Source organism: Gopherus evgoodei, chromosome 20, assembly GCF_007399415.2.
Source record: "Gopherus evgoodei ecotype Sinaloan lineage chromosome 20, rGopEvg1_v1.p, whole genome shotgun sequence".
In the NCBI taxonomy this organism is placed as follows: Eukaryota; Metazoa; Chordata; order Testudines; family Testudinidae; genus Gopherus; species Gopherus evgoodei.
The window spans coordinates 12,197,169-12,471,526 of record NC_044341.1 but is presented as its reverse complement, the minus strand read 5'-3'; the positions used below and the strand labels follow the sequence as shown (position 1 = coordinate 12,471,526).

General features: G+C 44.9%; 3 protein-coding genes and 1 long non-coding RNA gene across 36 annotated transcripts in view; 1 reads left to right on the top strand and 3 right to left on the bottom strand.

Moving 5' to 3' along the window:
* The window catches only part of TMEM200B (transmembrane protein 200B), a 17,436-nt gene extending 10,129 nt beyond the window's left edge, over nt 1–7,307 (top strand). The window contains exon 2 of the mRNA XM_030539015.1: nt 5,537–7,307. Coding sequence (XP_030394875.1) covers nt 5,560–6,924 — 1,365 coding nt within the window. The 5' untranslated portion in view covers nt 5,537–5,559 and the 3' untranslated portion in view covers nt 6,925–7,307. The remainder of the gene's footprint in view (nt 1–5,536) is intronic.
* A 25,509-nt stretch (nt 7,308–32,816) lies between these two features.
* Nucleotides 32,817–193,409, bottom strand: EPB41 (erythrocyte membrane protein band 4.1). Of its 33 annotated transcripts, none has more exons than XM_030538994.1 (26): nt 193,332–193,409; nt 117,343–117,814; nt 114,048–114,278; nt 110,896–111,000; nt 106,826–106,868; nt 104,315–104,390; nt 103,195–103,413; nt 99,321–99,408; nt 98,592–98,744; nt 97,387–97,484; nt 95,191–95,363; nt 94,136–94,252; nt 92,490–92,615; nt 90,843–90,968; nt 88,806–89,017; nt 86,072–86,128; nt 85,914–85,955; nt 85,019–85,081; nt 81,733–81,912; nt 79,984–80,034; nt 58,753–59,214; nt 55,667–55,795; nt 45,305–45,406; nt 44,006–44,086; nt 40,769–40,876; nt 32,817–37,264 (listed from the first exon to the last, which is right to left on the bottom strand). In XM_030538994.1, the coding sequence occupies exons 2-25, from the start codon at nt 117,805–117,807 to the stop codon at nt 40,778–40,780; spliced, it is 3,498 nt and encodes a 1,165-aa protein (XP_030394854.1). In that variant the 5' UTR covers nt 117,808–117,814; nt 193,332–193,409; the 3' UTR covers nt 32,817–37,264; nt 40,769–40,777. The 33 variants fall into 33 exon arrangements, with proteins under 33 accessions (XP_030394854.1, XP_030394864.1, XP_030394841.1 ...); XM_030539004.1 differs by lacking the exon at nt 193,332–193,409 and adding an exon at nt 177,233–177,312 and having other exon boundaries at nt 117,343–117,797; XM_030538981.1 differs by lacking the exon at nt 193,332–193,409 and having other exon boundaries at nt 85,914–85,952.
* A 4,185-nt stretch (nt 193,410–197,594) lies between these two features.
* Nucleotides 197,595–203,642, bottom strand: LOC115637595. The gene is made up of 2 exons (XR_003997303.1): nt 203,506–203,642; nt 197,595–200,229 (listed from the first exon to the last, which is right to left on the bottom strand). It is a non-coding gene; the product is annotated as an uncharacterized LOC115637595 (long non-coding RNA).
* Nucleotides 203,643–214,002: 10,360 nt separating this feature from the next.
* Nucleotides 214,003–231,202, bottom strand: LOC115637594 (CCN family member 2-like). The gene is made up of 5 exons (XM_030539016.1): nt 231,143–231,202; nt 225,512–225,725; nt 218,582–218,821; nt 215,557–215,768; nt 214,003–214,314 (listed from the first exon to the last, which is right to left on the bottom strand). The coding sequence occupies exons 1-5, from the start codon at nt 231,200–231,202 to the stop codon at nt 214,003–214,005; spliced, it is 1,038 nt and encodes a 345-aa protein (XP_030394876.1).
* Nucleotides 231,203–274,358: the final 43,156 nt, after the last annotated feature.

The window sequence follows — 274,358 nt, the reverse complement described above, 5'->3', positions numbered from 1 at the left end:
GCAGACGTTCAGATCTGCTTGTCACGGCGTCCCCGGGCGATGCTCTGGAACTGCTCCCCACCAAGCCAGGCAGGACTTTGGGGAGCCTCCTCTCTCTTGGAGCAGACTTGTTCAGGGCAAGAAGCTCACACAGCTTCACCTCCTGGGTCTCTCCTTGGAGCATTCAGCATCCTCTGCCCCTCCGTGCGCTTCCCGCAGCGAGTCCACCCCAGCGGGGAAGCCACCGGGTTCTGCACCCCCACTTTGCAGTCAGACGTGACTCTCAGCCAGCCAGTAACACAGAGGTTTATTCGATGACAGGAACAGGGTCTAAAACAGAGCTTGTAGGTACAGAGAACCGGACCCCTCGGCTGGGTCCATTCTGGGGGGCAGTGAGCCAGACCCCCAAGTCTGCACTTCACTCCTCGACCCCAGCCAGCTCCAGACTAACAACCCCTCCCAGCCCCTCCTCTCTGCTCAGCTCCTTTCCCGGGCCAGGAGGTCACCTGATCCCTTTGTCTCCAACACCTTCAGCTGGCACCTTTGCAGGGGAGGGGCCCAGGCCATCAGTTGCTAGGAAACAGAGTGTCAGGCATTTAGGTGCACTGGCCCTTTGCTCTGCCAGATACTTAAGAACTGCCATGGGGACACTGAGGCACCAATACAGTATTCAGAGAAAACATTAAGAACATTCCCAGTTCGTCACACTGCTGAAATGGAGCCACCTCTGGGGTTGGCGGGCGGCAGCCGATAAGCTGCACAGCAAACTGCACTTCAGGAGGGATGGGGCATCTTTCATCAGTGACACTGGGGCAAACTCCCCTCTTTTACAGGGAGTGCAGTAGGGTCTCAAATGCCCACACAGAACAGAGAGGGCTTCAGTCTCTCTATCCATGTAGTGAGGTTTTGTGCGCCTGCTAAAATATCAAATTAATCAATTAACACGAGTGACAGTGTCTGGGAGTTTTAGAATCTGATGGCAATGCTGGATTTTTTTAAAAAGAAGCTTATGTAACCCTTGGGGATTCTATTAATAAAAGTAATGTTGCTGAACTCTGGGAACAGCCTCTCTAGCCAGGAGTATTAAATGCTCCAACTTTTAAAAATATGCCGCTTTGTGCTAATACCATCTATGCGCAGGAGAGGGCATTCAGGGAGGGCATTGTGGGCCGGGGAGAATGTCACATGAAGAAATTTGGGGGCAGGGTGGGTTGTTTCTTGCTGGTCTGTTGAAATGCCACGTGCAGTGATCATTTGCAGGACAAACAGCCTTTTGGGGATCAGAGGATAAAATGACGGAGACTGTTCTGGGAGGCCAACCAAACCGGAGCACCCCTTTAAACGCAACACACCCTCTTCTGATCAGCACTCACCCACCCCACCACGGAGAGCTTTGGAGCACTGCATTGCAGAACTCACCTCCCTGCTTGGCCCCTGGTTGGAGGGTTGTGCCAAAAAGTCAAAGACCGAGCGGATCATGGGGAATCAACTCCCCACCCACCTGGACAGCCAGCACCTCCTGCTCGGAGTGGAGGCTCAGTTGTGTTGCAGGGACGGAAGCTCACAGGGCCTGTGTGGTCCTAGGCTGGAGATGACCAGAGGCCTGCTGGCTTCTCTTGCCAGCACTAGATGAGCCCCGGAAGGCCACTAGCTTACATACCCTTTACTTACCCTAGCTGCTGGCACCGTCCATTCTGTGTGCAGCACGACAGATGCCGCGGGCCTGATCCAACGCCCATGAATTCAGCAGGCTTCGAATCAGGTCTTGTGTGAGGAAACCAGAGGGTAAGTAGCAGATCGAGGAGCAGAGGGCATAGCAGCAGAGCTGGACACATCAATCCACAATTGTCATCTTTATTTTTAACAGCTTTGGCTTTGCGAGCGGGCACTTTTGATGCAGGTCATTGCCAGTAATGAAGGGTGGGAATAACAGCCAGTCTGTGTGGGACACAGGTAAACTTAAGTCCAACTGACGGATGACCCTTGGAAAGGGTCAATTGGGTGTGATGCTTGTTAGTCCCCAAGCAATTATAGGCAGTTGCCTTGAAAAGCAGCTGGGTCTCTGCTTTGCTGGGCAGGGCAACATGCAGGGCTTAGGGGAAGCGAAATGAGATAGGAAAGGAATCAGGTTTAAAGAGACACAGCCAGAAATAGAACCAGCCCATTGTGTGTTTTAATGGTAAGACTGTGTGTGAAATTTACAAGAATCCTCCTCCCTGCAACTGCCAGCAATGGATTGCGCTCTGGGGAGTGGATTTCACTCAACCCTACAGCAGCCAAAGTCTGCAGCAGCATCAAAAGAGGCTTTGCAAAATCCACAGAGTTTGGAGTTGTCAGCAGGACTTTTCCAAGTTTTAATGTAGCTTTTTAAAGGTAGGTCAAATCTAAGATTGTAATTGAGGTTAGTTGCTCTCCACAGAGGGCTGGAGACAACGCAATATAAACAGCACGCTGAGGAGAAGCAAACGTAATCCTAGGATATTAGGGAAGATTTAAAATGCCGGGTAACTTCATTTGGTAGCAGATGGTTTTAAGGGAGAAAATCTCACTCAGTTTGGGGCTGACTGCATCACTTTAGGTAACTGTTAAGGCAACCTTTATAATGCCTTTCCCCATGTGATGAAGGCTTTAGCAGTATGTTTCAAAGGCAGATTTAAAATCTCGCTCATCAGTTGGCTGTGGGTTTTGTCGAGTTTTTTCCCTTTAAATCTCCCTCGTTCAAATTGTCACAGCTTGACAGCCCTGTGCCAGGAACACACTGTCATCAAGAAGCTTGTATATTTAATTTCTTCCCTCTGATACTAATAATGCCTTAAGATGATTAAAATTGGAAGAACTTTAGCATCTCATTTGCGTTCCATTGGTTATGCTGTTTGCTGGCTTTTTGCACTTTGCTCAAATTAGGCAGTGAAGTTAGGCAGGTTGTTTTCCTTCCTTCTTTCCTTGTGTGTGCGTTTAGTTTCTAATCAATTTTACTTTCTGGCTGTGGTGCGCGAATCCCCATCCTGTTGTGACTGGGTTCCCAGTTCCGCCGGGGAAAGCTGCGAGCTGGTCTGCACTCTGTCGACAGTTGGGATTTAGAGATGTGGTCACTTTAATCCGTTTTGAGGAACACAATTCAGACTGCTGTAATTTTGCTGTCTCAGCACCATGGCGCGTCCACATCTACACACTGCGTGCTTGTTTCGGTGCATTGTGGGAGAAGCTGGGCAGTTCTCCAATCCTGCTTCGGCAGGGGATAGAGTGCCTGGAAGTCATGCACACAGGGAGAAAGGAGGGCTGGCCAAGTCAGTCATACAGGCACTGTTGAGGGGTCCTGTCCATGCCACATTAATACATTCCAGGAAAGGAGCCGCGTGCCAGCCTAGTCCTCTGACAGGAGCAAAATGCTGTTAGCTGCCAAGTTGGTGTATGGACACAAAGTTCCTTAGTGCCAACCAATGTTGGCAGCTGGTAAGCTGGATTGTGGCCGCAGGGTTATTTTTAAACCCGGCTTCAATCCACAACATGGGGGGCAATTATTCTCTGCATGTTTGATCTGAAACCCCATGTTTTTGCAAAATCTGATCATCCGTGGCTCAGTCAGTGCCTGTTTGCTAACCCAGCAGCCTGCTCCCAGCCACTGTCCTAACATCCCGACAAGCCGGGGTAAGGATCTGCCTGGGAGGTAAGAGCTGGTTCAGTCAGCTCTAGAACTGACCTAAAAAACAGGCTGTGCTCCTGCATATTTTACAAAGACTTACTGAGTAATGCGCACGCTGTACCTCCGTGGGAGAAAAGCCACTCAAACGTGGCTAAGCGCTCTGTGCGTGCCAAGTACAGCCAGCCCATGTCTCTGCTCTGTGCTGAGGGGAATGTCTCGGTGTTGCTCTGGAAGGGTGTTTTTCTTGCACATGTGGTACCTTTGGGGTATATTGGCAGTTGTCCTTCTGGCCCCTACTGCACATACCAATAGAAATATACTGTCCACATGACAGGTTTCAGAGTCACAGCCGTGTTAATCTGTATCCGCAAAAAGAACAGGACTACTTGTCACGCCTTAGAGACTAACACTGTCCATATGTTTGTTTAGCTTCTTACTTTCTGAGTAGCTTAGCAGACGACTGCTATGCTTAATATGCAAGTGATCCAGGTTCAAATCCTGCCTGCCTTAGAAGAGGTGAATATTCTCCCCTAGAAAAATGAATGAGGAGTACTTGTGGCACCTTGGGGACTAATAAATTTATTTATTTGGGCATAAATTTGTTAGTCTCTAAGGTGCCACAAGTACTCCTCGTTCTTTTTGCTGATACAGACTAACACGGCCACCACTCTGAAACCATTCTCTCCTAGGTCACACTAGATCAGTGGTTCTTAACCTTTACTGCAACCTGCATCCCTTTGGTTCTCAAGATATATTCTCGCACCCCTTATCAAAAATGCTTGAAGTCAGTCAGTTCTTTAAAAATAGCTATTTTTTTTGTTTGTATATTACAGTAATCGTTAAAAAAATATAATGTTAATAAACACATAGGTTTGAAGAAACAAAGTAGTTGTACTTACATGCCTGTGCTTCATTTGTGTTTTTGATGATTTACGTTCTAAAACATCTGGCAGAGAGGGCATCTCACACCCCCAGGAGGTGCGTGCACCCCAGGTTAAGAACCACTGCACTAGATGATCTAATAATCCCTCCTGGCCTTACATTCTATGACTCTTATGTTTCGCTGAACGCAAGGGGTTTTGTGTCAACCAATCCCTGAAGTTTTAGGAGCCCAAACACAACAGCGGGAGCTAATGCAGGGCCGCTGAGGAAATGCACCTGACTACAAGCGAAAAGCGAACCGGCTGGTCGAGCTCCACTTCCCAAGCTGAGCAAAGAACCAGAAGTAAATGGCAGAAAGATCCGTGCGACAGACTCTCTCGTTCTTTCAGTTCTACTGCCACTGACCCTGTAATACAAAAAGGGCTTTTTCTCTCACCCACTGGTGGGGTCTGGGAAGCCCTCCCGTGGCATTAATGGCAAGAGTTGTTTGAAGTGTGGCCACAAACCAGACCCCCCCGGATTTGCACTGATCTGCTCCCTGTGCCTCTTTCAAGAGACTTAGCTTAGTTTGACAAAGCTCTTGCTGTCAGCCTTGTGACCAGGGCCGGCTCCAGGCACCAGCGAAGGAAGCAGGTGCTTGGGGCAGCCCATGGAAAGGGCCAGCACGTCCAGGTCTTCAGCGGCAATTCGGCAGTGGGTCCCTCAGTGCCTCTGGGAGCAAAGGACTCTGCGCCAAATTGCCACCGAAGAATGAAGCGGCGCGGCAATCAACCTTACTAATTCATCAGGCAGCTGTGCATTGCTTTGTGTGGGCATGGGCTAAGTGCTTGTGTTTGAAAGACACCACCCAGTCTAGCTTCTGAGTGGGAAGGAGAGAAATGCCTCTAGGAGGATGTAGGCAGGAGGCAGAGAAAGGAAGGGGAAGGCCTGTTGCATGAGCCACCATGTCCCAGCTCCTGGGTTGTGAGCCCTTCCTCTCCACTGTCTGCTAGTGATGCCTTCTGTTCATCTCTTTTCTCCCCCACTTTCTAGAGAAACCTGACAAGGAGGACGCCATGACAGCCGGCAGCGCTGAAGCCAGCAGAGCCATGAGAAATCAGGATCCTCTGGAGAAGAAGCCCCTGGGACCTGCCCCTCCTCCTCGGAGGCACAGACGCAGGTTGAGGCGCAAGCTGCCGACCGAGGGGGCCGTGAAGGGACAGCTCCGGATGCGCTCGCCTTCCGGGGCCTTTGTGATGGTGGGTGTCTCTGTCGTCTTGGTCGGCATGACGATTGCCGTGGTGGGCTACTGGCCTCACCGGGGCCCACACGCAGCCGGGCCTGGCGCCAGGCCAAGTAACTCCAGCAGCATGGGGGACATGAAGAAGGAAGTGAAGGGCTCTGCCCGGGGCCGCTACTTCCCTCACAGTGAGAAGCTGAAGCTGATTGGCCCCGTCATCATGGGCTTTGGCCTCTTCATTGTCATCTGCGCCAACACCATGCTGTACGAGAACAGGGACATGGAGACCCGCCTGTTGATGCAGAAAGGCCTCTACTCCATGACCCCGGGCCTCCCCCAGGACTTCAGCCAGGAGGACAAGTACTGCCAGAGGAGGACTAGCTTGTCCCTCCTCAAGGCCAATGCCGACTGTGTCGAGGGCTGTTACGAGGTGGATCTCTCCTCCAGCGGCTTCCAATCCTGTTCCAGTCCCAGGAACAAATGGGCCGACTGCTGCGGGCACAACAGGCTCCAGACGACGGCCCAGCTGCTCCATCACAAGGGGGTTTCCCCCTCCATGTCCCTCCTCAGTGTCCACTCAGACTCCGGCAACTCCATGGAGGGGAACCTCAATCTGTCCTTCACCCGCGGGGCAGAGTCGGTAATTTCCTTGGCTGCCACTGCCCGGTCACTTCCCATCATCAAGGTGAACAACTGCCTCATTGAGAAGCCATCTGCATCTCCGGGGGCGGGTGACGACCGGGAAATCAGCCTGGCCGGGGCTCCGGATGAGGCACCACGGCTCTCATGGACTCTCCCACCCAGCGGCGGCAGCATCTTCCCCAGAGGAGATGACCTCCAGCGTGGCCATGTCGTTATTAGCATAGACAATGGGCCTCCGTGCATCGCTGCGGCGAGCAAGACGTACCAGGACCCAGAAGGCACCGAGAACGAATTCACCTCAGATGTGCAGCTCCACAATCCGGGTCACTCCAAGTCACTGGACCTGGGCAGGCCGGGCGTGCGGCTGGTGGCGCCCATCAAAGACCGGAAGAACAGGAGCTGGCCTAGACTTGACCACATCAGCTTGGTGGGCTATGCCAAACTGGAAAGCACGGGCGAGTCCTCTGACAGGCTATTGGAGCAGACAGATCAGCAGGGCAGGGACGAGCCCAGCCCCAGCGCCCAGGCGGTGGGAACAGAGATGGGTTCAAGGGTCTGACTTGGCAGGGGATGGGTGACACGGCCAGGACACCCTCCGATCTTTTCATTGCCTTGCCTGGGGGGCTCCTGAGTGTGCTCTTCTTTTAAGCAGATGTTCCAGTGTTGGGGAGAGGTCAGTGCTGCTGACTGAGCCCAGAACAGGCCTGCTGCTTCTTAGGGGAGACTCTTCAAGGGATAGTCATCTCCTCCCCAGAGGCACCTGGTGCTGAGGTGTCACTCAATTTCTCAGTGGGTGGCCTCAGCCTTACCTTACGACTCCCTGTCCCCAAGCCATGTGTGAAATCTGGGCTTAGACAAGTACCCCTGAAAGGGGAGGCAGGGTGGGGATCCCTGCTACTAAGCCGCAGAGGCCCCTTTCGTCATCGTTAGCCGGGGGCCCCCCCGCCGCCCCACTCCACTAAGCAATTCACTTAGGCTACCAGGGTTATTAAATGTCCTCTCACCACCACCGAGCTGCTGAGTCAGTCATTTTGCCTGATGTTTCGGCATCTGTCTTTGCAAAGCTTGCTGTCATGGGTTGCCCCCCTTCAGGATGCCACTTGATAGGCTGATGGGGGAGGAAGGGACAGCTCAGCGGTTTGAGCACTGGCCTGCTAAACCCAGGGTTGTGAGCTCAATCCTTGAGGGGCCATGTGGGGATTTAGTTGGGGACTGGCCCTGCTTTGAGCACGGGGTTGGACTAGGTCCCTTCCAACCCTGAGATTCTATGATACCACTGGCCTACCTGTTCTGCCAGCCTGGGCCCCCTTTAACCTGTCTTGCTGAGACAGGCTCTTAAGCCTCCTCCAGCACAGACACAGGCAGGGCCACACCCAGCTGCAGAACAACACAGACACGGAGATCAGCTCTGGGAAGACTCAGCTAACGGGACTTGCCCCAGCACTCAGGTGCCCACCTCCCATGGAGTGCAGACCTAAAGGTTTATTATCTTGCGCTGTATAGAAGAATCTGCGCAGTGCAAGCTCATCAAAATTCACCCTCTTCCTCAACGTGAAGAGAAATATGTACCCCCTTGTGCCCCCCCAGTTAGAAATTGCACAAACTGGGTTTAATAATAAACAAAATATATTTATTAACTATAAAAGGTAGATTTTAAGTGCTTATCAGGGTTAGCAAACAGAACAAAGCAAATAAAGCAAAACACACGCTAAGCTTGTTTCACTAAAGAAATTGGTTATAAATAGTAATTTCTCACCCTAAATCTTGAATTTAGGCAGGATGGAGAGTTTCTGTAGCGCCGAGTTCCAGTTATTTCTTCTTACAGACTGGGCCCCTGTCTCAGTCTGGACTCACCCCTGCCTTTCCCTTCAGGTTAGTTCCTTTGTCCCTTCAGATGCTTTCAGCAATCCCTCTTCTTTCCTCTCCATTTGCCTTCCTCCCCACCCTTCAATAAGATTGACAGAAGGTGGGAATCTTTCATTTCCCAAACTTGACCCCCTGTCTCCTTTTAGTGGAAAGTTACAAGAAGTCTCAGATAATGTCCCAGACAAGACCACCTGATCTAGTATTGTCATAGCTACGGCCTCCCAGGAGGGAGATTAGTATCTTTACAGTCTTGTTCCTCCTACTAGCCCATCAAATCTGCTGGCCTGTCCTCTGGTGGGTGTTTTCCCAATACACACCCGGTTGTAATTGTTACATAGTCCATATTCCCAACTTAGATACAGGAATGATATATGTGTACAAATTGGATAATCACATTCAGTAAATTGTAACCTTTCCAATGATACCTTATATGAGCCATCTTAGATAAAACATCTCAGTTATGTTATATCCATATTATAAGGATATTTTCATAAAGAATCTGGAGTGTAATGTCACACTCTCCAGCGGCCTTCAGTTCCTGTCTCCTCCAGGAAGTCCCCTCTGCCACTGTCAGAGTGACCGGAGGCATCAGTGACAGGGGCCTGGGCAGGATTGCTGGAGTGTCTGGTTTCACTGTGGAGGGCACCTGGCTGAACATGAAGAAGCAATGGGAGCATGTCCGCAATGTCTAGATGGGACTCCGTTGGGTGAGGGCAGGTGCACACTGCAGTCGGGAGCATGAGTGCAGGTCAGAGGGGCACACCCCGTGCTTGCTTTAATCCAGCCAGCCTACTGAAAGTAGCAGTGAAAATGCAGCCGCACAGACCTCACCGTGGGCCAGGAACATGAGTCGTACCGAGGGGGGCTAGATGGGTTTCATGCAGCCCTCCCTGCTGTGTCTACACTGCTATTTTTAGCTGCACTAGCTTGATTAAAGCTGGTGTGTGTATGCCCTTCCAATCTCCACTAAAGAAAGATCTCTGCTCTGCAATCAGACCTCTGATTGCTGTGTAGCTAGCGCGTTACAGGAGTGGCACTCACTTACACCAGCTCTGAATTTGGCCCTAGAGCTGCGTGACACAGCAGGGGGAGGGGAGGAAATGGACTTCTTCCTGGGAAATGTTCGCCACTTAAGTTTGATCAGTTCCCATCCCCTTCCCGAAAAGGTCAACGTTTGCCTCAAACGTTGGTACAAGTGCTTCTCTTCACCCGCTTCCTCTGCAAAGCTGCTCCTGTGGGGGCAGGGGGACACTGTTGGTGCATTGTCACAAAAATTTTTTGCATTTGGATCAAGTGTCCATGAGACTTTTGCACAGCCCTGGCACGTGCTGGGGACGAGGAGGGTAACTTTGAACAGGATGTGCAGCATATTTTAAAAGTGTTATGCTGTAAGCAGGGATGTGACAGCAGGTAACCACGCGGGCACCAGGTTAGCCATGACAGCTTAGTCATCTGCAGCTATAAGACTGTGCATCAGGTTGATTTGTAACTACAGATAAAAGAGAACCTGGGTCTGATCCCTAATTTGGTTGGCTGGTTTGTGCAACATCAAGACTGAAGTTTTGCAAACTCCAAACCCGGCTTCCTCTGCCCCTGGCAGGCAGTGCACCGGAGGAGCTGTCTCCAGCCTTGTGGAACAGTAGGTATGAGCTGTCTAGGCACACAGCTAATCATGCATTCATGCTGCTGTCTGACTAGGTAGAAGTTAAAGGCTCAAGGCTTGTTTCTCTTGTAGCCACATACAGCCAGGCATGCAGCCCTTGCAAATATGCTAGTGCTACTGATGTCCGTGGGAGCTTGGGTAGATAATAGCGACCTGTGTTGGGATTATACGTGGCCGCCCATCACCAGAGGTAGTTGATAGTGCTTAAAATGGATAGCAATAGCAACGTCCGTAGAGGACTTTTGGGAGTCTCTGGCTGTTTGGCGGGGTGGTAGTGGTTTGTGTATACGTTTGAGTATATGTGGACGAGGGGAGGGGCATCAGGGCTGGGATTCTAATGGTGGAAAGTCGTTTTCAGACAGGAAGGTTTTGGACAGACACTGGATTTGCCTGATCTCCTCTGAACATTCGCTACATAGCTGGACTCCCTCGGCCAAGGCCCTGGCATGGTGGAATCAGAGCAGAAGACCATGCTTTCAAAGGGCTGCCTCTCGTGTACAGAGTGGCACAAGATAAAGGCACTTGGGAACTTTGGCCAAGTAAAAAAATCTCCCCCTCGACCTCCTTTTCCATCTGGGTGAGTTCAGGGCTGATGAAAACAAACATCATCCTCGGCGCACTGGATCTCGATGATTCATGTGGGCGTATGACATGGTTATTGAATAGGCTCTTCATTGCACAACCAGGTAACTTACTAGCCCAGGAATAAATGGTACTTCCAGGCTGCTCTGCTCACAGGGTGCCCATTGGCTTTATTCTTTGTACTTCTGTTCCCCATTTAAAACAGGCCAGTAGCATTTCTGGTGCTGGAAGCATAAATGCATTAAAGACTGTAAGGTTCTCAGATCTGATAGTCATGGGGGCTCAGAGGTTCTCAGACTTTTGTACCGGTGACCCCTTTCACACAGCGACCCCCCCTTATACATTAAAAAAAACTTTTTTATATATTTAACACCATTATAAATTCTGGAGGCAAAGCAGGGTTTGGGGTGGAGGCTGACATCTTGTGACCCCCCCCCCCATGTAATAACCTCATGACCCCCTGAGGGGTCCCGACTCCCAGTTTGAGAACCCCTGCTGTAGACAGATTTATACCTGTGAGAGAAGAATCAGCCCGCCACCGCCCCCCCAGTTCTGAAATCGGGACTTTGGCAAAATTCCCTCACCTAGTTAAGCCCAGCCTGCTGGTGGTGCTGCAGACCTATCTGCGTCAAAGGGGCCTTTGCAGCCGCTAGCAGGGAAAATCGCAGCTCGGCATTAACCTGCCGAGGAAGGAGAACATCTGCTGCCCATTTCCTTGTGTGTGAGGAATTTCATAGAAATGTTTCTAATTTTACTCCCGATGGCCCTTTCCAAATTCTTCACCGTGGCCTTAGTTACCCTTTGGAAGGTGGGGTGAGATGCAGACTGAGTGCTGGCTTTGGTGTTGTTAAAGGGGCTGTGGCAAATACCACTCATCTCTCTCTGTCTTTTAGCTCCGTCCTGACTCATATTTAATAACATGCTTTGAGACTGGGCCTGCTAATGGGAAAAGCCGTGTTTAATTTTTACCTGCGTGTTGCTTGTTCGATGCTCTGCACTTTGCACCGCTGGAGCAGTGAGATTTCTCCCGGCCAGGTTCTCAGGCACTAGCCCTGTGCTATGATGCGCCCAGCATTGCAGGGACACAGTGTAGTCTAGCAGGATTTATTATAGCCCAGGGAGTAAGGCACTAGACACAGACAGCTTAGCTAAATCCAATCCCAGTTTTCCCTGTGACGCTGTGGCCTCAAGTCACATAAACATGCTATGCCTCAGTTTCCCCATCTGCATAATGAGACTCCGCCTCCTTTGTAGCGCACTTACAGATCCTTGGATAAAATCTGCTTTGTAAATATTATCAGTGGATTGATCACACGCGTCATCAGTTCTGCCTTCAGCTCGGTTTGTGACCACGTCACTTAACTGTGCTCTGCCTCAGTTTCCGTTTCTGTTTTAAAACAAAAAAGGGAAAATCATCGGTAGCACCAGGGTGTTGTGAAGATCAACTAGTTAACATGGCTGAAGTGCTTCAACAATGGGAAGTGCTAAATATTATCTGGCAGAGGGAAGTTTGGGTAAACAAATATTTTAAAAGCAAGAACCCACTGTTTTTCTCCTGGGACCTATGCACCTGTCCTCACTGGGGTTTTACTCTCATTAAAACCAGTGGGAATTTTGCCTGAGTAACAGCTTCAGGATGTGCCCATTTGCTTTCCTGAAACTTCTCCCTTCTCAAAAACAAATCTGAACTGAGCATCACCCCGAGCCAAGCAGCCTCTCAGCAGGCTGAGAGAGGGGAAAGGAGCGTCTTCCAGAGGGAGCAGCTTGTCCCCATTCTGTTTGCCACGGCGAGGCAGCATCCACCACGGGAGGGGTGGTTGGCGCCTCCCATACAGCCTTGAATAGTGCCAGCAGTGGGATCTCCTGGATTTTGTCAAGGCGGCTCTGTGCTGCAATGTAACAGCTGAGCTGAGCGGGCTGGGATGTGACTTACTTGGTTAAAGGCCAGACAGGAGCCATAGTGACCATCTCGGAGCCCCTGGGTAGCACGGGCCAGAGATCCTCACCCAAGGAGTCACTTGTGGTTGAGCTGGAATTCACGTCTTCTCAGACATCCAGTCCCAAGGGGAAGGTTCCCGAGCGATAACGAATCCATCATGTCCCTTGGGAAACTGTTCCAGTGGCCAACGAGTTTGTTGCTGAGGCTCTGACACTGCAGTTGGTGACTGGGCCTGGGACTTTCCCCTTAACACGCTGGGGACAAATAGCCAGAGTCTCCCATTCAGTGCGGGCCTGGGCTGGCTTTAATCTAGCCGGTTCCGGCTGCAGAAGGGCACTGCCATGGCAAGGTGAGCGTCAGTGCAGGCAGTACAAACCCACCTGGAACACCAGGTACATTCCTTGCAGGTTTCAGAGTAGCAGCCGTGTTAGTCTGTATCCACCAAAAGGCAGGGCTGCTGCGGCTTCCGGTAGCCAAGCTAGCTAGATTAAAGCCAGCTCAGGTGCGTCAGCTCGAGCGGCAACCACACCCCACCACTGCGGTGAAGATGGCCCCAAAGTCCCAGGTCTGCTCTTGACTACGTTCACCGTCAGCAGTTTGCTGAGTGCCCTTTTGCGGCCCGAGCTCCCTGGCCATTTCTCCGGAAAAGGAGACAAATTGAAATGAAAAAAAAAAGCGGTTTGCATTGAGTGACCTTTCACTCCCGCTCTGCTCTGTGCAGAGATTGCTGGCGTTGCGAGGGTCATGCTGCCAGCTTGCCAGTGCCCACGGGCTGCACCAAAGGCAGCATCAACCTCCAACTCCAAACTAACCCTGCCCAGTCGTAGCATGTGAGCTCTGACTTGCCCTTTGTGAGATGACTAGAAATCACCTGCAGGGCAAACCTGCCCTTGATCCTTGTTAGCCTCCGCAGCAGCGGCTGCAGCCCCAGTGACTCCACTGGGCTGTGCCTGGTCTGGCTTAACGTGACCTAGGCACATGCACCTCTTTTCGGAGCCCCCCCAGGCTGTGCTCTGCCACCACTGAGACCAGAGCTCAGCCCAGCCTGGGTCACATTTCCAGAAAGCGGGAAAATTTGTCAGTGCAGCTTCCAGTTTTTATTTGTGCTGATGACGTTCTGGTCAGGGATCAGGATCCCATTGTGCTAGGGGCTGTACATTCATATACTGTATTGGCAGCCCCTGCCCCCAAGAGCTTACACTTGAAGTACCAGGGAGAGAGTTAGATGGGGCATGGGTATGTAGCCGTGGTAACCTCCATCAACAGCCGTCCCGTGGACCAACACCACATCCCAGCTGGTCGCAGGCTGCACTCAGACCCGGCACCAACCCCTGCCCACCCCAAGGAGGGCGTGTCCAGGGGAAGTGACTTATTTCAAAGGAGGCAGAGAGAGACAAGAACAAAAATCAGCCAAACACAACCTGTGATAGGGCCACAGCCGAGCCCTAAACGCCCACCCTGGAGGAGGTGGGAAGGTTCAAGGGAATCCTCTGGGCTTACAGAAATTGGGCTCCCAGCTCCTCTGCCAGATCTGAAGAACAGAGGGAACTATCCAAATATCCCGGGAGGAAGAAACACACACTCTCTGCAGTCAGTTGGAGCCTAGCACGGTACTCAGAGCCGTCTGCCACTGACAGAGCCAGACACTTCCTCGGCTCTGAGAGGCCTCGGCTCTGACGTGCCATTTTCTGTGGAAGTCGGCTGCTGCTGTCAGGATCGCGGAGGGGGCGTTTTAATAGCAGCCCTTCAGCTGCCTTGTAAAATCAGGCTCCAATGCAAAGCAGAAAGGTTACAATAGCAGCATCGGCAGCCCAAACATTGCAGGAATCGGAGCTGTTCGCCCGGCGTGGATCGGGGGCTTGGCGCGGCTGTGGATTTTGCATGGGGCTGCTTTATTTTCGGGGTTTGCTCCCGGCAATATTAGGGTTTATCATTTGTTACAGTAGCACTGTGAAGCCCCAGATAAGGTTAGGGCCCCACGGTGCTAGCGAAAGCCAGCCCCTGGCCTAAAGAGTGTCCCATCGAATGAGACATGGAGAGAACAAACGGGTTTTATCCCCATTTCACATATGTGAAATGGCCTCACAGAAAGAGATCTAGTCACCTGGCCAAGGTCCCACAGGCAGTCTGGGAAGGGACTGAGATTCGGAGCCATGGGACCATTCTTCCTCTCTGGTGGGACCCGTGTACTCTGGGGACGATGGTTCTTTGTAAAGCGCCCTGACCTCCACCCAGGACACGTGCTTGGTGTGATTGTTCCCAATCCCCAGGGATGTGGAGGCACCATGCATTGAGGCAGGGTGGGGCTCATGTGACACTTTCTGGGGGCACCCAGGACTGTGGGTTACCTTGTTACCCCCCCACCCCAGCGGGAGAGAGATTTGTTGGTGCTAAAGGGGGTGATCATGGGGGGGCTTTGGTCTGTCTCTGGGGCCAAAACAATGAGTTTGGGGGAACTATAAGGTGAAGCAAAACGACATTTTAGTATCTCCCCTGAGGGAACAAACAGGACAGTGCTTGTTTCCAGCACCCAACTTTGACCTTTGTCTCCCATGGCTTCATATCCCCCAAACTGTTTTCCTGTTGACTTAATAGGCAAATGGGGCCTCCTTTGTGTCAGTGCCACAATGCTGAAATGACATTAGACCCAGCAGTGTGTTGGGTGCAGTGAGTTTGTCAGGCCTGATGGGATTTGCTGCTGCAGAGCAGGGAATCACTGCGGGGTTCCTGTGTTCCTCAGTTGTGAGTGCTGCGAATGGTGTCCCTGGCTTCAAAGGGTGTCCCAGCTCAACCCTCCGTAACTAGACAGCAGAGAGCTGCAATGCTTTGGGGGGCGGGGGGCAGGAGCCCTCCACACATTCTCCCACACACTGGGTTCTCCAAGGGCTGGAGTTGCTTTATTTATGTCAGGTGGGACTTTCCAAAGCGCCTCGGAGAGTTAGGAGCACAAGCTTCACCCTTAGTCAGTGGAGTTCTGTGCACCCTAATTCAACTCCCAGTAACAATGCCAGCCACCCTGCAGCACGAAACCCTCAGAGACACTCCGCTCCTGGCAGCTCTGCCCTTGAGAGAGGGCAGAGCTGGACCCAGGTTTCCTTTCACTTCCTGCTGAGGTTTACCCTCTGCCTGGTTCCAGCTAATCAGCTGCACAGGTGGAGCTAAATCACTAGTTCATGCATTTCACCTGCAGCAGCAACTACCCCTGCTCCTCCAGCCGTGAGGTGACCTGCAGGGTGATTCCTGCTCTTCTCCTGAGCTGCGTGTTGGAAGTGGTTTGAGGAGCTCTGGTTTCTGCAGCTAGAAGTCTTACAGACAGGTAAGTCTTGCTAGCACAGTCTTCAAGCCTATGCCAAGCCTAGGGCTGTATTAACAACGATGCACTTTTTTTCAGAGTAGCAGCCATGTTAGTCTGTATCAGCAAAAAGAACAGGAGTCCTTGTGGCACCTTAGAGACTAACACATTTATTTCAGCATAAGCTTTCGTGGGCTACAGCCCACTTCATCGGTTGCATAGAATGGAACATATACGAGATTTTTGTAAGTCTTTTGCCACAGTCCCACAAGACATTCTCCTAAGCAAACTAGGGAACTGTGGTTGAGATGGAAATATTATAAGGTGGTTTCCAAACTGGTTGAAAGAACCTGCTCAAAGAGTGTCTCAATGGTTTGCGAACAGACTGTGGGGCAGACCTCCTGGAGTCCCGCAGGGGTCTGTCCTAGGGCTGGCACTAGTCAATGTTTTCATGGAGGACGGAGATAATGAAGGTGGGAGGGGGTCACACAAGCACTTTGGAGGACAGGATTGGAATTCAAAATGTCCTTGACAAACTGGAGAGTGGGTCTGAAATCAGCAAGCTGAAATTCAAGAAAGACAAGTGCAAAGCCAAAGGGGGAAAAACATCAAATGCACAACTATCAAAGGTGGAATGCAGCTGAAAAGGATCGGGTGGGGGGGGGTGGTCTAGTGGGTCACAAATTGAATATGAGTCAACAATGTGATGCAGTGCAAAAAAGGGGAAAAAAAAAAAGCTATTGCCATTCTGGAGTGTATTCACAGGAGTGTGGTATGTGAGACACAGGAAGTCACTGAACCAGGGAGATTCTGGAGCAGTGGCCCTCACGGGCTCGAGGGGGCAGAACTGCCCTGGCTGTGGCCCATGGAGGGATTGCTGCAGGGCTGCCAAAGACACTGCTGTAGGAATGTATTGGGGGGCGGGGGACTCACGCTAGCGCCTGTCAGTGTCCTGCTAACTACCTGGGGGCTCTCCCTTGGCAGCCGCACTGTGGGAACGATCCCTTTCCAGGGCTCTGATGGGAACCATCCCTATCGCAGGACTCGGGTCCCAAGGGGGCAGTTCCTTGACAGCCATGAACTCCCACTCCTCCCATCAGCAGGAACTAACAGCTGTTCCCAATCAATGAGGCAGGCAAACTGAGATGGATGACTTAGCTATGGGGGAAACCCTGGTGTGGCTAATGGAGAATTTTAACCCCTACGTTGCTGGAAAGTCTCTCTCAAAGATCTGGAGAGAGATACTTGTGTCATTGCACTGAATACAAGTGTTTCCTGACTATATTTGGCATGTCCAGCATGGAAGAGGTTAATGTGCCCTTCCTTTCCCTCACGCGGATGCCGGTTTGGGGCCAAATCAGCGGCTTGAGTGCTAGGATCCTGAGTTCTAGCCCCATCTCTGCTGCGTGGCCTTGAAAAATCATCTTCCCCGCTGGTAAAATGGGGGTGGTGATGGTGATCCTTGTGTCAGAGGCAGCGGAGGTTTAATTCCTGCCAAGGGAGCAGGGCTGTGTGCCTAGTACTGGGAATGGGCTCAACGGCTGTTGGGAGGAGAACCTGGCTGATCTTGGCCAGCCAGCTCGGTGCAGAGCAGAGGGGAGGGTTCTGTCCAGTTCCGCTCCTGCCCAAGTGTAGCTGCCTGTCAGGCCTGGGGCAGAGCTGCTGGGAACACTGTGGACACAACAGGCTCCCAAGGGGAGGCTGAGGTGCCAGAGCGAAGGCTGCAGGCTTGGGCTCTGTGGCAAAGTCATAATCCATTCATAACCTCCCACTCCACGCTCCCAGCACCGCAGCGAGTACCCCACCCCATCCCATCACAGCTCGAGCTCGCTGGTCGGAGAGTCCCGTACTGCGAGTCTTGCTGCACGTGGTCTGGTCTGAACCAGCTTGGAGGTGCCGGCTGCTCTCGGTCGATGATTTGGGGGAGCTGTGTAGCTTGCCCTGGGTCGCTGTGCGTGTGGTTTTGGGGCTCCTTGGAAGTGCCACTCTGTGCTCTGACAGGCTCTGTGTAGCCCCGTTGCTTTGGATCCTGTTTCTGGAACAGATGCTGTGGTTTGGAGCAGCTGCCTCAGCATGAATCTTGCATGCGCTGGGCTCTTTCATCTATAGCGGCTGTGCTGAGAATTGGGATGAAGGTAGCTGGCTGATTTAGCTTCCCACTACACGGAAAGTTTTCCTGGTTGAGGTCCCTTTCAGAGAGGGTTTCCAAAGGTCTAGTTTCCAGTGCAGCATTACAGGAAAGCATTTCTCTTGCTCCGATTCCTCTTGATTGTGCAGCCGGCTGCTGCAGGGCCATGCTGGTTGCATCCCAGAGCAGGAAGAGCTCCGGATACCCAGGCTTCTCACAGTAAATATCCTCTCTATGACTGTATCAGGGGAACGGGGAAAGTTGGTGGCAGTTCTTCGGCCTGTCCAGGTGCCTCTTCGACAGGCAAAGATGATCAGATCCCCGGTGCAAAGAGTTTTCCCGGAGAGAAGTGTGTTCCCAGTCTACACAGCGTGGGCTTGAGATTGCCCATCACGCTGCTGCATGCAGGGGATGACGTGTGACGTGGGATGTTTGCGGGTTGATGAGCCGTGCATCACTGGATGCAAGATGACTAGTGATGAAAGGGGTAAATGTGGAGCACTGAGGGATCCAGTATGAAGCTGTAGATTCTTGCCTGCGGTTGATTAGTTTCCAAGACTTTCCTCTCTTACAAACTAATTTATTCTCCCTGCCTAATGAACACTTATCCTCGCTCCAGACGTACCTGGAGACACGACTGGGCAGGCCAGGAGGAAGGTCCAGCGGCAGAGGGGAGGTCAGGGTGGGTATAGCAAGGGGTATTCGCATGGGGCATGGCGGCAGATGATGGCTGTGTGGTAGCACCTGTGGGTGTGTCTGGGCCTGCCCCTCAGTTGCGAAAGGGCTCACCTGAGCCCATAGCAATGCATGGGGGGGCTTCTCCATGTGCATAGGGGGTGAGGGGAGGGACTGCTGTAGGAGGGAACATACTGGAGACTTGCTGCGGGTGCTCAGGTGGGAGAGTCCAGGGTTGGAGCCACACAGGAAGAGCTGGGAGTTCACCTGTGTTTGGTGCAGCAGTCATTGCAAAGAGGCAGCACGACCAACCCCGGGCACTCGCCATCCGGCCCCCAAGAAACCATGAAATTGGCATAAGAGTCCATGAGGTTTTTAAAAATAATCACTGCTGGGCTTGTTTTCTTTGCCCCCTTGTCTCTGCCTTTTTAGGGGTCATGGTTTTCCAGCCGTTCTTCATGGCTGCAAGGGCTGGAGACTTTCATTTAAAGCTGATGTCATCACCTGCCTCCAGGAGCTGGGGCTTTGTGCATGACACCAGCTGGTGGGAGGCCTGGGGTAAAGTCATGAGCATTGGCAGCACTGCAGAGGGTGGGGACCGTGGAGTGTCTGAGGTTAGCAGAGGGTTGTGGAGTGGAGTTTGTGTCGCTTATGGGGCAACTATGTGTTAAGAACCAGAACCTACCATCCCCTTTCTCCACCCCCTGGCTGGGTTCAGGATTTGGTGATGGGAAGAATCCTCCTTGAGTCTCTTGCTGGTGTGGGGGGAACAATGGCTCTTCTTCATCTAATTGCCAGCCTCTGCTGGGAGCACATGTTCCATGCTGTCCTCCTCGGCTCCTCCTAGCCCCTTGCTCTCTCATCAAGCAAAGCATCCTTCTCGTCCTGGGCTCTGTGGTGAACACTCTGTGGGCATTCAGGCTACATTGGAAGAATTCCCCAGCAGCTGAGCACAGCTCGGGGCCCTTCCTCGGCACTTCACCTTGGGCTGGAAACTGGGCTTCGTTGCACCCCGCCACCTCCTTTCTCAATAGGCAGGAGCATAACCATAGCATCCCAGCTGGGGCAGGGGTGTGCGGGGAGGGATCCTTGTTCATGTGCCAGGGGACCAGAGTTCCTAGCTCTGCCACTGACATGACTGTGTTATCACGCCCTTGAGCTTTTCATGCCTCAGTTTGCACACCTGTAAAATGGGGCTAATGCACCCCCACCTCTCCAGTCATTGTCTGCAAAGGGCGGTGTATGGGAAACACCAAGTATTGCCACTGATTTGTGGTTAACTGGTTGTGAATTAAGGGTTCCACTCTCAAAGCTGACTCTAAAAGCCCATTAGAATTCCTCCACTTCATGAGAAATGGTGATGTAGGCGCCATCCATTCCTGTTAGGCTGCTGCTCTCTCTCCATCCCTGTTCTCCCCCCCCCCCACCCCGCTGCACTTAATAATCATCTCAATTATACCCAGACACTAAGGAGACAGGGAGAGAGTCTTGAAATAACTCTGAACAAACAGGATCATCTTTAAAAATAACATGCTCTGCTTCTGGCTCCAGCATGATAAAAACAATGGGATTTTGTCGTAGCTCTTGAATCTGCTCTGGTGCATTGTGATCTGGGCTATACCATCGGATGAGGCAAGGTCCACCTTAACCTCCGGAGAAGCGGATTTATTCTCACTGAGCTGGGAAGACCAATCCCTTCCCTGCCTGTTCTCCACCTGCTCTTTGTTTATGGAGGGATCCCTGGTCTATCTGAAGGCAACAAAGGTCAAGTCTGCACAAGGGCGCGCAGGGTGCGTCTGGACAGGGTGCACGGAATGGCCTGAGTGTGAAAAGGTTTAAAGGTGCAGTAGGTAGAAATAACTGTAATTGTTTCATATTAAATATCTTCCTGTTGGGCATCTCCTCCTCTCCAGCCTGGGCTGCAGCCAAGCGATTGCAGAGGAGCTTTTTAGCCTTTGAACGGCTTGCAAGAAAACCTGTTTCCAGCATGTCTCACTCACTGACTCTCTCGCTCCAAAACAGATGCTGTTAACTGACCCGCTGCCTGGGTCATTCGGGGGTACATCTCCGCTGCAGCGGGGCGACGCGGTTCCTGGCTTAGGTGGACACCACCACTACCCCCACTCGCTCTGCCCAAACGTGGCAGAGTGGCCGTGGCGATGCAGGCAGTAGCTTGGGCTAGCGGCCGGAGCGTGGTCCCGCTCAACCCCTTGCGTCTATACCTAGCCTCATGCCGCCACCAGGGCCGCTGCTATTTTAGATGCTAGCTTGAGCAGCGCTCAAAACCAGGATCTGCCCCTCCCAGCTGTACCCTGACGGGGAGTCTCATTACAGTGCTGCTCCCAAGAGCTTCCGTTGCTTCCAGCCAAGGGAGTCGAGGGCAGATCTGAAGTTTATTTAAGCACCTAACTCCCGTTGCTTTCACTTCCTGGGCTGGAAGCAGCAGACTCTGACCTTCGCCACTAGAGGGGGACATAAACCAAACCGTCACGGCGTGTGGCCGGGCTGTCATGCCATTAAATCTTTCTAGCAGCACCAGGTGAGACCAGGAGCAGGATTTGGCATCCAATAGCTTGTAGAGGAGCTAGTCACTGTTTAGCGTGTGCCAGGCATCCCCTTCTGTGCCTGAGCCCCAGAGCAGAGTCTGTGCTCACTCCCGACTCCAGGACTGCCTTGTAGCTCCTAGATCCGGAGGTCGCGAGTTCAGTCCCTAGTTACGACATTTCTCCAGATTCTAGAGCAGCAGCAGGTTCCCTCTGAGAATGGGCCTTCTGGTCCCAGACCTGCCTGCGTAATATTTATCCCTCCCATATGCTGGGCTTTTTCACAGAATTCCCTGGGGGCCTTGAGGCCAGCTCTGACCCCGATTAAACAAATGGAGCTGCCAGAAAAACAACCAGGCTGTGTGAGTCACTGACGAGAGAGAGAACTAAAAATACTCGGCTCCGGAATGTTGTGGTGTTGAACTGGAACTTTCTCCTTTCTGTCTGGCCAGGGCTCGCGGCTGCTGCGCTGGAAACTCCTTTCAATTCTGGTTTTGTTTTGAAATTGCTTTACTGCCTCTAATTACCAGTTTGGGGAAGAGAGCTGGGCCCAGGCTGCGCGCCAGGGTGGGCTGGATCAGACCAAGCTGGGGTCAGCTAGCAGTGAAATCACTCCACAGTCACCGGGCAAGAGGGGCTCTCATGGTCTTCCCCTAAGATTCACAGGGGAGATGTCAGGTGTAAGAGTTGGCGTTGGCCCCCCTGTTGGACTAGGGGCCACCTTGGCTGGAAGTGGTGTAATTAGTCTGGAGTCAAACCACTTTTTGTGCTCTGGACTAGTGTGTTCACAGAGGCAGCTAGAAAAGAGGAGCTTGTCTTGTCCGTCCCTGCTGGGGATCAGCCCTCTGAAGCCCCCAGCCTCTGGCAGGACAAGCCCTGCCATGGAGGCCTCGCTCTGTCTGCAGGCAGCGGTAAGCCCACCCCAACCCCCGCGTCCTCCACGAGTCTCTTATCCACTAACGGCTCACAGAAGTGCCCAGCCTGCTGTTCCCACAGGACTGCACGTGGCGGCTTATCAGCTACCCCTCAGGACGCAGTTCTGCGACGCACTCGACACTGGTGTTCACTAACCGTCCCCGTGCTCACGGAACTGAGATTCGGGGGACAGCGAGTGAGATTATCAGAAATGAAGGGTTACAGAGCCATGTGGAAAATCTGCTTTTCACCCGCCCTGCAGTTAGATGCCTTAAGAACAGAATTATCAGGGTATAAATGGAATTCCTTACGTAATGTCTGTACACATAGGCACCAACTTTCTAATGTGCCAGGGGTGCTGTGCCCTAGGCCCCACCCCCATCTTGCCTTTCCCCCAAGGCTCCACCCCTGCCCCACCTCTTCCTGTGCCATTCTGCCCCCTCCCCTGAGGGCATGCCACCCTCACTTGTCCCCAGCGCCTCCTGCATGCTGCAGAACAGCTGATCGTGGTGGGCAGGAAGGGTGGGGGGCACTGATTGGGGGGCACCAGGGGGTGCTTAGCACCCATTTTATTCCATGGGTGCTCCAGCCCTGAAGCACCCACAGAGTCGGCACCTGTGTCCGTCCGTACATCTCCCAGTGGTATTGATGCCTAGAGCGATGCAGATTTTAATTTGACATCTCCCATGACACTTTGAGCTAGAATGTAACAGTGAGAGCCAGCAGCCTCCTGTAATCCGCAGGCCCCCTTTACGCCCTCTGCCTCTTGGCCTCAGAGCTCCCCATGGCAGAGTCACTGCAGTGGGTTACAGGAAAAGGGCAGAGGTGATGAAGGATGGTAGAGGGGGCTGGGCAGCACGAGGGGCAGCCACTGGGCATCTCATCAGCCAGGAGCTGCACTTTTTGATTTGACCTCAGGCAGCATGTTCTGTGCGTTCTCCAGGCCCTTGCCAGCACCGATTTCCCCAGAGGGCTTTAAGGGAAGAGAGCAGAAGCAGGACACAGAATGGGGCGGGGCAGTGTGAGATCCCTCCTGTAGGGATGCACCAGGGTCAGGATGTTTGAAATCCAAAGTCAGCGCTGGCTCTGATCCTTGGGGACCCCATCCGCTGTAAGGGGCTAAGTCCAGGTGTGTTTGGAAGGCAGGGCCCATCACCTGAGCCCGTGTGTGTGTGTGTAACTTGGTGGTTCTACCCCCTGCTTACGAACAGGAGGTTGATGGCAGGAGAGGCCCTGGAATGGGAGGCTGGCAGCAGGGTTAGGAGCAGCTCTACGGGATTGCAGGCAGCAGCTGGGTGGGAAGGCAGGAATGGCCCTTAAACTGGGAGAGTCCCAGATCTCCTGTTTACCCTGCCTGTGCAATAAGCCAGACAGCTGGCTAATTTCACTGGTGTGTCTGGGCAATGGCGATGGCAGAGTCTGCTGGGGCTCAGGATGAAATGCCAGCGTCTGTACCCACTGGCTGGGAGAGGCCTAGAAACAGGATCTAAGCACCCCTTCCTGGCAGAGCAGCCTGCAGCCTGGCTGACATGTTATACCTGACTCCAGTCGGTGCTACAGCTTCTTTCCCTGCTTCCAAAGGAGAACGAACACACACACACACCCCGCAAACTAAAGCCAAACCACAGAACTCGGGGGGGGGGGGGGAGGAAGAGAAGCTACAGTTTACGTAGGCCCTACCCAAACAAGGATTTGCGCTCCTTCTGCTGGTGCACTAATGATAACCACCACTATTACCTGCGCTACTCTGACATGAACGATGATGTGAGCTCACAGGTCGGCAAGGAGAGAGGTGCAGATTCTAGGATCCCTCTAGAAATACTGGGGGTGTGTGTGAGGACTGGGAGCAGGACAGAACAAAAGGCTCTTGGGGAGGAACAATCACCAAGTGCGTAACATCTAGGCACACACCCTCCCCCCCCACCCCGGGTGCCTTTGACAAAAGCCAAAGCAACAGCGTATAAAGAAACAAAATGCCAAGAACCCAGACTAGCCCTCTGCTCCCGGACTCCCCCTCCACAATAACCTCCTATAAATAACATGCGGTGCAGAAGCTCAGCCGAGGGTGTTGCAGACATGGGAGAGTCAAACAAAGAAATCTCCTCTCCTCCTCCTGCGCACTGCACTAGCCCCAGTACCCTTTTAAGGTAAAACTTTCCCCAGTTCCATTTCTGTAGCATGACCTCTGTCTCCTCCCAGCACCATCCTTCGAAGGCTTCTCATTCAAATGCACTTTTCTCCCAAACTTTGCCATCACAGACCAGCACCCCACATTTGAGCCTCTATAGGGGTAAGGGGGGGATTGAGCACCTTGCCTGGACCAACTCAGGAAAGAATCCCCATGGCATAAAGCGCACAGTCCTGTACAAACATCCCTTGCCTTGCATTGGCGAGGAGATGAGGTGGTCAGAGGACACAGAGCAAAGAAGGGGTTGGAGGAGGTGGATCAGGATATTCTCTTCTCCATGCCCCAGAATACAGGCTCAAAGTGACATTGGATGGTATTTTTCTTGCCTAAGGCCCGCGTAGCCTGTGGGACTCATTGCTACAGGAGCGCTACCGAGGCAAAGCGTTGAACAGGATTGGACATACAGCTAGAGAACAAAAGGATTCGGGGTAATCAGGGTGAAGCCTCAGCCTTTCCAGACCTCCTGGCTGGTCTCTAGCTGCTCTCGTGCTTCAGGGCTGAAGCTGATAACCTGCCCTGGCACCGGCAGGGTGTCTTTCGACCTTCCCCTGAAGCAGCTGCTGCTGCAGGGTAACCACACTGGGCAGACAATGGGGCTGACTCCGTCTGGCAAGGCTGGTCTTGTGCCCACCAGTTCAGGCCAGTGGAGCTGGAGCAAAGGGGTAGGAATATTGCGTGTGCTGGCAATGCCCCCCGCAGGGGTCTCTAAGCAGCAAGGGGTCCTGGCTGTGCAGCTAGGAACTGAATTGGTGCTTCTCCCCCCAAGGCTAGATCTAGCCACCTGGAGGGGTGGGAGCTTGTGTCCTGCTTAGCAGTTAAGCACGTCCCATGGCCATGGGGCTGTATGCGGCTAAACGAGTGAATCCCTGCTTTGAATGGGTACACTGCTGGCTAGGCACGCCCCCTTGGACTGGAAACCCAGCAGCCCCCTCCCCCCAGCAGGGAAGGGGTTAAAGCAGCATGACTCCTGCCCCCCCTTTACAAGCTACAAGGGAGGGGCCGGATGAGAGTGTCAGGGCTGGTGTGGCCGGCCTGGCAAAGGAGAGAGCCCAGCAGCCGTCCGGCTGGGTGCAAGCCCCTGTGCCCTTGCTCCCTCTGTGCTCATCCTTGGAACCGGGGCACCTGGGGAGGGGCCGGAGGGCACCGGTGTGTCGAGGGCATTTTAGTGTCTCTTGGCAACCGAGCTCGGCTCTGCCCTCTTGCTGGCCACCCCGGCTAGTCGGGGAGGGGGTGGCTGCAGCTGCTCCTCTGCCCAAGAGAACGCACTGGCCCTTGCTAAGCCCCGACATTCCCACCCCTCCGCTGCAGGTGGACACTAACGAGGTCTCTAAGCCCAAGCAGAAATTATCCTTGACACGTTTCATTCAGAGCCGGCACTAGGCAGACTGAGCAATTGCAGCTCAAGGTGCCCCCCCCCATTTAATAATGGGGGGGGGATTCCTGCTTAGGGCCCCCAAGGGTCTAGCACCGGCACTGGCTTCACTGGTCCTGCCAAACCCATGAGCCGAGCTCCTCAGCGCTGGCTGTTTACATGTACCCAGGCAGAACCACTCGCGTAACATCTCCGCTGGGGGAGGCCCGGGTGTGGCCCTCGGGTCCCATCCAGCCTGGGGCGAGCTGCCACCTTTTCTTCTGGTCTGGGCGTACGGCCCCCTGCGACCCGCAGGCCCTGGCTGCGTATGACGCTAGGTCTCTGGCCTAGCGCTCAGCTGGGCTGGTTCTGGGGTCAGCGTTCCAGGACAAGGCCCAGCGGCCACGGGCCGCAAGCCGGGTTTATGGCCCCTGGCTGTGGATCCCCCTTTAGCTCTGAGGCCGGGGAGGGATTTTCCTACCAAAGATTTGCTCTCCAGCACTGCTCCCTACAGACCCAAATGGGAGTTCGTTCCAGGTCTGGCTCTGGGGGGAGGCTCGAGCTCTTGATTACCCTGAAAGCCCCAATGAGCCCTCTCTGTCTGTGTCCTCCAGTCCAGCCAGGTGTGAGAGCCCTGCTCCCTGCAGGAAGGTGTGGTAGATACAGGGGTGGGAGCCTGCAGACTGCTTACCTGTGCCTAACCTGACGGCTTTAGCCTCCGCTCCACTCCCTACGGCTCCTGGAATAAGGCAGGCTGCCTCCCCGCTCCCGCCAACCCTGACCCCTATTGAGCCTTTCGGCTGCAGAATCCGGGTGAGGTGGTTCTGTGCAGGGAGGGAGACAGGGCTTTTAGAAGGGTTATTTTTAAAGTAACTTCAGCACTGGCCCAAGGTGACTGGCAGCCCCCGAGAGCGGAATAGCGCAGGTAGCAGAGCTTGCCTTGCTCCCACCACCCTGCCAACGCTTCGCTTCGTCCCCGCCACAGGCCTGTGCTCTGCTCACGCTCGCGCCAATCTCTCCCCCGGCCAGTGGATCACCGTAGCTGCCTCGTTGTACAGTGTTGTCTGCTAGGCCGGGAGCAGAACTGCATTCTAGGTGTGCTCACAGCAAGCCACTCTCAGCACCCTGGTTGTATTTGTGAGGTCCCATCTGCTCCATCTAGGAATAGCATTGGTCTCGCGAGCAGCCTCTGACTGCAAAGTCTTGTTTAGCTTGCTATGTTCGATCACTTCTAGCTCTGCCCTGGCCTCCATTTTCCATGGAGTTCAGAACTGCTGTCTAGTCCCCCTCCTGGGCGTTGGAAGTTTGTAACTGCCGGCACTTGGACAGACGCTTAATGCACAGATCTCAAGGTGGACGATCATCATCCCCCGGGGGGGGTGGGGGAGACGCTCAGGCCTGGAGGCCGAGTGTGTGCCTGGGGATGAGGGTCAGCCCTAGAATTAAAACCCAGGGATCCTAATGCCCATGTGGGGACTCAACCCACTAGGCAACTCAGATGTTTGAGGCTCCCGCCCCCAACCCCACCCCGGCCTAGTGTTCCAGCGGAGAAGAGGAAACCTAGCATGGCCCACAGTATGAACAGTGATTTCGGGGAAGCCAAGTGCCTGAGGAGACAGGAAGATCTGGGGAGTGGACATGGCAGACTGTGCCTGCCCAAGCAGCCCAGCGTGGCCCTGCCCACGCGTGACCCCAAAGCCCTGCTTGGCCCTAGCCCAGGCAGGCTACTGCCTGCTCCGCGTCAGGGAAGCAGCGGGCTGGGGTGGGGTGGGCTGGAGGCATGGGGGGCTGCCTGCCCTGTGCTCAGGGGCCAGGCGTGGGGGGGCCATGTTCTGCCCTCCCAGTGCTTTGGGGCTGGGAGGAGGAGGGGGGCTGGCTGGGGACTAGACTCCCCCAGCCAGTGGTTCACCTGCTGCCCATGGGGTGACAGTGGGGTTAGTAACCTGCAGTGGCTTTTCCTCCCCCTCTATCCCATGCAGAACAGGGTAACAAACTTTGGTCCCAGTTCATGAATTGGATGCTGGTCACTCACTGACCCTGTGCTTATTTCAGCCCCATCTTCTGCTCCATCCTGATGGGCAGTAGGGCCTCACGTCACGCCTAGCCCCAAGCAATCTGGCCTCAGCCCTGTGTTCCATCATCTGGCTTCTATCATCTTGCTGGGGGCTTGAGCGGCTGCTGCCAATTTGACTTTTAAAAAAACCAATAAACCCATAATTAAATTGGCCTTTCTTAATCTATGAAATCCCTTCAGATGGCAGCAAAACCCAGGCAGACCCCTCCCGGCTACTCAGTCTTGCCCTTCCTCTTGCTGGCTCTTCTCAACTCCCTGCTAACGATTCTACAAACCTTGATGGCCTCCTGCTTTGGGGAAATGACCTCGGGGAGCCGAGTGAGCCCCGCGCACAGGAGCCCAAGGAGTGCCTAACTCCAGCCAGCTGCCAGCTTTTATAGGCATCCAGACCCCCTGAGGAAGGCAGCACGAGACTGTAAGGGCATGGGCCTGTTGCTGTGACCTCCTGCACAGGATCCAGCTCGCGCAGGAGAAACGTTATGTGCTATATGATAAGGCAGCTGAGCTTGGCTAGCTAAACCTTTTCCCCCACTGCAAGCACGTTGGTGCTCCTCAGTTGCGAGACAGTTCTGGAGTATCTAGAAAAAGCAGCATGTTCACCCTGAGTGACATTCTCGCCTGCCCACTGTCCGTCCCAGCCTAAGAAGGGTGAGAGGCTGCATCTAGGCTGATGTGCTGCCTCTCGGAGAGAATAGAGTGAGAGCAAGCTGGGAACTGGTAGGTAGGATGGAGCTGAATTGAGTTCTGCTAAATGGCAGCTTATTTTCTTCACAGATGACATTAAATAACAGAGAGGAAGGAGATGGAGGGGTGGTGATGTCTTGCTGGACTCTTTGCCTGCTCACCTGGTTTAAACATACAGACTTTGTTTAAACAAACTCAAAGAAAGGGCCATCATGTTCTTGACTCAGTAAATACAGCGACTGTTGGGCAGTCTCCAGTTAAAAGAGATTTCTCTCAGTATTAACTAACTTATCTACATTGAGATACCTCTTAAAGGGACCTGATTTTCAGTCTCTTTTGAAAATGGAGACACCTCCTTTTAAAACAGGCAGCCATTCTTGTTGGTCCTTGAGTGGTTGCTCACAAAGCCCTGGTAGCTGTCTGCACTGGACAGATTTCTTCCCTTAAGAACCTGCTAAACTGGGAGGAAGTGTGGGGTTTTGTAACAGATGGAAAAAAAGCTTAAGGAAGTAACCAGGGGCCTAACGCTTATGGCTTTGCATTTCACCACATACCTGGCTGTCATCTCATGCTGGTGAAGGACTGTAAAGCCACAGACTAGATGCGCAAATAATTCATCACTAAACATGTTTCCTTCATTCTCTGAGTCTGTTGTAAATCTAACTTTCTTGCCCACCGCCTCTGGATTTCTTTGCTATCAAGGTCTCTCCAGTTCAAGAGACTGGATATGATAGTCTACATCCTCTTTAAAGAGCCCTGTCCTGGGGAGTGGATGCACATTGTGATTCTAATGAGGTTAGACAGAGCAAGGGCGTACCCCAGGGTTGGAGCGGAAAGGGAGCTGGATGGCCTTATATGCACAGCCTAAGAGGCTTACTTTCTGTGGTATTTTATTTGAAAATGTATTAGACAGCTCGTGTGTGTGTGTGTGTGTGCACGTGCACGCTGTATTAAGTAAATCAAGTTCTTTGGAAGGATTATGAAGAATCCAGTCATGGCAGTGGTCTTTACCCAACTATTTCTGGCAGATTTTCAATGTTACTTACTGAGTGTGGGGAGCTGATGGTTGGAATGGTTTGAAAGCACACTGGCCTCAGGCCACTGTTAGTTTTGCAGTAGGGCCAACATGATGATGTCAGTAACAGAGACATGGATGTGTTTTGACGCTGTGTGTGCATCTGCTTCCAGCATTCTACAAGCATGAATCCCTCAGGGTTGGGATTCACAAAGGTCTTCATTTCAAGGGCAGTTAAATACCTAAATAGCTTTGGGACTTCCCTCCCCAGGTAAAATATCTCCCCTGCGCAGCTGGGTAAACTGAGGCATGACAGCCAAGCCATTACACTTCTCCACCTCTACCCCTCGAAGACTGTAGGCAACAGATCACGTTCAATCCTGCGTATGGGCTGTAAAGTTTTAGGTCTCAGCAGTCCCTTACCTAACACTGGTTGGGAGAGCTTGGTTCTGTTCTACAACTCTGCTACTTAGGCACAGGATGAGCTCGGGAAAGCCCCTTTAATTTCTTTCACACCAGACTCGGGGGAGCCCAGTCTCAGGGAACTGAAGGGCAGTACTAGGGGCTGGTGTACAAACACTCTAGTTCAGAGCAGGAAAGGGTAGCTTGTGTGCTGCTGGGTGTTTCTGCTAAGCCCTGCCACTCTGCCATGAGAGAGCACGGAATTCATTACAGATGAGCAGCAAGGACTCAGGCTGGGTGCATGGATGAAACAAGTGTGCCAGACTTCCTGCATCATTAATTCAGTCCTTTCAGCATTCTTGTCTATAACCTGGAGCAGCTGTGCTGGAGAACACAAGACAGGTGCCAAGGGCAGGGTAACATCTGCCTGAGCTGTGGCAGGCCTGGCACAAGGGAAACTGAAAAAGCAGCAAAATTGTGGAGGAAAAGCTGTGGTGGTACAATAAATCTGGCTCATAACATCTATCATTCTCCAGCAGAGCTGCCCACAACTTTGAGAAGAGGGGGTCGGGATTGGGGGTCGGGAAGGAATTTTCCTCCAGGGCGGATTGGCAGGGGCCCTGGAGGTTTTTCGCCTTCCCCTGCAGCGTGGGGCACGGGTCGCTTGCTGGTGGTTTCTCTGCAGCTTGAGGTCTTCAGACCAATTTTGAGGATTTCAATAACTCTGTCCTGGGTTAGGGGTTGTTATAAAATTGGATGGGTGGGGTTCTGTGGCCTGCCTTGTGCAGGAGGTCAGACTAGATGATCAGATTGGTCCCTTCTGACCTATGAGTCTATGAGACTGAAGCAGTACCAGCTTCTACTGGTTCATAGTCCACTCTAGTCACCTGTTAACCTACCAGATCAATGGTCTGTGTTCCATCTCTTGTACCTTACTAACATCCAGTAACCACAGGCTGGAGAAGAAGGTACAAGACACCGCAGTGGGGAACTGGAAGCAGAAGGGATTGAACCTTACTTCATCCTAGAAATGCAATGTCAAAATTCATCTCTCCCTCCTAGCTGAAGCACAAGGGCCAGTATTAGAATTAAAACTTACTGGCTTCTATATTAAATCTCCCTTTACCCTTCTTATTGCTGAATGCAGTCGCTCTCAAACGTGCGTGTGTGTGTGTGTGTACGGTTCTCCCTCTGGCACAGGTAAGAGAACTTCTAGTGGGCACATGGAGCAGAGCATGGAGTCATCAGGATTGCTAGGTTCTGTTCTTGGCTCACCTCGGGTTTGGATAAAGCTCGGTCCAGTGCGCCAGGGTGGTTCGTGGCTGCCTTTCCCCATCCTTACCCCCTATTCCCAAGAATACTGCAGCAGGGACTAGTGATTATGAGTAAGCTTCTATATGGCTGTTGCCTACTCTTCATTCCCTTTCCCCACAGGAGGGTCACCCCTATCTGACAGGGTCTTCATCCAGAAGCTCTCTGCTGGGACCAAGCAATCCTTTGGGGGTCCTGTAACAGGCAGGATTGATATGCAATCCCAGCCTAATCAGGAGGGGTGACTACAGGGTGACTAGACGTCCCGATTTTTAAGCATTTGTCCCAATCAATGTTTGGTCAGGACAAATCTGTCCCAATATTTCACACTCCTGGGACTCCATTCCTCCTGCTGCTGCTGTCAGGACTCATTTTTCCCTTTCTTCCCCCTCCCCCCACCATGTGTCCTGATATTTTCTTCATCCCATCTGGTCACCCTAGGTGGCTAATACCAAAAGGGCAAAGGCCCAGTATAGATGCAAGCATGGGCAAAAAAACCCCACTATTATCCTGGCTCTAGGGAGAATGAAGTCTACCGGAGGTCCTCTGAAACAGGGGTGGCTAGGAATAAACCATGTAGATTGATGTCTTCCGTGGATTGGTGCTCTGGGGCTATTTGAGTAAAATTTCCCACAGCATATAAGTCACTCTTGAAGACTGGATGTAAACTTCTAAGTCACTTAGGTGCTGTGGAAATTTTTCCCCCTTGTGTCCAGCAGGACAGTCCTTCAAACTCACTGCAGGAGGCTTTAGTTCACCTGTTCAACAAAGCACAAGCAAATCAAGTAAGTTGAGGTTGATGAAGAGCAGCTGCTGCTGCAGCTTGAGTCCAGTGCAGAGGTGAGGAGCACTCTAGTGGTCATTTTCCTGAAATGCAGGAAAGCCTGAAAGGGTTCATCAGTAAAGTCTCCGCATCCTTCAGAGAGATGCAATGGCACATCTATCCAACTCCGCTTCCAGTTTTCTTCCTCCCTGCTCTACCTGAATAAACATACTTGTACTGTCAGAGAGCTGGTGAAACTCACTGTACATTCAGCAGGTCAGGGCCTAGTGTCACTACCTGGCCTAGGAATCCCTTTATTTTCCCCTCTTCAATTATGGGGAATGACAGACCAGAGAGGTAAGACTAACAGGCAGGAGACACTTATCTTGGAAGTGTTGCCCCAAGCACAACAGGACCTTCACTGCAATATAGTAAGTGTTCCTGAGAGGCAACAGGATTGTCTCTACATTTGAAGTGCTGCAGCTGTAGTTAATCTGCCTTCCTGAGAGGCAGTAGCTAGGTCAGTAGAAGAATTCTTCTGCCAATTTAATGCTGTCTACACCAGAGGTTAAGTCAGCTTCATTACCCCAGTCAGGGTGTGGATTTTTCAACCTAACTTTAGTGTAATGCAGGCCTTGGATTCCGAAATCACTTTTTGAAAATGGGACTAAGAGTCACTTAGGCACTTTTGAAAACTTTCTCCTAGACTTATTCTGGAGTACCACTGAGGTCACAAAGAATGCAGGGACTCTGAGGAAGGCTTCAGAGCTGGCGTTCTCAGTAATGGGATTTTACTTTGAGATTCTTCATAACTGCAGCTTGTAGGGTGAAATCAGCAAATATATCTTTACTACCTCAAAAAGGCCTTGTCTATACTCAAAGTTGATCCAGAACAGGAACCGAAGGCAGATTAAGTCCATGGCTAGATGCTCCTATTCCAGAATAGGCATATCTGTCCATGGAGTTAAATAGCCATTCCAAATTCAGAATAACTCCCCATGCAGACAAACCTTAAGTGAGCTTGACAAGGGAAGAGGTTTTTTATTAAAAAAAAAAAATGCAGTAGTTTGAAAATTTATTGAAAAATGCAATACAAGAAACAATATTGAACACTTAGGTCTGTCTAAATACTACAGCAACCTTCCCTTTGAATTACTACAAAAGTCCAAAATAACAGCTCCTGTCATTTACTATTCAATCTATAACGATTTGCCAATTTTAAGTCTGTTGTGATATTTCCTATTTGTTGTAAAGAAAAGATGTAAACAGCTATTCTAGACAATTCACAATTGTCTTAAATGTACAAAGCTCCTTCATATTTGTAGCTAAATTCTGATTAAACTTGTAAAAAAAACCCATGGCTGGGACACTAACATCTCTTAAGGTAATTGTACATTGTATGAAATCAGCAAACTACAGTTTACTAAAATCAGAACTCAGTCAGTCCATCCTTTAATACAGCTGTATTGTTTGGAGATTGCAGTCTGCCTTTCCAGGTTAATCAATCAGAGGTCTTGCTTCTCCTGCCTTCCTTTCTATATATTCATTCATATATAAACAGCTTCTGTAAAGTGTATACTATACAATCAAGCCAGTCTCTGGCTTACCACCTGGACTGGGATTAGCTAAGAACATTCATATCTTATAAATACAGACCTTGTTCATATGTTACATTGACATGAAATTCACAGTTCAGGGTGGACCAAATTTTAAAACTCAATCTGATCAACTCATTGTAAGAGGAAGAGGTGAAGTGGGATGGGACACAGGCAGAAGTTAATTTAGTTAGGTTTTAGTAAGATTCACTCTACCTACTGCTACTATTTCTTCCCTGTCCTTCTATGAAAAGCTCAACTGCTTCAGTAGGAACAGTTCCAGTAGCAACCTCTACTCCTCTCCAAGATCTGGACGAGGAGAACCTTCTGTTTGTAAAAACTTGTCCATCAGAAGGGTGCTGGGATTGCATGGGCGTGGCAGCTAAGAATCCCTACTGGGATTAGGCAACAAGCTCCTGAAAGGTCAACAGTATCCAAGGGAAAAAGTTTTGCCTGTCTTCAGAAGCCAGTTTGGTTTGCACTGGGTTTTGTCCCACGAAGAGAGCACTGACGTATAATATCAGAGGATAAACAGAAGAAACAAGCATGCTTAATGCTATCAAGGGAATCTGAGCAGCACAGCTAGCTAAAAGTTACACTATTCTATGTCTTGTCTCTTTTTAAGAAGGGGTTTTCTTGCAAAGGCAGAAGCCTGTAACATGTAGGAAGTGCTTGTGCACCATTGTTTGGGAAGGGAAAAACTTCTCACCAACAAGAAATTCCTCTGGATCTTAGACAAGTCAAGATCTCCATTTCTTAGGAGTGTTGTTTTTTTTTAAAATAAGATCAAACTTTGTGCTGCCAAGGCTTTATTGAACAAGGTTGGGTGTGAACTAAATTACAGGGGTGTCAAGGTTCTTAGTACTTCCTTCACTAAAGAGGCATATCTAAACCTCCCCAACCTCCAAATGTTGTTAAGTGCTAGGGGCAAATTAAAAAGTTCCATGAAACCAGTTGTGAAGAACTGGGAAACTATGAATAGTCTGCATACTGCTTGCAATAGCATGTTAGAGCAACCAAACAGGAAAGGCAAAACAATGACCTAGATAAGGAACATCCCAGCAAATGCTCAACCACAACTGCCAGATTATTAGTTGTACCCAGCAGGTGCCAGCAAAGCTACAGCGATGTTTTTATCCCTCTCCTCAGCCTTAGTAAGATAGTGGCCAGTTGTAGGATTTGTCCCAGGGAGGAAGAGAAAGGTTTGGCAGCAGACTGAAAAGGGCTGTGGAGATGCAAACTAATCCTCAGATTCAGGAGCAGGGGCTGGAATAAAGTTGGCCTGCCAAAGCTCTGGTTAGAGAGGCTGATTCATGCAGATAGGCCTCTGACTAACCCTCTGCACTATGCGCCTTCTGGGTGGATGAATGAGTGAAATGCTTTGTTTTGACAAAACTGTCACTGAAAGCTTATTGTGGGAGGAAACTGCCTCATAGGTGTCCAATCTGGTTGGGCCTGTCAGATTTTTGTGGTTGGTAAACAGAGGGCCTGGAGCTCCAGTCTAAAGACCACATGGTTCCACCCAGAGCAGGAAACCAGGTCTAAATTGCAGTTCACTAGCTAACTGCACATTTAAATGTCTGCCTACAGGAGATAAAGTAGCATTCCCACAAAATAGCTGCCTTCATAGGAAGCAAGATGCTGATAAGTACACCACTATTCAAGCAGCTCCATAATCCTTTTAGAGACAGTGTCTCCAGCCAATACTAACAACTTATTCTAAGGCAGGGCGGCTCCAGGCACCAGCTCAGCAAGCAGGTGCTTGGAGCAGCCAAGGGGAAGGGGCAGTATATCGGGCTCTTCGGCAGCAGGTCCCTCAGTCCCTCTTGGAGAGAAGGACCTGCTACCGAAGAAGAAAGTGGTGCGGTGGAGTAGCCACCGATCACAGCTTTTCTTTTCGGCCGCTTGGGGTGGCAAAAACCCTGGAGCCAGCCCTACTTTAAGGTGGGCTGAAATTGTAATTGTAAAGACAGTGCCATTTAAAGACAATTTTCAACCAAACAATAAGTCACTGAGTCTAGCTCAGTCTTCTACCTCCTTTTTTTTTTTAAAAAAAAACATGGTCAAACTTTAAGTAAAGCACTTACTGCCAGTTTCTTCTCATCCTGGAATGTAGCTTAGCAGCAAAGGGTTCTCCCTCACCGCTAGAGGTGTGCCACACCAGATACAACTTCAAAGCCCTATCTTTAAAAAAAAAATATTGCTTGCAACTCTATTCATTACAAAACTTTAAAATATTGCTGGAAAGAAAAACCAGGGCATGATTAAGAGGTTTCCATTAACTCCAAACAGGTGGTGGTGATCTGCTGCTGCTGACATGAAAGGAGGTATATCCGACCCCCACAGAAGCATTACGCTCTCATTTTGAAAGTCATGATTAACACCACAGTGGTTACCTTACAAATTTATGGATCATCTCCAGGTAGAAAATTCCATTCACACACATTCTCCCTAAAAATACTTAAAAAAATTATTACAGTTTAAAAAAACCCAACTTCTATTAAGTATGCCATAAGCTGCTACAGTGGATATGACAGGAGTATCTAGAAAAAATACTTTCAGTGCTTTTTTGGTAAAGTACATGGGATGTTTTAAAAACAGCACCTGGGTAGCTGTCATTATAGACCTGAATGCACTATCATCCAGAAGCTGAAAACTGCAGCCAGCTCTGGTGTTTCATTGCAGCATGGCAGTGAAGAAGCCAATGTACTACAGAACCTTAATTTATGTGGAGAGGAGGATGCCAGTGATCTGAGCATGTGCACTTTCCAAACGGTTTGACTTTGTTCCCACTGGTTGCTATAATCTACAGCTGTGAGAATGTCTTGGACTGCCAGCCCAAATTGAGCTTACATTTCCAGGAAGGTGAGAGTGTTTAAGAGATGATTTTAAATTAAGTTAAGATTACACACACACACACACACTCCCGCCCTGATTTGTGGGTAGCTTTAAATAGTACTGGAAAAAACATGATTTACAAACTTATTGAAAAATTAAACAAATAAAAGTCTGACACTGAGAAATCAACTATTGCAAATGCTGCATAGCCTACCATATAGCATTCAGAGCCCAAACTCCTTAACCATACACTTCTATAGACTTATTTAAATGGCATCTAGAAAGCAAAAATAGGTAGGTAGCATTCAGTAGAAATGCAGTCTCTGAGGAGCAGGAAGGGGTAGTGCCCTGTCACAGTTCTCTTAAAGCTCTAGAATTCACAGTATGAGAGTTTGTGAAGCAACTTCCAGTATTCCTTAATCTAGCCAACTACTGAAATGTGTGAATATTACACCACAACCCCCCCCCCACTATGTTCAAACAACATCAAGGAACAAAACTCATAAAAGCAAGGAAATGCAGAGTAAAGGTATAGAAACTCTGTTTTGTGCACCTGGGTAGCGTGACTTGGAGTTTTCTGGAAATATCTAGGGCCAATTGCAAGAAGCAAGTAGAAATGCCGCACGCTGACAAATAAGTAAGGCCCCATCAATCACTAGGGTTTTCAAACAGCTGTTATTCTAAGGTGCAATTTCTAAGATACGCATGAGCATGGCTTAACCCCAGTATATCTGAAGGAATAAGACTTAAGAACGAACCCTTTTGTGAGGACCTATGGAGGCTATGTATGAGGGAATGCAAAACTGAAAACCTATTTAAAAAAACATTCAGTACAGTGAGAAGTATGGCATACTGTGTTTTACAATATAAAATTATTCAAAAGGATCCACTATATTCTGGAAAATCCCAAGTAAATGTCAAAGCGTAACTCCTAGTAAGTGATATGAATGTTCAGCTATTGACAGCAAATCTTGAAAATCTGTGGTCTTTGTGCTCCAGGTAGTTTCTCTGCAGTTTTTCCTCTACCGCTCTCTCCTCCCTTTCTGGAGTTCTCTCAGTCTGGGAGAAACATCTCCTAGAAAGACAAGGTTAGGGTAAGTTGCCAGTTTCCTGTGGAAACACTCCCAGTGGCACCCAGTGAGGGGCACTTTACCACCACCAACTTCACAAGGTGCTTTCCCCCTTGCTTCCACTACTCAGATCCTTAAAGCACTGACTATAATTTTCCAGTGTGTCTAAAGTCAAAACCCTAAATAAGTGCCCTGTTTATTCAGAAGCCCCAAACACCCACAAATCCCAGTGAAGAAGCCAATGAGAAATGTGCATGCTCAGCACTTTTGAAAAAGCAGAGTAATTTTATTCAGGAGCCTAAATATGAGACAGATACTTGACTTTCGGCATGAAGGTTTTAAAGATAGGCAGTCAGTGGGATTTTCCTCCTACCAAATTTGGCTTTTTTAAATTGTCCTGTAGTGGTCTCTCCACTGCTCCTATATTCATCCTCTCCCTCCACCTAACTCTCATCCACACACTTTTTGTTTGGAATGGATCAAACACACATGTGGACTGTTTAATTATACATACAAAGAACATGAAAAGGTGGAAGTATGCATACCAACAGGAAGAGTCTAATCAATTGAGATGAGCTATCATCAGCAGGAGAAAAAAACTTTTGAAGTGATAATTAAGATGATCCATAGAAGGTGTGAGGAGAACTTAACATAGGAAAATAGATTCCATTAGTGTAATGACCCAACCATTCCCAGTCTCTGTTTAAGCCTGAGTTAATTGTATCTAATTTGCATATTAATTTGAGTTCAGCAGTCTCTCTTTGGAGTCTGTTTTTGAAGTTTTTTTGTTGCAAAACTGCCACCTTCAAGTCTGTCACTGACTGGTTAGAGAGGTTAAAGTGTTCTCCCACTGGTTTTTGAATGCTGATTCCTGATGTCAGATTTGTGTCCATTTATTCTTTTGCATAGAGACTGTCCGGTCTGGCCAATGTACATGGCAGAGGGGCATTGCTGGCACATGATGGCATATATCATGTTGGTAGATGTGCAGTGGCACTGCTATGGGTACCCACATGGCCCCACAGTATGCCAAAATCTTTATGACTGACTTAGAACAATGCTTCCTTAGCTCTCATTCCCTAACGCCTCTACTCTACTTGCACTACATTGATGACATGAATCTATTTCCCTATGTTAAGTTCTCCTCACACCTTCTATGGATCATCTTAATTATCACTTCAAAAGTTTTTTCTCCTGCTGATGATAGCTCATCTCAATTGATTAGACTCTTCCTGTTGGTATGCATACTTCCACCTTTTCATGTTCTCTGTGTGTATAAATATCTCCTGTCTGTGTGTTCCGTTCTATGCATCTGAAGAAGTGAGCTGTAGCTCACGAAAGCTCATGCTGAAATAAATCTGTTAGTCTCTAAGGTGCCACAAGTACTCCTGTTCTTTTTGCGGATACAGGACTAACACGGCTGCTACTCTGAAACCTGTTTAATTATACTTTATCCAGCATGCTATCTGGCCAAAACATGTTGGGGCACCAATACAACTGATGCTGAGCACAGCCCTAGGAATAAAATGCTGCAGCCTTTATGGATTCTTAAAGCAGCTTTAAACAGCTACTATTGTTTCCAAATGACTAAACTGAAAAGCTAGGTGCTGAGGTCATAGCAGATCACAGCAACCTTAACTCAAGTTTTGGGGTCTTTTCTAGATTAGGAAAATAAGCAGACTTACTACTGAAGCAGATGAGAACTATTTGTCAATCTTTGGCCTCAGGGATAGTGCTGGGATAGAGGCCATCCCATAACCCCTTATTCACTGTTGCAGATAACAGAGCCTGGGGTGAAGGGAGAAGAAACACCTTCACTTCCAGACCTGAGGAGTGGGGCCCCCCATTGGTTCTACTATTAAAATGCTTCTGCACAACTTCCTTGTCAAGTGATGTTGAACTCTGACCCTTTTCACAGCCACTGCAGCTAGCAGAGACACGACTGCTCCTTGGGCATACCACCATTTTAATATTGCTGAGAGGGAAGGAGACCCAGAAAGCACCCCTTGACATTGTCAGACTGCTGCTTTTCCTAGTGCAGACAGACTCAAAGTTCCTAATTTTAGTCAAGGGGCAATCACCACTCTGTGGTCACTTGTTCTTCTGCACTGCATGATGTTATTAAGGCAGAAAGACGGAGGGGAGATATTACCTGTAATGACTATGCTGCAATAGGGCTCTAGAATTATCAGTGTCATCAAGCTTTTGTTTATATAGACAAAAAGGGAATTTCACCCAAGTTTGGCTGTTATCAAAACAGAAACATGACAGTACCTGGTTTTAATTAGGTTATGCTAATAAAATAAAATTGGCACAGTTGTGTGTTATTTCTCACAGCAAAGCCACACCAGGCTTGGACCGTCCTTGCACAGGAGACCTCTAGGGAAAAAGCCAGGAGCTGCAGGATGTGATATTGGCAATTTAGTGAGTGATGAGGTAGGGGTTCATATTTAACACCTTTGTCTTTTCCTTCTGAGCAAGTATGAAACCAATGTCCAAGTAACGTGGTATTGGAGATGCCGGATACAAAGTAAAACAGAGATTCTGATCATCTATGGTCACAGATGAAACGTCTTGCAAGCACCTAAGCAATTGCCTTCACTGCAAAGTTAACTCAGGTTATACCTAAACTCTGCATCACTTATAGCAGCATAAGTTCGCTGGCAAGACCAGAGCTATAGGCTAAAGCTTGAGTAAGCACAACTACTAAACTGTTAATATAGCCACACTGTTGGAATTTGACCAGTCCTGTGTCCACACTACAAGTTGGTTAACTGCATCCAGCCTGTCCAAATTAACCTGTTTCATTTGAAACAAAAGTTGATTCTCATTTCCTGTTCTAAGATGGTTGTAGTATACATGCCAGCCTTCCTATTAAAAAAATAGTATCTTCATTCTGTCCCACAGACATTTAATCCAATGTATTTCTACTGAGTTAGTCTCTCTAACTTAGTAACCTTCACCTGCTTGAATTTGGCATCTATCAAAATGATTTCTGCATACAATAGTTCCTAACATTCACACTGGTGTGTTTTCCCTTTTTGTCACCAAAGATTTGCAACCCTGCTGCCACAGCATCAGCCTGAAATCTAATCAGCTGAAGTTAAAAGTAGTCTTACATACTACAAGCATTTTCCTGTTCTGTGTTTTAAAGAGCTAACACGAAGATCCAGAGATCAAGGATGCCAGTGCACAAAATAAACTAAACACTTTTTTCTCTATACTAGTCTTAAAAGAGGTGATTCTTTGGAGGTTCCATTGTAGTTTAGGTCTGTAAGACACCTTGATACCTGAAGTGCTATGCAAATCAACATCTCTCTGCATCTTCTGCTTCTAGAGTTACAGGAAGTGCCTTGCTAGATCACATTCAAAATACTGAGATTCCAAGAGAAACCTAAAAGGCTCTGACAGATTTTTCATGGACTCGTGATGACTGGCCCTCTCTGGCTGTAGGTGTCTCCTCCTCCAGTCAGCCGGTGTGGTCAGAACACATATTTCAACCTGCTCACCTGGCTGTGCTATTCTTCAGCAAGCTCGGTCTCCTGGTGGACGACGACCTTGGTCACAGACATGTCCGGGTGCTGCTCTTTTGCTTCTTTGATGGCCTGCACTAGAACCTGAAAAAGAAACATCTCTTCAGAGAAGCACAGTGGGCTGCAAACAGCTGAACAAAGTGAATTTCACTGCAGTCTCTCCCATGTCACCATATCAGACACTGGGTGAAATCCTGGCCTCATTGATGGCCATAGCAAAACTCCCATTCATTTCAGTGGAGGCAGGATTTCACCTAGTGGCTGCAGCCTTGAGCATCAGGGGGAGGGCAGTAGGCCTGCCTGCCACTCCTACCCAGACCAGAGGGGAGCCAATCTGGGACAGAAGGTCCAGTTGACAGTCTCCTGAGGGTGTAAAAAGCCTTAGCTCCAGGAAATTCCGCTGCTAGCTGACTTCATTGTTGCTACCTTCCCACCTTACAAGGTAGATGATAAAATTATTTTACGGATGAAGCCACAAACAGAGAATGCTTTTGCCATTTGCCTTTGGTTGAGTTGTTGGTCTAGATTCGCACTAACTCACTGCTCTTGCTCTGCACTAACGAATGTGAATCACCATGCAACCACCCTTGTTTCTTCCTCCAGCCATCAACCACTACTTTGTTTGCATGTTGTGTTCCTTTCCACTTTACTATGTCTTCCCTGTCTATGTAGTTTTGGAAGCTCTTCAGGGAAGATACCATGTCTTCATGCCATTGCACAACACAGCACAGAGGTGCCCCACTCCTATTGATCTCTTGACACTATTACAAAACCAATACAGCAGTATTGCCCACTTACTGCAGCTGCCATCATCTTCACAGAACACTAGAAAATTAACATAAAAACTGAAATTATTGGACAGTCATGCCTTTGTCATTGAGTGTTTATCCCACCTAACTAATCTCATTCAGCCTGACCTAGTATTTGTTCCTGTACAATTTATGGTTCTTATTTTACATGCTACAAAACCATAGTCTCCTTGTGGTGGAATCATTTAGTCCTAAATCAGCAGATAATCAACCATTACATTTCGATCTTCAGAGATCTGAATGAGATTAGTTAGGCGGGATAAACACTCATGACAAAGGCGTGACCATCTTAGAATGCTGGGGGCAGTTGTACAAATGGAAAGAACTCAGCAGGACGGTCTCAAACATTCATGAACATGTTAATTTTGAAAAGGTAGGGATGAATTTGCTTAGGTGTGTTTACTTCTCCATTCAACATGCTGTGTGAGAACTACACATAATGGGCTTGAATGATTGGCAAGAAAGAATCATTTGGGAATTAAATCACAGAACCACCTGAAGTGAAATATTTGGAAAGAGTCTAAGATCTCAGCTGATGCATGCTGACATGGTTTGGGGCGGTACTAAACAATCATTGCCCTATAGCATGTGTTTCTAAAAGCACTGACTAATATATAACTGTGCTGTGATTAGTGATAATGTCTAGAGTACACAGCACACTTTTCAATGCTCTATAAATAATTACTCCATTAGACACCAATAAAAGGCCTAAAGCATGTTCATGTGAAACCATAATATTGTTATTATGGGAAAAGGGAACAGTTCATTGGATCAGGTTTAGGCAGCAGCTCAGTGGCTTTGAAAACTGTATGTCTCTAATTTCTAGGAAAAGCTCATCTCTCCAGTTAGGAAGAGTTACCAGATCCCCAGTCAGGTTTCTGTTACTACTTGGGTGCACTAACTAACTTTTTCTGATATTTTGTTTTTATCACTGAGCTCCAACTGCTGGAGCATGTTGTCTATGTGGAAACAAGAATTCTTCAAGAAGCAGAAAACAAGAATACCCAGCATAAAAGGGGAAGAGATCTATGAGCACTGTTAACATGTTAAAGAACGCATCTGATCCTACCCTGACACTGTCTTTCTCTGGTGACTTCTCCCTTCGCAAACTAAATGAAGATTAGCTACACCAGGATGACAGTGTGTGCGTGCATCATCTTTTAAAATATATCTGAGTTTCATACTAGCTCTCACTAAACTTTCCTGAGCCAATTTAATTTAATAGTAAAAATGGCAACACTACAGTTTATACTTCGCTAACACCGTTCAACAAAGGTTCTCAAAGCACTTTACAAACATTTAACCCTCAAGAAGTTGATATTGTATTAAGCATTTTACAGACTGGTAAACCAAGGCAGAGTAGGGCCTGTGACATGCCAAAGAGTCGCACACAATTAGTGTCAGAGCTCAGAACACAACATACATCGCCAGATTCGAAGGTCAATATTCTAACCACTGGAAAACATAGAATCATAGACTATCAGGGTTGGAAGGGACCTCAGTAGGTCATCTAGTCCAACCCCCTGCCCAAAGCAGGACCAATCCTCAACTAAATCATGATGATCAGTGGCAAAGGCTGTTTGCTTCTAAACTTCAGTTGCTTTTACCTTTGATACGGCTTGTATACACAAATTTTTCTCTCTAATTTTTTAAGCTATTCAATTCAAATTTTTACAAATATCATTCAGGACATAAAAGCAAAACTAATCCTTGCAAACGTGCACACAGAGTCCCCTAAACTCTACAATGCTCCTTTAAAATACAAGAAGGGATGAATTACTGGTCTCTAAGGAAATGCTGGGCAGAAAGCGACTAAAAGAATGACTGAGCTGTCTCATACTTATTCTTCATCAGAGACTTTCATGTCACGTTTCCTCCGATTTAAAAAAACAAAACTTGTTTTGAATTGAAAATAGCCAGCAGCACACTCTAAGCTGAGCCCTTCTGCTTCGGACATTGCCATATATAAAAACTTCTGGAACCAGAATTTTGTGCTAATATCTGGCAGAACAGAATTCAGCTCACTGTGCCCCAGCTACAGTATGTCTCCGCAGAACTAAATGCCTGTTTGCCAGTCAGTTACAACTTGAAGACATACAATAGTAACAGGTAGCACCATAGGGGCATCTGCAGTCACTTTTCTGACATTAACAGTTGAAAATGAGACAGATCTATGTCTGTAGCTGAAACACCAGAAATGACAAGCGTTACCTCTTCCACAGAGGCAAGCAATTTTTATTCTAGCCCAGGCCAATTTCCCGAGGCTGCAACCTAAATGACTGGATTTACCACAAGTGAGGCCGCTTGACTGTCTAGCACAGAAATAATTTGCAGGTCAGAACAACTGATTAGCTCTTTCCAAAACTAAAATGGCTCTTGGCTGGGTAACACAAAAATCGCTCACCTGATCGTGGTCAATGTCTGCATCTCCTGTGATGACTATTCTTTTTTCAATTCTTGTCTCTGAAATTCCACCTCTTACAGTCTAGTATGAAAGAACATCGGTTACTAGTAGCCTACAGTGCAACAATGGTAAAGAATTACAAAGTGGATTGAAGCTGGCTTTCAAAAGATGGAACTCAAACTAAAGTCACTTGCCAATTACCAAAACATTACTGTGAAACAAGCATAACTGGATCATACAGAGAGTGAGAGGACACAAATTAAAAAAAAAAATCTCACTTCAGTATATGACAATTTTCCCTTCTTCCAAACCAAACAAGCACATTGTCAATAAAGAGTTTTTTACATCAATAAAAATATTAATCATCCCAGTCTTGCAGGCTGAAAATGTTAATCATGTCAAAGGGACACTGTCAATGTAATGTGTTCCATTATTACACTCAAAAGTCATTTTAAAAATCTAATGTATTGCAGCATCTAGAGTATGTACACACTGTTGTGTGCTTCACTCAGCATGGACAATGCACTCAGGCTGCTTAGTTTCACTTTGGCACCCAGGAACTAGCACAATAATATTGTTTAATTTTGTTCAGAAGAAGGTTCAAATTAAAAAATTCCCTGCAACTTTGCACTGAAATAAATAAATAAATAACAAAACAAGAAGCCCACAGCAATGCTGGCAGTTAGTGTGCCCATGACAGCATTAGTCAAGTATTTTAGGTTTTGCAAAACCTTCGATAAAAATGTGACATGGGTCTACAACTAGGGGACATTCCCATAAATTAGAAGTAAACTGAAGTCTTCAAACTCATCCCTACTTTCTCAAATTGATGATTTCTTACATGTAAGTTTGATTTGCCAACATTCTCCAACTTTAATCATTTGTAGCTCAAATGCTGTATTAATTAAAAAGTTCTAAACAGGACTCAATCTTATTTACTGTACAGAGGAGCAAATAAGAACTCAAAGGCTAGCGACATTTAAAATGAAAATAAATATCTGGCTAACACACTGATAGGAGGTTCTCAGAACTGCCGCAGGATCCCAAGCTACTGTTGGATCACTCAAACTGTGGTGGGACAGTTCTTCAGGAAGCAAGATAATGTCCATTTCCAAGTGATTCTGGATTGCGCTGGTGTCAGGCAGAATTAAGGGCAGAGAAAGGGGGAAACAGGATTGGAGGGGAAAATATTTGTACAACTAAATATTTGGCAGTAAAGGGCCAACTTTGCTTTGTATGGTTTGATCATCAATAAAACATTTAGATTTCATACCAGTCCTGTTAGCATAACCTTTTTACCTTTGTAATCTGTGTGGTGGTTGTACTACTGGTGGTCTCTGATGTGATGGTCTGAGCAGTGAGCAGGACTCCAGGGTCTGAGTCCCCATTGCCATCATCTGTCTATGAGACACACACAAAACAGCAATCAATGATCTTCACACAGTCACCACTGCAACAGGACCTCAGTGCTGTAATTTAAGATGATGTACAATCACTGCAAAAGTAGACTTTGCATTATTTATGAGACAAAGTGAAGAGATTCACAGCTGGATGAATAATTAGTGTTTTAGCAGTGTAACAAAGGTTTCAAGACTAATGGTGTCTGAAGGTACAGCACTTGAAGAACCAAGGAGCCATGCTGCCCTCCAACAGAGCCACAATGAAATCAAGCAGAGAAGCCTTGACATCCATTAGGATGTCTGCACTGCTATCTCACCCAAGCACAGGGTGATGATTCTCCATTCCACACAGTGACTTTGCTCTCCCGCTCTCAATTCTGCGGTGATTAATGGACCTTCTCTATCCTCTCTTCTCCTCTCCCTTTCCAGTTGAACTGGGGAGCTGTGCTCGTAAATTTGCTCGTAAATTTGCTTAGCACACACTGAACTGACTCGCATGTTTCAGGCAGCATGGGTAGTACTATGTATTTACTTTCTAGTTGCTCTGCATTGTCACAAATTACTCCTACAGATTCCATAGAAGCTATATGACAAGGTCCCCACACCAATCACTCTCCCTGCTCCACCAACACCCAGCCTTGTCCACACTGTCTTTTTTGCATATAACACCTTCCCCAAACAGGTCTATAAAGGCCACTACACTGCTCAAGTCTCAGTTCTGTTGAACCTCCTATAAAAGAAGCTGTTCAATTAAGATGGCTGAGGGGGCAGATGGGGTTAGTTGGCATTTTATCCATTTATCATTCTAAACAGGTTTGAAGGCTATTTTGGAATCCATCTCCCCCAAGCCCTTTGTACATCAGCCTCTCCAGGGCTGTGCCCAGTGCAGTGTAAGAGCCCCAGATGCTACTATAACCTAAATAAACCATAAGTAACAACAACTGTGTACCACCTCTAATTACGTGGCTCCCATCCTGTACAACTCTCAGGCTTTCCAAAGCCAACTTATTGCCCAAGAGTTTATTGTTCATGTCTCCAAATGACTGAATTAAAGATATACACTAGCAGCCTCTTTTGTCCAATTATTGTTACAGAACAGTCTATGAGATTGTAATGACAATTTAAGACAAGATTATATCTTCAGAGTGACCACTAGGTGGAACCAGTTTCTGTGCTGTATAAAACTTCAACTCTCCAGAGATCATCATTACTTTTTGGCCAAATCTCACCTAATCTCAAATAATTACCAAAACCAACAGGAGTACTTGTGGCACCTTAGGCCTAGGCTACACTGGGTGGTGGTGGTGTTTGAACTAAGATACGCAACTTCAGCTATGCTATTCGCATAGCTGAAGTCGAAGTATCTTAGTTTGACTTACCTTGCCGTCCTCACAGCGGCGAGTCGCCTGCTGCGGCTCCCCATTGACTCTGCTCACTCCGCCTGCCGAGGTGGAGTACAGGCATTGATTCACAGATCAATTTATCACGTCCAGACGAGACACGATAAATCGAGCTCCAATACATCGAATACTACCTGCCGAGCCGGTGGGTAGTATAGACATACCCTTAGAGACTAACAAATTTATTAGAGCATAAGCATAAATGTGTTAGTCTCTGAAGTGCCACAAGTACTCCTGTTGTCTTTGCAGATACAGACTAACACGGCTGCTACTCTGAAACCTGCCAAATAATTAGGTTACAAAATTCTCACTTCTCCCTTGAGACCTTAGAGCTAGCGATGTAAAGATTGTGACTAGACTTAGCTGGATCAGTTAATCTCAGCTACTAATGCTCTGAGCAATACAGGTTCAAATTTAACACTATGCCCAGTACTGGTGCTGCAGTCTGGTTCTGGAGGGCATGTGAAACTGTTAGAGTGCTCTACTTCAGATGGGATGTTAAACAATCAGTTGCTGATGATCTCTGGAGACAGAGTTTCCACAAGGATGACAGTACGCCAGGTATGCATTAAACAAACGGTCCACTGCACAGATACCTCCTTGCAATAGGCAGTCACACTAACTCCATATTACCGACGGGAAGCAGACACAATGGCTAAGACAAATATTTTCAAATTTGGGTGCCATATTTAGGCACCAAAATAAGTTACCTGCTTTTCAGAGGTACTAAATGCTGCCTGTAAAGTGAAAAGCATTAAAGCCAGTCAGTGGCAGAACAGAACCCAATTCCTGGTTATTCCTCTACCATTTAGCCTCCAAGTCGCAGACTTCCTAAAAGTAAAAAATGGTTACTTACCTATTCTGTAACTGTTCTGGAAACGAGGGTGCTGACAGGTATTCCACTCAGGTGCACAAGCACGCAGCACACCAAAGTCAGAAAACCTTGCCTAGCAGTACCTGTAGGGGCAGCCCTTAGTCCCTCCCCAGGCTATTTCAGGGCAGTGGCCCCCCCCCCCCCAGTCTCAGTTCCTCTGACCCAAACATCAAAAATAGAGACCCTGATAGAGAGGTGACAGAGAGTAGGTCATAGGACATGTCTACACTTAGATTTTGAAGAATAGTTAGAGCACAGGAGGTCACCAGTTGTTCAAGTGGTTGCAGGCAGACAGACACTTACTCCTCTCGCGTGACTCTCGAACAGTACTCGGAGGTTGGCACCTACTTAAACAAAGACTGCAGGACCGCCTTCCCAAAGTCTGCATCTGACCTAGACGCAGTGCTTGGTAAAAGAGAAGATCCCATAGCAGCCCTGCCAACGCCTACTATCAAAACATCACTGAAGAATGCTATTAATGTTTCTTGGGGCCTCATCAAATGGCCCATAATCTTTATGGAGACATGGTCTGAGCTACATCACATGCTGTTGTAAAGCAGGAAATTATCCACCTGGAAATCAGATGTGCAGAGAATGACCCATCACCCAATCAGCACAGGAAGCAAAAAGCCTGAGAAGTCCTCTCTAAAATGCCAAGCACTTTCTCCCATCCAACGTGCGAGGTCACAGAAGAACACCAGCAATACATTATTTGGTTAAGGTGAAACTACTTTTAACAAAAAGTTGGCCACTTTGTTTGAAAAACTGCATACATGGGAGCTCTGCCATTAAGACCTATAGCTCACTTACTCTCCTTGCAGATGTTATAACAACAACAAAGGCTGTCTTCTGGAATAGGAGGGACAGGGAACAAGTCTCTTGGATCTTAGGTGGAGGTCCCATAAAGGCAGCTAAGACAGCATTAAGGTCCCACAAGGGAACCTCTTACACAGGTGGGCAGACACAACTGACTCCTCTTAGAAATCTCATCAACACAGAATCTAAGGAAATTTTCTTCCCTTGGATGGACTGGTGTCTTGAATAGGAGGACCGATACCAGAGGTTAGGCGGGATCAGTACTATGATGGAGACCATTCCCGCGGTGTGGGAGACGGGAATCTGTGCCAAGGAGATGGGAGGATGAACAGTGCCAGTGATATGGTGACCGGCGCCTCCCCCTAGGCGATCCACATCGAAAGGGCAGAGGGCGACCATGATGCTGGCAATCTAGGGTGACCTGCAGAGGATCTGAGTTGAGAAGCCAGAGATCTGGGGTGTGCAGACAGAGTGTGTTGTTTTGGCTCCAGAGATCTGCAGTGCTCACCTGCCCTCTGGGAGGTCTTGACGGTTGGCTTGTCCTCATAGGGAGCCTTTGCCGCTTCCTGCAATCCACGCAGTGCCAGTGGCACCGCTAAAGGCCTCTGCCCTCTGGGAGCCAGGAGACCCTGGGAAGGCGTCAGCCCTGCCACAAGCCTGTGTCCCCTACCACTCCTGGGAGTCAGTTGTGGATCCCTCAGGGGGCTATGGGACCCCATTGGGGAGACACTCCATTGTGGGTGGGTGGCCCAAACTAGGTCCTTTGCTTGATATCCCATGGCCCTTCTTGCTCAGTTCTGGGGAGTTACATTTCTTTGACTTCTTTTGGGCATGGGAAATGGAGCCCAGTGTGGGGTGCGCTATGCACCAAGGCTGAAGTGCGAGGGGTGGAGTCCATCAGGGAAGGCTCAGAAGCCAGGCAGAGAGCAGCCTCCATGAGGAGGGCCCTCAAACAGCTGTCATGCTCTTTCCGAGTTCTTACAGGAATGGCCTATAGCTCACGTACTCTTACAGGAAGGAACTGTCTCTAGATAATACGTAGTCCTGCCACGAGTGCAGGGGACTGGACTAGATGACCTCTCAAGGTCCCTTCCAGTTCTATGATTCTGTGTGACAATTGTCATTCACATGTGATTCCCCTCAAGCACTTAAGGCAGCAAAGGCCTGTTCCAGTCAGAGCAGGGCTTAAAACCAGAGTCTCCATGGGGCCATTCTCCAACTTGTAACTACACTACTTAACAACTAATGAAACAAACTACTTACAAGACACTAATGCTCACAAAACAGTAGAGAACAACCGCTAATCCCTGCTAGGCAAGGCAAAAGGCACTCCAATGACCTCCACGGGCAGTAAGAAGGAACTGAGAAAGCACAGGGCCGGCAGAGCCCGATGTACTGACGCATGAGCATGGCACTCAAGAGGCACCACAGCTGACCCTACGGATACTGCTAAGGCAAAAATCTCTGACAACCAGGCATGTGGGTGCGCACACGCCTAGAATGGAATAAGCACGAGCAGCACTCAAAGAAGAACTAAGGGTATTAACTAAATATCTGTAACTATCCCCAGAACAACAAAATCTCAGAAGACCAAGATAGAAAAGCATGAGTTAAATACCACACAGAACACATTGACTCTAGCCATAGGCAGGGAGAAATAATGGGGGAGGGTCAGAGTTGTGCTGTCCTTAAATAGCCTGGAGAGAGGCTAAGAGCTGCAGGGCGCGAACCCCGCTCCTACAGGTACTGTAGAGCAAAATTCCCCGACTCTCGTGCTTTGGGAGTGCACACTGCTAAGTGCAATGCACATCTGTAGCCACTCAAAGAACAATCTGTACTACGCACAATTTAGGTATTCTGCATCATGCAACTGCAGGCCCTCAGCAGTATGAATCTGAATTGTAGTGCCATGGGGAGTTCCCATGGCTTACACTGTACCTTTGTGTCATTTGTGCAGTTCTCATGCTGCTGTTGTGACCCTCCAACACTCTGTCAATGCTCACACCCGGAGCCCATAAACTACTTTCAATAATCGCATTCTGCCAACAAATCTCCAAAACTGGGAAAGGGAACAGGACCTTACCACGAACTGAAGTTTACAGGCCAGTCCATTTTGCAGTAATAATAAGCCAGAAAAAGATAATCAGGAAAAAATAGTGAAGAGATTTTTCTGAACTATTATCTGTCTAAAAGCTTACCTGATTTGCCTTGTCAAAAAAATTTTACTCTGACATAAAAATTACATTTGTAAGATATTAAGAATTTGCATCCGGTCAAAATCTGCTTCAGCCTTAAGTATGGAGCCACATTTGAATATAGTTATTACACCACTAATATTTTAATTTGCTAATTTAAAGTGCTTTGAGATTGATTATAACAAGTACTTTCACATTGAGTCCATTTTTGGTTTCAGTACCCGATTTAGATATAGGAATGTAGCAGGAAATCATCAGGATAAGATGATACAAAACAAAGTTTTCAAAAAACGTCAAGATAATTTAATCTGTACACACAGTTCTTCAGAACGATAAACAGAAAAGAGACTACAGGAAAAGTGTGATAAACAGAAATGAAAATAAAAGACAGCAAATCTCTCCTAGGACAAAGACTACACTTTGTTTGCTTAGAACAGTCTAGTCTACATCAAAGCACCAGCAGCTTGTGAGAAATTCTGTTCAGACATGGAGCTATTTTGAAAACCACTTACTGGTAATTCTTAGTGGTGTGCACACATCAATATATACACAAGTTATTTGTTTATGCAAATGTGAAAGTTTGTCACAAACAGAATCTTAGTTTAATACGCAGATCTGGAGTGTTGAGGCTGATTTTATTCAGCCTGTTTAAAGATTCATAAAATATGCCAAGCTTTTCATTTTATGGGCATTGTAAGGGATGATATTTGAAACCAGAGGACTTAGAACTAGCTATCCTGATACCAGAAAGACAAAGAAGGATTTGCCTGATAAAAAAGAAATGCAATCTGAAAAAACTGCTACTACTATGGTGCCAACTGGCAAACTACCTAACTAGAACTGGGGATTAGGACAACATTTAGAAGGAATGAACAAAGAGCCAGCAATGCATTGAAAACAGACAAGGAAGTAGTTCCATTTCAAAGCTAGAGCCAGCGAGAGGAACTGAGTGGCAGTTGTCCACTCTGCCCTTTTAACGTGGTTGGCATGAGACGTGAAAAAAAACGGTTACTAACCTTCCGTGACTGTTGTTCGCGATGTGTTGCTCATCACATGCATTGGTGCTGAAAGTTTTTCCCTTACTGGTATCCATAAGGGACCAGCTGTGGCGCTCTCTGGAGTAGCGCGCATATGGCATCACTGGCTCTCCCACTCTCAGTTCCTTCTTGCCGCAACTCCGAAAGAGGGGAAGGAGGGTGGGTCATGAAATGGACATGAGCAACACATCTCGAAGAATAGTTAGAACAGTAATTATGGAAGGTTAATAACTTTTTTTTTTTTTTCCTAGAGTGCTCTCTCATGACCATTCCATGTTAGGTGACTCTCAAGCAGTATCTCCGGAGGCGGGTCAGAGTTCATGGACGTGTCCATTGCAACACAGCTCTGCCAAAGCCCGCATCATCTCTGGCAACTGGGTGATGGAGTAGTGGGTCGTGAAGGAGTGTACCAATGACCACGTTACGGCCCTGCAGATGTCCTGGATAGGGACTTGTGCTAGGAAGGCTGCTGCTGACGCCTGAACTGTAGTTGAATGGGCCATCACTATCGGTGGAGGTACAACATGAGCCAACTCGTAGCAAATACAGATGCAGGTAGTAATCCAAGACGAAAGCCTTTGAGTAGACACCACGTGGCCTTTCATCCTGTCAGCCACTGTGATGAAGAGTTGAGTAGATTTATGGAAAGGCTTGGTATGCTCTAAGTAGAAAGCCAGAGCCCACCTGACATCTAGGGTGTGCAAGCACCTCTCCTCATTGGACGAGTGAGGCTTTGGGCAGTATACTGGGAGCAAAATGTCTGGGTTAACATGAAAAAGTGACACCACTGTTGGCAGGAAGCAGGATGAGACGCACTGAACTTTGTCCGTGTAGAACACCATGTACGGAGGCATGTGTGCGCCACTCCAGTCCCCTATGGATACCACTGAGAGGAAAACTTCTGCACCAGTGCATGCAGTGAGCACACAAACCTAACATGGAACAGACCTGAGCAAGCACTCAAAGAAGAACTCGGTATATCAGTGGCCACAGCGGACACTGCTAGCCAAAAGACTCCAACCTCGGGCCCATGGGGCACATGCACACTATCAGTGGAATATGTCTATAGACAAGCAGTTGAAAGAGAACCTTAATTCAGTCCCCTGTATGTATGTATGTATGATGATACAGCTTTTAATTAAATGATCATATTCCCGAAACCTGCGCAAAATACCTGGTGCAGGAAAGAGTAATTCTTGCACTGCTAGAATCTACAATATGCCCTCCACCTACGTACAGTTCTGGTCATCCCAGCTCAAAAAAGAGACACTGGTATTAGAAAAGGGACAGAGAAGGGCAACAAAAATGATTAAGGGCTTTGAACAGCTTCCGACTGGGACTGTTCACAGCTTGGAAAAAAGATAACTAAGGGGAGATATGATAGAGGTCTATAAAGTCATGCAAGGTGTGGAGGAAGTGAATAAGGAAGTGTATTTATTCTGTCACATAACACAAGAACTAGGGATCACCTAATGAAATTAATAGGTAGCAAGTTAAGAACAAATAAAAAGGAAGCATTTCTTCCCATAATGCACAGTAAACTTGTGGAACTCATTGTCAGGCGATGAGAAGGCCAATACTGTAACGAGGTTCAAGAAAGAATTAGATACGTTCATGGAGGATAGGTCCATCAATGGCTATTAGCCAAGATGATCAGGGATGCAACCCCAGGCTCTGGGCGTCCCTAGCTTCTGACTGCCAAAAGCTGAGATTGGACAACAGGGGATGGATCACTTAATGACTGCTTGTTCTGTTCATCTCTCCTGAAGCACCTGGCATTGGCTACTGTTGGAAGACAGGATACTGGTCTGACTAAGGGTATGTCTACACTATGAGATTATTCTGATTTTACATAAACCGGTTTTGTAAAACAGATTGTATAAAGTTGAGTGCACGCGGCCACACTAAGCACATTAATTCAGCGGTGTGCATCCATGTACCGAGGCTAGCGTTGATTTCCGGAGCCTTGCACTGTGCGTCGCTATCCTGTAGCTATCCCATAGCTCGCGCAGTCTCTCCCGCCCATCAGAATTCTGGGTTGAGATCCCAATGCAAAAACAGTGTTGCGGGTGATTCTGGGTAAATGTCATCACTCAATCCTTCCTCCGTGAAAGCAACGGCAGACAATCATTTCGTGCCCTTTTTCCCTGGATTGCCCTGGCAGATGCCATGGCATGGCAACTATGGAGCCCGTTTACCCTTTTGTCACTGTCACCGTATGTGTACTGGATACTGCTGACAGACACGATACTGCAGTGCTACAAGCAGCATTCATTTGCCTTTGCACGGTAGCAGAGATAGTTATCATCCCTATTGCACCGTCTGCCATTGTAAACTGGCGATGAGATGATGGTTATCAGTCGTTTTGTACCGTCTGCTGCTGTCATGGGTGCTCCTGGGGGCGCATGGACAAAAATGGGAATGACTCCCCAGGTCATTCCCTTCTTTATGTTTTGTCTAAAAATAGAGTCAGTTCTGCCTAGAATATGAAGCAAGTCTACTAGAGAACCAGAGAGCACAGCCGCTCCATGTCAGAGCCCGAGAGATCCCGCAGAAATGATGAGCTGCATGCCATTCTAAGAGGTGCCCCTGCAACCACCCCACCCATTGCTTCCCTCCTCCCCCAACCCTCCTGGGCTACCATGGCAGTGTCCCCCTATTTGTGTGATGAAGTAATAAAGAATGCAGGAATAAGAAACACTGACTTTTTAGTGAGAAAAAATGAGGGGGAGGAAGCCTCCAGCTGCTATGATAGCCCAGGCAGTACAGAATCTTTTCTTTAGACATGAAAGGGGGAGGCTGATGGAGCTCAGCCTCCAGTTGCTATGAGGAGGACAGTTACCAGCTGTTTTGTACCATCTGCCGGGAATCACTCATTTTTACCCAGGTGCCCCCGGCCAACCTCACCAAGGTCAGCCAGGAGCACTCTCAGGCTGATGATGATGATGGATAGCAGTATTGTACTGTCTGCCAACGGGAAGGGGATGCTGGTGTTCAGCGCTGCAGCACCCCGTCTACCAGCAGCATGCAGTAGACATACGGTGACACTGAAAAAAGGAGAGAAACATTTTCCCCCCACTTTTCTTTCGGGGGGGGGGGCAGGAAGGATGTAAATTGACAACATATACCCTGAAACACCCGGGAAAATTTTTTTTGATCCTTCAGACATTGGGAGCTCAGCCAAGAATGCAAATACTTTTCGGAGACTGCAGGAACTGTGGGATAGCTGGAGTCCTCAGTACACCTTCCCTCCCTCCATGAACGTCCATTTGATTCTTTGGCTTTCCGTTACGCTTATCACACAGCACTGTATCATAGCCTGGAGATTTTTTCAAATGCTTTGGCATTTCGTCTTCTGTAACGGAGCTCTGATAGAACAGATTTGTCTCCCCATACAGCGATCAGATCCAGTATCTCCCGTACGGTCCATGCTGGAGCTCTTTTTGGATTTGGGACTGCATTGCCACCCATGCTAATTGGAGCTCCACGCTGGGCAAACAGGAAATGAAATTCAAAAGTTCACGGGGCTTTTCCTGTCTACCTGGTCAGTACATCCGAGTTCAGATGGCTTTCCAGAGTGGTCACAATGGTGCACTGTGGGATACCGCCCAGAGGCCAATACCGTTGATTTGCGGCCACACTAACCCTAATCTGACATGGCAATACCGATTTCAGCGCTACTCCCCTCATTGGGGAGGAGTACAGAAATCGGTTTAAAGAGCCCTTTATATTGATATAAAGGGCTTCATTGTGTGGACGGGTGCAGGGTTAAATCGGTTTAACACTGCTAAATTCGGTTTAAACGCACAGTGTAGACCAGGCCTAAGTATGACCATTCTAATATTCTTATGTGGTCACATTCTAAGGATTAATAAACTCTGCACTTACATAATATTACATTTAATTAAATCCACTGTGAGTTAGGCAAAACATTTCTACCTGTGCAGCTTCGTAGGTGATGGTCTTGGTCTCTGTGTGAACAATGGAAACTTCGTTTGTTGGAATTTCAGTTTTCACAGCATTGGACACATCAGAGAGGGTAACTGTCTGAGTCTTCACTAGGGGTGGCTATGAAAGAGGTTTAAAAAAACACAGCATAGTTACATACTGATGATGTTTCTGGTCAACGCTCTGACATTGATCTGATAAAAACATCACAGATTGAGAAACCAAGACTCAGCCTAGAAATCTTGAACATTTTAGCCTTACAGAGAGTTTGATACATGTTTCAGAGGATCAAGCACTGAACCAGCAAAATCAAATTTGCAGCTTAAAACACTTTGGGCTTGTCTACATCAGAAAGTTGCAGCGCTGGTGAGGGAGTTACAGCGCTGCAACTTTGAAGGTGTACACATCTGCAGGGCACCACCAGCGCTGCAACTCCCTGTTTGCAGCGCTGGCCGTACTCCCGTTTTGTCTCGGGTGTAGAGGATCCAGCGCTGGTGATCCAGCGCTGGTAATCCAGTGTAGACAGTTACCAGCGCTTTTCTTGACCTCCGTGGAAGGAGGAAGCCTCTGGTAATCAAGCTGGTTTCCTTTCCCGGTTTGCTCTCTCGGTCCCGGAGCCACCCAGCAAACCGCAGGGAAGGAGACCTGCTTGCTCGGGGTTCCGGGACCGAGAGAGCAAACCGGGAAAGGAGACCAGCTTCGCCGCGGTTTGCTCTCTCGGTCCCGGAGCCAGCCAGCAAACCGCAGGGAAGGAGACCTGCTTGCTCGGGGTTCCGGGACCGAGAGAGCAAACCGGGAAAGGAAACCAGCTTCGCCGCGGTTTGCTCTCTCGGTCCCGGAACCCCGAGCAAGCAGGTCTCCTTCCCTGCGGTTTGCTGGCTGGCTCCGGGACCGAGAGAGCAAACCGCGGCGTTCCCGGTTTGCTCTCTCGGTCCCGGAACCCCGAGCAAGCAGGTCTCCTTCCCTGCGGTTTGCTGTCTGGCTCTGGGACCGAGAGAGCAAACCGCGGCGTTCCCGGTTTGCTCTCTCGGTCCCGGAACCCCGAGCAAGCAGGTCTCCTTCCCTGCGGTTTGCTGTCTGGCTCTGGGACCGAGAGAGCAAACCGCGGCGTTCCCGGTTTGCTCTCTCGGTCCCGGAACCCCGAGCAAGCAGGTCTCCTTCCCTGCGGTTTGCTGGCTGGCTCCGGGACCGAGAGAGCAAACCGCGGCGTTCCCGGTTTGCTCTCTAGGTCCCGGAACCCCGAGCAAGCAGGTCTCCTTCCCTGCGGTTTGCTGTCTGGCTCTGGGACCGAGAGAGCAAACCGCGGCGTTCCCGGTTTGCTCTCTCGGTCCCGGAACCCCGAGCAAGCAGGTCTCCTTCCCTGCGGTTTGCTGGCTGGCTCCGGGACCGAGAGAGCAAACCGCGGCGTTCCCGGTTTGCTCTCTAGGTCCCGGAACCCCGAGCAAGCAGGTCTCCTTCCCTGCGGTTTGCTGGCTGGCTCCGGGACCGAGAGAGCAAACGGCGGCGTTCCCGGTTTGCTCTCTCAGTCCCGGAACCCCGAGCAAGCAGGTCTCCTTCCCTGCGGTTTGCTGGCTGGCTCCGGGACCGAGAGAGCAAACCGCGGCGTTCCCGGTTTGCTCTCTAGGTCCCGGAACCCCGAGCAAGCAGGTCTCCTTCCCTGCGGTTTGCTGGCTGGCTCCGGGACCAAGAGAGCAAACCGCGGCGTTCCCGGTTTGCTCTCTCGGTCCCGGAACCCCGAGCAAGCAGTTCTCCTTCCCTGCGGTTTGCTGGCTGGCTCCGGGACCGAGAGAGCAAACCGCGGGGAAGCTGGTTTCCTTTCCCGGTTTGCTCTCTCGTCCCGGACCCCCCCTTGAAGCCGCCCAACAGCGCTGCAGTGTGGCCACATCTAACACCACTTGCAGCGCTGGTTGCTGTAAGTGTGGCCACTCTGCAGCGCTGGCCCTATACAGCTGTACTAATACAGCTGTAACAACCAGCGCTGCAAAATTTTAGATGTAGACATGGCCATAGTGAAATCCTCTCTGCTAACTGTACTGTTCTTTCTTAAGTTAGACCAAGAAAGTCATCAAGGATTAAACAGATTACTATGAATGTACTGTACTGATTAGCTTCCTAATTACAAGGATGAGGACCCCATAGAAAACTGCTAGTCAGACCATGACTCTGACTGTACTGAGATATCAAAATTGATGCTGTAGAGACTGGAGAAATAAGTTAATCACAGCTGCTGAAGCTTTATTCTGAATGCAAACAAACCCATTTCATCGTTAAAATACTCATCAACCTGTGGTTCACTGGCTTTTATTAAATCAATGTCAGATACAAGTCTTTAAAAGAAAAAAACTGTGTGAGTCTTGAAAGAGAAACTGGAAAAATCAGTTCTTCCACCATCTGGTAATTCATCAAAAGAGAAGATAGTATTAGCCAAAGACCCACAAGGTTTTCCCAGCTCAATCAGTTTCTGCTCACCTTCCCAATGCCTGACAGTTGCCACCTTGATTGTTAGTAAATATGTTAAGTGGTCATCTATTTTGACATAAGTGATTTATATTTAGCAACACTGAAGCAGGCAAATTTGAAATCTCATGACAATTACAATGTAAATGTAGACTTTTGACAGAGCTACAATTTATTGTGCTACATTTAAGTTTCAGCCCTGTAGCACCTTCTTTAGCTTGGTTTCCAAATTTTCTGCAATACAGCAGTAAAACACACCAAAAACCCATGATAACCACACAATTCCGTGGAATAAATTAAATGTGGTGGCCTTTGGAGTCTGCATGTTTCCTTTTATTTAGAACACAGGGCACTTGATTCAAAGGAAGACAAAGACCATTTTTCACTGAGGCATGTCTGTCACTTTATGCATGGATAAATTGGAGGGGGCTCAGTTGCACAGACTTTGCAGGAGATTAATTGGCTGATTAGTTTGGGGAATGAATTCAGGCCATGTAAACATAATTCCTCATCACAGATTTGTAGCATATGCTTGCTGCAGTGTTTGGGATTTCATTCCAAAAACCAAAAGGAAGATTTGAAAAAAAAAAAAGGAGGCATTCTGAGCTCACAGTTACTACCTGAAAACAGCGAATGAGCGTGGGAAGCCCATTATCAATATTCGAGTTGTGACACTCTCCGTTTAGATTTCTAAGTGGAGCTCTTGTAAAATAATTTTCTTCAACATTCTCTGCCTCCTCCTCTCTCTCACAGGGGTACAGTGGAGGTGAAATAGAGATTGTAGGGGTCTCCATCTCAGACTGCTCAGATGAGTAATCTGCCTGCTTTTCCACACCTGCATAACCCTTTTCACATGTTAGGTCATCCTTGCTCTCAAGAAATACAAGAGCTCTATACTCTTCCTCACTGCTTAGGGAGGAAGTGCCAAAGTCATGACTTTGTAAAGACTCTGGTGGAGTTGACATTTGGTTCTCACTACAGGCTACTGAATGCTCTGGGCCCACCAATTCAAAGTCAGGGGCAGTACTTTTCCTCTCTGTCACTGCATCCACATCCGTTTTGGGGGGAAAGTCACACAGACTCTAAAACGAAAAAAATACACAAAAAGGCCAGAGAAGGTTAGGAAGAATGTAGCATCCTGAAATATTAAGAAAAATAATGTCGGTCTCTAACTCACACTGTATCAAGTCTATTGCAATCTATGCACAGCAATAGGTGGCCCTTATTAAAAAAAAAAGCCTGAATACACATTGCATCCAGCGGTCATCCTAAACACAACCTTCCAAACTGACTAGTTATCCATGTGCTTTAGGGTTATGGAATAACAACAAACAGCTGTTTCTCCCTGGCACCTTGAGAAATCACAAGGCTGATTCTTGACTTAAACACTCTGCTTAAATTAGGAAAGAAAGGAGTAACTGTTGTATGGTGGATGGAGAGGTCTGCGCGCAATCAGAAATTGTAGGAACAAAGATACCCATCATTGTAGTGACACTATATTCCAAGTCCATTTCTTTTCCTTAAAATAAGACTTTAGTGGAAATGATGGGGGGAGAAGTGGGCACAAAACCACCATGAACCACTGAAAGAGCATCACTGTCACTGGGAATTCAGACAGCCTGTGTTCAGCTGATTAGAACTCACATTGTGTAGCACCTTTGAAACATAACTGCAGGGGTCTTGTTATTGCAGCCCCTAGGAGAGTAATTCTCACCTATTTACCACTGTGAGCTGCATATGCAGCTCTTTGTGTTATGTGGGCTGCATCCACACAATATATATACTACCTGTATGGCCCTGAGGATGTCACATGGGCTGCAGCTGTATGTTAATTGGGCTGCAAGTAGCCCGCAAATTGAGAACCACTGGTCTAGGATAACTAATACAGACATTGTTGTAAAGGACATGATGCTGTTGATAATGTTATTGAAAGAAGTTAGTCCTGTAGTCAACTGATTCAAACATCAAGAGGCTCCCAAACTGAAAGAAACCACTGGAATTATGATGTATCCTTACTCAACATGAATTAATCATTATTCTAGACAAACCAGATCAACTGAGGGTATGTCTTCACTACCCGCCGGATTGGTGGGTAGTGATCGATCCCCGATCGCTCTGCTGTCGACTCCTGTACTCCACTGCGGCGAGAGGCAGAAGTGGAGTCGATGGGAGAGTGGCAGCAGTTGATCCCATGCCATGAGGACGTGAGGTAAGTCGACCTAAGAAACGTTGACTTCAGTTACACTATTCTTGTAGCTGAAGTTGTGTATCTTAGGTCAATTCCCCTTCACTGTAGACCAGGCCTGACTTGCACGAAAATTTAACATACTCCTTGTTTAGCTGAAGAATCGTGTAAGTGACAGCTCTACACTGGAAAACCAGATAGTCAAGCTAATGCGTACTGACCACATTGTGGTTGAATACGCAATTCAGTTTATTCCAAAACAGGTTAACAACTACATATTGCAGTATGATTTGTGCAAAACTATTGAAACACATGTACCATACTTTGTTGTAATAGTAACAGTCTGAGCACAGAAACCCTTACAATACCAATCCTTTTAAAGTTACAATATATATCTCTACCCCGACATAACATGTATTCAGATATAACGTGGTAAAGCAGCGCCCCGGGGGGGGGGGGGAGGGGGCGCACGGGGCTGCACACTCAGGTGGATCAAAGCAAGTTCGATATAATGCGGTTTCACCTATAACGCGGTAAGATTTTTTGGCTCCCAAGGACAGCGTTATATCAAGGTAGAGGTGTAATTAGTATTAGCAACAGTACACTGTAGAAAAGACATGTAATAAATCAATACACCTCCCTAGAAGAAAGCAAGTGTGTCTATAGCACCTGAGGTACTTTGGAAGACTGTGCCAAGCCAGAGGATTTAACTAAGGCTGGAGCTATTCTGCCTTCCATTCTGCTCGTTAGCAAGTTCTCAACTAGGTCTTCTTACATCTCTGGGAGCCCTCTAGCCAGAACTTGAAGAAAAGGAACAGTGACAGAAGAGAAGACAAGAGTTAAAACACAAAGACAAAACAAAACTGGCATACAATCATCTGTTTTCCCAAATGCCCAATGAGTACAGGAAAAATATTTAATACATAAACTCATCTCAAACTTATTCTGCAGAGGACTGGGTTCCATTTTTAATTATGGGCTGTGAACCAAAGCTAGGGTCTCTTATCCTATCCTAGAGTCACAGCATTTCTTCCACTGACAATCTAATATTAGTCTAAAAACAGGGTAAAATAAGCAGCCTTATATAGTAACTACAATTTTACTATAGTTATTAAGTTACTGTTGCATTCAGTGTCACTCAGTGAGGGCAGGGAAAAAGCCCTAAACGATGGAGCTCATTAGATAATTCTTCTTGTTATTTAATTGGTAATTTGCATGGTTAGTTGTGGTAAATGTACACAAATAGGACATACAAATACGTGTGCATATTGCATGCACAACTGCCTACCTCGGCTTTTGGAAAATCTTGCTCCATTAAGCATTATCATTAAGCTTCAAAAGTTTAAGATGATCAGTAGACATCATCACATTGATTTGCATTCAAAAGGTTTTCTAAGCAACCGCAAGAACTATCGTCTTTGTTTTAAATTAAAGCTTGCATTCAGCAGAAGCTGAATCTGCCATAGCGTCGAGATCAATGTATCAAGTGGGTCGGAGTCTGCCATCCCTGATTTAATGGCTCCCATTTGATGGGATAGCACAAATCTGTTTTAGGAACTATGACTACTTTTTATTTAAGGACAAGTTAACACTTACTTTCACTTTGTTGGGATGAAACGATTGCTCAATTCTAGATCTCTACACTGTAACGTTATGGATAAGGTAAATCACAAATTGCTACTTATTAAGATTTCCAAATAATTTGTGTTTCCTGTAAATTCTTTGGATTTTAACTTGGGAAACACATTCAGCGGTGACTAAAATGATATAAGGACTACCAAGATAGATGATATGCATAAACTTATCTCTGATTGAAAATATTGCTTTTACATGTATCTACACTCCCCTGCCCCCAGATAATGCCAATTTTGAACTACTGCCTAATATGAGGCAGTATATTGCAACTACCTTTCACATTTGGGGGAGACAATGAAAATTGTCTGTTTTTTCTGCCCATGTGTTAATCTTATTTTAAGTGCTCATTTAGCGTACTGTCAGCATACCAAGTGATACATGACAAAGTTTTGCAAACTAGAGGCCTGATCCTGGGTCTTCAGTAGGAGCAGCAAGTGCTCAGCACTTCTATGGAGTGCACTCTGGAAGCTCAATTTGCTTAAACATCAACTGTGAGATTAAGTTGAACAGCACGAAAAAATGAAATCCCATAAAGAAAGCAAAGAGTCTATATAGAAAAGACTGAGAAAACTGGAACTGTATTTAAACTCACAAAAACAAATATTTAGCAACTAAATGCAACTTTCATTGTGAGTGTATACAAAAATATCAGCACTCAGAATGAAATCTACAGTAAAGATATATTGGTTTTCAATAAAGCAACATTCTGAAATAAACATCAACATGCAAACACAAAAAATTGAACCAAATTATGATAAGATCAATTGACCACAAGTGCTTTGTTCTTCCCTTCCTGTTCCAGAAGTACACCAAGGGAGCCTAACTAAAAACTATTTCTATCTATAAACAAATATAATTACCTATTTACACACACAGACTTTTATACACAAATATGCCTGTGCTTGTTCCTGTTTGGATATACAGTCTACATGCAGGCAAGAATAGATCTGTTTATAAAGATAAATTGGGAATTTGGACATCTGATCTCAGCAAAATGTTTTTTAATTTGCAAATGCAAAGGCACTCCTGTTTTTAGGTCGATTAAAAGCCTGATTTTCAGAGCTGCTAAAGCATCTCAACTTTGACTTAAATCAGCAGACGTGGAGGGTGATTAGCAATTCTGACAAATCAACCCATTAGTTTCTAATGGCAACTTGCAATAAAAAACTAATCAGATGTGCAACAGACTATTTTGCATAAGCCATACATAGTGTAGGATGAGTACAGGACAAGATGCATTGCCCCATTTCTTAAGAGCAAAAATGAATGCAATTAAAACAATCATCCTGGGAAACCCCAATCACAGTGCACTTGATGTTGAAAAATACTGAGGATACCACTACATTTACTTAAAGTTACAGTGAAAAAGGTGACACTAAAACCAGCATTTCAAATACGGGATAAATTAATAACAGACTAATTGTGTGGCTGATACCAAAGACCACACATATTTTTAGTGGTTTAATATATTACTCTTTTTAACGGTACTTTTTGGCAGCAAAATATATGAAGGCTGTTTCTAACCGACCCTCCCAACGTTTAGCCAGTTGCTCATGCTTAATTGTCAAGTTTCCCTACTCTCTATCCTCCCTCATTCATAGAAGTGCTTGCATAGAGCAAATTTCCACAGAAATGGTGCTGACTTTCTTGTCAAAATTTTTGATTACCTACCATATGAGAGAATTGTGGAGGGAGTGTCTACGGATTGATAAAGTAGTTGTTAAGCCACAAAAGTTGCCAGTTACTGAATGTATCTGATAAACAATTAGGATGATGGAATAATAATATTAACAATGCCAATTTGAAACAATCCCCTATAAACAGAACTGAATGAAATTTACAAATTCTAACTAGCTTATCTTCCTAATCAACTTTTTTATTCAGTATAGAATTATCCGTGTTGAACACTTGCATTTGTTATTAGGTTATCCTCAAGATACAAGTGTACACATAAGCAAACAAGATCGATGTAAATGCCTACGAATGCACAATTAGCCATTAAATAGAAGACATTGATTTTGCAATGAACTACACTCACCAGTAATAATTCCATAGATCTACTGATGAATGTTCAACCTCAACAAAGCTGTTGGAAGCACTTGAGCAAAGAATATTATAAAGCAGTAAATAGATATCTTTAATTTACAACGCCTTTTTACACATTATATAGCTTCCCGATTTCCCAAGACAAGGAAAGTTAAGGTTTTACAAGTAGGACAGCAAAAGCTAGCTTTTATTTATGGCCATCAGCTGTGAGGTTGCATATTTTGGATTGGTTTTTAGGTCACCAATGAAATGAGCATAATATTCTGATGATTAACCTGTCTTGTAATTTCAAACAATATTGTACTGAAGACAGATCCAAATCCTGCAAGATGCAGTGTGATATCAATTCCCAGTGCACCACAGGGAATTTCGGTTGCTTAGCAGTTTGAAAGATCAATACCCCGGTAATTTTATTATTAAAGCAATTTGCCAAGTTAAACTCTTCCAGAGCACACTTCCCTCTATCTTTATGGAACAACTCTGTTCTGGAAGGCCACAGCCCAGGATATAGTATTGTGGTGTGAAAGGTTGCACATTTGCTATTCTAGTACCCCTTCCATGGGGTATCAACTGCCTTTAGAAATGAACACTGATTCAGAGTCAGTTCAGCAGCTGCAACTGAAAATATACAAGAAACATAGTCAGATATTAAAACTGAGGAGAAATCATTACTTGTTTACTGCTTCATTTCCCCTACTCCTTCTCCAGATACTATTAAAGCCTCAGATCTGACTAGAAACATAGTCAGATATTAAAACTGAGGAGAAATCATTACTTGTTTACTGCTTCATTTCCCCTACTCCTTCTCCAGATACTATTAAAGCCTCAGATCTGACTAGAAACATAGTCAGATATTAAAACTGAGGAGAAATCATTACTTTTTTACTGCTTCATTTCCCCTACTCCTTCTCCAGATACTATTAAAGCCTCAGATCTGCAAGCCACTCCACATGGGCAGAGCCTATACTCATGTAGAGCTCCAATAAAGTACGTAAGATTCTGCATGTGTGCAGGTCCCAATCAAGCAGAGAAGCAGTGAGGATATATGAGGGTCCTTCTTCAGGGGGTGATTGGTAGGGGAGCATCAGACCTAGTGGTCAGGGCCTAGCCCAGTGACTTGCAGGGGCAGTGACTGGTAGGAGAGCCTGGGCCCTTTCACTCCACCCAGCTCCAGCACAGGACCCTTTGAGGGCTATCAGTGATCTGACACTCAGGAGTGCTTAAAGCTGCCCTAGCAGAGCCACTTCCTACCACCACCCTGTGATTGTCCCAAGGTTGCCATCTGGGTTCAGGTGCTGTGTTCACTATAAGGCTCCTTCCAGTGGTTGCGGGTAACATGGGAGCTTCCTTTTTCTAAGGACTGAAACAGCCTCCTCCCCTGGTATGGCCCTCTCTCCTGGGCCAGATCAGTCCTAGGGCTTTCCCCTGCTGGGGCAGTCAAAAACAAAAAAACAAAGGGGACATTGCACAACTCAGAGTTCATATGAGAGGGAAAGGGGGATGTTTCCATCTCAGGCTGTCTCTGAAGTGGGTCTTCCCTTCCCTCAGGGACCTTTCAGCAGTTTAGGGAGAAATTCTGCTTGATTTGGATAAAGGATAAACTCACAACTGAAGAGCTGGTATAAAGAAAATTTACTCTAGTAAATTTATGACTGACTCTTCATGTAGTGATATGTCTTATGTACAATTTTAGTCAACCTCAGAGTAAGCCTGTTGCTGAAACAAGGCCAGATAATTTTATTGCGTGAGCATGGGGGTGGAGGGAAGGGAAGTTGGTGTGAGTGGGGGAAATAGAAGTTGGCTAGTTAGGGAAGTTAGTGCTTCCCAAATCCTGACAGATATCAATGGAATGTTTTTTTGAAGGAGCATCAAAAATTTTTTTGCCTGAAATCACATTTTTCCAGGTACTGTGCAATGAATTCACATGACTGATGACACCACAGAACAACTGTAGTGTAAAAAAAACACAAATGTTAAAAAAAATTTCAACACCATTAGAATCACTGACCAGCAAAGTCCCGTGCAGCTTTGCATTAGGAAAGAATGTTTCTCATGCTGGCTGCAGAACAGATGCAACTACTGTAGCTTTTCCAAACTAGTTTGTTCACATTCAATGTTAGTAGCAAGTACTTAGAAATGTGTTACTTGCGTTGAGCAATTCAGAGAGTGCCAAATGATTTTTACAGCTATTAGTCTGCATGAGCTTCAGTCTCAACAAATGATGATGGCTGTATTATATGGCAGTGAATATAGGGGCCTATACTGGCAACTTAGTGGGACGATTGCACTGTAGTGGTACTAGTGGACCCTACGCTAGCTAGTGGTTAGCTCTAAAATAACGCAAAAACATGGATTAAAGATCCACTTTTTGTATAAGACTGCACGGTACCAGGTTTGGCATAAAGGGCTCACCCAGACAAGAAAGGGAGCGTGTTAGTCCAAATAGGTTATAATGCAGGAATACTTCCTGTTTTGTTAACAGAACAACAGAAAGAGGGTTCAGATTTGCAACAACATTTATTGACAATAAACGTACATATTTACAAAGCAAATAATTGGAGAAAAATACAAAAGAAAAAAAAGTGTTCCAAAAGAAAGGTTTAGTTTAAAATAATCTTATTGTCGTCTCCATGCACTGACTGCTAACAATACCATGTACCACTGGTACAAAATTACAGACACTGAGTGGCACAGACGCTGAGTTCATCAAAATGCACCTTCCTAATATTGGGTGCTTGTCAACAGGGGTGGCTCCAGGCACCAGTGCAGTAAGCATGTGCCTGGGGCAGCATGCCGGTCACTGTGGGCAGCAATCAGGCTGCTTTCGACAGCATGCCTGTGGGAAGTCCACTGGCTTCGGCAGCAATTACGCAGAAGGCATGGGACCGGAGTACCTCCTGCAGGCATGCTGCTGAATCCGCGTTACCAGCGGACCTCCCGCAGGCATGCCACCGAAAGCCGCCTGACTGCCATGCTTGGGGTGGCAAAATACATAGAGCCACCCCTGCTTGTCAAAGAACATAGCAATCTTTCCTACAGCCCAATAACTGAGAAACATTCCTGTACCCAATAAGTTAATGTGTATCTGTCTAGATATCCTGGGTCACCACTACTCTAAATGGAGACCAAACTGGGTTCTAAATAAAACTACCCTTCCCTCCTTCCTTGAGCTTTTCTAAAAGGTATTTTTTCTTTCTATTTATTGGAATATTCCTACTGTCTATACACTGTTTTTATCCACTGTGTCTCTCTCTCTCACACACACACACACAAATCAATTAGGCTAGTGGTGTAATTTATACAGTGAAAAGTTACCAACTCTTACATAAATTAACACACTTTATATCACTGATAATCATCTTGACAAGCTCAGAAGTGTAGACTGTGAACAGATTCAGATTTCACTTTGGTGAGAATCAGGAGCAACGCCAGTGAAGTCACAAGGGTGTAAGAAAATCAGTCTCCCTTTTTCTACTTGCCCTTGATCATGTCCAAACCCCGTTGCTTGCGGTTCCTCACTATATCCTTCACAAACTAAATGGGGAAACAAGGAATAAGAAGTCTGCAGAAGAACTGGTTTGGTGCATAAGTGGAGGTTACGTACCTGTAACTGGAAGTTCTATGAAATGTGCTGTTCCTATTTGTATTCCACGTGTGGGTATGTATGTGCACCATGCGCCCAAGCCTGGAGATTCTCAGTAAGCAGTGTCCACACACCTGCACAATGGCTCTCCTCATGCTCCAGACCAAGGACGTAAGTGGAGCGGCATCAGCCTGTACTGCCTGTTACTCCTCTTACCATGAATCAGATAAGATCCAAAGCAGGGGGAAGGAAGGTGGGTAGTGGAATACAGCTAGGGCCACACACCTCAAAGAACTTCTAGTTACAGGGAAGTTCTCTCAATTTCTGGTCCCTATGTGTATTCCACACATGGGTGACTGATAAGTTGTACTCAGACTAGAGGAGTGGATGAGAATGCAGTCCACAAAGATGCTTGAAGAACTGAAATCACTACAGCCACACATGCAGAGGCGGCCTGAAATAGCCCATAATGTTTTGTCAATATGTGAATGGAGCTCCAAGTAGCCACTCCGCATATATCCAGTACTGGTACTTCCTGGAAAGATGCTGTGAAGGCAGCTTGTGCCTCTTGTGGAGCAGATCCTTATCCCTTCCTGGGGAGGAATATTCACTAATTGGTAACTCTTGATGATGATGCAACCAGAAATCCATTTAGAGATTCTCTGAGAAGATACTGCTTGTCCTCATGACATTTCTGTTACAGTGACAATCTTGGTGATTTTCTGACCGGTTTGGTCCTTTGCAGGTAGACTGCAAGGGCTCATCTGACATCCAGGAAATGAAGTCTTGTTGTCAACAGAAGCACTGGGTTTTGGGAAGAAAATCACGAAATGGAAAGATTGGTTTAGATGGAATTCAGAAAATACTTTAGGGAGGAATTTAAGAAGAAGGTGAAGGGAAACCTTTTTTCTCATGAAAAATGGTGTATAGTAGGTCGGCCATGAGTGTTCCTCTCTCACTCACCCTCCTGGCCAAACTAAAAGCAACTAAAACTGCAACCTTTGTGGAAAGGTGGGACGTAGAGCATGTGGCCAAAGGTTCAAATGGTGGCCTGATAAGTACTGACAGGGTTAGACTGAGATGCCATTGAGGTGCAGGCTTGACCACTGGTGGGAAGGTCCTGACTAGGCCCTTTTGGAATCTAACTGTTGTTGGGTGAGTAAAAATGGAATGCTCATACACTAGGGAAGGAAGGCACTGACTGCTGTGAGATGGAACACAGCGAGCTAATGGAAAGACCCAAATTCTTCAAAGACTGGAGATAATCTAAAATGACTGGGATATCTTCAGATTCTGAGGAAGCCTAATTGTGCCATCCCAGGCGAACCCATCTCTAGCTAGGTAGCATTTCCAACTGGAGTCTTTCCTATTCCATGCAGACTCCCAGTGCTACTAAAAGATGGCAGCAGAAACAAAGTCACCAACCTGACCTTGTGGTTGGAATGATCTGCTAGGAGCCAGTTGTCCAAGTATGGGAAGACTACATTGCCATGGCATTTCATTTGGGCTGCCATCACTGAGAATACAATCATGAATAGCTTGGGTGCAGCTGCTAGTCTAAAGGGAAGGACTCTGAACTAGTAGCGTTCCTGACCTACCAGGAACCGGACACATTTTCTGTGGGACAGATAAATATCCACATGAAAGTAGGCATTCAAGTCAACAACTGTGAATCACATTCCCTCCCATGGAGAAGGGATTATTGATGCTAGTGTAACCAAGCTGAATTTTGAATAAAGATGTTCAGTTATCAAAAGACCATTCTCTCTCTTTTTGGGGGCCTAAGAAGTATGGGGAATAGAACCCTCTTCCTTGATACTGAGATGACATTCCTTCTAATGCCTGTCATTAGAGAAGAGAATTAGAATGTAAGAACATAAGAACAGCCATACTGGGTCAGACCAAAGGTCCATCCAGCCTAGTATCCTGTCTACCGACAGTGGCCAATGCCAGGTGCCCCAGAGGGAGTGAACCTAACAGGTAAATGATCAAGTGATCTCTCTCCTGCCATCCATCTCCACCCTCTAACAGACAGAGGCTAGGGACACCATTCCTTACCCATCCTGACTAACAGCCATTAATGGACAACCTCCATGAATGTATCCAGTTCTCTTTTAAATTCTATTATTGTCTTAGCCTGCACAACCTCCTCAGATGAGGAGTTTCACAAGTTGACTGTGCGCTGAGTGAAGAAGAACTTCCCTTTTATTTGTTTTAAACCTGCTGCCCATTAATTTCATTTGGTGACCCCTAGTTCTTGTATTACGGGAATAAGTAAATAACTTTTCCTTATTCACTTTCTCAACATCACTCAATTTTATATACCTCTATCATATCCCCCTTTAGTCTCCTCTTTTCCAAGCTGAAAAGTCCTAGCCTCTTTAATCTCTCCTCATATGGGACCCTCTCCAACCCCCTAAGCATTTTAGTTGTCCTTCTCTGAACCTTTTCTAGTGCTAGTATATCTTTTTTGAGATGAAGCGACCACATCTGTACACAGTATTCAAGATGTGGGCACACCATCAATTTACATAAGAGCAATAATATATTCTCTGTTTTATTCTCTATCCCCTTTTTAATGATACCTAACATCCTGTTTGCTTTTTTGACCACCTCTGCACACTGCGTGGACATCTTCAGAGTACTATTCACGATGACTCCAAGATCATTTTCCTGATTTGTTGTAGCTAAAGTAGCCCCCATCATATTGTATGTATAGTTGGGGTTATTTTTTTCCAATGTGCATTACTTTACAATTATCCACATTAAACTTCATTTGCCATTTTGTTGCCCAATCACTTAGTTTTGTGAGATCTTTTTGAAGTTCTTCACAGTCTGCTTTGGTCTTAACTATCTTGAGCAGTTTAGTATCATCTGCAAACTTTGCCACCTCACTTTTTACCCCCTTTCTCCAGATCATGTATGAATAAGTTGAATAGGATTGGTCCTAGGACTGACCCTTGGGAAACACCACGTTACCCCTCCCCATTCTGAGAATTTACCATTAATTCCTACCCTTTGTTCCCTGTCTTTTAACCAGTTCTCAATCCATGACAACTTAATTTATGTAAGAGCCTTTGGTGAAGGACCTTGTCAAAGGCTTTCTGGAAATCTAAGTACACTATGTCCACTAGATCCCGTTTGTCCACATGTTTGTTGACCCCTTCAAAGAACTCTAATAGATTAGTAAGACACGATTTCCCTTTAGAGAAACCATGCTGACTTTTGCCCAACAATTTATGTTCTTCTATGTGTTTGACAATTTTATTCTTCACTATTGTTTCAACTAATTTGCCCGGTACCGACAGACTTACTGGTCTGTAATTGCCAGGATCACCTCTAGAGCCCCTTTTAAATATTTGCGTTACATTAGCTACCTTCCAGTCGTTGGGTACAGAAGCCGATTTAAAGGACAGGTTACAAAACCTAATTAACAGTTCCACAATTTCGCATTTGAATTCTTTCAGAACTCTTGGGTGAATGCCATCCGGTCCCGGTGACTTGTTAAGTTTATCAATTAATTCCAAAACCTCCTCTACTGACACTTCAATCTGTGACAGTTCCTCAGATTTGTCATCTACAAAAACTGGTTCAGGTTTGCGAATCTCCCTAACATCCTCAGCCGTGAAGACTGAAGCAAAGAATTCATTTAGTTTCTCCGCAATGACTATCGTCTTTAAGCCCTCCTTTTCTATCTCTATCATGGAGGGGTGCCCTTGGTTGTTTAGCAGGCTTCCTGCTTCTGATGTACTTACACATTTTATTACCTTTGGAGTTTTTGGCTAGCCCTTCTTCAAACACCTCTTTGGCTTTTCTTATTACATTATTATACTTTATTTGGCAGTGTTTATGCTCCTTTCTATTCACCTCGCTAGGATCTGACTTCCACTTTTCAAATGAAGTCTTTTTATCTCTCATTGCTTCTTTTACATGGTTAAGCCACGGTGGCTCTTTTTTAGTTCTTTTACTGTGTTTCTTAATTTGGGGTATACATTTAAGCTGGGCCTCTATTATGGTGTCTTTAAAAAGGGCCCATGCGGCTTGCAGGGATTTCACTTTAGTCATTGTACCTTTTAATTTCTGTTTAACTAACCCCCTCATTCTTGCACAATTTCCCTTTTTGAAATTAAACATCACAGTGTTGGGCTGTTGAGATGTTCTTCCCACACAGGGATATTAAATGTTGTTATATTAATTAGCCTCCTGGAAGTATTGAGAGAGAGGTCCTTGGAGAGGAATCAGGAAGGAGTTTAAGCAGGGAAGGGGGAAAGAAAGAAAAATCTGATGGAATGACCATGGTGGATGATTTCTAGAGGATTTCTAGAACCCACTTGTGGGCAAAAAGTGTGAGACAGCCCGCAAAGACAGGGGTAGGGATATAAGTGGTTAGCATCAATAAAGGCAGGCGGTTCTTGACACATCAAAAAGTAGCCCTTAGGAGGAGGGTGGATGTTGTGGTAGCAAAGGGGGTGGAAATTGAGGTCTTTGAACCTAGTTGCTCGTGTGGAGATTCAGCCAGATGCTGATGCTGGGATAGTTGCGGAGGAAACACACTTGTTCTATACACCAGCCTCTGGTGTTCTCTCTTTTAGGCCAAGATGTAAGTTCCCAGGGAGCAGGGGGTCAGTCTAGAGTCTTTAAACATGTGCAGGGACTCAAAAATTCTTTCAGTGAACATGTCTCACTTGTCAAATGGTAAGTTCTCAATGGTATTCTGAACCTCCCTAGGAACCCCCAAAGAGTGAAGCCAAGACTCACACCCCTCAATTATATCAGTTGCTTGCTCTCTAGATGCTGCATCCGCTGCGGCTTGTAGGGACATTTTTGCTGCTAGCCTGCCTTCCTCAATTCAGGTGTGAAATTGGGCTCTGTCCTCTAGGGAAAAGGTTGACCTTAAAGTCTGCCAGTCTGAAGTAGTTATTAAAATTGTATTTCACTAACAAGGCCTGCCAGTTAGCGATATGGAACTGGAGGTTCATAGATGAAAATACATTTCTTTCCAAGAGAGTCAACCTCTTCAAGTCCTTGTCAGCAAGGGTGGCCTTAGAGTGTTGTAATCCTTCTTTTTCTGTGGCTGCCTGCACGAAGTTTGGCTCTGGGTGCATGAAAAGAAATTCAGCTCCTTTGTCTGGGACAAAATGGTGCCTCATTTCTTTTAAGAGTGGGGGCGTAGGAGGCTGGGGTATGCCAGATTACCCTGGCTAGTTCCATGATGGCCTCATTTACTAGGGGAGAGACTTTGCTGGGACCTGTAGGTTACAGGATGCCAAGGAGCTGATGGCTGGGTAACAGTCCTCTTCCAGTGGAATATGGAGGTCATTTACTATCATCTGCAGGAGCTCCTGATACTGACTATGGTCACCTGGCAGAGATGGTGAAGCATTCGCTTCATCCAGTGAAGAGGATGAGTTCCGTGTCAATACCATCAGTAGTTGCAGATTTGGATCACTTCCTCCTCGTACTGCAATGATCCAATAGATGCTGCGTGGAAGAGGTATAGTAGGGCTTGTGGACAGATCCAGGAATAGTAATATCTGGGAAGAGGGCATCCAAATCTTATTAAATTCCCTGTCAAGCTTCATCTCTGAGGGGATGATGGGCTGGCCAGAACATCTGATTTGTCCACATACGTGACTTGCTCTTGCTCCACCAGTGGGACCATTGGTACTAGAGGGTGAACACTTCTGCTTGAGGGTTCCCATACTGTCAAAGTAGTTTCTTCCTCTAGTGAGGGAATGTCTCTCCGGAGGATCAGGCTCAAAAGGAGGGTGGACTGAGGATAAAGGAGGAAGATATCCTCCAGTGAGGTATAGGTGTCTCTGCATGTCCCGGTGCTCCAGGTTGTCCAGTGGTTGTGACTGACAGTTCCAATATGTCCCAAGATGTTGAAAGTTAAAGTACTTGAGAAGGGTGGGCTGGTACTTCTGAAGAGTCAGATGCAGCACTCTTATATGGACTGGTGGATGGCGGTCTCTATGTTTAGCAGTCAGAATCAGTGACAGTACCGATGGATTCGCTTTCATGCTTTACCCTTCTGCTCAGGAGTCTTAAGCAGTCCTGAGCTCAAACCCACCTCCCTGCTTCAAAGTGCCAATAACTTTTAAAAGAAAATGTGGGTAAGACCAAGAAACTATTTTGCATTTCACCCTACAAGGGAGTTTAGTAACACTAACATAATGAAAATAAATTAAGATACACAGAATTTAAAATGACTTCTATTTAACGACATGCATTATATATACAATCAACTAATTTATTCAGGAGTTCTGAAGTCACAACCCAAAGACAACAGGGGATTGAAGCCTTGAAGAGAAGTCTCTTCTTTCTTCCTCTAACTGGACTGTATCCCCTATTTTACCTAACCATGCAGAGCACACACAAGTCTTAGCTAGGTGTGACAGTCGAAGATATTAGAATGAAAAACGCTGGAAAATAATTAAGACTAATGCATATTAATACCATTAGCAGCCTCTATCCATTTAGGTATTTATAAAGCACCTAGTGACAAGTATCTAAGTGCTGCTGAAACATCCTGAGCTGTAATAAGTCATCAAGGATTACGTTAAGAATGCAGCCTTCTTCACATAAACCTAGGCAAGGTTACATTTTATGCATCCTGCTGACATGTTTACTCTCCCTTCAGAGTAGCAAATATTCACAACCTTCTCAAATATTCACCATTAGTGCAACAGATCTCAACTACATTATTGGCCAAATACAAATAATGACAACAAGATGAGCACTGCCATGAATTAATGTTTGACAGTGGCATGGTAACAATTGGCCAGTAGGCTAGCTAGATGGTTTACTCCACTCCATCTTGTCCTCTGGAGTCAGGATAGAGCAAGATGCATTCTTTCAGTATTTCATGAAAGCTCTGCGACATCTACCTTTACACTAAGGTATAGTGTGAAACACCTTATTCTGCACCTAATCTGCCTGACATCAGAAATTACATATCTAGTTGTAAGGTAACAAATCCTCTTGTAGCACCTTTTAAGAACATCTCAGTTCTAGAAATAGTAAATCATACTGTTAGCAATAGACAGATCTCCTTGCAAGCTATTTAAAACTGATATTTTGTACTACATTAAGCATACAGAACTATTTATATATACACAAATGTATATATTCATATACTGTTTTTATTTCAATGCTGCATCTTATGCGGATCTTAAGGAAAGCATAGAAAGACAGTTAGCATAGCAAAATGTATATGATGTATGTATGTATGTGATGCAATACAGAATCACAAAAATGCAGGGCTGAAAGGGACCTCGAGATACTGAACACATACGCAAGTGAGATTTTACCATCCTTACCATAAAAGGTGGTTCTGTGGTAATAATGTGCTTACATATGCCCTGTAAGCAAACAAAGAGGTAGGAGTCTCTCCAGTAGCACAGACTACTTATACACATTTTCAAGAGATACTGAAATTTTGTCAAGTAAAAATTGCAATGTCTCTCATACTCTACAATTACTCTCCATCTAGAGGTCCAAGCAACACAGGACTCTCCAGTCTAAGAGGAGGGAAGAAAACGTTAAGACCTTATACATAGTGAAGGCAAAATTTTAAGTTTCTTCCTTGATGTTCCTTTCCCTCAAAATGCAGATCAGAAAGATGGTGGCTTACAGGAAGTGAACATAAAGGCCAACTCTAGGATAGTAGGTTAAGGCTCCATGAATTTTTAAACGTGGACAAGACCACATCCTAAGGGTGCTTGAAAGTAATGCAGTATTTACCAGATATTTCTGTGAGAAACAGACTTGTTTGAATGGTATAAATCTAATCTAATCTAAGACATGCACCTTCACAATTCGTTTGGATGATTAGCTGACCTCTAAATAAAAAGATTATTAATAGCTTGTTCAATTTCTTCATGTCCTCTTCAGAGATAGCAATTAAGTGCTGAGAAACATTATGTGGGGCTCTCTCTGAATCTGTATGTAGTTCAAAGGTCTTTTACTGATAGAAACCAGTCTCATTTCAAAGTTATCTTGATAAAGAGATTATTTTATTTAGGAAGTTCAGAGACGACCTGAGTAGAACAAAAGGATATAAACTCTTCTTACCCTAGAGCGATGGATCTCTTGAACACTACATTCAAACTTCTTTCTAGGTAAGATCCCCCCGTCTCTCCAAAAAAAATGCACTTCCTAGTTCCTTCTGACAAGGCAGATATGGCTGTAGAAATCATGGCCTTGTGATGATTGATATTCATTATATTCATTTCAGAGTATTCTCTTTTTATTTTTTTTTAAACAGGAGTTTCTAAAGTAGTCTTGTGAGAAGTTGATTTGCCTCAAGTCCAGCTATTCTCAATAGCACCATATTAATCTCAGGCCTATGGCTCTTCAAACATAGTGGTAAGTACTTTTTTCTAGTTATAGTGTGTTTTGGGGGCACAAGAATAGTTAATGGCTGGGAGTGAAGGCACAGCTACCCCTCACTTTTGAGATGATGTGCTGTGAAGAGCAAACATTTTTTCCTAAGTAGCCTGGGATCCGAGTTTTAACATCCTGTCCTTTCCAATTCTTGTAAGAACTCATACCAGAAGTGTTCAACACCATGCACCTATTTCAGGTTCTCTCTTTAGCTTTTCACCCACTGATCCGAATTTCCGGCTTCCCCACTGCTCTTTCCTCCCTCTTCCTCAGGACAATCCTCCTACATTTCACAACGAGCCCTACTACTGGGGTTCTCCATTCATTTGCCTACTGAGCCTTACTCTTTAGATCCATCCAGTGCATGATTCTTTTGAAGCGGCATTTCCCCTTAGTCTGTGGCTAAACCTGCATATGCATATCAATGTTACCTTTGATGCTTAATTTAGTTTTAATATTTTTAAACAGTTACAAAGAAAAAGCTATATTATGGTTTCAGTATATACTATTTGGCATCAATACAATGTTCAAATTTGTTTTTAATAGGAAGTTTATGATTATGGTACTAAAAGGGTCTGACACTTTTCAATTAAACTGGTATTGACACAAAGCAAAACCCTGAGGGCACAAATGGGAGCACTAATCTGAACTTATTACAAGTATTCAAGCAGTACTGGCCAAAATCATGAACATTCTCATGAGATTAAAAACAAAATTAATGTTTCACTCACTAACTAGATTCTTCCTAGCTAAAGTTCTGAAATACTGTTCAGCGAGCCTCAACACACTTATGAGAGTAAATAGAGATGCAAATGAAATATTTTAAGGTTTACTATTACTGGACAACGTGCGCACAATTCCATGCACTCATTATAGATTTGTCTCCTTTCTTTTCCCAGTGCACACACGCACAGGTGCACACCCACCCACACGTATACTTACACATTAACTTTCTAAAATAACATTGTGTACATAACGCTATAAAGAAAAATATAGACACAGATTTTAGTCCCTTTCATCCAAGTGTCTTTCATTCTTTAATAGCCCCTTAGTGGGAAACCGATTGCAGGTCTCAGCAATAATAATATTCCTACACCTATACTCTAGAGAATGCAAATTACAATGGGAAGAGTGGGCTGGCTCATCTCTGTCCCCTGACTATTATATACTCAGAAGCAACTGCCCAGGAGAAAGAGTCCAACCTTCCCTCTGCTTTCTGAGCCAGGTGTGCTCAGCCCAGCTGAGCATCAAATCTTGGTTCTCATGCAACTGAATCATTAACAATACAGTCAAGTTTAAACTCAATTATAGATCATTTGAACCAAATAATCCAGATATATACAAAAGTGCTACAAAAATAAGCCATATGCAAAGGCTTTGTTAAAGGAGTCAAAATAATAATTGTTTTAACACTAGAATTATCTGGACGTAGGGCTCTTTTACATGTTTTGATAAACTTAACAACAATGCTATTAGTCAACATGCAGGCACAGGATGTGTACTTAACAGCATGTTACTTCCATTCACATGACCATTAGTACGCACACTTTAGTGAGTTCAACACAAATTTAAAGAACATATATCTACAGTGCACCAAGGGAGTCAAATTCAGAAACAGATTAATTTAATCTTACAATAAATAAGTACTGCTTTTAATGAGGGTTTTCCCCCCCAAAATACAAGTTAGACAATATTTTCATTCAGAGGAGAGTTCAGCTATGAAAGATAAGCAGTGATGCTCGTGCAAAGACAGTAGTAAGACCAAAAAGGATCTTCCATAAAGAGGACAGTTGAAGTAGTCTGTTCCTATGTACATACATGAATTATCCCTAAGAGAGCCACTGACACCCAAGCCTTTTTTAATTAAAGAAAAGCAATTTGTATGCTAATATTGTTTTCTTAGAAAAGGAGTGGTTATGGATCAGACTCTGTACACTGTTGTGAATGATCTTAAGCCTTTTGAATACATATTTGAAACTGAATTTTCCCCACCATAAACACTATAAATGTATACGAGAGCTGGGTTTAAGAATAAGAGTAATCTTCAAATCAAGTCTTTTCACAAACTGCTGTGCAAGAAGTCTGAAGTGTACAGAAGCAAAACGCCCACTGTCGGCATGTCTACTTCAGCACTGAAGACTTTCAGACAGGGACTCAATAGCTTTTTAAAATTTAGTCTGTAGATCACCAACACTCAAATTTCAGTGTATTATTGCAGGTCTGGCAATCCATTGCCACTCCTTTAGAATTCCAAATCATACACTGTACAAGGTAAAATATTATGATCAAAAACATAGTGTAGAGTGTTTGTAGGACAATGAACTACAGAGATCAGAGGGCAACACGTAGAAGATGCAGTCGACCATTCAAGAGCTGTGGTCATGAGGTTTCAATTAGGCCCTGTTTCCAATCACAGAAAGACCAACCACCACACAGTTAGTGCAAGGAGCACAAAAAAGGACATCATAAAGGGAATGCGTGGAGAAGGAAAAGTACTAAAGTACAGGCGGCACTTTTTGAGTGATTTCTGCTCCTCAGGAATTGGAATAGAAACCTTTGGAAGAAAATCTTCTTTTGCTTGCTGGGGCACTGCTGTCTCAGTAGGCATCTGCTTTTTTATTTTGTCTTCATCCTGTACTAACAGAGGACGTTCCTGTGTCTGCTTTCGTGGTAGAAGATCAAGAAAGACAGAGAGATGAACAAAAATGACAGATGGGAAGTGCTCAAAATGGTACTTAGGGATGTACAAAGTGTTAGGACAGGTCTTCCAGAGGCTCTAATCAATATTTTATTGCTAAATTGGCAAACTGCTGTGAAGGACAAATTCTGCGGAGGCTCAATCAGGATAGAAGCACTTCAGCAATATCCTGTAACTTAGCTTCTGAATATGACCATCTTCATAGAATCCACTAATCTTAGGGCTACATTCATGAGTGTTCACAATTTCCCTTTGAGAGAAGGATAATTTAAAATCTAGTGCTCAAGTGTTCCACAATTGAAATTGTTGAGAAAAAAAGTTAATTTTGTTGTATTACAAATAGAAATGGTAGTATAAAAAATGCAGTCTTTTACAACTTCCTATACTATACTGGCCTTAAAAGTGACATTTGTTCATAAGGTTTGACACCCAGATTTTAATGCAGATGATAAAATCTTGTTTTGAAAGTTTTGAAGATTTTGCAAACGAAGACAGTATCAAAAAAATTCCACTTTTTTCAAAATATTGTAGTTATGAATACAAAATATTCAATCCCTTAGGAATCAGGAGTATGGAACATGAATGTTTTTAGTAGTAACATTCTAAACTCTGGATTTTGTTTTACATTTTAGTACATCTGAGTCTTCAGAATCTAAAGAATGTGAAATTATAATGAACACAGTATCATACAAATGCTTTAGCACTTGTGAAAATTGTTTGGGAAAATTTTATTGCAGTTTATTCAAGAAATGCTTTCCATCCTTTCAGTTGGCCAAGCATGGTCAACCCTGGTACATCTATGAAAGAAAAAATTTGGCCCTAAGCTCTCTCAGTTGATCCAACCTCCTTTGATCAGTCTTGTGTTTTGGGGCTGGTTCTTTGCACACCCCTAAGTGATGAGTATCAGGGAGAAAGTAGCTGGGGGACTGGGCAGCAAAAGAAATAAAATAAAATGCAAGAGTAACATGATTATTAAAACAAAAAACAAAACGGAAAAGGAAAGGAAGACAACATAAAAAGAATAGGGTAAGAGTTAAACTTTCGTAATTGTTTTTCTTTCCAAATACATGGTTACAACTTCATGCAGCTTTTCAACCAGCCATGCGCCGAAATAAGCAAATTGAAAGCTGCAAAAGCTGCAGCAGTGCAAATTCTTTAAGGTGTTAGGTCAGGAAGCTGTGAGATATGAAACTACTTAATGTTGCCCAAAAAAAAAAAAAAAAATGTTACTCAGCCGCTGCTGTTGAGTTTTTGCTTAGTGCCATTATAACAGCAAAATTCTGGTTCAGAAGCACATATCATAACAGCAGCTTTACCTCTGGCCCACCAACCCTTCTTTCAGAGGACAGGAGAGTGGCTTTCTTGACCTGGACATACACAAAGTGTGTAAAGTTCAGTTGTCTTGTAATGTAAGATATAGGAATAGTAGAAAGATAACCCTGTATAGAATGCCATGATTTTTGCAACAGCAGCATAATGGTACATCAGCAAAAAGAATTACATTACATTCAAATTTATCTTCCTTATACATTTGATAATAATGTGAAGGCAAACAAACACTATTCATGTGCCTTTCTGCAGGTGTCTCATGTTATGATCATAAATCATCTTCACTGAAATGCCATTTTCAGAAGGACCATGTCACAGGTGTTGGAACTTCCAGAGACAGGTATCACATAGGGCTGGCACCACCCTTAGTGCAGTGTTAAAGAATTGCTAACAAGCCACTGTAGTTGTGGGTTGGTAAGCACACACTATCCCCTCTGCCCCATCTTGGGAAATACTCTTACAGGTGGAGACCCCTGTATCATGTCTACTGGAGAGCATCCTGCAGAAAGGCTTCTTAAAATAAAGTTCAGTGATCAAACTGGTAAGTGGCTTCATGTGTAACAAATTAACTGGAAACTTCCTCCTCCTCCCCCAAGATTATTCCATGTTACAAGTTCCACACTTGCATGGTTTAAAAATCAAGCAAAGAAAAATAGTCTCCACAGCAACTGGTGGCAGGGCGAGGGGAGCAGATCTATGGGAAATCCTGGGCCTACTGAAACCAGTGAAAGTTTTGCCATTGATTTCAATGGAGCTAGGATTTCACTCCCTCCCTCCCTTTAAGGCAAATAACTATCATTGTTCAAGAAGTTGTAATTATGTTGATCTAGGAGCTTTAATTATGAGTTAAGTAACAGCAGCAGTAATATGACACGGTCTATCCCAGTAAGATACTGACTACCAGTAAGGAAGAGACTAGACAGCAGACTGACTGATCTTTCGGCTTCTCCAGCTTACTTACTGACGAAAAGTAGTAAAATTCTTATGAAATCAAAGAAGAGGCCTATGAATGTGCATGAACTGCTACAAATATGGATAACACCTCCCTAAAAAGCAATTATGTTTCTACCAAACCAGGGCCCAACCCCTTGTATACCCCTGTGCCCATGTTAGTAAGACATCCCACTGGAATATGGGTACACACAGGCAGTTCCTGATGCAAGATCAGGGCCGAGTTACATACAAAACTCTCTTAACAAGGCTCCTCTCTGGCTTATCAAGCCTTGTGATTTTTGGTTCTTAGAGGCACCATCCAAAATATTTTTTCCTCCTCTCCATGGCTTGTGATAATATCCTTGAAGCTAAAATTTAAAATTACAATCCACATCAATTTTGACATTTTCCATTTTGAAAGATAGACTTACCCCCACCTCTATTTTGAATAAACCAGATCCCAACATAACTATTTAAGTCTGCGCTCTTGTAATGTTGAAACTGATAGCAAAAAAACAAAATTCTAGTGGCATCATCAACTAATGTTGCTACAAAGTCAGATAGGAAGCTCCAATATTGTTTTATACTGTATCACATAAGAATTGTGACTTAAGCTAAAATAAATGAATCCCTCAGCAACGTTGTTCTTAAAACCCACCAAAAAAGACATCTGAAATGTTCCCAACCAGAAATATAACATGAGCCAAGTTTAGTCCTCCACTATTTAAAGATGTTCCTTTAGCGTCAGTATTTAGTTGCTACAATATAAAATCAATCAATACCACATTTCATAAAGTACTCACTCCTTCCACTCCGGTGGGGACCTGTCCATTGATGTTAAATGTTCTGAAGGGGGAGTGAGTAGACAGGCGCTTATCCCATTCACTAGGCCGGGACTCAGGGACGGACTCCATAAAGTTCTTCTTCAGCTCACTGATGTTAGCATGATGTTTCTTTATTTCTTCTTGAGTTTTATCTAGTTCCTATGATTTAAAAAACTCAAATGAAGATGCATATAAAAAGAGGCCATCTTAAAATTGCCTGTGCTGCCAGATAGCAAGCTGCACTCAAAGTTGTTGCTAATTTCCATTAATTGTGCTCACCCTAAACATACAAGGGAATATTCTCCTTCCCTTTATTCTACTCTTGGACTGAGGGACAAATTCTAATTAAGTGGAAGACGTTTGCCCCTCTAGCAGTGAGACCTGACATTAGTCATCTTTTACTTCAGCAAAATAGATTACAGTCAAAACACCTGGATTTTTACCTAAAGAGGATTTAAAATATCAAGGTACAAAAGTAAAAGAACCCCGACAATTTGATTTCATATCCTTCACTGCATGTTTTCCTCTTTTGTTGCTCTTCCATTAACCCTGAATAGCTAAGGGCAGCTCACAGATGCTGTTAACATTCTTAAGAGTTTGTTTCTAGTTTCCACTTCTTCCCCTCCCATATCAAATTATCTTTAAAAAGCAACCTCATAACCTTCTTTGCTCACAGCTCATTCTTTCCAGGAACTATACACCAGTGGTTTCACACTAGTGAACAAAATGTGAGAGGAGAAAACGACTCCTAAAACTAACTGAGCATCTACTTCATGTCAGAGTAACCAGTGCACTCAAGCTAAAACAATATGGGTATGGAAAATGTTAACTCTCTATTCTGTGATGCCAGGTTACAGCATAAATGCACAGACTTCAACACAAGTCCACAATTCAACTCTCTCATTGAAAAACAGCCTCGCCTTGCAAGTAAAAACAGAGTTTGTTTAAAACAAAGCCTTTTGAATAAAATAAGCTTAAGCCTATTTTAATGAAAGACATTTCAAGACAGTGCAAAAATGGCATATTTGATTTTGCAGATTCCATTCTCTATACATTCAATTATTTTTCAACCTACTAAGTCACTTACTTACACAAGACTAGATTGCTTGCATTTGCTTTAAATTAATACCTGCTAAAAGAGCCTACTCTGTCTGGTCACCCAGTCCCGCGACCCTGCAAGCTTACCAAAGACAGACTGCCTTCAGCTAGCAGAGATAAAAGGGTGCTTCATTAATATAGTTCTCTCTTTTGGCCTATCCATGGAGAACCAATAGTTTCAGCTTTTGTCCCACATGAAAACATGGGATGAATGCCTGCTAGCTAGTTAGAAAAAGCATGAAAACGACTGTTGAAGACTCCATGGTAAGCTCAGAAACTGGAATCAGCAACATAGGCAGAGGAGCCCTGCCACTGACTCTGGATTGAAAGAACACAAAGATCACTCCTCTTGTTTAGCCTGCCCCTGGTAAGAAGTACTTTGTTCACATTTGGACTTCCCCTGCCAGAATAGTATTAATGTGGAAGCTAAAGGTAGCAAGATGTATCCCATAGAAGTTTGAATTGCTTTTGTAAGCCTCTTTTAATGAACGAAGAGCTCTAATAATTACACTTTTTTCCTGTTCCACCTTTTTATAAATTTATGAAGCATAGAAGTTCAAGATCTGAAGGAGTAACTGTTTTCAAAAAAACAAAACAACATTTTCTAGAACATTTTCCCACACTCAGCCAGCCAGTCTTCTGGATTTAATCTGATCTGCCAAATACACAGAATAAAAAGAAAGAAACAATAGGCAACGCAACCTTTTTGGTTGCCCATTTCTAGCTGAGGGTCTGTGAACACCTGTAACAAAAGTGTTTCGGGTGGCAGGAGAAGGCAGTAAGATGTTGAGGAGGCTGAGGCAAAATGAAGTGCACTGGAGTACACAATACGTGTGCCAGAGCCAAGTACCACACTAGCAGGAAAAAAGCATTTAAGATAAATTTTCATTGAGAATAGATAAACAGTTAGCTTATGCATGGCCTAAACAAATGGTGGGTGAAATCCTTGTTGCTTTCTGACTGTAGATGACTCCTGTTGACCATTTTACTGACGTCCAAAAGCTTAAAATTGTAGCCATCAGAAACCAAAAGCCGCAAAGCTTTAAATTAATATTTTTTAAAAGGCAGTTAGTACATTTCATTTTCAAAAGCAACTGCTGAGGAAACCCCTATCAGCTGCTGAAGCTGTAATCGTTAATAGAAACACAACACAGAGAAAAAGTCAGTACCAGAAGCTACAAAGTGTCTTCCATAACAATATATAAATATATGATTGGAACGTTCCAGTCTTCAAGATCCTGTTTGCATGTGAGCCCTCTAAATTTTAAGTTTCAGTATCTTAAAGCTGACTATCCAAGATCTACACCTGTGCATGAAATGACAGAAAACAACCTTGCACCCTCAGAATACATGACAACTGACAGCTGAGCAGTAGCATACTGAAGTGTATTCAATGGCACACTTCGCTAGGGATAGTAATTAAATCAGACACTAGGGGACTTGCTATTGACCACTGGTTTGTTCCAGTGTAGGAGACCTGTATGTTTCCTAGAACACATTAGAACAGGAAAGTTTTTAGAGAAAAATTACAGCAACAATGATGGTAAATTCTATTGGCAGTTCTCTGAAAAGCAAAAAAAGGTCTCATCTAACATTATTGTGAACAAGCAATGGTGGCTTGAGCCCTCCTAAAGTGGCATGAGCCCTTCTGAAGAATGCTGAACAAGACTGCTGTACAGTTTATACAGCTTGCAGCTTTACTGTCAGTCTCATTTGTATGCGCTCAATTGTGATTCATCCTTGACTCCATTCCCCTCTTTTTTTCCTTGTCTCAGTCAGGGAGAGAGACACACACTCTCTATATACTTGCATCCTGTGTGATTCATGTTATTCTGAGTTACCAGTGTAGAAATTCTTATTTGTGGACTGAAGGAAAAAAACATGCAATAAAGTCACTAGGACTCTAGAAACAGATTTAACACAGGACTATCCCAATCATATATTTTTCTGGTAAGTATGACAGAATGAAAACCAAAAAAGGTAGGAGAAATGACTGCACATCGTCGTGTTTATTGTTGACGCGCAAAAGCATATTTTTTTTAAAGTCTTCATGCAACAGCATGCAAAAACAAATTCAGCAGCAGAGGAGGAAGAAAAAAAGAGTTCAATAAAGAATGCAGAAGGTCCAGGCAAACGCAACTGAAATAAGCGTCAAGTTCATACAAACCTCCAACATTAAATTGCTATGCCTGATATAAATGTTTTCACCATCTAGTTTCTTTGATCTTTTCTGTGAAAATGAAAGAAAGGGGGAACAAAAAAAAGAAAAGCACAAAAAATTAAAATGTTGTTCTTGCGGGAATCGCAAATTGGCAAATAAAAAAGTGAAATAAATGTTTGGAGTGCAGCATTGTGCCAATATGGGATGGGCCATAAACCACAAGAACGTTTGTAGAAAAGTCACCACCAAGAAATGGAGGACCTTGCTCATGAACAATGGAATAATGTAATGAGTTTCATTTAAAGAGACAGTTCCCAGAGTTCCATTGGCTAATTTGCATCGCTACAACAAAGGCATCCTGCTCTCAGCAAATAAGTGTTCAACATTTTCTATGGAAGACTTGCAAAGATTATGACATTTTCAACTTCCTGATAATGAAGTGTGTATGGTGCTGCATTAAATGGTATTGTATGTATAGTTTTTCCAATGCTTCCAAGCCTTTAAAAAGCATTTTATTAAAATGTGTACTACAATTTATACCTGAAATACCTTCAGCGTTTTACATATCTTCCCCATCATGTACCCCATAAAACTATAAATGGGTAAGTTTTTGCATTTCCTGGAATGTTCAATGTACAATTTTCTTGTGCTTGTTACTAGCTTTACTTCTGTACAGAACTGTGAAACACAATTCATAATTTGAAACAGAGTACGTTTCTCACTAAAAAGTTCTTTAACAATCCCTGGGACAAAAAGCTGAATCATTTTGAAAACAAGGAACAGATACTTGCAGATTAAAAATCAAAGCACATGAAGAAATTGGAGCACTGTCTTTTTAAATATATTAAGTATGCATGAGTGATATGGCAATTTTGCTTGGTGAAAGTGTAAAAGGGCTAACCTTCCTCATTCTGATCGGCTCTTCCTCTTTTTCTGCAGGCTGCTGTTTTGCAGTGATAAAAAACAAAAAATGTTGGTTCATTTAGTTATGCTGAACCTTCATTTTATAACCTTTTTAAAAAAATGTGAACAACCTAACTGATAATTATCAGCACAAACCTGGGGCTGGTCACCATTTGTGGTAGGCAATGTGACCTCGCTGTGCGTTTTCCCCACCTACATATAAGAAATAAAGTGGTAAAAACATTTCTTGTTAGTAGATTTTTGGAAACCACTCAGTTTCAAAACACAGCTGAAATATTAAGTTGGTTCTGAAATGTGGCAACATGCAGGAATCAACATGCAGTCTTTTGAAGAGAGTTAACAAAACTAACAGTGACAATTTGTTAGTTCAACATCATGTTTCTAAAACTGAAAGTACAATTGAGACCAGTGTTTTAAAAGACCCCAAGAGCATTTATTTAATAGCTCCACCAAAGACAGGCTTTTTGTTTTAAGGATACTTGGAAGCCCATGTTTCCAAAGGTTATCTACAATTTGATACCCCAATGAGATCACTGTCAAAAGTGACATGTTCAAATTAATAGACATATAACTTTTCAAAGACAGAAAATAAAGATGTTCTTTCATGGTGATCATCTAGGCTGACCCCCTGTATAACACAGGCCATACACGTCTATAAGTATGTATTTACATTTGTCAGCCAATTGACCTACCAGTAGCACTGGATCCGAGTCTTTCATTCCACATAACTGTGGAGCTAAGAACCAATATTTTCAAAGCTTTTTAAAAGTTAAAAGGAATTGAATTCATCCAATTCACATAGGCAATCCAGGCTGTAACAGAGATAGCATGCTTACATTTGATGGGCAGGATAAAGACCAAGAATCATTCAAATAAAACTGCATTGCCTGCTAGCCTATCACTGAAGTAACTTTGGAAAGATTACCTTGATGGGCCTGTTGAAATAGCAATACCACCACCACCATAATGCAGGAAGAATGTTGAAATGGGATAAAGTATAAATACAGGAAACATCACAAAGATTGGTGGTCACAAGGCAAAAATAGTTATATATGCAAGGATAAAGAAACAGGTGATTAACCCAAGACTAGATTCAATTTTGGAGCAGTTTAGGAGCTTCTAGAGTCTACAGGATTTTACAAGAATTCTTTCTACACTAAGCGCAAAGTAAACCTAATATTGTAACTACTTGAAAAATCTGTCAGATAAATGAGGGACTGGGTGAATGGAATTATTTTAAACACAACCATTGTGTGGCATTAACCTGTTTTACAATGTTTCAATTATCTGCAAGACTCTATTAGTCTTTGGCACTCATCCTCAGTGACGCAGCGCTCCTGCTCCACGCCTTATGACAAAAAGTTCAGAGCTCTTAACTATTTGGCAATGGTGTACAGCCATTGACAATTTTAAACTGTGGTGTCATCAGTCTAAGTGTGGGTTACCAAAAGTTGTGTTTCATTAATCATATAGAAGGTCCTGTTGACTAATTGATTTGTTCACCTCTCATGTGTGTTTTTATATACAGAGATATATAGCAAGTAGACTATGCAAGGAAGAGAGGCACCTATATATCAAAAGAAATACACTTAGTACTGTATGTTAAGGAAGCTACAAAGTGGTTAACACACAATGAAAATGTGACACTGTGATTATGGTTCTGAATTGTGGTTTTGAAGGGTCAAATTCACCAGTTTTAAGTGGATGCAACTTCATTAGAGTCAGAGATTGGCCAGATGTAACCAGGTCCAAATTTGGCCCTATGTTTCCGGATTGCCACCAGTTTTGTCCAACCAACAGGAATTCTTAATATCCCTACAGAGATTCCTTGAAGACTGAAAATAAAGATTTCTTGGCTTGTCTGGGGGGGTGGTGAGGATATTGCACTGTCTCTTCCCTTGTGCCTCAAGTGCTTATTTTATACATACTGATCTCCCATGGAATACAACTACATCTACCACACATGACTTGCTCTCTATATGATGTAATTACAAGAAGAGTTTGACTCCCAACAAAAAATGGGGAAAACAGAATGTACAATATTCAGAGTGACAGGAAGCAATCTTAAGTTATCTACCCTTTCTCCACAATCCACACCCTCTCTCAAAATAAACTTTAAAATAATAATGTTGAAACACCTCTTCATATACTATTCTGCCTTATATTTTTATCTATCTATATTTTAGACAAAATACTCACAGAAGAACCAGATATTTTCACTTTCCAATTTTTAAGTAGTCCCATTTAATAGTATATTCAACACACAGTCTCTAAACAGTGTTTGAACAGTCATAAATCAACATTTTAGTCCAGCTGCCAGCCTGTCAGAAGTCCATTAACAGCTCTCCAGGGAAAACAAATCAATTAAAACAACACTTTACACTATAAATGCTGGAAGACTCTGGGCCCAATTCTTCTCTCACATGGTGTACATCAGGAGCAATTCAACTGAAGTAAAGAGCATTACTAGTTAACAAGAACAAATTCAGTTGTACATGGAGTTAATTCTCAGCAGAACATACCATTTTAAGCTGATCAAAGGGTAACACCGAATTTGTTTAAGACCATCCCTGAAAAAAAGTTCTGCCCTAGGTACAATTAAGACATGAAAATTGTGACATGCACTGTAGCATTTTTTGTGGTATCTTGAAGTTCAGGAAAGGTATTCTCTGGAATCACAACCAACTAGCTAGAGGGGATCCCATTCCCAGTCCACTGACTATACAGGGATGAGATACCTCTCTACCCCTTCCCATATAATGCAACATTGCCATTGGAGGCCATTTTAGAGCTAGCATTCCATATAAAGCAAAAACCACTTGCAGTCCTCACAAATAAACACTTTATGGTAATTCTAAGGCTAGGGTACCTTGGCCACTTCAGATGGTTCCATCTTCACCTTCTCGGGTAGCATTTCTTCATGCTTTCCCTCAGTTTCCACAGCTTCCTTCTCCACTTTAGAGACTACTACTATTTCCTTGGTATCTGATGCAGCTGGTGGGGTAGGTTCAATATGTCTCTGAGCAACGGCTGGTGCAGAGGTGGGCTGTGGGCTTCGGTCAGGTGTAACTACCGCTACTGCTGAACAGGAAAAAAGAGTCAAGGCAAGATTCAAAATGCATAATGATTCCAGATCCCTAGGAAAATCTTCCCAGATTAGAGCACTGTAGTTTAAAGAGAAAAAAAAAAAGGGGAGGGGGGATAAAGCAGCTTGTGCATTTAGTACAGAAAGGTGGAGGATATTTTCCTTATAGTTTTAACAACAGGCATTGTATAGAAAGTTAAAAAGCAAGCTTACACTCTGCAAAGAAGCCACACCAGAAATACTAATTTACTTGTGACCCTGCAAGGAGTTTCTGGATCTTTCAAACACCATTCATATAAGTTCATCACTATTAAACCTTTAAAGTACAAACATTTATAACTGTGATCATTTGTATTAACTGTACCATGAAGTCCCCAAACAGAAACTTTAGAAGTTTTTGAATCAGACATTGAGATTCTCCATCTCCTCACCATCTCTGGATCAGATTTATGCATTTTCTTTTGACCAATTAAAAATCACTAGGTATTTCGTTATAAAACTTTACAGACAAGCAGCAGTCTCGAGTTGGCTTCCAAAGCAGACTTCTACTTTTTAGGTCAGATGATTTTCCCTGCCACAAGAAGAGTCACTGATGAGAAACGATGCCCATCATTTCCCAGTTGGTGAAAGGTGCAGCACTGAACATATAGGCTTCAAACACGAGTCTGTCAACAGAAGCATGCCTCACATACAAGCATCAGGTATATGCAAAACTCACCAAACTTCTTCCTTCCCCAATTCTAGCTTCTGAGCAATCAAGTTTCTAAAAATCCTTACATTTAGGAATAGGTGGCCAAACTGATCCTTTATGTCAAAGCAAGCCCCAGACAATTCACTAAGCAATTTCTATACCCACAATAGCCTATTCATTTTTATGGTTGTCAAATTAAACTTCTTCCCATTATCTGAAATAATAAATTCAGTTTGACAGAAGCTCATATTCATGAAGTCAATTACTGGTTCAAATCAGGGGTGCTGGAACATTTTTAACAGTGGGGGTGCTGAAAGCCAGCCCTCTTACCCCCCCTCTGCGCCTCTTCCCCCTTCCCCTGAGCTGGGGCCAGGAGCAGAGCCATGCCTCCAGGAGAACAGGACCAAGACAGAGGAAAGGGGGCTGAGGTTAGGGCCGGCAGCTGGGACCCGGGGCTCGCAGCCCATGTGTGGGGCCAGGAGCTGAGCCCCACCTAAAACCTGGGGGTGCTGCAGCACCCCTCCACACCCTTAGTTTCTGGGCCTATGGCTCAAATAGGACAGTACACACTCGATACTTTGTCCAAGCTAATACTAATTTACTACGGTTCACCCAGCTAGACCCAAGACATCAGAAATTTTCAGATTTAAGAATCATAGTCTGTATGTTTAAATATCCTCTAATCCCTGTTTTGCCTATCATTCAAAAAGATATTAAAATGCTTTTTGTCTTTGTCTATAAAATAAAATAGACAGAAATACTGTATGTATTTGACCAACACAAATAGCAAACCAAGAGAAAAATGCAAGAAAACTGCAAACAATTACTGGTAATCAAGGGCACAAATTTGTTGATACTGAAGTTTACTTAATTTTCACACTGTTACATATTAATCCAAGATATCACATCTCAAAAAACACTTCTCCTACACATCAATAAGTGCCTAGTATTGACCTGGCATCCTTTTGGCACAATCTCATCTAGCACCACTGCCTTGACACTGCTTGTACTGCAGAAGTGACAACAAACATGGGAGAAATTGTACGTGGTAGCTGTGAGATAGCAAAAGAGTCAGTCTTAGTAGAAGGAAAAGTAAACCACACGGGTGTGAGAAGCCATCACAACTGTACCTGACTCCTTTTGGACTGGTTCCAGAAATTTGAGTTCTAGTTCTAGATCTTTCATCATCATCACTTTCTCCTCCTCCTCATCTTTGTCTATTGGGCGTATCTCAATATTTTCAAGGACATGTATAACTAAAAAAATTATGCATTCATTAAAATGCCACCTCAAAGACGGCATGGAAAAAGAGAAGTTATCAAGAGCAAGCTTGCAAGAACAATCTCTCTTCAGGAACCTTGTCTGAATATCAGCACGCAGAATTATGATACTAATTTTTTGATGCTTTGGGATAAGAGCACAGGGGGAGAGAAAACAAAATTCATAGTTTCCTTTGGCAGCCTATAATTACTTATCTGATGTATCAAATACTAATTACTCTGATTACGAGATTATACTTAAAATGTATTTCTGTACCTAGCATAATATCCGCTATAGAGGGACAGCTTGTTATGGATAATAATGAAGAACCACGTACTATGAGAGTGGTCAGGCTGAGAAAGGAAACAAACAATTAACTGTCAGGTGTGCACGGATTCAATGCCTAGGAGGCAACATGTTCACAAAAGTCCATCTCAACAGAGCTAGGTGGAGAAATCGTTACAACTGGGCAATAGCCATGTGCATGGTTTTGGAGGTGTATTAAGCCACTACTGTGACCCACAGAGGTGCATGTGATGGGATCAAAGAGTGGAGGGAATGGGTACCTTGCAAAGACTGGTTGATGGGAGAACAAAGGAATGATTTCCCTACAAAGGGAAGAAGAAACTCTGCTGATGTACAAAACTGTGGACCATGTGATCCAGACATAGCTGGCAGGTTGGAAGTGCAAGGCTCTGAGAAACTAGTTTTGCCTGACACACTGCAGTAGGTAATACCTGGATATTCTGTAATTTATCACAGAGCTAGTTTACTAGTTTAATCAACCCTTTCTACAGTATCCAAGTAGGAGATATTTCTACTTATTTTACATTTTATTTTATTACATTAGGTTGGTCTCCAACTTTTGTAATTTGCCAATAAAATCTGCCTTTAAGACAAATGGAGGTTTATTTGAAGTAATGGAATGGCTTGGAAAGAGCAACTGACTCCAGGGGAGGCTGAATCACTAGTGAATAGCCACCAAGAACAATGCAATGAAAAAAGGAGGTTGCAATCTAACTCCTCAAACTGTGTAGCACAACAGCGGCCATAGGTCAGGGAGAGCACAACTTGAACAATTCTAGACTTTGTATACTGCTAGTAGGATTCATGACACACATGCCTATGAAAGTGACAACACTGCAGCACTTCCAGCAAGTACACCACCTTTGGAGACTGCCATCTGTATGTATCACAGTGCATGTACCAATGGAACTGCTGAACCACTGCTGTAAAAATATATGTTTTTTATGTCTCCCCACCCCCCTAAAGTTGTCTGGTTCATAACTACGTTTGATGTAGCATTATGATTCAAGGTACTTGCCATGTTTACTCTGGTTTTAATTGAGTTAGTACCACCCCAAAAATTCTAGCCATATTCTATAGTATTTCAGCACCTTTAACGCTGGCAATCCATAACGCTGCTCATACATAACAAATAAGCTGTGTAAAAGCAGGTGTAAGTACTGTAGGAGGTGATGTTAGCATGACTGTATGAGAAGCCATCACAGCTGTACCTGGCTGTTTTTGAAACGGTTCCATTAATTTTGATTCTGGAACAGTAACCTTAAACACCTCCTCTTTCTCCTCTTCCTCTTCTTCTGCTATTGGTTTCATCTCAATATTTTCAAAAGTATGTTTGGCTAGAAGAAGTTACGAATGCATTAATATACCAAATGGAAGACTGCATGGAAGTAACAGTCACTAATGGTGAGGTTAGGGTCAATGGGGACTCACCTCTTAAGGACAGCCTATGTCTACATTGGGGGGGACGGGACGGCCAACACATTAAAATTGCCTGTTTTAAGCGCTCTAGGAGTTAGATCTTTAGTATAACCCTGCGTTGCAACTGCATACCAGAACAATCAGAATTGTGTCCTGGTGTCTTAGTTGCTAGTCCTTTGCAGTGCCTTGTGGGAGGCCTGGGTTGATCTACAGTATCTATCTCTGACTTCTCAAGCCAGCCGGAGCTGGCAACACTTGCGCAGGCAGATGTCACTTCGGTGTGGAAGAAGATGGGAATGACTGGCCTGTGTCAGTCTCCATCTTAAGAAAAGTATTGATGGGCCTCTCTCTCTCTTTTTGGACAGAAACATTATGGCTACAAAACAAGGTTTCTATAGTGAATTGTGGTGGAGTGGAAGAATGGGACTCTACTCAAACACAGATATGGAGGATGCTGGCTGGACAGAATTATGCACCAGTAAGCATTCATCATGAGTTTCCTTTCATTATTAGAGAAGTAGCAAACAGAGCAGATCTCAGATAACAACACTGGTATAATACACAAATTTGTCCTAAATAATATACAAAATTTATACACATCTCAGCTTCCTTGCCAAGAAGTCACCAAGATACTGTTGTAACAAATAATAAACATGTCCTAAGAAATCTAGGCTCTACAAAAGATGGCTCCCCAAGATGTCGTGAACTACAAAACGTATTTAACAAGATTTAAAAAAAAAAAAAAAAAAAAAAAGGCCAGCAACCTCTAAGATGAAATCCAAAACGAGTTTTAAAGCAGATGTTTTAGGATCACAAAAACAATATTCCACATTTTTAATCTATCATTTACAAAGTACACAAATTTAAAATATAGTCTTATTTGAAATGTAAATCTCTCCGTCTGTGCACAGAGTTTCTGTCTAAAAGTCTGCTGGATTTATTTACAACCATCTGTATCCCACTAACCCCCTCTTTTTGCCCTATCACTGCAGAGATATTAACAGGCCTCTTTTTACCTTGAATGATCGCTTAGAAAACAGTATGTTCCACCTTGCATTTAGCTGTGATGTTCAGAGTACTTTTACCAGACCTGAAGAAAAGCTCTGTGTGGCTCGAAAGCTTGTGTCTCTGACCAACAGAAGTTGGTCAAATAAAAGATATTACCTCATCCACCTTTTCTCTCTAATCTCCTGGGACTGACAGCCACAACTACACTGCATACATGTCTAAAAAGTGTAATCAAGCAATTCTATTCCAACATTTCTCCACACTTAAGGACATAAACCCATTCTGGCTGCCTGACTATAAAGACACATCTTGCAAAGAAATGAAGAAAAAGGCCAAAATTTGTGAAACATTTCAGAGAGATCAAGAACAAGCATAAAAAAGGAAAGGATAGAAAAGGCACTGCAGAGAGTCATAGCCACCACAGCTATACCTGGCTTCTCTCCGAACTGTTCCACAGGTTTTGATTCTGGAATCTCAACCATCACCACATCCTCCTGCTTCTCCTCCAATATAGGTCTGACCTCAATTTTTTGAGATGCATGTTTAGCTGAAGAAATTGTGCACATGTTAACAAACTACTCATGTAGCATATAGCAAAGGCTGCAGACTTCAATTCGGACAGAAGCATTAATTTGTTGTTTTTATTTTCAAGGTCTGATATTAAAGCACAAGATTAGTAAAAGTGGAACTCTCTCTTCTCCTATGGTACTTGCCCATAGAGTTTGAAATGAACATCACGCCAACACCATTGATGAAGTTTAAAAACTTATTAGCAGTACAAAACAAGTACCACCACTTGGATCCCAGATGTACTATGGTGATCCAAAGCTAGATCTATGGTAGTTTTTGAAAACTACTACATCAAAGTTAAAATGTACTATTTTTCTTTTAGCTTTTGGTGGTAACAGGACAAGCAGGTACAGACTTTTTAGTGAAGTGTTTTATGGCATTTTCTCACGACTTGAGTTTCTTTCAAAACTAAAAAAGGAGTCTTGGGGAGAATGGGTGCTGCTTCAGCATATAATAAAAGAAATCTGTTTCAACAGACTGTAGGAATAGGGTCAGTCTTCAGGATTTAAATCACAACATTCTTTTTTGCTTATCTTATTTGACAGTTCTGTGAAATGTCACCCCACTGTCATTTATGAGCTTTATAACAAACCAATTTATTTCTCTCTACAATTTTTTTCTGCCCACAAATTTTGAATCAGAATTGACTATTTTTAATGAACTAAAATTAACAAAATGAACTGCCTCACAACAACTAAGTGTCTAGAAATATATTCCAGGCACTGTCTCAGTTTCAGGCTCTTTACATCAGCTTTCTTCTTTAGCTAAGCTAAATAATTAATTATTATTATTATTATTAATAATAATAAAAAAAGGTATGAAGCCTAAGCCTACAGGGTGATTTTCAATAGAAAGAAATATGGGATGGGTTTCATGTATGGAAACCTTACAATAAGGTAATGAAACTTCACTCACCTCCATCAAGGCTTCTAGATGCCCGTTTACTTGCTGTTCGTTCAAACTGTGGAGCAGGTCTGTCAATCAAGGCACTAGCTTGTCTTGTCTGGGCCTGCGTCCGTCCACTATAATGGAATTTAGAGCCCAGTGCCAGGAATCTCCTCTTGGGAAGTGCTTCAGGGGAAGTTAGCCTGAAAGGTACACATGTACTTTAGTTTTATACCATTAAATCACTCATATTATATAGAAAGAAATTAAAGAGATAGGGGGTGGGGGAGTGGAAAAACTGAATATATTTTTCTAAATGATCTCTTAACATCAGTGGCGGCTCTAGCTTTTTTGCCGCCCCAAGCACGGCACTCAGGCAGCCTTTGGCGGCTTGCCTGCAGGAGGTCACCGGTCCCGCGGATTCGGTGGCGCGCCTGCAGGAGGTCCACCAGTCTCGCAGCTTTGGTGTACCTGCTGCCAAATTGCCGCTGAATCTGTGAGACCGGTGGACCTCCCGCAGGCAAGCCGCCGAAGGGCCCTTGCAGGGACCAGCAGGGTGCCCCCCACAGCTTGCCAACCCAGGCAAGCACTTGAAGCACTGGTGGCTGGTGCCTGGAGCCGCCGCTGCTTAACATAACATACGCCTGGGGCGATTCTGCATGACTGTGCACCTGCCACCATAGCAGAATTCCTGTGCTTCTCTGTAGAAAAAAAACAGGGAAGCTGGGGCACAGGGGGGACCAGGAGTGCAGCTTGGGGCAGGAGTGCCTCTACCCCCCCAGAGTCCAGGCATGGGTGGGCACACAGCATTACATGCCACTCCCCCCCCCATTTCTGCAAGCACAGATCTGCCTAGCTCAAGGAGGCTGCATGTCTGCTCCCCAGACTCTGCAGCTGAACGCCGCCTCCTGAGCCCTGGTGCAAGTTGTGCTGCCCTTCTGTGTGCTGGGAGCCTTCCTGTTTTCTGTGCAGCATTGAGTGCTCTCGGTGGGGTGGGAAATGAGGGAAAGGGGGGGTGAAGGGGGTAAGGGGAAGAGGCAATGTGGAAGGAAGGGGGTGTGGAATAGGGCAGGGGGTGGGGAATGTGAGACGGGGGATGGAGATAGGAGAATCATGGGGGAGGGGAAGCCAGAGCCTGGCATGCAGCATCCCCTCAGCAGCAGCTGAGGCTCCCCCGCTAAGCAGACCCATTGAACCCTCATCCTGACAAGCCCTACCCCCCTATACTTGGACCCCTCTAGTTAGGCCCATAAACCCAAACCCCACCTCACTGATCCCCCAAGCAGCTGCACCTGGATCCCCAACCCATCAAGCTCCACTCCCTAGGCACCCAAACCCCTGCAATGTTTCTATATTAACCAAAAATATAAACATTTAGATTTCTAAGAAAAAGCTTTAGGGAGTAAGGAATGGCCCTTAGATTATTAACATGGGAGAGTAACATATTTACTATCCAGCAACCATTTTTCAAACCAAAAGACTCGTGTGAAGCACCTTATGTTATTTCTTTAGCACAGCAGTTAATCTGAAGTTGTATAAGGTCCTATTATCAATAATTTTTTCTTGACCTTTATCATATCAGTACCTGCACCTCAAACTCCCAAAGCTGAGAGGCACTTTCTGATACAATAACACTGCAAAGTGGATACCAAAACACAGTGCATGACAGCACCGCAATAAGCATCTTTCTACAAACCTTGACATCCTTAGCTCTCATGAAACTCTGTCACTGGTTCTCTCAATCTCAGCCTCTATTTTATTCAATAATCTCTTAATAAAAAGAAACCATTTAGAGGTAAATATAGATCACCACCTGACAGAGATACCAGATAAAATAACCAATATCGGTGTTAAATATTTGCCAAACACTTCTTTATTCTCATTCTCTTATGGCATTTAGATAAAGATGTTATGCTTTCAGTGCCTTACTTCAAGATCTCTGTATTTTGATGGATCTCCTATGTTATGTTCTTGATGGTTAAACATTCATTTGCTAGCTTGATTTATTTTAGGAACACTAAAATAAATGTCTGTCTCCATACACACTTTTTACTCTTAACAGGCCTTATTACCTTAAATCACTATGGAGGAGAGTCAGACATATCTATCAGCAAACGAATTACAAAAACTGAGACTTGAAATTAGTATCACTTTTTAAAACCCACTATATTTAATAAAGAGGTTTGTTTTCTTTTGTTTTTACACACAATTTTAAGCAAGACATACCTGAAAAAAGTGTGATGTTCAACACAGACTTTCCACAGTTTCTTAGCTGCCCGATAACTAGGTAGTTTGAATCCAATGGTACTTTCATATTGTTCTTGCTATGGAAAATTGCAATACAGATTATTTTATTATAGCTACAAGTGACGTATGCAAAAGAACATCACTACATGGAACATACCCAGGTAAAACCCAGGCAAGCAATTCCAAAATTCCCCTCACAGAACTTTCTCGCCATTCTTCCACTGTAGAGATGAGGGTTTGGTCCACAAACCCTGTAGATATATATGAACATACCCAGGCATCTGCAAGAAGGCGTAGGCCCTTCTATATGGAGCCTATATTTCTCTGCAGCAGCTCTGGGATCCCCTTTAAAAGGGATTTTCCAGCACAGAAATGAAAACGTGGTCTGCAACTATATTACGTTTCTAGGCGTATTTTCCCTGGGTGGGGGGAAACGTGTCTCCCCTGGCTTCCCTACTCATTGTCTGCTTCCATTTATGCTGGCCCCAACAAGGTGGGGATAAAACAATGCAGCAGAGGCCACTCCATTCCTCTTTCCACATAGGAAGGAGATCCATGTACAAGTCGAAACAGCATGATCCAGCCCCCTCATACACCATGTTGCTACATACTTTGACAATTGATAAAAGTACAACATTCTGAATTATGAATGGTCATCTAAGGTCCTATGAAATGAATAGCTACTTGCTTTCCACAGCAAGAAAAAAAATGTCTACCACAGAATCTTCTGCTCTCCTCATTAAAGTTATGTTTCCAAGTACTATCAGAAAAATCAAACATTTTGCTTCATTTTGGTTATGGTGAAATATTTTGTTTATATCTGTATTTCTGCAACAAAGATCTGTTATGTGCTTGTATTATTCCAATGAGAATATGTTCAACAGCAGAATACCATACTCTACAAATAGGTGGAGCTAACTACTATGTAATTTATAATTCAAATGTAATTTTATAGGCTCAAATATTTTAGTTTTACATTATAAATTGAATCTACTACAAAGCCAAATAAGACAGGAAATAAGGTATAATTTAAAATGAAAAACCAATTGTACTACTGCAACTATGGAAACAACTTTAAATATTCACAGCATTTTTCTGTTCTTTATGCAAACAAGAACAAACACTAATTAGAAAATGTTTTATGACAATACAGGACAAAAGCAGAAGATAAACTGGCAATGTACCTCCCCTGGCCGGATCTTAATGAAGAAGCTGCTGCGTTTGTAGGAAATCTTCAGCACTTTGGGCCAAGGAAAGCGGTTGATTCTCAGTTTATCTTTATAGACGAGAAGGCCACTGGAACAGACTCCCAGAATGATGTCAACTCCCTCCAAGTCCTAAGAAAGTTAATACATGTTTATACCTACAGCACTGTTGGAGTTACAAGTTCCAGCAACTGATCACCCAGCATTTTCTCTATACACTCCTTTCGGCTTTTCCTAAATAGCTGTTGAATTCATTTGTCCTGCATGTTTGAACAGCTTCCAACTTCCTACGCGCCAAGGGCCAATTTTACTTTCCTTCATATCTCTCCTTAAAACCTGCTTCCTTCTATTGATCTCTTTTCCAACCCCATCTGCTCAAAGTTTGTGTCTGATCTTTTAGAGTTTATACTGTATTTATCAGAATTCTGAGAGTGGATTACTTTTCAGGATCAAACATTAGTTTAAATTCTTCAGATTAAGAGTTTGTCTACACTGGTAGGTTTATAAAGAGCTCTCTATAATACACAGAGAAGCAAATCAGGAAGCGTAACTTCCTTTTTATAAAGCTTGCACTAATGCTTACAACATATCTATTATATGCTTGCATTTCTGCAAAGATGGATGCCTGCCTGCCTACATCTTTGATCAGGGCTCTTGAAATAAGGAACCTGTGGGCCACAACCTACTCCAACAACAAAAATCTCTTACCTTGGCTTGGTGAAGGTCAACTCCATACATAGATAGCTTTTTTGCATTCTCAAGAAATTCAAGGTCTGCTTGGGCTGGAGTCATGGATCTAAAGAAGGTTATGTAGAAAAAAAAAGAAAGAATTGACTATTATTTATAATAATGATTAGTTTAAAAGGAATAGACAGTAATCTTCTATTTAGCAAAAGAATTGCTGAGCCTTGGTTTGCTTCATATTTATTCTATGATAATTCCTCAACATCTTATGCCTCTGAAGTACCTAGGATGACCATATGTCCTATTTTGGCCGGGACAGTCCACTTTTTAAGCCATGTTCTGGGCGCCCTAATATTTCGGCAAAACTGGACATTTGTCCAATTTGTCCAGTTTTGCCAAAAATGTGGGGCATGAAGGAATGTTGGGGGGGGGGGAAGGGGAAGCGAGTGGCTTGGGCCAGCCCTGCACACAAGAAGGGGCTTCGGTGAGCCCCACACAATGTCCGTTTTCCCTTTGGGAAACATGGTCACCCTAGTAAACGGACTGAAAAAGGAAAGCACCACAGTAGAGAATCAGTGCCATGATTCGTAAATAGCCAACTTCATTTGCAAAAAAGGTGAACAAATTAAATCTACTGAAGCCAAACAGCAAACTGTGGCACCCACTCAATACTTTTCAGAATCCAGCTATTGTTCTGAGAATTAAATGCCAGGGAAGTTGAAATCACTTAATAGGAGACTGCTACTAGGAGCAGGCTAGATAAATAAGACATTTTCTGGGACTAGATAGTGTTCTGTCCATAGGAAAGGCCATACAATGCAACTCTGGATAACAGAAGCATCCTGATAATGGGGCTATTTTCAGTGTTGTTGAAGTATCTCTGGTAATAGGCTTCTACTGTGCAAGAGATGTCCAAATGCTATATTGGGACAGTACTCATTTATATACATTTAGTTTTGTTTGCTGCTTTGATAGCTAACTTACAAAGCACTTTACATTTTATGTAAACTGTAAATCCTAGTGTTGTTTCTTATGCAGGCATGATACAATACAGATCAACGGGAATAAAAAGGATGAATATGGCAACAACAGCCCATTTTAAGTGGAACAACAAGGTCAACATTCATCTCCTAAACACAAACCCTTTATAGTTCAGATAAAACGGCAATAGCACTAAGAACATTTTATGTGCAAATTCTTTACCTAAAAATCATCTGTTGTTTAAAGTTCTCAGAACATCATCCAATATTAATGAATTCATCTATAAGAAGGAGGCTATATAATGCTACAAATTTAGATATAGCCATGTTATTCAGGTTAACTTTTAATAATTTTGTTTTAAACAAAATGCTATATCTTCACTGGCTCTTTTAAGAGAATAAAACAGACAAAAAAAATAATTCAGCGATGTCAGTTGCCTGTTCTATCACAAATAGTACTTTATAACCTGAAGTCAAAGGAAGATACTGAGCAACTGACAAGCTTATCTTCCGCATGCCTCTCACCCTCATACAAATGTAGAGAAATCAGTTTAAAATATTCATCTGACAGTGAGAGTTTGAGGTGTTCATTATAGCTTTGGTATCACCCTTGTACTGAAGTCCACTATAGGCATTACTAAAAAGCGATAAAGAGTCCCATGGCACCTTATAGACTAACAGACAGATTGGAGCATAAGCTTTCATGGGTGAATCCCCACTTCGTCAGACACAGAAGCTTTCGTCTTCACCCATGAAAGCTTATCCTACAATACATCTGTTAGTCTATAAGGTGCCACGGGACGCTTTGTCACTTTTTACAGATCCAGACTAACACAGCTACCTCTCTGATACTATAGGCATTACTGTGGCTCAACTCACAGCTTTGGGGTAGTCAAGAGAGACTGCAGGTTCAAGTCTCACACAAGGGCTTGGGCTCATGCTCAGTGTTTTATGGCGTTTTCTTTCTTCTCTTAAAACCACCGACACTTGCACCCCTCTTTCAGATTGTACAATACTTACGTATCATGGCGGTAGGCTCCTTAAAAAGTGCAAAGAGAGCTAGATAATAAACAGTTCAGTGTGGTCTCTGTAGTTGAACATGTCAGTATATTAGCGTAAATATGCACAATATAGGATAGCATTTCTTTTTCAAAAAGAAAAAAAAAGTTTTAGTTTAGTTATTATGATCCTCTAACCTGATACAAGAGCTGCTCAAGAGAGATCCACCAGTATGAAAAGGTAGTCACAGAGGGATAAAGAAACCTTTCACAAATATTAGGTTATAGGAAAAGTTCATTCCTATGGGGTCAAAAGACATATCTGGCTTCAAGACTAAACTTGATAAGTTTATGGAGGAGATGGTATGACGGGATAGCCTAATTTTGGCAATTAATTGATCTTTGATTATTAGCAGTAAATATGACCATTGGCCTGTGATGGGATGTTAGATAGGGTGGGATCCAAGTTACTACAAAGCATTCTTTCCTGGGTGCTGGCTGGTGAGTCTGGCCCACATGCTCAGGGTTAACTGACCGCCATATTTGGGGTCGGGAAGGAATTTTCCTCCAGGGCAGATTGGCAGAGGCTCTGAAGGTTTTTCACCTTCCTCTGCAGCATGGGGCATGGGTCACTTGCTGGAGGATTCTCTGCACCTTGAGGTCTTTAAACAACGATTTGAGGACTTCAATAACTCAGACATAGGTTAGGGGTTTGTTACAGGAGTGGGTGGGTGAGATTCTGTGGCCCGCGTTGTGCAGGAGGTCAAACTAGATGATCATTATGGTCCTTTCTGGCCTTAAAGTCTATGCGTCTATTCCCTTTAATATCATCATCCAACAAAGTTGAAAGTGCAGCTATATACCTAGTAATACATTTGAAAAATTGCTACACTCTGAAATCCTTCCACCGAGGTAGAATGCAATTGTACTAGCTCTCTCTGTATATTAAGATCATGAACCCCATCGGGCAGAGGACACATCTTTTTAATGTTTTATATGGTGTTGGTGCTTATGCTAACATACAAAAAGGAAGACAAGGCCCCCTCCCCCACAGGATAACTGAACAATAGAAGAGACACAAAGGATAAAGTTAACAGTATGCACACTATACAGTTCCAAGTGGAATCAAAGCCATCTTCCACTATCATAAGGGTGATGACTAAAAAGACTCCAAAAGTGGGGTTCTTAAAGATACTTTTTAAAGTTTCACAGAACTCTTCTAAAAAGAGTTTATTTTTTCTAGTAGGAAGGAAGAAAACCCTTTTACTAACCAACCAACAGCTGCAAGATATTCTCAGAACATTCTCACTGGTTTTGGACTCACCAATGTTTTCACCAACTCCTTTGTTATTCTTTATATTGCAGTAGTGCCTAGAGGTCCCATTGTGCTAGAGACCATACAAACAAAGTAAAATGAGAACACAAAGACAACCTCTGCCCCAAAGAGTCTAGGATTATGACAAGACACAAACGGTGGACAAATGGACAACAATGGGAGTGAGCGGAGGGGGAGAGGGGAAGGAAGCAGTAAAGGCTACAGTTTATAAGTAAGTAGTCTCAAGGGGTAATTAGTATTACATGACCAACTATGGACTCTCTCAGTATCTGATTCCTTCATAGCACTATCAGGATAGTTTATGCAAAGCAAGTGGGTTATAAATTCTGGAAGGACTTTCTGTAACTGTTTGGAGGTTATTTATTTACTTAAAGCAGATGGATTTTCTTAGTGAACTGAAAACTCATTTATGAAACTAACTCTCTCTCTCTCTCACACTGTTCTGTTTGAAGGCTCACAAAAGATATTGATGGCCCTGAAAAAACCAAAAACAAAGAATTTGGGAAAATACTAAATGGCTGTAATTCTAAGTACACCTTTTACTTTGTGGTGCACAGACAAGTTCTCTTAATACCAGCACTCACCTGTATGTTTTATGTAGTTCCATGACTTTTTCTTCAAGTTCCTTTGTCTGGTTTGGGGCCAGTTTAAACTCACTGACATAATCTGCACTATGTAACTCTGGGTCATAATCTCCCAATTCAGACTGGACTGTGTAAGAACTCAGCAGGGCCAGTGTCGCAAAGGAACAAGGAAGACGCCCTGTAACAATGTCATGTCTAAGCTGAAGACACAAATAATACCTACAGGGAAGAAGCAGAAGATGTGATTTTAACTGAGAGTTCAATAGAACAGTGGTTCTCAACCAGGGGTCCAGGGCAGGTTTCAGGGGGTCAGCCAAGCAGGACCAGCATTAGACTCGCTGGGGCCCAGGGCAGAAAGCCAAAGCCTCATCACATGGGGCTGAAGCCCAGGGCCCTGAGCCCCACCACACAGGGCTGAAGAAGAAGCTTGAGCAACATAGCTTCATGGGGGCCCTGTGGTATGTGGTCCCAAGCAACCACCCTGCTTGATACCCCTTGACGCCAACCCTGGCTTTTTTATGCAGAAAACCAGTTGCTGTGGCACAGGTGGGCCATGTTGATTTTATAGCATATTGGGGTGGGCCTCAGCAAGAAAAAGGTTGAGAACTCCTGCAACAGAAACAAAAAAAGTGGTCATTTTATTTTGAGCGCAAGCTCCTGAGGAAATGAGGAGGAAGGCCACTTTTTATGTTGCTAAATGGCATGGAGTGGTGTTTGTATTGGCTTATAAGGAAAAAAGAGTCACTGCACCCTCTTCATTCAAAGGATAAGGGCTACACCTCAGTAGTCGGAAAGGAAGAACGATCATAGGATTTAAAAATAAAATCACCCCCTTCAAAATGGAGCAGAGGATGCTTTTGATAACTGACATCAGACTTTGTTCAAGGCATTTAAAAGGTACACGTAGGGATGCATAGATAAAAATCATGCACATATAGACTTCAATGCCGACTGTCCAGTCCTATAGTATAACTCTAAAATATACCTAAAAAGAAGATTTATAAATAGCTTTTGAGCTTTTACCTGAAAAGCAAAATATTATGCACTTGTACTTTCCACTCTCAGTACTTTACTAAGTGAGCCTGATTAGCAGAGTTAATAGGAAATAATGTGTCTTTACCTCGTTATATCCTCTGTCAGCTGTGCTGGATCTGGTGGATAAAACTTTACATTGAATGTAAAGTTCCAGGGGCCTCCTGTAATTAGAAACATACAAGTTTTGAAAATTTACAACAAAATGTTCACAATACAGAAGTTTATAAAAATTATGAATAGCAAACCTGACTTTAAAAATAAAGCATTCAAATGATATTTTATATCTGAATGCTGCCATTTGAACTATTGATTATAGAATGTAGTTTAAAGAGAAGTGATAAAGTTTCTGATCGGTTTTCATTTACTTAGTTTAAAATATATCTTTTATGGGGAACACGTAAGCAGACTATGTGGAGGTGGACATATTCAGATAATATAAGAAATGTGGAATTCACTTGTTTTGGAATCTACTTCTCATTAAATACTTCATACCTCTTCGCTTTTCATTGATGTGATCAAGTATGAATAGAGGACAAACTGCGGTGTGGGTTAATGAATTAGCATTTTACCACCAAAGACTCAGGTTTTAAATCTCCCTTAGGTGAGAAGAAAGAGGTTTTTAGTGGTTAAACATTGGCCCATGCCACACAGCCACCGTATAAATTCAGTACAAGTGTCAATGTGTAGTCAAGAAACATCCAGGACTAAAACAGCAAGCATTTTGCAGGTCAAGACTTAAATGTTTTAGTACAGCTGAATTACAAGGTTTATTTAGCACTTTCAGAGATCTTACTTAGCTCCAATTAGTGTAATCAGTCTTACTTCTAGAAGTACTACAATTATATTCAAAATGCATGCTCAGACACTGTTCAATAAATCACATCTAACAAGCAAATTTATACAAAAATGAAACATTTCATATATTCTCTGGGAGTCACATTATATTTGAAAATAAGATTTTTAAACAAACTGATAAGTGAAATCATTAAAAAGATACAAAATATAATATTCCAATCTAGCACCTTACAATCATAATTACGTTGTGTGGACATTAAAACTCACCCCTCCCCTCCTTACTTCAGAGAGTTCAGATACCAAGAAGGCAGTAGCTTTAAAGATTTATTTTTTCAAGTGTTCAGAATGAGGTCACCATTTCCTCTTGGAGGGTATAATCAATTTTGCCCTTAGATAGCTGACCTGAAGGGCAGAGGCATTAAATGCTTCAGCAGGGAATTTCTAAAATTGCTGCAAAAACCTGAGTCAAATATAACGACTTCATTCGTTACCCTCTAATTCAAAGTTTAAAATGGTACTTAATTCAGGAAGGCAAGTTTTCCTGATTTGGTTTCTTAAAGGATTTAATAAGTCCCATATGAGGCTGGGACAGGGGAGGGTGGGAGAAATCAAACAGACTCCATTTACACAATTGCCTCTTACCCAATACCATAACTGAGTTAAGAGACAAATCCTGCCATTTTCATTCTATGGTGCCAGAAACCTTCAAATTATTCATGAATAAGTTCAAGATAACGGTGAGCAACTTTCCATCTATTTTAAGGGGAACACAAACATTCTGGGATTGTGTGTAGAAAAGTACTGTTCCCTTTTTTAGATCTGTATCTTAATCATGTCATTTTTCCAGCAAGACAATTTAAATTTATCTCAATCAGCTGAGTGAAACAAAGGGTTCCTTTAAATATCATCCTGCTGTAGATTTTTGCACCAGTGTCATAATATTGTACTTTTACCACGAATGTCTCAATGGAGAAAAGCAACTAAAGCTGTGCGCACGAACAATTGCTTTTGTAGATTATAAAAATAAAAATGGATGACTGAATGAAGCAGCTTTCCCAGTGCTGTTTGTTTATTAACCCCAATGGAGTTTTGCCTCTATTATGCCACACAGAGAACCTCTTCAGTTCACAGCTTTGTTGAAATACCTCTCTTCCTCCCTGTAAACCTACACAGAAATTCACTTTCACTACAGTGAGAAGTCGTGAGTTGTGTGTATTCTTTGAAGAAAAACTGGTCTCTGAAAATGGATCTACACGAACACTGGTCCCTGCACTGAACTGGCCCAATATCAAAAGAAGTCACCATCCATTTCTGCTTACACTGTGAGACATTCATCCTGACACTGTTCAAGCCACTTATTCAACTCAGATATCCCATCTGGATGCCTGAACACTTCTGAAGAATCCACAGAAGTTTGCTACAGCATATACTTTTCTTTTCCCGTTTCCCATCTCCTTATTTACTCTTAAGTGATTCTCCATGACATTCATCTCTTTCCCCCCTCCCCACACACACACCCCAGCAGGCTGAAAGACATCTACCTAATTCTGGACTGCACTATGGAGGCACAGCATTTGTCTACCTCCTCACAACGTACTGTAGGATATTCTTCATTGTACCAAAGTGCCACCATTAAGAGTAAAAAGAGGGAGTGCATGCTGTTTGAACTTGTGCTGATCCCTGACAAACACCTTTCCATGAACTCTAACTGTCTTTGAGGGTTCTCTGAATTGTAGGCCAAAGCTATAAATATCTACCAAAAAAAAAAGAAAATAGATCAAGATGAACTCAATCCACTTACCATGAACCTGCTTTTTTATTTCTTTGGCAGAATCCAACCATGTCTGTAAGAGGAGAAAATAGTAAAATTCACATGGTTGACAAGTATGAAAACCACCACAGGAAACAGTTGAGGAGATAATCTATTTAGATATTTTTATCCAGTTTCCTCAGTTGCCCATAATTTATCTCCTTTATTTGTACTTTTGGGGAGCAAGGAGGTGGTGCAAAACTGATGACAGTGAAATTATTTCACAGTCCTGCCAATGCTCCTCCTTCAGTTATAACCTGAAACATCTCAGTCTTGAGCCTCTTCTTAGCAAAAGCTATCAGTTGTAACACACTGTATGAAGACAGTGCAATATTGATAATCATCTTCTAGAGGCTAGAATGAAGCCATCAAATTCATGTTCCTGTGACCTAAGCAGGATTTGTAAACCTGTGTCTTCTGAGGTGAAAAACTAGTATGCCTACCCCATTCAGCCCTCTAAGCTCATCTTTCTTAACCTAAAGGACATTCTACTTTACATGTTTACTGGTACAACTGTGGATAAGTTTAATTTAAATTCATTATTAAAAATATGCTCCTTCTACTTGTCCAATCTTTTCAACTAGTGCTATGAAACCCATGAAAAACAAGGCCCACAGGCCATCTACATAGCGTTTTTGGAGGTCTACGGTTTTGTCAGCATAGCGATTTTAAATGTAAGTGCTGATGCTACCAATGTTAGTTTTCTCCAATGAGAATGGGACAGCCTAGCTGACGGCTCTAATGCAGCCTGAGTGCAGTCATGCATTCATGGAACTCATCCTGTCTGCCTAATCCAACAGACAATGAGGGGTTCAGTAATTAATGATACTCTTATCCAATGCTGTTTCATGAATCAGTGGAAAACAATTCTCCCTTTCAAACTAGTATAAACTCCAATATAAACTCCTTCAGTGCTAAACAGTCCCTCTATTCACTTTCCGCCATTGGAAAAAAACAGAGGATGAAAGTGCCCTTCCTTGCAGACACTGTTGGTTTATTTCTGAAAGTAGAAATATTTAGGTATGATATTTTCATGTGTATGTGCGTGTGCAAACGCACACCTCCCTCTCTCCCATCAAACCCTAGCTAACATTTTAGAGAAGGTTCAAATGTTGGTTTGTTGAATACTTATTAAAATCACTTTAGCTGGTAAACCAAACAACTAGGTGAGGGTGCTTTTTAGAGTGAGTACTGTAGTGCTGGAGGGAATGCCAGACTTGGATGTTTACACTCCATTAAACAGAAAGATATACAGATATAGATATATAAGGCAATTATCTCAAAAGAGCAAAAGGTGGCTGCAAACATTAATAGTTTATTCTAGACTGGGATTAAAATCTATATCGAGCAGCTGTTTAACTCTCTCATTCTTGGTTTTAAGTGACAATAAGTCTCCAACACCGAACAATCCTGCTACTAACAATGTTCCCTCACTCACTGCAGTCTGTACAAAATTACGGCAGCTAACTCCGAATCAGACATCGAGTAAAAAAAAAAAAGCATGTGTACAATTCTGTTTTCAAAGACGGCAATGCAATTAGCTTTCTTCCACTCCTCCTTGTCCCAAACCTAAGGAAGTCTGCTTGACTCAAAAGTAAGGTTTACAAAGACAGGCAGACAAAAGGGGAAGTGGTCAGAGAATGATGACCTGGCAATTTTCTTCCCACAACACAATACACATTGGTCACAAGACTTAGCTTGAACTGCTTGACATTTCTGCCCTTAAAAATATCTACCAATGTTTTACATATAGTAGATTCCATTAAGTATGGAGTAAACAACCTCTTACTGCAAGAATGAAATCAAATTCTAAATATAAGATAATAAAAACGAAACTTCAGCTGACATGAAAGCCACCATTCTGTTAACTGTCCACAAGAATAAGCTTTCTTTGTATCTTTTAATGGTTTAATTTCTTCATCCCACCATAGTAAACCAGTTTATCATAAATGATTCCAATATGTGAAACAGGGAGGTAGCCAGAATACTGACCATAAGCTATGAAAAGTCTTTAAGTACATCTCAAGTCAGAGAATGATTTGAAATCAACCCCCAGGTAGGCTTAATTTTTACTAAACAAGGCTTTACTTAAATTTTATGTCAGGCAGTCTGATTTGTTAAAGAACACTCAAGTGGGTTAAAACAACAATGCATGACAATGACACTGCATAAATCTAAACAAAATCAAAGTAAAACTGACCAATTTGAGTTTCAGTATGAAGAATTTAACTTATTTTCAGCAAACACATTAAAAATTGCATTGCTTCACTAAATATTTGCACTTTTAGTATTTTCCTTCCCTTCTGTCAGTGACAAGCCTCAGCTTGAAACATTAATCCAGAATGGCCTCCCACCAAAACTGGTAAATGCTGACAAGAGCTCCAAGGACATTTTCCAATGATGGTCATGCCAGCTGGAGCCATTCTCCTGTGATATTTTTTCACTCTAAAAGGGAAAAGTGCTCCAAAAAGGCTACACACTTCTTTGGCTAGTTCAAATAATCACAAGTAAGTGTGGATGAAAACAGTTTCCATTCAGCGTTTTCCTGACGTAACTCAAAATTTTCTAACTCTATTTCCTTGGTTACACACATGATAGGAGTGGAATTTACATATGCAACTCCATGGGAATTATCCAAATAATTCCCTTGTGTGTGCACAGAAAATAGTGTTAAATCAATGTTTAATAACATTGAACCAATAACATTTCTTTCCATTTTTTACAAAGTTGGAACAGCCAGTATTGTACCGCAGAATACTAGTGTGCGGGGAGTAAGTGGTTTCCAGTCATAATAATGATTGACTGGTTCATTCAGATACATATTAGCAGTATACTCATGGCAATGAAGAAGGAAGCACTTGCCTGATCAATAAAACAAAACAAATCTAAGGTTAAATCAATAAGAGTCAGCCATAACAGTCACAGACAAGTCAGGAAGAGGAAGAAAATGAACACAGGACCCTTCAGAAATTGAGATGAGAGATACCAATCTACATACACTTGACTCAAATTAACAGCTAAATCTAATATGCTTATTTACCCCCAAAATACAAGATGTCAATTGCTTATCTTATTGCCTTTAGTACATGCATGGAATAATTTATGGCTATGAAGAAATTCTCTCTGATTTCCTTTTGTGCTCAGGTTCTTCCACATCTTAAGTATCTACTCCTCTATCCTATCCACTCTATTTTGTAAACCACAATTATTTTTTAATTAAAAAGGAAAAACCCTAATATCTCCAACACTTCTGAATTACTTAAATCCTTGAGTTCTTCTGTTGTATCTTTATAACGCAGTAATAAGAAAGACAGACAGACAGACAGAAAGACTAATATAATCTATTTTGCATGCGGCTTCAGTTCCTCTAGAATAGATTTTTTCCAAGTTCGTTTTGCTCCCCTCCATTAGCAAGGTCCACGCTACCCTATTTTATAGTAGTTTCTATTTTATTCATAGTATCGTTACTCTTACAATTCACACACTTTGCCAATTCTTAGAAAAGGTCTATCACACATGGGGGAAAAATAAAAATATAGCTAGATTAAGCATAATTTTTTTTTTATCAGAAGGGTAGCCGTGTTAGCATGGATCTGTAAAAAGCAACAGAGTCCTGTGGCACCTTATAGACTAACCAACATATCGGAGCGTAAGCTTTCGTGGGATGAAATCAAGTGACCCTCAATACTTACCCTAGCACCTGGGATGTATCTGCTACATTAAGTGGGACAAGCCCACTGCACTTTTCTCTTGCTACCCACAAAGCCATCTGCTGGAGAGGTGTTGGCAGGCATCCCCAGTGTAGTGGGCTGTAGAATTAACACCCCATTGAGAGATGGTATAGTTCCCCCTCATAGCAATTGTATTGCATATTATTCATCCATGAAAGCTTGTGCTCCAATACATCTGTTAGTCTATAAGGTGCCACAGGACTCTTTGCTGCTTTTTACATAATTTTTTGGGACACTACACACTTCTTCTCATTTTGGAGACAATAACCTATCAGGAAGAGTTTTGGGTTTTTTTGATTGCTGACTGTAGTTCCACAAGCACCTTCTTACCTTGGAAGTTGGAGTGTCCCATACGGCCAGTCCAAAGTAGTCTTCTTCCAGAAGATTGAGGTGCTCGCATACTTTTCTAAGCAGATCCTGACCCCTGGCATGTTTCTGCAAATAAGTAACAGAGATTCAATATTATACATTGTTTTTTTGCCTCTCCTCTCCCTCTCCTCCCCAAAACTCTCCCACTCTACATAACCACTGAAGAGGGCTGGATTCTTGAGCAAAAGAAAGGGTACTGACTGGCTCAGCAATTTATGGCCAAGTATTTCACTTTACAGGCAAGAGCATCAGATAGGAAATTCAAATACAACAAACCCGAATTATTGGGGAAGTGTTTAAAACTGATATAGACTCTGTTGCTGACCATCTTGACTAAGCATCCTGAAAGTCATTTTATCTGCATATCAGTTTATCCACCTCAAAAAATGGGTATATAATTATTCCCTACCCAAAAGAGGAATTGTATGGCTTAAGTGTTTATAATATGCTTTGAGATAGTACTTATGCTACAGTGATAGATGGCAGTACAAAATGCTACATTAGCTAGGTTTATCAAGTGGTGACCAGACTGAGACTTGTGACAGGAAATAGCACCTATTATTCTGACACTGTATTTTGGGACATAGCATGATCTAGTAGATTAAGCACAGAACTGGGAGCTAGGAATCTTGGGTTCCAATCCTAGTTGTGCCGCTGACTTCCAATCAAACTCCCCATCTCAGTATTCCCATTTAAAATTAGAATAATATTTTTCTGTCTTTATGATTAATTTAAGTTTTTTCTAAATGTTCTGAAGTGAAATGTTATTTAAATACTACACTTTGGGGAGGTTTGTTTGATTTTTATTTAGGCATCCATTACACCACCACTTTCAGAACAAGAATAAGCACAACACAGGAAGCTCCCCAGGAAATAAAAATGCTACAATAATGTTCATTTTAAATTAAAAAGATTAAAAATTAAATCTAAATATCTGCCATATAGCAGAGTTCAACAAAATTTCAGACTGGGTCTAATCCACGTACATCTGTCCTAACAACTAGATTTTATCAAACATTCTAGAGAAACAATGGACATTTTGATAATTTAAGCTTTAGATGTTTTAAGAGAATCAGACTGGCAGAGAAAGACAGAGAAGCTATAGCCTAAAGGGATTTACAGCTCCAGGGATACAACTCTAACTACAGCTAAGCAACTGCCAACTGCAGCAAACAATTTTTTAGGCTTCAACTACATAATTGTCCCAGGCCTTCCCTTAAAAGGTTAACTATTTCTTGTGATCGGATAAAGGTTTTGCCATAACCATGTTCCTCACCATCTCTAGGGCATAAAATTATGTTACCAGAAGCATCCCATGTGATAGCAATGGTAGAAACACTGTTACATGAACACTGATGCACTGACATAATTGTACAGGGTCATCTAAGGTAACTGCTTTGCACAAGAAGCCCTAGAAACCTAAACAGGTCACAAATGAGCAACTAAACTTAACCAGTGGGCTCAGGGCTTAATTAGCTCAAAGATTAAGTGCCAGATTGTTTACGTGTTGGGCTAGTACTCAGATGTTGAATTAGATTTCTGTTGACTTCTTACTGCTATGACACTGGGATCATCCTATGAGATATATATGAAAAACACGTACAGCCAAAAACCTTTCAACTATAGGGGACTGAGCAGAGCTTCTGAAATCCATTTAATGGGGATGCTAAAAACATTATTTGTTTACTGCTATTTCTATTCTGAACAATACTGCTAGACACTGTAGCTCTACTAGCAATTTTTACACACCCACATAAAAGGGCATGTTGACCCAGCTCATCAGTTTCGTTATTGTGTCATGAACATTTAAAGGACAGGCATTCTAGGACTTGTAGGCCTACCTGCGCCCATCAGGCATTGCAAGCCGAGAACAAGCCCTTTTAGGAAAGAAAGTGGAATAAAAGCCAAGCCACTTTCTCAGTGTAAGACAAGAGACAGATCTCCACTGGGAAACTGGAAGCAGAACACCAGCAGCTGCTAGGTCTCTCCAGGCAAGGGCAGGAGGAAGAGGAAAAGACTGTCTTGGATCCATGCACCAAGAGGTGAACCCCTTAACCTAAAGGGAGAACTTATGAACCTCTGATACGAGGACAGAAGGTAACCCAGACCATAGTGAGAGGGCTGTAAAGGCTGGAGAGACAGTTTACAGAATCTGAAACAGAAGGGTGAATAAGCCTGAGCAGATGGTGTAGAAAGGAGAGGCTTCTTGTGTTGGGATGCATGTGTGTCAAGACTTGTTAAACTACACCCAAAGGGAGACAGTTTCAGAATTTGTCATTTTGCACGCAGTTCCCCCTGATGGAAAACTAAGCCAACTGCAACACTCTGATGACAGGAATAGAAGCAACCCTTTCACAATCGCTAAAACCCTAAATCTGATAATTAAGAATGAGTGTTCAGAAACAGGGTGTGGCCTGGTGGTAGTGCTACCATCACCCTTTGTAAGAATTCCTGTAAATACTGATGTAAGGATTGTGTCTTAGATAAATGATTAAGACAGATTTGGATGAAATACATCTGATAGTTATGTGCCCACAAAGGACGACTGCTAACTCTTTCAAGCCATAGCTCATATGAGAAGGAAGAATTTGAAAGAATAAAGCAAAAATAAAGATTTTGACCAAATTTAAATGGTGATAACCTCATTTTTTCTGTGGTGATTTGCTTAAACTATTTTCCTGTTACTAGTCAGGAGCACGTGATCTTAGATTTCCAAGGTATTCTGGGTGAAAAGCCAGCAAAGCATACAAATCCAGCTGACAAGAAACATTTTATGGCTCTGATCTGAATATTATTTAGAGTTATAATCATATCTTATGAGGATGTAAAATTATCTCTCACGCTCAAGCCTGAAGTATCAGAAATAGGGGCAAATGAAGGAGAAAGCATCAGCAAGTGAGATGACGGCATTTTAAAAAAATCCCTCAAATAGAAATGTTGGATTTTTTTCCAATGTCCAAAGTGCCCCACATTCTTATCATATCTTAAATAAATTGTTATGGTTTATGGCAGAAGTCCTACTTCAATGGAGTTTAATCATTAACTTCACTGGCATCACCCAATTCCAAACCCTCCCCCCTGCCACCCATTTTAAGAGACTGAATGGCACTTACATCCAAAGCACACTCATAAACGGTGTCGTCTAGCAAGGAAACCTTGCAGTACATATTTCTGTGTCTTCTTACTGATTTCTGGGTGGCTTTTAATTCTTGGTCTGCCTTTGTCTCAGGGTTCTCTCTTTTCAACTCTGCCTTGGAACACTCTTCCTGCACTCCGTCTCCTTCCTTAATCTCAAGGTCTCTGCTCTCTGGATCTTGATCTTCTCTCCTGTCCTCCTGAGCAGGCTGAAATCCCACAACACCATATGTATTACTTACATGTTTCAAACAAGTAGTGTCAAACAGCATAAATGTACTGTAGGTGATTAAATTCCATTAGAGATCAAAGTGGGCCACCTCACAGTGGCTCAGCAACCTCGAGTTTTTCTCTGGTGTCGTATCTTGTGCGCGAAAATCTACAATTTCTTTTTCTAAACTACATTTCTAGCCCTTCTCATTGAAAATCATTTCAATGTAAACCAATTCAGTGATGTCTGCCCACGTCTGCAAAGAATCTGAAACAGTAAACAGCTCAAATGTCAACTGATAGTTATTCAGGTCAAGGGCATGTTAATTCTGAAGTCTAATAAAAATTTAAAGCAGTCTCATTAGCTATTAGTTTATCAAAGCATGTCAGAAGGGACAGGGTTGATTATATTATGAAGACATGTTCAGTCTACTGTTAGTGGCATCTCATTTTTGATTGGAGACTCATTTTTCCAATCTGACCCCTCAATCTTCAGGCAAAATGTTCAGCTAATCCATAAAAACAAGCAATATCCTAGAATTGTTTCATTGTAAAACAGTCCTTTCTACATTTCCATTGGAGCCCTGAGAATGTGTCAGTTTTCATCACAATAAACCTACCCACATAATACAGAATTTAATTTTGGGATCCAATATTCTAATCAGCCTTCCTGTGTTATAAGTGATAGTTAAAACGGAAGACTGCCTTCATGCCATTGTGCAAACACATGCTTTAGTATCTGCAATTATTTATATTTGATCAATGTTCACAGATTGCTGCTTTCTGCTATGACAGAGATAGGATAATCAGGTAGCAGAGAATCAGATAGATTTGGACACAAATGCTGGCTCAGAAGCTTTACAATAGGACACTGCACATAAATGGTTTCACAGTAGAAATATCTGTTAAAAGTCAGGATTTAAAAGGACATTAATACTAATTTTAAACAATATAGTCAAAATTAGCTTGTACGCACTGACTGTGGGACTTGTTTTTGCACAAGTTCACATACACTCAGTGTACCAAATGCCTACAATTTTATTGCAATCCTCACTCATAGTATTTGTTTTGCTTAAAGGCCCAGCTCCTGAGACAAGTGATTACATAAAAATCTCAGTTCATATTTTCAAGCTTCTCTCTGCAAACATGAGGGATAGAAACTTTTTTAAAAAACTAAAGTAGCATGTATTGTAAAGGCTCAAACCAAAAGGCAAATAAGAATCTCCACAATTATTATTTTTTAATCTCATGATTTTTGGGAGCCCAACTCATGATTTCTGAATGTTTGGTTTGGCAATGCTATATAATTTAAAGTGGAAATTTCTCAAACTCCGCAAGTCAAAAGAAATGACAATAACTCCTCATTTAATGTTGTAGTTGTGTTCCTAAAAAATGCTACTTTGCCCCCCCCCCATACACACACGCTCACTCTGTGGAGGTGAGGTACAGGAGCGGGGGACAGGAGCAGGAGAAGGGGGACACCCTGACATTAGCACCCCTCTCCCATCCCCTTCTGCACAGCAAGCAGGAGGCTTCCAGGAGCAGCTCCAAGGCAGAGGGTAGGAGCAGAACATGGCAGTGCGGGGAGGGACAGCTGAACTGCCCAGCAATTGATAGCCTGTTGGGCGGCTGCTGCACAGGGAAGTTCAGGGAGCTGATGGGGGGCTGCCGGTCCACCCTGGTTCCAAGCCCCTACGAGCTAGCTCCAACAGGCTGCTCTTCCTGCAAGCAGTGGACAAAGAAGGCAGCTGCCAAACAACGTTTAAAGGGAACATTGCGGAGCTTTAAACGAGCATGTTCTCTAATTCATCCGCAACATAATGAAACAATGTTAACTGGGACGACATTAAGTGAGGAGTTACTGTAGCTATAAGCTTCCTATTTATACCACTGACAAGCAGCACTAGTCTATCCACTAGATCACACTGCCTCCAGCACACGGAGCTGGGAACTAAGGGACCTGGATTCTATTCCCAGCTCTATACACACTTGCTTGGGCGAGATACCCAGGCTAAATTATTCACAAACAGCCATCAACTTTAGGTGTCCAACTCAAAACAACCTGGACCTGACTCTTTCAAATGCTGAACAGCCACCATGCCAGCTGAACTCGAGTTGCAGATACTTAGCACTTCTGGTAGGGAAGAAAAAGAAAGAAGCCCATTGTATTTCAAGTTCAGTAGCCAAGAGGCGATGTACCTAAAACCACAGGCCACGTTTGAACATCTGGCTATTAACATTTGGTGCCTCAGTTTCCCCATCAGTAAAACCATGATAATACCTATCTTTTAAAGCTCCGAGGTCTCTGCATTTAAGGGTAGGATTTTTAAGGTGCCTAAGGGAACCACAAAATGACTAGTAATTAGTTGGACATAAAGTCCATAGGCTCTCTTTAAATCTCCAGTATATATACTCTAAGTAATTAATATAAGTATGTGTGAGGCCACAGAAAAAACAGGACCTAACACACTGGTGGGAGAAGGTTGTAAGCTGACCTGAGGTCCATGAGGTTCTGAACTGTCACTTGTGTTGCTTGGACTTGCCTGTTTGCTGTTTGTTTTCTGCTGAACACAGCTGTAAATTCCATGATGTGTTTTCTACTGACTTTTCTTCTACCCATAGTGTACATATGAGAATATTTAAAAATGAGTATTAAAAGTAACTTTCATAGGATGTAATCTGAGTTCTCATCCCGACTGACAAACTTCCTTTCCTCAGAGCAATATTTTCTGGAAGTGTTTTAGGAGCTTTTCTTAGTGTTTATATAATGCTTTGAAGATTAAACATATTATGATTACAACAGTAAGAATAAGTATTAGACAGCAGATCACACTGCAGAATAAAAAACCTATGAGCAGGAAGTGTCAGATGTAGCATAATGTCTGTCAAATACTAGAAGTTCCAAAAGGTTTTTTTTTCAGAATTTTGTGGGTTCATTTGATCAAATCTAACATAGGAGGATTACAAACCTCTACTACTTACTTAACCTGACAAATAATCCTGACTACATGAGCTAGTTGATTAGGAAGCCAAAGAGAATCCAAATCCACTTTATTTGTATACCTGTGTTTCTGCGCTGCTTAGTGAATGAAGATCTAAAGATGGATCAGTCTTGAGTTCAGGTTCAGGAGCTGCTATTGGGGCCTTCAGTAGGATTTCTTCATCGGGACTGGATCCTAGATCTGTTTCTTTCTGACCTCCTTCACCTTTCTCTTGTGGAGTCTCCACTTCTTTTCCCTCTTCAGAAACTTGAGACTTGGGCCTTTTGAGAAATGATGAAAAAAGGCGTGACAGTCCCCGACTCTCAGAAGTGCAGCGCTCTTTGTTCTTGCTCTGGTCTTCGTGTGTGGGGGTATCACCATTGGATGCCTTCTGTTTCTGTCTTGTTTGATTATGCCCCTCAGATGCCTGTTGGGAAGCCTCGCCCAAAGAAGCCTCTTGCTTCTGTGTTTCAGCAACTACCTCCTCCTCTTTTTGCTGCTGCTTAGGATTCTCGGCCTCAGCCACTAGACTCTTCTCTGTTGTCATGATGAAACTGTAACAGATTTTTTAAAAAGTCAACAATAATATTTCTTCAGTGTTTACACATGCATTTAGCCATTGTAAATCAAACAGCAAGCACTCCAAGCACCACTTCCTGAGAGCTGCTCTCTCTGGTCTGTGGCCTACTGAGCTTTATATACAAGGCAATCTTATCACTGACAAATTACACTCGTATGTACAACCAGACTTGACTTAGTGTAGTTTTTTCAAAAAATAGAGACCTTTTCATCCATGTCTGCTCACACACCTTTTATAGTGAGGATTACACTAACAAATGTGTTTCAGATACATGAACGATTCTGCTTAACTCTGGTACTGCAAGAGTCATTTCCTTAGTACTTCCTTTCCTCAGCTCTTAGAATGCATCACCGTTAAAATTGCAGCCGTCTTGCCTAATCAAAATAGTCAATGAGATACTTCCAGTGTGACCAATGCAGAAGACAAACAAAAGCAAATAATGAGGTTTGTAGAAATAAAAGTGCACTTCTCTTAGCATTTCTAGCTTTACACTTCTTTCGAGTCTTCTTTTTCACCCTACAGTAAAACTTTGTCCCTGTGCTGTTTTGTGGGAAGGGAGTAGGGGCAAACAGACATGTAACTAAACAAGCCTCTTAGTAACATCCTATACAAAAATACTGTGGCAGTCGTATTTCGCTTCCTGAGATACACAACTGAAAAAAATGGTGTAAACATGAAGTTTCAGAAGAAAACCTTCCAAAGATACACCACCTACAGGCAACAACACTCTTCAAAAGATCAAAAGTTTTACAACAAAAAAAAATTTCAGGTCCTACCAAAAATAAGCATCCCTGTAACTAAAGAATCTAAATATTAAATTTAAAACACAAGAAAATAATCCCCTTCATTTCCTCTACCAGCCTAGATTGATTACTGCATTACTATATAGAAGTACTCAGAATGGTGCTTATGGAGGCCAAGTTTAAAATGTACCTATTTCAACTAAACAACTTTGCCTTTAAGCAATCTGGTTTTAGTAAAGTAAGCTGCTGAAACCTAAGGAATTTGGCATTTAGAAACTGATACTTGCACTGCATGGGCCAAAAAAAAGTCAAATTTGAACTGCGAAGGTTTTCTCAAATGCATTTATCCTGCTAATGGACAGCAGGTTTTTTTGAAGTCCATTTTACTAATCGGACGCCATGTTTACTTCAACTTCAGCCTGGCTGTTGACACAAAGAGACGGAAATCACATGAAGAGCGTATCTATTTAAAGTATAAAGAGGACCTGAAATAATCATGCTTTGGAGAGGATAGAAATAATCTTTGAGAGTTACATCACATGCATCTGTGGTAACAAATTACCATTGCTTACATGGGGCAAACATGTCTATTTCAATCCCTTCTAGCCCAAAACTTAAGTAGAAAGATTTATTTAAAGTTCTCATTTAGAATTAAGAAACATTCAAGACACCACCCATTTAGGCATTACCACATTTAACATTCAAAACTTTACCCAAATTAAAAAAAAAATGTAAATGTTCATTTTCCCACAGTAACCGAAATGCTTCAGATTAAAAAAAATAAATAAAAATTTTCTGAAGTTTTCAACCAGACACACCACCACCACTGATACTGATTGTCCTAAAAATATTGCAACTCTGTACGTCTACTGTTCCAAACAGCTGAGATGGCATAGTGCCCATTTTAAAATTTCTTTCAAATAGGTCACCATTATTTAATGTATGTTGTGGGTTCTTTTTCTCTGAGAACATATTGCTCATGAAAGGTGCCCTGGATGGAAAAGTCCTCTATTACAAGCAAACAGGTACAAGCAGCACTTAGAGTTTTCTCTCATCATCCCTCCAATACAAGATATTTCACCCCTGACCTGAAGGGACGATCTCTGAGGAACTGGATGAAGGAGTGAAGTTCCATAGTCCTTGTCCTTTTAGCTGAGGCTGCAAATCAAGTGGTCACTGATACTGGAGGATTCTGCTATGTCAATACCTGTGTAGTAACAGCTGGACTGAGACTCTCCAAAATCCCCACTGAACTTATTTTACATTGAACAGTGAGCTACCTCCCATGAAAAAAAAAACTATTGCTGTTCACATGAGATGAATTTGAACCAACAATCCATAATAAGTGACAGGCTCCATATCCTATTGCAATCCCCTGAGTCAGGTGTTCTTAAACATTTTCATGAAGTGGATCATAGTCTAATAGTGTCTTGTGGATACCTATCCTTGCCACGGATGGACCATCTCCTACTCCACCAGTGATCTAATACCACCACCACAGATTACAGCAATCTCTCATGTGGGACAATGAAGTATTTAATGTATTTCAGCTTCCTTTAATGTGATTCAGTAGCTGGAAACAAGGAGAGCCAGCAACACAGGAGCAGCCACGGGCCACCAGAAAGTGCTTGCTTGGGGGAAAAACACAGTTTGGGAATGGCTGCCCTGAGCCATCTAGTCCATTCAATGGAGGTTTGCTTTGCTTTGCAGAAGGCTCCAGAAATTAAAACAGTTTTCCCCACTCACCCATAAGTCTACATCAAGGGAGTGCCCGCAACAAACAGCAGACTAGACCAAATTTAACCTTTCACCATCATTTCAGGCTGGTTTTAAAAATCTTCACAAGATTACATTTCAAGAAGTCTGAATCTTTGAATAGTTGCCTCTCTCCCCTTTCCACCCTACTCTCTTAAAATCTCCCACCACTCAGTACCTACATTGAAGCTTAATGCTGTATTTAAATTTTCCCTATTCCATAATTTAGTCTTCTTAACTAGGCAATTAAAATATAAAATCAATGCTAAGCACAGCCAGAGAGAAAACCTCATGTGTGCACAATACCTTCTGCTGTGAGAGTTTTGAAAAGTCCCCTTAAATATGTTCAAAAGAAGAAATGTTAAAACAGAAGAATGAGGTAAGGACAGCAGAACTAGAGATTTGTGATGACCTGGATGGTACCCCGTGCCACCCTGGAACAGCATGATAAGCATGTCCTTTCATATTTTCATATCTAATGTTTGTTTCAAATAACTTAGTAATTCCCATCTGCACTGTTCTCCTTGTTCTCTCAAGCCAGGAGGGTAAATACAGCATAAGACTGTTTCTTAAAAAAGAAAAAAAAGTGTGGTTAAACTATGGAAAGTGAAAATGACATTGGAGTACCAATTTATTGACTCAAATGTCTTCGAGCACAGGTCAGATTTCTTCAGTTTACAAAGAGGAGGATAATGTTTAACTTTTCAATAATCAGCCCTGCAAAAAGCCTGGAATCTGACAGTCAACTGAGGGTTATTTCAACACCAGCAATACATATTTTGCAGCTATAACCTACTGTTATTTCCTTTCAGAGGTTAAGTGTGTGCTAGTGGGACCTAACTGTGTCCCTGTGAAATGCTACCACATTTGCTGTCAGTGGAGGCACAGTGGTATGAGAGACAGGACATGGTCTGTTAGCTAGCTCCCCCCGCCCTAGTGTTTGGAACTCATTTGCTCACCTTATCCTATGAAACACTTCTCTTAGCTTCCAGGGTGCACCGCAAAGCCCATTTTCTCTTCTCTCACCTGTAAGGTGATTTGGTATGGCTAGCCAGAGACACTCGAGTGGGAATTCCAGGATGAGGTTCATTTGTAATTTTTATGTTGTTGCTAAGTTATCTGATCTTAGGGTAATTTACAGGTCTGTTGAATTAATGTGTTTTTAAAAGATTGTTACAGGTCCAGACAGAACACAAATGGACCCTCTTCAAGAAGTAAAAATCCAAGAAAGTTAGAGCCAGATGGCACAACCTACTTGCATGAGAGTATGTGAAGTGTGGTATTGAATAATGTAGATCAGAGGACAAATTTTAATGTAATTCATATACATGCTTAGTAGGATCTTTTTTTAAATAGGTCTAGTATTCTGTAGCTTGATAGAGGATTTGGTAGGGAAGAACGGACAATGAAATCTCACCAGCAGCAACATAAAACTGGCAATACTTGTCTTCATCAGATACTCCTACTCTCTTGCTGGGGGAAGCTGCAAAAACTACACATCAATGTGTTTCAATTTGCAGGCCCTATGTGCAGCAAAATAAGCAAGACATGATGTATGGGAGAGGGGAAAATGCAAACACACATGGGGCCTAAGATACCCACACTGTACTCTTGGACCCCAACAGAGTCACATCTCTATTCCTCTACAATTTTTGGAATGATACTGACTAGAACAACAGTTGTCTTCCAAATTTTTCAAGTTTTGTCATGTCAAAGTAATACAAAATTCCACCCACAAATGCACACTTTAAGCAACACTAACAGAGGTGGAGAAAAATCAAAGTTAATGTTGTTAGTCCAACTTTAACAGCTACAAAACTAGATATGACAGGAGTTGCCAGGCAAGAACTAGTGTTGAACCAATTCAGCATTGCCCAAAACCCTAGACAAAAAACACACACTTCCACCAATGGCCAACTCACTGGGTACTTCCCCATAGAGTTGGTGTTTAATTGCACTGCTGACACTCCTATATAATACAGAATGAGTATACGGCACAGAAGAATCCATATTCAGTAGAGAAGGGGTTAATTATGAGTCATGTTTTGGTCTGGTTGCCAAAACAATATGCTTTGTAGCTACTTCCTATTGAGTTCATTTAGAAAAAATAAATGGGCAAGAATCACTATCAAAACAAGATCTATTCAAAATTCCCTCCTATTTAAAAGGTAAATGCAAGGCTCTGGAAGTGAAGAATAGGGATGGTAGGCCTGTAAGAGAAACTTTTGTTATTAAGTGAAGTAAACAGGATAACTCCCCAATAATAGACACTTCCTCTCTGAGAAAACTAATATTAAAGTCTCTGGACTCAGAACAACAAAGTCTGTTTACTTGGGCGATTTCAGCAATTGTGTAGTTGCAGACTAATGTTTTTTTCCCAACACTGAAAGGTGGGTCTTGCTTTAGATGAGTAAACGTCTCCAAGTCTTTCCTTTGTCCCCCCAGGAATTACATCATACCTCTTCTTTTCTCAGGGACAGCCCAGTGATTTGATCCAAATGTACTTCACAAACCTAGGTATGTGGAGATAGGCACATACATGCACTGCCTCTTCCTGTCCTTCCCGATAAAGATTTGAGAGAGAGAGTTGGCCACCACCACCAATTCACTAAGTGCAGTCATATACAATATTTTGTTACAAGGTCCCTGATGCACTCACTGTCTGTCGCTCTGCTTGGACTCACTGACTATATGCTCTCTCTGAAGTTTTACATTCAGAATTCATTTTTATGGTTTTAACTGAAAGCAGAAGAACACAAGGCCCTGTACTGTAAGATGGAACAAAATTAAGACTGAACATATATTATTTAAAATACACACCTTAAACTTTCATTATAAAGGAGGCATTTCTAAGTAGTATTTTGTTTTCCAGTGGAACCTTCATAGCACAGCTCACAGAAAGAGCAACAGTTTTGTTTTTTATACACAGCTATTTTGTTAAACCCTTAGGGAAGACACTATTAGTAAGATACTCCCATACTTCCTCGATTTGGAAATTTATATATATAAAAAAAAAAAGACATTTTGAAATGCAGACAAAGCTTTCATTCATATCTCCTCCACCTCCAAACAGTCTCTCTCAGATCCTGCAGATCATTTAGATGTTGTCATCTTATTCATAACTTCTGGGACACAAAGACATCTGCTCATGCACTTCTGGAGATGTGAATTCCTTTTAACAATTCAATTTTAAAAGTTACATTCTATTCTATTCAAGTTGTTATCCCCTTCTTATCACCATAACATCAGTGCACCTTCCAGTAGTGCATTAAGCAACATGATTAATGTCTGACATGTGGCTAGCATCTTCTTTCATTCGCTCTCCAGGGGAGAAGTGTGTGTACAGTGTAGCATTTTGTTTTGGTAGGTTGATTGGTTGTTTAGATTATTTATTAAAAGGTATGCTGCTGTGTTTGTTAGAAGTTAAAATCAACAAAGCATGCCTTCCAGCTGGAATGGAAGGCATAAGATTAGTTATGGTCCTTAGTTCCTGTAGCGGTCTGTTCCACAGCCTCAGATAAGTCCTCCAGAAAGCTCTGTCTCTGGAACAGACAAGCTTTACTCTTATAGATTCAGACTCTAGGACTGGAAGGGACCACGAGAGGTCATCAAGTCCAGTCCCCTGCCCTCATGGCAGGACCAAATACTGTCTAGACTATCCCTGATAGACATTTATCTAACCTACTCTTAAATATCTCCAGAAATGGAGATTCCACAACCTTCCTAGGAAATTTATTCCAGTGTTTAACTACCCTGACAGTTAGGAACTTTTTCCTAATGTCCAACCTAAATCTCCCTTGCTGCAGTTTATGCCCATTGCTTCTTGTTCTATCATTAGAGGCTAAAGTGAACAAGTTTTCTCCCTCCTCCTGATGACACCCTTTTAAATACCTGAAAACTGCTATCATGTCCCCTCTCAGTCTTCTCTTTTTCAAACTAAATAAACCCAATTCTTTCAGCCTTCCTTCATAGGTCATGTTCTCAAGACCTTTAATCATTCTTGTTGCTCTTCTCTGGACCCTCTCCAATTTCTCCACATCTTTCTTGAAATGCGGTGCCCAGAACTGGACACAATACTCCAGGTGAGGCCTAACCAGCGCAGAGTAGAGCGGAAGAAGGACTTGTCGTGTCTTGCTTACAACACATCTGTTAATGCATCCCAGAATCACGTTTGCTTTTTTTGCAACAGTATTACACTGTTGACTTGTATTTAGCTTGTGGTCCACTATGACTCCTAGATCTCTTTCAGCCATACTCCTTCCTAGACAGTCTCTTCCCATCCTGTATGTGTGAAACTGATTGTTCCTTCGTAAGTGGAGCACTCTGCATTTGTCTTTATTGAACTTCATCTGGTTTAGCTCAGACCATTTCTCCAATTTGTCCAGATCATTTTGAATTTTGACCCTGTCCTCCAAAGCAGTGGCAAGCCCTCCCAGTTTGGTATCGTCTGCAAACTTAATAAGCGTACTTTCTATGCCAACATCTAAGTCGTTGAAGAAGATATTGAACAGAGCTGGTCCCAAAACAGACCCCTGTGGAATCCCATTTGTTATACCTTTCCAGCAGGATTGGAAGCCATTAATAACTACTCTCTGAGTACGGTTATCCAGCCAGTTATGCACCCACCTTATAGTAGCCCCATCTAAATTGTATTTGCCTAGTTTATCGATAAGGATATCAGGTGCGACTGTATCAAATGCCTTACTAAAATCTAGGTATACCACATCCACTGCTTCTCCCTTATCCACAAGACTCGTTATCCTATCAAAGAAAGCTATCAGATTGGTTTGTCACGATTTGTTCTTTACAAATCCATGCTGGCTATTCCCTATCACCTTACCACCTTCAAAGTGTTTGCAGATGATTTCTTACAGTAGAAAGTTCAATTGTGACTGAGGAGCAGAGCTGAGCACAGTGGTCAGCATCCCAAAGCTTCTTTTATATATATGCTGGACCCAGGACATTGAGCACCTTGAAAATAAGGACCAACACTTTGAACGGCATCCAAGTCCCCCCTATCAATTTTACAATTACATTTTCCTGTTTCTCTTAGTAAAATAATTCTCTCCCTTCCCCATCCTGGTCTTGTGAAAGGTCCACTCAAACCATTATGGAAAAATGACTATATGAAAAGTATTGTCAAGTGCATAAAGTAAACGAACTGAAAAAGAATTCTCTCTAAAGCATCTTCCACTTATAGCAATCTTTGGCACTTGTAATAACAGATAAATTTTCTGAAGAGACTTACTGAAATGTTACTGAAGACTAGCAACCAAACAAGTATCCTCCAGGTAAATTTCTCAAAAGGTTCTTACAAGGGTTAAGAAAAGACAACAAATTTGTTGAAAAAAAGTTGAGAGAAACCTAATGCAAACCTCAATAAAAATGATAGCAATTCCATTACAATGGAATGCTGGCCACCGCTTCCCACAGCTCTCCCATTGGCCAGGAAAGGCAAACTGCAGCCACTGGGAGCTGTGGGCGGCCGTGCCTGTGGACGGTCAATGTAAAGAAACTGTCTTGTGGCCCGCCAGCAGATTACCCTTATGGGCTGCAGCTTGCCCACCACTGCTCTAAAGCTTCTGATGACATGAAGAGCACAGTACAGATTTTATATTTATTCAATTTGTCCTTAGAAATATCTGATGTATGTTTTAAATAGAGAACACACACTAAACCTGCTTAGAGTGCCCCAAATTAGGAAGGTAAATCCTTTGCAAGTTATTTAAAATGTTATTTGGTCCTTTACAAGCTGTTAGGCTTCAGGTCTTGAACAGACTGACAGTGTTCCTTTAACCAAATGGTGAGGCCCTATTACCAGAAGAAATAAGATACATTCACCAAAACATCTGAAAATTTTGCCTCAGTAATAGAGGAAAAAATAAGTCTCCCAGTGTTACAACACAGATGGTACATTGTAATTGCCTGGATTTAATTCTCACCGGACCGTTCCCAGTAATCTACTGTATGTCAGCAGCACTATACCCCTCCTTCATCTTCCTACCATGGTACAGCTTTTCTATTTAAATGAGGGCACAAAACAGTAGCTTACCATCTGCTTTCAGCAGATCATTTGTGTTAAATTGAGGACTGGATTTATAAAAGGATCTGACATTAATAGAGGGATAAAATTTATTACAAGTTAATAGTGTGCAACTCAGATAAAGTTCCTCTTTGAAGTGTCCCAGAAAATGCTTTCCCGATAATAGCCTAGATTTAAAAACAAAAGTTTGTGATATGGAGCAGTTTAAAAATCTCGCTAACTGACAAGGACAATAGCCTCCAGAAGGTTTACATTTCACTTACATCTGCTCACCAGTAATGCAGCTGGAAATGCCTACAAATTCACAATGTGCCAAGGCAACACTCAAAATTGAAATGAGTTAGGCCCAATGCGAGGACAAGCAGCTTCCATAAAAACTATTCTTTTAAATTACTTATGGAATGAGTTCACTCAGACTTACATGATTACCTTTTCCAAGCCCACTGGTAACAGTAGAATCCCAAAGCTTTACAGTCTTTTTAAACATAGCACAGGGACACAGATACAAGTATTTTCTTAACTTCAAATATGCTTAAAAAAAGAGTCTTCCCATGCAAGCAGCTGTTTCTCTTTTTTACTACATTACAGAAAGTAATCCTTATGGCTAGACTTTTTCTTTATTGCCATTCATTACAGACATCAGAACAAAACTACAAGGTTTATTATAAAGAAATCTGTATGATATAGCTGTTAAAGTTCACTTCTGAATCAATAGCAGCAATGCTACGAAAACAGTAAAAGCAGCAACGGGCACAACTCCATAGCTGGCAGCTTGCCTCAAGCCATCTTTATCGACTTTGAACCGATGACCCATCAAACTGTACTGAGGAAGGTAGAAACTGTTAGAAGAGCTGCCACTCCAAAAATATGACTTTAAGGACATGTCTACACTACAAACTTTGGGTGACAACTTATGTCAGCATGCAGCCTCCTAGGTTAGTACATCACTCTTGTACGCGCATACTTGGCTGCTTGTATGGGTATGGCATGTACTCACCAGGAGTGTCTGTGTTTAAGGAAAACGTGGGGCACCCCAGTATGTAACCCAGGGTGCCACATGCCATAAACTATGCAACGCCTTTTGGGAAATTTTCACATGTGGCGGGGTAGAAATGAGTAAGCACAGGGATCTGTGGGATCTTAAAATCAAGTTCCCAATATGTAACTTTCTCCACTGTATAATGCCATCTATATCCTATAACTTTCACTTTTTTTAATCCCACAAACCCACACAGGATTTTCAGTGTCGACCAGTATCTTTAACAGGAGCATAGTGACTGAAGACTTTGCTGTTCTCGTGAACACTGTAAAAACAGGATGCATGATCCTCTTGTGTTTGGAGATCCAGAGGAAATACCACAATAATGGATGGGACTATTTCTCTGAGGACAGTTTGCTGAGGGACAAAGTGAAAAACAATTCAAGGCTGTCTGTGGCATTCACAGAGCAGTTGAAGAAGTGGAACCCCGCTTCTGGACCAGAGAAAAGGTCACTGACTGATGGGATTGTTTTGTAATGCAGGTTTGGTACAATGAGCAGCGCCTGCAGAACTCTCGGACGCGAAAGGCCACATCTCTAGATCTGCGGTCCCAGCTCACCCCTACCTTTCTTTTCAGGGATAGCAGAACGAGAGATCCGTTGACAGGGGAGAAGTGTGTGGTGATCACACTCCGGATGCTTTTAATACCAGATTGCTACCAGTCAATGGATAAGCATTTTGGAGTTGAAAAATCCACAATGGGGGCTTGTTGTCACACAAGCATGTAGGTCCATTAATCGTCTCCTGATACACAGGACTGTGACTCAGCAACATGCAGTTCATAGTGGATGGATTTGCAGCAGGGGCGCAATAGACAGCTAGCATATCCCTAGTTTGGCACCAGTCCACATTGCCACAGAGCACATCAACAGAAAAGGCTATTTTTCAATGGTTATGAAAACACTGATAGATCATCAGGGAGGCTTTACCAGTATCAACATGGGCTGGTGAGGGAAAATGTATGATACTTGCATCTTTAAGAACACAGGACGGTCCGGAAAGCTGCAAGCAGGGGCACTCTTCCCAAACCAGATTACCCATTGACCATACTTAAATGCCAACAATGATTCAAGCGGACTCAGCCTGCCCCTTGCTCATAAAGCTCTACACTAACCACCTTAACAGCACCAAGGAAAGGTTCAACTACAGCTCAGAAGTGCAGAATGACAGCTGAATGTGCTTTTGGTAGACTGAAGGGATGCTGGTGGTATTTACTCATTAGACTGGATCTCAATGAGAAAAAACATCCCAATGGTTATAGCTGCATGATGTGTGCGCATAATATTGATGAGGCAAGTGGGGGGGAAGCTGCCACTAGGGTGAAGGTGGAGCAGCTGCCTGCTGAGTTCAAACAGCAACACACACGAGTCATTATAAGAGCTCAATGTGGAGTTATGCTGTTGAGCTGGGCTTTGAAAGAACACTTTAATAGTCAGCCATAGTATCGTTCTGTGCCAGACTGATCCTGGCTTTGGGTCCTGTTAGGAACCATGTTGTGCTTGCTGTACATTTATGTATAGGACTGGGCACCTCCTTAACCTATCACTTCTGTGGTGCTGTACGTTTACACATACTGGATGCTTTGAATACCAATAAGCATTCTGCATGGTGGGTTTTGAATAAAATTCTTCATTTTCAAAAAACAGACATTTATTATGTCAAAAACAGTGCAGAAAAACACTGTGCAAGAGAACAGGCAATGCAACATGAACCAACTTAACAAAACAGAACTTTAAAATCTGAAAGGCAGCAAACATTTCTGTCCATTTCAGTGACAAATATTGTCGCTTCTAGCTGCAAGAACACTAACTGTGGTTCACAAAAGTCCGGGTATATGAAGGTGTGGTTTTCCTTGCTGTCCCATGTCGTGGAGCGATGGGGGTAAAGATGAGGCCAATGATGCCATGTGGCATGCGGAGTGCAGGAAACTACCACCATGGAGTTCTCTAAGGACTGCAAAGGGTGGGAAGTCTAGGATTTTTGAACCAATAAGTCAACCAGGATCTGCAGCATTTGGGTTTGTTGCCTAAGATGACCCATTATCCTTTGGTGCATCTCCTGCTTTGTTTCCTGCTGAGACTGTCTCCTCTCCTCTCTGTCCTCTCCAAGCTGTCTGACATGTTGGCCCTCCAGGCCCTTTGTTCACAGTCCAGTGCAGCAGTGGCTCTCAGAATCTCACTGCAGATATCTTCCCTACTCCTTTTCACATATGTCCATGTTTCTATGGCTGGTCCACAGCTGTGCTCAAACAGACTTTTCACAGCAGGCCCAGGAGACCCAATTCTTAATGCCTACTCCAAGGAAAAGCATGTCCAGTGCGTAGAGACAGCATGATTGGGTGGTCAGTTTTGTGAGCACAATTACAAGTTCTCCCTTGTATACAACTGGACAATCAGAAAAGGGTATTTCAAAAACATGTGGGATGTTTTCGGGGGGTGGGGGGAGGGAGGACTTTCCAGTCTCTGTGATCCATGGGCAGTGGTGTTGACAATAATTACCAGAGCAATCACTGTCACAGGGCAAGGGACATTGTGGGACATCTGCTGGAGGACTACTGAGTGGACAAAGGTCACACAGTTTCACACTCACACTGCATTCATCTCAGTAGATCAACTATGGCTCAACACCATTTGGGGAGGTGGTTTTACTGCATCTCCATAATAAGGCTCTTAAATCAGCTGGAGACAACTGAGTGTAGACACATGCACAAATAGGTCAACGTAACATGTTGACCAGACATTAGCGTTAGCAACCTGCAGTTTACAGATAGCAATGATTTTCTGCTCCTTTCACAAGTCTGCGCCAAGTTAAGCACAGCAAGGCAAACGAGTAGGCACAAAAACAAAGAAAACACCAAAATCTGATCAGATAAGAGCAGTTTCAGCAAGGGGCCATGGTAACAGAACAGCATTCCATAGGCCACCACTAGAACCTAATCAATAGAATTTTAGCCTCAGATACAGTAGGATGTACAAGGTCTCTTATATTAAACAATGCAAATTTGAATGCAGGTGAAGGCTCATGGGTTAACCATATTGGATGACAACTACAGTGAGTGAAAAACTAAATTTTTCTGATTGGCATTATCCACAGGTCGGAGTCAATAGTGCTTTTACTTTATAAGAGTCATGCCGCTTATGTCTTTAACACAATAAACTGCAAATGACAGACACTGACTCAGCAAGTTACATTTAAAACTCTCACTCTATCAGTACTATATAGTTTCTAAAGGAAGTTTCTTCTGCTCAGAGGCAGTATACTTCAACTGAGTGAACTGGAACAGATTTACCATCAACACTTCACAAAAGGTTTTTTTTTCCTGTGCACAGATGTGTTTACTCACACTATGCCTCATTTATGCTGGAGGTGTAGCAACAGAGCTTGATCTCCTTCCTTCACAGTTTTTCAGGCACTTAGTGAAATGGTTTTTGCTTTTGTTATTTTCCCTTCGGTTGTTTCCAAGCCAAGGCTATAATTAGGATCCAAAAGGGACCTATGTACTCTTCTGATAAAGAGCAGCCTGCTAAATAGCATGTGTACACACACACACACACACACACACTATTAGAGGAATGAAAGAAGACGTTTGAGACTAAAAGATTTCAAAGGCTTTAGTTGGCTACTGCTTTTCTGTAACAGATTCCAAATGGCTGTATTAAGCATGTCTGGCCATAGCTAGCTCATGCACCAGACTGATTCTGCCTCTCCTCTATGCACTCATCCTATTATATTTAAATGCTTACAGAAGCATATGTACGGCAACGAGGTTTGGGTGCACTATGTGGTTTTCGTTATTCAACCCATTCAGCTTCTCCCCCACCCCAAGACAAATTGCATTAGAGAGACAACAGGTTTGAAATAATTTTTCAAAAACAAATTGCTTATCTTAATTGTAAATAATACTCAAAAGGATTAAGACTCTTTAAAAGTAAAAGCAAAAACCAAAATACAAATAAAACGACACAATCCAAAGTTCTGGGTTTATAATACCAAACAACATCTCTTTAAAATGGGAATTGAGCACAACTCTATTTCTTAATAAGTCACACTACAAATCTCTTGCTCACACAAGTACTCCCACTGACTACAATTAGGGAATAGGGTTTGCAGGATCAGGCCTTAAATCAATTACTAAATATCTCAAAATTCCTGTCCACTCAAAAATAAATATATTTATTTCAGCAGATAACTAAATACTGATGCAGCTCTGAACTGATTCCAAATCTCTTCATTTGGAAAAGTAGTTATGTTCTTTGACTTTCAGTCACCAGCTGGTAAAGAGTGGGGGGGGGAGGGGAAAAAAAACCCTCAGAATTCCAGAGACAAGTTTTGTCAACAAGCTTTCTGTAAGCTAGTCACTTTTTAATACTATTACAAGGAATATCAGTGACCTTAGACTATACAAGACCTAATTGCCAAGATAAGAAAGGATATTCAGTGTAGACCAAAAAGAAACTGAAAGTTCTCCTTCTTTCCATTGTTTGACATTTTAAAAAGAGAGGACAGTTGAGTATAATACATTTTAGTTCTCCCTTGTGCCAGGTTGTAACATGACATGTTTCCAAGGCAGTGATGCCTGGATCACAGTCTTTCAAATAATTTAAAATGTTGTTCAAAGACATCAGTTTTTTATTTTTGGGGGGGTGGGGGAGGGAAGGAAGGACGTATAGAATAGTCATGAATTAATTATATCAAAACAAAACATTAGTGGCTAATTCATTCTTTACAACTATGGTGGAGCAAGCAAAGAAGAGAAGAGAAGAGTTCAAACCTCAAGAATCCCATCTCTTCATTATTATTGCTACAGCTCCATAGTGTACATAGCACTTTAGAAACACAGAAACTACCATACTAGGTCAAACCTGTGGTCAACTGAGTCTAACCTCCTGCCTCCTGCAGTGGCCAGGACCAGATATTTCACAGAAAAGTGCAAGAAAACCCACTATAGATAACTGTGGAGTTGCCTACCTTCCATGAAGGTCTCATCATAAGATACTGAAACACTGAAACATGAGGTTCTCTCCTTCTTCCAGTACTATTTTATTAGCATTAACTATGACAACTCTGGATTCTCTTATTGCCCCCATAAATTTCTAGTCCCTCTTTGAATCTTGTCAAATGCTTGGCCTCAACTACATCCTCTGGCAATGAATTCCAAAACCAAATGATGTATTGCTTATGAAAGTGTTTCTCTTTATCACTTTTGGTTCTTCCAAACACATGTAGCAATGTGGGGGACAAAATTCCCACAGAAATGTGAATGGAAGAACGGTTCAGCAAGGCAGATGCACACAGCATAGAGTAAAACATTAACAGGGGTGAAGCAGACAATGAGGACAAAGATGCAGGTGAGTTACAGAACTTTATGAAGGAGGAGACTGGGAACCAGGTGAGGGAAAGGGAGTATGGGATAACTGATATCAACACAAGGGGCAAAGAAGAAATTTGTATTATGTTACTTGATGAAGAGGCAAGAGCTGGGTAGTGAGACAAAAGTTTACCACAATCTAGGAGGAAGCTCAGAAAAAAGTATACTGAGATTTTGGCAATGGAAAAAGAGAAGTAGAAGCAGATACTGAAGCGAACAGGGCATGGCAAGATATGGGAGGAGAGAAGGAAAAGTAGGAGTCAGTAGGGACCCCCACGGTTGTGAGTTGGGCAAAAGGAAAGATAATGAAGTCATCAAAGATAGAGAAAAGAAGAGAGAAAAGGTTTAAGGAAAAAAAGAAGTTCAGGTTTTCAAAAGTTTGAAATGAAGAAGTGATGGGACATGTATTCATTCTCAAAGCACTCATATTAAAAGTGACCACCCTACATTGGGCCTGGAAAAGGATCCTACTGAAGACAGTCAACTCCATCTGAAGATGTCAAGGACTGCTACATAGCGACTCAACTTCCAACAGCCCAAGAAGAGGACAAAGCACACATCCAATATGGCCATGCAGTAGCAAGTTGCCTAGTGGGAAATTTCAAGTGGTTCAACTTTACAAATCCTTATTAAGGACTCAAAAGGATATGGTGAAATCACTATTATGCTTCACAAAAATAGACATCTACATCTTAGACATCTACATTTTCTCAAGAGAAAATTCTTTCCCCTAATATTTTCCTTAGACATTTCTCAGATTACTACCACCACTCTGTCTTAATGTTCTGCCACCTTAATTTCCCTTCCCTTCCAATGTTCAGCACCATGTGTGTTACTGCAGTAGCACAGAGAAAACTGAAGGAAAGAAAAACAAATCTGTTCCGAAGAGCAATCATCTTAAAAGGCATGTACTACACACAATGTAATCAAAACCCTTATCTCCACTTTGTAAGCCATAAGAGTGTGTCTTAAAATGTGCTATATGGTGCCTGTACCGTGCCCCATTGCCTAGAGCAGCATTTCTCAAATGCGGTCACCAGGCTCTTTTCTTGAGGCCACAGCCTCCTGGGCTATGATCTGGGGGGAGCAGGGTAAAGCAGCAGCCCCTCCTCGTCCCTGTTGCTCCTAGATGCACCACCTTGGTGTCAGTTTCTGCGGCCGCCAGCAGGGGTTAGACACTGCCCCACCCTGGAGATGCCTGGGGCACAACACTGGAGGAGCTGGCAGCCAGTGAACTCCCCACCTTCCCAGGGGTAGTGGGGCTCAGGCTTTGGCCTTAAGCCGGCAGGGCAGCAGGCCCTGGCTGCAGGGCTCCAGGCTTCAGCCCTGGACTCCGGCTGCATGGCAGCAGGCCCCAAGCTCCATCAGTGCAGCTTCAGCAACCCCAGACTCTGTCCTCTGTCTGCAGGGCTTCAGGTTCCAGCCCCCGCACTGCCTCCCCCGATCACCCCTATGGTCCCTGACCTCTGCTGCCTCCTCCAACCTCCATCCAGGGTTTAATTTGTTCCCAAGCTTGCCAGGGCTGAGCAAATCTGATGTGAAGAGTAATACTTGTATGTTTGTTAATATCACTTTTCAAAACAGACTTACTTACTAGCTAGCAACAAATAAATTACAAGGATCTGTACGTGTATATGTGCAAATTTACTTGCTTTTCCTAAAGCTAATTAAGTATTTTAGCAAAAAGAGTGAGAGCAGCCACAAGCAAGAATTGATGCCCACACTCTGAGGCCACTGCATAATTTGTCCTGAAAACCCCTGGTCTAGAGATCAGAAAAATGGAAGCTACCTCTGATGAGCCCCTACAGTACTAGCACTAGCACAGCAATGAATCCACTTTGGATGTTTTTCTTACTTTAGTTGCAAAGGGGACTATAAAACTGAAGACAGCAAAGTAAGACAGATCAGAAAGAAGAAGAAAAAAGTCTTCAGTATATGCGCAATGGCTACTACAGTACCTAGAGGATGCACGATCTAAACTTCTATATACTACTGAAGTGGTCTAGCAAACTGAGAAAGTACCAAAGAAATCTAGTTTGGCACTGAATAAGAATTCCTCCTTTCCACCAAGAAAAGGGAAAGGTTGGAATGAAACCAGTCCAAAAAACAACAATTTGAGCAAGATGTGGAAGTCAGTGTGCAGGGGACTCCAAATCAGGATGAAAAGAAAATGATTAAGTGAAGACAGTCTTCTTTGTTAAATAGCCAATTATACAAAATTAATGTTAATTAAATCCTGCTCTTCCCTATGAACCTTTTCAGTTTTTCTATAGCACCCATCACTACAGAAACATACGAAAGAGCCACTACTGTATGAAAGAGTACCATCGCCTGCTTCACCAATTATGGGACCACATTTTTTGCATCAGGCAGTGAAACAAGGCAGCTTCCCTTTTTAATCTTTATGAACAGGGATATGTGGTGGAGTTTTCATTCCTTAATTATATCAACAAGCAGATGATGGAATACATTCGTAAACTCATTTGATTCAAAGCCATCTTAAGAGAAAAACTGCTGTTCACTTCCCAGAGATCAGTATTTCCATATGACCAGTCACTGATCTTCTACAATAGTACAAGTGACAGAACCTTCATGAGCCAGCTTTCCACCAAGCACTTAAATCGATGTAGTAAGACAAACCTTCACACTACCACCATTTATGCCATTTAAGCAGTTCTTACTTGTATCTCATTCGTGGCATGACTTTTTCCAAGAGGACTAGTTAACTAAAACAACAGGGAAAGTACTAATTCAGTCTGCATGTGTTTTCACTGTTTAAACACAATTACCAGCTACAGAGAAAATTACAGTTTTAGGGATTTCACTGCTTTTTTTAAAAAAGCAATTTCCCCAAAGTATATTCTTCAGGTTCTGACAAGCGGTAGGGAGCAGAGATTACTTTTTATCTGACCCCATTTTTGGTTGCCTCATTTTAGTAATGCATTTCTTGCTGGGAGATGGCTCTTGCCTCTTCATTTGAATAGCTCAGCTGTCGGGAGTCCTTTTGATCCCCTGGGAGAACAAATACATGGCAAGCACTTTATTAACCCCAAGTCTGCTCCTGAACCAAATAATTATGCTGACACCTTCTGCCTGTCTGTGGAGCCATTATAATATTACTGGGAGGGGGTATTTCCATTCATTGTTGCCTTTGACCCACTATATCCAACTCCTACCCTAATATGGTAATAGATCACTAGGTCACCACAGCTGAGTTCCAGTATGAAGTCTCTAAAGTCAGTGACAAGACTAGGTATGCAGGACTTACATAGATAACATATGGTCCAACCTTTTCAATGCTGTCGGCCAGATGCTAGTTTTGGGGCATCTCCATGGGCCACATTCAGAAATAGAATTCCAGATTCTAGAATCAGATCATTTTTAGGATGATTTAGCCATTAAGACATAAATGGTCTTAAGAAGAAATAATATCAAATTAAATTGAGAATAACTCACCTCTTAATAAGATCCCCTTAGTTAGATTTTCCTTGCCCTAGAGTCCAAATGTGGACATCAGTCTTCATAGAGGCAAGTCAGAGACAGTAGCCAAGGGTGTTGTTCTCCAGTTTGTTGTGATATTTTGACTTCATGTGTTTTATAACTGAGAACTTTCAAAATCGGCAATGAACTTGGCTAAGATATCTAACAAATTTCCAAGAAGCTGCAAAAGAACATCAGCCATCTCAGTTGCGATTTCCTTGCATGATGGAAAATGAGTGATATTCTTCTGAAGGGGCACATTGAAGAGTCCAGGTTTTCTGTGGAATGCATTGACATGAACCATACGAGTAGAAATATTCTGATCTCTACCTTGCAGCTAGAGGCTGAGTACACTGAGATAAGCGGTTATATCTGTTAGGAAGGCCAGTGAGAGAGAAGTGCTTGGTCATTCACCTGCTCTTGAAACTGAGTGATGTTGCTTATTTCCTCTTCTTTGAGAAATGCAAGGCTCTCCTTTCTAAGTGAAGAAAAGCATAAAAGGCACTCAGCCACACTCAGCCACCAAACTTGTAAATGGAGGGGCAAATCCCCATATTCTGCATTCAGCTCCTCAGGAAGCTGATAGATTTTCTGCGCCTCTGTGCTGTTTCCTCTATAGGTGATGCTGACCACTTAGTTTGAAATGTTCTATTTGCTACATCTACTTTTCTTTTCTTACCGCAGCCATTGCGATTACTTGCACCCTTGCACTGTGATTATTGTTGCAGCACATTTAAACATGCTAAGTTTCAAATCCACAAAGCATACACCACAACACACAGATATGCTCAAGGCAGAAATTCGAAAGCAGCTACTTCCTGACTCAAGGAGATGACTCTGGTAGCAGCCTTACAGCCACCACAAGGAGTGCATGCAACTGAAAATTATTCATGGGGGACAGACAAAATCATCTTACAGACTGGATCTGGCCCTCGGACCATCACTTGGACCAAAGTCTCCAAGGTCCTAGAAATGCCTCTCACCTCTGGAGTCCTGGGTTTAAATTTTCACTTCTTATCACAAGCAAAAAGATTTCTATAGTCTCATTCAGGTTCTTAACTTACTTCATCTGCCCACTTCAGAAAGCCACCTCACAATTTAAAATTATTTCTATTGAAATCAGGCCCACAATCATGGTGCTGCAGCACCAAGGAGACAGACAGAAGCTTTGTGGAAGAAGCATACACAAATCTTACCTCCACTACGCTTTATTTCTTTTAAGAAACAAAGTCAGGAGAAGTAAGTTACATGCTGATGGTTGTGTGTATTAAATACTTGTCTTTATGAGAGAGAATGAAAAAAAGTTTAACACTTTTCTGGACCAACTTCAATCACAGCCATCTTCAGAACGGCTGGTCACTTGAACTTACATTTTGTTTGTCTGAGACATTTTCTGCTATTTCTACCTCTATAACACTCAATATTAGTATCAAATCTGTCTGTACTTAACCAATGGAACTGACCTTCAAGACTGAATTGAGAAACTAGATTAGGACAAAAGCCATTGGGTAATTGACATCACTATATAAGATTAATGTTGCCCTATTTATGCCATTTTTGTTTTAATGACTTAACAAAAGGCAGAGGTCTCAGTTTGAAATTGCTAACCCGTAATATTCAATAAACAAAAAAATCCTTTGTTTTAACATCATCCATTAAATGAAACTAGAATGGATGGAACACTATCAGATAGAGGAAATGCAAGCCAAAACCCTCCAAAATTAAGATATCACAGCCAACAGGCCTTGTATTTGTGAATGAATGTGTTCCAGGGACTGGGTCACTAGAACTTCTAATGTATTCCAAGTCACAGTATTAATATAATGCCTTTCGTCTCGATTGTAAACTGTTCTACAAGTTATATATATACACACACAATATATGTATAAATTATATCTTTATGCTCAACTTGCAATTGTCCATTAGTCTAGGCCTCCCTCCTTTACAACCACAGCTGCTCTGCTCTTACTTTTGTATAACTGCACTGCCTCACCCTTTGTTCCCTCTGTTCATTTTGTATATTTTCCCTCCTACTGTCCAAGACCTTTCCTTCCAGACAAGACATGGCTGCAGATCCCCAGTCCCCACCCGCAGCCCTATTAAGCTTCTGTTTCATTTTGTATTAAAATACTGAACTGGGAAAAGCTTAACATCCTCAACTCAACTGCATTAAAGAGAAACAGGCTAACCATTATCAAACATTTCTAATCAGACCACAGGGGGTGTGCTGGGGAAACCTGGGGCAGGGCTTTGAAGTTTTACATCAGTTTTCCCTACTCCTGCATCTGAGTGATAGCCCTGGGTTCTCTCAGCACTCCACCCACAATATCACCAGTGTGCAATTTCAGTTTGTATTAAACCCAACTGGGAAAACGAAGCAGCTCGCAAGTTTTTTTTACTACTACACAAAATTGAAGAGCTATGCAGGACACACTAAGGTAACCTGCAGTCATAGCTAAGGAGAGAACAAAGAAGGGCAAAAAAAGAAAAGGAGGGAAAACATTTTTAGAAGAGCAATTTAAACTAAGTTTTCAGATCTACAAAAACCAAGTATTAACATTTAAAAATACATTTATTTTTGTAAGTACAAATACGTGTTATAAAATTAGTGACTTTATATATTAGTAAAAGAGACAATATATGTTATTTAATCAAAAATAGGTATTTTTAAAGGATGTACAAATAGCTGTGTGCTCTCTGGTAGCTTAACTTTAGTAATTGCACAGCCCTAGTTTTGTAACCATAGTCCTCTCCTGTTTGTTCCTTATTTTTTCATCTCTTATATTTAGGCCCCAGTCATGCAATATGACCTACTAATTTGGATCTTTGTACCAACTGAAGCCCCATTTAAGTTAACAGTATTCCATCCAATTGTAAGATGAGGGCTGTGAATACAAGCTCTTTGGGACAGAGAATGTCTCATTTCCTTATCAGGCACTTAACACTTTCAGGTACTATACAAATAAAAGTACATTTTGAATGACATAGCAACATATTTTTATGGTAAGACCAAAACATATCTGATTAGTATCACCACTTTGGCCTCAAAGCCACCATTTGTTCTGTTCAGTTTATATAATCTAGAAAAAAATCTCAATATCAAGAACTCTATTGAGTTTTGCAGCTAAACTATGCTTCTGTTTAATCCAGGAGTGCCCTGCATGTCACAGCCTTAATACCAGACAAATGACCTATTATTTTCAATGTGTTGCTGACAACAGAACTAACAAAACAATGTTGCTGAAATCCACATTCATGGAGCACAAGAGAATAAAATACCACACAAATCCTCTTTTCTGCAAGCTCTGTTGATATCATTGTTAAAGCTACAACCACAGCGAGAAGCCCCTTCAACTGTATCCACAGTGAAAAAAACGGAGAGAGGGCAAAAAGCAGCTGTGATCTCACCAACTCCTGGTCAGACAGATGGCTTATGCAAAACCAGCTTTCTGTCCTATAATGAAAACATTCTTAAAATCCACCTCCTCTGGATTTCCTCAGGGGCAAATTGAAACAATTTCCTTTTGTAAACTATTCCAAGAGCTTAAGTAAATGGTCACAAGTATTTCTGGCCAGCAGCTCGGTATTACAGGATGAAAAACACAGAATAATTCACATAAATTGTGTCTGATTGGAAATGCACCTGGCTTATAAGGCATTCCTTTGAAAATGTGAGCAAGACCATGAAGCCAGCAAGAGGGCATTTATCTGATTAAAAATACTACCCTCAGTCACATGTGCTTACTGTAAATCAAATCTTAAAATATAAAGTACAAAAAGGATGTTCTACTAGCTGTGTAAGCCCTAGATCTAGTGGCTGACGACAGATTTTAAAAAGCATCCTGCAAAATAAGACAGACGAGTCCAAGAGTGGAGCTAACACCACATGTCCCCCCCCCCCTAAAAATTAAATTAAATTAAAAAAAAAAAAAAAAAAAGCCTCTATCACCTGATCTGAAACTGACTGGCTACATTTATTTAGCAGACCACAGTTGAAGTCTGAGTCTCCGAACTGGAGATTTAAACAAAAAAACACCCACCAAACACACAGGTAGAACCTGACCTAAAGCTCACTTAAGTTGTCAATCAAAAGATTTCCATTGACTTCAGTAGGTTTGGGATCAGTTCTTCAATTCCTTGAGGCCCAAATCTGCTCAGACTTGAGTGCCCAATTCCCACTTGCTTCAACGAAGTTTTAGGGCAATCTGAAATTCACAGAAGGGACTCGGCACTACCTCAGAACTAGGACCTTCAATTACAACCTCTTTAGGACATGGAACATACATTATTCTAACAGATACCATGTAAATCCACAGTTATAAGTGGCTAATAATTTATGATTCATTCCAGATGAAATGCAGGAGCAATTCAATATCTAACAAACAGGGACAGAGTTGGTCTCTTTTATAACTTTGTGAGCCTATGATTTACAAATACTTGAAAATCATCTCCCTCAGAACTAGATGTGTGCCATGTTTATATTCACCTCTACTGTGGTTGCAGTTCCCACACTGACAAGCAAATGTTTCAGGGTTAAGCTGCTTAAACAATTCATGGCTATTGTGTGAGAGTGACAAGAAGCAACACTGTAGCACACCCCTCAGCAACTTATGAAATCTTAATGCAAATACCTATAGCTTCAACTATTCATGCCAATTTATTCTGCAATTCCTGTTCCTCACATGCAATGAGCACTCAAAAGCCACAAACATGCTTCAGATTGCTTAAAGTGTATAATGGATTAGTGTTTTGCACTCCGTTTTATTTGCATAATTTATACTGAGAGCTTCAATTAATACTTTGATGACATGAAGTATCAATTGGTCAGAGAGTTACAATCCAAATCAAAAGGTTGTCCCATATTAAATGCACACAGGAGTTTATGTATAATATAATATTAGACTCACTCATTATAATATAGAACCATTTCACCTTCAAAGCACTTCAAAACATTAACTGATTCATTCTCACCACACCTGTCAGGCAGGTGAGTATTTATAAACCTCATTTTACATATAGAGAAATTGAGATGGAGAAGTAAGCCATTTGCCCAAGGCCATGAAGAATCAGTGCAAGAATCACAATAGAAACTCTGGAGATTAATGTAAATTTACATTAAAAGAAACTTGTTCTTTCAGGGGGCTGCCAGTTTCAAAGAAGGATTCCCCTTCACATCGAAAACAAATGTAGGAAAATGTTTCAAGACTAATTTTTCACTCAATAGGAAAAACAGCACAAGTCCACCAAATGTAATAATGTGAAGAGAACTCAATCTAGAGATAGTAAAAAACTGAGAATAAACCCTGCTGTAAGAAGCCACCATGTTTTACAGAAAGACAAGCTGCAAAAATTATTAAAATATTATTGTATTTCACTTACCTGCACTCCCTTCTGGGAAGATAAAGCTATGTTTATCAAAGAAAAAAGTATACTAATTTAGTGTAGCCTGTATACTAATTAAGCTTTGCCTCTCCTCCAAACCCTGCACAGCTCCAAAATTAAGTCATTCCAAATATGAAGTATCCCCAATCAGAAATGGTAAGATCTGAATCTCAGTTACAGAATTAAGCCAATTAGAATTCTTAGTAAACTTAAAGACAGTCATCAGAATAGCAGTAAAAAGCCATCATCTCTCTCTCACCTTCCTCCCTAAATCTACTTCAGGGGGTGTCTGTTAAACCCACCGTAATTACATCAACTGGAATTTAATAATCACAATCACCACCATTTGGGATAAGGAAGGAAGTAACCTTACTTAGGGTTTTCTACATAAGAAAGTGGCACCAATTTAACTAAAGGTGTGATTTTAAACCAATTTAGGTACACTGGTACAAACCTTGTATGGACACTTATTTCAGTTTAACATAAAACAGATTCCTAACAGACTTCAACTAAACCAAAATAAGCCTGGGCTCAACTGAAATAAAAAAGTGTGTCAGTGCACAGTCTTTTTCCATTAACTAAAATTGGTTTAAAAATTAAACCACTGTATTCAGAGACAATTCGTTAATTAGGAGAGCATTTTATATTAAAAACAGCTTCAGAAACAGCACAGTGGTGCCCAGCTTACTGATAAGCCATTGGAAATTATGATTTTAAGACCCAGGTGAGGCCTGTATTTTACAAGGAGATCCAACTTTAAATGTTACTCAAAATCCAACATAAATGCAACTGCCCCCCCTTTTTTTTTTTAAATTGTTAAAATGTGTTCTTGTCTGTAGTGCCAGATAAAAGAGTTCTGGTATGTACAGATCTGTATAAAATTACAGTTGGTTACACAGATCTAAAAAGTATGAAGAAGCAGCTCTAAATATTAATGGTTTTGAAGAGTGAGCATTTCCATCATTTTAATGCAGCTATTAAAACCAAATATCACATGCATCTCTATCTCATGTAATCTTTTCATTGTTTAATTTACGATCACTCCAAATGTGCACAGCAAGTTCGCTTTTTGACAAGAATATGCAAAGTTAAGGGAAAGATTCAAAGTCTCCTGATTGGAGCAGCAGGGATGAACTCTAAAAAGAGCAACTGAAATTAAAGGATGTAGGTCTATGCCATATTAGCACCTAGAAGCCAAATACAAATGTATGAACAGCTTTCTGTATGCCAAAAAAGCTCTGCTCTTCCACCCTTCCTGGAAGTAGTTAACTGTTATTTAATGGGAGAATCTGTCACCTTCCATTCTTCATCCATGATACCCAGTCACTTTTCAGCCTCTGCTGTTGGGAAAGTCTTGTGCAAAGATGAGTCTTGCAGCTTGTTCACAAAACAGACTCAGTCACACCCTGATCACTGATGGTACAATTTCTACAGTCAAAGGGCTTCCAAAGACAATGCATGGTCCCCATCTCTTGTAAGTTTCATCATGGGATCCAGCAACTGTAGCATTCCCAAACACTCAACTGCCTTGATGGACTGTGAATGTAGTGAGTCCTTAAGATAACTAATCCTCAGGCCATTAAGTGAAGATAAGAATCAGGACGTTCAAGTGGACCCAAAGTTGAATGGAGAGAGCTAGTGGAGTGCCCTAAGCTCTGGCAATATGGGGCACTTTGTATCACCTAGAGATTTCAAGAGACTCTCACTCTACATAAGGAAGGCAGCATGTTGAAGATGTCCAAAATGGAGGTTGGAAGAAGAATAGTTTCATATGGTTACATCCTCACTCAAGAAGACTGCCTAGCCCAGAGGTTCTCTTAACTATGGTTCGCGAGCTCCATTCAGGTGGGCCACAGATAGTTCCCTCTAAGGTTGGCCTGGGCGGCCACACACAACAGAATGAAGTACCACCCATTTGATTAGTGGAGCTCCGCAGGCATGCTCCACTAATTAGGTGCCTGGATCCTGGAGAAGACGCACATGTAAGGTGAGGTAGTGGCCTGGGGGAGGGGGCGGGGAATAGGTGGGAGGGGGCAGTAGGGTGAGAAGACGGGGATGGGGGGGAATTTCAGACATGCAGAGCTGCGGTGGCCAGAGAAAGAGGCAACTTTCCCAAGCTCCAGGGCTCCAGCTGCTGGGAAGAGATGGTCATCCTCTCTGGCCTCTGCTCTGTGGCTGCTCTGGTGGAGGACAGACACCTCCTCCCCCTTCCCAGCCGCCGCTCAGGGGCTGCCGCAGCATAGGGGGGTATGGAGGGAGAGAGAGAGAGAGAGGACATCCATCACATTAGAAAGGTAAGACTACAGATATTAAAATATGAATTGTGCGCTTTTATTTGTAGGAAAAACAATTATTATTATAGGGTTTTTTAATATAGTGCTTTTATCCAATGCTCTTTACAATAGTTAGCTAACAGTACAAACAACATTTGGAAAGATCATTAAGTGATCTGCCGAGACCCTAAGCAATTTTCAAGTGGTCCTCGGAAAAAAAAAAAAGTTTGAGAACCACTCACCTAGCCAAAAGACTGTGCTCAAAGATGTGACAGAAGCCATTCCTCAGCTTGCTTGACTAGGAGCAGTGATTAATCTGATAGGACCCTAAAACTGCATTCTCTGATTAAGAGGGGGCTGATTCAGGTGTTTCAGATAATTTTTAAGTGATTCTGGCAGGAAGGAAGGAACAACTGTATTGTTGGGCTGCGCTTAACCCTTGGATGAAAAACAGAGGACTTTATTATTTAAGCATAGGAACCATGATAAGACAAATCCTGCAGTTCATCAGATTTGCTTCAGGCAATGGGAGTTTTGCATGAGTAAAAACTGCAAAATTTAGCATTCAACCATATGCTGTTAGCATACTGGTAGCCTTGGAGACCATATGTCCTGCATAAATATTGGGGAGGAAAGAGTTCTCAACAATCCCAAAAGTTGTAGCCCAATCAGAAAAGTTGTCCTGTAGTTTGAAAATCTCACTGCGAACTAAGATGTGCAGGTGCTTTCCAATATTAGTTAGTTTGTTTTTTTAAAGGAATACCTCAAAATATTATCCTACTATGAGTGTTTTCACTGAAATGGATTATGGTGCTACCCAATGCAAAGAACTACACCCTCAAGGGTAAACAAAACCTTTTGTAAATATTGTGTTTTAGAGAGGTACTAGTTGCAATTTACATCTACCTACTTACCATCTCAAGTTTGGGACTGTAAAAACTTTATTTATGGAAAAAGGGCAACATTTTTGTGCTAATTTTGTTCAGGTTCCTAGCTTCAATTTTCTCTAAATGCATATAAAGGCCACAACATACATAAAAATATAGAAACCTAGAAGAAAAATCTGCCCTAAAACACAGAAGTACCATATTTATATTCAAGCATTACCTGTTTCTCTTTAAACTATTTAAACAAAGCCTTGCAGAGATAATTTTCAATGATGAAATAAAACCAAGTATAGAATATACTTGTTTCAAAAATAAAATTTACAGTGAAGATTCATTTACATTCCAACCCACAAATCTGTTTCAATATTACTCCTCACTACCTGTTTTTACCAAGTTAAAAGCTTAAACCAGAGGCAGCAGGGTTTTCAATTGTGTTTTTTTCAGTAAGTAAAAGTTATACAATTCTAACATCAAATCAAATTAATGAAATCTAGCTTCAGTCTTCTAAACTTACCTTTTTCACAATGACTCAAAACAAGAGACTATCCAGAAGAGGCCCAGACCTTTACATTTCTTCACAATTCAGTTCCCTTTTTAATTTTTAAAAGACAGACACAGTAAAATGCAAGCTCCTCCACGCTTTTCAACTATAGACGAGAACAGGATGTAAATGCAGCCTTGATCGACAACATTAACAATCCACACCCATTTCTGGTGAAGCAGCAAGAACAGTTACCATAGGCCCCTCCCCTCGGAAGCAGCTCAGCAATCAATTACTTCTGAAGCTGACTACTCAACGGGTCACCCTCTGCACTTTAGGAAGGTAAGTTGTATCTGATTATCTTTGTATGAAAGCTGTTGATTTACTGAATAGTTGCATTGCTGGAGTGCTAAGAAAAGTCAACTGCTTTGTCAGTTCTCTATACCTGATTTCAATTTGTTCTCTACACAGAAGACAAAGATTCATTTAGAATGAAATTGATCTAGAATTCAATTTCTTTAGATGTAGAGGTGCAGGTTTTGTCTGGTCCAGATTTAGAAAAAGGTTTTAATTCCAGTCACATACATTAGTGACATAGCATTCATATTAATGAATACATCAAAGGCAACTGATGAGTAATTTTATGACGACCAAATCCATCCCTCACCCACCAAAGTAATGTTATGGTCAAAAATATTCTTGCCAAAAAACAGTACAGTTGTAGATTTTATAGAAGTAAAATTTGTCATGCAAAACAACATTGAAATAAATACTAGGAATTTCACAGCTTTGCTGAAGACACCACTGGAGCTCGTTACGCAGTCACACTAAGTCAGCTGAGAGCTTCAAGAGCCACAACACATACAATAGCAGTCAATTCAATATTTCCAAATCATTACTGCTAACAATTAAGGTAGGACGTTGTTCTTTAATGTAAACAGTAAATCCTCACAAAAAAAAAATACAGTCATTGAGCTGCCATCGTCAAAAGAGATTAAAGGAGAATGTATGGTGAACATAAAGGAAACTACACAGCAGTAGTGGAATATATGCAGTTTTATTTTGGTTAGTTTAGTTGGTTTACTGATTTTTACTTTAACTCTATCCCATATTCCTATTTGTTCTCTGAAACCCTATGTATGACACAAAGCACTTTGTAAACAGAGAATAATTATTGTTTACTATTTGTTTCATCATAGTATCTTGGAGAGATTGAAATGTTTTCTGCTCCATTATCCAAAAACAGAAAGGGCATGTGAAGCAGCCCTATTCAGGTCATCTCAAACTTTTCATGAAAACACGAGAAAAATAACTGTATTACACCTGGGGGAGTGAGGGAACAGGGAAGGGGAAACACAGGAGAAATGGATAAACAGTGAACTGCCATCAGATTAGAAACAGACAGCCAACACAGAAAGATAAAACCAACCAATACACTCAAGTTCTATCCTCAGGTTATTGTATCTATCCCACACACAAACCTACACTGCTGTTGAAACTTACTGTGGCCTTGGCTACACTGGCGCTTTATAGCGCTGCAACTTTCTCACTCAGGGGTGTGAAAAAACGCACCCTGAGCCCAGCAAGTTACAACGCTGTAAAGCGCCAGTGTAAACAGTGCCCCAGCGCTGGGAGCCGAGCTGTAAGCTAATCCCCTTGAGGAGGGGGGAGTACCTGCAGGCTGGCACCGCAACCACACTCGCACTTCAAAGCGCTGCCACAGGAGCGCTCCCGCAGCAGCACTCTGGAGTTTCGAGTGTAGCCAAGCCCTGTGTCAACTCAAGGTAAGGAGACTGAGGCCATGTCTACATCTAAAATTTTGCAGCGCTGGTTGTTACAGCTGTATTAGTACAGCTGTATAGGGCCAGCGCTGCAGAGTGGCCACACTTACAGCAACCAGCGCTGCAAGTGGTGTTAGATGTGGCCACACTGCAGCGCTGTTGGGCGGCTTCAAGGGGGGTTCCGGGACCGAGAGAGCAAACCGGGAAAGGAAACCAGCTTCGCCGCGGTTTGCTCTCTCGGTCCCGGAGCCAGCCAGCAAACCGCGGGGAAGGAGACCTGCTTGCTCGGGGTTCCGGGACCGAGAGAGCAAACCGGGAACGCCGCGGTTTGCTCTCTCGGTCCCGGAGCCAGCCAGCAAACCGCGGGGAAGGAGACCTGCTTGCTCGGGGTTCCGGGACCGAGAGAGCAAACCGGGAACGCCGCGGTTTGCTCTCTCGGTCCCGGAGCCAGCCAGCAAACCGCGGGGAAGGAGACCTGCTTGCTCGGGGTTCCGGGACCGAGAGAGCAAACCGGGAAAGGAAACCAGCTTCGCCGCGGTTTGCTCTCTCGGTCCCGGAGCCAGCCAGCAAACCGCGGGGAAGGAGACCTGCTTGCTCGGGGTTCCGGGACCGAGAGAGCAAACCGGGAACGCCGCGGTTTGCTCTCTCGGTCCCGGAGCCAGCCAGCAAACCGCGGGGAAGGAGACCTGCTTGCTCGGGGTTCCGGGACCGAGAGAGCAAACCGGGAACGCCGCGGTTTGCTCTCTCGGTCCCGGAGCCAGCCAGCAAACCGCGGGGAAGGAGACCTGCTTGCTCGGGGTTCCGGGACCGAGAGAGCAAACCGGGAAAGGAAACCAGCTTCGCCGCGGTTTGCTCTCTCGGTCCCGGAACCCCGAGCAAGCAGGTCTCCTTCCCCGCGGTTTGCTGGCTGGCTCCGGGACCGAGAGAGCAAACCGCGGCGTTCCCGGGTCGGTCCCGGAACCCCGAGCAAGCAGGTCTCCTTCCCCGCGGTTTGCTGGCTGGCTCCGGGACCGAGAGAGCAAACCGCGGCGTTCCCGGTTTGCTCTCTCGGTCCCGGAACCCCGAGCAAGCAGGTCTCCTTCCCTGCGGTTTGCTGGCTGGCTCCGGGACCGAGAGAGCAAACCGGGAAAGGAAACCAGCTTGATTACCAGAGGCTTCCTCCTTCCACGGAGGTCAAGAAAAGCGCTGGTGAGTGTCTACATTGCATTACCAGCGCTGGATCACCAGCGCTGGATCCTCTACACCCGAGACAAAACGGGAGTACGGCCAGCGCTGCAAACAGGGAGTTGCAGCGCTGGTGATGCCCTGCAGATGTGGACACTCTCAAAGTTGCAGCGCTGTAACTCCCTCACCAGCGCTGCAACTTTCTGATGTAGACAAGCCCTAAATCCATCATCATCATCATCAACAACAACAACAAAAACCAACAACAACAAAGAAGTAGTGTTATGACTAAGGCTAAGATTTTGTCACGGACAATAAAATCATGTCCTGACTAGTAAAAGTTACAGATGATGGGCAATAAAGAAAAATTCAAGGAAGCCAGTGACCTGTCCCTGACTTTGACTAGAAATATCCATGATAAAATGGGAAGTCACTGGGCAGCTCGGAGCTCTAGGGTACCCATCCACCCACAGCTCAGAACTGCAGGGGAAGGTGGGCTGCGGGTACCCCCGCCACCCACAGTGGCTCAGAGGCCCACCACCTCAGGCAGCGCAGGTATCCTGCAGCTCCCAGCCACCCTAGGCTGAAGTCACAGAATCTGTGACTTCTGCGACCTCTGACAAAATCATAGCCTTAGTTATGACTAATTTTTTCTGATGTCTCTTTACCTTGCTTTAACATGTTATATGGTGTGACGTTGCACTCTATATGATTTTTATAAAAATTTGATAATGAGTGAATATAATGCAACTGGAATATGCGTCATGCAAAATGTCTCTTGTAAGGTATCATTACATAGCTTATCTACTGAGTGGGATCATCCTATTTGTATAAATGTACCACTCTGGTATCTGAAACTAGAAATATGAAATATAACTCTGAGGGCCTGTTGTAATTACGCAAAGTATAGGCCATTAATGGTGGTTTGGAATCTTGATGACTCCCATTAACCAGGACAATTGTCTGCAGATGGGTGTGTTTTACCTGTAAGTCTTCCTGTATAGGTGTGTGCTGGCAAGTGGGAAATGAAGTCTTGCAGTGAAATGTGATCATGCCACCTGAACTAAAATCTATCTTTAACCTGGTGTCTTTTCATTAAGAAGGAGGGGGTGGGAACCCAGAGGGACAAAGAATTCCCGCCTTAGGCTAAAAATATATAAAGGGGTGGAACAGAATAAAAGGGGGAGGAGAGCCATCATGAAGAATCCCCTAGCTACCCCATTAGCTGGAACAAGAGCTGTGCCAGGGGAAAGACTTGTGCCCAGGCCTGGAAGGTTTCCAGTTTGAGGAAAAAACTTACTGAAGCATCTCTAAGGGTATTCAGTTTGATTAGACATAGATTTGCGCATTTTATTTTATTTTGCCTTGTGTCTTACTTTGTTCTGTCTGTTACTTCTTGGTACCACTTAAATCCTACTTTCTGTATTTAATAAAATCACTTTTTACTTATTAATTAACTCAGAGTATGTATTAATACCTGGAGGAGCAAATAACTGTGCATCTCTCTCTAGCAGTGTTATAGAGGGCAAACAATTTATGAGTTTACCCTGCATAAGCTTTATACAGGGAAAAACTGATTTATTTGGGTTTAGACCCCACTGGGAGTTGGGCATCTGAGTGTTAAAAACAGGAACACTTCTGTTAGCTACTTTCAGGTAAACCTGCAGCTTTGAGGCTTGTAATTCAGACCCTGGTTCTTTGCTGGAGCAGACGGGAGTGTCTGGTTTGGCAAGGCAGGGTGCTGAGGCCCTGAGCTGGCAGGAAAGGCAGGGGTAGAAGTAGTCTTGGCACATAGGGTGGCAGCTCCCAAGGGGGTTTCTGTGATCCAACCCGTCACATATGGGTCATGTTACCAAGTATCATGAAAAAGTGATTCATCGGGTCAATGCATATACAGCTACTCAGATAACATGTATAATTGAAAATTATATTGAAAAACTTGGGGTGGATGTAAAATGCCAACAACTTACTGAAAAACTGGGTTTAACACTAACATTCAGCTCAAGTATACAGTATCATTTTCACCACATTCAGGGCCAGAGAGATTGTTAATCCATCACTGTCCAGCCTCAGAACACAAATTCATGGAAAACAGGCATTAGTTATATTAGGACTACATTAGGGTAAGCCTATACCAGTGGTTCTCAAAACTTGTGTACTGGTGACCCCTTTCACATAACAAGCCTCTGAGTGCGACCCCCCCCTTATAAATTAAAAACACACTTTTATATATTTAACACCATTATAAATGCTGGAGGAAAAGCAGGGTTTGGGGTAGCGGCTGACAGCTCACAACCGCCTATGTAATAACCTCACGACCCTCTGTGGGGTCCCGACCTCCCATTTGAGAACCCCTGGCCTATACAGATGAGGCTGAATTTGCACAAAAGACCAATGTAAACTCAGAGGACTGAGAGCTGTTTAGAAAAAAAGGTTGATTTTTTTCCCCCCAGGTGGAGAGAGAAAGGAAATTATGAGAAGAAAAAAGTATGAAACCAGCAGACAGGAAAGAAGTTACCAAAAAAACCAAACAAACAAAATGGGCAGTTGGATATAAAGTACAGAACTAATATAAGCAGCAATACACAAGTAACAAGAACGCGAGGGGGAGGGCCAAAGTAATAAGGTATCCATCTGGAGTTTTTGTTTTTTAAAACACTTCTTTTTGGCATCATCTTAAGACTACTAAGTTAGAAGACTGGAGAAGGGGGTGGGAGGAAAGAGGGACACTTAAGTTATCCAGCCCACACACAATACTCCATACAGTATATTTTTCTAGTGATGTATAATCTAGTCTAAATTGGGGCTTCCATTCCTATGACTAGTAAGCCATTCTACAAACCGTCAGGGATATTTTCCCGTTCTTAATTTTATCCCATTACTCCTGGTTGAACCTCCTTGATCCAAACTAAATAATTCTCCCCCTCTGATGTTCTCACCTGATTTATTTATATATCTCATACTCTTTGCCCAACAAGGGGCTCACCTACAAAATGATGTGTTCCAAAAACAGCTGCAAAGAATCAGGTTAGCTAATCAATCAGTTGTAATCAACACAGTATCAGTAACTCTGATCTTCACAATCATGCTTGAATGCAATATAGGTTCATAGACAAGCCTCTTCTCAGGCATTAAAGGACGTAAAAGCCTGCAGTCAGAACAAGAAAGATTTGTCCCAAAGAAATTACCTAGGCTACCAGTTATGAAGCAAAAGCCCCTCCAGTTGGGCTTATTAGGCAGCAGCAATATAAGTAGTAGTCACAAGCTTGGGAAGAATAGAATCTTTCTCCAGCGAGGACTGGAAGCTGGAGGAAGCAAAAGCACTGGTCTATAAACACACCTCTAGACCGCAAGACTTTGTTTTAAAAACCCTACTGACACCAAAGAGTCCTGAGGAATTTGAAACCTAGAGCTGACTCAAGAGCATCAAAGCCTGACATCTCAGCACATTGTGAAGTGCTATGGAGTCATGTCTCCATTTTAATCATTTGTGAGACAGGCTACACACATTTAAGCCTTAATCTTTCCTTAGGAGTCCTCTCCAGCAGAGTGTTGTGGCTTTTACATTTAACTACCCAAGAGCTTATATGAAAAAAGTAGACCCCCAACAGCAGCAACCAAGTAAAAAAAAAAAATCTCAGCAATGCTTTTAACAGCTGAGCTCCTCTCCCCAAAATGTCATATCTGCTTCTGGCTAGTATGTAGGTGAAAAACATTTCAAGCCCCAAATAGGAAACGCACATTTTCAGTTTATGTAGTCTTAACAGTAGATTATCTATGGATTTATTTGCAAAGTCCCTTCCTAGTTTCTTGCCATATGTTTACTTTCAAATTATTATGTGCAATGTTGTCGCAGCTGTCTCTCTTCCAGGATATTAGAAAGACAAGGTGCGTGAGGTACTATCTATTATTGGACCAACTTCTTTTGGTGAGAGAGACAAGCTTTTGGTTTTACACATACCTGTATAAACTCTAAAGCTTGTCTCTCACCAACAGAAGTTGGTCCAGTAAAAGATATTCCCTCATTCACCTTGTCTCTCTACTTTTAAATGGGCACTTAAAACATAAAAGCAAGAATACAAATAAGAAACATTAACCACTTTCTTAATTCCATCAACCTAGAAAGTGAAAGATTAGAGGTGAAAAGGGGGAGGGGAGTCTGCTAATTGCAGTATCATTAAGTAGTTCTTTACACCTTCCATCAACAAATGTAAGAATATATGCTGCAAGCAAGAAGAAATGGAAAGGGAGACCACATGCAGGAACATAACCATTTCTAGCGTACCCCTAGCACAAGCTGTAAGCATTCCAATATCAGAGCTTGAATTTCAATTTTATCCTGGATGTAGGGGAAAAAGTTGCATCCTACAGTTTTTCAGAGTGGTGTGGTAGGAATTCAAAATAGACAAGATATTTTATTATGGAGTTTTTGTTTACCAAAACAAATGGCATCTATATCTGAACTCAAAACACAAATACAAAAAAAAGAAACAAATTCACTTACCATATTTTCTCTCCCTATTTTCAGTTTTCCCTTCCCTAAACTTTATAATGCATTCCCTAGAGCTCTGGCATATTCTTAGTATGAAATGTCTACTCACCCTTACTATGCATACCTACTTACAGCATTATGTGGGTATATGAAAACAAAGTAGCATATCAGCATAAAGATACATTTGGGCTGAAATTTTACACAGTGTATGTCTGACACTTATTTTTGAAAAATATCAAAATGGTTCAGCCATTTCAGAGAACGAGGCTAGTGAAAAGATATATTGTTTCATGTCCATTTAAAAAAATGCTGACAATCTTTTCATTGAGAAGTTTTAGAGACTTCATGCTATGGAGCAGAGACATGAGGTTTCGCAACAGAGTGTCGTGTGTGTCAGGGATATGTCTTTTGTCATCATGGTGAAAAATCCACCCAAATCTGACCAAGTTATAAAAGACTTGCAGCTTTAATTCCCCAAAAATTCTGTCTGTGCTGAGCATGCTCTAGTCTGAAGCTAAGCAGGACATTCTCTGTTATTGCAATTCCCAGCTGCTCCAGAAATGCTAGACCTGGGCACTGGAACAGAGCACAGGAAGGCTCTCTCTTGTGCGCGCAGTGACCACTCCCCACACACACACATATACCGGGTTTGCCTACACTGCAATTAAAAACCGAAAGCTGGCCCATGCCAGGTGACTCGGCTCAGGCTAAGGCTAATGTAACTGTGGTGGTTTAATTGTGATTCAGTTTCAGGCTGCAGCCCAGGCCTTGGGACCCTTCCACAACGCAAGGTCCTAAAGACCAGGTTCCAACCCGAGCCCAAAGATCTACACCAGGGGTAGGCAACCTATGGCACAGGTGCCGAAGGCGGCACGCGAGCTGATTTTCAGTGGCACTCACACTGCCTGGGTCCTGGCCACTGGTCCGGCGGGCTCTGTATTTTAAGGAGCTGTTTAATTATGGTGTAGACCAGGGGTTAGCAACCTTTCAGAATTGGTGTCCTGAGTCTTCATTTATTCACTCTAATTTAAGGTTTCACGTGCCAGTAATACAATTTAACGTTTTTAGAAGGTCTCTTTCTATAAGTCTATAATATATAATTGAACTATTGTTGTATGTAAAGTAAATAAGGTTTTAAAAATGTTTAAGAAGCTTCATTTAAAATTAAATTAAAATGCAGAGCCCCCTGGACCGGAGGCCAGGACCCGGGCACTGAGAGTGCCACTGAAAGTCAGCTCCTGCGCTGCCTTCAGCACACGTGCCATAGGTTGCCTACTCCTGATCTAGCCACTCTAAATCAGTCTGTCCACCTCCTTCCTAAAAGCACTGCTCCCCATGTCTCAGTGGGCTATATGAGGTAAGAATACTGGGGAACTTTCTTCTATTGTTATCTAAGAGAACAGTTCAAGACAAAGACAACAGAAGACATACAAATTGTTAACACTAAGCCTAAACAAGCTGGCAGCCAGAAAGATTATTGGAATTGTTTTTATAGAATCGGCTACTAAATTAATAGTCCAAATTTTACCTAGTAGTTCTTGCCGCATTGTTTGAATGTCATTTTAAATTATATGGGCCGCAACTCCTCAATCGGCTCCAGAGTGTAATGCAAAAAAACATTTTGGTTCCCTAAACTCTCAAAAGGCACATTATGCTTTCAGGAGAATGGGCAATCCACTGGACCGTTTAAACATACTGGTGCAGATTTTCTTCCATTCAGAAGGAGAACTGTTAGTTCAAGTGTTAAATTGCCAGAAAGCTTGGGGATTTAAAAAAAGTGACATCATAAGGCACTCATCTCCAACAACAGATGGGAGAAACCACTCTTCAAATATACATGCATGGGAGGAAGAGTACACAACATCACATGATGCAGACAGATTATTACCTACTGTCACTTAACTTTTCTAATATCAGAAGCACCCTGCAGGTTGTAAGCTTGCTGCAGTGATTATGCTTTCACTATACGTGAGTGATGACAGAAAAGAGAGATGCTCTAAGTAAGCAAAATGTTTGATGTCCTTCATCTGAGCACATATAAAAATTAAAGAAGTTACTGTGCAATATAGGACAAAGCAAGTTACACATAAAATTATAATGTTGGATACGTTTGCTCTGTGTAAAAATGTATTTTAAAAGGTAAAATGACTTACAGGATTACATAGGGATTTACCGTAAAAGCGGTATATCAAAAATCCTGTATGAGAGTGTCCTCAAGTGCACATCAAATTAAAATAGAATCTCGCCCCAATCTAGAACTGCTTCATACAATTAACAGACGTATATCCACACACAAAAGTTAATATTTGATTTTCACACACAATAGTTGTGTTATGCAAGTAACAGTTCATAGTAAACAGAATACAAGTGTAAACAACTGATAGAATGTAAAGACATATTTTAATACTATTATCTGGATTAACTAGAAACCACAAGCATTCCTATCTAATCCATCTGAAGGACAAAGATAACTCCTGTCGACATCGCATCCCATAGCTCTTTGCAGCTTTAAGTTATCTTCCTATTCATCAAAGCAGTGCAACAAGTGAGAAATACACCACATTATAACAGACAACAGCTATAAACAATCACAAAGACCTCATCTTTATCCACACATTCAGCCAATGGCATAAAACTAAGGTGAAGCAAAGTATGGAGAAAGCACAACAACAAATACAATGGATCACAAACAAACTAGGCTTCAATTTGAAATATAAAAATTCCACATAATACACTTCCTCAAGACCCTTTGATTTCACTAAAAAGAAAGACTGCAAGTTTGAAAACCTTTTATTCTTTTTGGTATTTTTTCTAACATCTTTGAAAAATTATGCTGAGATTAAACACGGCCCAGGAAATTTCAGGGAAGCTGGTATGTCTCGAATGCATTCTGAGGCAGGAAATAAGGTTATAATGGGAGGCTAGTTTCATCGCTAATCTATGGCAGGACAAGTATGCCCCCAGCCCAAATGAACCTCTCCTCTTTAAAATAAAGTGTTCCACAACACCTTAGATTTCTTATCATTGCTTTTCACCATGAATTTGAAAAACAAATTTCAGCAAGCATTAGTCAATTCCCAGTAGAGCACATCCAAACACTAACCTAACCCAGTGTACACATATAGGTTTATTATTCTTTTAGTTAATACAGGCTGGGCAAAAGTTCTCAAAACTTAACAGCAAATTTCCAAGGCACATCAGCACACACAGATGAACAGCAAAAATATAATCACACCCCTCTGTCCTCCAGAGCTCTGACTAGATTTTGCTAGTCAAGGTGAATCAATGGTCTTGCCACCAACATTTTAAAAAGCTCAGTTTTTTGCATGATCATGTTCCAAGAAGGATTATTTCTGCTATGTTCTCTCTCTTTGGACTCCAACTTCCGGGATTCTTTCCAATAAACAAAGATGTAAACAACATCATAGTAGAAGGTTGACAGAGCTAACTCCTTTGTGGAAAACAAAAGGTATAAAATAAATTTGTGCTCACAAATAAAATGGATTGGCTTTGAAGAGATTGAATGCAGAGGGTGTCAATCCATTATCCCGCATTTGAATATGGATCAGACAAAACCTGTGCTTGATAACCATCTTCTAAACAGACACTACCCTGACATACTGCTGGCATGTTTATCATATTGCAAGCAATCATAAGGAATTATGTTTTCCTTGTTTATATTTATTTGTACATCAAGAAATCCAGTTTCCTGAAGGACATTTCATGACTCACTTGTGATCTAAAATATCAGTATAGCATTTAGCTTCTAAAGATCACTCTGACACTTGCGTGCACAAGTACAGAATCTCATTTCATATGAGAATCTGCCTGTTATATCAAAGCATCTAGAGCAGTGAAATGTCCTATAGTTGGAAACCTCTTACTGTACAACAATTCTTTGATCACTAATTAAGTGTGGTTGCTTACTAGGGAAATGGCATAAAATCTGAGGTACACAGCTACTGTAACTTTGAATTTACTCAGTAAGGCAATAACTAAAAGAATAAGGTATGACAATAACAAATGGGGTCTTCAGACTTGTAAATTCAGACACAGATAACTGAAAATATCACACCAACTCATACAAATGCCATCTTAATGCACAAAAGCTGCAGTAATTATATATATTAGATGTAGACTAGAGTAAAATTTTCAAAAGCACTCCAGTGACTTAGGAGTTTACATTACTTTTGAAAACTGGATTTATGAGTGTAAGTCGCAAGGCACTTTTGAAAATTAGGGAAGCAGAGAGAACAAAGAGTAATTTATCAACATCTAACTGTAGCAAGAGATGTTTATCTGAAGTTTATGAAATGTGCCTTGACACGTATTTAGTCATGGGACAAAAGAGCCTAAGCCTTCTTTCTTATTGAAGGCATGCCACAACAGTAGAAACCTGTGAGAAGACCTCAGTGCTTTTTGAGCATCTATTACACCTTAAATTTCCCAACCAGAGAAATTATAGGATGGCATAGTCCATTTATGAAATAAAATAATGGATTCAAGCAGTCATACGTTCCTTCAGTCCACTAATGGTTTTTCCCAATTCAGAGACAGCACTCAAGTTCAACAAACTTAGCAGCTGGAATTTTCTTATTAATTTAGGGTAATATTAAAGAAAACTCAGAAAGCTGGCACAACTGACAAAGCTCCCAGTGAAGTCAAGATAAAGTGCATATCACTGAGCCTCTGTAAAATTAGGTTTCTAAAAAGCCATCCTTTCTAGAAAAAGCGCTCTCTCCAAATATAAGCCATCTTTTGCTAAATCACATGACATTACATTTGGGTGGCATTTCCAGACTAAGGACTTGAATATTCATCAAGATAGAAGTGCAGTAATTGTTTATAAGATATACATATTATCGTTATATCATAGAAGCACCTAAAAAGGTTTCAACCAGGTCAGAGCCCCACTCTGCACTGTACAAACACAATGGCAGTTCTTGCCCCATAGGGCTTAGAAGAAATCTTTTATGAACAGAAATGTTTCAGAAAAAAGATGTTTAAGTGATTTATAAACCTATTGGCTTATTTTTAATTAAATACACTTAGCTGAATATCATATGCATGGAAACATTATTTTAATAAAGTGAATGGCAGTATGAAATTCTACAAACATTAATCTGTTACTTTCTGTGCTAACATTTAAAAATTAGAGTTTTAGCTGGCTTTTCTTCAGCTACCATAAAATTGGCAAACTAGTGCAAAATAAATTAAGATTTAAAAGGAACATAATTTACTTGAAATCTAGTCAATTAAAAATTAATTAAAAGCAATTGCTGAGACCATACATACTCCTGATCCTGAGTGCTTCTGGGAATTTCTGTAATTGTACAATGAGACATTTTCTAATTTTTAAAAACAACAAGTAGTTGCTCTACCCAAACTATAAGGAAAGTGATCAAACAAGTGAAACTGACTAAACATAGTCCCATCAAATACACAAACTGAGAGGGGAAAAAACCCACAAATGTTTCTTTTCTTCTATTCCAATGCTGCTTGAAACAACTGTTTAGATAATTTTCAGGCAGATGTGTGCTTTTTAAATGGATTATGTCCTTTTGAAAGTGTTTTAGTTTTAAATGCTAGAATTCACTTTAAAAACTCCTCTTACTTGCACAGCGTCCCTTTAACATGAACAGAAGCAAATCAAGAAATATTTCAAGACCAATCCATGACTAAAAGCAGGATGCAACACAGGGAGATTGGTTTAACTCTTTGATCACTAAAGCATTCAAAAATTAATCCCATGTGTAAACTGCCTTTTTTTCCCCTTTTTTTAAAGCAGAGGCAATTTTCTTTGTGGGCATGGTTCATGCAAAACAGCATCAGCAACAATAGTACCTGCTCCACCATCACAACGTTCAATTCAGCTCATCAACCAGGCCTGCACTGTTTTTGAAATCTCTTCCTCTCAGAGCTCAGAGAATTGACGGATTGTGTTTTGAGATTTTTCAAACCTTTCACGCCATATCTTCATTCCCAGCACCCTCCTCCTGAATCTCCTAACCCACCTCGCTCCCACACAATAGACTCACGGCGGTTAGAAATAGGAAACACCTACTGATTCAGCGCATCCATCCTTCTGCACACGTAGAAAAGCCTCTCCTTCATAAAGGACGGGGCTGACATTAAATGGACACACACACAGCACATGATCTTGACCATCATCTCCTCCTCCTCCTCCCTTAACATCTCGCATCCCACCATTTCTGCGCGCAGACAATTCCGGTCTCCTCTGGAGCCCCCACTCTTCCCTCCCACAGTTCTCCATGAAGAGCTCTGGGGGCAAGGCAGGGACACAAACAGACCGACCCTGCAACGGAAGGGACCCCCCCCCCGCTCACCTGTTCCCCAGTGCCCCCGCGCCATGCCCGAGACCCCTGGCCAGACCCTGGACCCCCTGTGCCCATGCGGACACCCCAAGCCCCCCTGCACTGGCCCTTCCAGGCTGCCCCCTCCCGCCCATTTCCCTTGTACCCACTGCCCCCCCCAGCCCACTAGCCCCCTCAGGCCGCTGCCCCCCAAGCCCACTAGCCCCGCCCCGTACCCACCCGGCCGGCCGGTCTCTCCTCACACACCGGGGCGGAATCCCGCCGGCTCCCGGCCCGCCGCTGTCTCCTCACTCACCAGCGCCAGCGGCCCCCGGCCCCACGCCCCCTCCCCCCAATAACATAGTAGTAAGTTTCCATTGGCCGGGCAGGGAAGGCGGGGCCGCCGCCGGCTCCGCCATTGGCGGCTGGGAACCCGCGGCTCCCGGAGGGGGAGGGGGAGGGGGAGGGGCGGCGGCGCGGCGCGCACGCGAGGAAAGCGGGGCGCCCTGAGGGGAGCCCCGGGAGCGCGCAGTCAGGCAGCGGGGCGCGCTCCCCCCGCGGGACAGAGGGAGGTGAAAACGGGCGGCAGCTGCGCCCCACTCCCAGCTGTGGGGGAGAGGGGGCGAGGCTGCTGCGCCCCACTCACAAGGGAGGGGCGAGGCTGCTGCGCCCCACTCACAAGGGAGGGGCGAGGCTGCTGTGCCCCACTCCGAGCTGTGGGGGAGCGGGGGCGAGGCTGCTGTGCCCCACTCCAAGAGCTGTGGGGGAGAGGGGAGTTCCTCCGCCCCACTCCCAGCTGTGGGGGAGAGGGAGTGAGGCTGCTGTGCCCCACTCACAAGGGAGGGGCGAGGCTGCTGCGCCCCACTCCGAGCTGTGGGGGAGAGGGGGCGAGGCTGCTGTGCCCCACTCCAAGAGCTGTGGGGGAGAGGGGGGTTCCTGCGCCCCACTCCCAGCTGTGGGGGAGAGGGAGCGAGGCTGCTGCGCCCCACTCACAAGGGAGGGGCGAGGCTGCTGCGCCCCACTCCGAGCTGTGGGGGAGCGGGGTGAGGCTGCTGTGCCCCACTCCAAGAGCTGTGGGGGAGAGGGGGGTTCCTGCGCCCCACTCCCAGCTGTGGGGGAGATGGGGCAAGGCTGCTGTGCCCCACTCACAAGGGAGGGGCGAGGCTGCTGTGCCCCACTCCCAGCTGTGGGGGAGAGGGGGCAAGGCTGCTGTGCCCCACTCACAAGGGAGGGGCGAGGCTGCTGTGCCCCACTCCCAGCTGTGGGGGAAAGGGGGGTTCCTGTGCCCCACTCCCAGCTGTGGGGGAGAGGGAGTGAGGCTGCTGTGCCCCACTCACAAGGGAGGGGCGAGGCTGCTGCGCCCCACTCCGAGCTGTGGGGGAGAGGGGGCGAGGCTGCTGTGCCCCACTCCAAGAGCTGTGGGGGAGAGGGGGGTTCCTGCGCCCCACTCCCAGCTGTGGGGGAGAGGGAGCGAGGCTGCTGTGCCCCACTCACAAGGGAGGGGCGAGGCTGCTGCGCCCCACTCCGAGCTGTGGGGGAGCGGGGTGAGGCTGCTGTGCCCCACTCCAAGAGCTGTGGGGGAGAGGGGGGTTCCTGCGCCCCACTCCCAGCTGTGGGGGAGATGGGGCAAGGCTGCTGTGCCCCACTCACAAGGGAGGGGCGAGGCTGCTGTGCCCCACTCCCAGCTGTGGGGGAGAGGGGGCAAGGCTGCTGTGCCCCACTCACAAGGGAGGGGCGAGGCTGCTGTGCCCCACTCCCAGCTGTGGGGGAGAGGGGGGTTCCTGTGCCCCACTCCCAGCTGTGGGGGAGAGGGAGTGAGGCTGCTGTGCCCCACTCACAAGGGAGGGGGGAGGCTGCTGCGCCCCACTCCGAGCTGTGGGGGAGCGGGGTGAGGCTGCTGTGCCCCACTCCAAGAGCTGTGGGGGAGAGGGGGGTTCCTGCGCCCCACTCCCAGCTGTGGGGGAGAGGGAGCGAGGCTGCTGCGCCCCACTCACAAGGGAGGGGCGAGGCTGCTGTGCCCCACTCCAAGAGCTGTGGGGGAGAGGGGGCGAGGCTGCTGTGCCCCACTCCAAGAGCTGTGGGGGAGAGGGGGGTTCCTGCGCCCCACTCCCAGCTGTGGGGGAGAGGGAGCGAGGCTGCTGCGCCCCACTCACAAGGGAGGGGCGAGGCTGCTGCGCCCCACTCCGAGCTGTGGGGGAGCGGGGTGAGGCTGCTGTGCCCCACTCCAAGAGCTGTGGGGGAGAGGGGGGTTCCTGCGCCCCACTCCCAGCTGTGGGGGAGATGGGGCAAGGCTGCTGTGCCCCACTCACAAGGGAGGGGCGAGGCTGCTGTGCCCCACTCCCAGCTGTGGGGGAGAGGGGGCAAGGCTGCTGTGCCCCACTCACAAGGGAGGGGCGAGGCTGCTGTGCCCCACTCCCAGCTGTGGGGGAGAGGGGGGTTCCTGTGCCCCACTCCCAGCTGTGGGGGAGAGGGAGCGAGGCTGCTGTGCCCCACTCACAAGGGAGGGGGGAGGTTGCTGTAAGAGGATTTTCCTTCCCTACTGAAAAATGGGGAGAAGGCAGCAAAGTAAAAATCTTTGGCCCCCTCCAGCCCCTACTCCCCCTAGGCAGCTCCTGCTTCTGCCCAGGCCCTTTCCTCGGCCTGATAATGAACTAAAAACACACCCCTGCACTCAGCCCAGGGCGCTTGGGACCATTGAGAAGCTGGCAAAGCAGTTTGGGCCGGGTACCTATAGGCATTAAAGGGAAGGATTGCAGGATACAGAGCCTGATCCCTGAGATCGGGCTCAGCTCAGTCCTTGTGACAGAAGAGGGGCCATTTCCAATTGTGCCCCCCTCCCCCCCGCCCTCCCTCCCCACGCATTCAGAGCCTGACCCTGTACACTTGAATTCAACAGAAATCTGTCACTGCCATTAGTATACTTTGGCTCCATTCACTTCTGAGCCTTCCTAACATTGTGCCTGCACCTTGTTAATGAAATCCTGACTTCACATCAATCTTTGTTCTGTAGACTGGGGGGAGTGGGGGAGAAGACCCACAACCATGCAGTTACCCAGGTACTCTACCCAAGCACCCAGAGGAAGCAATCCTTGAAGGATAGTCCTTGGATAGAACAAGGAATTCTTTGGATTTGCCTCCACAGAAACTGGAACGGACAACACTTAGGCATTATATACACGTTACAGATTAGTGGCTCTTCTCATCCCTGCCTTACATAGCTAGGCCAGCAAAAGCCTGTAGCAGAGACAGTTATACAAGCAAAACTGCACTTTTACTTGTATCGCTTAATTTTGGGGAGGGGTGGGGTTCGTATACCATTGTAAAGCACAGCTTTGGCAGTACAGTTTACTAGTAAAGGAGTAGCATTAAAGTGCTTCTAGGGTAGGCTCATCTACCGTGGAAAGTTGTACTGCTTTAACTATACTAGTAGAGTATAACAGCTAGTGGTACAACCCTTGTAGTGTGGATGCGGTTGTGCTAGTATAAAAATGTTTCATCTCTGGATACAGTTAGATTGGTAAAGACTAAAGCTTACAAATGGATATGGGGGTGGGGGGAAGATCACATCCTTAACCAACATAATTATACACCAGTCAAACATTTATGTTTAGACCAGGTTTAAATTTAAAAAACAAAAACAAACAAAAACCCTCAATACTAGTAGTTATTTCAGTGCAATTTGGTAACTACAACTGATTTCAGTTTGTTTGTAGACAAGCCTCTACTAGGTGACAGAACCAGTTGGCAAATCCATGTCTAGGAATAGTCAGAAACAGGCTTTTCCGCTCTTGCGCTCTGTGGCATGGCGCTGCATGACATGCAAGTTACTGACAGACTGTTTCATGTCACTGAAAAAGTCACAGATGAAGTCCCCACAGGGTAAAGCCCTTTATGAAAAATGTTCTCCTGTCTATGCATATTAATGGCTGGGTCTCACAAAAGGAGAACTTCCTGAAATGAGATATTAGACTGTATTATATACATTATATAGACTACCAGTGCAATAGGAATGGATGCCTTTTGAGTACTTCAACCAGATACATTATTTAATCCCAGCTTCTTTAAATCTCTGCTCTAACCCACAACAAACACTGTCCTTCAAGAGGAGGTTGAAATGACATGATTACTCCCACTGCTACAGATAAGAGGATTGAGCGGTGAAGTGTTTATAAGGTAGGGGAGGAGTAAGCAGAAGAACAGCTTTAGAACGTTACAAATAAATTGGAAACAATACAGAAAAGAAATACACAAAGTTACAAATTTTTCTGATGAATGTCTTAAATCAGAACAACCTTTTTCTACAACGTCCTAGATTTTAGATACAACTTTCTCTATAAAAATAGAAAAATGTAGTGTAGTTCAGAAGCATGGAGCTATTCTCCCATAACAATCTACTTACAAAAGCAAAACTTTTTTAAAGATATAAAACAAAGGCCATTAAGAAAGAAATGGAACAGTTACTGTGTCCCCAATCATCCAAACTTTGCTTTTAATATATCTTTACTAACTCAATTAAAACCCGTGGGGGGGGAGGGAGGGAGTACTTGTGAAACAAGCAAACTTACATGAGGTATTTGGGTTCTTGTCTTCAAAAATTGATAATTGTGGTGGTCTCTTCTGAAAATAATTTCTGTACTAGGATGAGAAAGTTCCCATGCCATGGTCTGGAGACTCTTAGGGTACACAGTGTTTTCTATTCTACTAACTGTGGAACCATTAAATCTTCTCTCTTTGAATTTGTCAGCAGAAAATAGATATAGTATACAATTTTACATCATCATGTCAGCTCCAGCAAGTCCTCATCGAGATGGATTTCCTCGCATGTAAACGTACCAACAAAGAGAAAGCAACTGCTTTGTCTCACATATTTACATAATCCACAACAGACCTCGTGGCAACAAAAGTCTTTTGGAGCAAAATGGGAAGAGATTTAAACTTCGGATCAGTTTTTTGTTTGCATTAAGATCAACTCCATCCCACTCTATTAATATTCAGTACTGAGGTGCTTCCTGGTTTGGGGTCAATAAGCATTGAACCTCCAGCACTCCACACTGAAGTTTATTTCAACAGCATCCTAGCAAGGGCCAATTTCAAACTTTTGGTTTTCAACTAGTGCCTGATACTTTCCAAACAATCTATTTCCTCATAAAGAATTCACCTCCCACTGAAAGATGCCCACTCTGATGGGATTACACACTATGGGAAGGCCCTCTCTAAAAAGCTTGCAACCAGCTTCCAATACAGGTTCATGCTGTTAAGAGACATACAAATATTTCCTAGCTTTTCCTTATCAGTGTTGCCATCTTCTGCAATTTTAATAATAAATCTCATGATATTTTGTCATTTTCTTAAAGCCCCAGCTCCAAAACTCTCATGATGATGGGCAAATCTCAGTTTCATTAAATCAGTTTCTAGCCTTCATGCTTACGCTGAAGTACTTGGAAATGTGAGCACTAAAAGCTCAAAAACAGATCTCAAATAAGAACCCCAGTTTGGTTTAAAAATTAGATTTTTAAACCAATCATAAGTTTTGGGGTCCCGACTCACGATTTTTGAATATTCAGCTGCAAGTAGTGTTGCTAACCCCAAATCCAAAATAGACTTTGAAAGCTTACGAAAGTATCGCACAACATGGGCAACAAAATGGCAGATGAAATTCATTGTTGATAAATGCAAAGTATTGCACACAAGAAAACATAATTCTACCTATACATACAAAATGATGGTGTTTGAATTGGCTGTTACCACTCAAGAACAATCTTGTAGTCATGGATAGTTCTCCAAAAACATCTACTCAATCAGCTGCGGAAGTCAAAAAAGATATCAATATTAGAAATCTCTAGGAAAGGGATAGAAAATACAGATTTTCTGTCACGATATAAACCCATGGTACCCCCACATCTTGAATGCTGTGCACAGTTCTGGTCACCCAATCTGAAAAAGATATTAGAATTGGAAACGTCCAGAAAAGGGCAATAAGATTATTAGGATTATGGAACAGCTTCCATATAAAGACAGACTAAAAAGACAGACTATTCAGCCTAGAAAAGAGACAGCTAAGGGGGAAGACATGATAGAGGGTTATAAAATCATGAACGGTGTGGAGAAAGTGAATAAGGAAGTGTTATTTACTCCTTCAAGTAACACTAGAACCAAGGGTCACCCAATGAAATTAATAGGCAGCAGCTTGAAGACAAATATAAGGAAGTATTTCTTCACACAACACAGTCAACCTGTTGAACTCGTTGCCTAGGTATGTGAAGGCCAAAAGTATTATTGGGTTCAAAAAAGAATTAATAAGTTCATGGAGGATAGGACCATCAATGACTATATTAATCAAAATGGTCAGGAACACAACCCTATGCACCCAGTGTCCCTAAACCGCTGGCTACCCAAAGCTGGAACTGGAGGACAGGGGATGGATCACTCAATAATTGCCCTGTTCTTTCATTCCCTCTGAAGCATCTCGCATCAGCCACTAGACAGAAGACAAGATACTGGGCTAGATGGAATATTGGTATAACCAATTACAACCATTCTTAATAGAGAAAAATGAATGTTAAACCTGTTTGTTTGTTTTTTTAAAATACACCAACATAACGCTGTCCTCAGGAGCCAAAAAATCTTACCGTGTTATAGGTGAAACCGCATTATATCTAGCTTGCTTTGATCCACTGGAGTGCACAGCCCCGCTTCCCGCCACCCGGAGCGCTGCTTTACTGCATTATATACGAATTCGTGTTATATCGGGGTAGAGGCGTACTAACAGTAGTTACACATATTTCAAACTTGGGGGACGGGGGGGAAGAGAAGGGCAGTGCATCCAAAACATTAAAACTGATATGTAACGCTACAGTGTGTTAGGAGGCAGTTTATATCAAAGACTCTCTACATAATGTATTGATCTGTGCTGTATGTTAACCCAGATTGGGGGACACTGTTTAAACTGGTTCTTTCATAACAGTACTAGCATTAGATAGAATTTTGATTTAAAAAAAAAGTTTCCTGTTACATCATATACTATACAGTTTAATGAGACAGGCATATTACTGTACATAACATTTAAAACCCTACACGAGCATTTAACACAGCAATACCCAGTATTAGTTCCCATCCAAGTTAAAAAAACATTAGGCAAATTGACTAAATATTGAGCTTGGTATAAGCTCAAATCTGCCTCATTTTTTAACTTTCACTTTAGGTTTTGGCTCATTTCCTAACTTTTTCCTTCCTACGCATCCCCAAACTGACCTCTGAAATCCCATAGGAAGTCATGGAAATTTCTTAAATTCTTAGCTATAAACAGTTTGATCCATGCCAAGACAGCACTGCAAATATTCAAAGAACTTTCCTATTCATTGTGATTTTTTTATGCAAGTTAGAAATCACATTATATCGCCCAATTAGAAATTCAGTCGTATTAATGAATCATGAATTGTCAGTAGCTGAATGCTGTTATTTTAACAAGGGTTATAAGCATAGAAATCATATTCCTTTTTAGCATGTATACGTGCGGCTAAGGCAGCAGACTATTTTACTGAAAACCACAAGGTAGTTCCAGGCCAGCAGCAAACTCAGGACTCTTGCAGCCACGACTGGTGAAGATCAACAGAGTCTTGCAGAGAAGGGGGCAGGAGGAAGAGGTAAGAGAGAGTCAGAGGGAGGGCAAGTAAGCGCACTGTGCTGTTTTCAAAAACACGCCATCCTAGCAGTTAAATATATATAGTGGATTTAGAAGCCTCTTGGAATGTACATTATGATGGAAGAGAACTCTTGCCCTAGACAAATAAAAGAGCTCATATATAAAAATCTTAGCAAATAAATCCCTATGTTCTGCTAAGACACCACAGAATATACAATATAGTAGGATTCCCACATTCAAGCATGCAGTTACAGACCAAGGGTCCTCTTACTTCAATGCCCGTTAGCTTTGTGTTAAACATTTAACAAACGTCAACGATGCACTCTGCTCTGAATAAAACTCACCTTGCCCTGAAGAGTTGATCTAAACAAGGAGTTTACCATCTAAAAAGGAATTGTGTGTGCGCGCGCACGCAACACTTAGGGATTTTTAATGTGAAAAACAAGAGAATCTGGGGAGGCGGGGAAGAGATCAAAATTGACATACACTACAAGAAAGAACAAAATTAAGTGACCTGAAGCTGAATGGTAACTAAAGTTTAAAAGAAAGAAAACAGCCACACAATAAGTAATTTTCTGTGAACTGGCTAGAAGTAATTGAAAATGTCAACTTGTCTTTTCTACACTGGCACACGAATTAGGTCAAACCAGCAGCAGCAACATTAAGTAGTGCAAGCAAACAATCCGTGGGAAGTCAGTGGTTTTGTCTCGTCAACCTCTAGTTTGACGGCCCTGGCTCTACAGTTCACATTCACTGGTGAAATCACAAATGTTGATTCAATTGGTATCAGAAGGCTATGAAGAGGTCTACAGGAAATCTCATTTCAACTTGGCATTGCATAGTAGGACAAATCCACTTTGGTCTAATTCTGATAGACTTCTGTCAATAAATAAATAGAGCACATGACCTCTCTCCCTTCTCAGCAAGGAATTTAAGATCCGGATTCCCAGTATATTTTCCCTTCCATTGAGAAGTGTACAAATTAACAATCATTTTGCGGGAGAAAATTACTATCAACAAAGTCTTTAATAATCTGCCACAGAGGTAAAGTTACAAATATGTGGAAAATATTTCCATAGCATTTGAAAGCTGATGCAGATAGTGCTTTGCTGTAACAGAAGGGCAACCTTTGGGGATGATGGCTTTTAAAAGCCTGTCACGTTCTGAGCTAAGAAATGAAGTGAAAGAGATTTATTAGATCATCAGTCCAGCTCATTACTAGTCTCTAGGATAAGTCATCTCTACAGTGTATTCACTCCTCGGTGTTTTATTACAAAGCCACAACAGCAACCGTATAGTTAATGTTAAAAAATAACTCGTCATTATAATCCCAGTTCTGGCACAATGCATCAATTTTTGCCAAAGCCATATCAGTTGTCTGAAAGTTTTTGTTTGTTTGTTTGTTTTTTTTTGGGGGGGGGGAGGGTCTTTTACCATGGAAGATTCTCCTTCCTACCCACTCTCCCCCATTTTGTATCATTTCGACTATCTAAGTGTGATCAAATTTTAACAAATCCCGATAATGCATTTTTGTAATCTCTCAAAAGGCAGTTTGGCCCAGGAACTCCAGATCTGGCTTATTCTAGTGTCCTCACAGTCATTTGAGTATTTTCTGAAAAGTCAAAGGGTTAATTTCAGGTTTGCACCTATGAGAGCTGCAGTAATACAGACGAGAGAATGCCAGTGTTGTCAACTCTTACCATTTTAAGATCACAAATCTCACAATAGTTGGTGGGTTGTTTATTTTTTAAAGCTCCAGCTCCTGGCGTCACGTTACTACTTTTCCTTTTAAAAATTAAGTTTCTAGCCTTCATGGCTGTGAAAAAACGTTTGAAAACCATGAACTGGCAATTCAAACAGCAAAATGCATATTAAGATCATGATTATTTGGGACCTGACTCATGATTTTTGAATGCTTGGGGTTGGCAATACCAAGTCTCCCCGATAGCAGGACTCGGGTCACAGAGTGAAGAGATGTCAGTTATTTGGCTCATGGTGTACATCTGGCTCACTTGATGGATTTTTTTTGGGGGGGTGGTTGGGTCACACGCAAGAAATGGGTCAAATTTTAAGCTCTGAAGCACCCTGAGATCACGGATCTTGTCTAAAATTCGGTAGTAAGCTCTTCCATGCAGGGACTGTGTCGTCTTGTGTTTTTATACGGCACCCAGCATGGTAGGGCGCCTTTGCACCAATACAAAATATTTAATATTAAAGAATAATCATGCCTTCCCTGGAAAAAACAATCAGCTGTTCCTTTTCATTTCCTGCAATTGGCAACTGGTCAGGTTCTCCATCAGCACAGGGTTAGAACAGATAAGAGAAGAGGTGTTTGTTGTTTTTTTAAAAGATTACAGGTGCAACTTTAAATAAATGCAATAAATAAAAATTGCTAATCTCTTTTTAGATTCACAGCTATCTTAATTCCATTTAAGTAGTAATTTATCTGAGAATTCAAATTAGTTTTAAATGCTGTGCAGGGGGAGGGAAGTTGACATTGGTAGGAAGGTTACCACCACTTCCCTTGGGAAATTTTTCCACAGCCTAGTGGATCTTGCTGTATTAAGTGTATCCTGATATTCAGCCTACATTTTCTTTTATTCATATACATCTGAGTAATTACATTTGATCAATTAAATCCCTATTTATGAACTTAGCTTTTGAGTAAGTTAAGTCAGTATCCTATGCTTCTCATTTTGCATGAAATCACTCTTCATTTCATCAGTTTGCTCAGCATATGATAGGAGACGGGCTACGTAAGCAATCAAGGAGAAAATAACAAAGGGCTATAGCAACAAAAACTAGAAAAGAACAAACACTCAGTAATATTAACAAACCTCCAAAAATTAAGTTTTGAAAAGCTCGCTTTGCACTAAAGCACATCCCCTGGCCTGATATATCATTTCATGAGCTAACCCATTAAAACACTGACCTTTCATGGATTACAGGGCCAAACTATCAAAGAGTTCAATTGTCTATGAACAGATTATCTCCCCTCTGAAGAATAAAAGAAATTTTCCCCTCTTACAATACAGCTTGAAAGCATTAAAATTCACAAATGGCCACCACTAAAACAAAGCATACAATTTATCATGGCATCTGTAGTGCTGCTTATGCTTAATGCTGCAAATACCACTGTAGGGCCAACAGTCACAGAGCACCAAATGTTGACAAAATAACACCACATGGTAACCAGCATAAGTCTGTAAATTTTAGAAATAGTCTCACTTCTCAAAGAAATTATACCAGTAAAGTAGCTAGCACAATGGGCCCTTATCTTGGTCAGGTAACAGCTTTACTGCATCTGATTTCTAAGAAACCTAGCTTAGATTTTTTTTAAATTACCAAGTTTATCAGTGTTTTCTCTGTTTTCAAAATCACGCCTTTTGCACTTAAGTGTTCAATTTTCATGTCTCTTTTTAATAGATTGCAGAGAAATTCTGCTAAGAACCTTGATGTTATTGCAACAACAGGAGGTTCTAACCATAAACACCAGCCTCCTAAACCAAAAACACAAGCAGACAGTTTTGCTGAAATTACAAATGTATCTCAAACTAGAGGTCCAAGCTCAACTGTGCAAGATTTGTTGAAATAAACCTGAAAATAACTTTTAGGGCCAGCTAGGGGGAACCAGTAATAAAACAGAGACAGAAGAACCGTATTACAAGCAATCACTGTGGCTGCTGTATTAATTTATCCCTCAGTAAAAATGAGCTTATTCTGGAGAGAAATTAAATAATTACTTACTTGGTAGAACTGCTACCCTTATAAAATGTCTCAAGAATTGTTACACAGACTTCTAAGGCAGTGTTTCCCTACCAAAAATAAAATAAAGAAATCTCTAACTGGTATGGTTCACAACAAAAAACAACTTTCAAGATATGGTGAATGTAATCACTGAAGTAGTGTCTGCCTAAGTTTGCAGAGAGACTGAAACAATAGTGCTAAGAGGTGAGTGCCCAGTTGTTTAAATGGATTCTCACTCAGATGCCAGCCATGTCGTCTTAAATCAAGCGGTTCTCAACCAAGGGCACATGTACCCCTGGGGGTATGCAGGTGTACCCCCTGGAACATCAACTCCTCTGGATATTGGCCTAGGTTAGAAAAGGCTACATAAAAAAAGCACTAGCAAAGTCAGTACAAACTAAAATTTCATACAATGACTTCTTTATACAGCTCTATATACTATACATTGAAATGCAAGTACAATATTTATATTCCAATTGATTTTATAATTATATGGTAAAAATAAGAAATTTTTCAGTAATAGCGTGCTGAGACACTTTAGTATTTTTATGTCTGATTTTGTAAGCAAGTCACTTTTTAGTGACTTGAAGGTATGCAAGACAAATCAGACTCCTGAAAGGGGTACAGTGGACTGGAAAGATTGTGAACCACTGTGACAACACTTAATTTTTTTCCCCACAGTTTACCAAAGCCTTTAAGAGGCAGAAGATGATGTAAGATATGTAGACTTTAAAAGAAAAACAAAAAACCCTTGGCTGGGTCAGAGATGAAAAAAAACAGAAAAAACACATTTTACAAGTTTGAGAAAAACACTGTACTAGTTTGTCATTGTGGAATTTAAAAACAAACAAACTAAATAACCTGAGATAATGACTACTGAAGGATAACCCGGTGGTATGTGTTCATATATATGATGCTAGCACCTTCTGTTCTTGTATTCTTCAGAGTTTTTTATGTGAATGGCTGTATCTTCACTCTGTGCACTGCCTGGATGGAGCCACAAGTTCTATCTGTAGTTAAGGTATAATAAAGCAGTGGTCAGAAATTTTCTGACCAAAAAAAAAAAATAAAAAATGGTGATTCATTGAAATTTTGCATGGGAATGTTGCTTTCGATGAAATTCCAAAGGAAACCCAGCAGGTTTCTAATGGAACCCAGTCTGCACGACAGATTTTAACTCTCTCAAACAGAAACTTTAGAATTCTCATTCCACAGGGAATTTCAAAGTTTAAAAAAAAAAATCATTCTGAAATGGAAAAAAAAATTAGTTTTGGAATCTCCTGCCCTCCCTCCCTCAAAAAGGAAGTTCCTGTTTCTGGCCAGCTCTAGTTTAAGCCAAGTTCTGCTCTCAGTCACCCTAGTATAACTACAGAACACTGATTTCAATGGAGTTCATCTAAACTTACAGCAGACCACAGAATCCCACTATCACAGGATAATTATAAGCATGTAGCAGCTGCTGGGAAGTGAGAAACATTAGTGAGGTGGGAAAAGCTTGGAGTAGACAGAGAAAAGTCTGGCAACACTGCATTTTCTGGAGTGGGGACTTGCAATGTTCACAGCATACAAACATAGATGTTAGACAAAAATATAAAATACTCTTGCTGGAAGGTTGCAATATAAACTCCAGAACTTCAACACACACGTGGGGGGGGGGGGGTGGAGACTGGCAGCCTAAGGCAGAGAGGCACAACTTTCCCCACCCGCTTCAAAATGGCTCTTTCCAGGCAAACTCTGATCACATGCTTTGCTACACATGCTTTGCTAGCCTGCAAGCAGGAATAGGAGTAGGACCTTCTTCCCCATGCACAATCTAAAGTGATGGCTTGCAATTCCAACACAGTCCTCAATACACTCCAAAATTACGCTCATATAGGGAGGACATTTTTTGGAAGAGGTTCTTGAGATACCTTGACAAGCCAGCAAGTAGTGACACCTCCACCCCCGCTCAACTGAATGCTTAGTTTTCTGGGCCCTGTGTGCCATTAACTGGGTAAGCCTGGGAAGCAAAATTCAGTCCTCAAGTGTTGCCACTTCCTCATCTTCCTCCTCAGGAGTCTCAACTTACGCCCCTCCCCCATTTCTACATGACCTTAGAAACCCAAAGTTCCATCCAACCAATCCCCAATCTCCCATTCAGCACTGAGCTGTTGGCGCCGTCTCCGATAAGCCCATGTTGCCAGCCTTCATCCCCTGCTTATTACATCTTCAAACCACTACCCTCATGCTTCCTCCCATGCTGTCCCTCACACTTGGGAGGCTCTCCCTGTACACAGCTGCAAAGCTAACTTCTTGTCCTCCTTCATAGCCCTCCTCAAAACTCTCCTTTGCTGTGATGCCTTAAAAAAAGGGGGTCAGCCATTAGGGTGCTAGTGTGCAGGGATCACTAGGCATCATGGGGGCCAATTCTGTCTCATTGTTTCATGGTACTCGCTCATCTGTTTTTGTCCATCTGTTGTCTCTTATACTTTGTAAGATCCCTGCGGCAGGAACCACCTATTTGTACAGCACCTAGCGTAATGAGGGTCTACTCCATAACTAGGGCGTCCATGGCAATACAAAACAACAATGAAGCACTCTCTCTCTCTCTCCCTCTGAGACCTTACAAACGGTTTCACCAGAAGCATGGAGTTACAGAACACTCCCTACATCGCCCTCCCTTCCTCCTTAGCAGGTATAAAGTGGAGATTAGTTTACAGCTTTTCCTATTCTTTTTACATCTAATGCTAAGATATAAAGCAGGAAGGTTTATAGATGGAAAGATAACATGAGCTGTCTGATTTCCCTACTGGGTGAGGTCAATACTGTCCCTGTTCCAGTGAAACTATGCCACGCACATTTTTCTCTTTCCCATCATTAACAAGATACTGTTTAGCCTTCTAAGCTTCTTGCTTGTCCAAGACTAAGACCCACAGCATTCAGTGAAATAATGTCTATTACCAGCAAAGCCTGCTAAGTTGCTTGTTTCCATGCAGCACCCCTTTGAGAAATCTGTGGCAAACATTAACGTTGGCAAATTACTACACGCTGTGCCATATGGGACATGTAAATATCACCAGGTAGCTCGCCATGCTAGCAAGCGGAAGTGACGAATACTCGGTCCTATAAAGGAGGATGGACCAGTGGTCTTGTTCAGATTCTAAATTATTTTAAAGAGAAATTCCCTTCAGTGCCGAAAGCCAACACAAGATTTACCCTTCATTTACATCCACAAGCATGCAGCAGTGTAAGCAAGACCAGAATCAGCCCCACCGTTTGCTAGACACGTCTTTTAAAATATCATGTTCTCTCATGTCTTTCTGTGTTGTACCTAATATGCTTCCTGGGCCAGGGCCAGTTTGGCACACTGTATATATTAGTGCTGCTATGATACAATATAGCTATAAAATAATCCACAAGCTACCCAAAATGGGTAGCAAAAGTACAGCTGAAAGCCAAAAAACAACCCCCCAAACTCCTCCCACACACAACACAAAATTAACCCACTAATTAAACAGATGAGACCTTCCCTCCCTCTGGCCCTGGAGGCAGCTACACCCAAGGTCTGCTGAGGATGTCAATAGGAGAAAGTCACAAATATGGAGGTCGATCACATGAGGAAGTCCAGCCATCATTCCTGGAGAACAAGTCCCAGAAGCAAAAGCATCCCAGCAGAGTTTAAGTGCTCTGATCAAAACAAGTTCAGAGCTACTGAGCAGTTGGCTATAGCCCTGACTTTCAGAGGTGCTCAGCTCCCACCAAGTCCAACAATCCAAACAGAAATATCCTTGATGTAGCATTTTGCTTTCACTGCTTCCTCAAGGAATCCAGTGTTTAGTGCTTATATTTTTATTTACTAGGAGATGACCATTTAGGGGGAGGAAGGAATCTCTCAGTGGTTTGAGCATTGGCCTGCTAAACCCAGGGTTGTGAGTTCAATCTTAAGAGGTCCATTTAGGGATCTGGGGCAAAAATCTGTCTGGGGATTGGTCCTGCTTTGAGCAGGGGGCTGGACTCACTAGATAATCTCCTGAGGTCCCTTCCAACCTGGATACTCTGTGATTCATTATACCTTACCTAAAGTCACAAACCCTCTTGACCATGAGTGTCATTTTGAAAGAGAGCCCATAACATCACTCGCCTGGTTATTAAACCCAATCTGCTTTCATGTTCCCTTTGCATTCCTCTCAAATGCTTCTTCAGTGACTGGCATTTCTGCATCAGCAAGTACCCAGATACATGCAGCCGTTTGGCTCTGGATTTCTGCTGTCCTACATCCCACTTCCTTGTAGAAGAGAGCAACCATTACTAGTGGTGAATTTTGTTCAACACTTCAGAAGAATTTAAAATAATCAGATAAAACACCACTTAAGCACCAAAATCTACAGTCCTACACCGTCACCTCTGTAAGGCACCGGAGTGCACAGAAAGACAGCTATGCTAAAAAGAGAGAGGCTCATGCAAGGGGCTTTCATAAATTAACACTAGCAGTTCCAGACTGTGCTCTACAGGAATTCTTGAGGAACACAGGGTCAGATTTCACATGTAACTGCTGAAGCCAATGGCATCAGACTGGTTGGAGATTAGAGAGGCCCATAAAAACTGTTTATGGTACAGTACAAAATTAGCGCAAGACGCTGCTCAACTAAGAAGCAGAGACCAGAAGGCACTGTACTGGCACTACTCCCTCCCTAGCTCTCTGCCTGTGGTTTGCATGCTCGTTTGTTACTTTTATAGTGAAGTGCTGCTCACCTGTCTGCAGAACTGAGACTGAGAATCCTGGGGTGGCTTCCTCTCCAATCCTACTGGTCCCTTGCAGGGAGATCTCCTACATAATTGCAGCACTGATTCACCACCACCATTTTTAGCGGGAGTTTCCAGAAGGAGGGACATGGGGAGAAAGTGTTCTCTTTTCCTAGTGCAAAACAATTCTTCCTAACAAGTGCATCATTTCAATGGCAAGAATACAAAGCAATCCTGGCCGGCAAGAACAGCCTACTGATAAAGATGCTTTAATAAAAAGATATCCAGAAATAGCAACAAACTCATTCTCATTATCCAAAACCATGAACACACATTTCACTTCACCTCTTATTTCCTCACCACCACACAGACTCCATATGCAAAGCCTGCAATTGCATAACGAACAATGCACCAAAGGATAAGCCAAGAGAGCCAACCCAGTTTCCTTTCAACTGAAAGAGATCAGTGTTTTTAAAAGAGGCATATGGGCCATTTATTTCCGCTCACTAGCAGTCTAACGAAGCATGTACTCACCCAGAAATGAGTCAACCGGACGAAGCCCACAGGTGAGGTGCCATAATCCATTGGAGGACACGACATGAAAATGAAGGGAGGAAGAGAAAAGACATCAGTTAATAAGGAGTTCCAGCTTTTAAAAAGACAACCACACCCACAAAAATCTGTTAAACCACATAGCCAAGTGCTCATACCTACATGTTTTTACATACACTCTCCAAGAGTGTTCACTTGACTTTTCCAGGAGTGGAACAGATGGCTGAACCAGGGGTTCATATTGGCCTATTTCTTGTTAGTGTGCAAAGATGTAGAAAAAAATAGCTGTGTTAATTAAGGCAGATAATCCTGCATATGGGGATGCGGAGTCCTGTGTTTTATCACCGCTAATATGATTCACAGAGCATCTCGGATGATGATAATCACACACATGCACAGAGCGCAGATGTCAGGTCACAAATATGAAAACAAAAAAGACTCAAAGCGCCAAGAGCCTGACTGAGCTAGAGAAACGTTGAGACTGAATTTGGAGACTGAAAATTGGGGTGTACTTCACTTCTCTTCATGCTGGGTCTGGGTAAGCCTGAAAAAGATCAGTTATGTAAAGGCAAACTCCATCAGGCATGGGGATGGGGAGACTTGAGTGAGACTCCATCCCAAATCCAAATGAGTTTTGACTGAGCCCCCTAGTGGGCTTTAAAAAAAAACCAAACACAAAACACATTTACTTCTTAATAAATTAACACTTCTTCATAAAACCTCTAAATCCTAATCCTCTCCACACAGAAACATTAGCCAAATACACAGGGATTAAAAAACAACTGTTGCCCTATAAGGCACAATGCACTATCACTACCCGCTACTGCTCCCCTTCCTTCACCCTTTGTCTGTATGCTCTTCAGGGCAGAGACTAGGATGCGTAGTGCTCAGCACACCATTTGGACTATGGATCAGAGGGGGAGCCGTGTTAGTCTGGATCTGTAAAAAGAGACAGAGTCCTATGGCACCTTATAGACTAACAGATGTATTGGAGCATGAGCTTTCGTGGCTGAATACCCAGTTCGTCAGATGCATTTGGACTATATAAATACTCCCCTACCCCGATATAACACTGTCCTCGGGAACCAAAAAATCTTACCACCATATAGGTGAAACCGCATTCTATCGAACTTGCTTTGATCCACAAGAGTGCGCAGCCACGCCCCTCTGGAGCGCTGCTTTGCCGCGTTCTATCCGAATTCATGTTATATCGGGGTAGAGGTGTACTGATATAGCCACAATTGGTCACTTAGGCCACCGGAGTCTATGCACATTTCTCTGGACAATCAAGCAAACAGAGACATCTTTAACTATTGTTTTAACACGCACTGCCACCATTTACCTTCTATTTTGTTCTATAAGGCCATGGCTACACTACAGAGCTATACTAAACTAGCAAAGCACTCAGGGTGTGGATGCGGATTATAACAGCAGAACTGTGCTTTTACTGACACATCTTATTCCAGCCACACACACCACCCCCAAATCAAGACAAGCTGTATCTGCCAGGGTAAGCAGCATCTGTACCTGGGGCTTTTGCCAGCACAGCTATATTAGTCAGGGAATCACACCTCTTCACGATGCGGGCCAAGGGACTTACTGGCTGCCACTTCCAGCAACTCTCATTGGCCCAGAGCAGCAACCTGCGGCCAGTGGGAGCCGCAATCGGCCAGACCTGCGGACGGGGCAGGTAAACACACCAGCCTGGCCCGCCAGGAGCTTTCCCTACAGAAACAGAAACCCTTGTTTGAGAAACCCTGATCAAGATGGTAGCAAGTGATGCCAACTGTGCCTAGGCTTAAGAGGTGATCAAGTGCAATGACCTAATTTCCCACTGCCTACCTTTGATTTATCGGATCTAATCCACCACCACACAACAGGGACATACTGTTAAAAGTCCAAAGCTCACTGCAAAATGTACAGATGGATCTCACAAAATTGGGTGACTGGGCAACAAAATGGCAGATGAAATTCAATGTTGATTGTTTTCTGATGTGCATTAATCAACTATACATACAAAATGATGAGGTCAAATTAGTTGTTACCAATCAAGAAAGATCTTGGAGTCATTGTGGATAGTTCTTTGAAAACATCCGCGCAATGTGCAGCAGCAGTCAAAAAAAGCTAAACAGAACGTTAGAAACCATTAGGAAAGGGATAGATAATAGGACAGAAGATATCATAATGTCACTATATAAATCCATGATACGCCCACACCTTGAGTACGGAGTGCAGTTCTGGTCACATCATCTCAAAAGAGAGATATTAGAATTGGAAAAAGTACAGAGAAGGGCAATAAAAATGATTAGGGTATGGAACAGCTTCCATGTGAGGAGAGATTAAAAGGGTTGGGACGGTTCATCTTAGAAAAGAGACAACAAAGGGGCGATATGCTTGAGGTCTATAAAATCATGAATCGTGTGGAGAAAGTGAATAGGGAAGTGTTATTTACCCTTTCACACAACACTAGAACCAGGAGCCACTCAAAGAAATTAATAGGCAGCAGCTTTAAAAAAAACAAACAAACATAAGGCAGTACTACTTCACACAACACAGTCAACCTGTGGAACTCATTGCCAAGGGATGTTGTGAAGGCCAAAAGTATAACTGGATTCAAAACAGAATTGGATACATTCATGGAGGACAGGTGCATCAATGGCTACTAGCCAAGATCACTAGGGACGCAGTTCCATGCTCTGGGTGTCCGTAAATCTGACTGGCAGAAATTGGGATTGGATGACAGGATGGATCACTCAATAATTGCCCTGTTCTGTTCATTCTCCTTGAAGCCTCTGGTACTGGCCACTGTTAGAGACAGAATACTGGGCTAGATGGACCATTGATCTGAACCAGTTATGGCCATTCTTATCCTGCTTTGGTTTTGTACATCAGAAATTTAGATCTTGTCTAGCATTTTTATTTTTATTTTTAAAGACTATAGCCCACTGGAGAATTAGTGGGAAATCCTTACAAGTACCAAGATTGAAACCTGCACAGTCAAGAGTCATCATCATTTTCAACCAGACTGTTAACACACTGCCTTCTTTTTTCTTTTTTTTTTAAATTAACATCTACTGAATTCAAGAGCCTGGCAAACACTTGGGAGAAGAGCTCTCCTTGTGAAAAATTAAACCACCCTCCTCCTTCAGCTGAGGGCTGAGAACGCTGCTCCTCTAGTTCTCTGGCTCTGTCAGCATAAATAAGGGAAGATAAGAATTGATGGGCCAGACCCTAACCCAGTGTAAACTGGCAGTGACATACTGATTTACCTCATTTTAGGATATGGCCCAATAATCCAAAGGTAGTAAACAACCAGGCCTTTGAAAATAAAATAAAGAGAAAAATTCCAGTTCTTAGTTATCCAGCATAAAGAAGCCCAACAGGACACATTTATGTTTTCCATACCTTTGCAGGTCACTTTCAAACCTAATTTAAAAGAGCCCGTGCATGGTTTGAATTCCTAAGCTATATTAGGAAGCTACCACTGAGGCAGTAAGGCTGCTTAGAGTGGGGCTGCAAAGCTACTCATTACTATGGTGACCAGGATTAGAAAGTATTTTAATCACAGTGTAAAAAAATACTCCCTTAGGGGCTGTACAATTTTGCGGGAAGCCTTAGAATAGTGACCTCAGCCCTCCAGCACCAGCTGTGACATTAGTAGCTAGGCTTCTATCTGTTCTGCATGGGAAGTCCACTGCTGCAATCCGTAACCGGGATGCTGTTCACAGCTGCTGTAATACGCTGTGGGACCCTGACCTGCTTTTGCAAGAACCTGGACGTAAAAGGGCAGGACTTTACATAGTTACTTGTTACAGGCATCACAATCCAGAAATAAAAATGGGCAGGTACAAACCAACCTTCCGGTTTTCACTGTATACATCTCAGTTTGGTCTTCAACCCTCTTCCGAAAAACCTAGGATCATTATTTATATTGCGGTAGCACATAGAGGTGCCAGCTCCATTCCACTACATGCTATACACACACACGTAACAAAGAAGCAGTCCCTGCCTCAAAGAGTCACAATCTCTCATCTACATGGCAAGCCACTGCCCCGCAGGACGGGGCGTGAATCAACAGAGCACCAGATGTACCACTATGTCCAAGCAAAGCATGCCAAGCCAAACTCCAGGACTTACACTGAGTAGCAGTATTCACATGAGATGCTGCCATGCAGCAAGCTGCTGTGCTGTAGATTCACACCCTCACTTGCTGTGCAGCAACTTGCCATGTAGACAAGACCTCTCAGATACAGATCCTAAGACTCTGATTCTAATTCCAGGTGCGAGACCTTACCAGTGACGCAGGACAGAGGCAGTGAGCTCAACCCATGGAGTGGGGGGGGGGAGAGCAAGAGAGACACACTCAGACTTCCTCAGGCTAACAGGCACCTCAGGTTAGCTAAGAGGACCTGTGATACAAGCTGCCTCCATCCACCTAGCGTTCCTCCCCGGTGCAGACGTTACAGCCTCATTATAAAATCCAGGGCATAGACAATGCAGGGGCCTGCTTTGTATCTGGAATTTAAAGCACCTTTTTCTCTCTCTCGCCATAACAAAAGCCCACTCTCGGAAACTGAAAATCAGGCATGAGGGGACTGCCTCCCCAACACACACACACACACACACACACACACACACAACCCTTCCTCATTACTCCCATCCAAGACCACATTCCCCCTTCTCTCTCCTAGAATTACCCTGACTCCACCCCACTACAGGGCACTAATGGAGGGGAGAGAGCTGACAAGTCAGAATGTCTGCCCCGTGGACCTTTACCCCATAGTAAAAACTTTGCTTAGAAGAGGCAGGTGACATCTCTTCTTCCCCTATCAAATGCTACTCCCCTTCCATCTACTAGCTGGAGGGCCAAGTGCCCAAGAGACTCCCATGCCAGGCCCCATCTCCATTTACTGACCCCAGCTCAGATCCCTTGCCTGGCAAGTCATAATTTCATCAGCTATTGAGGAAGGGAAACTAAATTCCCAAAAGCAAAGGAAAGAAGGGAGAGTAGCAGCTGCATTCAGCCTTGTTTCACCCCTAGTAAAGGCTCAGACCCCACACAACCCTGGTGCTTTACAGACTAACAGGCTGGTTTCACAGTGATCTGATGCAAAGTAGTATTTGGACATGTGACCACTGCAAACCACATGTCTTCAGATTAGATCAACTGAACAGATGTAATGGGGAAAATCCAAGCACAGATCCCCAAAGAGCAGCAGCCTTGCCTGTACTGCACTAGGCCCAGTATATTTAGAGTGTTTCTCTGGTTTGTGAATAAAGGAGTCCTTCTCCAGGATTTGCACCTCCTCTCTGGGCATTGCCTTCCCTGGGTCTGTCATCACTCCAAGTGTCAGCTACCCGGAGGCACTCAATTGTGACCAAAGCAATCCGAGCCCTTTGCTGCTGGCAGAGGCAGCGCAATCAAGGACTGACACTTCACGGTTGAAGGGCTGGTCTCACACATACAGTTGTTTTAAGTCCCGTCCTGTCCTCGTCTGCCCCCCGCCGCCTCCTTTAAGCCAAGACCATCTGTTCTCTCTCTCCCTCCAATAAAATCCCAGCATATGAGAAGTCAGGGAAGCAGTGCTTCTAGCAGACAGAGCAAAGGATTGAGAGACAGGCCCCCTGGGTTCTAATCCTGGCTCTGCCACACACTTGCTCTTCAATCCCAGATACATCATTTCACCTCAGTTTCCCCATTTATAAGCGGGGCATACCAATTCTTACCTACCTCCCAAGGGTGTCATGAGCCTTCGGTCTTTGACCAGCAAAGCCCTTTGAGATCCTTGGGTGGAAGGTGCTAACAAGGACCTGTATGTTTCTCTCTTATTTTCAGTACACTGGCTCTCTGAAAACCCACATCCTGGATCCCAGTGGCACTTCCTAGCTACAAAGCTGCCAGCCTGACTAAAATGTGAGCAGCTATTTCCAAAGCTAACGAGGCTGTCCTCCTCTGACCCAGGGAAGGTATCTGCAGGCAGTACTCTTCATGTTCACCTCCCGGAATAAATCCCAAGAGTTCTATCATCTCCCCAGCCTAGGCAGGGACACAGATGGTCTCAGAGATTAACACATACAGGGAATTAACGGCCCTGTGCAAATGAGCTTCTTCATTGAATTGCCGAGCGCGTCTGTATATGATCATTATTTGTTGTGCTCAGGGCTGTAACTAACTTGAACTACAGCGCGCAGGGAGGTGCGCAGAAAAGGAAGGCAGCGTGGAAGCTACAAGGGAGAATTAGCTACTGTGTACATGGCATTTGTTTTCTCATTTCTTTAGTGTTTTCAGGAACCACTTACAGACATTTAGCAATTGGGTGGCAGAAATATATGCAGTAGCTACTGTAAGAGAGAAAGCAACAGAGCCAATGCTGTGCTGGGGAAGAGACTTGGATTTTCTCCTCCAATGTTGCTCGATCTGCACTCTTTGCTATAGAAGAAGCTGCCGTGCATGCTTCACTAGCTTAACAATAAAAGGGTTCGTTCCTAAAATAGGAAAAGATAACATGTTACAGAGTGACGGCTGATGCGTTCCTGATGAGTCGGCTTTCCAGGTGTCAGTTACCAGAGTTCTCATGGCTGCCAACCCTACAGAAGCAAGCTACTACAATGTCACTATTTGTAGAAAATAGTGATGCTAAGGGAAGATATCTGGGCAAATTGTGGCTTGATTTTTCACTCTACGATCTCCTTTCTCCCTTGTAGACTGCCTGCTTGGAAGGATTTCATCAACCCCCACATGTAAAAAGCAACAAAGAGTCCCGTGGCACCTTACAGACCAACAGACATATTGGAGCATAAGCTTTTGTGGGTGAATACCCACTTCGTCGGATGCATCATGCACCCCACGTGCACATTCAGGTGCTGTTTAAAAGTACATGATAAGGAACAGGTGCTCACCACAAGCGAGCTGTCAGTTACTCTTAAGTAGACATCTACCACCAGTTTTCTGCCCAGATCACAAATATGCAGATTCTGCTGTTAGAGACCTAGATGGACTGGCAGAGCTGGGGACTGAAGATAGGGGAGTTGAGGGCTTCAGGGAGCTAGACCGAGCCAGTGTTGTCTTGCCTGCATTCCTTGGTCATCACACAGGAGCCAAGATTTTCAAGAGTCATTAGCGATACTGGGTGCCCTGCCCAACATGAAACCCCTTAGAAGGATCCAATTGTCAGAATGCTGAACACTCATCCTCAGAAAAATCAGGCCTCTTTAAGGTGTCTCATGGTTGGCACCCAAAATCACCGGTAGTCACATTGATTTTTTTGTTTTTTTGGGTAGCAAACTTCCCAATCAATCACATACCAAGTCTCAGTAATGCTGCTACAGCTCGATTTTTAAGACTATTTTGTACCACTTGTGATTTTTAATAAACTTTTGTTTGGACAGAAAGTGTCTCTCGCTGAGCCCAGAGCCAGTCAGTGTTTGGATGGAGCTGGTTTCAAATTATGCAACTCACTACAAATGATTCCTTCTTTTATTTAAAGCCTCCCTCCTACATCTGAGGAAATCCCCAAGCAGCACTGACCCCATCTGCCAGCCTGGAATTAGGCTATGCACAAGCCTGCACATTGGATGAGGACAATCCGTACCATCCGGGAGAGGTTTACCTCCACGTCACCGACACGCGCATCCAGCACAACATCAACAGTGCTAGAGAAAGTCACGTTACAGCACAACGTGGCTGAAGAATGGGTCAGCTTCTGCCCTCATTTATCCCCGTGCTGAACACTGACATTTGTGGGTTGCGTGGGTGTAATTTAGGATAGAACCTGGCCCCATCAGAGATTTATCGTTACTAATCAAAGGAGCCTAAGTTCTGAAGGGTTCTTCTGCTGACATGTCAAAATGCTAACTTAAAAAAAAAATGTACCACCACTAAGATTCTTGGATATAGAGGCTAGAGAAATGAAAAGCCCTTAAACACTGATTTATTGATCCTCTCACAGAGCCCTGAGAGGCAAGAGGTAGCACCATTTGACAGAGGAGGAAACAGAGCAGTTAAGCGAGCTCACACAGCAAGCTAGGAATAGACGCCATGACATTAGGCAACGCTGCCTCCCCATCTCTTGTTTTATCAGCTGCCATCTGCCTCAAGGTATAAAGCCATTATCTCCCACTTTTTGGTTGCTACATGGGGTCAGGAGTCATTTTAAGTATGGAAATGCATTAGAGCATTAACAATGCAATTAACGCCCGTAGCAGCACTTCAGGCCATCAAGCCACCCTGCTGTTTCCTATTAGGGTTGCCAACTCAGACTGAAGCTATCCCTGGAGAATTTTTTTTTCCCCAGCATGATCATGTCCTTTTCTTAAAACATCCTATTAAAATCTCCTGGCTTGTTTTCAGTAGACCCTGGGAGATGGAGGCAGATCCCGGGAGACTCTCGGCCAATCTTGGAGGGTTGTCAACCTTATTTCCTATACCAGGCAGATCTGGAGTTCTGCAGAAGCCAGCGTAGTTATCAGACTCACGACAGGGCTGCAGTGAGTTCACAACTTCTGCAGTGGTCGTCTTCTACGCCTGCAAATGTGTAATGCAACATCCTCAACTATTCACAAACCACTTAGTTTACGCTGCAGCTGGCAGTACTAGCTGCTCAAAGCATTGGTAATGGCGCACTTAGTTCTAGATTACTTGTTCAAATCTGGCTCAAATCAGTTGTGGCAAAAAGTAATGACTACCTAGTAGCCTATGTGAAATGAGTTATAAATCACCTATAAGAAGAGGATTTATTCATGTCTTCAGGATGCCTGGGTTCCCAATTTTACTTTACTATATACCAAGGAAGCACAGAATTGGGCTTGTTTGAAAACAATGCTAGAGGGTTATATTTTACAAGGAATAAGCTCATAAATTAAAAAGAAAGAGGGGAACAATTTCCTAATTACCTATTTAAAAGTACAAGCAGAAGCAAAGAACATTTTAATAAAGTTCTTTTATTTAACTGATTTCACAGACTGTTGGGTGGCTTAATTGGTGTTTGTAAAACATTTGAGATCCTTCAGATGCAAGCAGCTCTGCATGTGCAAATGTTAGTTATCAGAATTTGAAATAACTGACTAAGAATCAAAGGTGTCTGGCAGTCAACAGAAACAGCCCCTCAGGGAACAGCCAGATGTAAAAAAGGATTCCCAGCTGGCTTACAGCTACCAAACTGGATCTATGCTACCCCACACCCCCGCCAATCCCCAATGTAGGGGACATGTCAAAAGCAGACAATCATCCAAAGGAAGTGCACCTAAGTGCAGCCTTTTAGAACCATCACCACCTAGGATTGTTCTAACTTACAGCAGGGACCCGCCTGGCCCTGGCGGGGAACCAATGCAGGGAACACAACATTGACTTAATGCCATCTTCACCCTCCATTCCTGGCCTCAGCACAAGGTAGAAGAGGCTGAGAATCAGGGCCAGTTTTTAATTGGCACTTTCTAAATTTGATCACACACTTGGGATAGGAGTCCATATGATTGCACTCACCCCCCCAACACACACACACACACACACACACACACACACTCCCCAACACACACAAGAGTGACCTTTCAGAATTTTCTCCAGAGTATCAGAACGATTAAAACAAACACCACTAAGTGGATAGAGGAACAGTCCTGAGACCAAGCCCTATAAAACTGCATGAAGCTGCTCAAAATCTCTTGTGAAACATTGAAATAGTTTCATCTGGGGAATGCCGGTGGACTAAATGTCACAGACACCTGACTCTTCTGACTAGGCTCTTTGCATCTTCCTCAGACAGCCCAGAAATCTGGAAGTGAACCCAAGTAGTACAGTAAACTCTGAGCAGTGACAATAGCAAACAGGATTTGCCAAGCCTCTGAGCTTGTTTTGTAAATCCCAAATTATGTAAAGCACTGGCCTTCCACAAGCAGTGTTGCCTGTTTCTGCCCCAAAGCCTTCTGGCAGAGTTCATACTACCGTTACGCCAATGTTGGAACAAAAGCAATACAGCTCTTTTTACACAAAGTACACGTATGCGCAAAAAAGGTGCCTCGTTGCTGTTCTGTACCACGAGCTGCCGTTTGAATATATTGCCAGTGACTCTAAACTGCAATTACTACTAAGCAGCAGTGGACTAGGTACTTACCTTTACTGCTATTTAATTATCTTCCCAGATTATTTTAATAGTAATTTTTTTTACTATAAACTAAAAAAAAAAAGTGTGACTTTTACACTGTAATAGGCACCCAAATAACTGCCTTGCAAAGTGAGGTCCCTTGCGTATGCAAACAGAACACAGGGCACAGCAGCTTCTTCTGCATTGCCATGCCAGTACGTTACACCCTCTAGCCTACAGGGAGACCACTCCTGGGCATTAAACATCTATTCTGTCCCCATGGTCCATGCAATCCTTGGCTTTTCTGCCACAACTGCCAGCGAGCGCCCAGCTAGTGTCAGACAATTGTTATCTGCACATCTGTCCACTAGGAAATTAAAGGAGATGCCAACAAATTCATTCCACATATGCCACCAAAAAGCCATCAGACAGCAAAGTCTTTCAGTCACCGCTAACCTCAGCTGGATTTGAGTTGGCACCCCAGTTGAGAGACGCTCCATATCCATTCCCAAACCTCTACATCAATTCCCCTTAGCAATATGTTTTGGCAGAATCTCAAGTCCCCTACATTTTTCTAACTGAGCCGTAATGAGGTGCAGAGTTCTAATGCAGTCCTGAGAAGAGACCGTGTTCCTCATTCTCTGCGGCTCTGCTGTTTGGGGCACTCCTCTGCTGTCTCGATGGTGATTGAGAGGGAAGAACTACTGGGGAATAAGCACCCAAATGTTCTACATGAGCGGCTCCTGTTCACAGCGCAGGGGACTGGAGACCCTAACGTTCACAGTCCAAGCTAGAAACAAGTAGCTCCTTCAGCCTGTTCCATGAGCAGCCTCTAGTGGGCAAACAGAGCAGAAAGCCCTATGTCCTAGCTCCCTGGGAGAGAAAGCTGGGTAGGACTGCCACTTCCAGGTGGGCAAAGCCTAACCAACTCTACGACCCCCGAGACCCTGCCACCAACTACAGGCCTTTCTCCCAGGCAGAAATTCTGATGGCTGCCAGCGTGGTGTGTCTTCTCCAGTTCTCCCTACAAGTAGAGGTACCTACCAAGGATGATGCTCTACCCATGACACTCAGCAGAAGTAGCAAGGAACTATCATGCTTATCCCCGTTTATACCATCAAAGCCAGGGCAGTCAGAGGTGTTGAACGAGCTGGCCTTCCAGCATGAAGGACCCATGAGCAAGTCAGCCACAGCCTGGGGAGCAAGGCACAGGGTTAAAACAGCCAAATTCTGCCTGCATGGCAAAGCGGTGATGGGAGGAATAGTCTCATCAAGAGCACAGGTATTTGATTTCAGCGTGCGTGCAGGAGAAAGAGCTTCCAGGGCCCCACGCACCCTTTGACAGTTTTCCATGCAGCACTGGCCTCAGACACTGTCAGCTGATTTACAATTACTTTTAGACTTGCTGTGGCTATGAGAGAGAATGGCACCTTTTCACTCAGCAGGCGTGGCAATGCATATACAGAGCAGATCAGCTGACTTTAGTGTCTTAAGGAACAGTTCAGCCCCAGCAGAGCCAACACAGTTGGAGTCTATTCCCCCCTTATCATCAACAGAACTATTTACTCTAAGGCCTTGTCAGCCCTGAAGATTTGCCCTGAGCCCAGCCATCAAGAGCAGCCCGCAGCACAGATCCACCAGCGCCAACTCCTAGCATGAAAAGAGTAACCTGTTATCTACAGCAGCACAACTGACTCCTGCTTAAAACCAGATGTACCAGTACATATCATGGTTTATAGCAGGCTACCTTGCCCGCAGCAGGGGGTTGACTCGCACAGTTCTGGGCGAGTTTTCTGACAGAAGAGTTTTACTTTAAACGGACCACATTTGAGAAGTGGGTCCCTGAGAAACAGACATGGAACCATATGGTGCCTTTTGAGAGTCACTTTTCAGAGCCTTCAAAGGGAGGTTAGTAACCCCTTCAGTTCCTGAACTTTTTGTGATCAAATCTTTTAGCTTTTTTCTCCTGCAGCCGATTGGAATTGCATAGCCCAGGGGCTCTCAAACTGGGGGCTGGGACCCCTCAGGGGGCCACAAGGTTATTACATAGGGGGTCGTGAGCTGTCGGCCTCCATCCCAAATCCCACTTTGCCTCCAGCATTTATAATGGTGTTAAATATGTTTAAAAGTGTTTTTAATTTATAATGGGGGTTGCACTCAGAGGCTTGCTGTGTGAAAGTGGTCACAAGTACAAAGGTTTGAGAACCACTGGCACAGCCAGAGTTAAACTGTCACTTCAAATGTAAAACAAGTTGTACAGCTGTAGAACATGGCTAGTTTGATACCAGAAAAAGGAAAATAATAGTTTCACACACCTGCACCTTCTTCCTCTGGCAAACAGCTAGTCAGATAGTAACTATAGATCAGGCCATCAGGAGTGCCAGAGAACAACTGTTTAATTACACATCAGCTTAAAAACCACCATATCCTAGAACACAATCACCATTATCTCTGTTATCCTCCAAGCGCCCTCTACAGGTCAGCCATCGACTTCAAATGAACACACTGACCCAAGGCACACCTTGAGCTTTGGCTAACGTCATGTGACTAGAGATCGCTTCTAGACAATTGCCATGTCTCCCTGACTAAAATCCAAGAGGCGGCAGGTATGATAACATCACGCTAGCAGCTAAAGCCACGGATCAGAAAGTACTTTCATTCTAAGCCGATATTTTCAGGCACTCACTAGAAAGGTTGGCCTTTGAGCTGAAGTTTTGCTTAAAAAAAGAGGCAGGCGAGAAAGTAACAATTCAAAACATGATCAAAACACAAAAAAAAGAGTCATTTCACGCTTCAAGGAATCCAGATTCTTTATGTAACTCAGCATTACAGTTTCGAAGCAGCATGTGCCTAGCCCTTTGTGAAGAATGCCAGGGAGCTGCCAAGCTTGAAAGAAACTGGTTGAGGAAGAACGATAATTGAGTGCAACGACTGTCCACCGGAGTAGCCCCGCATTTTTGTTACCAAATCAAGAACATATCAAATGCAGTTGTTTAGACAGCGACACATTGAAATAAACAGAGCAAGACTCAACCCACACAGAGGTCTGTAGTCTCAACATTCTCACCTCTGTGAATGCACGTACTGGGCTTGAGCCTGCCCAGGGCACATGCTGAGCACTGGATAAAGGAAGGGCATGGTAAACAGTGCTGAGCAAAAGAGGGAACCTCAGCCCTGCATTACAGTTGCCACTGTATGCTTGCCAAGTTTCTCCTCCCTGATCACAGAAATGAGGACTATGAGGGGATCATGTAACAGGGGTACGTCTATACTGCAATTAGACACCCGCAGCTGGCCCACGCCATGCTCCCAAAGCTCGGGCTGCAGGCTGTTTAACTCCTTTAGACACTGGAGCTCCAGTTCTGGAACTCTTCCACCTCGCAGGGTCCTGGAGACCAGTCTCCAGCCTAAGCCCAAACATCTACACCACAGTTACACAGCCCCCTAGCCCAAGCCAGCTGGCATGGGCCAGATGCAGGTTTTTCACTGCAGTGTAACAAGTGTCTCGTTGGCACAAGGAGGAACATCCTTGACCCCAAGCCTCTCCAGATATGACCCAGCCTGCCCCCCTTATTATTTTTTTTTTGAACCTTGAACCTCACCAGCCCAGGAACAGCCAAGAAGGGGCTCAAAATTTCTGACTGATCCATTTGAAGGATGAGTTCGCACTAAACCTAGTTTTCTCCCTCACATGGCATCCACTCACCCCCACACTGGAGTGCAGCAACCTTGCACACCCTGCTGCACCCCATGCAAGGGTTTATAAGGCCAGGAGATGGGTTACAAAGGCAGCCAGACGTGTGCCCAGAAGCCTCCTACTGCAAGACAAACCCAAGAAAGAAACCAACTGGACTCCACTGGCCATCACATACAGTCCCCAGCTAAAACCCCTCCAACGCATCATCAGGGATCTACAACCCATCCTGGACAATGACCTCACACTTTCACAGGCCTTTTGTGGCAGGCCAGTCCTCTCCCACAGACAACCTGCCAACCTGAAACATATTCTCACCAGTAACTGCACACAGCACCATAGTAACTCTAGCTCAGGAACCAATCCATGCAACAAACCTCGATGCCAACTCTGCCCACATATCTACACCAGCGACACCATCACAGGACCTAACCAGATCAGCCACACCATCACTGGTTCATTCACCTGCACATCCACCAATGTAATATACACCATCATATGCCAGCAATGCCCCTCTGCTATGTACATCGGCCAAACTGGACAGTCTCTACGGAAAAGGATAAATGGACACGAATCAGATATTAGGAATGGCAATATACAAAAACCTGTAGGAGAACACTTCAACCTCCCTGGCCACACTATAGCAGACCTGAGAGTGGCCATCCTGCAGCAAAAAAACTTCAGGACCAGATTTCAAAAAGAGAAATTGCTGAGCTTCAGTTCATCTGCAAATTTGACACCATCAGCTCAGGATTAAAGAAAGACTGTGAATGGCTTGCCAACTACAAAACCAGTTTCTCCTCCCTTGGTTTTCACACCTCAACTGCTAGAACAGGGCCTCATCCTCCCTGATTGAACTAACCTCATTATCTCTAGCTTGCTTGCATATATATACCTGCCCCTGGAAATTTCCACTACATGCATTTGACGAAGTGGGTATTCACCCACGGAAGCTCATGCTCCAAAACGTCTGTTAATCTATAAGGTGCCACAGGATTCTTTGCTGCTTTTACAGATCCAGACTAACACGGCTACCCCTCTGATACTTGACACAAAGGCAGGGAGGGTGGCAGTGCAGTTTCAACATGCTACCATATGCCTTCATGCCCACCCCTCTCCCACCAGGCCTTCCAAGTTTCCCCACAGCAACCTATTACCCTGTCCCACTGTAGCCTGGTATTCACGCAGGAAAGTTAATGCCACAACGCCTCTCTCTTTGTGCATGAGTTCATTGCTTCTTCCACTGAAGTCAATGGCAAAACTGACTTTAGTGGTGCAGGACTGGGCTGTACATTCCATGCACGGGCGAGGGCTGGGGCTGGACAGAGCTTTCCCTTGCTTTGTTTTGTGGCAATGGGATTCATCCGTCCAGACCTCTCTGCACAGCAACTGGCAAGAGGACAAAACTGTTGGGTTCAACAACCTGTTTAAATCACATGGGCCATGCATCTCTCTCCTGCAAGCTACAATGGGCTTACATGTTTTTTTTAACAGCTGAGTAAGGAAACTACACAAGGCCTTTCCATCCATGACTGCCTGTATTTATTCTAAGGACAAGGGGAGAAATAATGCAGTAGCTGGAAAAAAAAACTTTGGGCCCGATTTCATGGGTTCCCAGCCACAAGTCCTGAAAAAGAAGCAAGCTCTCAACACCTCTGGGGAATAAAGTCAGGCCCCATGTTTGGAAGCTAGTCAGCTGAAGACTCCTTCCGGGTAAAGAGTTAATATACCATTAAATATGCAATGTGCATCTTCAGGTGGAGGTAAGTATGTGGAATATACCAACACTGTAAAATAACCTAAATATACATCAATATGCCATTTAAAACATTCAGAGGTACCTTGATGCCAATCACCATGGCATCAAGGTACAAATACCAACACAGCCTAAACCATAATGCATGGAGTATTTGTGGGTGGCCCTAAAATTACGGTTAATCACATGGTACTGGCTCTGCCTCCCGCACATCTCCAGCAGATCAATCACATTAAGTGATGCTAAAAATACAACAGAATGTATTTTAAATAGGACTCTCCCCTGCAAGCAATTGCTGAACTTGTCACAGGTATGCTGTGAGAGGGAAGGTATAATCCAATGGCTCCATTAAAAGGTTATTTATACTTTGTAAAAATTTGAGAACCCCTGTTCTCCTTGATCCAACACTGGAATAGATTACTTCCAGAATTATTCTGCCATACTTCTCACCAAGTATTAAGTTTTTACAGGCTTCGTTATCAACAGCTCAGTCACCGGAGCTACCTACACCACAAGTTATTTGTCAGCCTTTCCAAATTTACTCAGAGCTGAAGATAAAAGAATTATTGCATTCTTAGCAGAGTTTGCTTTGCAACCTGTGCAGGGTTTATTTTATCCTCTCCAGAGGCTGTTGGATGAAGTACAACACGTTGAAGTTGGGTTGGTTTATATCTGCAAGCAGCCAGGAGGAGGAGTGTTTGTTCTCCAAGTGACAGACAGGGAGAGAGAAATTCCGCAATGCTGCCCTGGCACGAGCGTACCTCTGAACACAACAATCTGGTTTCCTGCTCACCCTCCAAGTGCCAACTCCTTCCCTGCCCTGCTAAGTCTGCAGACTCACAGTGCATTTTAACATTAGCACTCAGGCAAAGAGAATTATATGGCAGGGGGAAAGGGGAGATGCAGGAAGATGAGAGAAAGGAAGCTGGAGATGGCATGATAGGCTAGAATAGTGGATGCCACATTGCAAAGGCTGCCCATGAATTCATGCAGGAACTTTCCAGCCCCTTCTGCATAAAGTTGGGAAAACTAGAAAATATCCTGAAAAATCTGAACACATACAGACAGGATCCTGGCTATGGGTTAAAAACTAAGTGCATCACTTACAAGGCACGGCAATTCCCTGCAACTGCTGAGTAATGGCAAATGTCACATAGCCAAAATACCAGAGATGCAAAGTCATTCGAGCCCTCAAATCTTCCCAGAACCACTAGCATGTTTGGCATACCCCAGCTGAGGCAACAAGTCACTGTTGGCATATCCCTTCTCCCCTTCCCCTCCAATCCCCCATACTCACTAGGAAAACAAGGCAACCAGACAGGCAGGGGTGGGGGAGAGTGCAAATTATCCCTCTGCACGCACAGCAAACACAGCCCCAGACCTGGGCTCTTCCCCCAACACACACCTCCCCTAGGTATTCTCCCCTTTGCAATCCCCCTCTGCCTCTCATTCCCCCTTGGGTACCCTCCTTAGCCCACCCAGCCCTCACTCCTTTGAGCCACCCTGGGTCATTCTCTCTCCTGCACCCTCTAACTCTCCTCCCCAGCTCTCAGGACCCTCCCCCAATCTCCCTGCTAGTCCCCGGGGGAAATTCTGGGGGTCTGACTCCCAGAGCCCCAGGTGAGTTTTCTGGTCAGAGATTCAGTCCCCTAATTCCCTTCCCCTCCGAAAAACCATGGATCCCTGCCCCCGCACACACTCCCCCTGCCCTTCCCAGGGGTCTCTGCCCCCCTCACTCCCCCCTCTGCCACCCCCAAGGGGTCTCTGCTCCCCAGAGGTCCCTAGTCCCCTGCACTCCTCCTGCCCACCCCCCATGGGGTCCCTACCCTCTGCCCCCCCGGGGGGTCCCTGCACCCCCTCTGCCTCCGCCAGGGTCCCTGCCTCCCTGTGCTCCCTCTGCCCCCTGCGCCCCCTCTGCCCCCCCGGGGGTCCCTGCCCCCTGCTCCCCCTCTGCCCCCCATAGGTCCCTACCCTCGGCCCCCCCATGGGGTCCCTGCTCCCCCTCTGCCCCCCCGGGGGTCCCTGCCCCCCTGCGCCCCCTCTGCCCCCCCCAGGGTCCCACCCAAGGCCCCGCAGGGGTCCCTGCCCCCGGCTGTTTACCTGGGCCGCGCACCCGGGGCGGGGCAGGCAGCCCCCCTTGGCCTCGCCCTGTCGGAGGCGCCTCTCGCTACCGGCCGCTCTGAACACCCCTCCACCTGCCCGGGCGGGAGCCCTGCCCCGTCTGACGTCACGAGACCGCCCTGGCCCCTCCCCGGGCCCCGCCATTGGCTACCGGCGCCGCCTATCAGCCTTGGGAGGGCGGGACCTCGGAGAGGCCGCTGTAGTGGGCGGGGCAGGCAGGTGGAGATGTGATGTCGGGGAGAGGGCGGGGCCAAAGCAGGCAGCTCTGGCCAGGTGGTCAGCCAGGCAGGGGGATTTCTACCCCGGCTGGGGGCTGTTCTTGCCAGGGCTGGGGGAAGGGGGGCAATTGTCCTGGGGCCCCAGAACGGGGGTCACTGGGGGAAGTGGGAGAAATGGGAGGGGCAGGGCCCCAGCACACGCAATGTTTTGGGGCCCCAAATTTCTCTCACTCGGCCTGGTTATGCAACAGACCCTAATTCAGTGGGAGCAACGTCGCCATTGGCTGGGCTAGCAGGAGTCCAGCCCCCAACAGCCACGGCCCAACAATGGCATCATGGTGCCCGGTGGGGATGCTGTGACCAGGCATCGTCATGGGGGGAATGGGGGTGCGGTGGGTTACCCACAAGCTATTCCTGGACCTGTCACTTCCATTCTAGACAGCTAGATTCTTGTCCCTCCCTCCTCACCGTAGGATTTCAGCACTTTCCAATAATGCATTAAACAACGTGGCTAATACCTTTCACGGATGGTTCACATCCTCCCTGCAAGAGGAGAAATGTGTGTGCAGTGGAGTGTTTTGATGGGGAGGTTTTAACACAAGTCTGTCTGTGCTGCTTTGCATGTGTTAGAGAAGGCAAGTTGAAGAAGCAGGCCTGGCACTTGGAGCAGAAGGCGTGGCTGTTTGGGGTCCTCCTTTAATCCTGTGGGATTTCACCGCACAGTCTCACACCAGCCCCCTCCAAAGTTCTGCCTCCTGCACAGCGTGTTACCTTTGTGACAGAATGTTCCATCGTGCCTGAGGAGTGGAGCAGTCAATCATGATGCTTATCCCAAAGCTTTAGGTTTCTTCAGGTTTTCTGGGACCAGGTCATTGAACTCCATGATGATAAGCCCCAAAATCCTAAACTTGGCTCAATATTCTACGGGAAGCCAGTGCAGAATGGGCAACAGGTCTGATGTATTCACGGTAACCTGTGTTGCTGAGGCTATGTGACAACCTCTTGTACTAGTTGGAGTTCCCTAAGGACCGATAGCTGCACATCCATCAGTATTGCATTGCTGTAGTCTAGAAGGGAGGTAACAAAGGTTTATATCACCAAAGCCAGGTCATCATCTGACAGGATGGGATGGTGTTTCCTCGCCGGGCGGAAATGGTAGAATGTATTACTCGCAGATGCCATGGGAGAGTTTAGTGTCAGTGAGGAATCCAGGAGCACCCCTAACCTATGGACTCAACTGACAATTGTGGGTGCGTATCCAGCCAAAAGAGACTTCACCATGGATGCACCTCTAGGCTAGAGAGATGCAGGAACTGCACTTAGAGGAAACGGGACGTGTCTGGAATCTCTTTTCCTGCCTGTCAAACCTCTCCTGGAGGATGAAGGTTCTCACATTGTAACATCAAGAGGCCATGCCGCCATATAGTATCACCCCTGAACATATCATTTAAAGGCCTGGTAGGACAGTCCTCGGCGTAGCACCACTGCAACTTGGAAGTATGTTTAGGTGGCCGTCCAGGGCCACCCAGAGTATTCAGGGGGCCTGGGGCAAAGCAATTTTGGGGGTCCCTTCCATAAAAATAAGTTGCAATACTATAGAATACTATATTCTCGTGGGGGCTCCTGTGGGGCCCAGCACCTGGAGCAAATTTCCCCACTTGCCCCTCCCCTGGGCGGCCCTGTGGCCATCCTTCTTACATACAATGATACCACAGTACTCAGTCTACAGCATTGTTGCTGTCATAGCACTAATTTAAGCTATAATGTTTTGACCTTTATTCCATGATACTGTGGTTAATTGTTTGTAAGAGATGTCCCAGGCAGAGCCGGCTCCAGGCACCAGCTTAGCAAGCAGGTGCTTGGGGGTGGCCACTCTGGAGCGGGGCGGCACATTCAGCTATTTGGCAGCAATTCGGCAGAGGTTCCCTCACTCCCGCTTGGAGCGAAGGACCTCCCGCTGAATTGCCGCAGATCGCGATCGCGGTGGTTTTTTTTGGTTTTTGGTTTTTTTGCTGCTTGGAGCGGCAAAACCCCTGGAGCCAGCCCTGGTCCCAGGTCAGGGCTAATTGATTAAATGGTACACCCCTTCCAAAGCATTGTGATATCAGACACTTGTTAGAGGGGAGGGGATAGTGGCCTAAGATGCAGATTTAAAATACTACCCCTTCTTGGACTCAGAGGTTCCTATCCCAACAAGTTACTCTCCACCTTTTACCCTTCCCTAGTACCTAAGCTGTTCCATGCAAATCATTCATATGAGGCCTTCCATGTGTTCTGTGTGAATATTAAAGATTTCATGATCTCTTCATAAGAAAACTGTGCCACTGTCTCCTTCGCTGATATGTCCTGCTCCTGCCGCCCTCGCCAACTGTTGTGCTGTTTGTTGCTACCTTTCTCCTCAGAGGTGGCTCCATTTCTGCAGTCTTGTATTATCACTTTATAGTAGATGTTGTAGTTGAGCTTACAGAGGAATTTTCATTGTAAATCCCCTGCTTCCAATTACTCCTAACTTTCGGAAAAGTTTCACATTTTGGCCTAGAATTTTCCATATCTATTTTCAGATCAAAGATTATTATATTTTCAAAACTGAGCAAAATCCGTTCAGTGGCCTTTGAGTTATGCAAGGGCACACAAAAAATATTTTTCTGCTGTAGAAGCTTATTTAAAAGCTCCTAGACATATAACAAATTAAGTTGTATCTTTTCATATTGCAAAAAAAAAAAATTAGTGATGGAAAATTCTGTTTAGCACATGCTCCGTACTAATGTATGAGACTACATAATGACTGACTTTCATTTGTGAGGTTAATATTGTTTATAAAGTGTCTTGAAATCTCCAAAGAAAAGGAAATGTAGAACTACACGACACTGTGATATGCTTGCTAATGTGTATGTGCAGCACAATTCTCAACAAGATGGTATCAGAAATGCTCTGAGGTTTCTAAGTGTTGGCTTTTTCAGAAGAGCTCAGGGCTAGATTGTTAAATTCTCAGCACTCATAATTGGGCCCAGATTTTCAAACACCTCAGCTCCCAATAGCTACCCGCATGCTGATCTCTCTGGAAAAATCCGTCCACTTATATTTGTGCCTAAATGGCAGCTGATCTCCTCTAAACTATGACCCTAAACTGTTAACAGATAACCGATTTTTTTGCTAGCTCAAGTGGAATGCTGGGCCTGTGCTTTTGGAGTGGAAATATCTGAGTCCTACTCTGGGGTTGGACTGCCCTTTCTTCTGCTGACTGTGCCTTTTGTGCTTCAGAATCTAAACCAGGGTTTCTCAAACAGGGGTCTCCACTTCTGTAGGGAAAGCCCCTGGCAGGCTGGGCCAGTGTGTTTACCTGCCTCGTCTGCAGGTCCAGCCGATCACGGCTCCTCCTGACCACAGATCTCTGCTCCGGGCTAATAGGAGTTGCTGGAAGCAGCGGCCAGTAAGTCCCTCGGCCCGCACTGCTTCCAGCAGCTCCCATTGGCCCGGAGCAGCAATCCACGGCCAGTGGGAGCCGCGATCGGCCGGTAGGTAAACACACCGGCCCAGCCCGCCAGGGGCTTTCCCTACAGAAGCGGCAACCCCTGTCTGAGAAACCCTGAGCTAAACTTTCATTTACATCTATACAGCCTGATTCACCACTCTGTTATGACAGCCTTACAGCAGTGTATGCTGTGTGAAACAAGTGTAAACTGAACAGTGAGATCTGCGTGAGTCTGAAGACAGTTTAACACAGAATTTCTCAAACTTGTGTACTGGTGACTTCTTTCACACAGCAAGCCTCTGAGTGCGACCCCCCCTATAAATTAAAAACACTTTTTTATATATTTAACACCATTACAAATGCTGGATGCAAAGCAAGGTTTGGGGTGGAGGCTGACAGCCCGCGACCCCCCATGTAATAACCTTGTGACCTCCTGAGGGGTCCCAACCCCCAGTTTGAGAACCTTACAGCCGTAAGAGAAGAGTGACCTGCTTCTATTCATTTCAAGAGGAAGCTGTCTCTGAAGTCCAGTGATGACCATTTAAATGCCAGCATTGTTAACAATTTTACTGTTGGCCAAAGCATTCAAGAAAGAAGAGAGACCATCATATTGTGAAGCTCTTCAGAACCGACTGTGTGTAGCACCGTAAGCGTTTCACAGGAGTATTGTAAAAAGCTTCACTGGAGGTCTTGAAAAGGAGGCTGATTTTGATGTCAAAAGTGGGTGGGGCCTGAATTGTGGGTGGAGTCCAGGACAAAATCCCATGCTTATTTTTTTTCCTCCCAATCTGCCCCCTGGTTCTATCCCTGCTGTTGTTGCATTAAATTTCACATGCAGCGTAGGAACAACTATCCTAAGTGCCCATGGATGGTTACAATGTTAATAACTTCACCATGCACGTGAGACATCCCCTTGTGATGAAAAATGTTGAAACGAAACCCTTCCACATTTCTGAATGGAAATGGCTTGGAACGTTTCGTCGCGCGAAAGCCTTCGGCGTTTCAGCTTCTCCTCCTGACCTGGGAAGAAAACCAGTGTTGGCGTTTCTCACAGGATGGAAATGCCAAACTTCAGCTCCAGTTCAAGCATGACTTGCCCCTGTGCACACCAACCAGCCACAAAAGAAAACAGCACAGCAGGTGCCACTTTTTAACTGTCTCTTAAGGCTTGAAATCATTTTCCCGTGTGGACAAGCTCTTATGTGCTCCCTTTTGTGTGTGGACAGGACCTTAGATGTGTCTTTCTTCAGAAGGGAGTTTAAATCAAGCCCCATGTTGCCCGTCTCCAACAGCCCAGGTGAAACTTAAAGGCCCACAGCCCCCTTCTTGAATTCAACCAAGGGTAAGTCTAATGGCCTCACCAAATGAGGTCTGGCCTCGCAAGAGCCAGATACTGCCTGCTGCAGTCACTTATTAAGTTATCTTGCATGATGGTTGCAGCTATGTGGACACAGCGTCCTTGCCATAAGGAAAAATCAGTCACCATCTATCCAGATACCATGGACAGAGCAGGCCAAAGGAAGAACTGATGCGAAGGAGTGCAACTCCCATGGTAGTAACTAACAGGAGAGCAGTTAAAGGGCAAATAAATTAGCTCCCCCACTACACATACACACACCTCCTTTACCTCGCACCCTCAGGTCAACATTTCTTGCTGCATCTGCTATCACACCCCCTCACTGGGCAGATCACACTCATTAGACTGTAACACAGTCCTGCTAGTTATTTTTCCTAGCATGCGAGCAGTGCGCAGTCTTCTAAGAAATGCTGTATTTCTGTCAGTGATGCTGGAACCCTTTTAATAGTGGGGGTGCTGAAAGCCAGCCCCCTTATCCCTGTTTGCACCCTCCAGCTGAGGCCGGGAGCAGTGCTGTGTCTCCAGGAGGGGGGGACCCGGACAGGGGCAAGGGGGCAAAGGCTGGGGGCGTTCCCACAACCAGGACCCTGCATGTGGGGCCAGTAGCAGAGCTCTGGCCACAGGGGCAGTGGCCAGGACCCCGGGAGCAGAGTGTCGGGAGTGCAGGGCTGGGTGCAGGGCCCAAGTCACAGGGTCAGGGAGTGGGGCCATTGCCCCAAGAGCAGAGCCCCAGGTGCAGGACCAAGAGTAGGGCCCCAGGCACAGGGTCAGTGGCCAGGGAGTGGGGCACGGGACCAGTGGCTGGGACCTGAGGCCCGTGCTGGGGAATGGAGGCCTGATGCTGGTGCTGCGTAAAAACTCCCCCCTGCACTCCTAGTTCCTGCACCTTTGATTTCTGTTGGTTTTGTGGAGCTCATCTTTGCAGGGAGCTGCTGCAAACGGCAAGAGTTATCTCTCAGTTTTAATCGTTGTAACCGCAGCCAATTCTTGGGGCACAGTGGCTTCCTGGGAATCCGGCATTGGCATACAGGCTGAGATTTCTGAAAGGGGGGTGATGGCATGCATGCTGTTTGGAGCCCCCTTTGTTCCAGGACTGATGTAGATAGTGTCAATAAACAATACGGTACACACCAAGGAAATAAACTGACTCTGCATCACTGATTTCTCCGTCTAAGGAAAACTGAGCTGGTGTAAAGCAGGAAGGATGCCACTGACGTCAGTAGAGTTACACCAGTGTAAATCTGTGGTCAGTTATAGCTGGGAAGTGGGGGTGCACACCTGCTTTGCTCTCATTTTGGCCTGATACAGGGCACCACAGAATCTTTGGGGTAAGCAAGAGCAGGAGCAGAGCAGTTATGGTTGCTCCTGCTCATTTACTATTGCAATCCTCTCTCAGTCAGACACGTTCTAAGGGATAAGGGCGGTTGTGTGTAAGTTGCTGCTGGGTGCAGAACAGCTGCTCTATTTGCTTACTCAGGGCCTTCCTGTCCTTTCATCGCTGCTGGTTTTGTAACTCCACCGGCTTCGTCGGATGCTGCCAGGCACTCAGCACATTTGAAAAGCAGCTTGCTTCTCTGTATGTATTTAAGAGCCTAACTGCAGGCTCAAAATCTTGGCCACTGGAATCAAATCCTATTTTTCCCCCTGGAAACTGATTAATTTTCATTCTACAGAATTTCAGTTTCCCAAGTCGTTGTGCAGCGACCTAGATTTTCTTCAGAGAAACTTTCCCCGGGGAGTGAGGCCTCCCGAGTGCTTTTCCTAACTCAGCCACTCACTGGCTGCGTCACCACCGGCAAGTCACTTCAGTTCTCAGGCCCGTTTCCCTGCCTGCAAGAGGAAGATAAATATCGTTATCTATGTCACAGAGAGGAGGCTGTGAGGTGTAATTCAGTCCTCTTTGTAAAGCCCTTTGAGACCTTCCATAGAAGGTGCTGTAGAAAGGCAAATGACCATTAGAAATGCTGGGAGAGCCTCAGATGAAAGAGAAGGTGCAATAACCTCCCAAGGGAAGTGGTGAAATCCCATTGTTCGGCCCATTTAAAACTAGTGCACTAATAACTGCACTAGAGACAACTCTCCTGGCCTGCCCAGCAGATGCCCTAATAGGATTCATCCCTCTTTGGCACTTAGGGTGATCATGGCAAATGATGTGTCCGAGTGGCCCTTCCTGCAGTGTGGAGAGCCCTGCCTGTGCCCATGGGCCTAGCATTGTGCAAGTGAAGCTGGCCCAGTGCTTTCCGCAGCAGCCTCTGGACTTATCAGCTTTGTGCATGAACTTTCCAACCAGCTGAGGCCCGGCCACTCAGTGAATGGCTCTGCTGACGAAGCAGGGAAAGGGCTGCTGAAAACAAAACAAACCCAAACAGGGGGGCGAGCTAGCGAGTGGCAGCCCAACAGCGTTTGGCCCAATTGAGCTGACCCCGCATAAAACCTTTTGTTCTCCTTCCTCAGCCACTCGGTAGTTTTGAGTGGAAGCCTCTGAGCAAAGGCGCTTTCATTGGACCATAAGCAATGAGTAAAGCCAGGTCCCCGGGCTCTGTTCCAGGCTCTGCTACTGATTCTCTGGGAATCAGGAGATCCCTTTCCCTCTCCGTGCCTTGGCTTCCCTGTGTGTAAAATGGGGGTGATACGCTGACAAATCCACAGTCACCGAGGATGTCACAGTTGGCATTCTGATAGGCCATGTCCATGAGGAACTGCACAGCCACAGGAGGGTCAGAACTCAGACTTTCTTGCTTCAACAGGTCAGGCCTATTAAATGAGAATCTCCACTAGCTGGAGTCCATGACACATGGCTGAGCAGTTCCACTTTGGTCCATTAGAGGGCAGTGGTGCACACACTAGCCAGTATTTCCTTCCTTATGGTGGCTGTGAGGTTAACTAATGTTTGTTAATCAGGGGTCGAACGGGGGGAGGGCCAGAAGGTGGTACTTGTCCAGACTCCTCCCACAAAATAAGCTCAGCTCATGTGAGTCGCTGGAACGAGAGGCTGCTCAAAGTAGATTGTGTGGCTGTTTACAATGTGCTCATGCAGCTCTCTGAACTCCACAGGGTGCCTTGAGCCTGGCTTCCCCTTAGTGGGGCCTCACTATTCCCCAGGGCTCTGATTGGCTTCTCAGGACAGGGTCCTTCTTGATGGGAGATAAAAAAATAAGTGGTGGCATCTCCCAAACGCCACCCAGCTTGTGGCACCAGAATGAGAAATTGCTCCCAGAAAGCAATGCAGATCTAGGACTCACCCTCTCCTTTGTTACGTGAGGAACCTAGTTAACAAACAGGCATTTCCATGATCATCACTGCACCTCAGAGTTAGCACCTCACTGAGATGACTGCAACAATTCACATGTCCTCTGCAAACTCAAGCAAATCTCTCTGCCTCACTCACATCTGGGTCACATTTTTGACATTTTCTTTGCAAACATACAAGCTAGAGACTTTTAAAAAAATTAAGAAAGAAAGCAAGCTGAGATGCGGGACAAGAAGGACGCACTCGGAGAGAGATGCCAGTATGCCATTACCATGTAAAGCACTCAGAGGTGCCTAGCTGAAAGGTGCCAGAGCAGGAGAAAGTATTTTTTTGTGGGTGGTATCTTTCACTGCAAAAGTGTCATGAAAATTTGTATAGATGGGTAAAATACGGAGTCCTGTGCACTAGTGTAAAATAAAGCCAAAGCTCCATAGCACTGGAAAACAGCACATCCTGTTTGATTGGACAAATGAATGACTGTCACTAATGGTAATGCTAAGGAATCCAGGTCATCTCGTGAGCCGTGTGGGCCAGAGACCCACGTAGCAAAGAGGAGCTCTCATGCTAATCAGTAGCTTTGTGCTCAGTCTCTCTTGCTGTCATTTTGAGAGTTAATATTCTCACCGCTATTTTTCATGCTAATTGGCCAGGGGGGCATGCTCCCCTCAGCAGCCAGTCAGGACTCCCCTTCATTGCACGAAATTCACCAGGTGATGCTGAGCAAAACAGAGTGCTTAAGCACGATGGCCAATCCTGAACTCCGACTGGCTGGCGAGGAGGTCATGTGATGTATAAAACCACCAGGAGGGCAGCAATCTGTTTGCTACCCAGTGGGTGGGGCCCATCAGCTCTGTCCCAGAGCCTGGATCTTGACGCTGGCCCTGGTGCGAGCAGAACGGCAGCTGAGCTGTGGGCGGGGGCAATGCTCGAGTTCTGGAGAGCTGCTGAGCCCCCTTTGGCTTCCAGCGGAGGGGGACGGGGCGAAGATCATGGGGGAGGAGGGCAGTTGGCAGAGAGATCTGCAATCAATACAGCAGATGTTATCAGTGTGACAGGAGGACCCTGGTGGGATTTTTGGCACCAGCCCCTGTACCAGTTTTAGGAGCCCTTGTTAATTATAGAACATTTTCAGAAGCACTTAGCACTGTGGGGCAGATGGCGTAATCCCGCTGATGCCTGGGCACATGTCATGGCCCCCTTGTGTCATGTGGGCATGTGTTATGGCTTTCCCAAGGTGTGGGAAGCTTGCTAGAGGCATGCAGGCTGCCCACACAGAAGAGGGGCTCCCTGGACATGGCAGGCAGCAGGGAGTCCTCTCATCACCAGAGGAAGATTAATTGGCCAAGAGTATGTGTCTGCTCTGCAGAAGCAGCTGTTTGCCTGGAGTCCTAGCTGGAGCAGCACGTGGGTGAAAGAGGACAGACAGAGAGAGAAAACACAGGAGCAAATCTCGGGCTAATTTTGTCCAGCATCCACAAGGAAATCTACTGAAATACTGGGGCCCAAATTTCAGCCGGGTGGAATCAGGTGCAACTCCTGTTCAAATCAATGGAGCTGCATCTGCTTGGCACCAGGACCGAACCCGGGCCTAAGTGTGGACACCAGTGCTAATGCAGAGTAACTCCACCCAAGTCAATGGAGTTACTTTGGATTTGCGCCAGTGTAATGGAGACAAGAATCAGTCCCTGCGAGTCTGGATCCTGCCGTGAAGAGGATCCGCTGCTCACAACACATACTCTGACGCCCCTTTTGCTCCTGTTCCTGGGAGCAGGCGACAGGTGGAAAACCCCCCTGTGAGGATGTTTCTGCCCCTGGAGGCACGCTCAGCTGCAGAAACCACCTCCCTGCTCTCTTACCTGCTTTGCCATGAATGACGCGGTGCCTTGATGCTGCCTCTGTTTCATACCTGCTTACCCAGTCTAGCAAGAACAGAGGGATTTAGAGGGAACGGGGCAGGTGCCTGCATCAGAGCTACTCCCTTTGCATCCGACAAGCCAGGCTAGTCTGGCTGGCTGAGAGCAAAGCTGCATCATGACTTGGCATGCGGCCTGGAGAATAGGAAGGGGCAAGAGAGACTTGGCCTGAGTCCTAGAGATGAGTGCGCATTGTATTTGCCAGTGAGAACCATTATGGGGCTAGCAGTCTATCCAGGAGAGTTTCCGGCAGTGGAATAGCCTGGGGGCTTGCCAGCTAGGAGTGAGATGCAGCGGCTGTGCTGCGCAGGGGGAACCTGGGATGGCTCAGGATTGAGGGGCCCTGGCAGAGCTGTGTAGGGAGTTTGGGATTTGGGGGGCTGCAGAGATCAGGACTGAGAATGCTTTCCCAGCACCTGCCTGTACCATCGGTGTCTCGCTTTGATACACACTTCATTCCCTTGCAACGTTTGAAGGAAATCGATTCCCAGCTCATCCCCACTTGCTGCCATGAGTGCTCACTCCCAGAGGTGTCCTCCCAAGCAGACCATGTGGCAAATAAGGGGGACGCCTTGGCAGGTGTCATACAGGGAACGGCACATGGAGTGGAAATAATCAGCGGGGAGAGCTCTTTGCTGGAAGAGTCCCAGAGCTCTCATGCCCAGATGCTACCGTCAGCTCTCACAGCAAATGACCCCTCATCACCCTGGGTGTCTCAGCAAATGGAGCATCTGGAAGGGAACAGGAGAGATAGGCTTGTCCCTTTGGCCTCTGCGATGCTGCCTGAATGTTGATGGGGGACTGTCTGGCTGGAGGAGCCCAGCGGGCTCCTGCTGCTGCTGCTCAGCCCCAAAGCAGCCACTTGGGGAATCAAACTCATTAGGGCAGGGGCACCTGGCCAGCCTGGCAGAGCAATTAACCCTCTGTGGGCTGCAGCATTTGAACAATGGGCAGCTGCCTCCAGCCACAGGCAATAAACCACAAAAAGGCTGGCTCATCCCTCCTGCAAGCTGCAAGGCAGTGCTGACAGAGCGCAGCTATCCTGCTGGATGCAAGGCTGACACCCGGGGAGGAGTATTAAACCCTGCAGATGCCAGCTAGAAAGAGGAGTAGATGAGAACACAGCTAGAGCATGTTGCTATTGCTCTAAAAGGCAGGAAACACTAATAATGTCTTGTCTACAGCCCTTTTCATTCAAGGGTCTTAAAGCATTTTACAAACCACACTTAATTCAGCCTCACATCTTTCTTTCTCTCTCTCCATAAAAACCACCTGGAAGCGAAAGGCTTTACCTGTCCCCACACCACAATAACATTTGCTTATTGGGCCACAATCTGGCTCTAAAGATCCCCGGTGGACATTGGGCACAGGGGTCTCCTGAATCACTGAGAAGCTCAGAGTCCCACTTGCCTCGGAACCGAATAACTAAACTGGGTAATTGTTCACCAGCGATTCTGGAATAAAGAGACGGACAGTGACGCAATCCAGTTTGCAGTGCAGCAATGGGGAAGCAGGGAGGAGATTACAGCCAAGTAGAGGCCGGGCGGGTCACTACCTGGCTGGGTGGTCTTGTGATAACTGAGCCTACAAAGTTACCCTAATTGTGAGTTTCGCGGTAGGAAGTGAGTGAAAGTTCATAATGCATCACAATAACCTGTAACAACCCGTGTTGATGAGAAAGGGAACGAAAGGGAGACAGAATGACTGAATCAGTCCAAACAAAAAGGCCGACTGATATAACTCAAGGACTGTGTTCAGGTTGTGTCTGGTGAACAAAACAGTGTGGGACCAGACATCAGTGAACCCAAATTGGTGTGTCAGAAACTAGGCTTAATTGGTAAACAAAATAATCAGGGGATGGGCTAGTCCACCCATTGCTCCCTTTTGGGGTCCTTAAAGAAAGAGACTTTTGGGGGGAAATTGGTTATTGGAGCAAGCTGCATCATCATGGCTGGTGCACCACAATCTTCTGGGACCCAAGCAGAGGCAGATTAGGATTTTGTGGGGCCCTGGGCCTGAGCAAGTGGGGTCCCCTCCCCACCCCTTCTGCCTGCTGGGACTGAGATTGGGGCGCGGGGCTTCCCCTCCCCACCCAGCAGTCCTGCCGGGGAGTGAGGCCGGGGTGCAGGGGCTTCCCTCGCTCCCCAGCAGGAGCACCTGGTGGGAGGGATGGGTCATGGCACCGGGGTGCCCATTTTTCCAAGGCCTCCCAGTTGTTCAGGGCCTCTGTGCATGGGCCCCACTGGCCCAGTGGCTAATCTGCCACTGGACCCCAGGCCTTCTTCAATCTAATCCTGAAAGAAGCCCTGACCAGAGAGAGGCACCCAGATGACATTGCCACGTGGGATGAAACAGGATCAGATGAATAACAGCAGCAGAAACAACTGATCCAGCCACCTCAACTACCTTCTTCTCTTCTCCCCAAAAGACCAGTTGTTACCATCTTTGATACCATCTCAGACCCTCGAACAAGGGGCTTTTCCTTCTAAAACTCTCTCCAGCTAAAGGGAAAGGAAACGAGGGATGTTCCACTTTACATTCAAACCCGTGTTTGTCCTTCTAATAAAAGGCTAGAGGGTTTTTAGTGGTGTGTTTGCCGTGGTGCTAAGCAGGTTGAACACTGGTGGATAATGGTGGGTTATGCTAACACCTTTGGCCCATACAGTCCATCTAAATAAAGAAAACCAAGGAGTCGTCAGGAAGTGGCTTTGGTGATTCCATAGGTAGTGTGCTTCACTCTGAGTCAGGGCAGAACTGAGACCACCAGAAGGGGGCGCTGTGCTGTGCTGCTGGACAACCAGAGGTCCTGACCACCTGTGGTCATTAAGGAGCCCATGGTATTTTTCACAACTGTTGGGACACTAGCCGTGGTGTCCTGGCCAAATTCTAACCAGGCAATTGCATTGTCTCTCTGAAATCCCCGACAGTTTTAACTGAATTCAGTATTCCTCGTTTCCTGGCCTAAATGTCTGCGCTCTACTCCAGAGGTGGCTGCATTTCAGGGGCTGGGTGCAGTGATTCTGACCTCCCCAGCTTATAAAGCCATATGGGCAGAAAGGCACTGTAGAAATGTCAGATTATCTTCCGTTACAATGACTAAAATAAGAGCCAGTTTAGTCTCTGTCGCTGGGACCCTAAAATGTCTTCCCAGCATCACAGATGACACCACATTCCAGCCAGATAAGCATCTCCAGCTGCAGGCTCAGACACCGCCAGGGAAATGACTGTCTCCAGCTCTGTCCTCATTTCGCCATGTATTTCTGCTGAGGGAGGCCTTGTTCTCTTTTCAAAAGACTGATCATCGCCAGCAAGGGCTCCACAGCTGTCAATATGCTGCACACCACAGCTCCTTGGGACTTCACAACGGCAGCACAGCTACAACTGGAGCTAACAGAGATTCTCCATGAGCTACCTGCAGTGTAGGGTCTATGGCACACCACTGAGCAGTTCAGATTCCATCCAGCAGAGCTCAGAGGGTGCACAGAGAGAATAGCCAGCATTGTACAGCAGTGCTTACGATAGCATCATTGTGGGTGCCTTGTCTGTGACCTGCGTATATTTCCCTACATCCCAAGGGCCAGGAGAGTTGCTAGTTAGTGCTTTGTGCATGCAGAGCTCTATGTATGTGATATGCAGCATTTGTTGTTATTATTAAAGGGTTAGGAGCCAGTGGAGTCCGGCTCTCTCTCCCCCTCCTCTGTGGGGGATGCAAACACTCAGCCCCACCCACCTTTGGCCAGGCTGACAGAGCCAAGGGCAGGTTTCCTTGAGGGCAGCTGCAGGAGCCTTTGCTAATGGATGCACAGCACCATCCCCCAAGCGCCCCGGTGGAGGACAAAGGAAAGAGCCCAGAGCCTGTTTTCAGCTGCAACTGAAAGTGATAGTGTCCTAGGGGACCGGTGTGGCAGGCTGATAAGGGACCTGCTCTGCAGGGAGAAGAGCACAGTGCAGAATACCTACCCACTCCGTCAGCTCTCTTATCCCCAGCCAGGGCCTGGCGACACACCCAGGATATCACCCCGCACACGCAGTCAGGACGTGGTTTGGGCTAAAGTGATAAAGTCCCCGAGGTAAGTGAGGGCGGCAGCTCTCAGTTCACTGTTGACCCCAAGAACACGTCCCATATGTATGTTCCACTCAAGCCCAAGCCAGACAGCTGAGCAGCTCAATACGCCATGGTAAAACTGGGGGCTTTTCTACATGGGGACATTGACCAGAACAGTCCCCCAAGGTGGACACTCGTATTCCGGAATAGCACTAGCCTTTGAAGTTCACAGCCTGCCTTGCTCCAGAGTAACACCCCTGTGTAGACAAGCCCACGTGCTGGGCTGCCCAGCAGACGGCAGCGTCACCCAGCGAGCACGCACCAATCGAACAATCCCACTTGGCTCCAGAGTAAAGTCATCTCCATTACTGCTGTTAGAGAAGCTGACATCGGAGCTACCCCGGACTATTTAACCCCTCGCCAGCTCACCAGAACCCCCCCGGGGCTCAGAGCACGGCCGGGAACACTCGGGTTTCATCCCGCTGGGAAGCCTGACTGCCCGCAGAGATGTGCACGGTCTCGCTGGGGATGGAACGGGACTGGCTGGAGAAGGACAATTCCATTTCGCGAAGGCTTTTGAGGGTTTGAGATTAGAACAAGCCCAAAACTTTCTGTGCATTGGAATTGTGTCGAATCGGCCGATTTGGTCTCCAAAAGGAGGTGTTTGAATTCTCTCCCTCTGGTCAGAAGTGACCGGACAGGCTGCCTTGGCCACAGAAACCTTCGCATCACAAACGCAGTCAAAACCAGACATCTCCGCAAAACATTCTGCCTTCATTGAAACAGCTGCGGCTCATGGGCAGTACAGCCATGCCAATACATACCAGTAATATTCCGGCAGGGCCGCTGAGAGCGGGTTCGGGCCCAGGTGAAAAACATTTTTTGGGCCCTCCAGCAAGGGCGGACCGGCTAAACGGCAGGGAAAGCCGGGGAAGCTGGATCCTGGGCCCTCTTCCGGACTGCCAGGCCCCGGAAATTTGTACCAGCTTCCCCCCTCTCGTCGGCCCTGTATTCCGGCACAAATACAGTTCGTCAGAAACATTCTGACCAGCTCTAGTCCGGAGATTTAGCTGTGCCCGTGGCCCAGGGCTGGGGCACATCAGCAGGGCCGTGTGGGGAACTCTTGCTTTGGCGCTGCCCTGAGGGCAAACAGGGGCTGGCCGGGTGCCAGTCCGGCACACTCCAACAGCCTGGGGCTCATTAAAAAGGACACAGCATGTGTTTGGTGACCACGCATAAAGCTGCTGATGGCAGCGTGGGAAACACACGTGCCTGGCCCCTCATTGCGTCTCAGCGAAATGGGGCCGTTCAGCATGGAAAGGCTCTCGTGAGCCAGAGCCTTTGCAGAGCTGGCACCTCACCCAGCGGCTCTCAGCACCCACAGTGACTGGGGAGATGACCAGTCCAGGCCCTCGCACGGGTCCTGCCGCAGGCCCCAGGCTGCAGCGCATTCAAAGGGGGCATCTCATTTGCAATCAGAGGCGCCTTTAGAAGTGGGAAGGCTTCCCAGGTGACAGCAACCCAAGGGAACCATGTGTCCCCATCCCAGCCCCCTCTGCAGCTAGCCCAGGAAAGCCCCCCAGGCACCAGGAGAAGCGAAGTCCAAGTTAGTGAGGTGTCTGCTGCCACCTAGTGGCCACTGACTGCACACCACAGAGAATGAAAACTAATGGACATTATGGGGAGTGACTCCAGGGGGTTCTTAGAGGCTCTAAACTCAAAGCAGGCCACACTCATCCCTTTCCCAGTGTGCCATCCCCCTTTCCATTCCTGTCTTCCTCCCCCATCCTCCTCACCTGTCTTCCCCTTGCTGGGGTGAGGGGCTTGTTTCCTGGAGCTCCCAATCACAAGAAGCAGACGGTGGCAATTTCCCTGTCGTTTCATGTATTGGTCCCCCCCCCGGCTGGTGTCTGCATGCGGTGCCCCATTGCCACTGAGGACAGAGACAAGCTCCTCAACTGCCCCCATGTCGCCGGCAGCCAGGAGCCTGAGGCATCCCAGCGTATTGCTCCTCGACTCTAGCTCGGGGATGCCACAGGCTGCAACTACTCATGGTCATTAAAGATCCCTGGGCACTTCCCACAAATGTTAGCCCAGCGTCCTGGCCAGATTTCAGTGGGGGATGATCTGATCTGCTTCCCTCTGTCCTCACCCCCCCCACACACACCTTGCACCTCTCCTTCCTGCCCTGTGCTAGAGTGCGAGCTGCGCTGCATGACTGAACACCTGCTACAGTCCACCCGAAGGGGTGGCATGCCAGGGTGGGTGAAGAAATTCCTGCTTCCAAAGTGCTTTGGGAATCACTATAAGAAAATGCCAGATTGTTGTGTGACTTCTCTGGAACCCAGGGGTGGGGAGCAGGGGAATGGGTGGGATTGTGCCAGAAGCAGCAGCTCCTGATCGCCCCTCCCCACTTTTCTCCCTCTCTCTGACGCTGCCGCCCTAGGAATGGACAGCTTGGGGATGGGATAGAGGTGGCAGTGCAGTGTGGGATTGTGAGGCTGGCATTAGATAGGCTCTGGTGGGACATGGATTGCGAAGGGGCCCCCCTCCCACCACTCAGCAATGAGTGATTCACAGGGTCAGCCACTGGGTCAGAGCCAGTTCTAAACACCCCTGAAGTTTGAGAGTGTCTGGAATCAGTGTGCCCCACCTTGACAGAGAACAATATGATTCTGCTCTCCTTTAGGCTGGCGTGAATGAGGAGCGGCCCCCTGAGGATTGATGGAAGGGGATGGTGTAAAACCAGCCGGAGCGAGAAGGAAATCGGGCCTGGTTATACACAGTAAATTGGGGGGGGGGATTTGTCCCACCTGCCAGCTTACTTGTCCTGTCTCCGAGGCCGTAGCCTCAGAGTCTCCTCCAAAAAGAGATGGGGGAAGGTCAAAGCTTATAGGACAGGAAAGGTCCTTTCCTCTGTCGCAGCTGGCATCATGCGAGATTCACCCTCATGACCTCTGGGAAATGGTTCCTGTAAATATTAAAAGAGAGCAGGGTGGGGGGGAGAACCGCCCTTGGATAATACGGTGAGATAGTGAATACCATCCGTAAGCTGCTAAGCCTCCATATAGCTCCCCACAATCACACTGACTTCTGGCCACATCTGCTCCCAGGTTTATTTTTACCTGAGGCTACGTCTACACTACAGCATAAAATCGAAATAACTAAAACCAGTTTTATAAAACCGATATTATAAAATCGATTTTATGCGTCCACACTAGGGCACATTAATTCGGTGGTGTGCGTCCATGGTCCGAGGCTAGCGTTGATTTCTGGAGCGGTGCACTGTGGGTAGGTACTGTAAAATGATGAGGCCAATAACTTCGATTTCCGTCCACACTAACCCTAAATTGATATAGTAATATCGATTTTAGCGTTACTCCTCTCGTTGGGGAGGAGTACAGAAATCGATTTTAAGAGCCCTTAAAATCGATTTAAAGTGTGTTGTAGTGTGGACGGGTACAGCGTTAAATCGATTTAACTGCGTAGTGTGGACCAGGCCTGAGTATTAAACACTGCAGTAAGCATGTCTGGCAAATGGCTGCCTCTGCGTGTACCGCAGGGCTGGCACCCATCTGAATCCTGGCTAACGCACACTTGCAGGATGGGATGCTAGCATGGCACAAGCATGGCCTTAGCCGTGGGCAGTGGGGGCACAGGCTGGCACCTCTCTGCACATGCACTGTACTATCAGCAGCAGCTGGGATCATGCCAGGCCTTGTCCTTGCCAAAGCAGGACTGGAGGCTCAGGGAGACAAAGTGATTTGCCCAAAGTCACATGCCCCAGTGAGCCATAGAGCTGGGACCAGAACTGTCTCCTGACCCCCAGATCCAGGGGCCGGTTCACTCAGACAGGCAGCCTGGGTCTCCCTGCCTCTTAGAGTCAGTGAGATGTTGGATGGACATGACTTACTGACAGCATTTCTCTGGGGGGGGGAGGAATGAATTTTAGAGGACTCCAGCACGGACCAATGGCAGAGATCCTGGGGCTTTGAGGACTCCAGCACGGACCAATGGCAAAGACCTGGGGCTTTGAGGCCTCCAGCACCCACCAATGGCAGAGATCCTTGGGTTTGAAAGAGGCTGGTGATTGGTCATACAGCTGAGACTTGCCCCTGTTCAGCAGAGAGCTCCTTTCAACTCCCTGCTTTGACATATCCCCCCTCCCACTATGCAGCCAGTGGCCCTCCAGGGACCATTCATCCACAGAGGAGTCCAGGTGGGTGGGGTTATGTACAAAATAAAGAGACATTTATTGTTATCAGGTAAAGTGCAGCCATCATTTTAGTTTTACACTCTGAAGCCAGGCAGCCAAGAGGAAGAACAGCCACCAACCCAGCAGAACTGCACCAAAGAGGCGGGTGCAGGGGAGATTACAGCATGGAAAAGCCCCAGCCCGGCTGTTGGACAGACAGCAACACCGTAAACTACAGTTTGAATCCCAACACAAACAACAGGAGGCCAAAGCTCCAGGAGCGGCTGTGATGAGAGCGATGCTGCTGCAGCTGTTCGGGGATGGGGGAAAAGAGGTGATGTTTTATATCCTGGGCATTTCAGTGGCCAAGTCAGGGATAATGCTTTGAAGCCTATAAGCGAAGGGCGGCATTTAGCAACTGCCCAGAACGTTATTTGAAAGGAAGCTCTGCTCTGAAATACAGCCATGGATGGCAGCGTAGGCACGGTCCCAGCCTCTGCAGTTGGCTGGACCTCAGTTCTGCAGCAAGGCCCCCTGATTCTGCATCATTCTGGTAGAAATTCTGTCCCAGCTTCGGATGAATTAAAGAATGGAGACAAAAGGCACTTGGAAATGGTGGGATCAGCCCATTAGCTAGATGTTTCTGCTAAAATGAGCAGGCGTTAAATAGTAATGTTGATATTTGGACCCTCATTAGTTTTCAGAGTTAACATCACACTGAGGCAAATGGTTCACACCTCTCAAAGCTATTGCTTCAGGCTGGTTGCACACTCTGGTAGATATCCCTGCATTGGTTACACTTGGGCTACAATTGTAAGATTTTTGTTTGTAACTGTGAGAACTAGCAACGATTTTCTCTACTGGAAGCTGAGCTTATGAAGCATAGTTCTGCAGCAAGAGATGCATCCCATGACTGACACACAGGGCCTCAGTCAGAGCTTTTCATGTTGTTGTCTCAATAACTCCAGGTCAAATCTCCTCAGTTTACAGTTAATGATTGTTAGTGGGTTTTTTTCCTTCCAGAACCTCAAACTCTCCCTGGGATCTGACCTGAGCTGGGTTCTTCTTGTTCACACACCACCAGGAATACTCTACAGCTGAAGTGTAGTTTGCAATTCTGTTGCTGATCCACAAACCAGGAGAGAAGCCAGTTCATTCTCCCACAACAGATCTGGCTCTGATGCGGTAACAGAGGTGAAAAGTAGGAAATATTCATTTTCTGGCAGTAAAATCTACACATGGGACTCAGAAGTTACAGGGGCAGATCTGTTGGCTGCGATTTTTCAGGATGGGAGCCTGATTCTAATCTAGCGTGTCCCAGTTTTCCCCTGGCAGTGCTCTCTGGAGTTACTCCTGATTTACACTGGGGTATCTGAGATCAGAGTCAGGCCCTAGAGCCGCCCTTTTTGCATTGACGGTGAGCAGAGTGACAGCCCGGCACAGCCCCATCGTCTATGGAGATGTCCAGTACTGGGTTTAGATTTTCCAAAGAAAGCCACACAGCAATGTTAGGTCTCTTGCCGTGGGACTGAATGGCCAACCCCTTATAACGCTCTCTCCTGTTCTCAGTAGACCCCAGGACACATGCAGGATCATCTGGCTTTGAAAAACGGCAGTTGTCAGAGACACGCAGTGGATGCACAGGACTCTCGAGCTGCTGACTGCTCTGGGACATAGAGTATCGAACAGGGGCACTGAGCAGGGGAAGAGTATTGGTTAAGCAGCACCAAGAGGTGGCAGGTGGCAATCAGTCTAGAGTGACTGACAGACCCAGCACCAACCCATCACTGGGCCAGGACTACTTTCGTTTACAGGGATGCATTGCAAGAAGATAGATGCCTATGCACCAGGGCCCTAGTCTGTTGTTTAATGGGAAACAGGCCTAGCACACTGATGCACATTCAGACTTCCTGGACCTCTCCTTTGCCTCCTGCCCTGGGTTTGCTGCCAGGTACTGGCACAGCAGGAGCTTTAAGGAGTCGCTCAGCCACTTCACTTTCAGTTAGAAATGGGCCTGGGCTACAGACTTAGATCTGGATCCAAACTACCTCGAAGTCTGGGGAATTTGGATCAAGATTTCAGTCCCGGCCCATCTCTGTTTCCAGGCTCACCTCGTTCTGCCTCAGCATCCTCCAAAGGAACCAGCTCGGCAGGCACTCAAGAGCACTCAACGCATTAGCCTGAGCAGGGAGAGGAGGGGCTACTGCCTCTCTATCTTGACATGGTCACCGGCCATCCTTCTGCGGTAGGTGGCCAGGAAGATGTCGTTGTCCCTGGGGCAGTCATGGTGGCAGGAGCACGTCTTGATGAACATTAGCTTACGGTGGAAGACGTCCCCCTCCGGGCACTGGAACTCCACCCCTGCAGTGCTGGTGGTGTGGGGTGTGCAGCACCGGCCGTCAGTGCAGCTACCGCAGAACTTGGGCCGGTAAGAGCGGACGCTGGTGCAGCCCGAGAACTCAAAGCGGATTCCCCGGCGGGACTTCGGGGTCCGCGCGCACTTCTTTCCTTTCTGGGGAGAGAGCAGCAGTAAGGAAAGGGTTAACCCGGCAGGAGGGGAATGTGCTATGGAAAAAGGCACCTGTGAGGGGAGTAGAAAAACCCTCAGAGGAAACACAAGTGGTTCCACAAGCGGCATCTGAGGAAGTGGGTATTCACCCATGAATGCATCTGAGGAAGTGGGTATTCACCCACGAAAGCTCATGCTCCAAAACGTCTGTTAGTCTATAAGGTGCCACAGGATTCTTTGCTGCTTTTACAGATCCAGACTAACACGGCCACCCTCTGATACTTGACAAGTGGTTTTGTTTAGGTTGAAATTCACTGGTTTTCTAGGGAAAAAAATGCAAAATTTTTGAGTTTTTGGAAACATTTTTTTGTTTCAGTGTCGCCGGCTCTACTGGGGAAAAATAAAGCAAGGAACGTAGCTGTGGGGAAACAGTTTTAAAAAGCGAGAAGTGGGATTTTTCCCACCAAAATGAGAAAAAAAATGTAACATTTTTTCAACATTTTAAAAAGTTGGAGGAAAAATGGGGATTTTCGAAGAGCTCAGAACACTTTGGTGAATCGCTTCAGTTGAACCCAAACACCAGTTTTCACTGGATAGAGATAGAGAAATAGACAGATCAGTATAAAGTGTTTGACCGGCTCTAGCTACGCGACCTGATCCTGCCAGGAGCCAATGCTCAGTCCCCACTGATGTCAATGGGAGTGGAGAGTGCCCAGCACCTCTCAGGACTGGGCCCTGTATGAGATGCAGTATTAGGGGGAACTGATGTTCCAAACATCTCCTAGGCTTTGAGGGCTGGAGGGATGAGGCTACATCCAGCAGTGTGCTTGATGGACCTGCAGAGTGAGCATCCTCGGCCGAGGCCCTCTGGATCAATAGGAGTGGCACCTGCCTATGCCAGGGCTGGACTGGGCCTTTGAATGTCAGCCAGGAAGGATGGGCAATGACCAGCATCTTGGGGGATGAGCTGGTGGCCTCCTGAGCTTGTGTTCGTAGTTTCATAGATTGTAAGGCCAGAAGGGACATTTAGCCCATCTAGTCTGATCTGGATTGAACTGATGTGTGTCCCAGGCACACGCAACCGCAGTGCTGCCCAATGCCAAGGCCTCTGCGATGGCTGGGAATTGACCGCTGTGTATTCAGCCTCGTCCTGCTTTGTCCTACCCACTCCAGCCCTGCTCCTGCCCTGTCTAGTCTCACAGACACTGGTGCCCCCCACTCCCAGCTTCCACCAGCAGCCAGTACCTTAAAGATCTTCTCCCTGGGGAAGTCGCAGGGCCGGACCATGCAGAGCCGGCTCTCCTTCTCCAGGCGGCACTGGGGGTTGTCGTTGGTGATGCGGGTGGAGATGCCCATCCCACAGCTCTTGGAGCAGGCACTCCATTTGGTGGTCTGGACTAGGCAGTTCTCTTGGAGGTCGTTCAGCTCAGACCTGGGCGCTGGATTCTCCCTGTAAACTGACCCACGTCAAGAGGGACACAAGAGAGCGTTCAGGGACCTGGCACAAGGCACATTGCCAGGTGCAAAGCGAGCTGGCACTGTCTTGCTCTCCAGCAATGGAGCAGGAGGGACAGTAAGTGAGGCCCTGCCAGAGCAGTTCACCAGGGGCGGCTCCAGGCCCCAGCACGCCAAGCGCGTGCTTGGGGCGGCAAGCCGCGGGGGGCACTCTGCCAGCGCCGTGAGGGCGGCAGGCAGGCTGCCTTCGGTGGCTTGCCTGCAGAGGGTCCGCTGGTCCCACGGCTTCAGAGGACCTCCCGCAGGCATCCCTTTGGAGGGTCTGCTGGTCCCGCGGCTTTGGCAGACCTCCTGCAGGCACGCCTGTGGCAGGTCCGCCGAAGCCGCGGGACCAGGGCCAGCTCCAGGCACCAGCGAAGGAAGCAGGTGCTTGGGGCAGCCAATGGAAAGGGATGGCACTTCAACAGCAGCCCAATCAGCCTGCTCCAGATCGACAGCACTTTGGAGGTGGATTCTTCACTCGCTGTCTTGCTCCTTGGTGGCACTTCGGTGGCAGCTAGATCGGGTTCTTCTTCTTGGGGCGGCAAAAAAGCTGGAGCTGGCACTGTGCAGGACCAGCGGACCCTCCACAGGCAAGCCGCCAAAGGCAGCCTGCCTGCCGTGCTTGGGGCAGCAAAATGCCTAGAGCTGCCCCTGCTGTTCGCCCTTTCACTACGAGAGTCAGCAGGGTCCGGTCTCCTTTCCCCGCTTCTGTCAGCTCCAGACAGCGTAAACCCAGCTCTGATTTGGTAACTGGATGATGTCTGAACCTTTCCCCACTTTCTTGTGGTCATAAAAGGCACCACAGACACTCTGTAGCCACAAAACAGGAGCAGCAGAGTCAGCAGCAGCACCAGTCCCTTCCACAAGACCTTGCCAACGGGCCTTAGCTCTGGCCAGAGAAGATTAGTTGTTACTGAAGGTGGACTGGACAGATCCAATGTGGCTAGTTCAGTTCTGGCCCCTCAATCTTCCTCCCCAGTCCCTGCTGAAACAGAAGCTTCCTTCCCCTCTGTTACTACAGGCACAAACATGGACCCCGCTCCTGGTGCAGAACTGGTCACCCATCCCTCTGCCACTCCTTGCCACTCCACAGTGCTGACAGAGGGGAGGGGACTCACCGCTCTGAGTTCTAGAGAGGCCCGTAAGAAAGTCCCAGATCTGAATATCCCAAACTATGGGCAAGTTTGGAGCGAACTTCAGGGCTTTGGGCCCATCTCCATTTCTCAGCTAATAGCTCTTCTATGACCATTCAACTGGCCACACTCTCATCTGTCTGTCACTCACCTGCCAATCAATAAAACCTCCTCCAACCGCACACCCCTAGTTGTCATCTACCACCCCAAAATGGAACCCGTACGGGGTATCGAACAACATACTCTATGGGAACTCCATCTGAAAGAGATCTTCTCTGAACCCCTTCTTCTGGCCCTCAAACAACCCCCCAACCTCACTAAGCTCATCAGAAGCAAGCACCCCCAAGACCAGCACACATGAACTGAAAGCAGCACCAGACCCTGTCAAATCAACAGATGCAAAACCTGCAGAGGTATCTCCATACTACAAGGATCGACTTCCCCCACAACACACCTTTCGAGATCCATAGGTCCTACACGTTCCTATCACAACATGTGGGGTACCTCATCCAGTGCGCTAAATGCCCCAATAACGACTATGTGGGTGAAAGCAGACAGTCACTGGGCTCTCAAATGAACTCACACAGGAAAAGAATAAAAGATAAAAACACCCTAAGACCTGTGGGTGAACACTTCTCACAAAGCCGTCACTCTGACCCCTCAGTCCTCGTCCTCAAAGGAAACCTGCACAATGCCTTCAAAAGATAAGCCTGGGAGCTTAAATTCATAACTTTGCTAGACACTAAAAATCATGGACTGAACAGAGAAAAGCAACAACAATGATTAAAGGTCTAGAAAACATGACCTGTGAGGGAAGGTTGAAAAAATTGGGTTTGTTTAGTTTGGAGAAGAGAAGACAGAGGGGACATGATACTGGTTTTCAAGGACATAAAAGGTTGTTACAAGGAGGAGGGAAGAGAAATTGTTCTTCTTAACCTCTGAGGCTAGGACAAGAAGCAATGGGCTAAAATTGCAGTAAGGGAGGTTTAGGCTGGACATTAGGAAAAACTTCTTAACTGTCAGGTTAGGCACTGAATAAATTAAGCACTGGAATAAATTGCCTAGGAGGTTATGGAATCTCAGTCACTGGAGATTTTAAGGAGCAGGTTGGACAAACACCTGTCAGGCACGTGACCTCACGTAACCCTCCCACCAATGTGTTGCTTCTGGCTTCTGCCCAGTGGGGAGGGGGTATGTCGGGCCTCAGGACCTCAGCTGGAGCAGGGTTTCAGCATTAGGTCTAAGACTCCCCCCCTCCCCCCTGCAGGGGCTGAAGCTCCCAGACCCATCAGGTGCCTCCTGCAGGGCTGAAGCCCCCCAGCTCTCAAACCTCTGAAGATATGCAGCTCAGAGGGTCAGTAAGTTTGGCCACACCTGGCTTATTACAAGGAGCTGTAACCCACTAACCCCCCTTGCTGTCCTATGGCTGCAGAGTGCTAATGGGCCACTCTACCTGCAATGGTCCCTTGAAATCGGTGCTAACTCCTTACGCTAAACGATCTATTCCACCTGTGGGGCTGTGAGTTCCTTTCCTGGACCTCTGAGGAAGAGCTCTGTGTGGCTCAAAAGCTGGCCTCTCTCACCAACAGAAGTTGGTAAAATAAAAGATATTCCCGCCCCCACCTTGTCGCTCTGCTCACCTGCCAGGGCCGTTTCCTGGCTGCCCCCTTGACAAATCCACTCCTCACAGCACTGGGTTGGGAGTTTGACCCGGAGGGGGTTCGGGCAGGCCGGGGAGGGGAGCTGCAGGTCGTCGGCACACAGGGGGATGCAGCCGATGGTGCCGTCCATGCAGATGCACTGCAGCTTGCAGGTGGGCTGGAAGCTCTCACCATTGTGATAGATCTTTCCCAGCAGGTCACAGGTCGCCCCCTCGTGGACTGTAGGGAGAGATGATGGGGGGGGCGGAAGAGGGGGGGAGCTGATGGAATGATTCAGCTGAAACTGTTAGGCCTGAATAAAGATATAGCAGACAAAACCAGGTATGCCAGCCTGACCAAAGTCAGGCTAACAGAGGTTTGTGGGTAATCCCTAAATGAAAAACACTGAGAAGCAGCAGCATGTCTCACAAGCGCTGGGAAAAAGTAAGATAAAAAAAAAAAGGCTGCATTCCTGGCATAGTACCAGATGTGCTGTGTTCGGGCAGCTCCTTCGAAGAACCGATAAGAGCCCTAGTTTCCCAGCCTCCTTTTTTTCACTCCCTAGTTCTGTTCTTTGTTTGTTTTTAACTCCCCTACATTTCTAACTTTAGGCATGCATGTATACTAAAGGTGTCTAGTTTCTAGCTGTTAGAAGAAGGGGGTGGGTTGCTCCAGTGAATAATTTATGACGCGATGGAACTGTCTATATAGGCTTATACTAAGATGTAAAGGGCAGGCTGGTTCTCTCTGGAGACGAGCTGCTCTCTATTGATGCGTGCACTTGTCAATAAAGAGCTTTTGATCGGACCTTGCTGGTGTTGCCTGTCTCTCTCGCGGTCAGACAACGAACTTTGCCGTCGAGGTTAGAGTCCCTGACAAAACGATCCAGGTGCTGAGGGCCAGGTCTCTTCCTCCAGGGGATTACATAGTAACCAGAAATCAAAGCATGTGAACATCAGCTCTCCTATCCTGAGATCTATGAATCCTAGGGGTGTAACCTGATCTTCCCACAGGCATCTGGGGTCCCAAGCAGCCAGGTTAGAGTCTTTTCCTTGAGTCCCCGTGCAAGGAGAGCCTGAGTTCACCAGGAACCAGGCTGTGCCCCTCCCCCCAGGGTACACAAGCCCTTCTAATTGAATTTGCATGGCTGGACAAGGGCACCTTCAGCTGCAGTGAACTGAGCCCCCATCCAAAAATGAGGCGGGCTGGACATGACTTTTCTGTTCACAAACCCATCGAGCATGCCAGTAATGCAGCGGGGTCATTTCCGGTGCAGCTCTGCTCAAAGCTTCATTGACAAGCCCCACCTCTGAGACAGGCTGGTAAAATCCTGTCTCGGGGGGGAGGGGGGGGGACTGGGTGACCGTGAGGTCTGGTCCAAGCCTCCGTCGCTACGGTCTAGCTAAATGCTTTGGATGGACAGTGCTGCAGAAGCACAAGATGCTGACGTTTTAGGTTACAGCAGAGGGCACTAGCCCCTGCAGGACTGACCACAGCATCAGAGCTACACGACTGGGTGAGTGCCCAGGCAAGAAGAAACTGGTGGCTCCAGGAATCATGAGGAGCAATGAAGCAGCTGGCTGACGGTTCGTGTGGGCAGAGCTAGTCTGAGGCCTTATAAATCCCTGGAGGAAGAGCTACTGCCTGGAGCTCTCTGTGGTAGAGAGCTGGTCCCCTCATGCAGAACAGCAGTAGTTGAATAGGGACGGGCTCAAGACCAGATCTCAAGCACCCCAAAGCTCTGGGTAGTTTGGATCCAGTGCTCCATCGCTTAGGGCTAGGTTGTGAACCCCACTGACAAGACTATTCATGTGAGTTACGCCCCCTGGGGCTTGCTCTGTGTTCGTACAGCACCTAGCACACACTGGGGTCCTGGCCCATGACTGGGGCTGCTCGGTGCTACCATAATGCAAATAAATAACTTCTTGGCAGGGTGTGCATGTGGGTCACAACCTGACTCGCAGTGATCAGATCAAGCTCTTTGCTGCTAGGGCAGCTCTGGCTGACCCTCACTGACCTGGTTCTTTCAGAGATGGATCTGGGGAAAGGACACAGCTAACCTAGTGCAATTGGAGACTCTAGCCTCTGGCTTGCACTATTTGGGGTATTCCTGAAACTGCGCTCTCCTTTCGGAAACTTGTCTTCCGCTCCCCATCCCCACCTGCTCGCTGAGCTAATACCAGACAGGCTGATGTTCCTTGGAGAAACCTCTTCTCCAGTCAGATGGGCTGCTAAGTGCAACCAGCCCTTTACAACCATCCAACTTGTAAACAGCCTCCTCTTACCCCAAAGAGTTTCTCTTGCCAGGATCTAAGAAAGTGCCCCATGCCAGTGGTATGGTGCAAGATGCATTCCCGATACGACACACTACCCAAAAGCTTTGCTGCCAGTTACCCCTCTCAGACAAAAAGGCAACATTCCTCTGAGGGCAGTTGATTTCCCATGTTTAAAGGTGGCTTGCAAAAGGAAAAAGCAAATAGGGTTTGTACCCATTCAGGAATTCTTCACATCATAAAAAAGGATCCTTCTCGGCCCCACCGTTTTCTCCCAGTAGGTGCCTGGACCTCGTCCACCCTGATTTTCCTGAAAGAACCTGTGTGACTGGAGACATGGCAGGGTTGTGACATCAGATAATGCAAGTGAAACCCAATCCAATCAAAATCTCACTTTCCCAACTGTTTAAAGCTGCTTGTTTTCCACTTGTTTTTGTTGATATCTATTCAACTCAAAGGTCTGGAAGACACTTGGGAGAATTGTGCTCTTTTTTAAAGACTGTCCATACCAACCCTTCAACAGAGGGCTGAGAAATCTTCCAGTTCATGGCAGAAACTTCCAAGTTCTCCAGCAAAGCCAAGGAACATCAGACATAATGTTCCAGATATTTCTAAGCTAAGGAGAACAAGTAGACCCAGCCCCTAATTTAAAAAAAAATCTTTATAAATCATAAAGCAGCAAAAAAAGGCACAACCCACTGTCTTAGCCACAAGACCAGCTTCCCTCCTATGTTCCACAACTACACAATAGTCCAATTTAGCTTTACCGCTGACCCAGGTAAGAGGGCCATTTACCTTGGTGAGAATGAACCGTAAAAATAAACAGGCACTCTGTCTTTGCGGCATTAATCTAAAGGCCTCCCCAAAACCTTTCTTGCCTTGACTACCAAGTGCCAACGCTACAGCAGTTGATCTTAGTGCAACGTTTCCCGTGGTGCAACTTTGCAGAAGTTACACACACTGCAGCCCTGGGTGTCAGTTCCCAGCCTCATGTTTGTATGGTTGATTTTAACACTAACCCAGAACAGAGCATTTGAGCCCTGCACTACACAGCATTCTGAGAACAGTCCATGTTGTCCTGTGTTCCTGAAGGGCTCGTTCATGTAAGGGGGGTGCTTCCTACTCAGATGAATATGCCTCCCCTTTCTTGAACTCCTTTCTCTGCTGTGGAGCACACAGTTCTGGCTGATATGTGTTCAGACACATGGATTCCTGCCACTTGCTGTCGTCATCCTTGTCTATGGACCAGGGCTTTCCTCCCTTTATATGACATGTAGGCACAAACTGTGTGTGGCGATTCCACATTTAAAGCGTGTAATATTCTGTGGCAGAATACAGAAGTCTTGTAACCTGGAAGCTGGTGTTTGGAGATGGACATACTGATGTGCAATCGCCACACACTTAAAGATCCATACACTATACAAATAAGCCTGCTGACCATGAATTGTTCCCACTTCTGGATTTTCTGGGGAATCCTGTCTATGTATCTGTATTTTCGACTTTAAGCTCATTGGGGAAGGAATTCCCTCTAGTGATTTATACACACTGTTAATAATCCTTATCCTCTTTGACACCCACCCGTTTCTTTTCCCCTCATGCCGAGGCTGGTACCAAATTGTGATGGTTCTCCTGCTAATATTTTTAGAAGCTCCTCTTTCCTTCTCCTGTCCCCACTGCCAAAACCGTAGTTCAGGCTCATCTGGATTCCTGTAAACTTCTCTTCTCCAGCGTCTCAAACTCTCCCCTCTTCTCTCTGTCCAATACCCAGTAGCTGAAGTCATCTTCCACTTCCACCACTCCATCTCTCACCCCATCCTCAAGTTCCTTCACCGTCTCCAGCTGCTGATGTGCTGAGATATCAGTGTGATGGTTCTGACAGGGTTAGTCAAAGCCACTAGGGTGCACATTTTTCTAACAGATGCTCACAGATTCTAGGCTGAAATCCTGGCCCCACTGAAGTCAATAGGATTTTTGCCTACTAATTTTAATTTCCCATTTTAAGGTCAGAAGGACCATTGTGACCATCTTATCTGGCCTGTATAACACAGGCCACAGAAGTCCACCCTGTGATATCTGCATCATACCCATATCATATGTCAAGCTAGAGCACAGCTTTTAGAAAGACATCTCATCTTGATTTAAAGATGTCAAGTGACAGAGACTCCACCACATCTCTTGGTAATTTGTTTCAGTGGTTAACAATACTCACTGTTAAACATTTTTTTCCAATCTGAATTTGTCTAGTTTCGACCTCCAGCCACTGGGTCTAGTTCTGCTTGTTCTATGCTTGTGTACGTGCTGTGACCAAGCCAGTTGTTATGAGAACACCACAAACTCCAGATACAGTTAGTAGTATCTTCCTATTACCAATAGTTAGATCAACTCACGCGAATTAAAACTGAAAAACATACACACTCACCTCTAAAGGCCCAACCACAGATGTAACAAGTGGGGAGGAAAGAAATTAAACAGATCAAAGAAAATAAGACTGATCAAAGAAGAGGACAACTGGCTTTTGCAAGTTAAACTTGCCATCTGAATTTTTGCAAGCAAGTGAAAACTCAGCACATAATAGTAGCACAATAAAAACAGCAGCGGCAACAAGTAACCTGCAACTCTATTGCTTCCAGCTAATTCTGAAATACTGTGGCTGGAGCACTAATGAGAGCTAGAGTTAAGGTTGTGTGAACATTTCTATTACAATCGCCTTTTCAGTAGTTTAAAAGTTTCCAAAACTTTTACCTCTCAGGCACTTTGTTGCAGCTGTGATAGTCCCAGGATATTAGAGAGACAAGGTGCGTGAGCAATCATGGGGAAAAAATAGTGGGTGCTGGCAGCCCCTCCATCAGCTCCCCCCATCCCACCCCATCCCCAGTACTTCCCGCTGCTGGTGGGCCCCATGGATCAGGGCCCCCTCTCCCTCCTGCCCACTGTGATCAGCTGTTTTGCAGCATGCAGGAGGCTGGGAGGAAGGAGGGAGGATGCAGCACACTCAGGGGAGGGGGTAGAACTGGGCAGGAAGAGGCAGGGTGGGGTGGTGCAGGGGCAGGAAAGAGGTGGGGCAGGGGTGGGGCCTTGGGGGAAGGGGTGGAGTGGAGGTGGAGCCTGGGATAGAGCCAGAGGTTGAGCACCCCCCGGCACTTTGGAAAGTTGGCGCCTGTGGTGAGGTAATATATTTTATTGGATCATCTTCTGTTGGTGGGAGAGACAAGCTTTTCAGCTTACACAAAGTGTATTTAAAGTGGGAAATTAAAGGTTTCCCAGGCCTGAAGAAGAGCTCTGTGTAAGCTCAAATGCTTGTCTCTCTCACCAGCAGAAGTCGGCCCAATAGAAGATATTCCCTCACCTACCTTGCACCCCTCAGGCAGAAATTTTTCAGCCCTGGTATCTGTCCAAGGGCAAATTTTTTTGGAAAGTTTGAGACAAAAATGATCCCACTGTTTTTTGGGGAGGAAAACAAAGAAAAGGGGGAGGGGGGAAATATACTTTCTCCACTATGAAAAAGTCCTTATTTATTATTTTTATAAGTCCTACGGGCACAGTGGCTCTGGCTGAAAAGCTGATATTGGGCAGGGATGTAGTAGCTTTCGCTGAGAGATGCTCTAGGAGGGATCTGGTGAAAACAGGTTTGCATTTGCTGTTAACAGGATTCATAGAAGCCAGTCGGCGCATACACACTCTTTTGAAAATGATCTTTTTGGCCATTTCTGTTAATGTTTTGAACACAGGAAGGCTGTGACATCATAAACAGACTGGAAATAAGGTGTAAATTTATAACAGTGAGTGTAATTAACCATAGGCACAAATTTACCCAGGGTCAAATCTATGTCATTCCCTCTAGGTCTTCGTGCCTCTTCCTAGCTGATAGAATCATAGATTATTATTAGGGTTGGAAGGGACCTCAGGAGATCTATCTAGTCCAACCCCCTAATCAACCCCCTCAAGGACTGAACTCACAATCCTGGGTTTAGCAGGCCAATGCTCAAACCACTGAGCTATCCCTGGTGGACTCTTCAGCACTGACAATTTTTAAAATCGAGCTGGGATGTTTTTCCAAAAGCTCCGCTCTAGGAATTACTAGGGAGGGGGCAGTTCTCAGTCAGACTTAGGCACAAATGGCAAGTAAGGCCCTTGAAAAATCTCCCCCATTAAAGTGTAGCAGAAAAAATCAGTTTCTCTCTCCGTGGGCAGAGCTGTACCACAGGGAACCAGAACTAGAGAAGGGAGAGTCTTTGGTTTGGGATCTGACCCAGAAATCCCTGTTGGGATTAGAGGATGGAGCTCAGACTGCCCTCAACAGGCCATACGCTGGGTTTAATCCCAGGAAATCAGTACTAGCACAACAGTGCTAAGAGTGTGATATATAAAAGTCAATGGAGAGAGAGATTTTGGATCCAGGAATCCAAATCCCCTGCCCTGTGATTTCATGTGAGGAGTCTGTATCGGTGGTCCTGATTTGTGCCATCTAGTCAGTCACATACTTTTTGGTCCATAAGTTAGTTTCAAAGGGGTCGCACAGGCCACGTAAGGTGGCCACTTGTCTGGTCTGCCATTGTGTGTCCCCTAAGGCAGGTTCTGATGTCCCTCTGGCTCTCCCATGGTCTGTGGGGCCTGGGGGCAGGACAGCTTCATGCGGGAGGGATACGCAGCCGCTTACCTAAGCAGATCCCAACATCTCTGTGGATTTTGGAGAAGTCGCAGTGGAGTCCCTTGTGGTGATCGCAGGGTGTCTGAAGGGAACACAGCTCACCCAGCTGCCGGGCACACACTTTACAGCATCCACAGGCATCCCACACGTGGCTGGTGCCAACAGGGCACTGCAGCGGCTGAGAGGGGCACTGGCACGGGTACGAACACAGCTGCGACTCTGCCTGGAGGACAGACAAGCCATGAAAATAAAACCCTTCCTCTCACAAACCACCAGGGTGGAGAGAGTAAAAGTGCATGAATCTGCTGCCCCAGCTCCAGCAGGATAAACCCACCTTTCTCTCCTCCCTTCCCCAGTCCGGGTACCAGGAAGGACCTTCCATGCAGCTCCAAATGAGCAATCCCCTTACCCTAAAATCAAGTGGAGTCCAGGAAAGAGGAACCCCTGGGAGGCAGGGTCAGCTTCAAAGACTAAAATGGCAAGAGAATGCTTGGAGTTCCCCACTCTGTGGAATTAGTCCCCTTCCCTTTGACTGTATCAACAACAACATACCTGGCTCTTTCATCAGTACATCTCAAAGCACTTCACAAAGGAGGTCACCATTATTAGTCCCATTTTACAGATGGGGAAACTGAGGCACAGAGTGGGGAATGGCTTGGCCCAAAGTCACCCAGCAGCTTGGCCAAGAACAGAACACAGGTTTTCCAAATCCCAGTGCAGTGCTATATTCAAAAGGCCACATTACCTCTCCAAGTAGGCCCTCAGAGGTGAGCCCCACCTTTTTGGGATCCTCAGTGTAACCTACTTCCTTGGGACCTTACAAAAGTAACACCATCCCTGCTCAAAGGAATTCAGGGTGCCCTTCCCTCCTTTCAAAAACCCACACTTCACTATTTCTGCTGTTTGATTTCACATGGTGAACAAGATTGGGCTGGGTCCGAAGGATGGGAACGCTCGAGGGAAAACCTGGGATGCTGTAAGTGATGTTGGTGATACAGTAGGTGGCAGCCTTCCCCCAGAGCCAGTGCTGAACCAACCCCCGAGCTGCTGTACACAGCACGGTTTGGATGAGATGTGAAACCAAGGTCATTAAAGATGCTAAATTTGCAGTCATTAAAGAACCCCTTTTCATTAAAAAAAAAATCGGTGTTAATCCCACTTGGGTAACTACATTCTGCCTACCAACATTCCCACTATGTAGTTTCAACAGGGATATGGAGTAGTTCTTCACTTCCCATGTTTAACTGCTGTGTCATTCCTCTGTGCACTGTTAGTCATCTGCTATGTTCCACCCCAGAAGTGGCTGCAATTGCAGTGACAAAATGATCTTTGCGTATTATCTGCATGTGCCAGTTTAAGCTAACAACACATTTTGAGATATCAGTGTAAAGTAACAAAGCAACCAAGTTCATACATATCTGCTCTTGTATCATACCCAACCCTTGCCGGTAAAGCAGCTTCCTTGCATGTTTTGTTTCGTGACCAATAACAGTAGTAAAACTTCTCCAGCTGCTTTGGCTGTTGTTCCCAACCACTGTCCTAACTGAACCTCACATGGAGCTAGGAGATGCCAGGTGCTTTACACTCTTGCAACACTCAGCACAGTATAGTAAATGACAGGGATTTGGCTTAATCGTAACCCACAAGACCTCACCGAGTCTTACCCCATTCAAGAGGAATTCATCTAATTTGCTTTGAAAACTCCTAGTGCAAAATCTTCTTGTAATAAATAACACCGCCCTGCTGCCTGTAACACATCCATTCTCAAACCGTGGTCGAGAGCTGGCAGGATCCTCCCTGTTTCCAGCTGTGAGACTGCATTACAAGAAGCTGACGGTTCTTCAGTGCTTTCCTCTATTTTTCATAGATGCAACTGCTGTAGTTGCCAAAGGGGCAAGTTATTCGATCAAGATCGGGTGGAGAGGTGGGTACAGGGGAGGATCATGAATGGGGGTGATGTGTGTCTGCCACAATATCAATATTAAGATGTGATCCGTGCACGGAAAAAGTTAGCAGCAGCAGGTGTTCTCCAACACTGTGGAGGCAGCAGCCTATTTAAAGAAACGCTCTCAAAATGTCTCTCAGGTTTTTTTAAATTCCCGATGACGACAATCTTAGATTAAACCCAACAGAATTTAAATCATTTCCTGACCTTGTCACTGTCCGTGCTGATTACCTCCTTTCCCAGCTTCACACATACAAACTGAACTGCTCTGTTTCACTTTTTGTTTATAGGCAGGTTAACTTTCCATTCAAGGGTGGCAGAGGAAGGATGGTCTGGTAGCTATAGCAGCACAAACCCAGATAAGCTAAGCTCTCTTCCTAGCTCTGCCACAGAACTGTTGTGTGACTTCACATCACGCATGTCACCTCACTTTGGTATGCAGTACACCTGGCCCCAGTGTGTATTCAGACTCCAATCTACTCTGGTTTTGTGTCTTTTAACTCCTGCTAGCCTTACAGAGCCAATAGAAACAACAAGGAGTCCGGTGGCACCTTAAAGACTAACAGATTTATTTGGGCATAAGCTTTCATGGGTAAACAACCTCATTTCTTCAGATAAAGAAGGGAGGTTTTTCACCCATGAAAGGTTATTCCCAAATAAATCTGTTAAGTGAGGTTTTTTACCCACAAAAGCTTATGTCCAAATAAATCTGTTAGTCTTTAAGGTGCCACCGGACTCCTTGTTGTTTTTGTGGATACAGACTAACACGGTTACCCCCTGATACTTGACACCACGCAAAAGCCAACAGAGCAGTAAGTCAGCTGGAGTCTTTTCTGGCTCATCCACCATCAACAGCAAGCAGAGACAAGGAGCACGTACAGTAGGGAACACTAGTACAGACTGGGCAGGGCTGAAGTGGCTACCTGGAGTCGCCTCACTAGCACCTTCCATAAGTTGTTCCACTTTCATGCCATATTAAAAGATGAATTATTCTGCAACATGCCTGAAGACACTTCCTCATTCCTGCCCATATACTTTCTTCTAGAAATTGCCTTGATACAAAGAAGATGAACCCAGGTCTGAAGTTCAGCTCCAAACTTCCCCAAAGAACTGAGCAGGCACTTTGCAACAGACCTGTGCATAATACAAAGTACGTTTTTAACAGGTTGTGCTGCAGAGGTGGGTGGAACAGGAACCCAGGCAGCGGATCAGACAACGTATATTTCATCTTTCTCCCACCCACAAAAGTCACTGGTCCTGAAGTTCCATGCTGTTGGAGTTTTCAAGGGAAGGGGCCCCACTTCTCTTTAAAGGTCTGATCCTGCTTCTGTTGAAGTCAGTGGCAAATGTCTACAGACTTCAGTGGAAACAGAATTGAGCCAATATTATGGCTACTGGAATTGAAAAAGAAAAAGAAGCCATAAAAAAGATGACTGCCCTGCCTCTGGTTTTGCTGGCAGCTCTTGCATGCATCACAAACATCATTTGTAAAGCAGCCACTCCCAGGAGCCCTGAGCACTGTCTGAGCTGCAGTTGTGTGTAAAAAGCTGACTAGCAGAATCACATCTCCGAGCTGCATATATGTTCCTCATCACTGGCTCCCAGGTCCCATCTCCTTAGCTTACAAGTCAAAACAAGATTTTCCTAACTGCTGGCACTGCAGGCTGAACCTAGGTACCTGGACAAAGAGAGACGGGTAATGTTCTTTTTGCTTCACATAACTCTTAGCACTGGTGAAGAATCTGGGGTGGGGTGGGAGAAACTGGCTCACATCTCTGCAGCTGCTGGCTCTGCAGCATGGACAACAGGGAAATCTTGGGACCGATCAGTGAACCAAGTAGCTCTAACACCAGGGAAAGACCAAACGCAGGCAATGACACAGGGTTCTTTATTTTAAAAACCCCTGCTTTTTGGACCATGATCCCATTCAAAGAGGTGGGAAAGAGTATTGTAAGGCTCACATAAATATTTACAAAGCACCCTGGGTGCCTGAAATGAAAGGTGCAAGACAGGTATGGTTAATGCTCTTCGTATGGTCGGACACTGACAAGGATACAGGAGGCAAAGCGTGATCTTTCCAACTGTCCTAACACTGGATTTAGGGTGACCAGACAGCAAGGGCGAAAAATCAGGATGGGGGGCAGGGGGGAATAGGAGCCTATATAAGAAAAAACCCAAAAATCGGGCCTGTCCCTATAAAATCGGGACATCCAGTCACCCTAACTGGAATCGTTTGGATAACACTGCTTTACCCTCCGTTACAGGATTTCAAGGCACTGATAAACTAGGCCTTACAACACCTTTGTGTGGTAAGTAAGAATCGCTATCCCCTTTTCACAGATAGGGAAACTGAGGCAGAGAGAGGTAGTGACATGCCCAAGGTCAAAAAAGTCAGTGGCAGAGCTGAAAGCAGAGCCGAGGAACCCTGAATCTGAGTACTCTGCTCTAACCACTAGACAATAATCCTCCTCAAGACCTAGGAGCAGAGTTCAGGAGCTCCTGCTCCTCTGTTCTAACCACCAGATCCTTGCTCCCCTCCCAGGGCTAGGAAGAGAATAGGAGTCCAAAGTCCCATCTTCAAAGCACTCAGCAGATGCTTGAGAACATGATCTCATTTGGATAAATCAAATTTGTGGCTGAAGTTTGACGGTAAAGTGTTTCAGAAACTATGGTTTTTTATTATTATATTACGTGTGTTGCTGTAACACCCAGGAACCTGGGTCACAGACAGGACCTCGTTGTGCAAGGAGCTGTACAACCACAGAAGAAAAAGACAGTCCCTGCCCCAAAGAGTTTGCTAATTTCCCCTCAGCACAGAAACTGCCCAGCCCCTGATACCACTGTACTATAAGCATCTCCATACAGAGATCAGCATTCTTTCTGTTTGGACATCACGGAGCACATTTTTGGTGCAACTAGCAACAATCAATACACAGAGTTCGTCTACCTAAAGCACTTTGCATACATCAGTGCGATAAGCCACAAGAATCTATTTAGATCCATAGCTGCTAGCGGCATGGACCTCATCTCCTTACTAGTCTGCAAGGTGATTAGTACAATTTGGGCCCTATAATAAAAAATCATCATCATTAATAATGCCCCTGCTTCTGCCATTTAGATTGTGGTCACATCCAAAGGCCCCATCAGAAACAAAGCCGCACTGTACTAGGTACAGCACAAAACACAGCGAGACACAGTCCTTGCCCCCACACAGCTTCCAATCCAATTTCTCCTTCAGATTTCAAGCTCATGGTTTCCAGGAGCAAACAAACAGCTGTTTTTCTTGGCAGGAAGGACGGCACATGGCTGAGATATCAGGGTCTTACCCCTAGCAGTGCCGCACATTTGGCGGGTAATGCTGCGGGTAAGTTGCTTGACCTCTCTGTGCCTTGGGTTTCCCTCCTGTAAATCGGGGATACCAGGATAGCATGGGGGAGCGTCATCCACGTTTGCGAAGTGCTTTGAGATCCTCGGACGGAGGGCACCACGCAGGTCACTGTGTGTGTGCAGCATGCTGTTATGAGTGTTATTTATCTACACAGTGCATTGGGATGCTCAGTTACCAGATAACTCCTCCTAAGCACTGTCAGAGGCAGGTGACAGCTGCAACAGTTGAGGCTTGCTGAAAGCATTCTGCAAAACAAGGAATTGCAAAGCTCCTCCAGTAAATAAAACGACTGCAGTACAGTACATACCCAGCCAGGCGCAAGGAGAAGGAACAGAGACCAGGTTATTATCCCAAAGCTGTCACGCATCCTGAGTGAGAGGGGTGGGGTTTCAGAATGACAACTCGCTCGCTCTCTGCTCTGTTTGGAGAACGTTGCACAGGAGCTCCACTTTAAATAGCCTCCTAACGGGGTGTGCCCTGCACTTGATTGACAAGCTGGAGAGCGGCCCAAACTAGGTGAACCAAAAAGTGTTCGAATTCCAGAGAACATTTGCAGATTCCTGTGTGCCTGGTGGTGGAGTCTGGGGCTCGGCTGCATTCCACTTGGGGAAATCAAATCGTGGCAAAAAAACCCTCTTTGCTAGGATTTTATTATTATTACTCTCGCTTTAATGTTAAAAGTATGAAGCCTGAAACAGCTTCCTCCACTCCCCCTCTCCACCTTCCTTTTGGCCACAAGAGCTGTACTCTTAAATAAACGAAGCTTTGTTGGGCTAATCTTATCCCCTTGGAAGGGGAAGGGGAACGGAATGGACAGAAAGTTTAGCTTTGTTAGAAGCCATTCGGTACCATACGTGATAGTGCATCTGCAGGGCCTGCAGACCCACCCAGGCCAGGGGAGTCAAAGCTACAAGTTAACAGGCCCTGAACCCAATGCTCCTGCCTAGGGTGGCTTCTTGCACGGCATGGAAATGAAAGGCAACAGGGCAAAGCTTGCTTTTAAGGGATGGCAGCTTCCCACAATGTTTTAATTTGGGTCACGAAATGGCTAGAGGGGAAGAGCACATACCTAGAGTGACCAGATGTCCCGATTTTATAGGGACAGTCCCAAATATTCAGGGGTTTGCCATATATGGGTGTCTATTATCCCTCACCCCCATCCAGATTTTTCACACTTGCATCACAGTGCATGATGTTTTGGGTGATTATCGCTGAAATACAGGACATAAGAACATAAGAATGGCCAGACTGTGTCAGACCAAAGGTCCATCTAGCTCAGTATCCTGTCTACCGAGAGTGACTAATGCCACGTGCCCCAGAGGGAGTGAACCTAACAGGTAATGATCAAGTGATCTCTCTCCTGCCATCCATCCCTATTCTCTGACAAACAGGCTAGGGACACCATTCCTCACCCAGCCATTAATGGACTTAACCTCCATGAATTTATCCAGTTCTCTTTTAAACGCTGTTATAGTTCTAGCCTTCACAACCTCCTCAGGCAAGGAGTTCCACAGGTTGACTGTGGGTTGTGTGAAGAAGAACTTCCTTTTATTTGTTTTAAACCTGCTGCCCATTAATTTCATTTGGTGGACCATAGTTCTTATATTATGGGAACAAATAAATAACTTTTCCTTAGTCACTTTCTCCACATCACTCTTATATACCTCTATCATATCCCCCCTTAGTCTCCTCTTTTCCAAGCTGAAAAGTCCTAGCCTCTTTAATCTCTCCTCATATGGGACCTCTCCAAATCCCTAATCATTTTAGTTGCCTTTCTCTGAACCTTTTTAATGCCAGTATATCTGTTTTGAGATGAGGGGACCACATCTGTACACAGTATTCAAGATGTGGGCGTATCATGGATTTATATAAGGGCAATAAGATATTCTCCGTCTTATTCTCTATCCCTTTTTTAATGATTCCTAACATCCTGTTTGCTTTTTTGATGGCTGCTGCACACTGTGTGGACATCTTCAGAGAACTATCCACGATGACTCCAAGATCTCTTTCCTGATCAGTTGTAGCTAAATTAGCTCCCATTATAATGTATGTATAGTTGGGGCTATTTTTTCCCAATGTGCATTACTTGACATTTATCCACATTAAATTTCATTTGCCATTTTGTTGCCCAATCACTTAGTTTTGTGACCTAGTGTATCCTGTACAGACAGAGCGTAGGCTCGTATAAAGGGGCAGCCTTTACAATCCAGGACAGTTGTTTTGCTTACACCTGCTTAGCAAGGCAGAACACTCCCATGCAGCAGGAGATGAGAAGGATAGGAGAGGAAGGCTGGAAAATGAACTCAGGATATGTATATGACAGAGGGGAGCAATCTCAGGTCTGGCATACACTGAAAACTTAGGTCAACATAGGCTGTGGTGTCAGGGGTCTAAAAAACCCACCCCTCTGAGTGCTGTAACAATGTTGACCTCACCCCTGGTGTAGACGTGGCTAGGCTAGAACGCTTCCATCACCTTAGCTACTGTCGCTCGGGGAGGCAGAATTCCTACTGTGATGAAAAGCCCCATCCACAGCTGCAGCTTGCAGCTACTCTACAGGGTTACAGAGGCATAGCTATGACACTGTAGGCAGGCTGCTACTGTCCCCATAGATTAGATGAGCCCAGAGTCCATGGTGGCCTGGGGAGTGACAGACCAGGCCTGGGAACTGGATCCAGCGTACTGTGGTTGGCACCAAACAGGTCCCTCGGCTTCTGAACAGTCCAAGAGTGGCACAAGGTGGCACTTTTGATTGGTCTGGCCTCAGAATGCTGGGAAATGGCAGTGTGGGTAGCAAGGCGGGGGTGTCCAGGAACTCCTGAAGGGTCCTTCTGGCTCTGCCACTGAGCCACTGTGTGCCCTTGGTTAAGTCCCTTCACCTCTGTCTCTGATTTTCTCTATCTGCAATATAGGCATCAGACAACAGGGCAGAAATAATATGCTACCTACCAAGGGTGCTGGGAGTTTTCATGTATACTTTACTATTTCTCCATTGCTTTTCAAAGGTAAAACACTCAATATTGTTAGTAAATAAAAGCACAATAACATTACACATACATACAACACCAATATGAGAACCATACCTAACCAGGGTTCCTAACAACAGAGCCATTTATTCTCTAAGCATTGCGCCAACATTAATTAGCCAATACTCACCACCTCCACGAGGACTCATTAAATATAGTTATTCCCATTGTACAGATGGGGAAACCGAGGCGGGTGGGCGTAGCTTGTCCCAGAGCTAGTCATGTCTGGGATTAGAACTCAGGAGTTTCTTGGTCAGTCGACTCACCCATGCCACTTATAGCTAACACAGCAAACCAGAAATGAAACTGCTAAGGAAAATAACAATCACCCATCAAAACTTTCCCTTACTGTTCCATGAATCTGCTTAGCAGCCATATCGCATCAGGGTCAGTTCTCAAAAGGAATAGTTAAGTTGACATTTAAGCAACAGCATTATCTCTACTGATTTAATATACTGGGCAGCTGCAAACAATGTTGCCTGATGCAAAATGTGCTGTTTAGAATAGAAACAGTTTTTCCCCACACATTGTCATATGTTCTATGTTCCTTCTCCATCCTTCTCTATTTATTCAGGGCGACTGTGTGAAAGCAGGACCTTTATTCCTTTGGAGTGCATGCATACAGAGAGGAAGGGTGCACTCGTGATTAGATCAAGAGTCTGGAGACCTGGAGCATGATTCTAATTTACATGAGAGCCCTTTTATGTTGCGCGGGCAGTGTAAAGGGGCCATAAAGGGGGTGAAAGACGGAGCCCTTTGACAATATGCCCTGTCCAGGGGGCCTCCCTGACCAGTGTTGGCTCTACCCCAGCCCTGCTTCCAACCCCACTAGAAGGGGTGTGGACAGAATGTACTACACCATGGCCATTCTCTGCCTCCCGCACTCACAGGGGCAGGGAAAGCAGAACATAAGTAGGAGCAACCCTGAGGCTGCTCCAACTTACTCCAGGTCCTGTACTGGGTCCTCTACAGCCTCAGAATCTAGGGAACACAAAGGTGGCCTAAAGCAACATCAAGTCTCCCCCCTCCCCCTTTCCTGTCTCCGACTGGGACCCTAGATTCTCTTCCTTGTTCAGAGTCGCAAAGTGAGTTAGACGAGCAAGTCGTTTGCCCTTGTTTTGCCAACGGTAAGACTGGGTGTTGTGATGTTTCATTCAGACTTGTAAAATCCCTTGGGATCCTTGCACAGAAGGCACCAGTAAAGTGCTAACCGCATTATCTGCTCCTCCTGCTCTTCTCCCACCTGAAGACCAGTGATTTCACAATCATTTCCCTAGCAGCTGGTTCTGATGCCACAGAACAGAGGATTTTGTCTCTACACAGAGGAGTTAATGAACTGGAAGTGGCATAAACACACAGCACCCAGCAGCAGTGATAAGACAAAAGCAGTCTAGGCAGGCTTTGATACAAATCTGGGCTTGGAAGCCGCTAAACCTTTAAGCTGTGCTTTAATTGTGCTGTCTAATACTCGCTGCTCAAAATCATACTCTGCAGGCCATGCACACGTCGTAAATAAGAGAGTCTGGGGCAGGGCCCTGTGCACCTCTGTTCTCATTTTCTTCTTGCAACAAAGAAATAACCCACATCTGGATTGCAAATCAGTTTGACCACATTGTAGCTGTGACATCTGTGCTTCTGTAAATCCGAGACACTTCTGTTATTGCTCAATAACTTACGGCGAGCACCACGGTAGAAAAGGCAGCACAATCTACTGAGGTGGGGCTGGGAGCTCTAACCCTGGCTCTGATACAAACTTGCTGCATGACCCTGTGGCCACGCCCTGGCTCGGGGATGATAATACTTACCTACTATCAGGGATGTGTGGTGGAGCAGCCAGCACTATATAAATATTATCAGCATAATTACTGTTATGCAGCACTGCGCATGTTTTCAGCACACAGCAAAAATAATCCCTCCACGGAAAAAAAATATCGTCAAGGTGAAGTTACCAGTGCAGGCCTTTGCCAGTGGTCCGCGTGCATATTACCTGGCGAGAATGTTGCTAATAAAACGTTCACCGTGTTAAAACCAGGCAATGCTGAATTAAAGTCAACAAAGCTGAGTATGAGTCCACAGTGTGTCCTTGTTGCCAAGAAGGCTAATGGCATTTTGGGCTGTATAAGTTGGGGCACTGCCAGCAGATGGAGGGACGTGATCATTCCCCTCTATTCGACATTGGTGAGGCCTCTTCTGGAGACTCTGTTCAGTTTTGGGCCCCACATTACAAGGAGGATGTGGAAAAATTGGAAAGAGTCCAGCGGAGGCAACAAAAATGATTAGGAGGCTGGAGCACGTGACTTATGAGAAGAGGCTGATGGAACTGGGATTATTTAGTCTGCAGAAGAGAAAAATGAGGGGGGATTTGATAGCTGCTTTCGATTACCTGCAAGGGGGTTCCAAAGAGGATGGATCTAGACTGTTCTCATTGGTACCAGATGACAGAACAATGAGTAATGGTCTCAAGTTGCAGTAGGGAGGTTTAGGTTGGATATTATGAAACACTTTCACTAGGACGGTGGTGGTGCACTGGAATGGGTTACCTAGGGAGATGGTGGAATCTGCTTCCTTGGAGGTTTTTAAGGTCAGGCTTGACAAAGCCCTGGCTGGGATGATTTAGTTGGGGATTGGTCCTGCTTTGAGCAGGGGGTTGGACTAGATGACCTCCTGAGATCCCTTCCAACCCTGATATTCTATGATTCTGTGAAAGTACTTCTCATATGACCCACCTTAATCCTGCCTTTGTATCCTACCTTCCCCTCCTTGCTAAAACAGCATGAACTGGATTCTATTCTGGCTCCTCTATCAGCAACAGAATAGATAACTCAGTTCCAGAATCTTTACTTCAGAGTTCTCCGAAGTTTCCATCTTAGTTGGGTGAGGGTTCCTGGGGATGAGAGAACCCACCCATGAGTCTCAGATCCCAGGGTGAACCTGCACCAAAGGTAGTAAAGTGAAGAACACCCTTTGTACTTACAAACTGAGCAAGTTAGATCTGGAGTCTGGAATCCCCCCAGTGTTACTCTTATTGAGTCATTTTTCACAGCAGACCCACTAAAAAGACAAATCACTTCTTCGGGCCTTTCCATACAGCAGCTCACGAATAGCTTCCCTCTTCCAGGAGCTAAATCAGAGGAGAAGGTCTGCCAGACAACATCTACCATCTTCTGGTAGCAGGACTGAAGCAGAAGGCCTTAAACACAAGGCCTAGTGACTGAGATCCCTTGCATATACCATCAGTAGCTCAAGGACAAATTAATTGTCTTCCTCGGGGCAAATTAAAACCACGCCTGGTACTATCAACTGAGCTATTCACCTCCAGTACCAAAAGCCAAGAGAAGAACATTAAGACTGAGTGACTCAGAACCTTCAAAGTGAGGCAACACCCAAGTTAGGAGCAATTTATGTCTCTTCTTTTTGCCTGAGCTGTTTGTAATGAAGGGATAAAGACGTCAACCCAGTTTAATATCTCCCTGGAGCGAAGAATGCTTGGTGTTTAATTCATTTAATTGTTATGCTCTTCTGTGCTTCACTCTCAATGTCCTGCCAATGGCTTCTCTTGAATTTGTTTTTATTAATTTATTGAAAAGAAGGTTGGATAATTGCTTAAAAACTTATGTAACACTGCAGAGTGAATATCAGGCAAATAAACACCATCAGAAACCAGAACAAGAGCATCCTGGTACAATTCCTTGGAGCAGGGCTGGCTTTCGGAAGTGCGGGGCCCAATTCGAACACTTTCAGCGGGGCCCTGGCAGGGATGACTTAAAAAGAAAAAAGTGTTAAAAAAGCCTTCCATTTCTTCCATGTATTATTTACTTTCCATAACTATATAAATAATAAAATTGTATATTATGTACTTTGCATCATATATGCTGTTGATTGGTTATTAATGACTGCCGTTTCACATGTGTGGGTCCCCGCCCCTCCCTGGGGGTATGCACATGTGTGGGTTCCCGCTGCTTCCTGCCCCCCTCATTGAAGCAGGTGTGCAGGTTACTGGCCTGGGAACTGCAGGGCAGCAGTGGACATGGGGCTGGTTCGAGGCAGGGCAGGGGCTGACTGGAGGTAGGGTCTGGCTGCAGGCAGGGGAAGGGATGCGGGGCTGGCTGGAGACAGGGGAGTGTGGGGCGGGCTGGCTTCAGGCAGGGCCACAGGGGGGTGCAGCAGGGGTTGGCAGGGCTGGAGACAGGAGTATGGGACTGGCTGGCTTCAGGCAGGGGGGTGCAGCAGGGGTTGGCTGGAGACAGGGCAGGGGGTTTGGTAGGGGCTGGCTGTGGGCAGGGGGTACAGAGCTGGCTGCAGGCAGTGGGGGGCGGGGCTGGTGCAGCAGGGCAGGGGGTGCAGCAGAGGCAGCTGGAGCCCCGGCCCTTTAAAAAGCCCCCAAGCCCCCCGCTATCCCAGGGCTATGGGGGCTATTTAAAGGGGCCGGGACTCCCCTGCTTCTACCCTGCCCCGGACCTTTTAAATAGCCGCGGGAGCCCTGGGGAATGCATGGAGGCGGCGGGGCTCCGGCGGCTATTTAAAGGACCAGGGTGGCAGGGGCAGCTGGAACCCTGGCCCTTTAAATAGCCCCCAGAGCCCCCTGCTACCCCAGGGCTCTGGGGGCTATTTAAAGTGCCTGGAGCTCCAGCCGGGGGCACGGGGCTTGCCGCGCTCCAGATAGAGCTCCAGCCGGGGCTGCGGGGCTTGTCGCGCTCCGGCCGGAGCTCCAGCCAGGAGAGCTGTTACTGTTTCCTTCAACCCTTGATTTAAAAAATATTGTCCTGTCTGCAAGGTGTTCAGTGGCCTGTATGAAATGTTGGTGGATCTCAGAACAGTTCCTCATCGGAAGGGGCCCACAGCATAAAAACTACCGTCATAACTGGCCCCCTTGATAGCAGTCTCCAAAGAGGGAACGGGCCGGAGACCGGACTTCCCTCTTGACTAATTATGAGATAAAAACCAACTCCAGTTACCTGACTCCCCTGAACTTTGGGGATGAGAATAAAACTAAAATGGCTCAAGCCATGAAATTTGCATCCAGGTCCAGGTTTGGATTCAGAACATCCCTAAGTTGTAGAAGAGTTAAGCACTCTGAAGTAGGCCAATCTCTAGGCAGGAGAGGGAACCTGGATCTGAATCAGCTGCAACACAAAATCCAACCCGACAGGCAACCCAAAAGCACCCTTTGTGTTATCCACAACTATTTGAAACAGAAGTGGGACAAACCCAGAGCCTGGCATCAGAATGTTCACATAAAACGGGAGCCAGATCAGTCTTACAAAAAGAAAACTTGTTTGATTAGACTTGGTAAAAACAAAAGGATTTCTGTATGTTTCCATATTTATTCTCAAGCCCTATGTAGAGGTTCCTCTGAGTCAGGGACGAGTCACACGTGCAGGGCAGTGGAGGATTTCATTCTCCAAAGCAGTCAACTTTAACCAGCCTTAATATCACTTCACATTATTTTAAAAGTTGATACCTGGCAAAAGAACACATAGCTTTTTACCAGCAAAAATAAAAAATAAAATAAAACAATGCTGAGGTCTGAGGAAGGGCAACAGAAATGATTAGAAAGAACCTATGCTGGAGTAAACTCTCTGTGTTGGCAATCAGTCCAATTCATCCCTGTGGTAATGTCACTGACCTCAATGGAGTTACACCAAGGGTGAATTTGGCCCTACGAATCGAACATGCTGAATTTCATCCAGCTAGGTGAAATTCAGAAGCAGAGAATCCAGAAAGCATGCGGATTCCATTCCTTTGTCTTCCTCTTCCCCAGATTTAGGACCCAATCCAAATTCAATGCCAATTACAGCCATCTTGGTGAGTTCAGCCCAGTCCCACTTGAACTAAATTATAGAATAGATTTATAAAGTATAGATTATAAAGCCAGAAAGGATCCCTACAATCATCTGGTCTGACCTTCTTCTACATGTTCTTACTGCACAGTCTCTGCTCAGGAGACTCGACCCATAGGGTTACCCTCCAAGGATTAATTAAATGCATTTTATCATAAACTCCAGTGAGATAGTGGAGACTTGGGGAGAGAAAACCTCAAGAAAGATGCAATGCTTCTGTGGATACTAGGGCTGTGTGGTTGTGCAACATATCCAGTCTATTGCTGTGAAGCTCTCTCCTGAGAGCTAAAGCAGTTATCCCATTTTAATGGAAGTGAAAAACAAACCTAGCATATGAATTCACTGCACTGTTGTGTCGGCACTTTAAGCTGGCAGGCAAAAGTGATACATAAAGGCAGGCTCAGCGCACAGCACCAGGTAAAGACTCACACGCAGGTGGGAAAGGCTACACAGTTCTAAGGATGAAAAGGGTGGGAAATGTCACACATCCCCTGTCCACCAGAGCACAGGGATGGAATCCTGTCTCCACTCCTATTGACTTCAAAGGGCCAGGACCTGTTAGCTTCTGGGGCATGCTGCAGCATCCACCTTTTGGGCAAGCCAAGGATGGTAAGATTGTGTCCCTGGCTGAGAGGTTATGCAATATGTGATATATTTACATCAGTGTGAGGGGGAGCAGCCTATTGTATTTGAACATTTATTGTGAGATTCAATTCTATTGGGGCACTCAGAGATTGGGATGGGCGGGTGTCTCTGTACGTCCTTATAAATGAAATAAAGACATTAAAGCATTCTTAGCATCCCTAGTTCAGAGCCAACTCCCAGAGGTGCAGAACTTTGCAACCAAAGTGTGCCTGCGCTTTGGGGAAAGGAAGGGGGAACTAGTCCCCTCAGTGTATGGTTTCTGTAGAAGGTGGGTCCTATGGTACAAAATGCCACTTTGGTCGTGCGTATGTAGGGACTACAGGGATACAGCATAACTGTTTATCAAAACACTGGCGGTTCCTGTTTCTGGGCAGGTAAAACAATAGGAAGCAAAAACATTTAGGGACAGATTTTCAAGAGAGCCCAGTGTGGTGGATGTTTGAGTTCTTTGGAAAAATCAGGTACCAGTCGTGGGTATGCACTTGAAAATCTGACCCTGGGCTCTTGGAAAAATTTGGCCCATACTCCAAATCCAGGTCATTTTAGTTGATTCCGTAGTTCTTAAATCCAAAAGGGACCATTTTGGTCACCTGGTCTGAACAGCCGGGAGACTGTCACCCCTACAATGGGCCAGATCTCCCACTGTCTTCAGTGGGAAGCTGGCCTGAGTCAACACCACAGGGTTTGGCCCCACATTTTGAAATCAGTGCAGAGTCTGACGGCCTGTTGCTGACATCTCTTTCTCTCCTCCCTTCTGGTACTAGCCTTCATGCTACTAGCCCCATCCCTGAGTCTGGCAAAGCGCATAGCTTCACAGTCATTAACGTCTCCTTATATTATACTGGCCACAGCAGGGTTGAAACACTGTCAGCAACTGCTACAAACTGATACAACATTCCTACACATACTAGGCACACAGGATGGCCTTGTGGCCAAGGGCCTTAACTGGGACTCAGGGGACTGGGTTCAATCCCTTACCATACCACAGACTGTGTGTGACCTTAGGCATTGCTCTCCGTGCCTCAGTTCCCCATTTGTCAATCCCTTCTCCCATATACATCGATCCTTTTACCAGGGTGGGCAAGCACCCAGGGCACCGTGGTCAGGAGGATGCTGTCTGAGTGCCACATTGTCTGGGCTCATGTGATTGCTGAACTAGACTCAGGTTTGCAATGGGGTTGTAACCCACACCCTTCCCATGAAAACTGAAGCTCGCTAGGGGAAGGCTTATGTCTGTAATGTCAAAGGACAACTCGGAAGCTGCAGGTGGAGGGTGGCAGAGAGAGGTACTGGGACAAGATGTTCCCACACCGGCCCACTAGAGCCACATTTGGCTATGAGGCTGTATCTCTGCCTGTACCATTCGCCCTGAGATGCGCTTTGGATATACCTTTCATTTTTTATGTAACTTGTAGCTTTACAAATAAAAAGGTGTAATGAGGAATGTGTCCCCCACATTTACCTAAAACAAGGCAAATCTGGAGAAACTACAGAGGGGACAAGGGCACTGAATCAAATGCTTTGCACAGAGGCTTTGATGAGCTCAAGAAATAATTAGTAACATTAATCACGCTTGCTTGCTATGGCATAACGACAGCAGCCACTAGGGGGAACAACAAAGTGGATACCAGTCCACCTGCCCTGTGCCCTTCTTGACTGATATTCCCTACGCAGTTTGCTTTGTCATCCCAAATCTTTCACTTTCCCTTCCCCACAGGGTGGTTTAAAATACTGAATCACAACAACTCATGCTAGAAGCAAAGGGAAAATCTGACTCTGAAGGGCTGGGAATGGATGCATGGGTATTTAGGGATTGTATCCCTCACACTGCCTAAGGGGGGCACTCTTACATTTTTGGAAAGGTAGCTCCAATGTAAACTCAAGGTCACCCATTCTGCACCAGTGAAATTAGAGGACAGAGAACAGGCTACGTCTTCCCTCATTGAACCACGTGGTGAGGACGGAGAGAGGAGAGGAAGGGTTCAGAGACAGAAAGAAGAGCAGAATTTTGCATTGGCTCCGCATGCAGAAGCTCGGCCAGGGAAGACCTTTTGCCTGCTGGCTGTTGTCTTGTACAATAAAATCTCAGCTTTCAGTAGGAAAGAAAATTAAATTTTTAGCCCTTAGGGTAAAGGTAACCTTCAAAATGTGAACCAAGTGCAATGTAATGTTCTGCTGTTGGTCTGAATCTACAGACAACTTGAAAGAAATACAACTTCTCCCACCCAGCCAAAGGGATTGTTGATTCTGGAGTGGAATGATGCAATTAAAAAAATCATTTTTGTGAACTATTTCATTGCCAATTAAAGCACACAAGAACAGGGAGATAAGTGGCAGGGTAGATAAAAACCACAAGTTAAAAAACTCAGGAGATTGATTTTTTTTTCCAATTTAAAAAGTCAAGATTTAAATTTAAATGAATTTAAATTAAATTTTTTTAATTTACATATTGCTAGTTCTTTACTTTTTCCATTTCATAGTCTTAAATGTCTGAAGTGGATGTTTTATACTAATTTCTTTTGGTTAGTTTCTTCTTCTAATTATTAGAATTTCAGATTTTACATTTAGATTTTCTATCTGCTAGGAAGTTTCATACTTAAAATATTAACCTATGCTGAAAAAGACAAGTTCAGGGCCTCATTGATATCCTGACCCTGAGAACACCACAAACTCAAAATACAAAACTGATAAGCCAATAGTCCACACTTCTTTTGCAACCAACACCAGCTTCCAATAGACTGAACTTACACAAGTCAAAAAAGCTGAAATGCTTCAAGCAAGCTATACTCCATCAGAGCTTGAAGTCAACAGGAGTTGTGCCCCTAAATCACTTAGCTGCTTTTGAAAAGCCAACCTATACATCCCTAAATATAAGCTTAGAAGCCTAACTTCAGAATCTTATTTTTGAGAATTTTGCCCTGTAGATCTTAAAAATAAAAATAAAAGTTCACTTTTGTTAATGTATCAAAAAAGTCAAAATAACTACTTACTGTTAGCACTGAAAAAGTTTGCTTTGATGTGACAAAGATTTTATGCCACTGAGAAAAAAAGTTTTTAATAAATACATTAGCTCCTATTGCTACAAACATTCTACAGATGCTAACTCAAGCACAAGAATTCCCATCAAAGTCAATGGGACTATTTTTGAGAATAAACGTATATAACCTGTTAAGTGTCAATAGGATCAGGGCCTTAATATTCAATATTTACTTTCTTCCCCTAGCAGTTTTGCAATATTTAAATTAGATACCCTACCAGTAGCGGCATTTAAAAATATCCCACATTTATAATTTAGTTAATTATAAATTATAATCTAAAACTACATTAACATGAATTTTCAAGTTAGTTTTACAAAGCCTTGACCTTGCTCCAAACGGGGGATCGCCTGGTGCATGGAGCAGGCATAGTCACCTGGAAACCACTGTATGCATCACCAAGCAAACAGGAAGGTGACGTTCAAAATTCCCAGGGAATTTACAGGGTGGGGCTCACAGTTGGTCACCTGAGGGCAGGGCAGTAGAGTTCAAATCAATGACCAGAGAGGCAAAACCAGGCATTGTGGGACACCTCCCGGAGGCCAATTGCAGTGCTGTAATTGACCAGGGGGTCGACACTGGCACTGCGGCGCTGTAGCCCTGGCGCAGAAAGCTCTACGCCTCTCATCGGGGTGGTTTTTTAACAGCGCAGCAGCTGCACAGTTTTTGCACACTAAGTCGCTTGGCAGAGTGCACACCTCGGGATTTACACTACAGAAAGCTGCTTTACTGTGCAGAAACTTGCCAGTGTAGACAAGACCAAAGAGAGGTCACAGGATACGATGCAAAAGCCTGGCCCCAGCTGCCTCGTCATTCTCCCCCTAACACATGGAGCTGGTGAGGCAATGAGGACACCCTTCCTTCTGCAAAGAAAACACACAGCTTTCTTTCCAGTTCCTCAAATTCTTCTAGAGAAAATGTGTGAGCTCGACCTGCTCTGTTGTCCCTTAGAAAGTTTGGGAAAAGAAGACTGAAGAATAGAAGAACTTGTTCGCCCACATTCTCATTGAGGTCCATCTGTTTGACCACAATGAGGCATAGAAAGGAGTCCTGGAAAATGAGTGTGGACAGCTTTGGAAGGGTGTCTTGGTGATCTCTCAGCCTACATATGCAATGTGGAGGCAGGGGGAGGGAAACTTGCGTGGATTCCTAGGCCGGGCTGAATCAGGGAAGAGTCTCACAGCAGGGATGCCAGCCAAGTTTCCATACTTTAGATGGAAGAAAAATGAGTATGGTGAGAAAGCACCTGTGACAGGGCGCCATCCTGCTCCTGTCTTCTTTTCTAGTCACAAGTTGCTCAGAGACCTTTGTCTGGCCATGCGCTTTGTGCTATGTATTTACGGCATTCTCCCCACCACCTTCACTAGCTTCGGCAGTTCTGTATTTGTATCATCCTACACTCCTTTGGTCACTCAGCCTAGGAGGAGGAAAGCCAAAGGTATTTTCCTATAGTCTGCCCCAGATTTATAGGTTCACGCCATGGTGATTGGATCCTATAAACGTGAAGAGCAAAAATGGGCTTCATTCTGGTCTCACTTATGCTGATTTTACCATGGTGTAGCTGTTGACTTCAGGGAAGTTACTCCTGATTTACCGCAGTATGAGACCAGAATCAGGCTTCATCCATGGACCAGGGGTAGCAGGATACACCATTCCACTCAGAAACATTAGAGAGAGCAACATTCGTGGTTCCCACCCCTGAAGCAGCCAGGGTTATCCTGCCTCAGGAATCATAGTGGTGGGTCTAGCATACATTAGGATGTTGATAGGTATCAGATTGAGAGCCCCGAGGACTCTGCTTAGTCACAGAACAGGCCACAACAAAGCAAGCTTTCCCAGTACTGCTGCGGTGTCTTGCTCTGGGGGAACTGGCTCTAGTAGTGAAAGGGTAGTTCTGTCTCCATGACCTGTTCAGTCCCACGCCTCACTGCTGAGATGACCAGCAGCACAGCCAGAGACATTCTGCTTGTGACATGCTGAGGCAGTTAGAGCCTCTCCTGGGCTGGGAGCAGCCATCAGCTCAGCTGCAACTTCTAAGCCTCTTTTTCAGACATGCAGGATGCATGCTCCATATCCCTGCACTGAGGCCGCTGTCATGTGGAGGAGTGGGGAGAAGAGTTCTCTATGCCCTCTCATTTCTCATCCATCATGCCGGAGCAGCCAGGAGGAGACCCACAGTCTTAGCTAAATGAAATGGCTTGAAGAGCCTGTGTGCACGAGAGGGGGAAGGTAAAATAAGCACAGAAGTTGCATTATTCTTTCACATCCTTTACAGGAAAATATTCACTCCATAAATATCCTAGGCTGTGGCTGGGCCTGGAGTTCATGCTGAGTTTAATGGACTGTGCTAAGCGAGCTGCTTGTGTATATATTTCTCCTCCTTTGCTGGAGGGAAGCTCTTTCTGGATGTACGCTCTTTGACTGATGGCTGAAGAGTTGGCCAGCTCTCTGCAATGTAGCTCAGGCTCTGTGGACATTTCAAAGCAGCACGGCTTTAACGTTTGATGGAAGGGACACCATGCAAGATGTCTTATGTTCCTAAAGCTCATGCTTCAAGGTTTCAGACAGTCACTTGCAGTGGTCAGGAAGGGATTCTCCCTCCCCCCCGGCCCAATGTATTCTGCAAGGGTTTTTTTAAACTCTTTTTGAAGCATCAGGGATGGCCATGGATGGAGATGGGACATTGGGCAGGGTGGGCCAGGGCTCTGAGATTGCTGAGAATTCTCTCTCTTGGGTACTTGGCTGCCGGGTTCTTGCTCACATGGTCAGGGTTTAATTGATCACTATACGTGGGGTCAGGAAGGAATTTTCGCCCAGGTCAGATTGGCCGCAACCTTGAGCTTTTTTTGCCTTCTTCTGCAGCTTGGGGGATTATCTGGGTATATCTCACTTAATCATTTCCCTGGCACTCCAGGGCCTCAGTCACTCCTGTTCTCCACCCGTGACATGTAACAGGCTAGTCTCCTGTGGGCTGTAATAATTCAGTCCAGTTTCAGTTGTTGGGTTTACTGTGCAGGTGGTGCTGGCCTGTGACATACAGGAGGTCAGACTGGATGATCTGGTGGGCCCTTCTGGCCGTAAGATATGTGTCCCTCCATCAAGGGCTTTGACCTTCAGGTAGAATTCCCTCCCCTCCTTCTGGAAAGTCCTGGCTCAGGATTACTTTTGTCTCTCACCCCGTCCATCACTGCTGATCAGGGAAAGTCTGAGGCACACTGAATAGTTCTACCAGACCACAAAAGCCTGAGATCTGGAGGCGGAAAAGACACATTATCAAGGAACAGGCCTCAGTGGAGCTACACTGATTTACACCAGCTGAGGATTTGGCTGCAGCTCCCATTGGGAGTTAGGTGCCTACCAGTTTAGGCACTTTTGAAAATCTCTCTGAGCATCTATCTGCAGTTTAAGGCACCTATTTACCTTGACAACCTGGCCACAGATTCAGGCTTGCATCTCAGATTTCTCCCAATATTTGGGGGTGTTTGGATCCAGGTTTTGGTTTGACTCCATTTATAGAGCCCGGGACCAAATTGCAACCTGAATCCTGCTCCGAGCTTGCCCAAAAACCAGATCCAGGGCACAGTAGCAGCCCTTGCATCACCCCCCATGCACCAAAGAAAGTTGCATTAATCAACATGCTCCCTCTAAGGGTTCATTTTGTTTGTTTACAGGCTACAGCAACCCAAGTTTGCCCGAGTCACTGAGAATTTCTGTTCAGCTCATTCCAAGACTCTTCTGTTTTTATTTATTGCCAAGTAACAAAATGTTTGGTTTGCTCAAGAAAATGGTCCCCATGCGGCTTCCATTCCAACTGGTGCAAATCAAGAGTAACTCCACTGAAGCCAAAGGAGCCAATAGCAGGGTGAACCCAGTCTGCAATGAAAATCAGGCTCAATCCTTTCAATAATTTAGGGGCAATTTTTTTAATTCCCTCCATACGCCCAGACCCCATAACCTGGTCCCCACAACTTTAGCTCTCTTCCAACCTTTACACAATCTCCTCTTAGGGAGAATTTTGTGACTGGGATATTAAAAGGCAGTTATCACTGAATATTTAGGGGCGGGGTGGTTTATAACCATGTGATTCTCTACAACCAGGCACAAAAGAACAATGGACACAAATCAGACATCAAGAATTATTCAAAAACCAGTTGGAGAACACTTCAACTTCCCTGGTCACTCAATCACAGACCTAAAAGTCGCAATTCTCCAACAAAAAATCTTCAAAAACAGACTCCAACAAAAAACTGCAGAACTGGAATTAATTTGCAAATTGGACACCATTAAATTAGGATTGAATAAAGACAGGGTGTGGATGGATCATTACACAAAGTAAAAAATATTTCCCCATGCTAATTTTTCCCCTACTGTTACTCAGACCTTCTTGTCAACTGTTTGAAATGGGCCATACTGATTAACACTACAAACATTTTTTTTTCTCCTGCTGACAATAGCTCACCTTAATTGATTAGTCACGTTAGAGCTGGTATGGCAACACTCATTTTTTCATGTGTTCTGAGTATATATATCTTCCTACTGTATTTTCCACTGCATGCATCCGATGAAGTGGGTTTTAGTCCATGAAAGCTTATGCCCAAATAAATGTGTTAGTCTCTAAGGTGCCACAAGTACTCCTGTTCTTTTTACAGGAATGAGTGCATTTAAGGGAAGACTCTACTCTCATTTACACTGGTATAAATCACTCCTTTTACTCCACTGGAGTAACTTCAGATGCATAGCAGCATAACAGAGATCAGAATCTGGCCACAAATTACTATGGAAAATTAACCAAATACATTTCCTAGACTTTCAAAGTGATAAATGACAAACAACGTAAAGAAGGGCCCCAGGACACACATTTCTCGAAGTTGCAGCAATTTGCACTTATGCAACAGGGACTTCTCTTTCTTTTTAACCCAATACAAGAAAAACAAAACCATTCATTCTAAGACGTCCTAGTTTCTCCTCATTAGGACAAACTGTTGCTAAGAGCATGAATGAACAGGTCCTGTTTACCTCTTTGCCTTGGTGTTTTGTTACTTGGTCTGAATGGTCATTTGGGTTTAATGCAGCATGAGTCAGGCGTCCGAATGAAGGAATGTGGTTCCCACAGTCTGAGATCTGCTATTTGACTCAATTCCATTTACTGGAACAGAGTCTGCTCTCAGTTACACCAGAGTGATTCCAGAATAATTCAAATGGAGTCACTCCAGATTGACACAAGTGTAACTGAGATCGAAATCTAATCCCTGAAGGTGGTTTGGAAACCTGGAGCCTGCTCACCACTGTATCTCCAATTGGATTTTAAATCAGTTTCACTGAACCAGTTTTAACACTGATCAGAATTTTGGGAAGTACAGATAATATAAACAGGCCTTAAAGCAGGAGGCTCACAATCTTCTCAAAGCATGACCAGTGTTCAGGTATGCCACAAAGGTCCCTTGTCCTTCTCACCCACAGGGCTGCAACACTAACCTATATGCTGAAATAGTAGCTGCAGCCCATCCTGTGCTTTATCCTACAGCCTGTGTTAATTCCTTTTCCTGAACACTCCCCCTTCTTCCTCTGAATGTATAAGTTACACCTAGTTTGTACACTCACTGAGTACCTAGTAGTCACAAGTTACATCGCTTTATTGCTTACACCCATTTTCTGACCAATTTACAAGTGACATGTAACTTCCACCCCGGTTTATGTCACCAGTGAATTTGGTCTTGGACTTTTTGTGCTGCAAAGCTATTTGATTCTTCAAATGGCCCCCAGTGCGAGTTTGCAATTCATTTAAACTTTGGACCAGATTCAGCAGTACTCTCCAGGCTGCTTTCCACTGGTCAGGCAATGCAAACAATATAAACTCAGTTTAGCCAGCCAGTTAAAGTGGATTTGCTGCTGCTTTGTATCGCTGGAGTGGCACAAAGCAGACAAAGTATATCGTTAAATCTGGCCCTCTCTGAGCAAATATCAGAGGGATGCTTTCAAAAATGTAAACACTTTCCTAAAATACAAGTTTATGCCAATTTCTGCTCTCATTGCTGTAAATGCGGAGTAACTCATCAGAGACAGAGTATAAATAAGATTATGGTCCATGGCTCCTTGTCCTGGCAGCTACAGGTCTTAGATACAAACAGTGAAGCGTTTTTTCCTCTAAAGGTACAAAAGGGTTATGGCAGGAGAACTACATTTCACACCAAACACACACACACACACCCCAGAGTGTCTGGGCATGTTAAAATCTTTCTCATGTGGCTGAGTGTTTACTGGTGTCAGAGGTGGAGAACCTTAGAGCAGCTATTCAGCTCACTAGCTCCCAGATACGGAGAAACATTTGTCCCGGGAACAGTATTTATAACCTTCGCAGGCAAATGAAAGCCAGTGTCTTTCAAAACAGGGTTTGTACTAGTGGTGATGCCTACTCTCCTGGATTGTCCACCGCAAATGACTCCAGTCAGAGTCATTGGCCTAGTCAAGAACACAATCAGAAAATCAGGTTTTACTCTTTATGGGCCTGATTCTGATGTCAGGCTGTTGTAAATGAGGAGTAACGCTCCTGAAACCACTCCAAGTGCCCAGTTCCCTCTGCCTTGAGCAATATATCTCTTTATTGATAGCTGTGGACTGTATCCTCCAAACTAGCAAATTAACAAGAAGGAGCTATCAGTCTTTCATCTATACTTAATATGGCCACATTCCTTTTATATGAGGATCTCAAAGCACAAACCAAAAGTCAATAAGTATTATCCCTATTCTACAATGTGGAAATAAAGCAGTTAAGTGATAAGCCCAAGGTTACTCAGTAAGGCAGTGGCAGCTCAAAGACAAGCTAGGACAGGAGTCAGCAACCTTTCAGAAGTGCTGTACTGAATCTTCATTTATTCACTCTAATTTAAGGTTTTGTGTGCCGATAATACATTAACGTTTTTAGAAGGTCTCTTTCTATAAGTCTATAATATATAACGAAACTACTATTGTATGTAAAGTAAATAAGGTTTTTAAAATGTTTAAGAAGCTTCATTTAAAATTAAATTAAAATGCAGAGCCTCCCGGACTGGTGGCCAGGACCCGGGCAGTGTGAGTGCCACTGAAAATCAGCTTGTGTGCCGCCTTCGGCACGCGTGCCATAGGTTGCCTACCCCTGGGCTAGCACCTAGGGCCTACATTTTCAAAAGTGACTAGTGATTTTGGGTGCCTCCATTTTGGGATGTCCAACCTCAGATACCTTATAGGGGCCAGATTTTCAGAAAATGCTGGACATCTACCTTGTGAAAAATCAGGTCTCTTTAAGGTGTCTCACATTGAGCAGCCTTAAATAGGAGTCACATGAAATCATCAGTCATTTTTGAAAATTTAAGCCTAAGACTCTTGGCTACCAGTCTCTTCCTTGTTCTGTCCCACTGGGGCTCACTATCTTAAGTAGATTACGGTCCTGCTTCTTTTCTCACACATCCCAATGTAAATCAGAAGTAAAGCCACTGAAAGCAGGGAGAGTAAATGCTCTGCAATAACTTCTACAGGAAACACCTAGGTTTGACTGCCTGTCATGCAGCCTGACTCTCCTCTCGCTGGCTCTAGGGGTACGTCCAGACTACCCGCCGTATCGGCGGGTTAAAATCAATTGCTCGGGGATCGATATATCGCGTCTAATCTAGACGCGATATATCGATCCCCGAGCGCGCTTATATCGATTCCGGAACTCCATCAACCCCAATGGAGTTCCGGAATCGACACGGAGAGCCGCGGACATCGATCCCGCGCTGTCTGGACGGGTGAATAATTCGATCTTAGATATTCGACTTCAGCTACGTTATTCACGTAGCTGAAGTTGCATATCTAAGATCGATTTCCCCCCCCTAGTGTGGACCAGCCCCTAGTTTAACACAGGTGTAACTCCACTCCCTTCGTTGCCATTACTCTCGATTTCTACTGGTGTGAGATCAGGCAGGGCCCAAGTCTGCCCTCTCTAGCTGAATGAGTAGCAGCGGTGATGGGGTTTAGTAGGAATCGTATCTGGTTCCCATCAACCAGAAGGATACTGGTTGGAGCAAGGTACCTTGTGGATATCAGGGATGGTAGGGTGAGGAGAGCAGAACTTTATGGCTCTTTTAAGGATGTGGATAAAGAGCCCCTATAGGGGATAAAAAATGAAGCAGTAAGGGGAACACGTCTGCCTATGGAAAACACTGGTGCCAGCTTGCTGGAGATTCTGGGGCCCATATGTGGGTCTGTATATTCTTACAATAAACACCTGTCAGAGGCACATCCTTCCTCACAGGTGCCCCTCTGTAGGAAGCTCCCTAGCACACATGTACTGACAGCTGCTTTACTCCTGACCCCGAACACAAAACATTTGCAGTGCCTATTCTAGGCCCCCTGAACTTTAAAATTCCCCTGAACCATGAAATCCAGCTTTCAGCAGATGGTTAAAAATACCTCCCCAGGCTATGAATGGACCATTCCATGAATGAGCCATTAAGAGGACGGGGTAATGATGGGTTTATAGGGAGGGCAACGTGGGTGAGGTGCTGCAGGGGAAAATAAGGGTTGTGGAGAGGAACACCTGCAAATTCGGGCTGTCACACCTGTCGCCTTGTATTTGAAGACGAAGGCAGACCCATCCCCTGGCTTCTATCCCAGGTGAACATCGGGAAGCAGGGGCATGGAGAAGGGACAGAGCCAAGGAGGGGAGAGTGGGGGTAGTGTTGGGACAGAGTGAAAACAGGAAGGAAATGAAGACTGTCAGGGTGTCATAAAAAGGCCTTGGTAAGGATGGGGCAGTGGTTAGGGCAGTAGCCAGGACTTGGCGATCCAGGTTCAACTCCTTGCTCTACCACAGAGCTCCTGTGAGACTTTGGGCATAAGCCTCTTTGTGCCCCAGTACGCTGGGGATGACTTCACTACCCTGCCCCCAGCGGTGTTGTGAGAATGAAGACATAAAAGCTGGTGAGGTGCTCAGAGGCAATAGGGGCCATACAAGAATCTCAGTGAGTGGTCCCAAGTTTTTAAAGCTTGATGCAACAATTTGACTTAATCATTCAACTGTCATCTGGCTGTTTCAATGAAGGAGACATCTGAAAAATGTTCCCTTCTTTAGATGGGAAGGAGGCAAAAACTAGACCAGTGGTCTCCAAACAGTGGGGTGCAGCCCCCCTAGGGGAGCATGGAAGAATGTTCGGGGGGCACAGTGCGGTCAGCCCATGGGGGAAGGGAGGGGGCACCACTCTATTCCCAGCTCCACTCCAGCCCCAGCCATGGCCCCACTCCCAACTGCCGCCCTGGCCTCAGCCCCCAGCCCTGCCTGGCTCCTGACTGCAGTTTCTGAGGGAAGCAGGGGGCACAGACAGGTTCCACTGTGGGGAAGGGAGGGCACAATGGGAAAAGTCTGGGGAGCACTGAACTCGACCCATGTCGTTTTAGAAAGGTTGGCAGGTATTCAAGTGAACTCACATGTACTGTCTGTTTGAATTTAGTGCCCGATAGCAATGTACAGAATCAAACAAAGCAGGGTGTTTCCTCACACAGCTCTGCCAATGTGCCACAGTCCTGACCTGACACGTCCACTTTCTGATCCAAGCCTGAGTCTGTCCATCCCCCCCCGCAAATACACACACACACCCCAGAGCACTGCCTTCCTACACTGGCTACTGCTGTCCAGAACTGCCTCACATCTCTCTCACTGCTGACTCCTGGATCATCCCAGAAACAACGCCCGAGATGATGAAATTATGGTGCAGCAAAAAGAATGAAAAGCTTTTATCAGATATAAAACGGGCCCAATCCCTCCTTCTCTCTCGGTGTCTTCCCCTTTGATCGTGCCCAGCCAGCACATTCCTCTTTTTGTCTCTTTCATTTCTCCTCTTTTAGACGGCACCTGCAAGTTTTCATTAGGGATTCTGAACTCCTGCCTTTCAGCCTCAGCTTCGCAGCCTTTTCACAGCTTTTGAATAATAATTATACCAGCACTGAGCATTTACTGATGCTGTGTATAGCACATTCCATCTTGAAGGCGCTTTTCAAAGATTAAGAACTAGGCCACAAGTCTCTGGAGAAGTGGGAATGACTAACCCCACTTTACAACTGGGGAAACTGAGGTACAGAGCGGAACGATGTCTTGCCTGGGCCACACAAAGCATCTGCAGCAAAGCCAAGAATAGAATGCAGAACTGCTCCATCCCTGGTCAGTGCTTCTTCACGGACACTGATAAGCTGGGCTGCTCGTGAATGAAGTGAACAAAGAGGGTCCTTTCTGAGTTGCAGCATGATGCCATGTGTTTCCCTGCTGCTGGTGATTATCCGTGAGATTCCCAACAAGGCTCTACAGTAATTGCCAGCATCTGCCTCACTGTTTCTCAGGGGGCTGTTGACAGGCTGTTTTCAGCCTCTGTTTATTTGGACTAGTTTGCAGCTTGCCAGAAGTGCTCCCCGCACCACACACATGCTCCTTGGCCATGGAGTAGGGGCCATCCATCCTACGCCAGCTGCTCCGCAAGAGGCCAGTCCTCCCATTTCTCCACAGTCAGCAACTTCAAGTGGTGCTGAGATAAGACAAAAGATTTGACCATGAATCTGTGGAACACAATAATTGCTGAGCCGGATCACACCATTGGTCCAATAAGCCCCTGGCAGTAACTAGTCCCTGGTGCATGAAGGGAATCCCTTTCCCCCTGCCCAGAAGCACCTAGCTAGCTGTGCAAAGCTTGTTGTACTGAATGTGAGTACAGTGAGATTTCTTGCCACAAACCAAAAAATCAGGTAAAGACTGGCTTCCTGGCCTTGCAGGTTTATCCCACATGTCCCAAAGGTGGATCCAAGGCTCAATGTTCAGACTAGAATGTGAATCTGGATTTCCACATAGATTGTCGGGAGTCCAGATCCAGGGATATTGGGGACACTTGGCAGGCCTCAGATCAAGGGTTTTGCACTGTTAGTAGTGGGGGAGCTCAAGATAGGCTCCCACACTCCATTCACATGATTTCGCCTATATTGTATGCTGGAGAAATAATGCCCATCTTTTAAGTGAACCTTGGTGCTACTGAAGGTGCTGGACTTGACAGCCACAGAATTTGTAGACTCAGACTTTAAGGTCAAAAGGTCAGTGCTTAATTTGTAATGAAAGAGGTGCCAGGGCTCAAGCAATTAGGTACTAGGGCTCACACCATTTTTTTTTAAATTTTCATAACTAATGCGGCAAGCCCAGAGCAGCTGGGGCTCGGACCTGCCAGGCCCGGAGGCCCCGGGGCTCAGCTCTGGCAAGCCCTGGCACAAATTAAGCACTGTTGGAAGGGACCATCATGATTATCTAGTCTGACCTCCTGCACATTGCAGGCCACCCATTCACTACTGCAATGGGCCCCTAATCTCTGGCTGAGTTACTGAAGTCCTCAGAGCATGATTTAAAGACTTTAGGTTACAGAGAATCCATCTACACTAGTTCACACCTGCAAGTGACCCATGCCCCACGTTGTAGACAAAGGCAAAAAAGGTCCTCCGTTTATCGACAGAATAGGCGACCCGGTTCTCCTCTCACTTATACAGGAGTAGAACAGGAATCACTCCACAGAAGTCAGTGAAATTACAGCAGGGTTAGACCAGAGCATGTGAGAGAAGAATTAGGTACAGCAGAGGCAGGAGGTATTTCCCCACACACAGAACAACTGTCCTGCTGTAAACTAGGCTGAAGACAAAGCCCTTTGTTTCCACACATATTTATTACACATGCTTTCTCTCTAGCCTCCTTGAAACTTGCAAAGTGCCAGGAGGAACGGCTGTATTTGGCAGCTCCCTGACAGCTGGGGCACCCACTGAGTAATCCCAAGTACATGTGGGGAGGTCTGGCTCACCCATGCTTGTCCTTTGTCTTTTCTCATTACGTTTCATGGCCCACAAAGGCATCGACAAGATGAGAGCACAATTACAAGGAAACACATGGGGCTTCCCATCCTGTCTGGGAAGGGGATGTGACACTTGGATGTTCTTTTCACTTCTGGCTGCCCTGCTGTTATGATTCTTTGCTCCCTGCATCATTAGAGGGTAGAACACATTCCCACAGCTTCTGCTTCCTCCAAAAAAAGAAAACACAGGGGGTCTTTCTAGGGAACTCATGGAGGCTGATTTCTCTCTCACACCTGTGTAACTCCACTGATTTCAATGAAGCGGTTTTGTTACTAGTGTCACTGACAGGAGAATCAGGCCCCAAAACTTTGCACCTCGGTCAAGGCATTCCTTTTCATCTGTTCATTTAGGTTTTGTACAAGATGCCTTACCCAGAGGTGACAGAAAGTCTCAGTTCAGTGGTGAGGAATTCAAACACTTTAAGGTCATCACTTCAAATTCAGTCCAGGTCAGGAACATTTGCCAGTGGCTACTATCCAAGGCTGCCTGGAGTCTCATGTGAACTGATTTGGTGGAGACCTCCAGCATGGGCCAATAACTGCCAGATTGTGGTGGTCTTTACATGAACAGCTGTGCCCTCAAAATTAAGTAGAGACCACCACCGTCAAAATCTTTTATATATTGCCATATGCATCTTACTTGGATCTCTGATTTTATGGAGCACCAAAATAAATACATGGGAAGCACTGTGTATATCTTTTGTCTATATGAAAGTCTTTGGCCTTTGTGCTATCATCTTTGCTGATGTGATTTCTTTCAGATATAAAACAACTTCTTACAGTACATGTACCGCTGCCGCTGGATATGTACTTCCCAGCATGGGTAGATATACTTGTGCTAGCGCTGATCGAGCTAGCAAATTAAAAACAGCAGTGTAGCCACAGCAGCACCGGGGGAGGCGTGGGCTAATCACCCAGGTACATGTTTAGGGTCTCTGACAGGATTGTACTCAGGTGGCTAGCCCGTCCTACCATCCACACTGTCACAGCTTCAAGCTAGCATGCTAAAACCAGCAGTTATCAAAGCTTGCATATATATGTCTACCCAGGCTGGAAATTACATATCCAGCTTCAATCCAGATGTACCCTTCACACGGGACAGGGTCTCCCCACCCCGTCACAGATCATCATATGAAAACCGCAACCTAAGCACAGAATATTCTTCTTTTCTACCAAAAGGAATTCACAGTGATGAAGAGTCCATCTCTGCTTTGTTGACAGTGGACTGCATGTTCCTGAACAGGCCATACCAAGAGGTAACCGTCAGTCATGCCCCCTCATTCCAGGACATTTAACATCAAAAGTCAGAAGCCTGAATCTCTTTATGTGCCTACAGCAATGATAAGGAGTTTCCAGCAGTGATGAGTGGGCTCTTCCTGATGAAAAGGGGCGGGGTGGGCCAGGTGAGGGTACTGGACTGTGACAGACAGTGTCTGCTTTGCAAGACAAGACCCTTTACCTTTGCAAGAGACATGGCAGAACAGAGAAGAAAAAATCCCCAGCCACTTCTGGGAGGGAAATATCAGAGCTGCAGGCCTCCCTTGGCATTGACTTGTTAGCACATGACCTTTTTTAGAGGAGGACAAAGCTGGGAGCTGCTTTCCTGGCGAGAGGAGGAGAATGCTGTGCTCTCTGCAATGGGGGCAAGCAAGGATGCATAGAAACATCCACAGGAAGTTCAAGGAACCCCCTCTTTTTGGGTCATGTTCTTTTCTCTTAGTAGCAAAGCCAAGAGGAAGGAGAATTAGCCCCAGGGGTGGGGATGAATGCTACAGTAGTGGTGGTACACAATGACAGGCTGGCGGTGGGCAGGCATGCACCCTGCTTTCCATAATAAGCCTACGGTCTGTGCAGCATTGCACAGCCAGCCACATGCATTGGGAGAACAGTAATATTCCTATATACTGGACTAAATGGCCCCACAGTCTGAGCCACTCAATCTTTTTTATGAATGATTTCATATTTCCAAAACACTTTTCAAACCAAGCAATTATCCTCACAAAACCCTCCTGTGAGGTAGGTAAGAGTTAGTCTCCTCCTTTCACAGATGGGGAAATTGAGGCACAGAGTGGTGGAGCAACTTGTCCAAGCTCGAACAATAACATTCTGTAGTGGTGATGCTGGGTTTAGAGCTCAGAAAGCCTGGCCCCTACCCTTGTGCTCTATCCACTAGCCAATGTTGCCTCTCTATGTGGTGTAGCAAATACCCTGACATGGGAGCATAGCCATCACCCTTCTGAATATCTCCTAATCCCAGCCATCAGGCTCTCATCAGAAGACACGTTCCACTACATAATACTTCCATGGAGAGGTCTGACAGCCAGAGAGAGAATCACACAGATGTCGGGCTGGAAGGGACCTCAAGAGGTCATCAAGTCCAGCTACCTGTGCTGAGGCAGGACCAAGTAAATTTAGACCATCTCGCACAGGTGTTTCTCCAACCTGTCCTTATAAACTTCCAATGATGGGGAATCCACAACCTCCCTTGGAAACTTGTTCCAGAATTTAACTCCCCTTAGAACGTTTTTCCTAATATCTAGCCCAAATCTCCCTTGCTGCAGGTTAAGCCCATTGCTTCTTGACCTGCCTTCAGTGTACATGGAGAACAATTGATCATCATCTTCTTTATAACAGTCTGTCACCTATTTGAAAATTGTAATCAGGTCCCCCCTTCCCCAGTCATCTTTTCTGAAGACTAAACATGCCCATTCTTTAACCTTTCCTCACAGGTCAGGTTTTTCAAAGCTTTTATCGTTTTTCTTGCTCTCCTCTGGACTCTCCCCAATTTATTCACATCTTTCCCAAGCTGTGTCACCCAGAACTGCACACAGTACGCCAGCTGAGGCCTCACCAATGCTGAGCAGAGCGGGACTGTTACCTCCTGAATCTTACATATGACACTCCTGTTAATACACCTCAGAATGATATTAGCCTTTTTTTGCAACTATATCACATTGTTGACTCGTATTCAATTTGTGATCCACCACACCCCCCAGATCCTTTTCAGCAGTACTAACCCTAGCCAGTTATTCCCCATTTTGTAGTGGAGCATTTGATTTTTCCTTCCTAAGTGTTGCACTTGTCTTTACTGAATTATTTTAACGTTGCTTTCATACCAATTCTGATGCTGGATATATACACACGGTGAGTCAAATGCTGCAAGCACCAGTAGAAATGGTCCAGGACAATTCCTGTTTGTACAGGCCTGCCCCACATCCCTGCACGCTCATCTGCAAGACAGATAAAACCCCAAATTGGGCTGGTGGTGGTGGACTCACCAACTATCTGAGTGAGGCTGTGGTAATACAGTTGTGTGACTGCACACCAATGTCACATTGTCCCACTGATTACACTCTCCTAATCTTAGCAAGCTAGCTACTAACCCATGAGCATACTCCATGTCATTGTTAAAGCCCTAAGCCTCATCACACTTGGGCTGAACCTTAGTGGATCTCACCAGCTGATCAGGATCCAGCTGATCAGGATCTCAATATCTGGAGAGAAGACCTGACCTCTAAGGAACGCTCCAGTGCTGCAGGCAGTGCTGCTGGTGATTCAATTTCTGGCAAAGCTCCCAGTCAGCGAGGCATGGGGAAAGTCACGGCATTCCCTGCGGCTACTAACTTGACAGGACAAGTTACTAATGAAATAAATGTCAGCTAAGATGTCAACGGAAAGGAAGCTTTGTTATGGGTCAAGCACAGTCTCTGAGGGCAGCCACAGCTGCTCTCCCACGCTCTCTGAAATCAACAAAATAGAGCTTCATTCGTACATATCATGAGAAAAGAAGCCTCTAACCTGCCAGTCCCCAGCCTCCTCTGCAAAGCTGTGATTCACTATTCCATACCATGGAGCCTAACGGAAGGAAGGAAGTCCATGTTCCAGCCACCTCATAAAGGGAATTGGTGGATCTTTCTTTATAACAACACTGACATTGTTCAGGTTGCTCAGGTTAAGGGTAAAGTCCTTGACTCTTCTACATGGAGGTAACAGTAGCACATAAACAGGGTGGTCCCGTTAGGCTTGTCCCCAGGAATGGTTATTGTTCCATCTAATTACGAACACCCGCCCTAAAGCGAGGAAAATTAGACAAGTTTATTCTTAGTTTTAATACTTGGGGAAAGGGAAGGGGGAAATCCCCAAAACAATAGGCTAAATGTCAATGACTGTAGTAGAGGAAAAGAAACAAGAGTGGCTCCATACATGCTCTGTTGCCAAAAGAAAGTTACTCTGTATACAGAGAATGCACTTCCGCATACACTGTTATTAAGCAAAGCAGAATACTGGCCCCTATTTCCATGGAAAGTCTTTCCAACAGAGAGCCAGCCTGATGCCTACACCCCATTTAAATCTTGCCGGGTGAACACAGTCAGATCTTTTGGGGAAGCCCCAGTGCTCACTCTCTTCTTTTCTTAGGCAGGACACAATTCATCTTATGGTTCGACTCTTCCAATAAGCTGTGCAGCCCATTCTAGCTCTTTCCAAATGCTCCTGCCACCGCTCAGCTAGCCAAAGCACACCTTCTCCCAAGCACTCTGGATTAATGCCTAGAGGTCAGCGAGGGCTCAGTACTGTGAGGTGCTGTGCACTCTCAACTCCATCTAAGGGCAATGGAAGTGGATGGTGCTCTAGCATCTTGCAGGAGGAGTTCAGCCCTTTGCAGGATCAGGCCCTTCACTCCCCAAGAAGAGATGGGCAGAATCTTGGCTGTCTCTGAGATGTCACAAAGGCACCTTTACAAGTTCCACAACACCCAGCTGCAGCACAGGAATTGCCAGGTGGGGTCAGACTAATGCCCCAACTTATCGGCTCGCCTGTCTCTGGCAATGGCCCGGGCCCCTCCTGCAGCAGTCAGTATCTGTCCTTCTCCCCACCCCAATCTCTCGATCTCATACAGACATTCCTGGTTTTAAGCATTAAACTAATGCACTAATTTCTGAGACACTGAACATGAGAATGGGATGGCTCAGGAGATTCGATGTGGGCTAGAAAGGCTTTTACTACCAGGTTGGCAACTCCAGTGCAGCAAGGTAGTGATTCTGACTGGGGAAATTGTCCCTAAAGACTCCTTCCTCCTTTCCAAAAGGCAATGAGAGAAGTCCTATTAGAGTATGTCTACCTAGCACAGAAAAACCCATGACTGGCCGATCCCAGCCCTCTCGGACTCTGGAACCCTCCCATCCCGCAGGATTCTAGAGCCCAGGCTCTGCTCAAGCCTGGAAGCCTACACAGCAATGAAACAGTCCTGCAGCCCCAGCCCGAGCTTGCTAGCATGGGCCAACCATGGGTTTTTCTTTGCCGTGTCGACATACAATTAAAGAACCACATTCCTTCAGAAGTCTAGTGAAACTCAACACACCTCGAGCCTTTCTTTGAATCAGCTTCTCCATCGGCAACCTGAGGCCACTGACCATGGCCAGAATTTTCAAAAGAGGGCAGCGCCCACCGTGAGGACCTAAGCAAATAGCCCAGCCTTCCATTCAGTGCCGGACCAGCTCCATGTGTTTGTGTCTCTGGGCACGCACATGTGTATTAATTCCACTCACTACTAGTTGAAGGATCATTCTGAGAGCCTCATGACCCACAGGCAGACCACAAGAGACGTCTCTCTAGTCTGAGCTTAGCCATGCTGAGCCTGTCCCATCTTGGAGTTAATCTTTGCATATCTCACAAGGCTCTGTCCAAATCCAGCTGTGAGAACCTTCCATCAGACAAAATCCCCATTTGGCTTCCAGTTTGTTTGAAAGGAAGGTTGTGCCTCAACCTATCAACATCCTGAGGCTGGCACTTTAAACAACAAAAATGTGACCATCTAACATGACCTGGTCAGTCCAGCATAAGGAAATAACTTCGTTGATAGGAACCCCCCCTATTAATTTAACTATTACTATTAATAAATTTTAAATACCCAGGCTGAGATCTGGACAAGGCCCAGAGGAAGCTAGTAGCCGAGTTCCAGGTCCTTGTGGTTCAGGAGAATCTCCTTGTCTTGCCAGTGCACATTTTGTCCACCTGGAGAAGGGATTGAGTCCGAAGCAAACAACATTCCTTTTACTCACTCACCAAGGCATCAGATGAAGGAAAGGGAGGCAGAGTAGCGTTAACATTGACAGATGGTGGCTTGACACTTGCGCTGCTTAGAAGACCTGAGCCAGATCAGATATGGAGCCTTGAGGGCTTTGATGGTAACTGCAGTAGGAATGAGCAGCAGCGTGTTACTCAAATCAGTTTTGGCGGCTGCTGCTTTCCCCAGGAAGCTGCGCCCAGTGGGGCAAGGAGAATTTTTGCACCTACTAGAGACTGTCAGCTGCATGAAGAAAGGAAGCTGACCATTCCCCCCCTTGCCTTTCTTTGCATCTGCCCACCAGACTGCTGTGATACAGCCATGGCACTTGGAAAATGGAAGCCTGGGAAAGGTTGCCTTTTACTGCAGGGTCTTGCAAAATTGGCCATGCTGAACTGCAGGCCCCACAGGGAAAGAGTCATGTGGTCGCTTCCTCTTCTTGCTGTTCATATTATTCATACAGAGCGATAAATGCTCAGTGATTTGCCCCAGATCGCACAGTAAGTCTGTGGCGGAGCAGGGAACTGAATGTTGGTCTCCCTAGTCCTGAGCTAGTGCCCTAGTCACTGGACTATTCTTCCTCTCTCCACTTAGGGCTTTCCTGCATACAAAGTTGTACCGCTCTAGAGCTATACCAGTATAAAGCAATACAACCCCTAGTATGGATGCAGTTATATTGGTGTGAGGGTGCCTTATGCCTGCATGGGAAGGTAAATAAGCTAAGCAGTGTAAGACACCTTTGCACTGGTATAACTGTGCCCACACTAGCTGGGGTGGACCAGTATAACTAGTTAGGTTAAAAGAAAATATCACCCCCCACCCAATATAGATACCAGTACAAAATACTGTGTATAGAGCAGGCTTTAAAGTTAATGATGGTTTTGTCCATTAGATACGCATGAATTGCTTCACCCAAAACTGAAATGCAGCCGCAAGACACGGGAGCTGCTTAAACGTCACCTGGAAAGGGATTTCTGCTTGTTTTTCACATTGGAAGTATAGGCCCTGTCTAGGCTGAAAGATTCTATGATTGCTGAAAAACTAGCAAAACGGTGACCTCACAAGAGGCAAGAGAGTAACAACTGATTTGTAAAAAGGGAAAGAGAAGGCAAATCAGACTGTTAAAAACTCCGTTTCTTAACCCCTACTTGACCTCAATGACTAATTAACTATCTGGAGAAAGGAAGACTTTGTTAAAGAAAACAAACAAACACACACACACACACACACCCTACCTACCTAGCTAACTAGTGACTCACAATAAAACATCCCTGAGCTCCCCAACATTCTCCAGAAAAAAGAGGGAAGAGCAGACTTGACGTTCCTGATATTTCTACGGAAAAACAAGAAAGGGGAAAAAAATTAAAAAATAAATCCTTTCAAGTCCCATTACTATATCATCAAGGAACAAAAAAGGTCACTAGAAAAAACTACTGCAGGTCCCCATTAGCAGAGTACAACACCCCCACACACAGGAAGAGAAAAATAATCCTGTACACAACTGAATCTCTAAGAAAGGGAGAGTTCATGGAGGCAGAATGTTATTACAAAACTCAGAACTTGGCTACGACATTAAGGATAAAGGTGACCTGCAAAAGATTTTAACTGGGGATTGTGCCTTTTTTGCATCTTTGTGATGGACAACGCAGGCCTAAGAGGTGTCTCCTTCCCCCTCCCCCAAGGAGAAGTTCTTCTCTGCTTGATTTGTACCTTAGACTATCAAGAATGTCACGCCCTGGTTTGGCAGTTCTGCTAAATAGCTCAGATCATGTTTCCCACATGCCGCAGAGTTAGACAATATTGTGGTAAAAATGCCTGAGCCCATCTGACCTACGTCTACACTAGAGCTACCACTGGTGAAGATGTACTGTTGGTAACTGACAAATCTTAGTGCTGGCGAGGCCTTTGGATTCATCTGTGGCCTTGATCGGCAGGAGATGCCTGACCAAGGCCTGCAATTCTTTGCAAAAGAGTTGGATTCCACTCTTAACACTGCCCTGCTGAATCAATGTAAACCCCATATTCAGTGAATCAGTGTAAACCCTGCTCCATACATCCTGAATTGCCTGCAGTTAACATTCCACCACAGAAATGAAATAGGAAGGTGGGAGAGCTACTGGGTGGGGAGCCATAGCTTTGAAACTTTATGAGCAGTTTACCTGTGTTTCTTTTAGGTCCCAGGGTTCAGCTAATTGGCATAAGCTCTGAAAGTGACACCACTCATTGGAGACGGGAAGGGATTTTGGGTTAGGGAGTAGTTCAAAGACGAGTGGTGAGATCAAAGCCACTTGTGTGCCAGCTGCAGCAGTGGATGCTTAGAATTAGGAGGTGGCACCTTTAACTTTTCAACCACACAAAAGGAGGAAATTACTCACTTTTCCCTGTTTGCTTTTGATGTAGGCAACAGCTCTTTCTTGTCAAAGCCAAAAACACCAGAAAATTGCTTCAGAGAGTTTAAAATTATCACCATGCCATGCAATGAAGAGTAAAGATAAGACAGACTGGCTGGGGTTAAATAAAAACCAACCTGAACCTTTGCTTAGAAGCTCAAACCCAATAGAACCCCACACTTTATGGTTCCGAGGTTCAAAGCTGATTCATTGACTTTCTCTTCCCTCTGCTTTCGCTGGTGTTAGCCAGAACTGAAGTTTGCTCAACAGAAGTTCTGTCACTGGGGTTTTGGCCCAGCCAAAACCAGGATCGACTGGAAATCTTATGAATGGAGATGGGTCTGACCTACAGGGTTCACATCTGGAGAAAAGACACCATGAAGATGAAGGATGTTTGGATCTGAGGTTTCTCTTCAGGCCTGGTTTTCCTTACAAGAAAGCCTGTGCTCACAAAACTCCAAAACTAACTCCTTAATCAAAGACATTTGGAATCAGAGAAGCAATCCAAACATCTGACTGATTTTCTCTAAACTAAACCCATGAAACTTTCAAAGTTCATTTCTCACTAACGGAGCAGCTCTGGATGAATGGCAATGCTGACAGGCCTGCAACCAAGAACTAATCTCACTGGCTCCCTGTTCACTCCAGGAACCAGTTCAGTATTGCCCTCCTTGCACCACAACCATTGCTGATGTAAACAGGTGAAACTGCATCCAAACCAATGGAGTTTCCCCCACTGAATTCATAGGTGCTGGAACTAGGAATGCTGGGGATGCTGCCACACCCCCTGGCTTGAAGGGATTTGCATTATATAAACGGTGTACAGTTTGGTTCAATGGCTCTCAGCACCCTCACTATAAAAATTATCCCAGCACCCTGGCTGAATTTGGCCATTGTCCTTTAAACCTCCAAGGATATTCTCAAGCTAACCTCATTGCCTTTGCCTCTTCTCCCTTGACCACTTCCTCAATCCATCCAGCAGTGGCTGCCTATCATCACAGTATCTAAGTTCCATACAATAATTACAGCTAGCACTGAGCATGCCCAAAACATCTCTACTCTCATAAACTTCCTTGCTCCTGCTGTGCATGTTTGGGTCTCTAACCTGACCTTCTCCCAGCCCCAACAGATCTAAGTGCTAATTTTTGTATTAGGTGGGGCACAGCTTACTTCACTGATTTGGCTATGAAGCCTCATCGTCAAAAGAAAATCTTTACAAGAGCTGGTGAGAGCCAACGGGGTTGCACAAGTTTTTCCTCTTCCATATGTTTTTTTGTATCTATTAAAATGTTCTGCCTGCAAATTCACTCTCTGTGTTTATAATAGTTTTACCTCCCTTGAAGTCTTCGCCTTTGGTAAGGATCAAATGCAGTGTCAGTTCAATATCCAACCTGTCTTCCTGCTGTAATGTACTGGCTAGTGTGTATACAAGTCACTGCCTTTTACTGAACAGATTCAGAGCTGCTCAGGTGTGTGTCATAGGCACGCAGTTACTGAAAGCTCTCCTTCAGTTCAAATACAAGAGGTCTGAGCTACTGGAGCAGCAAGATCTGGGTTCTATCCCTGCTGAAATTACCATGGTTTGCAGCATAGTGACAAAGATGAAGTCTTAAATAGCTATGGATCTGTTACACTGCACTGACAAAGGGATGGTCTCATTCATTCAACAGGTCTTTCCCATCTCAACCTATTATGACCTTAACTTTTGAAAACGTTACCCCAAATCTGCAAGGTTAACCCTCCTACTCTTACATAAATGCCTCTGGGATCTTTACGGATTACAAGGAGTCAAGACTTCAATTTTACATTTTATCTTCAAGTTAGCAGGAAGTGTCAGTCAGGCCACAGGTCTGTCAGCAACTGACAGATGCATCATTACCATGCAAAGATGGTTTAAAGCAATTCCAGATCATTACATTGATTCTCAGCGGCAAGGCTGAGCTGTTATAACAGCTTTATAAAGTCATAATGATGGTAAAGAGTGCACAGGAAAAATATATAACATACTGCAGGCCAGTACAGAGAGGCCTTTATAGAAAGAATAGTCTTTTAGAAGTTTGTGGTCAATTTGTGTATTGCTCCTCAACTGAGCTGTGTGCTATCCCAGATCAAAGTCAATAGCCATAAACCTGATTTTGCTATCATCTGGGATTATACTCTAAAAATATCGTTCAAGACATCAGCTCAAACACTGTTGCTGTCTCTGGAAAATTCCAGATGCACTACATGATACGCTCCCGACCACACACGAGCACTACACATTTTCAGGGGATGTTTTAATTAGCCACTGGTATCAGCACAAACATTTCACAAATTACAGGCAGGCTCAGACGCTGGCCTCTTTGCAGCTGATGATCCCAAAGTGAACCATGTGGAAATATGGTAAACTTAGCATGAAGACATCTGCAACCAAGAACATCCTGAGCCTTGAACCTAAGAGCCACCTTTTCCCAGACCAATAAAAGCAGCTAAAAATGTATATTTTGGGGAACAGTTCTAAGAAGATTTTGAAGGGAATGGGTATAAAAAGTTCCTTCAGTGTTTCTCTAAAGGGAACATCATTCTTTAGTTTCCAGTAACAGAATAGGAACGTAGGAATTTTGAAACAGGACCAAAGGTTGACCTCGTCCAATATTCTGTTTCCTATAGTGGCCAGCACCACCAATTTTGGGGGAAGAAAACCCTACAATAGACTGTTGGGGGAAGCTAACTACATGTTAAATTTCTTCGTACCCATCCCCCCCCTGCCCCATTAGTCAAAGTTGGCTTGTGCCTTGAAGCATTAGGGTTTAGATCCAAAACTCTTGGCATTTTTAACCCTCACTATTATAACTCTGAATATTCTCATCAGGGGCAGCTCTAAGTATTTTGCCGCCCCAAGGATGGCAGGCAAGCTGTCTTCGGCGGCTTGCCTGCAGAGGTCCCCAGTCCCATGGATTTGGTGACACGCCTGTAGGAGGCCCGCTGAAGCTGCGGGACCAGCGGACCCTCCGCAGGCATGCTGCTGAAGGCAACCTGTCTGCCACCCTCGCAGCGACCGGCAGAGCACCCCCCGTGGCTGGCCACTCCAGGCACGCGCTTGGCGTGCTGGTGCCTGGAGCCGCCCCTGATTCTCATTCATATAAACGTCCAATCCTTTTTTGAATCCTGCTAAGCTCTTGGCCTCCATGCAATCAGTTCAAATTGGGGACTGTAGGCCTGATCCTGTGTCACTGGTGTCAATGGGAATTTTGCCACGGGCTTCGTTATCTGCAGGAGCCGATCCTCGGCATGAAACTACATTTCCCTTCAGCAGTTTTGAATTTGCTGCTTTTCAATTTCATTGGATGACCTTTGTTTTTGTGTTAAGAAAGAAGCAGGGTGGAACTGCCTGATTGATCGTCTCTGTACCAATCGGATGAATTATCACATACATTCATAGAAATGTAGGGCTGGAAGGGACCTCAAGAAGTCATCTAGTCCATCCCCTCCTGCTGAGGCAGGACCAAGTATACCCAGACTAGGGCGACCAGATAGCAAGTGTGAAAAATCGGGACAGAGGGTGGGGGGTAATAGAAGCCTATATAAGAAAAAGCCCCAAATATCAGAACTGTTCCTATAAAATCAGGACATCTGGCCACCCTAACCTAGACCAACCTGTTCTTAAAGACCTCCAAGGATGGGGATTCCATTCCCTAGGTAACCTGTTCCAGTGCTGAACTATCCTTAGAGTCAAAAAGCTTTTCCTAATATCTAATCTGAATCTCCCCTGCTGCAAACTAAGACGATTACTTCCTATCTTACCCTCCATGGCCGTAGAGAACAATCCTAGGGTAGAAGGCGCTACAGACATGCAAATTAACATTCCTGTCTATCTGACCTGGATTTCCAGGTAGGCTTTGGTCTCCAGGCACAGTGACCACCAAATTCATTTGACTAACAAACTCCTTCTGCAGAGGCGAACTCTACAACCTCACAGTGAGACGCTCACTTTCCTCTCGCCAACAGAGCATGTTTCATCCCAAGGATTCTCACGCTTAGGGCTTGTCTACACTTACATTGCTGCACCGGCACAGGTGTGCCGCCTTAGATCTTAGTAAAGATGCTACCTACACCAACAGAAGAGCTTCTCCTGCTGGCATAGGTACCCCACTTCCCCAAGAGGCAGTAGCTATGGTGACAGGAAAAGCCCTTCCATTGACATAGCGCTGTCTACACCAGGGATTAGGTCGGTATAACTACATCTCTCAGGGGTGGATTTTCCACACTTCTTAGTGACATAGTTATACTGACATAAATTTGTAGCGCAGACCAGAGCTTAATCATGTTAGTATAATAAGGACCCTGAAATTCCGTCCCGGTTTTTATTGCATTCTATAGATAGCCAAATACTGATTTGCGTAATTCAAGAGGGGTCAGGATTTCACTGTTTCCAGAAGCTGACTTATTCTCATAGTGTGAATCCAGACCTCCTTTGGAAAATTACACCTTGCATCAGTTATTAAAGAGTACACGATTAATTAGAATCATAGCACCATAGGGTTAGATGGAACTGCAAGGGTCATCTAGTTTAACTCCCTGCCAAGATGCAGGACTTGTGTTTAAGTCATCCAAGACAGGTGGCTATCCAGCCTCCCTTTGTAAATCTCCAGTAAAGGAGCTTCCACAACCTCCCTAGGCATCTGTTCCACTGTCCTACTGTTCTTATAGTTAAGAAGTTTTTCTGGAGATTTAATCTAAATCTGCTCTGCTGTAGTTTGAACCCAATGCCTCGTCCTACCTTCTGTGGCAAGAGAGGACAACTTTTCTCTAGCTTTTTTATGGCAGCCTTTCAAGTATTTGAAGACCGCTATCATGTCCCACCTCAATCTCTTTTCCAAACTAAACATACCCAGTTCCTTCAGCCTTTGCTCATATGGCTTGCATTCCAACCCTTTGATCACGTTTGTCGCTTGCCTCTGGATCCTTTCCAGTTTCTTACATCCTTTCTATACATTGGTGACCAAAACTGGACACAGTACTCCAGCCAAGGCCTAACCAGCACCGAGTAGAGCGATACTATCACCTCTTGTGACTTGCATGCTATGCCTCTGTTAATGCAACTAAAAAATGCATTTGCTTTTTTTGTAATAGCATTGCATTGTTGACTCATGTTGAGGTTGTGATCCAGCACAATCACAGATCCTTCTCAATTATCCCCTATTCTACATTTGTTTTTTCTTCCCTAAATGTAGCACCTTAGCTGTCTGATTTCAGCCAGTTTAGTCATATGAGCAGCTAGCAAGAAAGAGAAGACAAGCATGTTCTGGAGCTTTCTCACAGAACCCAGCCATAAAGCTCTCCAGCAAAATATAAAGCATTACAGCATCCAAAGAGTCTCAGCAAAAACAACGAGGAGTACTTGCGGCACCTGGCTGAATTTTTCAAAGGACAGTGTTTACAGAGGTTTCAAATGCTGCTTTAGAAATTAACCCTTTTATCAGCATGTCATATGCCACAACTATCTGCACATATTATTTGTTTAAAATCAGTTACAAACTACAGACAACTGAGGTATCATTTGTCTTCAACTGCTGTGGTGGTTTGGGTCCCTCTGAATGTGGCAGATCACAGCTAGAACCAGGCGCAGTGCAGGCAGAGCAGTGCACATTTCTGACATGGAGCTTTGCCACTACAGCTCACCTCTGCTAGTCCAGCAAACGCACTGCTTTGCCAGTGCATCACAATACTGGCCTATTAACACTCCTTTCTGCTCCCATCCTGTGCCTCTCACAACCCAGAGTGCAAAATGTTCAGTGTGTTTCAATTCTGTGTTGTGGTTAAATGTCCAGTGGGGATTAAACCAAGGCCCCCAAATTCACGTCACTGGGGACCACCTACTCAGATCCAATGTTGCAAAAGCTATTTCTAATTAAGCCCCCTTGATACATTTCTAAGTAAAAAGGGGACAGAAACACCATATGAAGACGGCTGTAATCATATCAGTCCTAGCCATGTTTTGGACTCCTTTTGTAGTAGTGCTGTAGCTAAGGCTCACGGAGGATGATCAGCCAATAGTCTGCATGGATCTCAATTTATCTGCCTGGGAGGAACCAAGGGCTGAGTCGACCCGGTTGGGACTGGAGCAAAGTAGTTCTGTCTGCCTGAAGCTCAGACAGCAAAGCCACCCCGAATACCTGCGTCTATCAATGGTATATACCAGGGGCAGGCAACCTATGGCACACGTCCCGAAGGCAACACGCGAGCTGATTTTCAGTGGCACTCACACTGCCCGGGCCCTGGCCACCGGTCCGCGGGGCTCTGCATTTTAATTTAATTTTAAATGAAGCTTCTTAAACATTTTAAAAACCTTATTTACTTTACATACAACAATAGTTTAGTTATATACTATAGACTTATAGAAAGAAACCTTCTAAAAACGTTTAGATTTATTACTGGCACGCGAAACCTTAAATTACAGTGAATAAATGAAGACTTGGCACACCACTTCTGAAAGGTTGCCGACCCCTGGTATATACGCACCCATTACACAGCGAGGTGCTCAGACGCTGTCTTTGATGTATTTCTCCTCACAACACCCCTTTGAGGTAGGAAACTGCTATGATCCCCATTTTACAGATTGAGAGCTGAAGCACAGAGAACTTAAGCACCTTACCTAGTGTCAACTGGGAAGTGCATGATGAAGCAGGAACTCAACACGCCCCTCCCAAGTACTAGGCTAATGTCCTAATGACTAAACCATTTCTCCTCTCTAAGCCTTACTCTGGGCATGACTCCAGCCCAATGCAGACATTGCAGAAATGCACCTGGAACAACACTGCACTGACTACATTCAATTATTTTAGTGCTGTGAAGAATTAAGTTAGCTGCTGAACATGGTTTGTTCCATGTACACTAATCAGAAAGGCGTGGTGAGCATTCTGTCAGCTAACTCAGCTATCCGCAGCCATGTTCAAACATGGTAAGATTTCATAGTACAGACCAGCCCTTACAGATGCCATCCTAAGGTTGAGCTGTTATAGCAAGGTCCTTTCTGGCCATCTCTAGGGGCTGCTGCAGATGGAATTTAATAGTGCCCAGGGCATCTATCAAACACCCTAGCATCCTGGCAAATATTCCTTCACTCAGCAAAATAGGTTCCTATGTCCATAGCTAAGACGGAGCACTGTAACGTGGTCAAATACGCTCCTGGGGCTGATTCTACAGCTCTTACTCATGCTAAGTAGCACTACGCAAGCAGTCTCATTAACGAGATTACCTGTCTGAGCATGCAGCACTCAAATGAAAGATTGTAGGATCAAGCCCACAGAACCCATATATCCATTGCCTGGCACCCTCTGCAGTCATTTACCCTTATGCAAAGTGGGTGAAAAATATTACTATTGGGGTAAGAGAATGGAGAAGTCTGGTTTGACATATTTTACACCCATTTTGCCCAGGTGTAAATAACCACACAGGAGCACATCTTGGAGAATCAGGCCCCTGATTCTGCCAGATGCAGCTGCATTCATAGAGCACAATGCAGCAGAGAATCAACCTCTCTAATGTGGCAGTGATGGGGAAGCCTGTACCATTGCGGCCTGTGCTATTCCCATGGTAGAGATTAAAAAGAGACAGCACTGTCAAGCCACCACCTTTCACCAGTGCTACATCCACTTAACAAGACACACGGTAAAAGGTGAATTCGATTTTGTTTCCTTTCAAACTGAATCATCCAGTTCAGCCATGATCGACATCAAACCGTGGCTTCTGTTTCCAGCCAAATCTGAAGCATTTGGAAGACCAAAAAAATTAAACTTAATCCCCTTTCAAGTTACACATCAAGATAGTTTAAATGGTTTATGCCATCTAGAGCCTATTTTTTTTTAAAACCTAAAGAAGATATCCACTTGCATGGTCGCCCAGTGGATTTTTCCATGAGTCCCACAACATACAGCATATAAGATACAAACGCCTTGGTTAAAGCCCCAACATCTGCTTCAAATGAAATCTAGCCACTGGGTTTGAGTCTGTTCCACGGGACGTTTGAGTAGGATGTAAACATATGAGACATAATGCCAGCTGGAGAATTATTAACAACTCCTGAAATTCTCTCTCATTTTATTTTTATAAGATATTTGAGGGAGTGTAACATTTCAACTGGGCGAGTGGAGACAAGATGTCAAACTTTCTATTTTCTTGGTAGTAAATATATGTTTGAATTTTGTAGATTTAGGGCTGGTGAAAGGAGATGGCCTATTTGATCCCTGTAAGGATGGGTTGAGATCCCAAAGGAGTTCCATCCAAATGGAACAGAAATACACCCCACTCCAAACAAAAAAATAAGGAAGACAAATGCTACAAAAGAACAGGGGTCAAGTAATGACATGGGACAAAGAATGTAAAAACAGGAAAGGCGAGTGCTGGTGGATGGTGATAGCTTGACAGCTTTGGGAACTGAAATCCTGTTATCTAGAGATCAGGTACAGCAAGGGGCAATGGAGGTGCATAGCGACTCCCTAAGTACCCTGCCAATGGGCCTCAACCCTCTTCTGGAAGGACCCCTTGATGGGGAAGGGAGGAGTACAGTCTCTGTAGCCCATTCAAACCTTAATCTTTTAAGGAATCTGACAAACCCACAGAGTTGGAGAAATGTGAACATATTGGATTGCAGCACAAACCCCTACTATCTGCATGTGCATACACACACACACATACATATATTATAGATGCAGTCTGCAATAATACATACTGTTTACCAAAGGGGCAGATCTGTGTTTGAGAAATTATCATGTCTCCACCATTGCAAAATACTGAATCCCAATAAATGGGGCGTGGATAATAAAACCGGCCAATACGTCTGTATCTGTAATGCAGTTTTGCCACAACTTCTTTCAAATATGCCATTAGGAGCTGGGGGCTAAAAGTCAAGCAGGAAAATTTTTCACTTGCTGTGAAGCTGAGATAGGAATTAAAGTTGTTAAACCCCCCCCCCAAAAAAGCCAAGCTTCTATATTAATTTGAAAACATCACGTGGGGAAAGAATTCTCAGAGTTATTAGTCCCATCAAGGTACATTATCTTCATCATAAAAAGATTGGTTTTGATCAAAATTTAAGACCACATTTTATGTTATAATAGAGAACCGATTTTCATCAGTTTCCTCGTTGAATTTATAAATTACTTTCAGTTATGTCAGAAGCCTCTGGCTTTTGCTCCATGCATCTGCAAACATTTTTTAAAGTATCCCAGTCCAAATCCATCCCTAATCTAACTCCACCAGTTTAAGTGAAGGCCCCTCTGAGAGATCAATAATAGGAAAGGCTCTTAGTCAAGAACTGCCAGTATCACAGATGAGACAACTATCTGGGTCAGTTTCAAATGCTGAGCTAAAACTAGTAAATTAAAATTAACCATCCCCAGGCCAGATTCTCACACACAAACCCATTAATTTTAAAAGCAGAGATCACTCAGGACCCCCTCAGGGGAGGGGCTGATAACCTCTCCACTCCTACTGAAGTAAACGGGAGTCGAGGAGCTCAGCAGCTCACAGGATCATGCCCTAGATCTTTCATCCAGTCAAGCATCTTGAAAGTACAACTGTTTAACAAGAACGGGAAATGATTGGATGTCTACTAGGGACCCCTGAATCCTGTGAGATGCTTTTGATGGGTTTCCTCAAAGATCGCTGAAAGATCTCAGCAGTTTGCAGGATCAGGCCCTAAAAGATTAGTAAGAGGTCACCAGTGTCCCACCAACACTGACTAGTTATGCAGATGTTCCAGTTGTTGACTAGCTCCCACTCCAAACCCCAACACACAATAGTCTAATAATAGAGGATTCCCCACTTGTTTCTGTTATGAGCTGCTGCTTCCTTGTCAAGCCACACATCTTTAGCAAAGGGGAAACAAATCACTTCTTGAGGTAACAATGTTCTTCTGGCACAACTGTTTTCACTCCATTGCAAAGTTTCGTTCTATGCACAGCAGTCACATCAGAAGAAGAATGGCCAGTAAAACTCTTACCTCCTGCCTGGTCAATGTGATCATGGGATCTGGGCTTCTGTTTGTGCAGTCACTATTTCCAGTCTACCCTTTGTGGCTTATCCCAGAAGGAGGCATGCTCTGTTTTATCCAATTGGGAAGGAAAAACGCAAAAGAATCTTAAAGATACTGGAACCACTTTATCTAATTACAACAAAGAGTAAATCACTGACATTTTTAAAGTGTTTGCAGAATGTCATACTGTAATAACAATCAGTAATTTGGTGAGCTGTGTAAATTGACTGATGGATTTCAGACCAGTTACCAGTGGAAAAGTGTCCAGGTTACAAAAACTACTTTATCATCAAAACCAGTGGTCTCCAACCTTTTTAAGCACAAGATCACTTTTTTAATATAAGTGCAACCCAGGATGTACCTCAAAGAAAATGTAAAAATAACAGTAATCACACAAACCCCAAACACCCTTGTCTCACCCCTGCCCCACCCCTTCTCTGAGGCCCCACCCTACTCACTCCACCCCCCTCTCCCACTGTTGCTCGCTCTCCCCTACCCTCGCTCACTTTCACCGGGCTGGGACAAGGGGTTGGGGTGCTGCAGGCTCTGGGCTGGGTCCAAGGCTGTTTGGAGTATGGGAGGAGTTTCAGGCTGAGCCTGGGCCAGGGAGTTGGAGTGCAGGA

Excerpts from the sequence above, each read along its gene's own strand:
- LOC115637594 (XM_030539016.1), bottom strand. The coding sequence starts at position 231,202 with ATGCGTGACAGCTTTGGGATAATAACCTGGTCTCTGTTCCTTCTCCTT. Across the intron at positions 218,822-225,511 it reads AGATGTTGGGATCTGCTTAG|TCCACGAGGGGGCGACCTGT; the intron begins GTAAGCGGCTGC and ends CTCTCCCTACAG. Across the intron at positions 214,315-215,556 it reads CCAGGGAGAAGATCTTTAAG|AAAGGAAAGAAGTGCGCGCG; the intron begins GTACTGGCTGCT and ends CTCTCTCCCCAG.
- EPB41 (XM_030538994.1), bottom strand. The coding sequence starts at position 117,807 with ATGACAACAGAGAAGAGTCTAGTGGCTGAGGCCGAGAATCCTAAGCAG. Across the intron at positions 104,391-106,825 it reads AATAAAAAAGCAGGTTCATG|GAGGCCCCTGGAACTTTACA; the intron begins GTAAGTGGATTG and ends TTCTAATTACAG. Across the intron at positions 44,087-45,304 it reads CCACCACACAGATTACAAAG|ACTGTAAGAGGTGGAATTTC; the intron begins GTAAAAAGGTTA and ends CTTTCATACTAG.